Raw genomic sequence first — 240295 nt, forward strand, 5'->3', positions numbered from 1 at the left:
CGATGGCGAACACCCTGACGCGCGTTTCGGCACAGCTGCCTTCATCAAGGGGTGGCGTCAATGAAAATAGGCAGGGTTTAGAAAGGTCCGTCTATCCAATAGCAAGGGGGGTGTGAGGACGCTATACCAATGGATGTGAGACAAGCTCCTGATGACACATGTCAGTCGACGTCCACCCGCCGCATCCCTTTGTGTACACTTTACCTCAAGCAGCTTGGATCCCGGTTGCTTGTGCACCCTTTTCCACCACACATTTTCCTTCCACTCAACTTTCCATTAATATGCTTGGAGACAGCACTCTGTGAACAGCCAGCTTCTTTAGCAATGACCTTTTGTGGGTTACCTTCCTTGTGGAGTGTGTCAATGACTGACTTCTGGACCTTTTTAAACGCTTAGGAAGCCTTTGCACGTGTTTTTTGTTAATTATTCTAATTTACTGAGATAATGACTTTTGTGTTTTTGGTGTGTTTTTGATGATATTCTAATTTTGTGAGATGCGCCTGCACATGGCTTAAACTTTAGCACATGCACCACCATTTAAGATCTGAAATAAATGCTGATATTTTCAACTGAAAACAAATAATCTTGTGGGATTGGTGCTAATGCATTTCTACCTCCCTGTTGAATCGCACCAATAAAAATGTCAACTCGTCCTGCAAAAAAAACAAGCTCTTATATGACTGTCGGCTGATATGTGGAAATATTATAGCTCTCAAAATATGACAATGCAAAAACTAGTTTTTTGAAAAAAAAGCGACTTTTAGTTTGTGACAGCTGCCAAACATAAAAACTCGATATAAATCTGGTATCGCTGTAATCGCACCGACCCGAAGAATAAAATAATCTAATCACTTTTATACCGCATGAGGAATGGCGTAAAAAATTACTAAAACGAATTCTTCACCTACTGTTGATTTGTTCATTCTGCCTCCCAAAGATCGCAGTAAGGCTCGGCTCATATTTATCTTGCGCTCTACACTGAGCGCTTAACACTGAGGTTTCCATATAAATATCTGAAATACGTAATTCAGGTCAAACCCCCAGCGGAATGTTGTCTATTATGAGGCAGACGGAGGCACTGTGGACGCCATCTGACCTGTGATCCAGTGGTGTCCATCCTTTTAGGCGTAGATAAAAGCACCGTCGGCCACAGTTTTGTGCACTTTTGAAAAAAAGGACACCGCTGAACAGAGGCCAGACGTAGTCCAGAGTAACTCTGCTGTCTCATTATAGTGAATGAAGCCCTCGGGGTTTCATCTGAATCATGTCATTTGGAGATTTAGAGGTAATCCACAAAGTAAGTGGCTCAGTGTAGCGTGCCGGATAAATGTGATCCAAAATGTTATGTAACATGTTTCATATAAAAGCTTCAACTCAATCCACAAAAAAAGCCCCCACTCAGGTCTGTCATCTGTTATCGGAAATATAGGGGGCTTCCACGTTACTGGTAGTACAAAGGCTCTAGAAAAACCCTATGGGTAATCGCCCCCCAAAAGAAATCCAGCACTCCCATATCCGAATGTCACCCCTCCCTTCTGAGCCCCAGTGTGTCTAAACGACATTTAGCGTCCACGTTTGACATTTCTGTATTGATGAGAGTCCACCTAATTTACAGGTGCGCGTCTCCAGAAGCATGAGCTGGGCACTGCAACGTACTGAGCACTACAACGGGAGTTTGCAATTTTCAATCAGCAACATCCACCGCTTTTTGTTTCTGGGAAACATCCATGGAGTCAAAATCGTCACTACATCTGTATATAAGTTCCCAGAGAGGTATAATTTCTAAAATAGAGTCATTTGAGGGGGGAGTTCTGCTTTTCTAACACTTAGCTCTGTATATGGAGTCTGCTATTTATTCTAGGAAAATCTGTGCTCCAGGAGGCAAATAGTGCTCGATCCCTCTTAAGTTTCGCCTTGCGGCTAAGCAGTATTGTACAGCCACATATGGGTATTTCTACATTCAGCCGAAATTGGGCAACAAATTTTGGTGCATTTTTTACCCATTTCCCAGTGTAAAAATGTAAAATCTAGGGCTAAAACAAAATTTTGGTGGTAAAAATGTAATTTTTTCTTCATTGCCTAAGGGTATAAAATTCTGTGACACACCTGTGGTGTCAATATGACCACTGCATCTTTAGATGAATTCATTTAGAGGTGTAGTTTGTAAAATGAGGTCACTTATGGGAGGGTTTGGCTTTTCTGGCACCTCAGAGCTCTACCAATGTGACATGGCACTCTCAAACCAGTCAAGCAAAATCTAAACTCCAATATGGTGCTTCTTCCCTTCTGAGCTTTGCACTGTCTCTCAAAAGTAGTTTTCAACCACATATGAGGTATCGGCGTACTGAGGAGAAATTGCACAACAAATTTTGGGGTCCATTTTCTCCGGCTATCCTTATGAAAATATTGGGGGCTAAAACATTTATGTGGAAAAAGTATTTTTTCCTCATTTTCCCAGATCAACGTTGTAAAATTCCATGAAGCACCTGTGGGTTCAGGGTGCTCACCACACATCTAGATAAATTTTTTGAGATGTCTCATTTCCAAAATGTGGTCACTTGTGGAGGGTTTCCACTGTTTAGGCACATCAGCGCCTCTTTAAAACGTGACATGGAGCCCACTAATTATTCCAGCAAATTTTGCATTCAAATGGCGCTCCTTCCCTTCCAAGCCCTGATGTGTGCCGAAATGGTGTCACTTTTGTGTTTCCACTGTTTAGGCACAGCAGAGGCTTTTCAAACGCGACATGGAGTCCACTAATTAATCCAGCAAATTTTACATTCTAGAAGTCAAATGGCACTCCTTCCAGTAAGTGCCCTGCCGTGCACCCAAACAGTGGTTTTCCCCCACATATGGGATGTGTGTGTGCTCAGAAGAAATTGCACAACAAATTTTGGGGTCCAGTTTCTCCCTTTACCCTTGTAAATATAAAAAGAAATTTGGGTCTAAAAGGAAAATTTGTGTGAAAAAAAATAAAATAGTATTTTTTCCTTCCACATTCCATTAATTCTCGTGAAGCACCTGAAGGGTTAATAAACTTCTTGAATGTGGTTTTGAGCACCTTGAGCGGTGCAGTTTTTAGAATGGTGTCACTTTTGGGTATTGTCTGTCATATAGATCCCTCAAAGTGACTTCAAATGTGATGTGGTCCCAAAAAAATGGTTTTGTAAATTTTGTTGTAAAAATGAGAAATCGCTGGCCAACTTTTAATCCTTATAGCTCCCTAACAAAAAAAAAAAAATAGGTTTCAAAAATTGTGCTGATGTAAAGTAAACATGTGGGAAGTGTTATTTATGGACTATTTTGTATGACATAACTCTCTGAATAAGAGTATAAAAATTAAAAGTTTGAAAATTGCAAAATTTTTGCCAAATTTCCGATTTTTTTTTCACAAATAAACACTAGTCATATCAAATAAATTTTACCACTATCACGAAGTACAATATGTCACGAATAAAAAACAAATCTCAGCATGACTGGGATCCGTTAAAGCGTTCCAGAGTTATCAACTCAAAGTGACACAGGTCTGAATTGTAAAAATTTGCCTGGTCAGGAAGGTGAAACAGGCTTCGGGGGGAGGGGGTTAAAGAACATAAAAGACTTAGGCTGTGTGCGCACGATGCGTTTTTAATGCGTTTCTGCAGCTGCGGAAACGCATTAAAACGCATGGTAGAAGGGCAGCAATGTTCCCCAATGATAATATGATAATCCGCATGTGCTGTGCCCATGCTGCAGATTTTTCCGCAGCGTTTATGCTGCGCTCAAAAATCCGCAGCATGTCCATTAATTTTGCGGAAACGCTGCGTTTTCGCCGCCATTGACTTGCATTAGACCGCATGGATTACGCATCACTGTATATGTAGATGCGTAATCCACGCGTTCTAATGTGCGGATGGTACTCGGGTGTAGATGAGAGGAGAGTCTCCTCCACACCCAGGTCCCATTAAAAAATCTGTAAAAAAAAAAAAAAAAAAAAAAATGAATAAAATAAGAAATAAATGTATACTTACCTTCTGTCAGCCCGCGCACCGCTCCTGCTTGGTTCCTGGCACTTTGCAGTGAGTTGAAGGACCTGCGCTGACGTCAGAGTCATGTGACCCTTCAATTCAATGTTGCCGGCAAGGGAGAATGGAGTGAGCGGGACACCGGGGGCCATCAGAGGGTAAGTATACATTATTTTTTATTTTTAACCACTCTCTCGGGTCACACTATATAAATCAATGCTGTTTGCATGGATTTATATAGTGTGATCTAGTTGTCACAAGCACTTTCCAAGTGATGCTAATCGCTTGGAAAGCGCTTGTCAATCTGCATGCGGAAATGTCAGTGGGTAACCGCTCCATTTCTGCATGTCCCTGGCAGGATAACGCATGTACAATCCGCATGCGTTTTTTTCTGCCAGGGAGATGCAGAAACGCTCAGGAAAAAATCCGGAGCATTTCTGCATCGTGGGCACATAACCTTATTATAATGGGAAGGACTTAAATTTTAATTCCTGGAAAGAAATGAATAAAATCACAGATCGAGAATTCAGCACACTCCTTTCCATAAGGAAAGCCATTTCCGACTTACTTTGTAACAAAAATCCGTTGACAGATTCTGTTCGCTTTCTCTTATGCAATGCCAATAACATCTTCTGGAAAACTAGTAGCATCTTTTTTTTTTTTCTTCAAAATTCTAGGTTTTATTGAAAGTTTATATAAATTTTCAATTACAAAAATACAAAACAAACAGGACAGTATCAGCATCAATATCATAGAATATATATAGTATAACGTCCAATAAAATATCGAGTTATAGGAAGAAAAGGGGAACATTTTAGGCCATCAGTATTACAATTATGAAGTTACTAAAAACCAATGGAAACCATACATAGTGCAGCCAGGCGCAAACCAACGCAGAGCATAATAAGTACAGAGAAGACACGCACTGGAGAAAAGGGTGGGTCACATCAGTCTGATGAAAGACGGTAGGCATCGGATTCCTGAGATTCAATCCAGTCTCTCCAAGTCTCACAGTCAGTGGAGGATTGAGAAATCAAATGTTCCATCCTATTTAGAAGGGCTATTTCACAGAACCACTCCTCCAGAGTAAGTGAAGTACTTTCCAGTGACGAGGAATGATATTCTTAGCAGCCTGTATAAGGTAGCTTATTAAAGATCTTTTCAATCTGGTGAAACTAGTTGGGATCATAAAGAGCAAAAGAGATTCAGGAGAATCAGGCACAGATAGATATTCAAAAAATGACTAGTCCATGACCATTTTAATCAAGATATATCCTTCAATAAGAAAAAAACAAACATATGCCTAACTGGGAGAAGGATCTTAAAAATAAATAAATTCTCCATAGACCAGTGGCATACATTCTTACGCTTCGAATATTTGTTCAACCCAACACGAGGCCCACTTTAAAGACCCTCACGAGATGGTATTACACACCTTCCAGATTAGCCAAAATTTTCCCTTGACAAATCAATACTATATTGGAGAGGTTGTGGCCTCAATGGCGATCTCCTACATATTTTCTGGAATTGCCCCAAATTCCCGAACAAGTGGAAGGAATTGTCAGCTCGTAATAAAATATTGCAAACAGATTGCCATCTCTCCCCAAATGGTACGGCTATCCCTTGATATGGAATTTATGGACCCTGGTTTCAAGCCAATTTTGATACATATTTTCTTAACTATTAAAAATTCAATTGCAGCTAATTGGAAGAAATCTACCATTTCCGAAATAGTCGGAATTGAGGTTATAATTTCCTTACATAATAATATGTATGGGGAAAAAAAAAAAAAAAAAATAATCACACCATTGCTAAATTACTACTCTAAATACTATAAAAAGGTGGAAACCTTGGCTTGATAACCCAGTATAGCCAAGTCCTCCAAAAGTACTTTGTGACTTCACTCTCCTTTTTGTATAATCTTTATCACTTGTTGAGTCAAGACTTATAAGTTATAGGATCAATACTGTGAATTATACACCATTTCAGGATTCATATTTAAATAGAATGTCATTTTGTTATACATATTGCCAAAAAAAGGCAAAATGCCCTCTTGTAAGTTATTGGTTCTCCTTCTTCCATATGTTTCATTCCCTTCCTCCCTCCCTCCATATTTCCTTTCTGATTTTAAAGGGTGTGTTTTTTTTTTTTAAAAGTGTTAAAATGAATAAAAATGATTGGAACAAAAGGTGGAACATACGCACAGCAAGTTGCCTTCAAATTGCTGTGCATAGGTTATTATTTTTAATGTATATTGAGCGCTTTCAAGACGTTGTGTGCAGAAACCCCAAGTCAAGTAGTTTTCTCCATGTATGTTGCTGGCAAATTAGTAGACGCCGTGTAATTAGGTCTCGGAATCGATTGTAATAGCTTATAAATGGTAGCATAGACCCACTCTCACATAACATTGCGGGATAATACTTAATAAAAGTCCATAAAAACACAATGATTTCATAGTCCTGATTTATTTATTTTTTCTTAAATTAAAAATTCTACCCATAGAACTTTAACAAAAAAAAAATAAAAATCTTAAAATAAGGTTACTTATTAAAAAGTACAATTTATACATTGGAAATTGAGTATTTTACAGGACTAGATGGGCAGGTTTAGCTTTAATATAAAACATTTAAGAACACAAATCTTGTGCCAGGCATTTCCGTAATGACTAAATAATATTAAAATGCAGTAACCATTTCATAAGGACATCACATGGTTTGATCAGTGGTGGTCCGGGGGCTGAGTCCTCCACCTCTGCTGACGGCTCTGTTTGGCTCTCCCTGGAGAGCTGGGGTTACTGATGTACCTTCTCAACTACTTTCTATGAGCATGTACACCGCCCTCCAAGGGGAGCCGATCAGAGCCAATCACAGCGTTCAGGCGAACCATTGTGCCCCTTTATTTTAGGCACCCAGACCCACTGATCAAGACACATGACATTTCAGAAGTTTTCTGAAATAACAGCTTTACTTTCTCAGTAAAACAATCAATCATTCAGATTTGGGGTACGCCGCAGACCACCCAGCAGTCAGTGGCATGACCAGCAGAGGACATACTGCATAATCCAGTCCATTTACTCATCTTCATCTTTAGCTGTATAAATGTCCTGATTCCGTCTTTTAATCCTGACATTGCCGCCTCGTCCATTCTCATCACTTAGCCTCTTGAGTGGTCTCTCAGGGTTCTTTCCTTCACCTTCAGTCTGGCTGCTCTCTGACCTTTCCATCTCATCATTGGTTGAATCCATTGCTTCATCTGATGAGAGAGCCATTGAATCTGGGAGATCTCGTATGCTGGAGAAGCTCACAGACGAGTCTGGGGTGTATTCTGGAGACGTCTCCACAGACTGTACAGAGAGGTCTTCTTCATCCTCCAGAGTGATCTCATCAGGGTTAATTGAAGAAGAGAGGATGGAGGTATCGGTGCTGTATTCACTGGGATCTTCCACAGAACCACCGCTGTCAACATCATTGTCTTCTGGTGTATCAAATTCTCCCCCTACATCATGTAGACAGACTTTGGCATTGATGTCGATAAGTCCAAAATGGGCACAGAACTCTGTTGTCTGAGGATTTACTACATGGGATGCTACCCTGTGGTGCTGAGGATGGTTTGGGTTATAAGAGGGTAGCGTGACCCTAAAGTTGTACGGGATATAGAGGTCACTGCTGAGGTCCTTAAAGACTTCTTGTTTGCTTTGTTCAGTGGCGCTGTAATCCCACCTAGCATGGAAAATAATAAAGATTAGGGTTATCCTCATTTTCTCCATAATAGTCAGACAGGCATCTAATATTAAAAGAGGTACCCTCAAGTTTAGAAGCTATTCCCCATTCATGGGATACGAATGGGTGGGGGCAACTTGCCAATTGTTGGGGTCCCACTGCTGGGATACACACCAATCCCAAGAACTGTGTGAATGGAGAGATGGTCGATCATGTACACTGCCACTCCATTAATTCATACTGCGAGTGCAGACGACCATCAATACACTTTGCTCAGCCATCTCTGGAGATACCATACAGAATGAACATGATCATCCATGTGCAGAGCTTTAGAGTCCTGGTTCTTGGGATTGGAGTGGTTCCCAGCAGTTGGACCACCAGCGATCAGGAAGTTATTCCATAGGGTAGAGGAGAACTCAAACTTTGTACAACCCCTGCAAGTAATCTTTTTAAAAAAAAAAAAAAAAAAAAAAAAAAAAAAAAGAAAAAAAAATTTGTAAACTGTTCTGGTTAATTTAGATTTTTCGATTGCTCTGTGACCTGAGCAGAAGGGAGGGGCAGGGGTAATCCTTCCTATGATAATAAGGAGATACCCAGTGAACGTCAACTCCACAGAACACAAATTATCAGCCTATGGCGAGGCTTGATGGCCAGTGTAAAAATTGGCTAGTTTTCAAGGCTGTGTTAATATACATTTAAAGTCACCAGTGTTTTTTTTTTTTTTTTTTTTCCCATCAATCAATAGTACACATGAAAGTAAGAAACTGTGATATACATGTTAATCAGGAAAATCTGCTTCTCTCTTCTCCTGGACTGATCTTTCATTCTCAATTCATGTGTAAAATGTGTCTTCAGCGATCACATTTTTTCTCATTACTGAGATAGATGACAGTTGGTGCTCATAAAGTTATATGGAGAACTAACAGTTTCAGGAGAACTTGCAGAATGCCTGCGCTAGCTCCTCCATAGAAGTTTAAGGCTATGTGCGCACGATCAGAGATTGCTTGCAGAAATTTCTGCACCTCTTGGCAGCAAAAATGCTGCGGAAGATCCACAGCGTTTTTGCCACGCGTTTTTTCCAATGCATTGTATAGGAAAAACTCAGGCCAAAATGCACATGCTGCTTTTTCTTCTGCACATGAAATTCAGTCAGGAAAAATCCTGATCATGTGCACAGAACTTGCAAAATGTCATAGGAAATAATGGGATAAGGTTTGCAATACGTTTTTTGGCCCATTTCTGTGCGGAAAAAAAACAAAACGCACCGTGTGCACACAGCCTGAAAGCACCAGCTGTCATCTCCTTTCTCAGTAATGAGAACATCTGTCTACACTGAATACATATTTTACCTATGAATAGAGAGAAATATATCAATTCTGGAGGAGAAAGAAGTATGCTAGATTACAAGCCAACATGAATGTGGTAAAGTGTATGAGGCACGAGAAAGTAAACCAAGTACAGATATAACTGATCTAAAGAACAGCTAGAATTAGTGGACAAGCCAAGCCTAAAGGAGTCCTCACATGGCAGCCATTGGCGACATATCACCAGAGGACAGGCCAAAGTGCGGTCGCCACTAAAACAAAGTGGCAAGCAGTGCCAGCAAACTTATTTAGCTAGAAAATGTGGACAAAAAAAAAAAAAACCCACACACACCTCTACCCCTACCCCCGGCTAAAAAGTTATTCCTTTTACACAGAGGGCAGAGGATAGACAGAAAAAGGAGCAAGGGCTATTTTACGCTCTCAAGCGCTTCATCCAGGCTCTGACCCTGGATGAAGCGCTTAGCAGTGTAAAACAGACGTCGCTCTCCTCTGTCTATCCTCTGCCCGTATGTAATAAAAGGAATAACTTTTTAGCCATGGGGTGAGTGCCACAGTTTTGTTTCTGCTCTTATTTTTTTATCCTGTTGAGAACCACGTGTGGCTAGGTTATAACTGACCCAGGACTTAATGACATTTATCTCCATATGTTACTCCATTAATTTGATTGCAATTACTAGTAGTGCTGAACTATTGTCTTTTCATTTATTATTTAGCTAGAAATGTACATTGTTACAGACCATTTGACAAAAAAAAAAAAAACCAAGGACTCCAAGGCTGTGAAGCTCACCTGCTGTGCAGACCGTTGTTCTCAGGCATATTCCATGTCCTGGGTGTAACATTCAGTAGGTCTTTGGTTGCTTTTAGAACAGACAGCCATTCCAGGTCGTATTCTAGTTGTTCTGGCTTACTTGGATCATGATCAACCTCTACAATCTGGGGATAGTTAAAAAGAAGAAGGAAAAAAAAAAAAAAAAAACCCTTAAGTGTCACAGCTTTATAGCAGATATAAATGGCATCACGTGTAGAAAAACCGTACACCATTCTCACCTGCAGAAATTCACGCTGTGGTAGGCATTTATCAAGCGACAAGAACTTTGTTGCTTTAGGTAGCTTGCCCTCTTTATTCTGAAAAAAAATCAATATAAACTGGTCAGTAACATGGAATAAAGCATGGAATAAAAGAGAGAAGGAGAAAAAAAAAAAAAAAAAAGGTTCAAGTGCCGAGTCTCAGTGGATGATCCCAGTGAATTTAAGCAGCTTGCGCAGCCTACACCAGCAGAGCTGCGGGCTCAGTTTTCTATAGCGCTGTTAACAAGAGACGCGGAGAACCAGCACTAGATCCAGGCAGGGTAACACTTTACTAACTACTAAGGAAACCTATAGGGACAGTTTGTAGAACGTGTACAACAGCTTTAAAAGCTAAACTTATACTTAGATCTACTCCCTTAAATTATGGTATGGAAACTTCAACAAAATTAAATTTGAGGGTGGAAGGGATATACAAAAAAAAAAAAAAAATAAAGAACCCAGTGATTCTGGTCAGATATACTGAAAAGAGTTCAATAGCTGTCTTTAAGCGAGTCCCATATATATGTGATACACCAGGTATATAGGACACCTCAATTCTTATTTAACATAGGATTTCATCCAAGACCCCATTGTCCTAGATGCAAAACTAACAGAGCAGATTTCCACATCATATGAAGCATCTGCCCTAACTTGGTGTCCTTGTGGAAGAGTGTTGTAGTAATGATTAACAGGGTTTATTCAATTGATGTAAAGCTCTCACCATTAGTATGTATACTGGGATATGTTGAAGATCTGACTTGATGAGTACGGCAAAATTGCGGCGGCAAGTATGTTATATATGGCAAGAAAATTGATAACAGATCAGGAGCCTATGATATCAGAATTTATTGATAAAGTTAACTGGCCAGTAAATTTGGAAAAAGGCATATACCTAAAGAGATGCCATCGCTAAATTTGACATGATATGGGGTTTATGGATTGATGGCTCTGGTCTGACGTCTAGGGATCTGAGGAGATTTCACCTTGCTTTGAGTTACGTTTATATGATGCCTCATATTAAACTTCTTTGAAAATTAATAAAAATGTTATTAGTACTTCCACAAGTTATATGTAATTAGATTGACTATTGTTACTATGTCCAAATATGTGTTCATCTAATTATGCTGGTTTTGCAGAGCCAAGATATACAAATAACTCATGTTTAATGCTTCTTAAGGTTGAGGGGGGGGTGGAGAACTGTTTCTCCAATGTTTGTCTGGTTGTTTTCTTTTTTACCTTTGTGAAAATCTTTCTAAAAATTAATAAAAACATGGCAGTGATTTTGACACAAAGGTCAAGTTTTCTTACCGGATGTTGTAAAAAAGCAGCAAATTTGACATGGAGATGAGCAGAAAACCAGTAAGATGGCTGGAGGTGATGGAGGAGTTCGCTGGCCGCTGGGCTGCCCAGGGTATTACTCTCCACCTCTTGTTTCAAGAACTTCTTTTTCTTCAAGAGTTGGTTTTTGTTCCCATAATGGTAGATGCCACGGGGCCAGTCATGGGACAGGAAAACATCCATGGGCTCATGTAGCTGCAGAAGATCAGAGCAGAGGAGATCATTAGTAAATACTGAGTAAATTGTTCACTCCAGGTAGAAATTCCAGGCAAATTGAGCAGATAAGACCCTAAACGATCTACACAGGTATGCTTTAAATAGAGGGTACATGATGCCCCCAAAAGAGTGCCATGAAATAGGGTTTAGGGCTGAAGTGAACAGTCTGTGACTCTTCTGCCCTGCTGAAGGCTGTGGTGAGATTTTGATAACTGCAGTAAACCCACATTTAATGGGACCCTGTCATGTTCACAAGTACTATGAACTGAGGATGGGGCTGAAGCTGGGCTGGGTACCTGGCGCAGACTTTCGCAAGCATGGGTATGATTGTCTTTTGCTTTTGATTCGATTTCTATTAACAATAGATGGAGTCCCCTTTTATACTTATGCTGATAGCTAGCATTAATGTGACTACTATATGGGCTCTCCACCTATAGTTGTTTGTCTATTCACTTTCTACATCTGTATAAAGCATTGCTGCAGGAAGTACTTACGTAATCACTAATTTTTTGGTGTATTATGCTGGGTATACTGGTACCTACCCAGTTTACTATCATGTTTAATTCATGCAGCTTACTTCAATAACCTATGCATGCGTACTGTGTCTGGGTGTTTTAGCCTTGCACTGGGTTACTTATCGCCACATCTTGATATTAAATGACATTAAATATTTATGCAATTTTTTTTTAATGAAATGAATTAATAAAATTAACACCTTTATTCCTCCCAGGAGCTATGGGCTTTCTGTCACAGGTGCATAAGAGCCAGGATTGGGGAACCTGCTGGAGCCCGAGTAACCGGCAGAGCCACACGTATGACTACAGTTGCCATTCCACCCTCTTTTTAATGATTTGTCTTTTGTTCAACCTATGAAACTTACACACTATTGGATTATTATTAAAGGGGTTTTCCAGCCTTAGGCTACAAGTCTGCAGTCACTATGAGAATGCAGACTTGTGAATCCTCACATCGGATGCAATGCACCCTATCAGGACTGTCTGATGCTGTAAGCGAGCGGTTATCTGACAGCAAGTATGTGATTTCCATACTTCCGGTCACATTCAAACAAGAATATATCCAGTCTCACTCAATAGACTTGCACTGAGCGAGGCCACGCACATCTAGTCTTCATGTGACCACATGTATGCAAAGCATATACTTGCAGTCACACTGCCCCCGCTCCCAGCATCGGAGAATCCTCACAGCAAGCAGTGCGCGTGATGTGAGGATTCACAAGTCGGCAGTCACATAGTGACTGCAGATCTGTAGCGTAAGACCAGACAACCGCTTTAATGCATGTGCCCAGAAAACACTTAACATCCTGTAGAGCTAATGTAGACAATGTGAAGTACTAAGTGCCTACCTGCTTTAGTTTAAAGACCTCTATGTTCCTCACGTGATACGCACTTCTCATTGTATCGTTCGTGTATGGAGGGTGCTCAAAATGACCTACAGAAATTACAGAACAGAAAAGGTTATTGCAATGTATGAGATGTACACAAATGAGGAATACGACAGATCAGACTATGGGAAAAAAAAAGACAAAGCATCACGGTACATCATAATGTCACAAAAGGTTTACTTCTGCTACATTGTGAGTCTTGCCTTTCACATACAATTTAAGTACCTGTCCTAGATAAAAATCACATGTCCAGGCACGATCCCATAAAGCTCACATAATAGATACTGTATGTTATTGGAATAGGGATAATTTATCCCACAATTACCCACTCGACTAGATAGGAGAAATTAAAGAGGATCTCTGGCAGTCCTAAGAAAGAACAGAGCGGTAGAGCGCATGATTGACCTCCACTCAGTTCAACTGGGGGGGCTCTTTATACCCTTTAACTGTATATAGATTTGCACATTCTGATCCTCTCACACAGCTCATGGATAAAAGTTTACTTTATAGGTAAAGGCAGAGTTTTATTTTAACTTTGCAAAACACAATTACGGTATTTCAATACATTTTTTTTTGTTAAAGAAGAAACTACAAAAAGTGCTATTTTAGATGGTGTGAATGGACATATCACACTCTGAATGAATAATTTCTGCCCAGACAATATATGGTCGCCTAGAGAGTCTGGCAAAGCTGGAAGCAGCATTTATACTGGCACTTCACTCTGCCTCACAGAGATGATACTTGCAGTTCTCCAGCATAGAGTACCATGCAGGCACCATTAAGAATACTTTATTTGCTATGAACAAGAACCCTTTGTAGGTTTTGAACACCCAAGCTAATGCTATGGATTGGCACATCAGTATTAAATTAAGTTTCACAGAAGATTAAATGTTGAGTTTGAACCTGAATGGTTCCCAATGCTGGAACACTACTGGCATCTTCATGTCTAGTTGCAGGCGACTCCATGCAATCCCTCCACCGAACTAAGTTATCCCCCCCAGTTATGCCTTATGCTCTAGCACTTTCCTTTTTGCCATGTGTACAATGTCCATGGCAGCAAAAGAGTTAATGAGTTCTCATCACTAGGTGAACTACAGTAGATTACCACAATTATAATGTCAGACGTACCTTTCCTATAATCGTGCGATTTAAAAATTCCAGACATTCCTCCAATTCTCACCCCACGATACTTCACCACACCAGCATAGCCTGAAAAATAAAAAAGGAAACATAAGCTAAAATCCACCATTAAAATTCTAGCAGTGGTAAAGTGTAATGTGATCTAGTATACAGTCAGTGTTTAGCTGATGGAGGTCACCCCTCATCCCACAGATGCCTTAAATTAAAGGCATTGTCCACAACTGTACCACCCCAGCTTAATGAATTCAGCACCCCATGGAAAACAACAACGTACATTCCCCTCCCATATCGTCCCTAAAGGGGATTTTCACAACACCTGGAACTGGAGCAGTTGTACTAAAAATTATCCTAGATCCCCATCGAGCCCAATTCTCTTCAAAACACCACAATGCAACATGAAATTACCACCAAATGAAGAAATAATGAAGAAAACTTAAGATACCTACCCAAGTAGTAGATATTTGGTGCCACCCAACCACCATACGGCAATTCTTGAAGATAATTTGAGGCTTCATGGTTCCCTCCAATGAAAATGGTAAGTACTGGAGCTTGTTTCTCACCAGAATAATACCTAAAAAATAATATATTAGTCTATAAAAAGAAATAAATCCAAGCCTTGCATTACATCTATATCCCCATACAGTAGTTACTGTGGTTCACAAAGCACAGGATACAACATGTCCGGTTGGCACACAGTAACAAGTGTACATCATGGACACCCATGGGGGTATGACCCCTGCTATCTATTTCAGTATCAGGTATGTGATCTTACTTGTAAAACGTCTGCATCTGACGGTATTTCTGGGGCACGGCCATGCATTTCATGTCCCCCTCATTCCTCACTGCTTGAAAGTCCCCGCAGCAGAGCAGGAGGTCCACTTTAGTGTTCTCCTTCTTCTCCAGGAACTGGATGGTCTCATAGATCTTATCGAGCTCTCCATGGCAGCAGCCCTCCACGGCAATCTTCATGGCTGATGTTCAGTTACAAGACACAATACAGGACAAGGATCTTCTTTACAGTAGCATCTGGGAAACACAAAGAGGACGTTTAGGACATGCACCCAAAAGAAGATAGAGGAGCAACCGTAAAGGCTTTTATGGATAGTTCAGACCCTAGAACAAGTTCTTGGAATGGTATTACAATTGGTGTCCTTCTCCCCTTACCGATAACCTGCAGCCTCCTGGGTCCTTCGCTGCTCTGTGTTCCCACCTTCAATGATGAGGTTTTAAAATGGACATGTGACCGTTTTTGTTTACTACAGTCAGTGATTGGCTGCAGTGGTCACATGACCTTGTCAAAACAGCATCAGTGGAGGTCAGGATACAGATACCAGTGATGGAGCAGGAAGAAGCACATGGGCCATCACTCAGCTCATTGTTCTATAACAGTATAAGTATTTTGGGAGGGGGGGGGGGGGGGGGGGACAGTCATGGGGCTCATTTGTTGTAACACACCCAAGTGAGTTTGTGCACATCTATGCTGCAAACACAGAGCAGATCATCAGATGCAGCAATTCCTGTAAAAGATCTGCCATGTGTGAACAGACCCTCACAGGTTACATTAGATTTTTATCTAAACATTAAAAAAAAAAAAGTCTGACTTTTTTTTTAATGGACAGAGGGTGAAACCATAAATCAGGAAGATTAGAGACATATAATGCTGATACAAAGACATCAGCTGCACTCACTGAACGGTAAAACGATGATAATTACAGTCAGAAATTTCCATACATTTTACCGCTTCCAAAAAAAAAAACAGAAAAATCTATTTTTTGTTGGGGGGGGGGGGGGGGCTGTCCAGGTACTTCTGGATGCTTGACCACCCTGAGGGAAGTCCTTCCTTAGTCTGTATCAGTCTGCAGCTGTATTTAGTTCTGCTCCTTAAAGGGGGATCTCGACCTTCAGAAAAGTGGACCCCAAAAGCTTCACATCCCTAAAATAAAAACGTGTGTACTCCCATATCACAGCTGGGCCAAACACCGAGCTCTGGCGACAGAGGCACAGACCGGGGCGGGGGGGGCTGCTACATATTATTTACAGCAGCTTTAAAGTGGAACAATCCACAAACACAGCCACTACCACTAGACAGAGGTGTGTGCAGGCACTGACTAAGCGGCAGAAGTGAGGAGATTCCCGCTCTGAAGCCCGCAGAATTAGGAATGCAGCACCTTCCTAGAGACAGGGATTAGGGAAGTGTGCTCTTCCTAGGAAAGCCAGCTGGAGCAGCAGCCGGGGCAGGACACCGCAGCCCCCGACCCTCCGGCCTGTGACCCCGGCAGCACAGACCCCACATGTGACGGCTCAGTCACCGGCACCCACACCTCCCCAGCACACGTCTTACCTGCTGTCCAGCGCGATCACTCCAAGGACTGAATGATGCAGTGCGCCTGCGTCGCCTCTTCACCAGGTCTGGAAGTCGCAGGGCGTGGCCAATGACGTCAGCCAGAGGGCGTAACCTTTCCGTTTTACTTACACTTCATTGGTTGCAAATGACAATTGCTTTCCTTCGAAACATTTGAATAATTAAAGTGACAGAAGCTATTTCACAGTGTGCACAGCGCCCACATAGCAAACAGGAGATAACAATGGCAGCTGCTTACAGTAGAACGGTCACTATAACGATGAGAGTGCCTGTGTCACGTGATCTGAGCAAAAGTGTGATCACGTGATAGCTGTAGAGAGAAGGGAAGTGTATGTGGAACGCACGACTGACAGGGAAAAAATAGGGAAGTCTGACTTCCGGGGAGTTTAACGCATGCGCAGCTGGTGTCAATTCAGCTGTCTCTGTTCCCTGATAAACTAGCATTCCTGTGTACCTGGACACAGTAAGTGACGTCACACATGGCGGGTGGGCTGTGCAGGTGCAGGTGGAGATGAGGTCACTCACTGTAAGGGCCCTGTGCTGACAGGGGAGGGGGTGAGCAGATCTGCGACACTTCCTGAATATTTGTGTAGGGGATTATGCCATACTGTGATTTAGGGGAGACACTGAAGTCTGACCACTGTCTGGTCTGCTGGAGTGGAAGCTGTTGTTCTCTGTTATTAGCTGTTTCATTTCTTACAGATGATTGATGTTTTTTTCATTTATTATATTTGTCATTTACTTTATGGGTTTTCCAGTTTTAGAAAAGTGAACCCCAAAGGTTCTATAATAATAAACAGCTGCAGAGGTCAGTGATTGGCTGCAGCGGTGATGTGAGAAATCAATATGATGTCACCAATTCAACCAAAACACTGTGATGTAAGGAGCAGACTCTGGACCTGGGGAGGGTGTGTATAAGTAGACTCTGGGCCCTGGGAAGGTGTGTACAGGAAGACTGTGGGCCCGGGGAGGGTGTGTATAGGAATACTCTGGACCCGGGGAGGATGTGTATAGGAATACTCTGGACCTGGGGAGGGTGTGTACAGGAAGACTCTGTGCCAGGGGAGGGTGTGTACAGGAAGTCTCTGTGCCAGGGGAGGGTGTGTACAGGAAGTCTCTGGGCCCGGGGAGAGTGTGTACAGGAAGACTCTGGGCCCGGGGAGAGTGTGTACAGGAAGACTCTGGGCCCGGGGAGAGTGTGTACAGGAAGACTCTGGGCCAGGGGAGGGTGTGTATAGGAAGACACTGGGCCAGGGGAGGATGTGTATAGGAAGACTCTGTGCCAGGGGAGGGTGTGTACAGGAAGACTCTGGGCCCGGGGAGGGTGTGTACAGGAAGACTCTGGGCCCAGGGAGGGTGTGTACAGGAAGACTCTGGGCCCAGGGAGGGTGTGTACAGGAAGACTCTGGGTCCGGGGAGGGTGTGTACAGGAAGACTCTGGGCCCGGGGAGGGTGTGTATAGGATGACTCCTGGCCCGGGGAGGGTGTGTACAGAAAGACTCCTGGCCCGGGGAGGGTGTGTACAGGAAGACTCCTGGCCCGGGGAGGGTGTGTACAGGAAGACTCTGGGCCCGGGGAGGGTGTGTACAGGAAGACTCTGGGCCCGGGGAGGGTGTGTACAGGAAGACTCTGGGCCCGGGGAGGGTGTGTACAGGAAGACTCTGGGCCCGGGGAGGGTGTGTACAGGAAGACTCTGGGCCAGGGGAGAGTGTGTACAGGAAGACTCTGGGCCAGGGGAGGGTGTGTATAGGTTGACTGTGCCAGGGGAAGATGTGTATAGGGAGACTCTGGACCCAGGGAGGGTGTGTATAAGAAGACTCTGGACCCGGGGAGGGGGTGTACAGGAAGACTCTGGACCCGGGGAGGATGTGTATAGGAAGACTCTAGACCTAGGGAGGGTGTGTACAGGAAGACTCTGGGCTCCGCGCTCCGGATGTGACACTGTCAGTCTGTGCTGCAGCAATAACTGCAGATGTCACTCCGATCGCAGAATTCTGCTGTAAACACATCTGAACGCGCCCATAGAAAGCAGAATCCTACAAAGCAGCCGCCCCCGAGCTACCAAATCTCTGCACAAATAACACTTTGCTTTACACTGAATCAATACAATAAGACTTGTGCCCCCACCCAAACTGACATGTGGCTGAGGACATTTCCATTTTCTTTGTATTTCCATTGAGTTTAATACTGAATCCACATGTAACCATACAATGGGGAGGAGGGGGGCACAAGGATCCCACCAGGGGCATAAAACAACAGTCTCCATTTGCATGTGAAGACCTATGGCTTCTCCACCCTTCTTAGCCAGAAGCTTGTTTTCTCCTTTACAAATTTGTTGCTTTCACCTCCCTGATTAGTTTTGTTTGAATTGATAATTTTTACAAAGTGTTAGGTTCACGTGAACCTGGGAATCTGGAAAGCTCGGCCTATTTTTTATCATGTGTCATCCGTTTGCAATCTGTATTTTTTACAGCAGCAGATAAAAATTTTCCGTTTCTCACATTACAGAATTACAATGTATCTGTAAAAAAGAATAATATTTATATATGGTGGCTCCTTATTGCATTAGATTTTTCTTTTTTTGCGCACCAAATACTCAACATGTGCACGTGGCCTTACGGATGAGTCTCGTCCATTCAAGCCTATAGGTGCACAAAAAAAAATAATAATTGGATTCCGTAAATACTGTATATATAATAAACTGAAAATTACACTGCTATACAATGATTTTGGTGCCAACAATGGCTGAATAGTTTATATTAAGTTTATGGTGCTGATTAACAATATGACTTAGGTTATGCCAGATTGGCTCTAGTTTCTGAGATAACCCTTTCACGACCTATGACGTATCTATACGTCATAGGTCGTGTCCCTGCATTACATTACATGGGGGCTCCGGCGCTGAGCCCGCATGTTTTCAGGCACATGAAAGTTGATCTATACAGCTGACATGTGCCCCTAACAGCCGCAGGATGAATCGCGATCCACCCACAGCTGTTAACATTTTAAATGCCTCTGCCAATCTCTGACAGCGGCATTTAAATTGATTGCACCGGAAGCGCGTCACTAGGTCTGCTCCGTCACTAGGAGACCCACGTGCCTGTCATTGCTGATTTGCTATGAGCACCACCCCGTGGCTGGCGTCCATAACAGATGATCAATTCTGCTACACATAGATCTTTTCTAGCATTGTAAGCCTACAAACGGAAATACAAAATAATTCTATGGGATATTTCATTGCCTAAGACACTGTTAAAGAGTCAAAAGACCAAAAGCTATTGCATTAGTTGTCACACAAAAGTCACATTGGGGGAATTTATTATTTTCATGGATGGAATTATCTCATGAACCAGAACCAATTCAGCAAACGTAATGAGATCTTTTAATTTAGCACCATTAAAATACCTGAAATCCATTCAAAAAACTTTGGCACCTGAAAAAAATATTTTTTTTCTAGTAGACCTGTGTTATTAGTATCTACTGCTGTAAAAAATACAGATGACAAGTGAGAAAAATTAGCCAGAGTTTTCCAGATTCCCAGGTTCACGTGAACCTAACACTTTGTAAAAATTATCAATTCAAACAAAACTAATCAGGGAGGTGAAAGCAACAAATTTGTAAAGGAAAAAACAAGTGTCTGGCTAAGAAGGGTGGAGAAGCCATAGGTCTTCACATGCAAATGGCCACTGTTGTTTTATGTCCCTGGTGGGATCCTTGAGCCCCCCTATTGTATGGTTACATGTGGATTCAGTATTAAACTCAATGGAGATACAAAGAAAATGGAAATGTCCTCAGCCACATGTCAGTTTGGGTGGGGGCACAAGTCTTATTGTATTGATTCAGTGTAAAGCAAAGTGTTATTTGTGCAGAGACTTGGTAGCTCGGGGGCGGCTGCTGTGTAGGATTCTGCTTTCTATGGGCGCGTTCACACCAGATGTGTTTACAGCAGAATTCTGCGATCTGAGTGACATCTGCAGTTATTAGCTGCAGCACAGACTGACAGTGTCACATCCGGAGCGCGGGGCCATTTACCCTGCAGAATGTGAATGACACGTCATAAAATCACACAATGCCGCTGCTGGAATACGCAGGGGATTCTCCACCTGGAAATCTGCAGCGCGAGTCGTTCTGTTTAAAGGGAAACTGTCACCATGAAAATACTGTCCTAAAATAATATTTTTGGGGGGAAAAAAATCAAAAAACATATAGAAAAAGCCTTTAACACCTCAATCACTTTAACCCCTCTATTAATCTTTTTTAACCTCTATTCTCATCATCAATCTACAAGTACGCTCTCAAGAATACTTCTCCTTCTTAATGCGGCTAAGAGTCTTGTTGCAAGACACTGGAAAGATCCTGATCCCCCATCATTACCAGAATGGATCAACCAGTCAAACACTATTATTATTGCTATTATTATGCTATATACTCATTTGAAAAAATGAGTTTGACCCACTCCAAGAATGATAAGCTCCTTAAATACTGGAACATGTGGTAATAATACCAAAATAAGATAGTGGTCCAAACGTATCCATCCACCCCAAAAATGTTTGTACCGTGCATGAACATCTATTATTCGATTCACCCTCGTAGTTCCCAACAGGACGTCTCTACTCCCCCGTCCTCTTTGTTACCCCTCCCTGTGTTAATTCCCTCCACTTTATTCCCTTTTTCCCCAAGTTATGTTTTCCCCATATATAAAACGTATGTTGACACTTATTCATAGAATTGTATTTAAATGTTAATTTTCTTGTTCTGGTCTCTTTTGCAACATACATAAATAAAGAATATATACAAAAAAATAGAAAGTCCAGTCCGCAGGCAGCATGGCATAGAGCAGGGGAGCGGAGTAGACTGATACATACTTTTGGGAGAAAAGATTGTTATTTTTATCATTTAATCCTCTGTGATTTCTGGGATTATTTTTGTCCAGTGGGCGGTCCTAAAAATCACCAAATACTCAACGTGTGAACATGGCCTAAGGGTACATTTCAACAATGAGTTTTTGGTACTTTTTTTCACGTTAACCTATTTTACTTAATAAGTGCTGAAGATCTACAACTTCAAAAACTCAAGAAAAGGTCATAGTGGGAACGTAGTCTAATATAGAAGAAACTAGTGCATGCTGTGATTTCTTTCACGCGTAGATCGTGTACGTGAATAAAAACACTCGTCTGCACCCCCCCATTGAATAACATTGGTCAAAGTGCTGTCCCTGTGCTGTACGTTTTACTTTATGGATCCTGTGCTTCTTCACTTTTTTTCTTTGTGAATTTGGGAACCAGACATTTCTATTAGTAATTAGCAATTTTGTGCTATTTTCTGGTGTAAAAAATGTAACCATTTGGCCTTTATGCCAGCTCAGGTCTGCAGGAGTGCTTCTTAGATGGCAGATCTAGTCATTGGCTTTTCAATGCAAATGCCAAAAAAGGGGACAAGTGAAGCAGACCGGAGACTAATAAATGTAATAAAGTAGTGAAGCCATGGGGATGCCGACATGGCGAGCTTGGGGCCAGTTTGCCCCTGTAGATACATTTTATTGATGATGTTTTTTGTTTTTAAATTACATCTACATTTAGTAATGTGTCTGTTAGCTTTTTGAATCTAACAGTGCTTGTAGATAATGGGAGAATATCCACCAAATCCTGTAAGAAGCCAACAAATAGTAACAACTTCATACCGTACTTACTACAAGCTGCCATCTATCAAATTGGCTCAATAATGTCTCAGATGGACAATTTATGAGAATCAGGAGGAAAATTACCAAATGGAAGACAATCAACTAGTTCATAAATTCACACAAAAAGTTTATAATGTGTGATGTGGAGACCTGTATGGAAAGTTTCAGGAGAAACTTAAAAGGTTTCACACTTTTGCCAGTTTTGATCAAATCAGGGAGTTGATCGATCAGAGACAAGAGCACACAACCAGTTCTGTCTGTGTACAAGGCTTGTCTGCTCACAGATGCCCAGTCACAAGTCTTTATTACAACCAAAGAGATATGAAAAGGGAATTGCTTAGTAGGCTTTACATTACTCAACGGAACAGATATTTTAATTGGGAATAAACAGGTCGTAAATTATGGAAACTGATGCAGATGTCCTTGAAACCAAACTAGCTCTGTGAAATTAACTACCGTATATACTCGAGTATAAGCCAACCCAAATATAAGCCGAGGCACCTAATTTTACCCCAAAAGACTGGGAAAACTTATTGACTTGAGTATAAGCCTAGGGTGGGAAATGCAGCAGCTACTTGTAAATTTTCCCATCCTGGTATGCATAGCTCCCTCATTCCTAATCCTGGTATGCGTGGCCCCCTCATCACCAATCCTGGTATGCATGGCCGCCTCATCACCAATCCTAGTATGCATGGCCCCCTCATCACCAATCTTGGTATGCATGGCCCCCTCATCACCAATCCTGGTATACATGACCCCCTCATTACCAATCCTGGTATGCATGGCCCCGACATCACCAATCCTGGTATGCATGGCCCCCTCACCACAAATCCTGGTATGCATGGCCCCCTCATCACCAATCCTGGTATGCATGGCCCCCTCATGACCAATCCTGGTATGCATGGCCCCCTCATGACCAATCCTGGTATGCATGGCCCCCTCATCACCAATCCTGGTATGCATGGCCCCCTCATCACCAATCCTGGTATGCATGGCCCCATTCATCCCCACTCCTGGTATACATGGCCCCTCATCACTGCACACATGAAAAAAATAAACTTTTCTACTTTCCTTCCCTCTGCTCCAGCGCTGCGTCCTGTTCTGCCAGCAGCTGATCTCAGCATCTGAGCAGCACATGACGTCACTGCCACGCGCCCTCAGACGCTGAGGTGAGCTGCAGCGATTTTTCACTCCTTTCTATGCCGGGACTATGGGCATGGAGAGGAGTGAATATTCATTTTCTTTAATGGTGCACACTGTAGCCGCAGCTGCTGGCTTCCTGCTGCGGCTCAGCTATACTGTGTGCCCACTACTAAAGAGAATGAATATTCACTCTTCTCCACGCCCACGGTAGTGGAGAAGAGTGAATATTCATTTTCTCAAATAGCGGGCACACAGGATAGCTGAGCCACTGCAGGAAGTCGGCAGCTATGGCTACAGTGTGCGCGATTAAAGAAAATGAATATTTACTCCTCTCTGTAACATCCCTGGCGGCGTGCTTGCATAGTGCACCACCTGCCATCATGCAAGACCGCAATCTTACCTGTCAGTCCATGCTGCACTCTTTGCTCCAGTACCTGCTGTGTCCATGTCTCTTGTCTGATTGCTTAGGACGTCGGTGCGGCTTTCTGCTTGTTTCTTATAGCTACTGAGTTCACAGTCCTAATGCGTCCCCAGCCTATTGCTGTGAGTCACTGGATACTTAAACCCCCTCCACCCAGTAGGAGGTGCCTGAGCATCATTTTCACTCGGTTTGTCTTTTGCAACTGAGGTGCCAGGTCTTGTCCTGACTCTAGTCTGTCCGCCACCCTGGGGGCTGAGTACCCAGGGCCTTTTCCTGTACCTGTGACTTCTAGTCTGTTGCCACCACCCTGGGGGCTGAGTTCCCAGGCTCGTTCCTGTATCTTGTTTCCGGTTCAGTTCCTGTCTGAACAGTGTCCTAGCCCGTTACTTGTTTCTCTCTATGTCCGTACCTTCCCTTTGCCTGCAGTGTCTGAACCTGCACCTAACTCCAACTCGTTGTCTCTGTACTTCTGTTTGTGAGTTTTGTGTCCACTCGCTACTTCATTGTAAGTACCTTGTGTGTATCTGGTTCTACTTGTCCCCTTTCCCTGCCTCCGTATCTACCTCCTGTGTTCTAACCATCTTCCTGTATTTTCCAGTCTGTTCCATGTGAACAGAGCCCTGTCCTGTCTGCCTTCACCTTCTGCTCTGTTCTGCTCTGCTTGTTCACTGCTCCAGCGGTTCCGCTCTGCTCCGCTTGTTTACCGCACGTGCGGTTCTGTTCTACTCTACTTGTTCACCGCTCCGGCGGTTCCGCTCTGCTTCGCTTGTTTATCGCACCTGCGGTTCTGCTCCGCTCTGCTTGCTCTCCGCACCTGCGGTTTTGCTCCGCTCTGCTTGTTCATCGCACCTGCGGTTTTGCTCCGCTCTGCTTGTTCACCGCACCTGCGGTTTTGCTCCGCTCTGCTTGCTCACCTCACCTGCGGTTTTGCTCCGCTCTGCTTGTTCACCGCACCTGCGGTTTTGCTCCGCTCTGCTTGTTCACCGCACCTGCGGTTTTGCTCCGCTCTGCTTGTTCACCGCACCTGCGGTTTTGCTCCGCTCTGCTTGTTCTCTGCACCTGCGGTTTTGCTCCGCTCTGCTTGTTCTCTGCACCTGCGGTTTTGCTCCGCTCTGCTTGCTCACCGCACCTGTGGTTTTGCTCCACTCTGCTTGTTCACCTCTCCTGCGGTTTTGCTCCGCTCTGCTTGTTCACCGCTCCTGCGGTTTTGCTCCGCTCTGCTTGTTCACCGCACCTGCGGTTTTGCTCCGCTCTGCTTGTTCACCGCTCCTGTGGTTTTGCTCTGCTAGTCCACCGCACCTGCAGCTCTGTTCCTGTATCCCAGTACTGGTCCCTATCCAGCCTGCGTTCATACCTGCCAGTATCTGCCTGTCTGCATTCCAGCCGTGCCTGTCCGCACCCGCCTGTCTGCATACCAGCCGCGCCTGCCAATACCCACCTACCTACATACCAGCCGTGCCTGCTAAGTACCAACCTGCCGTCATACCAGCCGTGCCTGCCAGTACCCACCTGTCTGCATACCAGCTAACCTGCCTGTTCCTGCATTCCCCGGTGTGGGTCAACAGCTGTCACCGGGGTCTGACCTGGAGTAGCACCTGGTCCCTCTGCTCGGTTCCTCCCTGGTTCACGGAGTCGACTGAGCCGCCGTGCGCCCTTTTCAGACCAGGTTGATACTTAGTTACGCCCCTCCAGGCACTCCTCGGTTCATGGTACAGTGAGATCACTAATCACGCTCACGCCAGTCAGTCCAGGCGGAGCGTAACACTCTCTACTCCAATGGGCGTGGAGAAGAGTGAATATTCATTCATACTGCCTGTGCACTGCTCCTCCGCTGCTCCCCCACCACCGCCCTCCACAGCCAGAATGTGAGTATATACTCGAGTATAAGCCGAGGGGGACTTTTTCAGCATAAAAAATGTGCTGAAAAAGTCGGCTTATACACGGGTATATAAGGTATACTTTTAAAAACAGAGGAAAGCTTAACACAAAGACACCTTTATATAAGATACAGCACCCTTTGTTATTGCTTTTATGAATAACACTTATAAAGCTAAGATTAAAATACAAAATTATCGTAGATAGATATCTAAATTGTCTAAATAATAAAGCAAAGTATAAATATTTACATTACCATGTGGAATCATTACCGAAAATGAAGAAAAAAATTGGAGGATACCCCAAAGGAACTTTTATTAATTAATAAAAATATAAAGAAGTTACATCAGGAAGAAGAACTAAAAATCATGATTATTACTAAGTATACAAAAAATGGCGGCCTTTTAAAATGTGGAATTATGAAATTTTGGTCAATATTACAACAAGAGGTAATAGGATATTTAATTTTAAATTAACCTAGCTCTGTGTTTAAAAAACAAAATTTGACACATTTTTATTGGCCATACAGTTATAGCAAAAATAGCCCCAAAAATTTTTTACTAGTCATTTAAAAGCTGTTTTTTAATCCATATCGCAAAGGAATAAAGAACATCAAACCTGTTTTATCTTTCCCCTCATCAGAGGCAAATTAAATTGTCATCATAAAAATTCTGTTAATTGCTATACCAGGGGGTTTTATACTGCATCAAACATCCATGTCAAAAATTCTGTATAGGATGAATGAAGCGGAAGTCACTAGAAAGAATGTAGGAACTTGAACAAAATATCCGTAAGCAATTTATAGGGCACCCGCTTTCTAAACATTATAAGGAAAAACATAACGGAGATCTAAAGGGGACCAGATCACGCATATCCAATTTTGAACTGCTAATCACATTACTCTCCCTGAGATAAGGCGCTGGCAAACGTGTCAACTGGTTATTTTCTCATGAAGACCACAGGAGCGCCCCTGTGTATGGAAGTGTCGGCTAAGTTCTCTGTCCTCCAAATGATCAGCCTAAGCATCATTCGGCCAACAGGCATCTGGTGTATGTAGTGCCGGCGTCCCTGCCCTCTGCTAGGCAGGGACGCTGTTCCCCTCACCGCTCTGCTCCGTGCCCGGCGTCCCTCTCCCGCTCTGCTGGCAGCGCGCGCTCCTTCCCGGCCACTGTGCTTAGGGCGCGCGCCCTCCCTCCCTCTTAAAGGGGCCGCGCGCGCCGTCCTAAGGAGTCCCCGGCCAATGGCCGGAGGACTTTACCATATATAAGGCACCTCCTCCAAAATGGAGGTGCCCGAGCAATGTTGTTGCACCGTTCTACTCTGCTTCAGCCCTCAGGTCCCGTTGCCAGTTACCTGCCAGATTCCTGCCAGCTTGCTGTCCTAATCCTGCCTGATTTCCTGTTACCTGCCTGCCTGCCTGAGGTCCGACGGTCTGCCTTACAACTCCGGTCAGTCTGTCTAAGGACCAACTTGCCCGCTCACCTGGGAGCGCACATCAGCTACCTGCCTGCTTGCCTGAGGTCCGACGGTCTGCCTTACAACTCCGGTCAGTCTGTCTATGGACCAGCTTGCCCGCTCACCTGGGAGCGCTTCTCCGCTACCTGCCTGCTTGCCTGCCCGGAGGCTCCGCTGTCACGTGCTGTGACCACCAGCTATTCCAGACTCTTGCCCGCTCACCTGGGAGCGCTTCTCCGCTACCTGCCTGCTTGCCTACCTGGAGGCTCCGCCGTCACGTGCTGTGACCACCTGCTATTCCAGAGACTCTCGCTTGCTCACCTGGGAGCACACATCCTCCATCTGCCTTGCTAGCCTACCTGGAGGTTCAGCCATCACAGGTCGTACCTACCCCTTACCTAGAGACTGCCCCGGTCACTTGCCGTGACCTCCAGCCCGTTCTTCCAGAGACTGCCCCGGTCACTTGCCGTGACCTCCAGCCCGTTCTTCCAGAGACTGCCCTGATCACTTGCCGTGACCTCCTGCCCGTACACCCAGAGACTGTCCCGGTCACCTGCTGTGACTGCCTGCCTGGTCGCCACCCGCTCCCTTACAAGGACCGCTCCCTTGTATAGTAGCCCAGAGGTTCCGCCTCCCAGACCCGTTACAGTTTGCTCGGGCCATGGAACCCGGTGGCACCCAAGCTCCCTCGCTCTCGGACCTGTGTCATGAACTGTCCCGTCAAAGGTCCCAACAGGAGTCCATCCTGGGTCACCTGCGGAATGTCAATACTCGCCTGGACACTCTGACTGTTCCACCAACAACCTCCGCCAGTGCCATGTCTCGCAATCCGGCAGCTCCGCTGTCCACTAACACCATGATATCCTACCCCGGACCTCGGCTTTCTGCACCTCCTCGCTTCGGAGGCGACTCAGCCCAGGCTCGGGGCTTCATAAATCAGTGCACCCTGCACTTTGAACTATTGTCCCACCAGTTTAACTCCGACCGAGCCAAAATTGCATTCATCATGTCCCATCTCACCGGGGAGGCCCTGGCCTGGCTAAATCCTCTATGGGAGAGAGGAGACCCCCTGGTGTCCAACTCGCCTGCTTTTCTCACGGCTTTCCGGAAAGTCTTCGACGAACCCGGACGGAAGACCTCATCCGCATCATCGTTGCTACGCCTCCGTCAGGAAAGTCTCACCGTGGGCCAATATGCCATACGTTTCCGTACCCTTGCCTCGGAGCTGGCCTGGGATAACGACGCTCTGGTTTCCGTCTTCTGGGAGGGTCTGTCCGGCCGTATTAAAGATGAACTTGCCGGTCGGGACATTCCTACCACTCTCGATGACTTAATAACTCTTGCCACCCGGATTGACCTACGGTTCCAGGAGCGTGCCAGAGAGGTCACCCGTGAGAGGAGGTTACCACGTCTAGCTCCTACTTTTCAGAAACCCGTCACTCCTTCTGTCTCTAACCAGGTACACCCTCCTGAGCCTATGCAGGTCGACCAGACCAAGATGGTCAAGACCCGTCAGGACTTACGCCGTGCCGAGGGGACCTGCTTCTACTGTGGCAGTAAGGAGCACCGGATCCGTGCCTGCCCGGAGAGGTCGGGAAACGCCTGTGTCTAGGTTCGCTCAGAGAGGTCCACCTAGACAAGAATAAATCCTCTCCATCCCTGCTGTTGTCAGTTTCAATCGTCTACGGGGAGAACCGTTATTGCGAACTAGCCCAACTGGACTCTGGAGCAGCCGGGAATCTTATTTCACAGTCCCTGGTAGAGAAATACCGCATCCCCACCAAACCTCTGGCTGTACCCTTGTCTGTTGCTGCCGTGGATGGGGGGCTCTTACCACGCCCCATCCAACTCATCACCGAATCCATTACTCTGCAGGTGGGAATGCTGCATTCTGAAAGTATCTCCTTCCATGTTCTGCCTGGACTCTCTCACGCCCTCTTGCTAGGCCTACCTTGGCTCCAGAAACATGCACCCGTTCTTGACTGGCAGACCGGAGAAGTCCTTCGCTGGGGACAGGGCTGCCATAAGACCTGTCTGGTTCCCGTTCATCCCGTCCGTCCTTCTCCTACCCCAGCTAATCTACCTGGACTTCCGATTCCTTATTGGTCTTATGCTGATGTCTTTAATAAAAAGGAGGCAGAGACACTACCCCCTCATAGACCATACGACTGCCCTATCGACCTGTTACCTGGTACTTCTCCTCCCCATGGGCGTATTTATCCATTATCCGCTGCTGAGACCCGGTCGATGTCCGAATATATTGAGGAGAATCTGGCCAGGGGATTCATCCGGAAATCTACCTCCCCGGCGGGAGCAGGCTTCTTTTTCGTCAAAAAGAAGGACGGCTCTCTCCGTCGCTGTATAGACTATAGAGGCCTTAACCAGATCACGGTGAAGAATAAGTACCCCCTTCCGCTCATTCCGGAGTTATTTGATCGTCTGAGGGGGGCTAGAATCTTCACCAAACTGGACCTCCGTGGGGCGTACAACCTGGTTCGTATCCGTCAGGGGGATGAATGGAAGACGGCATTCAACACCCGGGACGGCCACTATGAATATCTGGTAATGCCCTTTGGCCTCTGTAACGCTCCTGCCGTCTTTCAAGAGTTGGTCAATGACATCTTCCGGGACCTTCTCTACTCCTGCGTAGTGGTGTACCTGGACGACATCTTGGTCTTCTCTCCGGATCTCCAGACTCACCGGAGGGATGTTCGTCAGGTCCTGCTCAGGCTCAGGCAGAACCATCTCTACGCTAAATATGAGAAGTGCCTCTTTGAGCAGACCTCGCTTCCGTTTCTGGGCTACATTATCTCTCAGACCGGCCTACAAATGGATCCTGAGAAACTGTCTGCCATCGAGAAATGGCCCCGACCAGAGGGGTTGAAGGCTATTCAACGGTTCCTGGGCTTCGCCAACTATTACCGCCTCTTCATCCCGCACTTCTCTTCCCGGACTGCCCCAATTTCCGCGCTCACCCGTAAGGGTACTAATCCCAAAGAGTGGCCGCCCGAAGCAGAGGAGGCCTTTCTTTCCCTAAAACAGGCCTTCTCTTCCGCCCCGGTGCTGCATCGCCCGGACGGCAACAAGCAGTTCTTCCTGGAAGTTGACGCCTCCTCCTCTGGAGCCGGAGCGGTACTTACTCAAAAATCATCTTCCGGGAGAATGGTAACTTGTGGCTTCTTCTCCAAACTCTTCTCCTCTTCTGAGCGCAACTATTCCATAGGAGACCGAGAGTTATTGGCCATCAAGCTGGCGTTGGAGGAGTGGCGTTACCTACTCGAGGGGGCTCTTCATCCGGTAATAATTTACACTGACCACAAGAACTTGGCTTACCTCCAGCATGCCCAGAGACTTAACCCGCGCCAAGCCCGGTGGTCCTTGTTTTTTGCTCGCTTTGATTTTGTTCTTCATTTTCGCCCGGCTGACAAAAACGTCAAAGCAGACGCCTTGTCCCGATCCTTTCTGGTGTCCGATCTCGAGGAAGAACCTAAACATATCATCGATCCCGCCAGAGTAATGCAGGTGGCTCCCGTGAGTCTAAATCGTCTCCCTCCCGGTAAGACGTTTGTTTCAGTACCTGATCGGGAAAAGATCCTACACTGGGGCCATTCGTCTAAACTAGCTGGCCACGCCGGTCAGAAAAAGACCCTCCGGCTTATTGCCCGGCACTATTGGTGGCCTACCCTGCACAAGGACATAATAGACTTTGTTTCTGCCTGTGTGTCCTGCGCCCGCAACAAAGTCCCGAGACATCTGCCAGCCGGACGCCTCCTTCCGCTTCCTGTACCTGCTGCCCCCTGGCAGCATATAGCAATGGACTTTATAACTGATCTCCCCGTCTCTGCCGGTTGTACGGTCATTTGGGTGGTCGCTGACCGCTTTTCCAAGATGGCTCACTTTATTCCCCTGCCAGGCCTTCCGTCTGCACCCGAGCTGGCTAAAGACTTTATCCGCCACATCTTCCGTCTTCATGGCCTGCCCCTCCACATCGTGTCGGATCGTGGGGTACAGTTCACCTCACGTTTCTGGAGAGCCACTTGTAAACTACTAGACGTCACCCTGGACTTCTCTTCCGCTTACCACCCACAGTCCAATGGTCAAGTGGAGCGGATCAATCAGAACCTGACCAGTTACCTCCGGCACTTCGTTAATGCCCACCATTCTGACTGGGTGGATCTCCTACCATGGGCCGAGTTCTCTTATAATAATCACGAGAGCGAATCCTCCTCCAAATCCCCGTTTTTTGTAGTCTTTGGTCAGCATCCTCGGATTCCTTTTCCTGTCTCCACCTCTGTGGACAACCCGGCTGCGGAATCTCTCGTTAGCAAATTTTCCTCCATATGGGAGAGTACCCGGTCCGCACTCCTTCTGTCATCCGAGCGTATGAAAAGACACGCTGACAAAAAACGCTTGGATCCTCCACAATTTCGTCCAGGAGATAAAGTCTGGCTCTCATCTAAATATGTTCGACTCAAGATACCTTCTTACAAGTTAGGGCCTCGGTTCATCGGTCCTCTGGAGGTCATCAGTCAGATCAACCCGGTGGCCTATAAATTGAAACTCCCGGCCAACTTACGGATCCCTAACTCCTTCCATGTATCTCTCCTCAAACCCGTGGTGCTTAACTCTTTTTCCAAGTCTACAGGTACGCCTCCTGCTCCAGTTTCTGCTGAGGATGAGTTTGAGGTAGAGAACATTCTTGCCACCAAAAGGGTAAGAGGAAAGACCTTTTTTCTGGTAGATTGGAAGGGGTTTGGTCCTGAGGAGAGAACGTGGGAGCCCCGGGAGAACATCCATGCCCCTCTCATCCTAGCTAAATTTCTATCTGGCCTAAAAAAGGGGGGGCCTAAAGGGGGGGGGTACTGTAGTGCCGGCGTCCCTGCCCTCTGCTAGGCAGGGACGCTGTTCCCCTCACCGCTCTGCTCCGTGCCCGGCGTCCCTCTCCCGCTCTGCTGGCAGCGCGCGCTCCTTCCCGGCCACTGTGCTTAGGGCGCGCGCGCGCGCCCTCCCTCTTAAAGGGGCCGCGCGCGCCGTCCTAAGGAGTCCCCGGCCAATGGCCGGAGGACTTTACCATATATAAGGCACCTCCTCCAAAATGGAGGTGCCCGAGCAATGTTGTTGCACCGTTCTACTCTGCTTCAGCCCTCAGGTCCCGTTGCCAGTTACCTGCCAGATTCCTGCCAGCTTGCTGTCCTAATCCTGCCTGATTTCCTGTTACCTGCCTGCCTGCCTGAGGTCCGACGGTCTGCCTTACAACTCCGGTCAGTCTGTCTAAGGACCAACTTGCCCGCTCACCTGGGAGCGCACATCAGCTACCTGCCTGCTTGCCTGAGGTCCGACGGTCTGCCTTACAACTCCGGTCAGTCTGTCTATGGACCAGCTTGCCCGCTCACCTGGGAGCGCTTCTCCGCTACCTGCCTGCTTGCCTGCCCGGAGGCTCCGCTGTCACGTGCTGTGACCACCAGCTATTCCAGACTCTTGCCCGCTCACCTGGGAGCGCTTCTCCGCTACCTGCCTGCTTGCCTACCTGGAGGCTCCGCCGTCACGTGCTGTTACCACCTGCTATTCCAGAGACTCTCGCTTGCTCACCTGGGAGCACACATCCTCCATCTGCCTTGCTAGCCTACCTGGAGGTTCAGCCATCACAGGTCGTACCTACCCCTTACCTAGAGACTGCCCCGGTCACTTGCCGTGACCTCCAGCCCGTTCTTCCAGAGACTGCCCTGATCACTTGCCGTGACCTCCTGCCCGTACACCCAGAGACTGTCCCGGTCACCTGCTGTGACTGCCTGCCTGGTCGCCACCCGCTCCCTTACAAGAACCGCTCCCTTGTATAGTAGCCCAGAGGTTCCGCCTCCCAGACCCGTTACAGTGTATATGGCTAGCTTTACTCAAGCCTTCATCTTACTCTGTTGGGGAAGCACTTGTACAGTGGGGGGAATAATTATTTATTTTTGTAAGTTTGCCCACTGACAAAGACATGAACAGTCTATAATTTTAAGGGTAGGTTAATTTTAACATTGAGATATAGATTAGACCCCCCCAAAAAAATCAAGAAAATCACATTGTATAAATTAGATAATTTTTTTTGCATTTTGCAGTGAGAAATAAGTATTTGATTCCTCTGGCAAACAACACTTAATACTTGGTGGCAAAACCCTTGTTGACAAGCACAGCAGTCTGACGTTTTTTTGTAGTTGATGATGAGGGTTGCACACATGTCAGGAGGAATTTTGGTCCACTCCTCTTTGCAGATCATCTCTAAATCATTAAGATTTTGAGGCTGTCGCTTGGCAGCTTCAACTCCCTCCATAAGTGTTCTATGGGATTAAGGTCTGGAGACTGGCTAGGCCACTCCATGACCTTAATGTGCTTCTTTTTGAGCCACTCCTTTGTTGCCTTGGCTGTATGTTTTGGGTCATTGTCTTGCTGGAAGACCCAGCCACAACTCATCTTTAATGCTCTTACTGAGGGAAGGAGGGTGTTAGCCAAAATCTCACTATACATGACCCCATCCATCTTCCCTTCAGTACGGTGCAGTCGTCATGTCCCATTTGCAGAAAAGCACCCCCAAAGTATAATGTTTCCACCACCATGCTTCATGGTTGGAACGATGTTCTTAGGGTTGTACTCATCCTTCTTCTTCCTCCAAACACGACGAGTTGAGTTAATGCCAAAGAGCTCAATTTTTGTCTCATCTGACCATAGCACTTCTCCCAATAACTCACAGAATCATCCAGTTGTTCATTGGCAAACATCGGACGGGCCTGCACATGTGCCTTCTTGAGCAGGGGGACCTTGCGAGCACTGCAGGATTGTGTTACCAATGGTTTTCTTGGTGACTGTGGTCCCAGCTGCCTTGAGATCATTAACAAGTTCCCCCCGTGTAGTTTTAGGCTGATCTCTCGCCTTCTCGCCTTTTGCATGGTGCCCCAGATCGATGTTGTTTGACAGTCATTTTATATTTCTTCCATTTTCTTACCATTGCACCAACAGTTATATCCTTCTCACCCAGCGTCTTATGGTTTTGTAGCCCATTCCAGCTTTGTGCAGGTCTATGATCTTGTCCCTGACATCCTTAGAAAGCTCTTTGGTCTTGCCCATGTTGTAGAGGTTAGAGTCTGACTGATTAATTGAGTCTGTGGACAGGAGTCTTTTCTACAGGTGACTATGTAAGACAGCTGTCTTTAATGCAGGTAACGAGTTGATTAGGATCGTCTAATTGGTCTGTAGGAGCCAGAACTCATAATGGTTTGTAGGGGATCAAATACTTATTTCTCACTGCAAAATGCAAAAACATTTTTCTAATTTATACAATGTGATTTTCTTGATTTTCTTTTGGGATATTCTCAATGTTAAAATTAACCTACCCTTAAAATTATAAACTTATTATTGTATGTTTGCTCACTGACTGTCTTTGTCAGAGAGCAAACATACAAAAACAACAAGGTATCAAACACTTATTTCCCCCACTGTATACTGGTCCCCCAAATATAATTATTATTCAGCTGTTTGGTTTGTATATCTTAGGAAATAAATTCTGCATTTGTTTGTTACCTGCTAAATGTATTATCTTTCTACGTCACCATCTGCTGGCCAGTATTTGTTTATCTCTCACTCTTGTTCATTCCAATTAAGTTGGTTCAAACTGGGCGAGGCTTCACACGGCAGTTGGTGGGTCACTTGCTCTTGGCAGCTATTTAATAGCCCTAGTTACTGTGAGACCGGGACCACTTGTGCTGGGTTTATGAAGTTATCGTTTTTTCACCAGCAGCAACCGTCTTTAGGGAAAGTTACAGTATTGTACCGACAAGTATTATTTCTCTATCCGGGTTAAAGTAAATCAAGTCTTGAATTGTACTGACGCTGTGGTTCTACATTCAAGTCTACAGACGCTGAGTCTGCGCTGGTCCTGTCTGCTCTTCATCTTGGATGCGGATGTAGGGAAAAAAAATCTCACAGCACCTTCTCAGTCAGCTTACACCTCCATTCGCCTTATGTGGAGACAGAAGAACTTGTCAGCCAACCACATTACTCACTTATCGTGAACGGTGGGTCATTAGCTTTAGAATCTGATGGATTATTGGCCAGTGTAAATGGTCCGAAGTTTAATAAATTACAATACTATTCCCAAATGGAAAACATCACTGTAAAGGATACTCCGCAAACTAAATATACTATCCAGTTCCACCAACCATTAAGTTTAGAGGAAGTCAGAGTATTTTGCCCAAAAATATAATCTTTATTGAATAAAATTAAAATAATAACACATACAAAAAAAGTGCATACCATAAATGCAAGACATAAATACAGCCATAGATCAAAAAATTACAGTCCCATAATTTAGGTCCCAACAGATTGATGTCACCCAGGATCATCCAACTACAATGATAAAATCATCCAAAGTGCAGTGCAGTAAAAAGTGCTTTTGTGCAAAAAAGTCTATCAAGGTACCCACTACTTCCACTGGGTGGCAGAAGAGCCTTCCTAATAATATAGTACGTCTCCTAAGATGTGCTCAGTGTACAGGTTGTGAGATCTAGTCATTAGATTAAAGAATTACCTGCTATTGGATTAGATCTCCAGTTACGCTGCATAGTCTCGCTGCACCAACGCGCGTTTCTCCCATATCTTCGTCAGGGGTATGCTGCTCTAGTTTATTTTGGTGATCATCTGAGTCTCAGTGACATAATCCTTGCTAATCAAACATTTTTGGCATATGCTAGCAATGTGTAACCAATGTCTTTGATAGGACAACGCCTTTAACCCCTTTCCGACGAGGCTACGTACTATTACGTGTGCGGCAATCGCACCCCACACAAGAGGTGCGATCGCCCCCGGGTGTCAGCTGATTGTCACAGCTGACACCCGGTGCTATGTGCAGGGATCGGTCCCGCACCCCTTCCTGCACATTAACCCCCGCAATGCTGCGATCGAAGTCGATCGCAGCATTGCGATGGCAAGGGGGGAGGTGATCGATAAACTCACCTCTGCTGCCGGTGTCCAGCGATGTCTGCGGCGGCTTACAGATGTCGTCATGACAACATCCGGGTCATCAAGAGGCAGGACGTTACTTTGGTCATGCGCAGTGCATGACCAAAGTAATGTCTCCCCTGTGTTCAGCGCTGACAGGCTGCATGGCAAAGGGAGCTGCTGCTCTCTATGCCATGCAGCCGATTAGGCTGCAAAAAGTGAAAGTTCCATAGTGGGACAATGTGTAAGAGTAAAAAAAAAAGTTGGAAAGTGAAAAAAAAAAATTTAAAAAATTGTAAAAATATAAAGAAAAAAAAATCATCCCCAAAAAATAAAAATATATTGAACCCATAATATTTATTTATTATGTAAAAAAAAAAAAAACAATAAAAGTCCACATAATTGGTATAGCTGCGTCCAGAATGACCTGACCGATAAAACTGTCCCACTAGTTAACCCCTTTAGTGGACACGGTAAAAAAAAAAAAAAAAGCAAAAAACAATGCTTTGTCATCATACCGCCAAACAAAAAATGGAATAACATTCGATCAAAAAGACGAATGTAAATAAAAATGGTACCACTGAAAACGTCATCTTGGCCCGCAAAAATCAAGCCGCCATACTGCTCCAACAACCGAAAAATAAAAAAGAAATAGCTTTCACAATAAAACGATACAAAAAAAATATTTTTACTGCAATGTGATTTGATTGATGTTAATGCCACTCAGGATACACACTTGTAAACCTGCAAACCACCCCAATTGATCAGTTCATCATCTACTACGGCTCACTGTCTGTAAAATAACTGTTGTTTTTAATTGTTTGTCAGCATATATGTAAAATAAATGGATTTATACTTTTTTACAAAAAATGCTGCATGTGTAATTACTCTGTTTTTCTAAGTAAAATAGTTTTTATTATGTAAAAGCGCCAAAACCTAAAAAAACAATATAAATGCGGTACCGCTGTTAACGTACTGACCCGAAGAATAAAGCAGCTTTATCAATTTTGCCACACGCAGAGCAGCATAAAAAAAAACCCATAAAAACAATTCCAGAATTGCTGTTTTTTGTTTATTCTGCCTCCCAAAAATCGGAATACAAAGATCAAAAAATGTCCTGTGCCCGAAAATGGTACCAATAAAAACGTCAACTTGTCCCTCAAAAAACAAGACGTCACATGACTCTGTCGGCGAAAAATGGAAAAATTATAGCTCTCAAAATATGGTGATGCAAAAACTAGTCTGCAAAAAAAAGCGTCTTTTAGTGGGTGACAGCTGTCAATCATAAAAACCCAATATGAATCTGGCATCGCTGTAATCGCACCGACCGGAAGAATAAAGTAATCTCATCACTTATACCGCACGAGGAACAGCGTAAAAAATAAACTCTAGGGTTAGGGTTGTATTAGGGTTGGGGTTAGGGTTGGGGATGGAGTTAGGATTGTATTAGGGTTGGGATTTTTTCAAAAGTAAAGAAAAAAAATGATGACAATATGGCGACCAGTGTTGAGCGCAAGTGCTTGCTACTTGAGTTTGCATCAGGTGCTCGGGTATACACTGAGTATCGCGGGTGTTCGAGTGAGATGCTTGAGTCTCTGCCCCATATGCTTCGCGGCCCAAAAAAACGTTGCTGCGATCGCCTGCCATGCATGAGCAATCCCCGCATGCTTTTTTTTGGGTGTCTAACAACCGTGAAACATGCGGGGCAGGGACTTGAGTATGTCACTCGAGCACCCGTGATACTTGGTGCATACCCGAGTACCCGATGCAAACTCAAGTAGCGAGCACTTGCGCTCAAGACTAATGACAACTTATTAAATATGATGACCTAATGTTATCAAATTCTGTCATACCTCTGGGTTTAAAATGTACACTATACCCCTTGATAAAATCCTTGAGGGGTCTAGTTTCCAAAATGGAGTTAATTGTGGGGGGTTTCCACTATTTAGGCACATTAGTGGCTCCCGAAATGCGACATGTCGTCCGCTATTGATTCCAGCCAATTTTGCATTCAAAAAGTCACACAGTGCTCCTTCCCTTCTGAACCCTGACGTGCTCCCAAACATTGTATTTTCCCCACAAATGGGGTGTTGGCGTACTCAGGAGAAATTGCACAACAGTTTTTAGGTTCAATTTTCTCCTCTTACCCTTGTGAAAATAAAAAATTTGGGACTAAAAGATCACTTTTGTGGAAAAAGTTAAATTTTTTTATTTTCACGGCTTCATGTTATAAACTTCTGTGAAGCACCTGGGGGTTCAGGGTGCTCACCACTCATCTAGATAAGTTCCCTGAGGGGACTAGTTTCCAAAATGGTGTCACTTGTGGGGGTTTTCCACTTTTAGGCACATCAGGGGCACATCCGCTAATTATTCAAGCAAATTTTACATTCAAAAAGTCAAATGGTGCTCCTTCCCTTCCGAATCCTGCTGCGCACCCAAACAGTGGTTTTCCCCCACATATGGGGTATCGGGTTACTCAGGAGAGATTGCACAAGAAATTTCATGGCGCAATTTCTCCTGTTACCCTTATGAAAATGCAAAACTGGGGGCTGAAAAACATTTTTGTGGGAAAAATGTGAAATTTTTATTTTCACGGCTCCAAGTTATAAGCAAATTCTAAATTCAAAAATTCAAATGGCGCTCCTTCCCTTCTGAGCCCTGCCGTGCGCCCAAACAGTGTTTTTTCTCCACGTATGGGGTATCTGCGTGCTCAGGAGAAATTGCAGCAAATGTTGGGGTTCATTTTTTCCTGTTACCCCTGCAAAAATAAAAAAATTTGGGTCTAAAGTAACATTTTTGTGAAAAAAGTTAAATCTTCATTTTTTTCTTCCCCATTCCAAAAATTCCTGTGAAGCACCTGAAGGGGTAATAAAGTTCTTGAATGTGGTTTTGAGCACCTTGAGGGGTGCAGTTTTTAGAGTGGTGTCACTTTTGGGTATTTTCTGTCATAAAGGCCTCTCAAAGTCACTTCAAATGTGATGTCCCTAAAAAAATGGTTTTGCAAATTTTGTTGTAAAAATGAGAAATCGCTGGTCAACTTTTAACCCTTATAGCTCCCTAACAAAAAAAAAAATTGGTTCCAAAATTGTGCTGATGTAAAGTAGACATGTGGGAAATGTTATTTATTAACTATTTTGTGTGACATATCGCTCTGATTTAAGGGCATAAAAATTCAAGTTTTGAAAATTGCTAAATTTTCGCTAAATTTCCGTTTTTTTTTCACAAATAAGCGCAAGTCAAATCGAAGAAATTTTACCACAATCATGAAGTACAATATGTCACAAAAAAAACAGTCTCAGAATCAGAGGGATCCATTGAAGCGTTCCAGAGTAATTACCTCATAAAGTGACAGTGGTCAGAATTGTAAAAATTGGCCTGGTCATTAATGTGCTCAGCACCAAAATCTGGATATGTTTCTGATTTTTATCTCAGTCTTGGATCAAACTTGCCCATTTGCCTGTGGGTCAATGAAAAAGATCAGACAGCACGCACTGTCATTTATGTACAGTTTAAAGGGGTATTCCCATCTCCAAGATCCTATCCTGATATGTAGTAGGTGTAATAATAATATTAGCAAATGCCTCCAGTTAGAAACGTAGTATAGTTCTTCTGATATGTCACTTACCCCATGTGCAGGGCACTGAAGTAGCTTAGGTATCCATGGTTACAACCACTCATATAGTGACAGTTAGTTAGACAGCTCTTAGTGGTCGTAACTATGGATACCTAAGCTACTGCATTGCTCTGCACATGGGATAAGCGACATAGCGAATCAGAAGAACTATACTAAATTCGTAATTGGAGGTATTTGCTAATATAATTACACCTACTACATATTGGGATAGGATCTTGGAGATGGGAATACCCCTTTAATATTCATGTTTCATAGGAAAAGCTTGATAAAACTTCTTGTATGCAAAAACCAAAATCAAAAAACGATTACACACTGCTGGTAAAAACTTTACAAATACTGATGAAATTCTGTTCCGAAACACTGATGAAAATAAATAAATAAATAAATTTGGCCCATTTTCAGGCACTTTTATCAAACTCTACCTGTTGGCTTTCATTGTGCCTACATTTTTGCATGTGTCACATTTTAAGCTGGGACTCCAATTCTTTGTGGCCATGCTTCTTTTGTCGAATTCACCAGAAAAAGTGTTTAATGCACATAATAAATCTACTAGGTGTGAGAATATCACTAAATATAATTTACCAAAGTGGCTAAAGCGACGGCATTTCTATTAGTTAGAAAAAAAATCCGAATTAAATTGGCATTTGATAAAAAAGTGCAACTACTAACACTTCGGCATTACCTCACTTTTTGCAAGAAATTATTTTATACCATCAAAAATGTCTTCATTAATTTCAGCTTTTTCCACTTTATTGGCGCTGGTCTGGAATACTAGATACAACCCGTGGACACAAGTGGCGGTGATTCTGGAAGAAAGCAGCCATATTCTCTAATTGCATACAGTCCATTTAAACTTTAAGCCAAAACTTTCTTGTTTTGTCATTTTTCCAGTGGAGTCAGAGCCTGGGGATGAAGATCTCAGTTCCAAGGGATGGGATTCGGGGAGACTTATTGCAGAAGCCGCTGGATTGTCTGGAAGTGTAGAAGATGAGCTCAATAAATCCCTGACTCGTGTTGGCTACCTGGATGTGGATAAGGACCTGGAATTAAAGCAGGAGCTGGTAAATATTATACTAGGTGCATGGCTTAATGCATAGACTAAGCTAGGTGCATATATTTAAGCCTCAGTTTATAGTAGACGTATCATTCAGTATAAAAACAAAACATATTTAATGGTGTTTTATGTGACTAAAATCAAAGATATTAAAGGGGTTTTCCTGCTTCCGGAGCCCATTTAGCCTTACTACAGCTTGTTTAAAACAAACAAAACAGTGCTTTCCTCACACTCCCAGGGCAGCACTGTGTCTCCGCCGCTGCTCCAGGTTCTCTGTTATAGCTCGGCCAATGTTGGCGGCACAAGTTGCTCAGAGCCGCTGAGATCACTGATTGGCTGCAGCGCTAGTAGCATGACATCAGCACTGCAGACAATAAAGGACACCGGGAGCAGAGGAGACTTTTCAGTTGACCTGGGGAGGGTGAGGACAGTACATTTTTTTTGTTTAAACAAATTGTAGCCAGGGGAGAGAGGTTTTCTAAAACGTTAAAACCCTTCTAGGTTGTGTTCACATGACAACTTTTTTATGCAGATTCCGCCGCAGAACCTGCTTGAAAAACTATCAGAAGACAATCAAAAGATTGAGCTTATGTGTTTCTATGTAAAATCTACTCTCTGTGCACATGCTCAGTCTTTTGCACATCTTTTAACTGCTTCAGGTTTCTAAAAACGCCAAGCGGTTAAAGACGTGACCTGTCCATTCTTCTGTCATTTTTCGCTCAGAAGACGCTCTGTACTTTACAATGCAAGTCAATGGGAAAGCTGAAAAGACACCCGAACATTTTTTGGAGCGTTTTGCCATTGCTTTTACTTAAAAATACACTGGCGGTTTCTTCATTATTCAATGGAGTGAAAAAAAATTACATTAAAAAAAGATGCCACAAAAGCCATGAGAAAACCCTCCACAAAACCGCCGGTGGCCAAAAGCATTATAAAAAGGCTCAGGAGACGAGTGAAAAATAGACACAAAAGATGCTTCAGAAAAAAAACGCCAGTTTGCTGAAGCCTCTTCTGTTTTAAAGGGGTTATCCACTACTCTCTTTTTGATCAAAATTTTCAGCCCGATAAAATAAAAAAAGCCTATACTCACATCCCGTGCCGGCGCCGTTCCAGCGGTGTCAGCACTCGCGGCCCAGGACTCTGGTGCGGGGGAATGACACGTGGTGCTCGGTGCTCAATCAGCGCTGGCATCACTGCCTCCGCCTTCATACATTTTGAACATGTATGGGCCCGATGGGGAGGGCAGAATACAGCAGTGGGGTCCCATCAATTTATTCTCAGAAAATCCATGAAAGGCCACGGTCCCACTATCAATATTTGGTCAGTATTCGGTTAGTACTTTTTCTCAGGAGTGGGAGCCAAAACCAGGAGTGGAAAAATCAGAAAAAAGGTATAATAGAAACAAGTCACCAATTCTGGTTTTTGCTCCCACTCCTGAGAAAAAATACTGACCAAATACTGATAGTGGGGTCGGGGCCTAACACTTACAAAGTACAGTTTGAAGCATTATTTTTTTAGACTACTTTTTTAATGTTATGCCTTTTTCCATTAGATTGATGACAAGGAATTTGATATCCCCCAAGTTGACACACCTCCAACTTTAGAAAGCATTCTGAACGAGGTGAGTTTCATGGTAGTTAAATTGTAACCCGAATTCTGTCCTTGGATCCATCTAGGGGTCGTCTTCCACCAGAACGCGCCCCTTTAATAGGGAATGTTTCCAAAGTTTTTGTTTACAAAATAAACAAGATACTGAAACATTTTCTTTTTTTCTTGTCTGTTTGTTTTCAGATTTTTGTGTGTTCTTTGTCCAGTATTCAGTTGTGGAGTCTTACATAGTTACATAAGTTGAAAAAACACCTAGGTCCATCAAGTTCAACCTTTCTTCACAAATTATACATTTTGGCACTAAATTATCTATAACCCACGATGTTATGTGTACTTCAGCTCTTTTTTAATAGCTGTTATAGTGTCGGCCATTACTACCTCTTGTGGTCGGGCATTCCTCAGTCTGACTGCTCAAACTGTAAAGAAACACAAATTTGTCTGAAATAGATTGAGGGCACCATGTCGCATTTAAAAAACCTATCGAGTACAAATACAAGATATGGGATGCAAATATTTCAAAAGTTTATTAACTAATAATTAATTAACAATCAAAGTGTATCTATATGGTATACAATTTGTAAACAGAAACAAGAAGATAGACACTCACTGCCCCAATATAATATTACCGTCGATTATCCTGACGTCACCTATATGTACAATCACATCAGAAAGGATATATATCATAAGAAAGACCATATATTGATTATACAATGTTTACACATATATAGATTATGGCTCAACATATGGTATTCACAGTAAATCAAGGTATATGAATGTGACAGTATATGACTAGAATAATATCAATAGCCCATACTTATTATAAAGAATTGACCATCACAGTTCCTACAGCTTGTATGGTCCCAGCATACACATATAATGCTCATACTGCAAACCTTATAATGCAAGGCTGCAATGGACTGGTTAAATACCTGTATTCATGCTTCTGGACCACAGAAACCAGGGGGAAGAGTGTGCAAATGCTTCGACGCGCGTTTCACAGCTCACAGATGCAACTTCATCAGGAGGTCCTTGCATCCTGACGAAGCCACATCTGTGAGCGGTGAATATGTTCTATTGCAAGAGGGGATTATATTTATATAGAGGACTATCATATGTGCCATGTCGCATTTGCAGGGCCACTAAGGTGTTTAAACAGCAGAAAACCCCAACAACTGACTCCATTTTGGAAACTACATTCCACAAGGATTTTATCCAGGGTATAGTAAGCATTTTGAACTTACAGGTACTACATAGAATTTGATAACATTAGGTCGTCATATTGAAAATTTTCATTTTTGTCACGAAAATGTTGTTTTAGCTCCAAATTTTTGGAGGAGGAAACACAAAAAAGTGGACGCCTCAGTTTGTTACTGTCAAAGATCGCAGCCAGTGGGGTCGACGCTGAACCACCCACGCCGTGATCTTTGGAGTGAACAGCTCTACCCTGCCCCCTATTGTCCGGACAATTACACGATTGGCCGATGATTAACAGAGGAGGCCGCAGGCTGTTTGCACTAATAGGCCAGTTATCGGGAAACTAATATTGAGCATATGGTATATACACCTCCGGATTCCAACACATGGAATATGTGTATATACCTCCCGTACGAACCCCACTATATCCACGATAACCCCAAACTACTCGCTGCCACCACCAAGTCGTTTTTCTGTATGAAATACAAACTGACTGGACGCCTGATAGGTTAGCATATGGCTTCAAAGCACAGTTACAGAACAAAAGGACAAAAGAGCTTCCACTGCCCTGTTTATGTATAAACACATGTACCCTTTTGTTGTCCAACTCTTTGAAAAGAGTTGTCCTGTCTATTTTAAACTGTTTAAGCACATGGCAGGTCTTGGATGGGAAGAAGCGCTACTTGGCTTTTAGAACGCTGATTCCATTAGACTAGATTGTGGGCTCCATTAGCCGAGCTCCTGAGGTGCCAGAACAGCAGAACCCCCCCCCCCCCCCCACCACCACACCAGAAATGACCCCATATTGGAAACTTCACTGCTTAACCCCTTCAGGACCCAGCCTATTTTGACCCTAAAGACCTTGGCATTTTTGTCAATTCTGACCAGTGTCCCTTTACGAAGTAAAAACTCTGGAACACTTCAACGGATCCTAGCGATTCTGAGATTGTTTTTTCGTGACATATTGGGCTTCATGTTAGTATTAAATTTAGGTCGATAATATTTGCGTTTATTTGTGAAAAAATCAAAAATATGGGAAAAATTTTGAAAATTTTGCAATTTTCAAATTTTGAATTTTTATTCTGCTAAACTAGAGAGTGATGTGACACAAAATAGTTAATAAATAACATTTCCCACATGTCTACTTTACATCAGCACAATTTTTGAAAAAAAAAAAATTTTTGGTAGGAAGTTAGAAGGGTTCAAAGTTCATCAGCAAATTTTCTTTTTTCCAGCAAAATTTGCAAAGCCATTTTTTTTAGTGACCACATCACATTTGAAGTCCCTTTGAGGGGTGTACATGACAGAAAACACCCAAAAGTGACACCATTCCAAAAACTGCACCCCTCAAGCTACTCAAAACTACATTCAAGAAGATTATTAACCCTTCAGGTGCATCACAGGAACTAAAGCCACATGGAAGAAAAAAATGAACATTTTTATTTTTCTAACAAAAATTTTCTTTTAGCCTAAATTTTTTAATTTTCACATGGGTAACAGGATAAAATGCATCCTAAAATTTGTTGGTCAATTTCTCCTTAGTACACTGATACCTCATATGTGGTCATAAACCACTGTTTGGGCACACGGCAGGGCTCAGAAGGGAAGGAGCGCCATTTTACTTTTTGAATGGAAAATTAGCTCCAAAAGTCAAATTGCGCTCCTTCTCTTCTGAGCCCTGTCATGTGCCCAAACAGTGGTTTACGACCACATATGAGGTATCAGTGTACTCAGGAGAAATTGACCAATACATTTTAGGATGCATTTTATCCTGTTACCCATGTGAAAATTAAAAAATTTAGGCTAAAAGAAAATTTTTGTGAAAAAAAAAGTACTTTTTTGTTTTCACAGATCATTTTGTGAAGCACCTGGGGGTTCCAAGTGCTCACTATGCATCTAGATAGGTGCCTTGGGGGGTCTAGTTTCCAAAGTGGGGTCACTTGTGGGGGAGCTCCACTGTTTAGGCACATTAGGGGCTCTCCAAACGCAACATGGTGTCCGCTAACAATTTGAGCCGATTTTCCATTCAATTTGTTAGCGGACACCATGTCGCGTTTGGAGAGCCGCTGTGTGGCCAAACATTGGAGCTCCCCCACAAGTGACCCCATTTTGGAAACTAGACCCCCCAAGGCACCTATCTAGATGCACAGTGAGCACTTGGAACCCCCAGGTCATTCACAAATTAATCCGTAAAAATAAAAAAGTGTTTTTTTTTCCACTTTTTCATTTTTATGAATCAATTTGTGAAGCACCTGGGGGTTCCAAGTGCTCACTATGCATCTAGATAGGTGCCTTGGGGGGTCTAGTTTCCAAAATGGGGTCACTTGTGGGGGAGCTCCAATGTTTGGGCACACAGCGGCTCTCCAAAAGCAACATGGTGTCCGCTAACAAATTGTCGGCTCAAATTGTTAGAAGACACCATGTTGCGTTTGGAGAGCCGCTGTGTGGCCAAACATTGGAGCTCCCCCACAAGTGACCCCATTTTGGAAACTAGACCCCCCAAGGCACCTATCTAGATGCATAGTGAGCACTTGGAACCCCCAGGTCCTTCACAAATTAATCCGTAAAAATAAAAAAGTGTTTTTTTTTCCACTTTTTCATTTTTATGAATCAATTTGTGAAGCACCTGGGGGTTCCAAGTGCTCACTATGCATCTAGATAGGTGCCTTGGGGGGTCTAGTTTCCAAAATGGGGTCACTTGTTGGGGAGCTCCAATGTTTGGGCACACAGCGGCTCTCCAAAAGCAACATGGTGTCCGCTAACAAATTGTCGGCTCAAATTGTTAGAAGACACCATGTTGCGTTTGGAGAGCCGCTGTGTGGCCAAACATTGGAGCTCCCCCACAAGTGACCCCATTTTGGAAACTAGACCCCCCAAGGCACCTATCTAGATGCATAGTGAGCACTTGGAACCCCCAGGTCCTTCACAAATTAATCCGTAAAAATAAAAAAGTGTTTTTTTTTCCACTTTTTCATTTTTATGAATCAATTTGTGAAGCACCTGGGGGTTTCAAGTGCTCACTATGCATCTAGATAGGTGCCTTGGGGGGTCTAGTTTCCAAAATGGGGTCACTTGTTGGGGAGCTCCAATGTTTGGGCACACAGGGACTCTCCAAACGCAACATGGTTCCAATTTGTTAGTGGACACCATTGTGTAGTGTATGTCAGGTTGGTGTGCGGTGTGGTATATTGTAGTGTATACACCACACACACACACACACACTACAACACACACACCAACCTGACATAGCCTACTAAGCTGAGTACGCCCTAGACTGGGATGAGTGGGACGGGCGGGACATTTTGTGTGCTGTGTGCGTGTGTAAAAAAAAAAAAAAAAATCGAAACTTTATTATAGTGTGAGTGTACGTGTGTGTGTGTGTGTGCTTGGTGTAACCTTCTGCAGTCACGTGTGGGGGCTGTCAGGCGTAGGGGGCTGTCAGGCGTAGGGGGCTGTCAGGCGTAGGGGGCTGTCAGGCGTAGGGGGGCTGTCAGGCGTAGGGGGGCTGTCAGGCGTAGGGGGGCTGTCAGGCGTACGGGGGCTGTCAGGTGTACGGGGGCTGTCAGGCGTACAGGGCTGTCAGGCGTAGGGGGGGGGCTGAAGAGATGGAGGAACCAGCAGCTGCAGCAAGGGGGGTGATCACTGGGGCAGGAGCCGGCAGTAGCAAGGGGGGTGATCACTGGGGCAGGAGCCGGCAGCAGCAAGGGGGGTGATCACTGGGGCAGGAGCCGGCAGCAGCAAGGGGGGTGATCACTGGGTTTGCGGGGGGGGGGATGATCACTGGGATGGGGGGGTGCACACTGGGGATGGGGAGTGAACACTGGGGACAGGGGGGGTGAACACTGGGGGGGTGAACACTGGGGTCAGGGGGGGTGAACACTGGGGACAGGGGGGTGAACACTGGGGACAGGGGGGGTGAACACTGGGGACAGGGGGGGTGAACACTGGGGACAGGGGGGGTGAACACTGGGGACAGGGGGGGTGAACACTGGGGGAGGGGTGATTATTGGGAGGTGGGGGGTGATATCACTGGGACTGGGGGATGGTGGGTTTGATCACAGGAGCAGGGCATTTACACTGAGCCTGCTGCTGCTGTGATCACAGTCCACCGGCTGTCAGAAGGAGAGCAGCAGCCGGTGGATGAAGACGTGGGAGAGGGAGCAGAGGGAGCGGAGGTCGGGGTGCAGGTATGAAAGTGGAGGGGGGGGCAGGGTGGAGTGGAGGGGGGGTCGGGGGGGAGCGGGGGCAATACTACCTGATGCAGATCAGCGGCGGCAGCAGGCGATCAGCGGCGGCAGCAGGCGATCCACGGGGGGGCAGCTGCAGAGGGTCCACGGGGGGGCAGCAGCAGAGGGTCCACAGGAGGCAGCAGCAGAGGGTCCACAACGGCCGGCACCCGATCCATGGACGGGCAGTTGCGGCCATCATTAAAAACTCCCTCCACATCTGATTGGGGCTAGTATCCATGTGACGCTAGCCCCCCAATCAGATCTGGGGGGAGGGGGGGACAGAGGTGACACTCCCCCCAGCCAATGGCTGATGCTGTAAGCATCAGGCCATGCCCAGATTTAAATATTACACCAATTTTCATTGGTGAAATATTTAATTCATACCGATTGGCAGTTTCATTAAAAGTGAAAATGAAACAGCCAATCGGAGGGGTCCCAGGCACGGGGGGGTTAATCCACCCCCCGGGGGGTCGACTTCAGGATGTCCAGTTGCAGTAGCAACTGTGACACCTGAGCGACCCCGCTCGCAGGCGCTGCAGGGGGTCTTTCCCTCCATGTCACAGACGCTGTGACATGGGTCGGGAACGAACTGTTTTCCATGTCACAAACGGTGTGACACGGGTCGGGAAGGGGTTAAGGGGGGTGTGGTGAGAATTTTGAACCTGCAGGTGCATCACAGAATTTTATAACATTGTGATATGGAAATATGACATTTTAGTGGTAAAATTGTAATTTTTTTATTTGTTCCAAATGTGTCATTTATAAAAGGGTTAATAGATTAAACTGGACCCTACAATTTATTGCCCAATTTTCCCGATCTCAGTGATGCCCCATATGTCATTAGAAACTACTGTTTGGCCTCATGTCAGGGCTGAGAAGGAAGGAGGGCTATTTGGCTTTTGGAGCACAAATTTTTCTAGGACAGTTTGCGGGCGACATTTGCGGAGCCCCGAAGGTGCCAGAACAGCAGAAAAACCCCAAAAGTGACCCCATTGTAGAAATTGCACCTCTCAATGAATTCATCTATGGCTGCTGTGACTATTTTGTAACATTCACGCCCAAACTTATTCTGGAGAATTGCAAATATGCCAGTTTAGTGCCCATACATTGTGCCCAGTTTGTGTTTCTGGCAACAAGCTCCCTGTAAGTTGTTAATAGGCTCTCCCCACTATGATAATGCCAACCATGCGGTTTAGGCACAGTGGGACTCAGAAGGAGGGGGACATTTGGATTCAGGAGTGCAGATTTCACTGCATTTTATTTAAGGGGCTGGAAGCCGTCGCTTTTCCAGAGTCTTTGTTCTAGCAGTAACGTGGGACACCTATATTTCCAGTGATAGATGACAGACCTGAGTGCGGGCTGGTTTTGTGCGGGATAAGTTAGGGTTTTTATTGGTAACATTTAGGGGGACATAATATTTTTTGATCACTTCCAGAATAAGGCGGGATCACATTCTTGTGTTCTATGCTGAGCACCTACGTCGGGGTTTCTGTGGTAATCCCACAAAAATGTGATTCAGACAAAACCCCGGATGCATGCACCCACTATCATGCACCCACTATTGGCGTCTGTTCTGGTGGTCTCCATCTTTTTAGGTGTGCACAGAACTGTGGTCGTCCACACTTGTGAGCTAAAAAGATGCCTAAAATAACATGACACCACTAGAACAGAGATCAGATGGAGTCCAAAGTGGCTCCATCTGCCTCATAAGTGAGTGGTTTTGTTTGAATCACGGTTTTGGAGAATTTACATAGAAACCCCGGTGTAAGCGCTCAGTGGAGAGCGCAGGATAAATGTGAGCCGAGCCATACTACGATCTTTGGGACGTAGAATGAACAAATCAACAGCAGATGAAGGTTTTATTTATTTTTTATGCCATTCCTCGTGCGGTATAAGTGATTAGATGACTTTATTCTTTTGGTCGGTGTGATTGCAGTGATACCAGATTTATATCCGGGGTTTTTTTTTGCTACTTTTACAGACTAAAAACAACATTTTACAAAAATGTACTGTATTTTTCGGATTATAAGGTACCCTTTTTTCCCCAAATTTGGGAAGAAAATGGGGGTGCGTCTCATAATCCAAATGTAGCTTACCGGGGGGTGGCTGTGGTGGGGCGTGGGTCACAGGAGGCAGGGTCGCTGCTGCAAGAAGCTGGTGGCGGCAGCAGGAGTGGGGTGATGCTGCAGGCCCCGGGCTGGGAGGAGGGGGGTGTCCTGGCGGTGCGAGGCTGCGGGCCCTGGGCTTTCAGAAAATGCTTGCGGTGAGCGGAGTAGCAGTGATGGGCTGTGACCCCTCTCCACTGTGGCCCCCACTTTCCCCCAGGAAGCTTTTGTAAATTTGGACTATAAGACAGACCGCCATTTTATTAAAAAAAACATTATTTTCATATTTTCCTCCCCAAAATTTGAGGTGCATCTTATGGTCTGTAAAATGTGGTATTTGTTTTTGCATCGCCATATTCTGAGAGCCGTAACTTTTTTTTTTTACTGACTGATCCATATTGAGGATTGTTTTTTTGCGGTATGGTTTGGTGTTTTCATTTATACCATATTGTTTTTTACATATGACTTTATGATTGCTTTTTATTCAATTTTTTGTGTGTCAGTAGGATGAAAAAGCAACATTGTTGTCATGTGTTTTATTATTTTTTTATGATGTTCGCCGTATGAAATAAATAAAATGACAGTTTTATAGATTGGGTCTTTGCGGACACGGCAATACCAATTATGTGTACTTTTTTAAAATTTTTGTTTTATCACAAAGGCTGAGTTTTTAGTGGCAAATCGGCTTTTCACACATTATGTTCCCACATGCCACCTTTCAGGGACATTTCAACATTTAGGCTAAGTGCCCACGATGCAGAAATGCTGCGGAGCGTTTCTGCATCTCCCTGGCAGAAAAAACGCATGCGGATTTTACATGCGTTTTTTCTACCAGGTAGAAGCGTTTGAGAAACGTTTGAACATGTGATTTCGCATGCGAACTGTCAAGCGCTTTCCAAGCGATTTTAGCATCACTTGGAAAAGTGCTTGACAACTTGGTCACACTATATAAATCCATGCAACCGGCATGGATTTATGTTGAGTGACCAAGTTACGATGCTGCAAATGCAGCATCAATAGTAAAAAAAAAGAATAAAAATGGTGAAAAATAAAAAAAAACATTATACTCACCTTCCGATGGCCCCGGTCTCCTTCTCCGGTGCGTCCAGTGTCTTCGGCAGCTCGCAGTGGTGTAAAATTACCTTCCATGACATCATTTAGTGATGTGACAGGTCACGCGACCGCCGATGTCAGCGGTCGCGTGACCTGTCACATGACTAAATGACGTCATGGATGGTCCTTTTACACCACCGCGAGCAGCCGAAGAGCCATCAGCACTGCCGGGCGCAGACAGGGGGCCATCAGAAGGTAAGTATATGTTTTTTTATTTTAATTCATTTTTAGCTACAGGTACTATAGTACCGGGTCTGGAGGAGAGTCTCCTCTTCTCCAGACCCAGGTACCATCCGTGCATTGAATTGCATAACATCCGCATGCATACTTGTATGCATACGGATGTTATGCGGTTCAATGCAAGTCAATAGCTACAATTCCGCAAAATTAATGGTAGTGCTGCGAATTTTTCCGCAATAATAATCCGCAGTGGAAATTTCCACGGCATGTGCACAGCGCATGCGGATTATCATTGGGAGACATGGCAGACAACTTAGCATGTGTTTTTAATGCGTTTTCGCGGCGGAAATGCAGCCGCAGAAACACATTAAATCTGCATTGTGGGCACGCAGCTTAAATATATTTTTTTATCTGATTTCCCCTGTAACTCGGGCTGATATATTGGTCCTAGTTACAGTGGAAATTTTAGCCTGGCTGGATTGCAGAGCTGACTGGGTCTCCTTGGACCAGCATTTCCTGCTTCCTCCCAACACCCACCGATCACACACCTGCATATTTTTCCCTGCAGACAGATGATGAGGATGAACCTTTTATACCGGAGGATCCAGCTCTTCTAAGCATAGAGACAATTGACACCCACTCATGTGACACCTCATCACTGGCCAGCTCTGACAGCGGCGATCGGGCCCATAAAAGGTACATGTATAAGACTGTTATCACTTGTCCTTCAGTTGATAAATCCTATGCTGTCACAATAGTACAGAAATGAATAAATCATTACTAAATATACAAGGTTTAATCGCATTCTTTATTTGTTTTGTCAGGAAAAAAAGGCTACCGGATGCTTTTTCACGTCATGGATCAGTAATGCGACAAACACTACTTAAAGGCATCTCTGCTCAGATAGTGTCTGCTACAGTAAGTATATATAAAATATACTGTAAGCTTCACCATCGTATTGTCCTACAGAGGATGAACCCTAGAATTTGTTCATAAATTTTAATGTTTAAAAAAAATATATGAGAAAACGATAAACGTTTTCCTTTTTTCAGGATAAAGTGGATGCAGGTTTGCCCACCGCAATAGTAAGTATTTATCTGTATACCTATCATGCAATGATGTGTTGGGCACACCTTACATTTTATTTTATTTTTTTTAAGGCCGTTTCCAATCTGATTGCAGTCGGCACTTCTCATGGATTGGCTTTAATATTTGGTAAGCTCTATAGGGTTAAAAATATTTATTTTAATAATTGGACTCTGTTCATGCCATGTTTGGTAACACAATTGAGGTATACCATTTTGGTTTTTTTCTTTCTATAAAAAGTATGCGTAAGGGCTCATGCACATGTCAGTGATTATCTCATAAGGGAAAATCGATCCGAGTTTCATCAGTGTTTTTGACCAGATTTTCATCAGTTTTTCTCTGATTAGATTAAAAAATATTTCTCTGTGAATCTGCCTCCAGAGATTAATTTAAATAAAAGAGGGATTGCCAGTGTGAGACATGTAGATTAGGAGAGCAGACTGTCGGTCATTACATGTTTCACACTGGTAACTCCACCTTTCATTTATAATAAGCTCAGGGGGCAGATTCTCAGGGAGATCTATGTCCGGCCCATAGATCTTAACAGCTCATTTACATATTATGAAAAACATGGATTTCTCTGGAATAAGACATCAGATTGCAGATACCAGGGTATCATTTTATTCAGCTTCCTATGACCTACATGCCCATATAGACGGCTTAGGAGAGTTCATCCTACTGACAGATTCCCTTTAAGCACTACTTACCTGCAGATTTCTAATATATCTGCAGGTAACAGGTGCCATTTAATGTTGAGCGGTCACGGAGTAGTCTCTATAGACTTTCTCAATAATGATTTAAAAAATATGCTGAGGACATTTATGATGTTGATGAAACTAGTGCAAAGATCGGAGTGCTTGCCGATGCTGACCGGGTGACAGCTGTCATTTTTGATCTGGAGCGTGTTCTACATGAAACTTTTATTTCTCTAAATACTTTCCATGACTTGCCAACTAGACGGTTTCTTTTCTTACTGATCATTAGACAAGAAAATAAAACTACCATACACAGGGGTGGACATACTATAGTTACAGCTAGACAGGGGCCCTATTGGCAAAAGTTCTGCGACTGTGTTACAAAACTTATAGAAGAACTTGCTAGAATGGAGGTCTCCTCCGCCACCGTCTACTGTCTACCACAGAATATAGGGCGTATAACATGGGAGCAGAGCCTGCGGTTGGGGAGACATTTACTCCTTTTTGCCTCTAATGAACTGTTTTTCTGTCCATTCTCCTATTTTCATGGAACTGGGAAGGCAAAGGTATGATAATCCTCTGCATGCAGCGAGTATGAGGAGTGATGCATGATACGTTGCGTTCCACCTGACATGTACTTTAGTGGATCACTATTGATTGATTGATTTACATCAGTTCTTAACTGTTTGTTACCTGAACACTTCTTTGAAGAATCTAGTCGCAGTGTTGGTGGTATCTAGAGATTCAATGGGATTTGAGCAATATTCAATATCTTTCTGTATTACACAGATACTACATATTAGTAAAGGATCTGCCTGATGCATTCACATTCTCCAAGCTGTAGTTGGAAGTGTTGGGGTGTTGCAGGACTCACCGATTAGGCCGATGTAAATATGAGATGATTGTGTGACTGTAGGGTTTGGATATTGTGTGAAGTACACACCCGTTTTTCTCCACAGACACAAACCAGGCTCTGCGGCTTTGTCTCGGCAGCACGGCTGTGGGTGCCCAGTATGGAGCCGTCTCGGCACTGAGTATCAATAATGACTGTTCCAGACTTCTCTGTGGTTTTGCCAAAGGACAGGTACATTTGATCCCCATTCTTGTGCTTTCTAACTTCCTAATAAGCACTGATATACATTGGGCCCGATTCATAAAAGCTTTTACACCAGTATTCTGGCGTAAAAAGCTTTTGTAAAGTCGCATAATTTTGAGGCAACTTAAAATTTTGCAACTTTTGCCATTCCCACACCATGTTCACCCAGCTCCGACAAAGTTGGTGAAGCGGGGGAATGGCAACTGATGCTTAGCAAATTCATGACAAGTGGCAGCGTTCGCTATGCCATAAATCTTACTCCAGCAGGGACTGGAGTAGGATTTGTAGCAAGGCGCACACTGAGGTGTATTCCACTCATCCAGTGCTCCTGATTCATGAAGAAGCATACGCCTCTTCATGAATCAGGAGCGTCTGACTCCAGCACATCCCATCAAGATCACGTGAACAACGCCGGTCTTGATGTATCGGGGCCATTGTGTTTATATACCACAATTAATAAATGGTAAATTAGCATAATGGTTAACTTTTGTACAGCTTAGAGAATATAACCCATTACATCATTGTTATTGCTGCCAAAGGGATTCTGAGTTTTCCATCTCAAACACACAGAGTATGAGGCACGGAGAACATGCAGGGAGGTAGGGACTTTACCCTACAAAGTGACAGCGCTAAATGTGCAGCGTGTGGGACCGGTTGTGGTAGCTGTCTATATAGCCAGCCCCTTAGGGCAACTTTTATATCCTGTAATAAATAAGTGTACAAGAGTTTAAAATAGCAGGATTTATTATATTTCTATACTAAGAGACACACACTGTATACACCAACTTATTTACATTGGTTATGCCACTAGCTGCCACTAGAGGGAGCTAATAGCTTGTATATCTCTACAGCTCTTCAACTGCAGCTTAAAGGGGACCTGTCACCTCTAAGTCCCAAAAATAATATATAGAATAGGTCAGGTTTATTAAAGTTCTCAAGAAGATAGACACAATTAAGGTGGATCTGTCAGCAGAGTTCAAAATCTAAACTGCATACATTATTAAATAGATGTTAGACCCTTGTAGACTATGAGCCTTCGCGGGCAGGGTCCTCTCTCCTCCTGTACCAGTTTGCCATTGCGTTTTTGTTCAAGATTATTGTACTTGTTTTTGCTACGTATACCCCTTTTTCACATGTAAAGCGCCATGGAATAAATGGCGCTATAATAATAAATAATAATAATAATAATAGGCATGATGTACTTATTTTGAAAGTCCTTGTTTGAATGTCTATATAATCCTAATATAATTGGTCTTGTAAAATGGATATTTTACTATCAGACAGGAAAACGCTCAGAAAGGAATATAAAAAGGAATATACCGCCATTCTGATATGGATTTTCATAAGTAAGTACATCAGCATTATCAGGGCTAAGGGATCTGCTTATAGGGGTATTTCCTGAATGGAAAGTTATCCCCTATTCTATCATTACTTCATCCACTGGCACTCTCAGCAATGCAGAGAACTTGCTTTTAAAAACTCTAAATTAAGAAAAGAAAAAAAACGTTGCAAGTCATAAGCAGAAGAAAGTGGCTTAGGTTGGCCAGGTAAGGCCTCGAAATAACTACAAAGCCTAATTTCTTCTTGACCGTCTCTAACAATGGAAGCTTATTTCTATTCCATTGCATAAAATAATCAGTCTACTATTGTGCTGTGTAGTGATTTATAACTCTTGCATTATTTCATTCAGTTAAATTCAGACACATCCTAATAGATTCTTCTAAATGTTCTGTAATCTGAATTGTAAAGGAATCTGTCAGCAGGCATTTGGTATTTAAAGGGAACTTGTCAGGTCCCCGATGCCCTACAATTCATCAGCATTCAGCTATGTGTGATTATACCTGTAGTCCAGGCAGTGATAATTTCCTGCTGAAAAAACCCTCATTGTATTGAAAAAACATCACACAGGCTAGTACATGATACATCACTGAAATCAGTGTCTCAGCCCCTACCTCATGCTACCCCCAGATTAAAGGGAACCTGTCAGGTCTCTCATGCCCTCCAGTACATCAGCATTCAGCTATGTGTGATTATACCCCCTGCCTAACCAGCCCGGTATAGCATAATTCAGTTAAATAAATGCATTTATACCCTGCACTTTCCCTGTGCTAATGATGGCTTTGACTAGTCAATGGGGCATTAGTTTCCCCAGACTAGTCAGCCCTATTTCTATATTATCACGCCCCTGTGGAGGTGACAACATAATTTGCACGAGCTGCTGTCGTGCTGAATGCTGATGTATTGGAGGGCATGGGGGACCTGACAGGTTCCCTTTAATCTGGGGGTAGCATGAGGTAGGGGCTGAGACACTGATTTCAGTGATGTATCATGTACTAGCCTGTGTGCTGTTTTTTCAATACAATGAGTGTTTTTTCAGCAGGAAATTATCACTGCCTGGACTACAGCTCCAGTGCCTCCTGGTCCAACCCCGTCCCCAGCACTGATTTCAGCAATATACAATGTACACAGAAAGCTGCCAATCAGTGGTGTCGGTGGTGTTAGCTTTGTGGGCGGGGGCAGCTTTCTGAGCTCTGCAAGATCTAAAAACTCTGATTGTATCACAACTGCTGCACTCAGTAAACTGATACATTGCTTGGAGTCAGGGTCTCTGTCCCTACATTATGCTGCTTTCAGATGGGGTAGCAAAAACCTAGTGACAGATTCCATTTAATTTTATAAAAAATGCATGAAAAATGAAAATGACTCTTGTAGTATCTTTCAGCATATATTGTTTCTTGCTTATAATATACATCAATATGTTGTCAGATTACAATGTGGGATCTGGCTGGGGGAAAACTTCTGCGATCCATAACAGACGCTCACCCGCCTGGAACTGCCATCTTGCATATAAAGGTACGTGTACCATCTTTCTGTGTCTAGAAAATTATCTGTCCGGGGTGAACAAATCTAATTACTAGAAATGATTGCACTTAAAGCTCTAGTACAGTACATTAGTTAATTCTCAGCGCATCTCAGAGATCCAATAATTATTGGCCAGACAAAATGTAGAAAATGAATAAAGATGTATATTTAGCACATGACTTTCACAAATCCATCGCTAGACAACAATTACGCCACTTACTGTAAGGGTCCTCCTAATAGAAATATTCATCAATTTCTCAATAACTCGTTTTTAAAAGGTTATTCATATCTTCAAAAAAATGGGTATTCATAGGCCTTGTAAATACAAACAATTTTGCAATTTACTGCTTATTAAAATTTTCAGCCCTTCTTGAGACATTAACACTTTTCTTTTGTTAAGCTCATTGTCTTGGAGACCGACCACCGCTGATTGAAAACAGAACAATGCACAGTGCTTGCAAGTTCTTTTCTATTGAGCTTGTAAGCACTGTTTTAAAGCTGGCCAGGATTGCTGCTCTGTGCTGTTACCTCCTAATCACCGCCAGCTTCAGCGCAGTGCTTACAAGCTAGACAACAGCGGTGGTCGGTCTCCTAGGCAACCGGCTGCAAACAGAAATGTGTTAATAACTCAAGAATGGCTTAAAATTGTAATAAACAGTAAATTGCAAAAAGTGCTTGTTTTTACAAGCACTATCCCATAATATCAATTTATGAAGATGGGAATAATCCTTTAAGCCACTGAATGTATTTGATTTGAAAACTAGTTCCTTGTAAATCATTGAGTCCCTGTGTAATAAATTCATAAGTAAGTTTCTAGGTTTTTGTTTCATTTCCATGGATGTAAATAGCAGAGCTACAGTAGACCCCTAACCCATGAGACCTAACCTATTAGACCCCTAACCCATGAGACCTAACCTATTAGACCCCTAACCCATGAGATATGGTTCTGGAGGGCAAATCACTATATAGTACAGAGCAATTGTGAGATTATACAGTCCGTGCTGATTAATAAACTGCATTCAGTTATGAGTAAGATTTAGGAATTCAGCACATATAATATTGTTGTTATTATTATTATTATAGATAAATGCCCGTTCCACTATTATATGACAATAACAGGTTATACCATAGGAACAGATATTTGAAGCCATAGATGACGATTACCATGCCTGTGTGCTCTCTGTTCCAGTTCACAGATGACCCCACTCTCGCTGTTTGCAATGATAGCGGAGGATCTGTATTCGAGCTCACATTCAAGTAGGTTTATTAATTCTTCTCCATTACATGGTTTGTTGCATTTAGGCTCTGATTCCTAAGTTTTTACTCCAGAAACACAACATTGCCCAAAAATGTTGTGACTTTTGGCATTTTCATGCCAAATCACCCCACAAATGAGCAAAACGCTTGTTTGTTGGGTGAAAGGATTTTTTAGTCGGTTTAAAAATGATCGTTCTTGCCAGCGCATCATCCTGTGTAAACAGAACTCGTGCTGCTGAAAAAATTGACCGTCTATGTGCACAGAACGATCTATTACCGATTGTGCTTTGCGCTTCAAAAGCGCGGTCAGCCTGTCTAAACAATGTTTTTAACCCCTTACCAACATATGACATACTGGTACATCATATGTTGGCTCCCTGACTTTGATGCGGCATTTAATCAGCCATCATGTGCCTCTAACTGTTAACCTGTTAAATACAGCGGCATTTAACACGTGCTCATCGGCGTGACCGTGACGTGATCGTGGGGCGCCGATGGGTTGTCCTGACAGCCGGGGGTCTGTAAAGACCCCCTTGCCTATCATTACAATCCTCCTGTGAAAGCCAGTCCTTAGCTGGCATTCATTGGAAATCGTGATTTTCTCTATACATAGTCAAAAATATGCAAAAATAAAAGAAACAAGTTCAAATCACCCACTTTTGCACCATTGAAAATAAAACAATAAAAAAACCTAAAAAATGCACATATCTGCTGCATTTCTAAAACTCCGATCTATCAAAATATAAATTCATTAATCCGATCGGTAAACGGAATAACGAGAAAAGAAATAGAAACGACAGAATTTAAGTTTTTTTGGCCGCCGCAACATTGCAATAAAATGCAGTAAGAGGAGATCAAAACATCTTATCTACCCCCCAAAAAATGGTATCAGTAAAAACATCTGCTCAGGGCGCAAAAAATAATCCCTCACCGAGCCCCAAATCTCGAAAAATGAAAACATTACAGGTCTTGGAAAATGGCGACTCAAGAAAGTTTGGTGTGGCAAAGTGGTTGTCAATCAGCTTCTGCAAGATCACATCCATAAGGGACAGTGTAATATCTCTACATGTGTACGATATTGTGGGAAGTGTTAATGGGATCCGTATAGTCCAGAAGACATAATCACACGAACTTTGGTTTAAAATATTCTTATGTCACCTCAGTAGTCAAATTGTAGTATAAAACCAGCTGGACTCTTCTCTTCTGTATGGGTAGGACTTTGAATATTGGTGCATGTGTCGTATAAAGGCAGGGGCTACGTGGTGACATGTGTTTACCATCGATCATAGTCCAGATTTGTCCATGGTTACTGTTGGGGATTGCAGGGTCTTTCGGCCCCATTATTATTTATGTGACGTGTTCATATTTATATGCTTGTATCTGTAGTCATCAGATCCAAATATAGGTCATAGTCTGAGGAACTTTTACTACTCCATAAACCTATATAAATGTTAGTACATTCTTTTGCTCATTTTCCTTTACGTTGGGTCATTGTGCAGGCGAGTCATGGGAGTGAGAACCTGTGAATCCCGATGTCTGTTCAGTGGTTCCAAGGGAGAAGTCTGCTGCATTGAGCCCCTTCACACAAAGCCCGAGCTACGAGATCATCCCATCACTCAGTACTTACTGCTGGCTATGGCATCATTGACTAAGGTACTAGTTTTTAATTTTATCATCCACAAGTCAACATAACTGTATGCTGGTTGAAATAGATGGCTCTGATTACACGGTGCCTACGGGCCATTGGTTCTGTGCACATAGAACATATTTAAAAGGAGCAATCAGCTCACCTGTCCGGGTGCACGGCAAAATACTCCAGTGATAGCAACAGTCCAAACAATAGCCAGCTATCACATCTTTGTAAAAAGAATGGCTTTATTGATCCAGTAGTATTAAAGGCACAAAAAATGGTTGAACATAGCAGCACAAAAATTAAAAAGGCAGAAAATAAATATCCACTTTGCTCCCAGGCAACATGTTTCAGACCAGACAGGTATGACAAAGGACCATGGAGGTCTGAAACATGTTGCCTGAGAGCACAGCAGATAATTATTTTCTGCTTTTTTAATTTTAAAAGAGACATTGATTGTTGTGTCCATCCCACAATTTATATAAGTGTGAAAGTTTCCATTTTACTTTTTTTCCTACAGGGGAACATAATTTTCCTATGAAGCGCTCTGAATTTTTTATGCCTACATTTTATTCCTCAGCTTTATTATCTAGAAAACAAAATAGGAGGCTCCATGGTGAAGTCCTGGTGATAAGGAACATGGAAAAGTAAATGAAATTTGCTCACCTGGTGGAGTTTTGCAGGTCAGGGACAACTCTGATGAGAGTAGTAGTGAAGTGGTATTCCTCGTGGAGACTGCTGTTCCACCTGTTAAAGCTGGCAGAGCGGCTCATTAAAACAATTGTAAAGGAAAAAGAATGTTGTGGTGGGTGCTGTCTTGATAAAGACAAGGATGAGAAGGTGTAGAAACACAATGAACACTTATTGGAAGACAGCCGTGCGTTTCAAAATCAATTTGGTAGTCTGAGGAAGAAGTCAGATTGATCTTGAAACGCGTTGCTGTCTTTTCATGCATTTTTATTGTTTTTTTTGTTGACAGTCCCAACCACAACGTTTTCTTTTCTCATTTTTTGCCTTGAAATAAGGATTAGTGTCTGTGTAAAGCTGACAGTTGAGCTATTAGGTCCCTGCCTTGGCCAATGGCAGCATTCAGGGGCATACTCAAGCCTCCTACTACCACAATACAATGTTGTTTCTCCCAGCGAATTCATTGCTGGGTGACCATGAGCTGAAAGAGAAATCCCTTTTCCTTTGTCAATTTCCCTTTGACTTCTATCTTGTTATTGAAATTGAAACCAAAACTGAGCGCTAATCTTGGTGTCACCTTCAGTTATTGATTGTGCTAATTTTATGAGTGATATGAATGCTTTGACTATTATATCTTTTATATATTTTTTTTATTGGGGGTGGAATTAACTGTCTGCTCAGGGTCTTTATATGGCATAAAAGCAATGCTAATGGGGAACTAGCTCTCCCCTATCTGAGAATCTATTATTTTTAATAAAAATCCTGTAAAATTGATAAAAAAAAAAAAACCTTTTTGGACCAAATTGTCTATTTGAAGCTCTGGAAGTGGAGGACTCTGCAGCTCTCATATCTAAGCTAGACTAATGTATTTCAGACAAGGAAGAAAATGTATTTCCCCATATTATTAAAGAAAATTGTGTTCAAAAGCGTTATAAGCCATAACTTTCTGTAAGTGAGGACCTTGGGCAAAATAGATGACAGTCAGTTTTTGACAGATGGTAAAAAGGGAAATGCATGTGTGAATTTAGCCGTATACAAAATTGGGCTGTGGGGTTTACTCCATTTGTAATAGATGCAAAATTCACACTGCAGACCTGCTGCACAAGACGCACACTGTAATCAGTATAGCAGTATATAACATGAGCAATTGAATGACCCCAAAGGGGACTAAAAGATAAAGTAAAAAAAAAAAAAATTACAAACTTTCAAAAAATGTAAAAATCTAAAACTTTAATTCACAAACCTTGAAGCGGTTAAAATAAGTGATCTGTCCATTCATTCCTAACGAATGCCGCCCTCTCTTTATATGTGCAATATAGAGTAAAAGACACCGGCGGCGAAGCAACCAAAAGAAGTCGCTTCAGGAAAACGCCCGCCGATGTTCTCCTGATGCAGCTTAGCCTGTGAAGATTCGGCGGGTGCGCCGGCATCAAGAAGTCGCAGCATGCTCATACCCTAAGTTTGCTTTGCATTTTTTCACCATTTCACCCCAGTTAATTTTCTTTTCCTTTTCCCAGTACATTGTGGGGTAAAATGAATGGTGTCATTCAAAACTACAACTTATCCTGCAAAAAACAAGCCCCCATACTGCTATGCTGATGGAAAAATTAAAATAATATGACTCTTGAAAAAAACAGGAGGAAAAAGCCAAAGAGCAAGGGTTAAGGGACCTTGTGGGTTTTTAGTGGTCCTGAGCGGGAAATGATGCTTTTAATGAATTTTTGAAAAAATGACAGTGAATTGAGCCAATCAGGTGCATCAGCCGCACCCTCCGCCCTTTACACTGCGGTGTCTGCACTGGTAATAGGGGAGCGAGCTGTATGAAAGAAAGGAAGCCGGCACTGCTGTCCCTACACAAATGATCTCTGCTGCTTTTATGGGCTTATATCTCAGTATTTATGGCGACTAACAGCCTCCGCTCATTTCTGTACAGGCTCCATGCCTGTGTATGTTTAATATGTCAGCAGTATAAATGCCCGCATTTGATTGCAGTTATTATAATTGATGCCTAACGCTCCCGTGTGCACTCCCTACAGATACTGGTGATTGGTCTAAAACCTTCTTTGAAAGTGTGGATGACGTTTCCCTATGGACGGGTAAGTAACCTTTTATAATTAGCCCAGATACCAGTAAATTAAAGATTTTTATCATAAAGTGAAGCGTCTTATGAGTTTTTCAGGCGGCATATTCAGTAATTACAAGACGACACAAGGGCATTACCCAAGGCCTTATTTTAATTAGATTTCTCGTGAGGCTCGGTGTCGAGGATCCTTCATATAGCAGTTTCAATGGAAAGATCTATAGAATAGTATTACAAATGTTTTTTAAAAACAAAACCGGTATTTAGTATTCTAAAAAAAAATAGTGTGCCAATATAATAGACAATGTACATCCAGGTGACATCAATGAGATATAATGGTACGTGCATGAACAATTTACAACCATTTACCAAACAATGAAAAGTTTATAAAAGAAAAGATTGACAGCGGCGCTAGTATTAACAGGTGTGGAGGAATCAGTAATAGATCCTGCGTAGATGTTATATAAGATAGGTACATGCAAGAATGGTAATCATCAAGACTATTGAATCGGACCTCGCAAGGAGTTAATTACACTTGCAGAGCGAGGAATATGAGGTGTACCTCATGCCGCTAGTCCGAGGTCCGGATGAATGGAGAGGTTTGACATACCGCTTGGTGAGAAGGTTCAAAGTGTTGGAGCGGTGCCCCGACCAGTGACGCGCGCTCTCGAAATAGGTCCTCCTCGCCAGGAGAAAAGCTGGCAGAGACTCGCAGCGAGTCAAAGCGTTCGTGATGTCACACTGTCAGAGTATTACGGATAGCTGCTTGAACCAAAAATCCTACGCGTTTTGGTAAACGACGATTTCTTTCTTCAGGGATGGTCTAAGTATGGTAGGTAGATCCTTAAGTGCAAGCTTGAGTGGTATCAATCATCTGGGTGTCAGTAACTCATTGGAAAGCAAAAAGTTCAACTTCTCTATTCAGTCCTTTTGGTTTAAGTGTGTCTAAGTTAAATATCCACTTGCTTTCAGCGCGTGACATCTGCTTTATGAAGTCTCCTCCACGCAGTGATTTCCGCCTACACAAATAACAGCTGATCGGCGAGGGTGGCGGACCCCGGCCGATCAGACATTGATGACCTATCCTAAGCATAGGTCATCAATGCTAAAGTAGTGGACAACCTCTTTAACATGGTGTCAAAGCAATGTGGTGAAGGTGGAAGGAAAAAAATTGTTCCGCTCAGTTTTTACTTCTGTGCTGTCTTAAATTTAACTTTGTAGCTAAATGATAACTTCAGTAATGTTCTAACAAACTCCTATTCTGAATACTAAACATTGTGGGTGAGAAGTCGGGATCTCCTGCCCGTTGAGAGGACAGAAGCCCCAATCAGCCATTACGAGTGTATTTCCTAATCTCTGCCACTTCTGGCTAACAGAGATCTGAGATTTAGTGGAAAGTAAACCTGTTATTTATCTTTATAAGGTAGTGTGCCAAATTTCAGGCAAATTCATTGATATAGGAAGAAGGTTTCCCAATGTAAACTGATCGCACCACGTTGTAAGTCTATTGTGTCTGTTCCCTACGACCTCTCTATACAAGCTGTGCTACCCGCAAACCTCTAAATCATACACGTCAAACTCGGGCCAGTGGGCCACCCCTAAGTAGGCCCATTATTCTGTATGGAGGACTATGTGGGCCCATTATTCTGTATGGAGGACTATGTGGGGCCCATTATTCTGTATGGAGCACTATGTGGGGCCCATTATTCTGTATGGAGGACTATGTGGGGCCATTATTGTGTATGGATGACTATGTGGGGCCATTATTGTGTATGGATGACTATGTGGGGCCATTATTGTGTATGGAGGACTATGTGGGACCATTATTCTGTACAGAGAACTATGTGGGCCCATTATACTGTATGGAGGACTATGTGGGGCCATTATACTGTATGGAGGACTATGTGGGGCCCATTATTCTGTATGGAGGACTATGTGGGGCCCATTATTCTGTATGGAGCACTATGTGGGGCCCATTATTCTGTATGGAGGACTATGTGGGGCCCATTATTCTGTATGGAGGACTATGTGGGGCCCATTATACTGTATGGAGGACTATGTGGGGCCATTATTCTGTATGGAGGACTATGTGGGGCCCATTATTCTGTATGGAGGACTATGTGGGGCCATTATTGTGTATGGAGGACTATGTGGGGCCATTATTGTGTATGGATGACTATGTGGGGCCATTATTGTGTATGGATGACTATGTGTGGCCATTATTCTGTATGGATGACTATGTGGGGCCATTATTCTGTATGGAGCACTATGTGGGGCCATTATTCTGTATGGAGCACTATGTGGGGCCCATTATTCTGTATGGAGCACTATGTGGGGCCCATTATTCTGTATGGAGCACTATGTGGGGCCCATTATTCTGTATGGAGCACTATGTGGGGCCCATTATTCTGTATGGAGGACTATGTGGTGCATATTATTCTGTATGGAGGACTATGTGGGGCCATTATTGTGTATGGATGACTATGTGGGGCCATTATTGTGTATGGATGACTATGTGGGGCCATTATACTGTATGGAGGACTATGTGGGGCCCATTATTCTGTATGGAGCACTATGTGGGGCCCATTATTCTGTATGGAGGACTATGTGGGGCCATTATTGTGTATGGATGACTATGTGGGACCCATTATTCTGTATGGAGGACTATTGGAACCCATTATTCTGTATGGAGCACTATGTGGGGCCCATTATTCTGTATGGAGGACTATGTGGGGCCCATTATTCTGTATGGAGGACTATGTGGGCCATTATTGTGTATGGATGACTATGTGGGGCCATTATTCTGTATTGAGGACTATGTGGGGCCCATTATTCTGTACAGAGGACTAGGTGGGCCCATTATACTGTATGGAGGACTACGTGGGGCCCGTTATACTGTATGGAGGACTATGTGGGGCCATTATTCTGTATGGAGGACTCTATGGGGCCCATTATTCTGTATGGAGGACTATGTGGGGCCATTATTCTGTATGGAGGACTATGTGGGGCCCATTATTCTGTATGGAGGACTATGTGGGGCCATTATTGTGTATGGAGGACTATGTGGGGCCATTATTGTGTATGGATGACTATGTGGGGCCATTATTCTGTATGGATGACTATGTGGGGCCATTATTCTGTATGGAGCACTATGTGGGGCCATTATTCTGTATGGAGCACTATGTGGGGCCATTATTCTGTATGGAGCACTATGTGGGGCCCATTATTCTGTATGGAGCACTATGTGGGGCCCATTATTCTGTATGGAGCACTATGTGGGGCCCATTATTCTGTATGGAGGACTATGTGGTGCATATTATTCTGTATGGAGGACTATGTGGGGCCATTATTGTGTATGGATGACTATGTGGGGCCATTATTGTGTATGGATGACTATGTGGGGCCATTATACTGTATGGAGGACTATGTGGGGCCCATTATTCTGTATGGAGCACTATGTGGGGCCCATTATTCTGTATGGAGGACTATGTGGGGCCATTATTGTGTATGGATGACTATGTGGGACCCATTATTCTGTATGGAGGACTATTGGGACCCATTATTCTGTATGGAGCACTATGTGGGGCCCATTATTCTGTATGGAGGACTATGTGGGGCCCATTATTCTGTATGGAGGACTATGTGGGCCATTATTGTGTATGGATGACTATGTGGGGCCATTATTCTGTATTGAGGACTATGTGGGGCCCATTATTCTGTACAGAGGACTATGTGGGCCCATTATACTGTATGGAGGACTACGTGGGGCCCGTTATACTGTATGGAGGACTATGTGGGGCCATTATTCTGTATGGAGGACTCTATGGGGCCCATTATTCTGTATGGAGGACTATGTGGGCCCCATTATACTGGTTGGCCCACGACTTTGTCCAAGTTTTTCATTTTGGCCCTCTGTGTGTTTGAGTTTGACATCCCTGCCCTAAATTAAGCTTTAAACTTGTTTTGTGCCATATTCTAATTGACACCGAGCGGTTGATGGGCTTATCTGGACCGTGCTGCATGCACCCTCTCCCGCAGCTCTCAGTCAAGCTCTTTGTTCCTCTGTTTGCCATTCATCTGATTATATAATTCTGCTTTTTATGAGAACAATTTTATTGAGTGTGAGTCCATACAATGACTTACCTCAGAGTTATAAAACTTCCCTGACTTAGACTGCCTGGCTCGATCTATAAGTGCTGTGTGCATAAGCAGCTTCACACTGCTAAAAGCTGACAGGAAAAAACATCACAAGCAGGAGGCAGAGGAGACGAACTGAAGCTGCTTCACAGAGGATACACTGAAACGCTGCAGTGCAAGAGAACAGAAGTTTTACATTACTGATCTATCACTAATGTCATTAGATTGGAGCAAGAGCAATTTGGTGAGATTCAGACCCCTCTGCAAAGCTACAAGTCTTCAAGTGACCTCCATTAGAAATCCATATCACAGAAGGGAAAAGGATTCAAAATGTGAAATAAGCCAGAAATTGCCCATCAAATAAAACAGTTATAGAAAGTGTATACACAAGAGTATCTACATTATTCTTTAATAATATCCTATTCTGCACTGTAAGTGCAAATATATATGCTGGAATGCTTCTTTAATGGGAATCTGTCCCCGGATTCATGCTTCTTGTTCTGTGGGATACATAAATAGGGACAGTGACCCTGATTCCAGTGCTTACTGAGCTCCTTGCTGTAGTTCTGATGATGTCACGGGTGTGTCAGAGGTAACAGACAGTCGCCCTGCAGTTGGCTGCAGGAGATCTCTACGTTTGGCATTACAAACATCTTCCTAGAGGCCGGCTGTCTCTAGGACCCAGCGGCTACCTCCCTCTGGCTAATTAGCTCCCTGGCCTGGGTGTATAAATACCTGGTGTGTCTGAGAGGGAGGTGCCGGCGATATTCATTACTACTTGTGAGGCTTAGCAAGAGCAGTACTTCGTCCTCTCTAGAGCTTGAGGCCGTGTGCGCATTTGTTTGGAGTCATCTAAAGCTAAGCAATTCCCCCCTGTATGTCTACCCTTGTTGTCTATAGAGTTTAGTGGAGATCGACTAGTGCTCATCTTCTTCCTTCCCTAGCCTTAGCCATACGCCAGGGAATGTCAGGGCGAGGCACGCATGTGGCGATTGGTGAAGAGCCAATATAGGGACAGTAGTTGAGACAGGGTGACAGTAGACCAGACTAGTAGGTCTCCACTCCCCCCTTTCCCTAGTGTCTGGGCACCCTTTCCCTCTTCCCTCTGTGTTGCACTAGTCTGTCCCACACCTTGTGTGACAAATGATCTCACTGTTTTATTTGCTAGTCTTTTCAGTGATGACCTCTGTTTATCTCTACCCTACCCGAACCACTGATTGTCAGCTTTATGTTTATGCGCAGTGTGTACAGAAAGCTGTCAAAACAATTGTAGAAGCTCGGATAGCCAAAGCTCATGTATTTTGAGGGTTCGATAGCAGAAGCTTGTCATTAAGATGATTAGCAGAGTTACTGCAGATCAAACAGAGATTTTATCAAAACTACAACAAGAAGCCCAGTAAGTGACACATTACTGGAATCATTGTCTTTGTCTCTACATTGTGCACATGTCAAATCGGGTAGCACAAAAATCTGATGACACATTCTCTTAAGAGATTGCTAACGCACACCAATAAATTAGTTTTTAATTGATCGCATATTTTATGCTGACGTTAAAAAGGTCGTTGTTTTGGTTGTACATCCATTCATGCAAACTTACAATGCAGTGAGCATGTGGGGAAGAAAAACCGATCACAATAATAAAAAAAAAAAAAGTTATAGAAAGTCTTACAAATCAGAATCACCGTATAGGCAATCACTGCAATGTATCTGCCTGTGTTATACAGCCCTAACAATGCAAAGAAAAAATGCAGGCTCTTACTCCATCTATTATGCATCTTTGTATTATATATATTGGTTCACAGTATAAGGATTGTTGTACTTTTCCTTTAAATTCATAGGTTTAGACTGATAATTTGCACATTACCTCTCATTGTGAGCCACACTGATGTCCCTGGCTGTTCTCACTTCCTTCCTTCTGCACACTTTCCTGTTATGACTTTGGGCAAAGCAAAGATGCAAACAGTATAAACCATCCATAAGTAGAACGTCACCTTTGCTAATTAACATGGTAGCTCTTATAAGAATAGTTATTGCTATTTTTTTTGATTGCCCAGATGCACTACATTGCACTATTAATCGCATATATTCTCTATTCTGTCACTGATGAGTGCACAGTGACAGTAGTATTGGGAACTGCGAGTAGTCATTCAGTGGGTTCTCTACATGAAAAGAAAGTTTGTTGTTCCCTTTTAAAATGCTCTATTAGGGCATTTTGTATTTCAGTAGTCTTATTATTTTTCCGAACTGGAAATTCATTTATAATGAATTATTATCATTAAAGGGTGTGTCTCATTTTCTTTCTTCAGGAGCTCACTGCTCCACTGCCTCGTGGCTTTGTTTGCCTGGGGCGGGGGTCAACTCCTAAAGATTGACAGGTTAGACTAGCAGCATGGTCGTACTGTTGGTCGAACTGAGCTCTTTTTCTTGCTGCTAGCAGAGGCCGCTCTGCCTCTGCAGGATGGGAGGAGTGAGGGGACGGGAGATGGCTGGAACAGCTCTCCGGCCAGCTTCAGAGCGATTCTTGCAGGCTCTAACGTGAAGAATGTACAAGTGGCGCACCCTCCTGGCCTTCCAGATGATCTGTACAAAATAGAATTAAAAATCCCCCCATTCTTCAGAACGTATTTGATTTTTAATCAGAGCTGGTTAGCACTGTTGCTTTGCAGCTCTGGGGTCCTGGGTTCAAATCCCCCAAAGGACAACATCTGCAAGGAGTTTGTATGTTCTCCCCATCTTTGTGTGGGTTTCCTTCAGGTTCTATGGTTTCCTCCCACACTCCAAAGACATACTGATAGGGAATGAAGATTGTGACCCCCAATGGGGACCGTGATGATGATGTCTGTAAAGTGCTGCAGAATATGATGATGCTATATAAGTAAGCATCATAAATAAATAATTATTGCCTTTGATGTTCTCTTTATTAGATATTCCCAAATCGTGATCTGTTGAGGGTCTGAAGATTGAGGCTGAGAAACACTAATGTAGATCCCTGCTGAGTTGGTTGTCCATCTCCCACTTTGATGTGTACTCCATGTGATCCTCCTACTTCCCGCCAATAATCAGGCCATTTAAGGGACAGGAAGATGAAGGATTACATACTGTAAGACAAGAGTAACCAACTCAGCAGGGATCCAGTTGACAAGCACAGGAATTGATCTTCCATCTGTATGTAAAGTGCTACGGAATATGATGGCGCTATATGAGCAATGCATAATAATAAATAAATAATCCAGGACTTGTGTTTCGGACGGAAGGGGAGGGGGCTTATTATCTTTTCTGCTTTTGCATGTTATTTATTCGGGGATATGTTCCCTATGGTTGTAATTATTTGAAAAATGTTTAATAAAAAGAATCTGATTAAAAACATTATATAAATAAATAAAAAGAGGTAAATTTCGAAGCTGCTTTTTTCACAAGCACTAAGCAATTTTACCCATTATTGAAGATGAGAAAACACCTTTAAAGTATATAGTAGTGCCTTCTGTGCCATTTGAGGTAATGAGAAGGTCCAATCAGCTTAGCGGAGCAGGAAGCATTTTCGAGTTGATCAGTGAGCTTTGTCGTTTCTAGTTTTCTGGAATCTTAGGAAATACGGCTTCTAACTATTCTAAGAATAAGCTGACAGAAGTCCTTCCCCTGTGATATCTAAGGAATTGCTATACTTTGTTGGTGATGGCAATTACATGACATAGGAAATGTTGTGCCCCCCCCCCCACCCCCAATATGCATTGTGGTCACACTGTAATCTCTGGGACTGCTACTGCAGTGAATGGAGGGTTTTTACATTTACCATCTGCTGTCTTCTTCTATGCACTTTGTTCTACGGTGAGTAGTTAAATGGGCATTACTAATTGGTATGTTTTATTGCGCTGTGCAAAATGATCAGGATAGTTGCTGCCAACATGCTCCACAGCCAACGTGCTCTGCAGCCAATGTGCTCCTGCTGTGACTCATTGGCTCTGGATCTGTATTATATACACGCATCAATGCAGGAAAAATCAGCTGGAGAGTTCTCAGTAACCGGGATGTTGGGTGAGGTTAGGGATGAGGTTAGGGATGAGGTTAGGCATGAGGTTAGGCATGAGGTTAGGCATGAGGTTAGGCATGAGGTTAGGGATGAGGTTAGTGATGAGGCTGCCCTTTTAAAATGCCTGTAAAGCAAAACTGTTCTTCTATTTCAGTAATGCTGTTTTACCAGAGTTGTCCCAGTGCCAAACTACTTATCAAATGTCTGTACCCCAGGGAATTATTTGGGGTGCATTCCCTTTATGTGAAGCATTCTAGCTCATCTGTATTGATCGCTCCCCAACCCCTCTACTCTGCTATTGAGCAATCATCCAAAACACTTCTAGAGCGTTAGTTAAGAGCAGAATCCAGGCGATCACTAAGAGTAACAGGGTTATTCTCATTGTCATATAGAGGTCCAATTGCAACTTTGCAATTTACTTGTTCTTGAAAATCCTCTCCATTCATAAAAATAGAGAGATTTTTACTTCCATTGTTTCAAGCACGTTGCCTAGGTTATTGACCACCGCTGCAATCTATTGTTGGTGACTTCTGAGCTAGGTGTGCAGTGCTTACAGGCTCTTTGTTATAGCACTTACAAGCACTGCTCTGACTCTAGATCCGATTAGCTTCCCTGCCTCTGTACGTCTCTGATGCGGTAGCAGCAAAGCTGCCTCTTCTTGCAGCATCGGGGAATGCACAGTCCTGGATAATAGCACATCCATGAATACTGTCAATCAGGAGCGCACCATCCCATGGCAATCAGGAAGCCAGGAGGCATGGGAGAGCTGCACTCCTGAAGATTAAAGATCACACAAGTTTGTAGCTAAGTTTTTCTTTTTACTAGTAATAAGTAATTCATAGAATCACTTTAATGGTTTCTGGATTACAGAAAGTTCTGCCCGCTGTGCCAGCGTATTGTACACATTTTAATTATACACTCATTAGCTCACATGTAAGGTTGAGGACAGGTTTATATTGTCTCTAGAGATGACTAGGTTATCTATGATGTCCCACGAATGCTTTGTAAGGACCAGAAATCAATTTAGCCGTCTGGTAATAAGTTTATTATGTATTGCTTAATTACTGTTTCTTTTCATCTCCTAGATGGATCCCTCCAGCGTACCACTTCTAGCCTGGCACTTTGTGATCCTGCAGGGGGCCTTAAACCCCATGCTGGCCTTCTGCAGAGGCGATGTAGTTCATTTCCTTTTGGTAAGAACTTACTATGGGACCACTAACGCCAGAGAACTCTTTTTTTTGGACCAATTATAAAATCTGATTACATTTAATTAATGAAGTTAGAATGTGCAAAACAAATACTTGCCTATGAGACGCAATTCTGTTTGGAATCTGATAAAGGTTCAATTAAAGGGATATTCTCATGTAAAGCGTCTGTGACATAACCACTGGATGCACCCATTTAGAGAATAGGGGTACGTTGGTCCCTTATTCCAGGATTCAAGGAATTGCTTGCTTGCCCTTTCAATAACTCTGCAAGTAGGGCCAACCTGTCCATTGAACTCCATTGTAGCATGTGACAGCTAAGAATTATTAATAGCAACTGGAAATTTAGCACTGGACTCCCATTCTCCTAATTAATGAGGGTCTGAGGGCTATGACCTTCACCTTTTAAGCATTAATGGAATATTATATAGATATGCCATAAATACTAAAGATGAGAATACCACTTTAAAGCACCACTTCAGCGTTTTGTTCTTCAGCTCTGGAGTGTTGCTACAAATCTATGTTCTCTGTCCCTAGTCTCATACTTACTTGCTGCCGTCTTCAGCTCTTCCCCGCATAGCTCCGATCCCGCACCACCATCTTGTGACCGCAACTTCTGACTGACCAGAAGTCATAGGTAATGGTCATAAGCTCTCAGTGTAAGTCTATGAGAGGCTCGTTCTGGCTCTGATAGACTTACAGTGAGTTGTGATTTCTGGATTGTCTAGTAAACATTGGAGCGATCCTCCGAAAAGAGCTGAAGATGATGGCTGATGAGTATAATACTATGAGCAGTGTACTTAGATTAGTAGCACCACTCCAGCACTGCAATTTAAAAAACAAAATGCTGGAGTGGTGCTTCAATATATCTGCAATCCCAGAGTTGAACACAAGAATAGTCTAAGGAAATAGGAAAATGCACTACAGATGAGGGACCAAAAATAGTGGTTCCACTGTCAGATTCACACTAAGAAAAGCACAAAAAGTGATTCTGTGTGAACCAGCCATGGATGAAAACATCTCAGGAGGACAGGATTGCTCACCTGAGGTAGTTGTGCTGGACAGCACAACACTTGGAAGAAGCACCGTCGAATCCTCCCAAGGCTGCTGCACCGACCAACCGTTCCGATTGTCTCAGCAAGGAACTGGATGATGACGCCAACCTTGGGGTCAGTATGTGTTTCGCACTCCCTATTAATGTACATATGGTTCTATTTATTGGTATACAGTAGCATCCATTCCTGATAATTGTTGTACTCCTTAGTAATTGATAGGGATATGTTTATTGGCTCTATTCCATCCATTCTAATGCTTGCCTCTGACAAGCACTGATCTTGCATTGCACTTTATTTTTTGTACATCAGGCATCTTATGTATCAGATATTTTTGTAACATTGCACTAAGCACGTTACTCATATGTTATCTTTACCTGGATACTGTTGATATGTGCTATAATATTTTTCTATGATTGCCTTATACTATATTATTATGCGGCATTATGGTTATATAACATTACCAATACACATATTGGTGCCCTAGTGTCCGTGCCTTTGGGCATTCTTGGCATTCTTTTCTGAGATTTTTTATTCTTTTATTTTTATTCTTTTTTTTTATTATTCTTTTGTTATATTTTAAGATTAGCAATAAACGTTATATTTTACTAATATAGCAAGACTGTGTGTCATAATTGTAGGTGTATATGAATTTGTGGTGGACACATAGTTTAAGGCTATCCCCTTCCTTTGCATGTTGACTACTTTTCCCTATGTGCCTAAGAACTTACATGCAGATAGTTGCTAACAACCTCCCTGTTCTGCCTAGTGCCGATCTCTGCTGGGTTAGAATGACAGGTCCTGCTGGCGACTCTGTGGCTTCGAGTGACGTCACAGGGACAGAGCAGCTTCTTCTCTTCTATTCTATGTAGACGAGGCGTCACAGCCGATGTCGAGCTGATTGACAGCCGGCTCCTCATTGCCTAACTGCTTGATGTCGGCAGTGATGCCCCTTTGACACAACAGACCGGAAGAGGAAAATCTGCTCTGTCAACTTGAAGTCAGATAAAGCAGCCGTATCGCCGGCAGGAGCGGTCTGTGCAAGTACCTGCTTGTAAGTTCTTAGCCCCATAAGGAAAGTCCCAGATAACCCCTTTAAGAGTTGCGTTCTGTACCACAGTCTTAATAATCGAGACCACTCGAGTGAGATGCACCTAATTCATTGAGAGGCGCACGCCACTTAAACTAGCATCTTACAACTTCTGTGTGCCACAGCCAGAAATATTACTCTAGTCAGGAACAGGAGTACAAGCTAAAGTAGCAAACATTTTCCTGAATTAGACAGATGGGCTTATCCATGCTCTGCTCATTTTGACATAGCTGGCCAAGACTGGCGTAAAAACATCAAAAGTCACAAAATTTTTGTGCAACTTCGAGTTGCAACATTTGGAAATGTTTGACACCAGAAAACTGTCAAAAACACCTTCAAGAACCTATGATCATAGTGTATCATAGTGTAAATTACTGCACCATTTTTGCATCTTTTGGCAGGAAAAATGCTGCCTAAATAGGTGCGTTTTTGATGCATTTTTTTTACATTCTGTAAATCACAAATAATCAACTTGTGTATGAGCCTTCAGGAATCTCATTCACTTTGCTTCCATCAGGTTTTGTGACAAATATGCCAGAAAAAAAAGCTATAAATCTGCGACATCTGCAACGTCTGCTCATGCCCTAATAACTACATAGCTACGTAGGTTGAATAAAGACCTAGGTCCATCAAGTTCAACCTTCCTCCCCCAATTGTACATCTCGTCACTAATTTAACTATAACCCACAATGTTATGTGTATCGAGAAAATTATCCAGCCCTTGTATAAAGCTGTTATAGTGTCTGCCATCACTACCTTTTGTGGTCGGGCATTCCACAGTCCGACTGCTCTGACTGTGAAGAACCCTTTCCTGTTTAGGTTTCAGAATCGCCTTTCTTTCACCCGTAATGAGTGCCCCCCTGGGCCTTAGTATGTTGTTTGGAAGGAATAAATCATGTGCCAATCCTTTGTACTGACCGCACATACCGTATATTTATACATGTAAATGAGATCTCCTCTGAGGTGTCGCTTTTCTATGCTAAACAAGCTCAAGTTTTTCAACTTCTCATCATATGACAGGACTTCCATCCCTTGTAATAATCTAGTTGTCCACCTTTGAACTGATTCTAACTTCGGAATATCCTTTTTAAAATGTGGAGCCCAAAACTGGATCCCATATTCTAGATGTGGCCTCACCAGTGATTTATAAAGGGGTAACAGTACATTGGGATTGCGGGATTTTATCTCTCTTTTTATACATTTTAAAATCTTGTTTGCTTTTCCGGCTGCTGCTTGACATTGTGTGCTGCTGCTCAGCTTACTTGTAACCAGAATACCCAAGTCCTTCTCCTGTTCTGTAGACCCGAGTACACTCCCATTTAATGTGTATGCAGTGTGACAGAGTCACTGGTGAAATATGTGAGGGGAGATATGTTTCACTGTGGCTTCTTGCCTAAGTGAATTAAACATACAATTTCCTCGAGCATATTATATGTTGGGGTTAAACCACCATGTTCAAAGAGAGTGTTTGTTTGTGAATGACATAGAGATGAGAGGGAAGTCATTCATCATATCTCCACCTCAGGATGTGGCTGAGCAAGGTTAAATATTCAGTGACTGTTTTTTTTTCTCTGGTGTGCGGTCTGGGAAAGGAAGTCTCCAGGCTGTGTGAGTGGTGAAGCCAGAGAGCTCCACCGAAGAACTTGTGTTTGTTGGGACTTCATTGTGCTACCTGGGGCGGGCGAAACCCCGCTCACCTATGGACTATACAATACTTTATCTTTTTTTGTTTTTCGTTATTCCAGAGAGAACGTGTTTATTTTGTGGAACCCTGCTGAAGTTTATGCCATATCCCAATAAACCTCCAGGAAGTGAACCTGAGACATGTTTCCTGTGTCTGCCTCTGTGAGAGCCGAAACAAGTTGCTTTACCACAGCAGCAATAGGATTACTCCGTCCTAGTTGCATTACTCCGCATTTATATACATTAAACCTCACCTGCCATGTGTTTGCTTATTCAGTCATCTTATCCAGATCGTTCTGCAATATCGTAATGTCAAGATCAGTTTTTAATATCCTACATAGTTTGGTGTCGTCAGCAAAGACTGATACTTTACTCTCAATCCCCTCCCCAAGGTCATTAATAAAGAGGTTAAAAAGAATCGGTCCTAGCACAGATCCCTGCGGTCCCCACTGCTGACTATATTCCATTTAGGGAACGTACCATTTATGATGACTCTTTGTTTCCTGTCATTTAGTAAATTCCTTACCTATCTGCTTATAGTTCCCCCAAGTTCTTGCTTCTGTAGCTTCAGTATAAGGCTGCTATGTGGTACAGTATCACATGTTTTTGCAAAGTCCTGATAAATCACATCAGCCGCATTACCAACATCCAGATTTGCACTTACCGTCTTTTTCGGACCATAAGACGCACTTTTTTCCTCCAAAATTTTGGAGGAAAATGGGGGTGCGTCTTATAGTCCGAATGTTGGGGGGGCGTATATTTATGTGGGGTGTGGGGGGAGCGGTATCGGTGGAGGAGCGGGACACAGGAGGCAGCAGCCGCCCGCTGCAGCCTACACTGTCTCCGCTGCTAAAGAAAATGAATATTCACTGCTCCCCACGCCCATGAGGCGTGGGGAGCACTGAATATTCATGCTCCTTAATAGCAGTATACAGTGTAGCCGCACTGCGGCTCCTGATGCTGCCGGCTATCTCCTGTGCCCGCTGTTAAAGGGCATGAATATTCAACCTCTCTCCACGCCCATGGGCGTGGGGAGGGGGTGAATATTCATGCCCTTTAATGAGCGGGCACAGGAGATAGCCGGCAGCAGCAGCCGCAGCGCGGCTCCGCTGTGTGCCGGCTATGAAGGAGAGTGAAGTCACTGCTCCCCGCGCACACAGTCCCGGCGTGGGGAGTAGTGACTTCCGGTAGCTGATCTGTCCTTGTGAGCCGCTCATGGCAGTGACGTCATGCGCGGCTCACATGGAGAGATCAGTGCAGGCGGACCGGACGCAGCGCTGGAGGAGAGAGAAGAGAGGTGAGTATGAGTGTTTATTTTTTTTAATGTGCAGCCTGATGGGGATTAGGGGGACCATGCATACTAGGACAGGGATTAGGGGTGCCATGCATACCAGGACAGGGATGAGGGGTGCCATGCATACCAGGACAGGGATGAGGGGTGCCATGTATACCAGGATAGGGATTAGGGGTGCCATGCATACCAGGATAGGGATTAGGGGTGCCATGCATACCAGGACAGGGATTAGGGGTGCCATGCATACCAGGATAGGGATTAGGGGTGCCATGCATACCAGGACAGGGATGAGGGGTGCCATGCATACCAGGACAGGGATGAAGGGTGCCATGCATACCAGGACAGGGATGATGGGTGCCATGCATACCAGGGTTGGGGATGAGGGGTGCCATGCATACCAGAATAAGGATGAGGGAGCCATGCATATCAGGATAGGTATGAGGGGTGCCATGCATACCAGGATGGAGGGATGCCGGGCATACCAGGATGAGGATGGGGACCACATATAAAAGGAAGGGGGGCGGCATATATACCAGGATGGGGATATTGTCAGAATTGGGGGACATTACCCTTATACCAGTGTCAGCAGAAGACCCCCTCCCCCTTAAAAGTGCATCATGACCACATTTTTTGCTTAAATTTTATTTTTTTATTTTTCTCCTCTAAAACCTAGGTGCGTCTTATGGTCCGGTGCGTCTTATAGTCTGAAAAATACGATACCTCCTCATAGAACCCAACATGTTGGTTAGACACGACCTATTTTTTATGAATCTCTGCTGATTATCATTTATTATATTATTCTCTGCTATATAACTCTGTTATGATGCCCTCAAAAAGTTTGCACACTACTGATGTCAGACTTACTGTATGGTAGTTACCTGGATCCACCTTCTTACCTTTCTTAAATATCAGTACAATATCAGCCATAGTCTCTCATTCATAATAACCGTATACTTCTTGGTGGTGTATGTTCCTTTATAGAGAACCAGTCATGTTCCCTAAGGCCCCCAAACTACAGACAGAATCATACGGAGCCCTAGCCCTGCGTTTTTATGGAGTGTCTCGAGTTACAAAACGATACAGCTATGAGCGGCAAAATCACTTTTGTTTTGATGGACATCATATGCTAATTATTTAAGACTAGTCTGCCAGGGTGACTAATTGCCCAGACTAGTCCTTGGCTCATGTGGTGTATTGTACACCTTCACCAGAGCTCTTCCTCTGAGACTTGTTCTTGAAATATGAAAGCTGTGCTGTGATTGCTCTGTCTGACAGTTTCATAAATAAGGCCTATTATTTCTACTTTGTTTAAGAGAGCTGAGATATATATCAGGTGACAAAGGCGGAAGCTGCATCACTAAGGAAATACTGATACTCTGCTGTATGCAAGACCTAGGATACACTGAGACTGCTGTATACAACACATAGGATACACTGATACTACTTTATATACATAATATAAGATACACTGATACTACTGTATATACATCACATAGGAGACACTAAGACTGTTGTATACATCACATAGGAGATGATAAGACTGCTATATAATGCTGTATATAGATCACATAGGAGATGCTGAGATTCTACTGTGTACATTACATATGATACACATACTCTACTGTATACATCACACAGGATACACTGAGACTGCTGTATACATCACACAGGATACACTGAGACTGCTGTATACATCACATAGGGTACACTGAGATTCTGCTGTATGTATCACATGGGATACACTGAGACTCTGATGTATACATCACATAGGATACACTGAGAGCCTACTGTATACATCACATAGGATACAATGAGACCCTACTGTATACATCACACAGGATACACCGAGACTCTGCTGGATACATTACACAGGATACACTGAGACTGCTGTATACATCACATATACATTGAAACTCTGCTGTATATATCACATATGATACACTGAAACACTGCTGTATACATCACATAGGATACACTGAGACTCTGTTGTATGCACCACATAGGATACACTGAGACACTGCTGTATACATCACATAGGATATACTGAGACCCTGGTGTTTACACCACAAAGGATTCACTGAGTCTCGGATGTATACATCAGGGGACATCGACTCTATGTGATTGATCTGGCACTGGTTATATTTAGAATGGAGCAAAAGCAATTGTGATGAGACTGTCTTTATGGGAAATGTAGTCAGCGTTAGGGGACCATTTCAGAGGGCAAGAAGGGGTGTTAATATGGCAGACAACCCAGGTCTGCACATCAAATAAAACAGGTGTGCCCAAGAGCATCTACATTACTCTTTATTAATAGTCTGTGCTGCAGTATAGCGTGACGTATTTTTGCCGCAGTACTTCTTAAAGTTGCATTTTTGTGCTGTAACATTTAGCTCTGTATTCTGTAGTTTCATCTAGATCTATAACAAGGCTTCATTGTTAGTGCATTGTACAGTATATGATATATTAGTGTATCATTAACAGAAATTCTGTATCTCCAGGTGAAGAGGGATGAATCCGGAGCAATCCATATAAACAAACAGAAGCAGCTCCATCTGCACTATGATCTCATCAACTTCACGGTGAGTATTCTGCAGCCACCTGTTGGATCATCGGCAGCTGCTGCTCTTTTTTATATACTGGCTTTTTCTTTTCACAGTGGATTAATGCTCGTACGGTGGCCCTCCTGGACAGCGCAGAAAAGCTCCATGTGATCGACAGACAGAGTCAAGAGGAACTGGAAACTCTGGAGATTTCTGATTTCCAGCTTGTGTATAACAGCAGCCACTTCAAGTCTCTGGCCACAGGGGGGAATGTCAGCCAGGCTCTGGTAAGTTACTTGTATCCTGTAACATGAAGAAGTTGTACCTTAGACAACATTTATCACATTATACATGTATGATTGGTAGAGATCTTGGTGTTGAAACCTCCACTGATCCCAAGAACGGGGAATCCAAAATCCCCTGAGTGAATAAAACATGAACTCTGTCAGTGACTCATATAGACAGTTAAGGTTAGTGAATGGAGCAGTGGTTGCACATACTCACTAAGCCTTACTTCACACAGGAATGAGCATGTGAATCAAAAATACTGCAGGCCGGTGAGACTAGGATCCAAAGGGTGAGGTTAATGGTTTATTTAAAACACTACGTGTTTCAGAGCCGATCAGGTGTCCACCTGATGAAGGAGCCTGATTGGCTCTGAAACGCGTAGTGTCCACATGATGAAGGAGCCTAATCGGCTCTGAAATGAGTAGTTGTGTTCACCTGATGAAGAAGCCTGATCAGCTCTGAAACGCATAGTTGTTGTTTACCTGATGAAGAAGCCTCATCGGCTCTGAAACGCGCAGTGTCCACCTGATGAAGGAGCCTAATCAGCTCTGAAATGCGTAGTTGTGTCCAACTGATGAAGGAAACTGATCGGCTCTGAAATGCGTAATATCCACCTAATGAAGGAGCCTGATCGGCTCTGAAACGCATAATATCCACCTAATGAAGGAAACTGATCGGCTCTGAAATGCGTAATATCCACCTAATGAAGGAGCCGAATCAGCTCTGAAACGCATAATATCCACCTAATGAAGGAAACTGATCGGCTCTGAAATGCGTAATATCCACCTAATGAAGGAGCCTGATCGGCTCTGAAACGCATAATATCCACCTAATGAAGGAGCCTGATTGGCTCTGAAACGCGCAGTTTCCTGATGAAGAAGCCTGATTGGCTCTGAAACACATAGTGTCCACCTGATAAAGAAGCCTGATCGGCTCTGAAACGCGTAGTGTCCACCTGATGAAGGAGCCTAATCTGCTTTGAAATGCGTAGTTTTGTTCATCTGATTAGCTCTGAAACACAGTGTTCACCTGATGAAAGAGCCTGATCAGCTCTGAAACGCGTAGTGTCCTCCTGTTGAAGGAGCCTGATTGGCTCTGAAATGCGTAGTGTTCTCATGTTTTAAATAAACCATTACCCTCACCCTTTGGGTCCTCGCCTCCCTGGCAGCACTCACCAGCCCGCAGTATTTTTGATTCACATCCTTATTCCTCGGTCCCGACTCCAGCCGGCCCAGGAGTCAGTGGACACAGCTGCAGCCGATACACGCAGACTCCTCATGGGATCATCAGCGCTGTGCCTGGCCTGCACAACGCTAACAGGTGAGTTACAGCTGACAATTCACCAACCCAATCCATGGTCTACCTGCACTAGGGACCTTTCTCTTATATTTCTAATTTCTTCACACAGCTGATTTTTTTTTTAGGTCCCAGAAAACTTACATTTATCACTAGACCTGTAGACAGATGATGCATTCACATACCTGTTTTTTTGTTTTTTTTCTGTCTGCAAATAAAGCAAACTTTTTATCTGTAGCATTTCTCACTCTTTTAAAACTGAAGGAGATAAACTCAAATTGAATAAAAGATGGATGTCTTCTCTTTTTCATTTTTTTTTGTTTAGCTGATCCCTGTACACTTGTATGGCCTGAAATGTTTTAGGTAAACCTATTGTATCATCTGGGTTACAAAAGAAAGATTATATTGTCCTCTCATTATAGACATATACATACAGTATATACGATATATATTAGGAGTGGCCACCACTTAGATTTTGTCAGCCTTCATAATCACAGCCCGAGGCTACAGTCACACGTTCAGTATTTGGTCAGTATTTCACATCAGTATTTATAAGCCAAAACCAGGAGTGGGTGATAAATACAGAATTTGTGCAGAATTGTTTCTATTATGCCACAGTCCCACTATCAGTATTTGGTCAGTATTTTTTCTCAGGAGTGGGTGATAAATACAGAAGTGGTGACTTGTTTCTATTATACTTTCCTCTGATTGTTCCACTCCTGGTTTTGGCTTACAAATACTGATATAAAATACTGACCAGATACTGATAGTGTGCCCATAGCCTTAGCTTGTGAACAGGATAGCTTTTGTAGAATTTATGCACCGTTGCCGTGTTGAAGGTATTCCTCATGACTGAGACTAAAGTGTCTGCTATATATTAGTACTACAGAATTTTTATACTCATTTTCATTTTTCATTTCATTTATAGATAATGCATCTATTTATTTTTAATAGAAATCTGCTTATTGGACGTGCCCAAAAAAAATGGGGCTGATTTATCAAAGCTTTTACACCACAGAAATGCCATAAAAGCTTTGAAAAGTTGCAAAAATATATGCACAACTCTGCGAAAATATATTGCAACTTTTGGAGTTTTCCCGCCAGTTTGAACCAGCAAATGGGCAAAGCAATTCATCAAAACTGCCGGAGTAAATGCTACTCCAGTCCCTTTGAATGAATTTGTCTCCTCTTGTACTCCAGCACTGGTGTAGTGCGAGCGTGTGCTACGCCAGTCTTGATGAATACCCCTATATTTATGGTGCCTTTGAGATTTTACCTTCATGCCAATCCAAATCTGATTACATGTGTGAAAATTCTTTCTTTCCAGAACCAGCAGCATGTTATTCCATGTTCCGTATCTTTAAAGGGTTATTCCCATATGATAGTGTTTGTTACAAATAACAAAACAAGTACTTTTGCAATTTACTCCTTATTACAATTTTCAGCCTTTCTTTAGATATTAACACTTTTCTTTTGTTTACATCTCATTGCCTGGGAGACTGACCACCGTTTTCTTTTGTTTACATCTCATTGCCTGGGAGACCGACCACCGTTTTCTTTTGTTTACATCTCATTGCCTGGGAGACCGACCACCGTTTTCTTTTGTTTACATCTCATTGCCTGGGAGACTGACCACCGCTGCAGTCTAGCTTGTAAGCAGTGTGCTGAAGCTGGCTGGGATTAGGAGATAACAGCGCTCTTCAGCGATCCTGGTCAGCTTTAAAACCGTGCTTACAGGCTCAAAATAAGAGCTTGTAAGCACTGTGCTTGTTCTGTTATCTAGCAGCAGTGGTCGGTCTCCAAAGCAACGAGCTGCAAGGGAAAAGAAAGGTGTTCCTATCTCAAGAACGGATAAAACTTTTAACAAGCAGTAAATTGCAGAATTGCTTATACTATCACCCAATATCCATTTATGAAGATGGGAATGACCCTTTAAAGTCAATAGGGCTAAGGTGCAATATCTAACACGGCCCATGGATCAGAGGGATGCTGGTTTTTGAAAAATAGTTGTTGTTTTTTTACCAATTGCGTAAAGTTGGTTATATGGCGGTCTTTTGAAGAGAATAACTCTTGCAGGTCTTGCCATGAAGACGGCTGTTTTTGATTTTTACGCTTTTTCGTTCTTGCAGGCGCTAGTCGGAGAGAAAGCGTGTTACCAATCGATAAGCAGTTATGGTGGGCAGATATTCTACTTGGGAACGAAGGTATGTACAGATACCACATCTTTCTGAAATAACTGGAAAGTCTTTCCATTCTGCGCCTGGGTAAGTTTGCTTTTCGCTGATGTGTTCATCTTTGTTTGCTTTTTATGCTTCTCTTGCTGTTACTTTAAAACCGATCATTTCCTGCCTCTTGCTCTTTCCTCTGCCTCTTTCATTTTTTCTCACATCAAATCTGACTTCCTTGTTCCTAGCCCCGATCTCACAGCGTTTCTCTTCCTTTTACAGTCGGTACATGCGATGATGCTGAGGAACTGGCGAGAGGTGAGCTGCGCGACTCTTTAATGTCGTACATTTCCTGTTCTAGGTCACATTTCACTTCAACTTAGAATCCAAAGATAGAATTTTTTCGGCCCAGTTATATGGCACGGACTTTGTATTACAATCTCACGCTGGAAATATTGTTGAAAGAACAAATCTTACCTAAAAAAATGTACTACATGTCTTTTTTATGTATCTAGTGTACAACTAAAAAGACTGACAGTCGAGATTTCCAGTTAAAGGGATTATCCAGAACTATTTTTCTTTTTACTGTGGGCCTGTTCTACCCGGCGCCGGGTCAGAGCGGTCACGGCCCGCTCAAGACGGCAATTCTGCTGTTTCACGTCCACATGGCACCTTTTCCTCTTCCTATGTTGATTGCGTGTGACTGCCGACGTCATGCTGATTGACAGCCGCTCCATGTAGTTATGCAGTGGGGAACCGGCTGTCAATCAGCATGACGTCGGCAGTCACACCCCATCAACATAGTGAGCGGAAGAGAAGCAGCTGCTCTGTCGACATAAGCGATCTTAGACCCATAGTAAAATAATAAAATAGTCTCGGATAACACCTTTTTATGACGCTTTAATGCTTGAAATGAAATAAAATTTATTTCCTATATTCTACATTACGCAAATTGTGGATCTCTGGATAATGGTTTACATTTGGTGACTCCATGGGGGAGATTATTTTAACTGGTGCAAGATGAAAGTGCAGCAGTTTTCGATAATAATAATAATCTTTATTTTTATATAGTGCTAACATATTCCGCAGCGCTTTACATACATTATCGTCGCTGTCCCCATTGGGGCTCACAATCTAGATTCCCTATCAGTATGTCTTTGGAGTGTGGGAGGAAACCGGAGAACCCAGAGGAGACCCACGCAAACACGGGGAGAACATACAAACTCCTTGCAGATGTTGTCCTTGGTGGGATTTGAACCCAGGACCCCAGCGCTAACCACTGCCCCACCGATAGTAACCAATAAAGTAAAAAGGGGCTTTCAAAATCGGAAAGTGGAATTTGATTGAGTAAAAGGAATTCAGCACATCTGTCCTGTAATGTATAAAAAATCCTCATCTTTATTTTTAATCCATTAAAAGAGGAACGTCCATGGTAGCATTAAAAATAACTGACGCGTTTCTGGCGAACCGGCCCTTAATCATAGTATTGGAGTTTGGTTGCTCTCGACAGCTGCTGCACTACTCTACCCATAAATATCCCCATAGATAATGCTGTTCATGGAAGTGACTGGCTGTTATCATAGAACTTTTTGTTGTGAAAGTTACAAAATGTTCCTTCTCCGCCTTTCAGAGAGTGGATCATCTGCTGAAGCAGGACTGCTACAACGAAGCCTTGGCTTTAGCATGGTCGTTTCATGAAGGGAAAGCAAAAGCAGTTGTTGGTAAGTAGGGACACAAAGCTGTGATGGATATGAGAGCTAAACCAGGTTTTATTTACAAAGTGACCAGCGCCTTTTACTTATAAAGGGGATATTCAACGTCCTGCATAAAAATGAAAACAGCAGCAAATGTTATAAAGCAAAAAAAAACAACACTACTCACCACTTCTTTACCTTGGCAAATCAGTGCTGAGGCTCCGGTGGCCGTTCCAGTCTTTGTTTCTAATCAGTAACTGATTGGCTGCGGTGATCACATGACGGACGCTTGTAAGTAAAGGCCGGGAGGGCCGCCGGAGCAACAGCACTGAACCACTATGGTGAAGAAGAGATCAGTAGTGTTCGTTTGTTTAGCTATTGTTTTTTATTTTTTTTATAATACAAAAAAAAATCAACACTAGGAGTATCAGTGTTGTTTTCATTGTTATTGACATTTCTGATTTACATACAATGCTGTCCAGATATCAGCGAGTTATGAGCCTTCATACTGTAATGTACCTGATCAGTGTGATTTTTCTCTCTGTAGGTCTGTCAGGAGACCCAAAGAAAAGAAGAAGTGTGGTGGCTGATAAGGTAAGATTGTATCATGTGAGACAGGAAAGTTATTGCATGCTATGTGATCGGAGACTTCTCAGTTTAGTAGAGAATTAAGGCCCCGTCACACTTAGCGACGCTGCAACGATCCCGACAACGATACGACCTGTCAGGGATCGTTGCTGCGTCGCTATGTGGTCGCTGGTGAGCTGTCAAACAGACAGGCTCACCAGCGATCAGGGGAGCAGCGACATCGTGGAAAGAATCTTTCCACGATGTCCTGCTCCTGGTTACCAGCCTACTGAAGCAGGAGCAGGCTGGTAACTATGGTAAACATTGGGTTACTAGGGGCACACGCGCTCCTAGTAACCCGTTGTTTATCATGGTTACCACTCTGCTACAGTGAGCGGGAGGTTACCGCTCACTTTAGCAGGCTCGTAACCATGATAAACAACGGGTTACTAGGTGCGCGTGTGCCCCTAGTAACCCGATGTTTACCATAGTTACCAGCCTGATCGCTGCTCCCGCTGGTCACACACAGCGATGTGTGCTAACCAGCGGGAGGGCAAAGACTAAAAAAAGGTCCAGGACATTCTGCAGCGATCAGCGACCTCACAGCAGGGGCCTGATCGTTGCAAAGTGTCACAGATAGCGACATCGCTGGTGAGGTCGCTGTTGCGTCACCAAAACCGTGACACAGCAGCGATCTCGCTATGTGAGACTCGGGCTTAAAACACATAAAATACATGAAATAAAAGAAACTGAATGATACTAAATGCTAACACATTTACAGTGGTTAATCTACGTCACAGGTATTTCATTGAAATCCAATTTGTGTAGTACATACTGTGCATTCATCATTACATTATAAGCCAAACAAATTATAGTGTCAAATTAAATGTTTGTTTAGGAGTTTGATGTTACTGGCCTCTTTTTTAGGAGCTGAGTTGAAACACCCGGGATTCACCACTACACCTTGTATGGAGCTGTGGGTTTATGTATTTGTATATCCTGTAAATCTGCTCTGGGCCGGGACGAGGGATAGACATGGTAGACACCCGTCTAGGGCGCTACCTCCTGTCTCCCTGAGAGTGGTGCCCTTTGGGGGAAAAATACCATCTGACATTGCTGATTGCCTGCGGCTGACCGGCATCTTCCTCCGGCCGCAGGCATTCAGCACAGTTACAGCCGGGGCACAGGCACACAGGGGAGCAGTGTCAGTCACCCCACTCTCTACCTGCGCCCGGGCCGTCGCTCCCAATTGTATTTGCGTCTATAAGATGCAAATACAATTGCTGTGAGTGCCGCCCAGGACAGGAGAAGAGGGGCTGTAATCAGCCCCCTGCTCCGCCGGGAACTCCAGGATAATACAGGCCACTTCCGGTCTGCACACTGAAAGAGATGGCACACACAGGGGATGTCGGATGCAGTGACGTCATCGTGTCATTCAGCCCCCACTGCTGCACTTCATAGAAGAGGAGACCGCGGCCACAGTGTACAGGGAGCCAGGGAAAGCTAGGTATAAACTTTTTTTTTCTTATATTGATTAACTAATGAATGGAGGCCATCACGAGAGGAGTGGTGGAGATATTATCCTGGGGGGTGCTGGCTGTGGGGGTCTGTCACATTTTGGGATACATATTATACTGGGGGCTGGCTGTGGGGAAACATTATACTGCGGGCTGGCTGTAGGGTACTATCACACTGGGGGCGTATCACACTATACATACTGGGAGCTGGCTATGGGGAACATTATACTGGGGGCTGGCTGTGGGGGTGGGGAACATTATACTGGGAGCTGGCTGTGGGGAACATTATACTGGGGGCTGGCTATGGGGAACATTATACTGGGGGCTGGCTGTGGGGAACATTATACTGGTGGCCGACTATGGGGTACATTATATTGGGAGCTGGCTGTGGGGAACATTATACTGGGGGCTGGCTGTGGGGCACTATCACTGTGGAGTACATTATACTGGGGGCTTGCTGTGCGAACATTATACTGAGGGCTGGCTGTGGAAAACATTATACTGGGGGCTGGCTGTGGGGAACATTATACTGGTGGCCGACTGTGGGGTACATTATACTGGGAGCTGGCTGTAGGGGACTATCACACTGTAGGGTACATTATACTGGGGCTGGCTGTGGGGAACATTGTACTGGGAGCTGGCTGTGGGGAACATTATACTGCGGGCTGGCTGTGGGGCACTATCACTGTGGAGTACATTATACTGGGGGCTTGCTGTGGGAACATTATACTGAGGGCTGGCTGTGGAAAACATTATACTGGGGGCCGGCTGTGGAGGACTATCACACTGTGGAGTACATTATTCTGGGGGCTTGCTGTAGGAACATTATACTAAGGGCTGGCTGTGGAAAACATTATACTGGGGGCTGGCTGTGGAGGACTATCACACTGTGAGGTACATTACACTAGAGCTGGCTGTGGGGGACTATCTCAATGTCGGGGACATTATACTGAGGGCTGGTTGTGGGGGACTATCACACTGTGGGGTACATTATACTAGGGGCTGGCTGTGGGGGACTATCTCAATGTGGGGAACATTATATTTGGGGCTGGCTGTGGGGAACATTATACTTGGGCTGGCTGCAGGGGGACATTATACCTGGGATTTTGGGGCATTGTGGTGGATATCATACTGTGTGGGGTATTATACTGTATATAAGGGTCTTTGGGGGCCATTACACTGTATCGATGACTGGGTGGCCATAATACTGTGTGGGGTGCTGTAGGGGTCATTACATACTATATAACTATATAATGGGGGGTTGTGGTTGACATCATAGTGTATATTGGGGGTCTGTTTTCGATATACTGTATGACCATCATAACGTATAGGGGGACAGTGTGAGGAGGGGGTAGAGTTTGAAGAGGACAACGTGGTGGGCAGTATGAGGTTATAATGTGAGAAGGGGGCACAGAATGGATATGGAGAGGGGGCAGCATGAAATGGGGCATAGTATCGAGAGGTTAACATGGCAGGGGGACAGTGTGGAGATATAGAGAGTGTAAGGGAAAACAGTGGAGAGGGGACAGCCATGGTATTGGCCATTGTTCATAAGGGCGGATGGTGGGGCAGTTATAGCTGATAATGGCGGACAGTGGGGTGGTTATAGATCATTAAAGGGGCTGTCCGGTCTAAAATGAAACGTCTGCAGTCACTCTGTGTGACTGCAGACTTTTGAATCCCCCCTGCGCACTCTCTGAGTGATGCTAGGATTTGCCGATTTCTGTACCAGGAACGGCGGTGATGTATGCGATATGCATACTCCTGGGCAGAAGACATCTAGTGGGCGTGGCCTTGCTTCATACAAGTATATTGAGTGAGGCCGCACCCAATAGACAGCCGCTCCACTTGACGGCTTCTGCCCAGGAATATGCATATGGCATACGTCTCCATGGTTCCCTGCTCAGAAACAGGCAAATCCTCACAGTGCACAGTGCGTGCGCTGGGGGGATTCAAAAGTCTGCAGGCAACAGAGTGACTGCAGACTTTTCATTTTACAGCGGACAACCCCTTTAAGGTGTACAGTGTGGCGGGTGCAGCTCATGAGGGCAGAGAGTTTGGAGGCCATACCCCATAGGAGGTTTATGTAGATCATAGTATGGAAAGATGTTTTTATGCAGAGGGCATTTTAATAACACATTTATTTTCAAGGGCACTGTGTGGAGAGGTGCTACAGAAGAGAGAAGAGGGAATGGTTTCAAGGAGTGTATCCAGCAACAATTCCGGTTGAATTTTAATTAATTAAAAACTACATTTTATTTGAAAAAATTATTTTAAAAAAATCATGATGATTAAAAAAAATTCAGTTCATCAGGGCATGCACAAACTTACTCATTTCAAACTGAATGTTGTTAATCATAATATAGCATAGTGCATAGTGTTATTCTATGACTAAGAACATTTAGTTCGAAACGATTAAGTTTGAACTGAAATTTTTTTTAACCATCGTGAATTTTTTAAAATATTTTTTTTAAATAAAAAGTAGTTTTAAATTAATTGATATTCACCCCAAAATTGTTGCTGGATACACTCCTTGAAACCATATCTTGCCTTGTTGCCAACTCAAGCTTCACATCCTTGCACTACCGGTGGAACAGAAGATTTTTCGTTGAGCTGGATAAATACTTTTTTTCTACAGTCATGGCCAAAAGTTTTGAGAATGACACCAAAATTATATTTTCACATGATCTGCTGGCCTCTGGTTTTTATTAGTGTTTGTCTGATGTTTATATCACATACAGAAATATAATTGCAATCATATTATGAGTACCAATAGGTTATATTGACAGTTAGAATGAGTTAATGCAGCAAGTCAATATTTGCAGTGTTGCCCCTTCTTCTTCAAGACCTCTGCAATTCTCCCTGGCATGCTCTCAATCAACTTTTGGACCAAATCCTGACTGATAGCAGTCCATTCTTGCATAATCAATGCTTGCATTTTGCCAGAATTTGTTGGTTTTTGTTTGTCCATTCGTCTCTTGATGATTGACCACAAGTTCTCAATGGGATTAAGATCTGGGGAGTTTCCAGGCCATGGACCCAAAATCTCTATGTTTTGTTCCATGAGCCATTTAGTTATCACCTTTGCTTTATGGCAAGGTGCTCCATCATGCTGGAAAAGGCATTGTTGGGCGCCAAACTGCTCTTGGACGGTTGGGAGAAGTTGCTCTTGGAGGACATTCTGGTACCATTCTTTATTCATGGCTGTGTTTTTAGGCAAGACTGTGAGTGAGCCGATTCCCTTGGCTGAGAAGCAACCCCACACATGAATGGTTTCAGGATGCTTTACAGTTGGCATGAGACAAGACTGGTGGTAGCGCTCACCTCTTCTTCTCCGAATAAGCTGTTTTCCAGATGTCCCAAACAATTGAAAAGGGGATTCATCAGAGAAAATGACTTTGCCCCAGTCCTCAGCAGTCCACTCCCTGTACCTTTTGCAGAATATCAGTCGGTCCCTGATGTTTTTTCTGGAGAGAAATGGCTTCTTTGCTGCCCTCCTTGAAACCAGCCCTTGCTCAAAGAGTCTCCTCCTCACAGTGCGTGCAGAAGCACTCACACCAGCCTGCTGCCATTCCTGAGCAAGCTCAGCACTGCTGGTAGTCCGATCCCGCAGCTGAAACAGTTTTAAGATACGGTCCTGGCGCTTGCTCGTCTTTCTTGGGTGCCCTGGAGCCTTTTTGACAACAATGGAAGCTCTCTCCTTGAAGTTCTTGATGATGCGATAGATTGTTGACTGAGGTGCAATCTTTGTAGCTGCGATACTCTTCCCTGTTAGGCCATTTTTGTGCAGTGCAATGATGGCTGCACGTGTTTCTTTAGAGATAACCATGGTTAACTGAAGAGAAACAATGATACCAAGAACCAGCCTCCTTTTAAAGTGTCCAGTGATGTCATTCTTACTTAATCATGACTGAATGATCGCCAGCCCTGTCCTCATCAACACCCACACCAGTGTTAATGGATCAATCACTAAAACGATGTTAGCTGCTCCTTTTAAGGCAGGACTGCAATGATGTTGAAATGTGTTTTGGGGGTTAAAGTTCATTTTCTGGGCAAATATTGACTTTGCAAGTACAGTAATTGCTGTTAAGCTGATCACTCTTTGACATTCAGGAGTATATGCAAATTGCCATTACAATAAATGAAGCAGTAAACTTTGGAAAAATTACTATTTGTCTCATTCTCAATACTTTTGGCCATGACTGTAGGAGAAAATGGAAGTCTGCAGAGACAATATGTGGATGTGAAAAGTCATCATGGAGTCTGGACAAGATGGAGACAAATAGAAAGAACAGCTTCAGTCACAGAAGATGTAATCTATAAGTTACCTGGATGTAAATGTTTATTTGTGATCCTGCCTACGTCTCATCAGTACTGCGCTTCCTGTATGGTCCACAGTCTGACAATGACTGATAGCAACAACCCTTAGCATCTCCTTACCATTGTTAAGGACATACTGGGAGTTGTAAGTTCATGAGATGGAAATGTTTATGGGGCTGAATTGACATTAATTGCTGTACTAAGCTTGGTGATGTATTCATGTACTGATGGTGGTTCTGGTGATGCATTAATGTACTGATGGTGGTTCTGGGGATTTATTCATGTACTGTTGGTGGTTCTAATGACCTATTTATTTACTGATGATGGTTCTGGTGCCTTATTTATGTATTATTGAGGGCTCTGGTGTTCTATTTATGTATTGATGATGATTTTGGTTTCATGTTCTGATGATGGTTCTGGTGATGAAAACAAGTCTTAGGCCTTTGTAACTTAAGGGACCAACTTGTGATATAAATACAATAGTAGCCAATTTTCCACATTGCACGCTCTATAAGTAACGAGGAGAAACAGAAATAGTGAAATGTATTCTGTGTTTAGCTAAATTGTGTTTAATCATTGTAAGTTTTGTATAACATGCCTATTATTAAATGTAATGTAATATTGTCATATTTGTCTGATCTCAGATAGTTGAAATATTGCTTCAGTACACTGACAAAGCCCTGAGGAAGTGCCCAGAGCAGGGAAAAATCCAGATAATGGAGCAACACTTCCAGGTATGTAAATGATGCTTTAGGATGATGCCTTAAGAATTTCTTTCTGTGCCTCTTCTAGATCCAGATCTGCTTTCCACCCCTATTTATATAATAAGCCAAATATTTCTGGTGTTAGTCTGGAATTTTTAATAGTATTATGCTTCCTTATATAATGGCACAGCACTTTACAGACATTGTTATCACTGTCCCGATTAGAGACAATCTACATTCCCTATCAGTATGTCTTTGGAGTGTGCGAGGAAACTGGAGAACCTGGAGAAAACCCACGCAAACACGGGGAGAACATACAAACTCCTTGCAGATGTTGTCCTTGGTTGGATTTGAACCCAGGACCCCAGTGTTGCAAAGCTACAGTGCTAACCACTGAGCCACCGATATGTTTCTGTGCACATCTCTGCTATGTCTTCAGACAGTGCTGAATCTGTTTTATAAAGCATCTAAATAACTCCCAACAGACCCCAATGACATGATGGAGGTCCTCTGAGATTTTCATGGATTTGACAGCAAGTATAATTTTGCACCCTGTGTTATTTTTGCTTTTAGAAGTAACAGAATCCTCAATGGACTCCAAATAAAAATGGGAAACTAGCTTATATGTATATGACTAGGTCGCTGACATCACTTTGACAGGAAAATCTATCTTTTAGTTTTTGCTTTTTACTTCTACTCACAATAACACCATTTTTCTCCATTCCATATTTTATTATGACTGCTCTGAGCAAACCAAAAATGGTGCAGAGAAAAAGTGGAATAGAGGCCCATGGCAAAGAATCAGATCCCCGCTCTCTTTTCATAGAGAACCTTTGAAAATAAAAGCAGCAATTTGACGGACCACCATGGTCAACCACTCTATTTTTTTCTTTGCATTAACTTCTTTACAACTCATTCATATAACTTCAAAGGTTGGACCCTGCAGAGAAAAATCTATGATTGAAACCGGCATTGAATTGCAACAAGCATTAGACATTCTTAGTGTAACGATTCCACCCCTCAGTGCTGAGCTGTCTGTGCAGTGATTGACAGCTGAGTTGTCCAGTCTGGTGCAGGGGCGTGCTGAGGTGTCTGTGCAGTGATTGACAGCTCAGTTGTCCACTCTGGTGCAGGGGCGTGCTGAGGTGTCTGTTCAGTGATTGACAGCTCAGCTGTCCAATCTGAGACTGGGAGGTTCTGAGCTCAGGTCAGGTGCTCTCAGTTCCCTTGATTGTTCAGCCATTTAACTGAGCTGCCAGTCCCAGATAGCTGTCAGCCGTAGCTTCACCTAAGTGTGGTTGGTTTGCTCTGTGGCTTGGTTTTTTTTTTTTTTTTTTTTAAATTATACTGGTTTATGTATCACTACTTTGAACCTCGTTCTGACCATCCATCTGTTTATCCCCTTTGCTTTTATCTGCTATCCCCCTGATATTCTGACCTCGGACCGTTACCTGACTATGACCTTGGAATCCTCGACTATCCTGACTTATGGCTTGGCTGTGAAAAGTGACTCAGCGTCACACTTAGCCTTGAGACATATTTTGCATGTCCATAAGTCTATGCCTTAAATATCTGTTCAGTAGGATCTCAATCTACCTACTTTTATTTTTAGGTAATCTGGTAAAGCCACAGACTTTTTTTTTCTCTCCATAACTGTAAAGCTATGGCTTTCACAAGCTCTGTAATAATGCAGGTAGTGCAATCTTGGTTTCTTATCTTTGCCATATAGCCTTAAAACATTTTTTTTTCCAGGACACTGTGCCAGTCATAGCAGAATTTAGTCTACTTCTGCAACGCACGTAAGTCAGAAAGCTTCTCCATGTTTGTGTTATCTGTGACAAAAGATTTTCTTTCCTAAGCTTTATTATATAAGGAAGAGTCTAAGGAATGGAGACTACAATTAGTGGCTAGTCTGGGGAGGAGACTACCAGATACCATTGGACATTAAACTATAGCATGCTGGCTATAAATATGGCAGCAGGACTGACCGTTCCACTTGGCCTATTCAAGCAGTGCAGCGCAGCCGCGAAGAAGTTCTTGCACATTGCTAAACATGTTTGGAACTGTTTCCCTTTACTCCGTTTTTCACTGGTCTCTCACCCAGGTGGCAAATTGAACATAAATCACATGCGAACACAGTCAACACCCTGCAGAATTATCAGCCCGTCTACACAAGCCACCAGTCACCCAAGCAAAATGGTTATCGGCAGCACATCGTACAGTGTAAATAGGTGGTGTGCTGCCGATAACATGATATTCTATGGGCAAAGAACGATTGTATTAACAATCATCTCAGCACGTTGAACATTCGCCGGCCGCCTAAGCAGGCTTTTAAACACCTGATCAGCAGTCGTTGCATGTAGCCGATCAGTGGTCCAACTACTTTTAACCTTTTATCATCTTGATAGAGATGTTTCATTTTTCTATTGATTGAAGGAAGTATGACATATTTTCTTCTTTCTGGAGACTGGCAGAAATTCATTTATTACAATAGGGATTAATTAAATTTTCACCAAACGTGCTACCTCTGTCTGCAATTTCTGTATGTGGACACTTCAATACCACTTTGTGTTATGACGTGTACTATATTGATATATTAAAGGTTTTGTTCCGGTTTTTCATGAGTCTGCAGTCTTTTTTTATGTGACTGCAGACTTGTTACTCCTCACATCGCACACACTTTGTGCTGCGAGGATTCACTTGTTCCGACAGCGATCCCAATCGGTCATCTGACCACAAGTATGTGATTTGCATACTACTGGCCACATTCCGACTAGACTACTGCACGGCCTCATTCAATACAAATTAATTGAGCAGGCTGGCACATCTAGTCTGAATGTGGCCAGGAGTATGTATATCACATACTTGCGGTCACTTGACTGCTCAGTCTCGCCAGAGAATCCTCTAAGCTCTGTGTGTGGTGTGAGTATTCACAAGACTGCAGACTTTCGTGATAAACCTGGACAACCCCTTTAAAAAGTGATGCAAAAAAAGTGGTTAAAGTAGAATCCATTAAAGGGAAGCTATCAATTAAAATAAAAAAACCTGTTTAAATCTAGTAATTGTGTTTAAATGTATTTTTTCTATTGATTGGTAACTTTAACAATTTGTATTAAAAAAAAAAAAATTAGACTGCTTACACTGGCCATTTGGGCTTTTTTTTATACTGTTACTTCCTGTTTCAGGAAACCACACATGTACATAGCCACAATGGTCAGTCCCTCCACCCTATATTTTGTATTAAAGCATCTAATGAGCGTGTGCACAGGTCATTGAGAAGCGGAGTCAGCTGTGATAACACAGGATCCATAAATCACAATAAGTGATAACCCCTCTATAAACCGCGGATAACTATCACTGTAACCCTGCCTCTGATGATAACGAGCCTGCTGAAAGCACAGGAAGTATGATTCTAAAAAAAAAAAAAAGCCCCAGTGGCCAGTGTGAAAATTGCAAGATTACAAATTGTTTTTTATTTTTTAATAAAGATTGTGATATGTAAAATAAAATACATTTCCTTTAAAGAGATGGCACAAAATCAAACATTAGAATATTATCTGATCACCTGACAAATGGTATTTAAATTCAGTAAATGACTTGTTCGCAAGTGAGAGTATGTGAACCTGACATTGACACATTGATTGGAAATAATCAGGAGTCTTAAAAGTGTCTCTTCAGTTTGCGGCTTCACAACACTGGCTCATCAGCCATGTATGATATCAGCATCAGGGAGGTCATAATATTTCTAGCATCAGATGAATCAGGACCCTTTGAAGTGGCAGATGGTGAAGCAGATGAAATTGGAGCATCTGGATGAGATGGCGTACAAGTGGTTTACAGCACCGCTCTTGCCACGAGCACCGTTAACATGGCCTGTGATTATTGAGAAGGCCAAGTATTTTTCTGCCAGTGAAGGGTGCACATTTTGTGATGACTGATTGTGAAACTTCACTTGTGCAGATGTTCAAAACTGCAGACAATCTGAACTGTGCCTAGAGTTACTTTATTCCTGTCTTTCCTACTTGGAGAATATAAACCATGTATTCACTTTTTGCAGTTTCGAAACGGATGTTCATGCCAATGTGATTTTTAAATTGAGCTTTTTTTTTAAATGGTTAAGTTTTTTTTTTTTATTTGAATCTGCATTTTGTACATTCTCCATAGACTTCAATGTAATTCTACACAGACAACAAATGGATAAAAGCAGCACTCAATGTTGCATTTATAATGCATGCTTTTGAAAATCGTTGGATTTGGCCAACTTTTATTCAATGTGTATGGGGGCTTCTTGGCCCCACCATTCCCGAGAGTAAAGGGACCACAACTCTGGTTTACCTCTGCTACTCTTTCTCATTAACTCCTCGCACAGCAGCACTTCTTATTGCCCTTTGTTTAGGGAACTGCAGTTTGGTTTCATTTGAGAGACATATATTCCAGGGGTGGCAAACTTTTTGACAGTTTCCCAAATGTAATAGTAAAGCTTGGGCTATATGGCACAGTAATTTGTGGCGTAACCAAGATGACACTACAGTTATTCTCTACAGGGAAAAAGTTACCCTGCAACTGTAAGGGCCTGTGCACACTTTGCAGATTTGTCACTTTTTTTTCTGCGCAGATTTATCATAAAACCAGAAGGATTTCCTGTTGCCAGCAAAGAGAATGAGACTATTGAAGTCTCAATCACATGTTGCTTATTTGTGACTTGCTGATTTAAATCTGCAGAATGTCAATTATTTCAGTGTTTTTTTTAAGCTGCTGATTTCACTCTTACTAGTGAGCAGGGAAAAATCTGCACCAAAAAAAGCATGGAAAAAAACGCACCTGTTTTTCCTGCCAAGAGATGCAGAAATTTCTTCACCAAATACGTAATGTGTGCACATACCCTTACAATCATTTACTGCAATAAGTTATAGCCACAGCCTTTAATATTAATGACAGCCACGGGACACCCCCACACAATCTCATAAAGTAGAATGGATTCTGTGTATATAATGGCTCCTGTTCCTGCAACATGTCAATTTCTCTTGTGGTAAATATGCATTTTTATTTTTTTTTTTTTTATGGATTTTTCCCATAGACTTGAATTAGATTAGAAAAATCCACAGATAACAAATGCACAAGCGTTTGAAGTGCGTTTCCACAGCAGAAACGCGTTAAAAGCACATGTAATCCGCACTTTTTTTCAATAATATTTTTATTCAAGCCTGGTACCAGCAAGTTTCCAAAATGAAGCGGCTTTATTGAAAACCTGACATACCAAAGAAAGACAAAAATGCAATTAAAATTCCTGAAAAAAAAAAAAACGCAATGAAAAAACTTGAGTAATCTAATTTAGCTAATAGGTGCAGAAATGCTACAGAAAATCTGCAACATCAAAAAACTTTCCAAATACTCATTGTGAAAACTTAACCCAAGGGACTATGCACACGTTGAATATTTGTAGCAGACTTTTCTGCAGCAAGAAAACAGAAAATTGGCAGGAAAAACGGTAGGAGGAAATTGGGTGCATGTGATTTTAGAAATCTCATTGACATTATTGGTACTGTAATTGGGCAGCGTTTTTTAGCCCTGAAAAAATGCGCAGCAAAAAAAACGCAGTGTGTGAACAAGCCCTAATTGTGCCTTTTACATATGTGAATCTTAACTTGCTGCTTTGTGGTTTCTTTAAAGCGATATCCTCTTCAGTCAGATATACGACAAACTGAGCGAAAACTGCGTTGCCAAAGGCGTCTTCTTGGAGTGTTTGGAGCCATATCTCCTGCGTGACCAGCTGCCTGGTCTTACCACCCAAGTAATGAAGGACCTTCTCCTCCACTTTCAGGATCGAGGCCTAATGGAGAATGTAGAGGCCTGTATAATACATATGGATGTCACAAGCCTTGACATACAGCAGGTACTACCTTAACGTAAAGATATCTTAAAGGTAATGGGGAAATAAAACATGAAAAGTGACTGTAGCTGGAATTATTTGACTTTTCTTACATATGTCATTAACAAATCTGATGATTTTCCTCAGTATTTGCTTTCTCTTTATCATAGAGAGTACAAAATGGTGAGACTATGTTCTCTAGGAAATAACAGCTGTGGTAGTGATTCTATACAGATGACTGGCAAAGTGGAGCCCTGGGCTCAGATCTGCAGGCGTTTTAGCCTGATTTATTGTTTTGTCAACTGTAATGTGATAATTTTACACTTTTTTTTTTTTTTTTTTCTTTTTTTTTTTTTTCCTCCCATAAAATCACCAAGAGAAAATTACAAAAATTGTGAAATTATTTACCAGGTCATCCCAGTTTTGTAATATATCAGTCACACATGTCCCTGTGTATTATGCAGGCCAAACAATGGAGGTATATACAGCTGCTTCTAAAGGGTTAGGCCATGTGCCCACGTAGCGTTTTTACGGCCACGTAAACGCTTCTAAAACCGTCTGTCATGCAAAGCAATGTGGATGTGCTGTGCACATGATGCGCTAATTAGCGCGCCGAATTTGCAAAACGCAGCATGACCATTTCTACCGCGATTACGCTGCAAATTCGCACCCATTGAGGAACATTAAAACGCAGCACACCCGCAGGTATATGTGGATTTGCTGCATTTCAATTAAATTCAATGGCCGCAAATTTGCAGCGTAATCGCGATGCGTGTGGTACCCAGGATGAAAAGGAGACTACAACTCCTCTTCATCCCGGCTACCACGCGGTGAAAAAAAGAAATAAAAAAGTTTAAAAATAAAAAAATAAAAAAACCTGTATATTCAACTCTCCGGCGGCCCCCCCGGTCTGCTCCAGGCGGCGTCTTCTCTCCTTGGTGTCCCGCGGTGTACTTGCAGGACCTGCAGTGACATAATTTAGTCAGCTGATGGTCACGCGACCGCTGACGTCGGCAGTCAGGTGATGGTCGCGTGACCATCAGCTGACTAAATGACGTCATCGCAGGTCCTGACAGTACACTGCGGGACGCCAAGGAGAGAGGACGCCGCCGGGAGGAGACCGGGGGCCGCCGGAGAGGTGAATATACAGGTTTTTTTTTTTTTTTTTTTTTTTTTTTTTTTAACTATAGATGCAGCATTTAAAGCATCTAAGTTGGTCACACAATATAAATCCATGCCGATTTCATGGATTTGTATTGTGTGACCAACTTGTCAAGCCCTTTTCCAAGTGATGCTCAAAATCGCTTGAAAAAAACGCTGAAAAAACGCTTCTCTTATAGAAAAAAACGCATGTAAATCTGCATGGGTTTTTTTCTGCCAGAGAGGGGCAAAAACGCTCTACCTCAAATCTGCTACGTGGGCACATAGCCTTAGGCTGTGCATATTTGCAGGGTGTAAACGCTCCAGAAACGCATTGCATACCTTATCCATGACTTCCTATGACATTCTGCAAGTTCTGTGCACATGGTCAGGATTTTTTTTTTGCGTGGATTTTACTCGCAGAAAAAATACGGACATGACCAATTCTTGTGCGTATTTGCCTATACAATGCATTGGAAAAACGCATGTAAAAACCGCATGCGTTTTTCTGCTAAGAAGATACAGAAATGCTCAGGAAAATTTCTGCTTCATTCCTTCATCGTGGGCACTAAGCCTTAATCTGCAAAAGAAGAAATCATCGGCCTGTTGGGGTTTAGTTTGAGTTGCTCACTATATACTGCACAAAGACAGACCATTGCAAAATGCTGTGACGGCATTTACCTTACCTTTTTTTCTGCTACTCAATACACTTGAATCCATCTTACAGCTCTTCTTGCATAAGTATATCCAGTATAAATCAGCAGCACAGATCTCCTCTGTACTTACACTTGCACACTCGCAGTCTTAATGTTATCTACAAGCTGATAAGCAAGAAGTCTCATACAGCTGTTACAATAGTGATACAGCAGAGAGCCCAAATTCAGCCAACGTCAACCTCCCTTTCTTATAGGACCAGAGCTGTTATTTCAGAAGGGTTTTCTGTTTTGGTCTCCTATTGCTTCATGAAGTTTTCCAGGATGTGATAGGTCCTCTTTACTTTCTCTCTATTTCGCTGATATCTCTAAGTGTTACGTTTTAAAGAGGTTGTCCACTACTTGGGCAACCCCTTTTCATCCCTCATGTTTGGCCCCGTTAAAATAAAACCACCTATACTCTCCCCTCCCATTCCGGCGGTGCTACACTCGCTGTCCTGGGGCTCTAATGCGGTTATGTGGTGTGAGCCTTGCGCCCAAACAGCGCTGGCGTCACTGGCCCCGCCTGTGGATATATTGAACATCAGCAGGAAGAGAGAGCTGCTGCTCTGACTTCCTCTTGATGTTAGATATGTCCGAAGGCGGAGATGGTGGAGCCGGCACTGATCGGGCGCAGGGCTCACACCACATAACCGCATTAGAGCCCCAGGACAGCGAGTGTAGCACCGCCGGAATGGGAGGGGAGAGTATAGGTGGTTTTACTTTAATGATGCTAAACATGAGGATTGAAAAGGGGTTGCCCAAGTAGTGGACAACCCCTTTAATGTTAAATATAAACCGCTAGTAATTGTATTTTTCAGATTGTTCAAATGTGTTGGGAGCACAGACTCTACGATGCAATGATTTATGTGTACAACAGTGGGACAAATGATTTTATCAGTCCAATGGAGGTATGCATTGTATAAGTTATATTATTAAAAATAGAAAATAATTCAACTTAAAGTTTTCTGAATATGTGAATAATGTACAGTTGAATGAAATCCAACTATTTAAAGGGGTTGTCATTATGTACTAAAAGTCCTGTTGTGATCACTTGCCATACATGCTTTTCAATTAAAATAATAGATACTTTCCCCAAAACAAGAGGTGGGGGAATATTATATCAAAAATGAATATTGGCATTCATGCTCATGGTACTGCGGCAGCCAATCACTGACCTCAGCAGTAATACTTGCATTGGCTCCTTTGGTCACATTTTGGCATGTTATCACAGCTTGACAAAAGACTGTCAAAAACTAGTGAAGCCATTCTCCTGGCGTGCCAGCACCAATAAAAGAGGAGTTTTTTTTATTCTATAATATTACCTGCTCTTAGTAAATTTTTGGAAATCCCCTTTAACCCTTTCCCAATGTAGAATAAAATACTGCTTCCTGTGTTGGATCCACATGTATCAAGCAGGCTCAGGAGCTGAGCCTGCATCACACCCAGCAGATGCAACATCTGACTGTAACAGCAGCAGCCAGAGTTAGTTCCAATCTCTGCTATTTAAAGGGGTATTCCCATATCCAAGATCCTATCAAAATATGTAGTGGGTGTAATATTAATAATGTTAGCAAATACATCCCACTGGAAATGTAGTATAGTTCTTCAGATTCATTATGCCTCTTAGCCCATGTGCAGGGCACTGCAGTAACTTGTGTATTCATGGTTATGACGACTCATATGGAGACAGTTAGTTAGTTATACAGCTCTTGGTGGTCGTAACCATGGATATCTAAATTACTGCAATGCTTGCTCATGAGGAAAGAGACATAGCGAATCTGAAGAACTATACTACATTTTTAATTGGAGGAATTTTCTATTATTATTATTAGCTATTGAATCCATTCTATGCCCGGGTGGCGAGCATTTTTATTGGTATGTGCCGCCCCCATCCGGAGACCAGGGGATGAGTGTGGCACCAGAGTGCGCGTGTGCCCATATCGCGCTGTCCGGTGCTAATTTGTCTTCACTAAAATGGCACCGGATAGCACGCTATGTGACGATTCCGACGCCACACTCCTCCCCCGGACTCCGGCCAAAACAGAGGTACCGCGGCAACATTCCTTCAGGTCAGGTATGTACTTATGGCGCCGGAGCTTGCGGTATGCATTGTCTACGCATACGGCGATCTCCGGCGCCATATACTTCTCTTACCTGTAACGGCTGGATGCGTTCTTCTGTCTGGAGCCAGACTGCGCAGGTGCGTCGCGCATGTGCAGTCTTTAGGGGCTTCGGACAGAAGGACACATCCTTGGTTATATTATAGATGCCACCCAATTCTGTCAATATCCCCCATCCTGGTATATGGCACCCCTGATCCCCATCCTTATATGCAAGGCCCCCATCATCCCTATCCTGGTATGCAATGCACCCCTTTTCCTGGTATGTATGGCACCCCCTCATTCCCCTATTGTGGTATGTATGGCATCCCCCCCCCCACCCTTTTGTGGTATGTATGGCCGCCCCTCTATCGTGGTGTGTATGGCACCCCATCACGCTGCGCGCACACACACAAAAAAACAAACCCTTCTACTCACCTTTCTTCCTGTGCTCCAGCGCTGCATCTCGTTGTGCCGGAGGCTGGGGGAGGAGTGCGGCGCCAGAGTATGCGTATGCCCATACCGCGCTGTCCGGTGCCATTTTGTTGAAGACGCACTGCAAATGTGTCTTCAGTAAAATGGTGCCTGATAGAAGGCTATGCGCATGCGCCGATTCCGCCGGCGAGAACAGAGGCGCCACGGCAACACTCCTCCGGGTCATGTAAGTATGACCTTATGGCGCTGGAAATCGCGGTATGTGTTCAGTGACTACGCATACCGTGATCTATGGCGCCATATACTTCTCTTACCTGTAACGGCTGGATGTGGTCTTCTGTCGGGAGCCAGACTGCGCAGGCGTGTCGCGCTTGCGCAGTCTATGGAGGCTTCGGACAGAGGGACGCATCTACCTTTTATATTATAGATTACGCCTATTACATATTGGGATAGGATCTTGGAGATGGGAATATCCCTTTTAACCATTTAGCTATTTAATTGCTGCTGTCAATCACTAATATCAGCATTTTAATAGACCAGTTATTATCGGTTACCACTGGCCCCCTGTGATACCATTCCCGGTTTGCAAAGCGTTGTCATGGCAGCCAGAGACCTGATGAATACTCTCATAGCTGTCATGTTAGTCCTAAAAGAAAATGAGATGCTGATAACTGTACTTCAGTAACCATAGAAACATCGAACTAAAAGATCTAAAAACACTGAAGCAGCAAACTCTGTGAAAACCAAAATTTAACTCTGCCTCAAAACTTTTGGCCATGGACTATATGTACCCCAGAATGGTATCCATAAAAGAATCAGCTCGGCATGCAAGAAGAAGAGAAAAAAATCCTCTCACCTGTCTGTCAGATGTATAGGTATAAATGGTATGCATCTCAAAAAATGACACCAACCAATTTTTTTATTTTACAAATTTTCAAAATTTGATTTCACCACTTAAATAATACAAAAAATGATACATTTGTCACTTTAATCATACTTACCTGGAAAATCATGTTACCAGGTTATTTTACTGCACAAGGTACCCCTTAAAAACAAAACCCTAAAACAATAACAGCATTGGGTTTTTTTGTTTGTGTTTTCCTTTTTTTGGTTCCCCCTCCTTCTTCACTTTCCAGTACACTATATGCTAGAATGAATAGTGTCATTCAAAACTGAAACTCGTACCATAAAAAACAAGCCCCCATGTGACTGTCAACTGAAAAATAAAGTAATGACTCTTTTGTAACCAGGGGAAGAAAAAAATGAAATCCCAAAAATAAAAATTGGTTATGGCAGTGGAGATGCTGACTGTAGTACTTTCACTTGTTAAATCCCGTACCCATCAATTGCCAATTTTCAGTCTTTAACATTGATGCTTGGTGCTTTGTTCGTCCCCTCTGGATCTGCCATTCAGCAGAGTTTAGGGGCTGCGGTGCTCGGGAACTTTCAGTTGTCTCGGGCTGAGATGCGGAGCCAGATTCAGCCACCTATATGGACGAGTCATTCTGCCGATCTGCAGGGTTAGATCATTAATACTTTAGTATTCTTTCAGTTACTGCTTACATGGTGCCATATAGGCAAAAGATAATGATATGGAGATTCTCCACTTTTCAGTCCTAGATGTCCCACAGAAAAATATTTAGCTAAAATCAACTTTGAATAAAGTTTGAAACCGAAAAACTTATTCCTATAAAAGTTGATGTAGCATAGAAAAAAAAAATGATGACTAAATTCAGAAAGGCTTTTTTTTATTTTTTTTATTTTTTTTTTATTAATCTGCCCATCCTTTTATCTCTGTGGGACCAGCTGTCATAGGAATTAATGATGCACAGTGGGTTTGAACTGCTCTGTATCAGAGATTGGACTCTGCCGCCAATTACTACCACGCTGTAAACAGCCATTTGATCTTTCTCACTGAGAAGAGAAGAATTTCAGAGGTTCACAGCAACATAAAGTCTTTTAGACAGCAAACATGTTTTCTCTCTGATATCTATCCTGTCACATTATAGTACGGGCAAATCATATGATATACTGTGTCCGCGGGGGAAACACTATAGATAAATTGTAGCTAGGCCAAATGTGGTCATTAGGGCTCGTGCAGACAACGGTAGTTTCTGTCCAAGATGGAGAAACTTTTTTTAAAAAAATTCTCCACATCCGAGAAAATCGGATCCCACTCTGATCAAACTGTGATCTGAGTGTGATTTGCATAATCGGACCAATATTTCTTGGATGAGAGAAAAACAGTCATGTAAACCTAACCTTACTGGGATTGATTCATATAACACTTGCCCATTTTTCATCAGGATTGACAATTCCTATGCATATCATGGGTAGTCTATGTAAATACCCTATATTGACTTGTATGTTCCACTTTTCTTAGCATTTTTACAATTCATGTATAATCTGTGTTGATATTAACAGTTTTATAAAAATATATATGTAATGAGGGAGATGTTTCTGAAATACAGACTTGATGTATCTCTGAGTTTTCCCTAAGTGGTTTAAGGGGTAAAGTTTCTCCTTGTGGAGAGTACCATGTCAGCATAAGGAGATTTATAGGCCATGCAGTGCTCCTCTGGGAATTTAAATCTACAAATTGCCTCTTTAGAGAGAAGGAGAAGGAGAACATGAACTCAAGTGCCATCTATTGGATGTAGCAATCCTAAAAGTCAATATTGACTCTTTAATGAACCATGGTACATGTTGTCCATGTTTCAGGGTGTTTGCCCCTCATGAGTGCAAAGCTGCAGATGAGTCACGTGGCAAGGCTTGTTAAAGGGTTAATATTGACTTTTAGGATTGCTTCATCCAATAACTGGTGCTCCAGTTACCTGGCAAGGATTCTTAGTCAATATTGACTTCTGGGATTTTTGCTTCCAATAGGTGGTGCTAGAGTTCCTGTCCTCTCTGAAGAGGCTATTTGTATTATTTTTTCCTATGCACTCCTCTTAGTTTGTATGTTGTTGTGTTTTTTTTTTTTGTTTACTTTATTTAATCAATATATATATTTTTTTTATTTAGAAACTGTTCAAGTGCATTTCTGCCCCTGTGAGCTCTGGGAAATCTTTAACAGGTACGTTGTGAACAATGCATGCTGGTGTGATATTGAATGCAGGATAAGCAATCAACACATCTAATTTGTATATTTTTGTCTGCTAGATGAACAAGTTGTGATGGGGAATAAGCTGCTTGTTTATATCAGGTAAATCACTAATATCATGATTTTTCTATTAATACACACGTGGTCAAAATTGTTGATACCCCTCGTTTAATGAAAGAAAAACCCACAATGGTCTCAGAAATGACTTTAAACTGACAAAAGTAATAATAAATTAAAAATCTCTGAAAATGAACAAATGAAGGTCAGACATTGCTTTTAAACCCTGCTTCCACAGAAATGTAAAAAAAATTAAACTGATGAAATAGGCCTGGACAGAAATGATGGTTCTTCTTAACTTTAATATTTTGTTGAACAACCTTTTGAGGCAATCACTGCAATCAAACCATTCCTGTAACTGTCAATGAGACTTCTGCACCTCTCCACAGGTATTTTGGCCCACTCCTCATGAGCAAACTGCTCCAGTTGTCTTGTGTTTGAAGGTTGCCTTTTCCAGACGGCATGTTTCAGCTCTTTCCAAAGATGCTCAATAGGATTTAGGTCAGGGCTCATAGAAGGCCATTTCGGAATAGTCTGTTTTCCTCTTAGCCATTCTTGGGTGTTTTTAGCTGTGTTTTTTGGGTCATTATCCTGTTGCAAGACCCATGACCTGCGACTGAGACCAAGCTTTCTGACACTGGGCAGCACATTTCTCTCTAGAATCCCTTCATAGTCTTGAGATTTCAATGTACCCTGCACAGATTCAAGACACCCTGTGCCAGATGCAGCAAAGCAGCCCCAGAACATAACAGCGCCTCCTCTGTTTCACAGTAGGGACAGTGTTTTTTTTTCTTGATATGCTTCATTTTTCCATCTGTGAACACAGAGCTGATGTGCCTTGCCAAAAACTTCCATTTCTCCAATCCCCTCCACGACAGCACACCTGGAGGTAGCCTCCCCATCCTAATTAGGGACAGGAAAACAAGCGGTTAAATAGCCCCCCCCCCTACCACACCCCGAGCAGAGCCCTATTACATTTACCTGTGCCGGGCTGCAGGGAGCGATGGCCTCCGGCCTTCCCTCCCTGGCAGCTCCCGTTCCCTCTGGAGCGTGACCTCCTCACTCGCCTGCCCCTACGGGTAAAGCTGAGTGGGGTTGGGGCTGGGGGCCTTCTGTAGCTCCCGAGCCGGAGTCTCCTCTGTCCTCCATGGCAGCGTTCTGGCGCGCATGCAGGATGCGCCAGAAGTCAGATATTCGGCCCGCGGGACATCTCTTACGGTTGCGTTCCACCGTGGAACGCATTGGGCTGCGGCGGGAAATTCAAACTGGAAACCGAGGTTTTTGCCAAGGAATGGAGGATCTTTCACCGGATAGGTGGAAATTTGGCGCTGTATCTCGGTCTCTTCTATAAAAGACCCAGATGAGAAGACACCATTAAGGTAGGACAGAATATTCTGCTGCTATGGAGGGTGTTATTTCAAAGCCTGCGTCTGCAGAGCCCAGCGCTAACCCGGCCCCAGTAAGTACTTAAGGGCAAGGTTGTTCCCCACTCTCTTTTTTTTTTTTTTTAGAGCAGGATCCCAAATTGTATTTTAAAATCTCCCCTTTCTAATTTTAGGAAGGTAAGGATCCGGGACCAAGAGTGGGAGAAAATGCTACAATTCGCAAATGTGCCATTTGTAGGAAAAAGCTTGCTTCAGGGCAAAAGAAACCCCTATGCCAGAAATGCACTTTCAGCATTGTGAAGGAGGAACAGCCTTCCCTTATGGAAGAAGTCAGGGGAATGGTTCGGCAGGAAATACAATCCTCCCTAGCCTCCTTCTCGCAGTCTTTTTCGCAAGCCAGAGCTGAGGGTCCATCTCCGCCGAAAAGGAGAAAGTATACTGTTAGGGATACCTCTGATTCAAAAGAATTGGGATCCATGGAGGAACCTGAGGAAGGGGTTCTAAGTGAAGATCATGAGGAGGATAATAAATCTTACTTTTCTGCCGAAAATATGGAAGAATTGTTGTTGCAGGTGAGACACTATGCAGGTGAAAGAAGAGAAGACCCGTACAGTTCAGGACGAGATGTTTGGGGGTCTGAAATCCAAGAAGAAGTTAGTGTTCCCGGTGCATGACAACATTCGGAGTCTAATAATGGATGAATGAGAGTCACCTGAAAAAAGGCTGTGTTACGGGAGAAATGAAGGATAGATTCCCTCTGGATGAAAATACGGCTAAACTATGGACGGAAACTCCGAAAGTGGATGTGCAAGTGGCAAGAGTAGCGAAGAAAACAACCCTTCCCTTTGAAGACTCGTCCCAGCTGAAGGATCCTATGGATAGGAAGATGGACAGTCTGCTAAGGCAGACATGGGAAACATCGGCGGCTTCACTGAAGACTAATATTGCTTTGACTTGTGTAGCTCGTTCCATGTTCCTCTGGCTACAACAACTAGAGGAACATCTCTGGAAAGGTACTCCTCAGGAGGACCTCCTTACATCTCTTCCTTTGCTACAGAAGGCCACTGGATTCCTAGCTGATGCCTCAGCGCGGAGTCTGTCAAGATTGCGGCAAGATCGTCGGCCTTATCTAATTCCACAAGAATAGCTCTATGGTTGAAGATGTGGAGTGGGGACAACGCCTCAAAGTCTAAGCTTTGTTCTATCCCGTTTAAAGGAGAGTATATGTATGTAGCAGTCTTGGACGAGCTGTTGGAGAAAGCATCCAAGAAGAAGTCTCTGCCAGAGCTGAAGATTTCAAGGGACTTCAGGAAGAGACAATTTCTCCCCCCTCAGCAGCAACAGCAGCAAGCATTTCAGTATAGAGGCAATGGTAAAACCGGTCGCTGGAGTTACCCAAAAGGGGGAAGAGGAAAGAATATATTTCAAAGTTAAAGGCAAGACAGACAATGACGCCAAATCTGGTAGGAGGCAGGATTGCAAGCTTCCTTCCACAATGACGGCTAATATCCTCGGACAGGAAGATCCTGGACATGGTGGCGGTAGGAGCCGAAATAGACTTTGCTACCTACCCTCCAAGAAGGGTAGAAGTAACGTCCTTGCCTTCTGCAAGATTACAAAAGTTCCTAATGACAGGTCTTCAGAATTTTCAAAACTTGGGAGTTAGATCACCAGTGCCTCGCATGGAACAAGGAGAAGGTCATTATTCTCGAGTGTTTCTGTTGAAAAAGGTTTCTGGTTCCTACAGGATAATCCTCAATCTAAAACATCTCAACCAATATGTGAAATACAGAAGGTCCAAGATGGAGTCGATAAGGTCCACGATTCCGTTGATTGGGAAAGGATTTGTCATGGCAATAATAGACCTGCAAGAGGCATACTACCATTTGCCCATTCACCCGGCCTACAGAAAATTCCTCAGATTTGCCGTAAATCAGAACCAAAAGGTGCTCCATTTTCAATTCAATGTACTCCCCTTCGGAATTTCATTGGCACCCTGTCTATTTACAAAGATCATGGCAGAGGTGGTAGCTTGTCTAAGAAGATGGAATATCTGCATCGTCCCCTATTTAGACGATTTTTTTAGTGATGGCTCTCTGTTTCAAGTTTGCAAAGAGACCTTCAGATGACCCTCCAGATTCTTGAATCATTGGGATGGCTGATAAATTACAAGAAGTCAGATCTGATTCCCTCCACCAGGAAGACTTTCTTGGGAATTCTCCTGGACTCTCAGCACCAAGCCTCTTTGCTGCCAAAAGAGAAACAAATTCAGTTACGGTCGAAAGTTTATGCACTGAAGAACCAGAGCAGAGTTTCAATAAGATTCGCCATGTCCATCCTCGGGACCATGACCTCATCTATTCAAGCGGTACCTTGGGCTCAAGCGCATTCGAGGGTCCTTCAAAACTACATCCTTTCCTGTTGAGACAGATCTCCAAGTTCTCTCACCAGCAGAATTCATCTGCCAGAGAAGGTGAAAGCATATTTAAGGTGGTGGCACTGTCCAGGAATTCTGGAGAAAGGTTCGACATGGATTCAACTTCCCTTGTTATCGGTCAAAACAGACGCAAGCAAAAGGGGATGGAGAGCTGTAGTCTCCCATGTGGCTTTTCAAGGAGTCTGGTCACAAGAAGTTGCAGAACAATCCTTGAACCTAAGAGGGCTGAAAGCGTTGGAGGAAACCCTATGGGCGGCCAATTCTCTACTTCAGGGGTCACATGTCAGGGTCTACTCGGACAATATGTCAACTGTAGCCCACTTAAGACATCAGGGAAGTACGAAAAACAGGAGATTGCAAATGATCTCAGAAAGAATCTTCCACTGGGCGGAGCATCATCTACTTTCTTTGTCGGCTCTGCACCTGAGGGGCTCCGACAACGATCAGGCAAAGATATTTCAGATGATTGTACAAAAGTGGGGATACCCAGATGTGGATTTGTTTGCAAACCAGAAAAACGTGAAAGTAAGAGCTTTTTTTTTCTCCTTGGACCCCAAGGATTCAGCAACAGGGATAGATGCATTCGCTCACCCTTGGGAAGTCGGGCTCGCTTATGCTTTTCCCCCGATTCCATTGATACCAAGGACCTTACAAAAAATCAGGTCGGAAAGAGTCAAGACGATTCTAATAGCTCCAATGTGGCCAAAAAGAGCATGGTTCGGAGCATTGAACAGTCTAAGAATGGAGGATCCGTTGATACTTCCTCAAATCCACGATCTGCTGCATCAGGGCCCGATCTACCATCTGGCCCCTCAAAATTTGTGTCTGGGGCTTGGCTTATGAGACCGCCCTCTTAAGAGCCAGAGGCTTCTCACTGTAAGTGATCCATACACTGCAGAAAACAGGTCATGAATTCAATCTATGAAAAAATCTGGAAAGCTTTCAAACTATGGTATGAACCTCGTCCATTAGATCCCTTTCGGTCTGACATGGCCAGAATCTTGGACTTCCTGCAGAACGGTCTGTCTAAAGGATTGAGACCAAGCACACTTAAGGTCCAAGTCTCGGTCTTAAGCTCCTATTTTGATACTGATTTGGCCCAGAACAGATGGATTAGTAGATTCATGACAGCTGCTTCTCGGATAAATCCAACAAGAGCTAAGATAGTTCCACCTTGGGATCTCAACATAGTTCTTAGAGGCCTAGCTATGCATCCTTTCGAGCAATAGCCGAGGCACACATAGACAAATTGTCTTGGAAAGCGGCATTGCTTATAGCTCTGACTACAGCCAGGAGAGTGGGTGAAATCCAAGCCCTGTCTATCAGAGAACCTTATTGTCGTATTTTGGAGGACAGGATCATCCTCCATTTGGAAACTTCTTTTCTTCCCAAGGTGTCGTCTGATTTTCATATGTCTCAGCTGATAATTCTCCCGGCCTTCTGTCTTAATCCATCAAATAGCAAGGAAGAAGAATTCCACGCATTGGGCGTAAGAAGGGCTATAATCCACTACTTGAGTCAGACTGAAACTTGGAGGAAGGATCAGAACTTATTTGTTCAATATGGAGGCCCAAATAAAGGGATGAAAATTGCAAAAAATACGCTAGCAAATTGGATTAAAAAAGCAATTTGTGAAACCTACATAGTTCAAGATTTGCCTCCTCCGGAATCCTTGAAAGCTCATTCTACTAGAGCTGTGTCGGTGTCTTGGGCTGAAAAGGCTAGTGCATCCAAAGCAAATTTGCAGGACAGCTACGTGGTCGTCTGTCCATACCTTTGCTAAACATTATAGATTAGGTTTTATGTCAAATAAAGATTTAGCATTTAGAAGGAAATTCCTTCAGGCTGTCTCTCCCTAAGATTCATTCCTTGGTATTACTCCAGGTGTGCTGTCGTGGAGGGGATTGGAGAAAATAGAATTAGACTTACCGGTAATTCGGTTTCTAAGACCCTCCACGACAGCATGGGTAATTCCCGCCTTTTCCTTGTTGATGGAAAAATCCTTAGCGTTAATAAAATATTTAAAGCATTCATACTGTGTGGTCCTTTGAAAACACTGGGGATGGTAGCGGGGAGGGGCTATTTAACCTCTTGTTTTCCTGTCCCTAATTAGGATGGAGAGGCTACCTCCAGGTGTGCTGTCGTGGAGGGTCTTAGAATTAGACTTACCGGTAATTCGTTTTCTATTTTTTGTCTCATCTGTCCATAGGACATTCTCCCAGAAGCTTTGTATCTTTTCAACATGTAGTTTGGCTAATTCCAGTCTGGCTTTTTTATGATTTCCCCCCCCCCCCCCCCCCCCCCCAACAATGGTGTTCTCCTTGGTCGTCTCACCATGAAGTCCCCTTTGGATCAAACAACGACGGATGGTGCGATCTGACACTGATGTTCCTTGAGCTTGAAGTTCTCGTTTAATCTCTTTAGAAGTTACCCTGGGCTCTTTTGTTACCATTCGTATTATCCGTCTCTTTGATTTGTCATCAATTTTCCTCCTGCGGCCACATCCAGGGAGGTTAGCTACAGTCCCATGGATCTTAAATTTTGGAATAATATGTGCAACCGTAGTCACAGGAACATCAAGCTGCTTGGAGATGGTCTTATAACCTTTACCTTTTAACATGCTTGTCTATAATTTTCTTTCTAATCTCCTGAGACAACTCTTTCCTTTGCTTCCTCTGGTCCATGTTGAGTGTGGTACACACCATGTCACCAAACAGCACAGTGAGTATCTGTAGCCCTATATACAGGCCCACTGACTGATTACAAGATTGTAGACACCTGTGATGCTAATTAGTGGACACAACTTGATTTAACATGTCCATTTTGTCACATTATTTTCAGGGGTACCATCATTTCTGTCCAGGCCTATTTCATGAGTTTAATTATTTTAAAAAATTCTGTGGAAGCAGGGTTGAAAATCAATGTCTGTTTTTCATTTGTTCATTTTCATAGATTTTTAATTTATTACTTTTGTCAGATTCAAGTCATTTCTGTGACCATTGTGGGTTTTTCTTTCATTAAACAAGGGGGAACCAACAATTTTGACCACGTGTGTGTATATTCAGTTCTGCCATGAGCCATCAGCATGAGCTTCCCCTTAACCAGGCCATGTGCAGATGGAGACATTCAAAAACAATGGGTTTTTAAGTAGAAACCGCTTGGGGAAATGCTTTCGTTTGGAGGAGTTTTCAGAAGCCGTTTTGTAAAGGTTTTTTTTTTTCTTTTTTTTCCTATAACCTTTAGGCTGCGTGCCCACTATGCGTTTTTCAAGCGTTTTTGCCACGGAATTTCCGTAGCGAAAACGCTTAAACCCTTGGTAATACGTGCCCCATGGTCCCCAATGATAATCCGCTGCGGATTATCATTGCGGAAAAATATGCAGCATAGCCATTAATTTTGCGGACACGCAGCGTAATTGCCGCCATTGACTTGCATTGAATCGCTTAATATCTGCATCACATGTGCACATGCGGATATTAAGCGATTCAATGTGCGGATGGTACCCGGGTCTGGAGAAGAGGAGACTCTCCTCCAGACCCGGGTACCATGGTACCTGTTTAAAAAAAAAATAAATAAAATAAAAAATAAACATATACTCACCTTCCGATGTCCCCTGGTCTTTTCTCCATAGCGTCCGGTCTCTTGTACGGCTCGCGGTGGTGTGAAAGGACCTTCCATGACGTCATTTAGTCGCGTGACCTGTCACATGACTAAATGACGTCATGAAAGGTCCTTTCACACCATCGCGAGCCGTACAAGAGACCAGACGCAGCAGAGAAAAGACCGGGGGCCATCAGAAGGTGAGTATAATGTTGTGTTTTGTTTTTTACCATTTTTATTCCTTTTTTTTTTTTTTTTTTTTTTAAACTGTTAACTTGGTCACCCTATATAAATCCATGCCGTTTGCATGGATTTATATAGTGTGACCAAGTTGTCAAGCACTTTCCAAGTGATTCTAAAATCGCTTGGAGAAGTGCTTGGTAACCCGCATGCAAAAACGCATGCAAAAACGCTTCTACCTGGCGGGAAAAACACATGTAAAATCCGCATGCGTTTTTCCTGCCAGGGAGATGCGGAGAAAATATGCAGCTTTTCTGCATCATGGGCACACAGCCTTATTTGGTAACTATTTGATTTGCCAGCGCCTAGTCTTGAGTAGATTCCATGCAGGACATGCACTCACTTTTGTTCCACTAGATGTTTTTTTCAATTCCTGAAGTGGGGAAAAAAAAAAAACCACAAACTCTACTTATGAACAGCAAAGAAGATTAATATTAAAATGAATAGGAAGATTCTTTCAGCATTTTTAGGCAATTTTTTGGGGGGTGGCGGATCTACTAAAAAAAAAAAACAAACAAAAAAAAAAAACTACAGCTGCACATATCAGCAGTTTCATAATGTGGATCTTCAATAAAATCCTTCCTTTCTTATTCCTTTCCAATATATTTGATCAAAAAATTGGTGAGTCACACCTTAATAGCATTGAAAATCTCCTTATTGATTGCAGTTGATGCATTTCCCTGATCTGATTCCTGATGGGAAGTCACAGCACATTCAGAATTGATCTACAAAAATAGTCATTACATTACATTCATACTTTCATATAGGCAACTTATTCACTATAAAAATCATATTTGTAGTGTAGATTTTAATTTTACATCTTATATTGTACTTAAAAAAACAAACCCGTTTTATTAGATATGTGAATGGGGAAGCTTCTATGTGCCGTTGGCATGGCCAAGAGCTCAGTCTACCTTTCTGCTGCTAATATAAAATGCTCTGCACCTCCCCATATGTTAATTGGAAGCACTCGATTTGGAGCGCAGCCTAAATTGAATCCTCTGCCATGCTAAAACTGACATTGCATGACCCGAGCGCGCATAGTGTCAGTGTGTGCAGACGCGTTCTCATCCCCCTCTCCTGTCTGCAGCAGCCGCTTGATGCACACAGGATCACACAGTAGTGGTGGGTCAATGCTGACAGGAAAGGGGGATATGAACGCGCACACTGACATTGTGTGTGTGTGTGTGCGCACTCAGCTCCTTCACTGTTGGGGTGTGTGTGTGCGCACTCAGCTCCTTCACTGTTGGGGGGGGTGTGTGTGTGTGTGTGTGTGTGTGTGTGTGTGTGTGCGCGCGCGCGCACTCAGCTCCTTCACTGTTTGTGTGTGTGCGCGCGCACTCAGCTCCTTCACTGTTTGTGTGTGTGCGCGCGCACTCAGCTCCTTCACTGTTTGTGTGTGTGCGCGCGCACTCAGCTCCTTCACTGTTTGTGTGTGTGTGCTCAGCTCCTTCACTGTGTGTGCGCTCAGCTCCTTCACTGTGTGTGTGTGTGCGCTCAGCTCCTTCACTGTGTGTGTGTGTGCGCTCAGCTCCTTCACTGTGTGTGTGTGTGCGCTCAGCTCCTTCACTGTGTGTGTGTGTGTGTGCGCTCAGCTCCTTCACTGTGTGTGTGTGTGTGTGTGTTCAGCTCCTTCACTGTGTGTGTGTGTGTGCTCAGCTCCTTCACTGTGTGTGTGTGTGCGCTCAGCTCCTTCACTGTTTGTGTGTGTGTGTGTGTGTGTGTGTGTGCACGCGCGCACTCGGCTCCTTCGCTGTTGGGGTGTGTGCTCTCTCTTCTGTCAGCATCATCCGCCTGTTAATGTGTGATTCTGTGTGCATTGTGCTGCCGCTGCAGACAGGGGAGGATGATGAGGACACGGCTACACAGACTATCACTGTGTGCACTGTGCTCATGCACTTTCAGTTCATGCAGGGTTGAGGATACCATTTGGGCAACACTCCAAAGCAAGTGCTGTCAATCAGTATAATAGGAGGTGTTTTAATTTCCTGATTTGTTACATTTTCTTTTTTCACCTGCATTTTTTTTCTTATCGTGGTTTTATCTTCTCTTTGCCTCTATGTATTTTTACTTGTATCAACTCTGGTAACAGTTCCAGTTTGGCTGGGAGAGCGTACCCATTGGGAGACATTCCTGAAGACCTTGTCCCACTGGTGAAGAACCAGGTTAGTTCTCTTTTTGTCCTAAGTGTTACTGGTTTATATTTTCCCTTTACTGTTATTAAATGTTCTTTACATTATTTGACCCTGATGAGAACAATTTTTTTTTTGCCTTTGTGACACGACTTTGAATCATTCATGTGCTATAAAATTGATCTTTTGGATTCTGTATTACTCCAGAATTTTGGCATCTTTGGATACTAATCCATTACTGATTTGGAGGAAAATGGCAGCTTAGTTATATAAATTTTTATTTGACTTGCCTTTTGTAAGTAATTAGGATCAGGATCTGTCCATATACCATGGGGTACATACTAAATATTAAGTGCTAAAGTGTTGTTTATTGTAAAAGTATTTAGAAGGGTGACAGTGTGTAACTATGAAACACATTCTTTAGTAAAGGGAACCTGTCTCCATCGAAAATGATGCTATGTCCGTGCTGATGTAGGGATAGTCTGCAGCTAATTAGTGCTTATATCCTGTAAATCTGACTTACTGGAACAGCAGCTACAGGGAGAAAATGAATTAATATTCTCCCTGCAGCCTCTGTCTTCCAATCATCGGGGTGGTGCAGGGAGCTTTTACAATCACTGCTCACTATACGGTCAGTGTAATCCCTCCCCCTGCACTTTGACTGACAGCCTGCTTTGCAGCTTCTGTGTGCAGAACAGGCTCTCATTCTCATTTTATGAGATGACAGGTTCTCTTAAAATCTGTATGTTTTCATTTGTAATACTTTTTGTGACCTTTTAAAAACATTTCCTTGTACCTTGTTAACCAGTAGATAGCAAAAAATTAAAATGTGAGAGTTCTCAGTGGTTGATACCTTTTTAATGGCTATCTGAAAAGATGGTAACAAACAACAATTTACTACTTATTTATCTTCATTGGTTCTCTGAAAGGACCCGAGTAGTCTGGAAAGCTTGCTATTTGTTACCATCTTTTCAGATAGCCATTAAAAGGGATCAACCACTGAGGACTCTGCAAATTATAACATTTTTCTAATGTAAAAACTTAATTTAAAACTTTTTGCTGGTGTTTTTTAAACATTGCCTATCCCTTAAATAGAAACCAGGGAGCATCTCTAGACTACATGTCTCTGTCAATGATGCTGCTGTAAACCTCTCTAAATGCTGTTAACTGTAGCTCAGAAAATATGCCTGCCATCATAATCATCTACAGCAAATAGGAGATAAAAATCTACAACCAGAAAATATATATAAAAAAAAAATGTATTGGTAAAATAAAAATATAAGCGAGACCTTTTCTTCATGCTTTTTTTGAATGTGCATTCAACTCTTCCCTTTTAAAGGGAATCTGTCAGCAGATTTTTGCTATGTAATCCAAAGACTGCATGAGGCAGGGGTTAAAACACAGATTTCAACAATGCCTTTTATCAAGCTCAGTGGTTTTGTTTTCCTGCAATGATTGTTTTAGCATCAGGAGCTTATCATTGCTGGTACACAGCAGCCATGTGCATGCTAGTCCGACCCCCCCCCCCCCCCCCCCCCCTCCTCCTGTGCAGGACTGTGGAGTCGGAGCCCATTTTGGTGGAGTCTGTATAAAATGGACCGACTCCTAAAATATATAATAAATTGGGTACAGTAGTTCAATGCAGTTTGTGGGAAATAGTGTTTCATAAGAATTTGGGCAAGTTATGAAATATCCTATTCCTGATCTAAGTGTCTAGACTTTTAGCTGAGATGAATCTCTGTGATTCGGAGTCGTGAAGTTTGAGTCAGTGTAATGAAAATTGAGGAGTCTGAGTCAGAGGGTTGGCTTACCAGCTCCACAGCCCTGCACCTCCCTCTCTATGGACATTGTATATACAGAGCCTGGTGTGGGTGGGGGCAGCTTCCTCAGCTTTGCTGCATTGCTAAATCTAAATACTGTCTCAGAACAGCTGCACCCAGTAAACTAAGTGATCAATTGTTGGATTCAGGGTCTCTTTGCCTACATCAGGCTGCTTTCAGATGAGGTAGCAAAATCCTGCTGACAGATTTCCTTTTAAAATAGCACTCCCATTATCATGCAGTGATGTGATAGATAAATGGTGATAAGAGTTGTTGCAAATCGATTCACAGGACTTGATTCATCAGCCACAGCAGTATTATGTGGCTGTTGGACATGTGCCATCTGCTGCTCTTTTTTTTATTAGCTGGCCTGGCACGATGTCGTCATGTAGTAGATGGTTCCTGAGGCTCCCATCCAGACACCACAGATTACGGACATGGCTGCTGGTCCGGGTCCTGCAAATTGATTGACATCAACTCTAATGTTGATCTTTATTTTTCTCCAGGTTTTTGAGTTTTTGATCCGTTTGCACTCGCCAGAGGCCCCACAAGATGAGGAAGTGTATCCCTATATTCGCACTTTGTTGCATTTTGACACTAGAGAATTTCTCAACGTTTTGGCTTTGGTAAGACAAACTAAATGGTTAATGTATTGTGGAAACCATTTTTATACATGTAATGTTTTATATTATGTATGTGAATGTCTTTGATTTCTGGACAGAATGTTCAGCGTGACAGCTCTGTGTTTTTAAATATTTCCCATTTTGTTACTGTGCATACTAGTTCATGATCCACGATTTCTCTGGAGGAGCAATGTACACAGGATCACTTCCTATGTAGTTCTGGAAGAATGCATCAAAGTCCTTTGTGGGTTCCAGTGAGCTCCGTGCCTGTGTTGGGAGCGCACCGCTGGTTGCCTGGTTATGTTGGGGCTGCATATATCTTTCAGGTTCCCTTTAACACCGCATAAGCCACTGAATATGTCAGATTATGTGTCAAGTTACATTTTTCTACATCAAGATATTTTGCCTCACCGTGGCATCTGTTGGGTTAGGAAACACCACATCTGTATAATTAAAGGGGTTTGACAGACCCAAAAAAAACCCTCCAAAACAAAAAACAATCTGATTGTCCCTATAATGAATCCATGTACTCCCATTACTTTTATATTTTTTTAGATGCCCTTTGTAATTGTTTACATCCCGACCTACCCTCCATGTGTTTCTTGACTACATTTCCCATAACTGAGGGACTAATGACATTCAGCAAATATCGACAGACACTGTATGACATGCGTTAAATGGCAATATCAAAGGAGTCTCGGCACTCGTTTTACTTTATTCTTTTATTTGTTAAAACTGGACGTGTTCCAGCCCATCCAAAGCTTTCATCAGCAGTGGGCTCCACATACAAAGCACCATTGGGGGACACAGGAACCATGGGTTAGTCTGCTGCCACTAATAATACACATTAACAAAAAAGTTGTCTCCTCCTTGCCTGCTAGCACCAGGCCTCCTCTGTTTAGCTTAGTGTCTTCTATTCCACTGGGCCATTACTTATTCTTCTGTCCACATCTTTGTGGAGCTCTTACCTTTGCATCTAGGAATGAACGTATTCTCAGAAGGGTACTATAAACGGCAGTTGCTCTGGCAGTAACCTGAGGGATTGCTGTGCTTCCTTTAGTACTGGCATTCGTTTTCCCACCCCAGCGACAGCCTTTGGACATTCCATGGTTCCTGTGTCCTCCAGTGAAGCAAACAAGAAATGAAGATTTTTGGTACTCGCCTAGTTAGGGTTGTGTTGTGGTTACTCTCTGTTTTCTTTGGGAGGCACAGCACCCACTCTTGGTTGCCTGGTCCGGCATGCATTTATGTTGGTTTTTCTCTCGGGTGGCTATGCTTTAGTTATTTTGGCTTCTCCTACTGTTTTCTTACTTACTGAGGAGAATTGGTGCCAGCAGGCAACGTATCGTCTACTAGGGAGGAGCCAACGTGCTTTTGTTAAGGTTAGTGTCGGCTCCAGGTGGTAGCAGATGAACCCATAGTTACTGTGTCCCCAAATAAAGACTATGAGAAAGAGATTGCATGGTGAATACCAAAAATATTAATTTTCTGACCATTATTTGAGAACTGTATGATGGTACTTACTGAATGCCGTTGTGCAGCACTATTGGTAGGGGCGGCACTGTATATTGTTCATGGAATTTAGGTAGGTTTTTTTAATGCTTGAAGGTGTTATTTTGCCAATGTATCTCCTGCGTCTGACACTGGTTGTCTCTGGAAGAGAAATTTTAAAAGGTCCAATCTATACCCCTCACCCATCCTTTTGGTCAGGTAAGAGGAGGATGGCTAATTATATGCAAGGAAAGACAGTTGCAGGACATAATTCAGACTTATGCCATAGGAACCTACTTGTGGAATAATATGACCATCATGTTTCTGCTCATATTTTTACCATCCTAGACACACCAAACAGAACTATGATATTGCAAAATTGAAGTTGATATTACATTTCTTTGCTTTCCCAAAGCCGAAAATCCTGGTGCTTGAAGAGACAGTTATGCTCCCCGATCAGATATATCCGCAGAGTGTTTTGAAATTGGATTATTGGAAAGATAATATTAAAATATTGTCCTTTCATTGTACCATCTTGGTGTCCCTGGTGTGGGCTGTAGACAGTCAGTCTACGTAGGGGCAGTTATCTTCACCTGCTTGTTAGCATCTCCTAATGAGAAAACACACAGAACATTGGTTTTATGTAGACTGTCCACTCCTAGCTTATGTGAGATCTCCAAACTGAAGATGGATCTTGGGTCTGTGCACACGTTAAGAATTTGCAGCAGAGTTTTCTGCACCATTTCTGCATCTCTTGGCAGAAAAAACCCTGCGTAAAATAGATGCGTTTTTTAATTGTTTTTGTTGCAGATTTTTCCCCACTCATTAATATGGTTGAAATCTGCATCAAAAACTCTGATTTAAAACTGCTGCAAATCTGCAAGGAAAAAATAAGCAACGTGTGAATGAATGACTCTTCAGAACTCTCAATCACTTTGCTGGCATTAGGAAACCCTGCAGGTTTTGTGAAAAATCTGCACAGAAAAAAGCACGACAGAACCGTAATGCGTGTACAGACCCTTATAGTTGTGCCGTGATATTGAGTTTTTAGTCACCTATTCCAAAACCACTACCATCATTACCATGTAGTATAATCCGCAGGTACCGCAGTAGTACATTACCGTGTAGTATAATCTTTGGGTCACACAGTACTGTGTAGTATCTGTGGGAAGCCCAGAATTACATTACTGTGTAGTATAATCTGTGGGTAGTACATTACCGTGTAGTATAATCTGTGGGTAGTACATTACTGTGTAGTATAATATGTGGGTAGTACATTACTGTGTAGTATAATCCGTGGGTAGTACATTACTGTGTAGTATAATCTGTGGGTAGTACATTACCGTGTAGTATAATCTGTGGGTAGCACAGTAGTAAATTACCGTGTAGTATAATCTGTGGGTAGCACATTACCGTGTAGTATAATTTGTGGGTAGCACATTACCGTGTAGTATAATTTGTGGGTAGCACATTACCGTGTAGTATAATTTGTGGGTAGCACATTAGCGTGTAGTATAATCTGTGGGTAGCACGTTAGCATGTAGTATAATCTGTGGGTAGCACGTTAGCGTGTAGTATAACCTGCAGATGTATTTGCTCTGTAAAGGGAGAGGTCCTTGGTTGTTACAGACACAAGAACTTCTGCAGCAGCTGACGTATCCTTGTCAGACAGCCGCACCATCGCTACGTCTTCTCGCTTTTCTTCTCCCCTGGTTGTGAAGAAGTTTTGGCGCTTACATTATCAGTATACGGTGACACTATGACATATTTTTGCTCCGGTGTTGCTGAATGTTTTCTCTTTTTAATGAGCCAGTTATAGTGTGTGACAATATTTCTTGCTGTTCATCTTTGGTTTTGGGACGTTCCAGCTGCTGACTTGGAAAGATGAGAAAAAATACCCAGATAATTGTATGGATTTTGCTGAAAATGCTGCATTTGTGCGTTATACATCACTCTGTCACCACCGCCATTCTGAAGCCACAGCCAGCGTCGGGCGTCTTACCCGGGAGCTGTGTTGCAAAATGTAGGGAGTGATCTACATATATACAGTGCCTACAAGTAGTATTTAACCCCCTGCAGATTTAGCTGGTTGACACATGCGGAATTAACTTGGCATTGTGACATTTGTACTGTAGATCAGCCTGGAAGTGGGAAATGCACTGCAGCAAATTTTTTTTTTTTTTTTTTTTAAAACGTTAAAAGTTAATTCAGAGTGTCATTTATTATTCAACCCCTCAAACCACAAGAATTCTGTTTGGTCCTCCTAAAGTATTAAGAAGTAGTTCAGGCACCAAGAATAATGAGCTTCACATGTGTGGATTAAAGATCTCTTTTGCCAGCCTTTTCTGACTATTTAAGACCCTCCCCAAACTTGTGAACAGCACTCAGACATTGGTCAACATGGGAAAGACAAAGGAGCATTCCAAGGCCATCAGAGACCAGATCGTGGAGGGTCACAAGGCTGGCAAGGGGTACAAAACCCTTTCCAAGGAGTTGGGCCTACCTGTCTCCACTGTTGGAGCATCATCCGTAAGTGGAAGGCTTATGGAACTACTGTTAGCCTTCCACGGCCAGGATAGCCTTTGAAAGTGTCCTCCCGTGCCGAGGCCAGGCTTGTCCGAAGAGTCAAGGCTAACCCAAGGACAACAAGGAAGGAGCTCCGGGAGGATCTCATGGCAGTGGGGACATTGGTTTCAGTCAATACCATAAGTAACGTACTCCACCGCAATGGTCTCCGTTCCAGACGAGCCCGTAAGGTACCTTTTACTTTCAAAGCGTCATGTCAAGGCTCGTCTTCAGTTTGCTCATGATCACTTGAAGGACTCTGAGACAGACTGGTTCAAGGTTCTATGGTCTGATGAGACCAAGATCGAGATCTTTGGTGCCAACCACACACGTGACGTTTGGAGACTGGATGGCACTGCATACGACCCCAAGAATACCATCCCTACAGTCAAGCATGGTGGTGGCAGCATCATGCTGTGGGGCTGTTTCTCTGCCAAGGGGCCTGGCCATCTGGTCCGCATCCATGGGAAGATGGATAGCACGGCCTACCTGGAGATTTTGGCCAAGAACCTCCGCTCCTCCATCAAGGATCTTAAGATGGGTCGTAATTTCATCTTCCAACAAGACAACGACCCAAAGCACACAGCCAAGAAAACCAAGGCCTGGTTCAAGAGGGAAAAAGTCAAGGTGTTGGAGTGGCCTAGTCAGTCTCCTGACCTTAACCCAATTGAAAACTTGTGGAAGGAGCTCAAGAATAAAGTCCACATGAGACACCCAAAGAACATAGATAACTTGGAGAAGATCTGCATGGAGGAGTGGGCCAAGATAACTCCACAGACCTGTGCCAGCCTGATCAGGTCTTATAAAAGACGATTATTAGCTGTAATTGCAAACAAGGGTTATTCCACAAAATATTAAACATAGGGGTTGTATAATAATTGACCCACGCTTTTATGTTTAAAATTTAATAAAATTCAACTGAGCAACATAACTTTTTGGTTTGTAAGATTTATGCTTCTGTTCATAAAACCTACTCTTGTTTGCAGTTTGAAGGCTCTAACTTATTTGCATCTTATCAAACCAGCTAAATCTGCAGGGGGTTGAATACTACGTGTAGGCACTGTATGGTGTGAGTTACTTGTGGTGCCTGCAGGTATGACGCTGGCGCACAATAGTGTGTTGCTGCCATTGCTGTGCATTTTTATGCTTCTGTTAAAGAAACATCTGACGACAATGTGGTAATGCAACAATAGGGCCGCTGTGGTAAATTTATACGAATGACCTCTAGTAAACGGTTAAATCTGAAAATTGCTCAGTATGTCCAGATTTCGTCCATGTTTGTGCTGCAGATGTCACTTTTCGGAAAGTTTTGTGCGAAATCCACTTCAAATTTAATTTTTATAGTGTTCACACAGTGCTTTTTTGCAGGGTCTTTTTTTCATAAGAGTGTTAGCTGGAAAAACACTGCATACATTACGGCCATTTTTCATGCATTTTTTTTTTTTGTGGTTTTGCTACATTTAATTGAATGGGTTAATAAAAACGTAGCTAGCAAAAAACGCTAAAATAATTGATATGCTGCAGTTAAAAAAAAAAATAAAAATTAAACTACACACCACAGCTCAAAACATGCAAGGAAAAAAAGCACTGAATGAGATTTTAGAAATCTAATTTGTTTTGCTGCTACTGTAAAACGCTGTAGCAAAAATGGTACGTGTGAACAAGCTCTTACAGATTCACTGTTTGACATTCTACTAGATTTATATTTTTTACCTTACTGGAAGGTTACAGGGGTTTATGGCCTGCTGATTGGTGGATAGAGGTTAGCTGGGTGGGTGTCCTACCACTCAGACCCTCATTGATCACCAGTACTGGGGGCTACAGAAAAGAGGCGAAATAGACTGGCTGATTGGACATGTCTCCTGCTACTTTATCTAATATCAATGGCACTTTATCCGTTTGCACCGACCGGTCTGCAGAATGATTGACCGCCGATCGTTAACTTTTATAGATCATCAGTATGAATGCCTGTTTACACAAGCAGCAATGCTCACTGTGATCTGTACTACATCACTCAGTGCACAGCGGCTGCCATTGTTCTTGGCAATGCGAGTCCTGTTTACACCACCGAGAGTGATGCTGCATTAAAGATCAGTTCACCCGATCGAGTGTTTTCCTTGTTCATCGGGTGATCGGCAGCCTGTTTACACTTTAAGATAATCATGAAACAAGCCTTTTTAACAGTGCTCGTTCACGATTGTCTTGCAGTGAAAAGAGCGGCTGGTCGCTGTTTCGCCCAATCTCTCCATCCTTTCCCTCCTGGCTGGAGGTCTCATGCCGAGAGGAGACCGTGAGACGCACGTAATAGTGATCAGCGGAGGACCAGGCAAAGGAACCCACACTGATCTATCGATTGTCACCTACCTACTTCATGACTGATAATGGAGACCCAAATACTTTTTCAATTAATCAGACATTGGTTTTCATCTTTCTTTGGCCACGTTTAGACATGTTGGATTGCAAGAAATGACAGCACTATTCTTGTGAATGCGGCTTTAACCACCCTATTCTATCATAACACAAGCAATCTGTACGGATTTCAGATAATGTCTTGTATTTTCTGCTTGGCTTCTTCTTTCCTATTATTTTGCTAATGTCGCATCTTCCTGACACATTCACCCTCAGCGATTCAGCAGGTTAAATCAGTGCAAAATGTAAAGCAAAATGCTGCACATTCTGATGCTGAACGGAGCGGTTTCTACTTGTATGATTGCTCGTCGTTCCTTTTTCATTTTCCAGCTTTATAAAGGAACCTTTAGAAAATGTCGAGGTTTCTATATACCATGATCAGATATCTAAAGTTCAGGTGTACGGGATCCATCATGTGCTGGTGTTTGTACACTTATCAGCTTGTATCAGGATTGTCACCGTTTTGTCCTTTTTATACTGAATATGACTATCTTTTTTTCTTCCTGTGCAGGCGGGACGCCTGTCCCCTCCTCGCCCCCCCAATGCTCGGCTTTCATCTGCTTGGGGAACGCTTGCTTATTATCAACACCACGACTTGGCTTTAGTTCAAAGGGAGGACATTTAATCCAAGCGTCTCTCTCCCCTCTGAAGTCTCTCTTTCTGAAGCGTAGTCCTCGGGAGACTCGAGCAAAATTAAATGAGGTTTATTCAACTCCCTCCAAGCTCATAATCTGGGAACAGAACAGGGAATAATAATTAAGTTGTTGGAAGACATCAGATGATTAGGCTTGTGGAAAGCTGGCAGGCAAAGTGCCATGTGTCTGTCCAGTATGTCCACCGATCAAGTAATCAGCTCTGTATACATATAGGCACATTCATTATTATTACACTTGCTGAGAATCCATATAGGACTTTATAGGAAGCACAGCTAGCTATTCTCACAAATGCAGTGTTATAATTGCCTTTTATGCTACGCCACTATATAGGTGTGTGCTACATGGGACAATACACTGTTGTGCACCAGATTATCACATTGTAGCTCTCATACGTACAACACTGGAAGTATGGTGTAGGATTAGGGATCAATAATTAAATGAATGCATTCCAGGATTCGGTGGGCTTCAAAGTCCATAATGTCAGAACTTTACCATCTGATTTAACTCTTACCCTGCCATTTATCTGCACATCGCATATGAATTAAAAATATCGGTTTCAATGAAACAATTTTGTTTTATTCCGTATTGAGTGAGCGCCACACGCATAAATCCGCACACTTGCATGCCTTGACTGCCATCACTGAGGTTATTAATGGTTGTCTGAGGACTGTTCTGCCACATTGAATGCATTTGGGTATGCAATTCATCAAGATCTGCTGCTGGCAGCTCCCTTGTGGATTTGTCAACCAATGATATGTTCAATGGGAGACAAGTTTGGAGACAATGCAGGCCATGGTAGCACATTGAGGCCCTGCAGGCTGCTCAGTCACATGAGCAACATACAGCCTGGTGTTGTGTTGTTGAAAAATGGTTCCTGAGAAATTTTGAAGCAATGGCCATACCACTGGTACCACAAAATCAACGTAATGCTGAGGTGTTAGTGCACCTGCAATGAAAACTAGAGGGGTCCGGCTACAGTACATCATGCCACCCCAAAATCTATTTCTATGAGTAGGGCCGGTGTGACATTCCTTCGTGAAGGTTTTCTCATTGACCTTATGCCACACCTCTCAAAGGCTATCATGATGCAGAGCAAGACTGTAATGGAGGTCTACCTCTTCACAATGAGTCTTGCTTTTGTCTTGGACGCAACAATATCTGGAAATTGGTCTAGAGTCCACCAAAGCCATGAAGAGTCCTTCACGAGGGAACGTCATACCAGTCCTATTCCCGGGATTATGGTATTGAATGGCGTATTGTACGATAACCGAACCCCTCTAGTCTTCTATCCAAGCACACTAACAAGTAGTTTACGTCCACAGGATTCACTTTCTCTGGATGTTTTTCTTCAATCACACCATTTTTTATGTATTTTCTCCACACTGTTGCACAACTAAAACCCATAAGCGTGACAGTTTTTGCCTCATTTGAACTCTCTCATATTGGATAACTTGATTTCTTGAAATGTCTAATTTCCGTAGAGTAAAGTGAAAGGCCAGGTGTTTCTAAAGAAATGGCCATTGGGTATTATGCCCTTTCTGTTTTATTGCAATGACAAGGAATAGAGGAGTAACTTTGTATTTCAGTATATTTGGGTGATGGCTATCCTTATATCTGTGATGGATGGTAAGGATTGTATGAGTGCTTGGTTAAGCCTCAGTTAACCACTAATATAATCTGTGCATAACGGGGATGAATGATCTGCATGGGATAAGTCGGGGGAGGATTCTTCACGCAGCATTCATTAGACTTTCTTCACTCCTCTGCAGCAGATTTGCAATGTTAGTGAGAAGTGATGTAGATAACGCAGACATGCGAACACATGTGCTGAAGGTTATTTTTGTGTTTTTTAGACATTTGAAGATTTTACCAATGATAAACAAGCTGTGGAGCACCAACAGAGGATAGTGGACATCCTGCTGAAGGTATGAGAATGGTAGTAGGAGTCTTCTACATGGGCCTCTTCTAAACGAACGTCACTAGGTTCCTCAAAGGATGGGTCCTGTAACATTACCACAAATTTTTTTGGCCGAGAATCTAATGCTACACAATTCATTGTTAATTTCTACCATCCGGATATGTATGGTTACACTTTTCCCTTCTTATGCATACTTCACCTGTTACCAGCAAGATTGGCCACATGCATCCTATAGAAATGTAGGGTGATTCCCAAGATAGCATCTTCTCCCAGTTTCATTGACTTTTCTTTTTAGGTAGGAGTCCCACTAGCTTATGACATCCAATGTGAGAGCATGGGATGTGATATGCTAATGACACTTGGCTCCAGCTCTGCGGTGAGCGTGATCCAAGTGTCATACTACTGTGCTTCGATCCTCTAGCATGAGAGAATCACAGCACAGCTGCAGGGAGATGGAGAAAGTAATTTCTCCATCTCCATGGCATGACTCTGCGTATATCGGACTGCACTGGGATGACATGCGAGTGCAGTCCAATGTTTCACACGCACCCATAGACTTGTATGGGTGTGAGTGAACTGAGTCTCGCTGCAAAACGCAGCATGATGCGATTGTTCTCTGATGCCGAATCGGCGTGAGAAAATAATCGCAGATCTGAGCTGCCCCCCAGGATAACACTGGGCCGAGTACTATGCGGTTTTATCACATAGCACTGAGCCGTGTTGTATGGTAGTGTGACGCCGGACTTGCCGTTTAATCCGAGTTCACACTGGTGGATTTCACTGTCTGCATACTGACCCCCAATGCCTGGACTGCCCTGGGGTTTCCCAACCAGAAATTGCAGCTTTATATTTGTCTATGAGGGTGTAAGATCTGGTCAGGAGACTCAGTCAGCATGGCATGGCATTGTGGTCCATAGACACCCTTTTAAAGGGGTTGTCCAGGACTGAAACATTGATGATCTATTAGTGATGAGCGTAAGTACACGTTTCTCAAGTTTGCCTAGGGTGCTCGGGTATGCATCTAGTATCGCGTTTTATCGCATATCAGTGTTTTGGATCAGAGTTTCATCAGTGTTTGGGCCATGTCAATTTTGACCATCCGTGTTTCATGAGTGTTTTTTCACGTCTGTTCAAAGCTTCTCCTGCCCCTTACAATGTTAACGAAGTTGGCCACTACTTTTTATGATTGCCCCAATTGATGGACCCTGTGCCCCTAAGTGTTTTTATAATTGCCTCCTGCTGTTCCTCTTGCCAGTGAGTGGCACTGTCAGTGGCCGCTCACAGGCATCACGTGACCCCCGGCTCTGACATCCGCTCATGTCGCGTCAAGTTCCGGATGCCGCCGGGGGTCTCTCTTCTGCGTTCCATGGTGAATGCTGGGATGTGGGCAGGGTTACCCCATGCGTCACACCCAGCATCCACCGCGCGCTCTCCTCATTCCTTGGGAAAGCGCGCGGTGGATGCTGGGCGTGACACGCGGGGTAACCCTGCCCACAACCCGGCAGCCACCACGGGGACCGTGTCACTGATGTCACGCCTCACTTGTTGTGACGTCAGCGGGGGTTCATGGGATGCCTGTGAGCGGCCAGCGGTAGCTCCGCTCACAGGCAGAAAAGGCAGAGGGAGGTAATTAGAAAAACACTTAGGGGCACAGGGTCCATCAATTGGGGCAATCATAAAAAGTAGTGGCCAACTCCTTTAATAACGAACAACACACTGATCGCACATGGATGGAATCCGTGCGCTATCCGTGATTTTCACTGATCCATAGACTTGTGTTGGTAAATTGGATCCATGACTTGGAAAAAACCCACTGATATATGAACAGCCCCATACACTATAATGGGCACATGTTCTGTAGAACACGTACGTGTAAAAACGGACGTCTAAATGAGGCGTAAGGGACTTCTGACAAAAAGCTGAGAAGGATACCCTGCAATCTGTAGGGAAACCAGCACACGTGAGTAAATGTTTATTCCAAAATCGTTAACACATATTCATCAGAGTCTATTCCATAAAAAGATTAGGCAAAAAGACTATAAGAAATGGAAGTTATTACGCGTTTCGAGCCTTTGAACTCCCTGGTCATAACATGCATTATAAATCCTAACATAACATTTATAGATATACATATATTTAATATTGCTTAAAAAAAATGTAGCATTTTTCTAGGCTAGGCCAAATATAGCTATACCCCATTGTATATGTATTTCATTGCTATATATGTTTTTGAAGTGATACTATTTTATTCAGCATAATCACCTTTCTACTATCTACATTTAAAGGGGTTTTCCCACGAACAACACTTCATTTTATTCACTAGATCTTGGAATAATAATAACTTCGACAACTGGATGTGATTAAATAAAATGTTCCTGTGCTGAGATAATCTTATAAATGTGCCCCTGCTGTGTACTGTGTAATGGCTGTGTCTGACCGTACAGGAACATGGTCTGATCATACCACATCTCCTGGGCAGGAGAGGAAGCAAAAAAGTTTTTGGTGAAGTTTCAATGTTGTGTTTTCTCTCCTACAGGTTATGGTTGAGAACTCCGATTTTACCCCTTCCCAGGTCGGTTGCCTCTTCACGTTCTTGGCTCGCCAACTTGCCAAACCAGACAATACACTTTTTGTTAACCGAGTACTATTTGATCAGGTAAGAATAAAAGTTTATTTTGAGGTGGATGTATCATCAAAAGGTTATCTATTGTTTAAATTTTTATTGTAAATTACTTCATCACCTGGGGTCACTATCTGGACCCTACAAAGAACATAGAAATACTTTATCAGGATTCCTTTAATATGGATTCTGGTGATTGATTTTTCATAGGTTCTGGAGTTTCTGTGCAGTCCAGATGATGATTCCAGACATTCAGAAAGACAACAGGTATGCCGAGACATAAAACTGAGATAAACATGGATTTGCAACAAAGACATTGTGTGTGACCCCATTTAAAGCTGCCCTTGTCTTGTAGCCAGGTAGGAACCCCTGACTGTTTCCCAACAAAAACAGAAGGCGATAACCTTGACCTAGCGTGGTGGCACAGGGTGGAACATAGTGCACCCCCGCCTCCAATGCTGCTTTGGACACAGGATTACGATATAGTTTTGGGATATTGCTTTTAAAGGGGTTATTCAGTACTTTTATATTGATGGCCTATCCTTAAGATAGGCCATCATTACCAGATCGGTGGGGGTGCGACACCCGTGCTGAGCAGCTTTTCCTGGTGCCAGTAGGTTGTACTCAGTTTGCAGAGCGGAACAGCATAGCGCCACCAATTGTATAGTGACTGCTCAGGGTACTGCAGATCTACCCTTATTGATCACTGTCTCCTTGGTGAGGACTATAAGAAAAATAACACCAAGTGAAAAGGCCCAGATCACTGGGACAGTATGGCAGATTTAAAAAACAAACAAATCAATAAAAATGAAATACTCAATGGAGCAGCAGGAATAAACTAATAAGAGCACAAACTGGTCTTTTAACCTGGTGACAGGTCCTCTTTAATAGATCCATAGAGACCACCTCAGCGATACATTATTGAAGTTATTCGTTGAATTCTGCTAAAGGATTGGATGATAGATGAATGTATCTCTGAGTCTGATAGTAAAGCTCAGTTTTGTTTGTAGATTTCTCTATCCAGTACAACCACGGCCCCTTCTGTATCAGCCTGTCCAATAATAATATCTGGCATAACCTCCAGGGACCTCAGCGCGTCTCTCTCCCCCCGGCTTAAATTATCTTTGCCCAAGAATCTGTTGGCATTAATAGTGAGAAGGTTGCGGTCCGATTCCTGGAAAATATCCCGGCAATGAGGCTGTGATTCCATCGGATAGAAATCGGATTTTTTGTAATAAAACCAAGCAGTGTGCTAATACTGCCATTATTACAACCTCAGCCCCAGTGTACTGTAATGTAAAAGCAATATCTGGTTCATAAAAGGAAAGGTTAGATACATATAAATGACGGTTTGGTAAAGATTGATCAGCTATATCAGAGGTTGCCTTGTCCATGTTTGGAAAATGGCGGCGAACTGTAATATTACGGGCAAAATTATTAACATCCAACATTGTTTTATACAAATCAAAATGTTTAGTAGGAGCACAACTCATCTATAGGTAGTAGTGCGATCCCATCCATTAGTAGGGGCAAAGAGAGCCCTTCTGATAAAACCATTGGCTGTTCCTGAGAAATAAATTTTACATGACAAGCTATTAATGACGGTGGATAACGTGGACTTGAGGGCATGCTTTCTTCCTGTTCTCCATTTTTTTTGTCCTTCTGTTAGGAGAGGTATTGCTATTTTCCACATAGTCAGCTCTAAAATAAGAGGCACAGTGCGACATGTCCGATGTGACCTGATGAATCTGCCTTGGTCTGTGATTAAGAGCTTGGTGTTTCAGCTCAAAACGTGTAAGAAAGGTACGTGGCTCGTATTTTATATGATGCCACACTGTTAGCCTCAACACTTTTAATGTCCTCTCCAGTGACGGGCAGCAAGTACCAGGCAATATTCAGCATTCAGGATGTAGTACAGGCACCTTAGACACTCACATTTGTTGGTATTTGTCAGATGCACCAAGGTCTATTAAACGATCTATTTTGGCAGTGTCTGCTCCTGGAGCTGGCAGCTAACTCAACCGGTCCCATACGTTGTGCACTTAGCGCTGTCACTTTGCAGAATCTAGGGTTAAATGCCTACTGGTGCGACATCTGGTTGGAGCCTGCAAGTTCTCCGTGCCTCATACTTTCTATGCTTGAGATGGAAAGATCAGAATCCCGTTGGCAGCAGTGACAGATGTTAGGGTTTATAGTCTCCGCACTGTGCCGCAGATGATTTGGGCATTATAAAAATCACAGCATATAAATTCCAGGCTTACAAGCAGTGAACTGTCTGACCTCCTAATTAGTTGCCAGGAACCTCTGTAAGTCAGTGTATAAGAGGATATAGAAATTTGTTTTATATTCGGTAATAGTACCTCTGCCGATACATTGCACCTCAAGTGAGTTCAGAAGGAATCATAAATGCTTCCGGACTACCTGGGGCTTTCCGCGCAGTGATCTTGTACCATGCAAACCTCCTTCTGTGATTTTGATGGCTTCTGTTTTAGGTTCTCCTGGAGCTGCTCCAGGCTGGAGGAATTGTTCAGTTTGAAGAGAACAGACTGATCCACCTGGCAGAAAGAGCACAGTTGTAAGATGCTTTATTTTCTATGATTTTATTGAAGCAATTGCTGGCTGTTATACTATACGATAGAGAATTATTATCATCATGAGCCGTTTTTACTATTCAGGCTGAATTGACACATCTGACATTCAGACTCTGAGTATGGTCTGCTGTAACCAGACCATGCTGTGGTCTTCTGACCCAAACTCTGCAGCCTTGTAAGCAAATACGAAACTTTTGCGTTTGGGTCAGTAGACCTTCAGACTGTCCAGACGAAGCAGTCCGTTCTTGCACCGTGAATTTCAAAGGCGTAGAACACCTAATTTACTCGTACAGTTGACGTATACCCTAATTTTCCCAATGACAGCAGCAGATATGTGTTTGAAAAGATTTCAGGTCTGTGTATGATCATAAACTTTGATGCTGACTTCAGATGATCTAGTTTAGAGCCGGGGGTCTACTAGAATTTTTTTTTCTCGAATATATATTGTAAAATTGAAAGAAGCACTCTCATCAGTTTCTATCATCTTAATATATTGCAGTCATCATATTATATAGCACTGTGTACTTACAATTGCTCATTTTGCCTTTCTGCCAAGCTAATTTTTCTCTTTTCTCTATGTAGAAACAGGAAGTCTCTTGTCCCTGCTTTAATCATTCCCTTCAACTCCTGACCCAGCTTCTCATCCTCCCCCCTACCAGGGACTTTTGCAGTGATTTATGACCTGTGCAGACAAAATTGACCTCATGTTTATACATAGAGCTTAGAAGGATTCAGCTAGTCAGTTTTTAATCACGTGATGTCCTAATTCTTCTCTTTTCCATTAGGTCTTTCTACCCAGATAGACCTAATGGAAAAAAAAATTATGACATCACATGATTAAAAACTGACTAGCTGAATCCTTCTAAGCTCTATGTATAAACATGAGGTCAATTTTGTCTGCACAGGTCATAAATCACTGCAAAAGTCACTGGCAAAGCTGTCTTGCTGTCTTGTCTCCCTTTTTAAAAAATTGTTTACACCTTTTGCAATCTTTTTTTATTTTATTATTCCAAAGCTTCTAATAGAACGAACCCTTTTGTGTCTACAGTTACTCTGCCGACAGGTATCAATGGTTGCAAAGGTCTGCACAGCATTTCCTGATATCATTTATTTTTTAGATGAAGCACGTGTAACATATCAACTGCATTTATGTGATAAATAATTGTCTTTTTTTCTCTGTTTTGTGTCTAGTTACCAGATCTGTGAGTTTATGTATGAAAGAAAGCACCTATACGATAAAATCATAGAATGTTATTTGCAAGATCCCATGAGAAAGGTATTGTGGAAATATTCTTATCTATTTTCCATTGCTCAGTATAAGGGCTGTTTGACACGTCAGTGTATCCGGTATGTGTGGTGACAGTTTCCACACGTACTGGAGACACTGACACACATAGACCCATTCAAATCTATGGGTCTGCGCACATGTCAGTGTGTTTCCACGGACCGTGTGTCCGTGTGCTACACACGCTGACATGTCTATTTTTTTCCGGATGCACGGTCCGCAAAATGTCTCACGATGAACACAGATGTCATCAGTGTGACACGTACCTCCGCCTGGGAATCGGTGTACAGTTAGCGCTGTTCCCAAGCGTCGGCTGCTGAACACTGCTCTCATAATTGTTCCTTGCTCGCGTTGTGATCGACACGAGCAAGAGACCATGTTGGGAGTAGTAGTAGGCTGCTTCTGCAGTGTCGCTGTGTAAAAATAAGAATAAAATAATAAAATCCTTATACTCGCCTGTCCAGAGATGTCCCCCGCTGTAATCCTCTGACCGCTGAAGCCGGGGAGAATGAGCTGCTCCAGCGAGAGGGCATCGGAGCTGAGCTCAGGAACAGTGTCCTGTCACTCACTGAGGGCTCCAGCAAGCGGGGCCCTGCACTGAGCGGAGCTTACGGAGTGACAGGACACCGCTCCTGAGCTCAGAGCAGCTCCGGGCCCCGCTCCCTGCAGCGGCTCATTCTCCCCGGCTCCTCTACAGCAGGGGACATCTCCAGACAGGTGAGTATAAGGATTTTATTTTATTCTTATTTTTACACAGGGACACTGTGGGAGCAGATACTACTACTTCCAACATTCTCTTGCTCATGCTGATCACAGCGCGAGCAAGGGACAATGATGAGGGCAGCATTCAGCACCCGGCGCTTGGGAACAGAGCTAACTGTACACTGATCCCAGGTGCCGGGACGTGTGATCCTGATGCAGAACACGGTTGCACACGTGTGACACACAAGGGACACGGCTATCTCCGGTACCAGTTTTTCCGGTACCGGAAATATACGGATGTGTGAAACCGCCCTTACAGAAATTTTATGCCTTTCATTACAATTACATAGTCCAGGGGTATTGTGAATTGCAAAATATTTGTTGGCTTCTTCTAATAGAAGTTTTTGTTTTTAGTAGACATGTGGAGTATATACATAACATTGAAATTGCAGCATCAAAGACTAAAAGTCATGGGATTATGGAAATCATGGGATGATAGATATGTTAATGATATGCAAATGATGAAAAAATGCAAACAAAATTTTCAAAACATCTTAATTTATTCAGTATCAAGTATGAGCGCCACATGCGGAAATACACACCTTTACATGCCCTAGCTGTTATCAGTGATATTATTAATGGTTGTCTGAGGAATGTTCTGCCACACTGAAGGCACTTGGGAAAATCATCAAGATCCGATGCTGGCAGCTCCCTTTGCTGTTGCTGACCAATGGAGTTCGCAGATGTGCTCAATGGGAGACAAGTCTTTAGGAAGTTTACACCAAGCAGGCTGCTCACAGTAACATCAGCAACATGCAGCCTGGTGTTGTGGCATTGAAAAAATGCTGCTAGGCACTTTGGATAAATGGCCAAACCACTGGTTCCATGACCAAATCAATGTGATGCCGAGCTGTTAGCGTACCTGGAATGAAAAGTAGAGAGGTCTGCTACCGTACATTTTGCCACCCACATCATAATCCCAGGATGAGAACTGGAGAGGCGTTCCCTTGTGAAGGCCTCTTCATGGCGTTGCTCCCATGGTCTCCAGACCAATCTCCAGCTATCATTGTGTCCAAGATAAAAGTGGGACTTCTCACTGAAGAGAATAGACCTCCCTTCCAGTCTGTTACCGTTTTGCTCTGCACGACGGTATCTGCTGAGATTGGTGGCGTGAGGCCAATGGAACACCTTTTAGCTGAACTTGGAACCCAGTTTCGTGCAAATGCCTCCTTTTGGTTTGTGTAGACACTGTTTAACACCTTAGGTTTGGTCTGTGATGTCTAATTTTACTTGCACTACACAGTAGATCACTTGCTCCATTTTTCTAATCTGTAATACGCCTGTGACACATGTAGGGATTGCCTGTTTATCAGGCAATCCCTACATGTGTCACAGGTGTATGACCGATGTGTCACAATCAACCACGGCGACACTTTCATCGATGCCGACCATGCCGCAAATGCTCGGCAAGTACCCGAGCGTGCTCGTTTAAAGGGTTAAATGAGCATGCTCGCTCAACAATAGCTAGGACTGATTATGGTTTATACTTTTAGAATAATATATTAGAGAGCTGCATATCTAGAGAATGCATCAGCAAAAAAGTGCAATAAGAAGCCCAATTCTGATGAACTCCTAGGCAAACCACTGGGAATGTGAATTTCCTGGTTGGTCCTTCTGTTCAGTGATTTAAATGTGACGATAACAACTGTATACCATGATAATAAGTAGCAATTTATTAGGAAACTATAAGTTAAAGGGATTGTCCAGTCATCTAAATACTGATGATCTATCCCTAGGATAGGTCATCCATATCAGATTTGGTATCCTTCCCCCTTGGTGCTGCTCTTCTCCGTTCAATGTTTATATCCAACCTTTCCCGGAGCTAATAACGGCAGATCGCTGGGGTTGTTGGCCCCCACTGATCTGATCTTGATGACTTATTCTGTGGATGGGTCATTAATATTAGAAGCCTGGACAACCCCTTTATAGGCTAGCGCAGCTTTCCTCACAGCATGTCAGTCCATACAATGGCAGCTGGTGGAGGAGAATGTGACCAGACCGGTCCATCTGTCTCCTTCAGTTGTAAAACGCATCACATGGGAAAGCTGCTCCATCACCTCACATGTTCCTCCATTATTGGCCATTTTATGGACAGGAGAAGGCTAATCAAGCTGTGAGGAAACCTGCAATAACCAGAGAAAGTGGCCAACTTCTCCAAGGGATTCTCTTACATATTTTTATAGACTTCCCGATGGTGCGGCTAACATTGGCCATATACCTTAGATAAATGTTGGTGGAGCTGATAACCGAGTATCAGACATGCTGGATTTCATTGTGGTGATCAATGTTGCCCAAAGATAAGTGCTGCCAGAGGTATCTGGAAATGGCTTATACCTCTTTAAGCTTGCAGTCTCAGACAGGGGATGTGGGGGAATATAGTACTCAGTGGAATGAGTGCTTAACATATAGTTATAGCCTGTGTATGGCCAATTTTTGCTTTACAGCGGGCTGTTCAAGGGAAGACATTGATGGCCTATATGCCATTGATTGAGGCTGGACTTCAGAGGGCCCATATTCTGGTCTTGCACAGGGGCCCTTTTCTGCCTATGTCTGTCCCTTGGTGTCCAAGTGACGGAGGTCTGAGAGCTCTGCTGATTGCCAGACAAGGTCTCGCTGCTGCTCCGGTAGCTCTGGGACACTTTGCCTCCTGTCGCCTCAGCGCGGCTTTCTTCTGGGACATCAAGGTTGACCCTCACGGTCAGTGGGTGCCATGGATAAATCTTAGCGGAGATGAAGTGGACATTGCTAGAATATATAAGTAGCAGTACTAAGAAAGCAATCAGCATTGCTAGAATGTCATCTGTGTTTCTCCAGGAACATATATGATGATTTGTTCATATGAAAGAATACACATGATTGTACAGCAAACCCACAACTCATTATCTCGTTGGCTTACAACTTTTGGACAGTTTTGGTATAAAGCTTTGCATTTTTTTTTGCATTCATACTCATCAAATAATTTTTTTCTCTACCAGCAAGAAGTTTTTAATTACATTCATAATATCTTGTCAATTCCTGGATACAGTCCTGAGGAGAAGCAGTCGACATGGGATAAGGCAATGGGACACATGGAGGTAAGCCAATCTGGAAAAAGATGTCTGTCCTCATGATCTAACGTTTGCCTTATTCTATGAGAGCCTCCCTTTCCTTTCCTACCTTTTTATTCTAATTTTAACATTGTCAAGGTTTGGAATACTAGATACACTCGTATTTGTAATACTACTTTAGGCATTTAATGACACTTAATCTAGGACCTAATTCACATAAAAACAAAAAATACTCTCAAATGATATGCAGACCAATGGTAATGGTGCTGGTTGCATAGCTGCATTTTATACAGGTGTTTCTATACACACTTTACATATCTAAGGACACAGTATATAACATTAGCATATATACTGTAGAGATGACAAAACTTACTATAAGAACTAAACTAAAGATAAAGTACTTTTTTCGATATGTAGTTACATATTTAGTATTTACACATCCTTATAGGAATTGAGATTGGTGCAATTCTGGTGAGGTCCAGCGTGGCCAACTAGGTCCGGCCCAACTCTGGTTATCACCTGTTAGTGCTGTAGAGTTTTAGTCTGATGCAGCGGACCCTCCTCCCACACTAGCAATAAATAAATATAATTTACTATTCTAGATTCTGTTTTAGTGGTGGCGATTAAATAAAAATAACTTTAAATAGAAATCATGTGGCAGAATATAGGCCACTGTCAATGTCGGCTTATACTTGCATCACAATGGAGAGTCATTACTCCCAATGGAAGAATATATATTATATTATATTTGGATCACTTTTACTGCAAGTCTGTGATAAATAAGCTGAACGTCTGCAAAGGTAAAGTGCTCAGACTATTGATATTTATGATGACGCCTTATGTACATACAACTTTATTTTAAAGTAAATTCTCTTTGTAATCCCATTTCTTTTCCACCTGTAGTGGTTCTTCTGTTGTAAAGTGGTCATTATCTTTCTCTATGTAGAGGGCGAAAAATGGAATTCATTTCTTGTGATGTTGAAATAATTGCATCTTCAAAGTAAAACGATAAATGAGGACTTGGAATGGTTATTGGCAGAACGCTGCAGCATGTATCGCTTTTCTCTATGGCAAGACCCTCATGTAACTTATGGAATTCTGTACAACCCCATTTCTGTACAATGTATAGAAAGTCAAGAGTGTAATAATGCACGACGAGTCATTCATTGGCATCGGTTTGAACAGTGTGTTTGCAGGCTTCTTTTCTTTTTTTTCATATACATTTTTTTTGTATAAGGGGTTGTTGGAAACCATTTTTTTGCTTTATTGTACTCTAAGCCATTTTAGCTTGTGCTTTCCCGGATGTAAACATCTGATATCCTTGTTTTTTCTTGGAATATTGAGGACCTTTTCTCAAAGGTTTTCAAAGACCCAAAATCAACTTCTAGTGTTCGGTCCATCAGAAAATCTCAAAATGAACTAAAGTCCAATAATAAAATTTCAAAACTCTTTTCCTTTGTCACCCGGAGTCGCGTAATACCAACTGTAATGTTCTCCTTTGCTTCTGATGACCTTGTGTTCATTTCAACCAAGATCCTTTGTGGCTGAATGTGTGAAACGTTATCTGTGACATTGGGCACAGTCGGATGGACTTGCGGTGTCCTCTATTGGGCATGCACTGGTTTGCTTTAGAGTGTATGCTCATTTACAATTCCTCATTGTGACCGCTGTGCGCAGTGCATTCTGGGCAAAGTAGTTTGTATTTCGGTTCCACCATAGTTTCATGTGCTGACAAAGTCAATAGTTCTTACATTTTGAGATGTTCTTACACTTTGTGAACTCCCTTAGAAGTCATTGGAGATAGCTGCTGATGGCTGATCACCTCTCTACTGACAATGCCCACAAGATGGGGGACCCTCATTTTTTAGATGTCTTTAAAGGTGGGACCTGCATCTATCAAATATTAAGTTTGAATTCAGTTCCACAAGCATGACATCAAAGTATATTTTTCCAAGTTTGATTTTTCTCAATAACTTGAATACTGAGCTCGAAAGCTTCAATAAGTGGTACAAGGGAATAGTCTATGAATGTTGGATCAACTTGTAGTGATTCTGAAGGGGTGTTATATTCATTACAGTGAAGCTGGGTAGTTTATTGTCATGGAGGTACACATTTCAGTAATCATACAGCTTGTACTTTTGCGACTTCGGAGCACCACCTCCCACTAAGAAGGACTTTAATAAAATGTCCCGATGACAGGAGGCTAGTGGGGGGCTATGGTGCACTCTTCATTGCTCCCTGAACTCAAGAAGGGGCAGCGTAGGAGCTGAATGTAATACAATGCATTGGCCAGTAGGGCCATAGCTGGGTGGACCTGGTGTCTTGTACCTCCGGTGCTGGATGCCATGGAAAGTGCCAATAACCAACTCTGCCCAGAGGTGGGTATTTAATACAGGACTAGAACAGCAAGCTGAAACTTTGCCCCAAGTGAAAAACAAGTCTAGATGTGACTGGATTTGTCTCTTCTGATTGAGCATATGAGTGGCCCCATCTCCTATGAGAAAGGTGCAGTTATTCCTCCAAGTTCATGAACAATCCAGCTCCATCTTCCATGTCTTCCTTTTGGTAAGGGCAACTTCTTTTTTTCACAGCAGATATTTCATTTTACAATAATTTTGTTATTTTTCCTCATTAGGAACTTCTAACACTGAGCCCAAGCAAAGCAGCCGATTTGGTGTGTACCCACTTTAGTGACCAACTGGACGAGATCATTGGAAAACTACAGGTATTTTGGTCCTGTTAGCGAGGCTGCTATCAGATTGTCACATTCAAGGCACTGGCTGATAGTCTGCGGCCAAGCGATAATGAGTGCAGTCATTACCAACCAGTGGGCCGTGCAAACATGCCGATGAGCGAGCAAAATGCTCATTCGTCAGATGATGGGATCATTTACGCAGACATAAAAATCATCACCAGCAGCAAATCTCTCCTTGTAAACCACAAACATCCGGCCAATGTAATGAATGCTATATCTATTCACCCGTGTTAACAGGTTTTTAAATGAGCGCTAATCAGCTTGTATAGTCAATTAGTGCCCCTTATGGGCATAGATCTGCCTGTGCAACTGGAGCCTCAATGCCCCCATTCATATTTGCACTGTTAGCCAGACCCACTTATAAGGACTCCTCCGGCGACAAACTGTGTATGAGGGTGCCGGCTAACTTATGGTTGGGGAGATGTTTATCGCGCATGTCCGATATCAGACTGCCACTTGCTTTGTTATCCTGGAGATAAGCCGCCGGCCAACGTGTCAGTCAGTGACTTTCCAGCGGAGAACACGAGCGCTCTGCTGAGCGAGTGCTCCTGTGTATGAGAGAGTCTGCTGAGGTGGCTGCCTGCTGAATGATCGACCAAAGCATTATTTGGCCATCATTTACTCTTATATAACCAAATATTAGTAAGCCAACAAAACCTAGACCCTCATATATTCTAGTAATGTTAGTGAAGCTGAGCCAAGCAGGGCAGGATGTACTCTGATTTCCTAATATCTGTTCCAATCCAAACCCTTAAATTATATTTCTGTAATAAAAATAAAACGAAAATCATAAAAAAATTGTGCATTTTTTTTTTGTACTAGTAAAGTGTTAAGAATTTGCATCTTTCTATGAAATATCTTGAGAATTGGACATTTGACTATGTTGTAACTGGCACTGATTGCAAAGCGTTCCCAGCATATTCTGCCTTGCGTTTGATGAAAGATGAAAGCAGGGAGATGTATTTACCAGCCTCTGCTTCCTGTCTACTCTCTTGCACCTCGAACCGCTTCAATTGAATCATCTCTGCTGGCAGACACTTAATGACTTCATTACCACATTCTGAACAAAGGCAGGCTTCCATCTTCCTGACCTTGACCACAGAAAACCTTTCAATCACTTGTCTCCAAACCTTGCTGCTCGGTGGTCATCAGTGTTTGCCAGGCTGAGCCAGCTTCTTTCACACTTTTCTAGAGGCTGCTTTGTGGGAAGTTACTATATTTCATATATTTTGGTGGGTTTTTCTCTGTCTAGTGGCCTTGTGTGAACATGCATTTACATTTTGCATGCACATCAATTTACATTTCAGTTCAGACTTCCAGGTTTTTTCTTTGTAGTTTAGTGTGCTTCAGTGCATATAAGGGTGTGGCCGAAAGGTTCATTCTGCCTCAGGTCTATGCTTATACTAGGGGTACAGTCTCTCTGCCCTTATCCATATGTACGTCACTTGACAAATGGTAAGGTTTTAATATTAGAGTTATGACTGTCCCATAAGGGTTGCCGTGACGTGGCGGGATAGCTTTTACATTATTTTGATCAAAATTGTTAACTAAATACCCTTTTATTTTTTTTTGCACTGTGCGATTTATCCATTTACTTCCAGTTATTTGGGTATTTTGCTTTTTTCTTGCCCCTTTTTTTTTGTTTTTTTCTCTATATTTCATATAGGTAAAACAGAGCCATAAAGGGCCATGTTGTCTGTGTTTCCATGTATTGAAGTCACCTTGGTTTTAACCCTCTCAGTCCACTATTATACTGCTAAAAAACCTTTTGCAATTATTCTTGAAATTTTTGAAAGCAGGATATACATTAAATAGTATAATGTGTGGGATGGTTTGGTAAGTAGGGGAGCGAGGGAACAGAACTCTTTCAATGGTAGTCCTTTCTACATTTAATTTCCTTAAGGAGTATTGCATGGCCTAGAAGTCTCCTTACCCTGGCATGTCACTCTCCACAAGGAGAAATGTTACCCCTTACACTCCAGTCAGAGGCCTCTCACCTAGCCAAATCAAATCTCTTGCTTTTCACTGAGGAAGGGCAAAACCCCAAAACACGGGTCTGCAAATTAAGATTCTTGTTTGGCTTTTATCTTAAGTAATGCCGCAAGGCTTTAGAGTCTATATTGACTTTTAGGATTACTTCCCTGTGTCCTCATTGCTTCTGCTGCTGCTAATCTATGTAGCTGGAGCAGACTTTAAGTAAAAATAAGTATCCTTCCCCCACTGGAAGCTGACAAAATAGTTCCTATCACTTTCTGTGCAGATAGGTGACATGGAATCCAGAGTAGTGAATATACATACTATGTGAGATCCACAGTATGTTCCTTCCTAGAAACAAATGAAATAAACTGTATGGACATGAGTATTGGGATACCTACACATCTACAGGAACTTTTTGGACATCCTATTCTAAATCTATGGGAGTTAATATGGGGTTGGTGTCCCTTTTGTAGCTAAAACATCTTCCCAGCTTCTAGGAAAGCTTTCTACGAGATTTTAGAGCTATCCAGATGAGCATTTGTGAGGTCAAACACTGATATTGGAAGAAAGAGCCTGTCTCGCAATCTCCATTCTAGTTCATCCCAAAAGTGTTCGATGGGGTTAAAGTCAGTGCTTTTATGAGGGTCACCAAACTCAACAATTGTGCCTTATGGACCTTTGCTTTTTGCACTGGGGTACTGTCATGCTGGACATAAAAAGGCCTCCCCAAACTGTTCCCACATAGTTGGAAGCCTGCAATTGTCCAAAAAGACTTGGTATGCTGTAAGATATCCGTTCGCTGGAACCATCGGGCTTGCATTGAGCGAGGCAGTGCCCATCTAGTTGGAATGTGGCCGGGAGTATGCATATCGCATATTTGTGGTCACAGCCGTTATCGGAGGATCGTCGCAGTGTGCACAATATGAGGATTCACATGTCTGCAGTCATGTAAAGTGTGTCTTAGGAGTCTGGAAGAAAACCCACACAGATGTTGTCCTTGGTGGGATTTGAACCCAGGTCCCCAGCACTGTAAAGCTACAGTGCTAACCACTGAGCCCAGTGCTGACCAATAATGATTATTAGCAGTAGGGCAAATCATATGATTGCCAGGCATACTGACATAGGTGTACAGGATGGGATGCAGTATTCCAGACTTATGACCAGTGGGCAGAGATCTATGAGTAAGTTGCTCTACTTCTGTTCATTTTTATTTATTTTTTTTTAGTTGACCGGGAAACGCCATTAACTATTTTTGTTTTATCAGATAATGTCAGTACATGTGAGACTTACACAGTGTTGTTCTTATTGCAGGACTCATTTTTGCTGTTCCAGTTTCTTAGAAGCCTTCTAGATCCAAGGTTTGTGTTCTTTTCCTCTATTGTCGGTCTGTCTTCATGCTTGCTTTAAATGGATGTTCCCACCTGGGGCATTTATGGCAATTAATGGAATATGCCATAAATTTCCATTAGATGCCGGTCTCACCACTGGGTCCTGCATCTATCTTTTTTATTTTTCTCCACTCATTTCTAAGAGCTATGAAAATTACAGGGCCCAGGCATGCAGTGTCAGGGAACTACGAGGGTCAGTCAATAAGTAATGCCTCCTATTTTTTTTCTCCTTTTAATTGGCAAGAAATTCAAATGCAATTACATAGGTTGAAAACCACAACATTAGCGATTAATTTGTCACTTTTCAATATAATCTCCATCCATTTCCACAGTCTTGGTCCACCGTTTAACAAGGGCATGTATTCCAACATGGTAAAAAGCATTCTTGGGACCCACTGTGCACAAACTTTTCTGTATCCCAGTTGTCCAATCATTTTCATCACACTGCCTTTACTGAGGCAGATAATGCCACACAATTCATCTGCAGTCACCCGGCGGTCACCACGAATGATGTCATCCACTCGCTGAATGTTGCTTGGAGTCACTGCGTTTACTGGCCTGCCACTCCGCATTTTGTCAGACAACGGTGATGGCCCTTCAGCTGTGTTACAGCGACGAACCCATCGTCTAACAGTACTGACATCCACTGTTGCATCACCGTACACATTTTTCAGTCTCTCATGAATTCGAATGGGCGTTTCACCTTCTGCATGCAAGAATTCAATCACAGAACGTTGTCTAATACGAACATCGATGTCAGACATTTTGCAAACGGATACAGTCCTGCCACCTGTTGGTGCAGGAAGGAGCAGTTGCTGTGGATTGGAGAAGAAGGTTTGAGGAATTGTGCCAAATTCAAATATTTAACAGAACTACCTTATTTAAGGAGAAAAAAAATAGGAGGCATTACTTATTGACTGACCCTCGTAGTTGACCGAGCATGCGCAGCTTTTTCCATTCCCATAGTTGGCCGAGCATGCGCAGCTTTTTCCATTCCCATAGTTGGCCGAGCATGCGCAGCTTTTTCCATTCCCATAGTTGGCCGAGCATGCGCAGCTTTTTCCATTCCCATAGTTGGCCGAGCATGCGCAGCTTTTTCCACTCCCATTCCCATAGTTGGACGAGCATGTGCAGCTTTTTCCACTCCTATTCCCATAGTTGGACGAGCATGTGCAGCTTTTTCCACTCCCATTCCCATAGTTGGACGAGCATGTGCAGCTTTTTTCACTCCCATTCCCATAGGAATTAATGGAGAATAGAATTGGGAAGCGGATATTGATATGCCTATCGAAATGCCATAATTATCCCAGGTTGAAGATCGCATCAACCTATGTGGGTTCTCTCATTTTTTCAAAGGAAATGGCTATTACGTTCCAACATTTTTGTGGCAGCATAAACAGTTACGGTATATCATTAGAGGAATGTTCCCATTTTGAGGTATGCATCATATATCTATCACTTACTGATCGGGGGGCGCCAACTGCTGGGACCACTACCAAATGAAGACGCTTATAAGGCACTGTTGCTTTTTTTTCTGGTATTTCTCTGAACAGCGAAGTGCCATGACAGCCACTGGGGTTCCAACATCGCTCTATCCAGCTGTATGGCACTGTATTTCATTTCTTTTTACAGCCGGCTCAAACCACCACTGTGATGGAAACACGGCAAAATAATATTAGTTGCTTTGTTCTTGTGATTGATGGGGTATCAGAGGATGGCCATTACATGGTTATGGGCATCGTAAAACATTATTCCCAAAATCACAATGTGGTATTATAATAATGTACACACATTTATTCATTTGTGCCAGTATAACTCCTTTTTAAATCTTCTCCATTTTGCACATGTCACCCCCCCCATGATGCCCCTCCATGCTCTATTTACCCTCTAGTTTCCATTGGAACTATCCTTTAGTTGTTCCAGTGCTCATGGTCGATCATGCGCAGGGCATTGTCTCTCAGCTGGCATCCAGCATCGCTCCGCTCTGGGTGATGTCTAGAATGGAGCCTCTACTGTGCAGCATGATGCCACAGAAAGGGGCAGAGCCTCCTTCATTACAGTGCAGCACTCATACCAGGAATCATTGGTGTGTGTTTGTTCTGGTAACTAAGAGGAGTGATGTACTGCAGGATGGGGTTGTATATAGGGGACTGGGAGGATAGCTATGCTGCAGGAAGGGGCTCTATTTACAGGGGCTGAGAGGAGCAGTATACCGCAGAATGGGCTGTTTATAGAGAAGCTGATAAAATATACTGTGGGGCTGTGAGGAGAGGTGTACTGTAGTATGGTACACTATGTAAAGGGTCTGAAAGGAGAGATACTGCAGGATGGGGCTGTATACATGGGCAGAGATTAGTTAAGCTGTGTTTGTTTGCTACTGTGAGTCCAGTGATGTGAAACTTCAAATGCCACTCTATTGACAGAGGAGTATTTTCTGCCATATGCATCAACAGAGCAGAATTTGCTGTTTCACAAAATTGATCTGTCTGGCGCAAGCAACAAACACTTCTCTACACTGCTGTTGTGAAGAAGTGCAGGAGAGTTGAGCTCTGCTACAACCTGCTAATGATGTAAACCACACTCCAGCTATACTGATACAAATTGCAGAAGATAAAATCAGTCAGGCAGGTCACTGTACAGGAGCACAGTGTGCACAGAAGCATAAGTTGAATTCTACACTTACACTAGCTTTATGATAATAACTCAGAAAGATGGAGCTTGTCAGGAGCATACAGGAGAGGAGGAGGGATCTGCAGCACTGAAGAGAAGCAAGTGGGAATTGTAGTCTTAGCAGATTAGAATAGTCCCACCCATTCAGCTATGTGAAGCTGGATGCACTGACTTGCATAAAGATGTAAAAAGACAGAATGGTACAAGAAAAATGTTGTTTTGGGCTAAGTCTGTATATTAACAATAAGTTTGCATTAATAATTTTTATTTTTATATAGTGCTAACATATTTCGCAGCTCTTTACATACATTATCATTGCTGTCCCCATTGGGGCTCACAATCTAAATTGTGCTTTGTGAAAAATAATTCTGAGAATAAGCCTTTAAGACTAAGGGTTGTCCAAGTGCAGAGAAAACCTCCAGCTTTTTAAACTGTGTGTAACTTTATCAGATGGAGAACAGGCATAGTAATAACAATTATGATATTTTGTTGTGTAGGTCCTGCCTATACAGTTATATGAAAAAGTTTGGGCACTCCTATTAATCTTAAGCTTAATGTTTTATAAAAATTGGTGTTTTTGCAACAGCCATTTCAGTTTGATATATGTAATAACTGTTGGACACAGTAATGTTTCTGCCTTGAAATGAGGTTTATTGTACTAACAGAAAATGTGCAATCTGCATTCAAACAAAATTTGACAGGTGCATAAGTATGGGCACCCTTATCATTTTCTTGTTTTAAATACTCCTACCTACTTTTTACTGACTTACTAAAGCACTTTTTTTGGTTTTGTAACCTCATTGAGCTTTGAACTTCATAGCCAGGTGTATGCAATCATGAGAAAAGCTACTTAAAGTGGCCACTTGCAAGTTGTTCTCCTGTTTGAATCTCCTCTGAAGAGTGGCATCATGGGCTCCTCAAAACAACTGTCAAATGATCTGAAAACAAAGATTATTCAACATAGTTGTTCAGGGGAAGGATATAAAAAGCTGTCTCAGAGATTTAACCTGTCAGTTTCCACTGTGAGGAACATAGTAAGGAAATGGAAGAACACAGGGACAGTTCTTGTTAAGACCAGAAGTGGCAGGCCAAGAAAAACATCAGAACGGCAGAGAAGAAGAATGGTGAGATCAGTCAAGGACAATCCTCAGACCACCTCCAGAGAGCTGCAGTATCAACTTGCTGCAGATGGTGTCACTGTGCATCGGTCAACTATACAACGCACTTTGCACAAGGAGAAGCTGTATGGGAGAGTGATGCGAAAGAAGCCGTTTCTGCAAGCACGCCTCAAACAGTCTGTTGAGGTATGCAAAAGCACATTTGGAGAAGCCAATTTCTTTTTGGAAGAAGGTCCTGTGGACTGATGAAACCAAGATTGAGTTGTTTGGTCATACAAAAAGGCATTATGCATGGCGGCAAAAAAACACAGCATTCCAAGAAAAACACTTGCTACCCACAGTAAAATTTGGTGGAGGTTCCATCATGCTTTGGGGCTGTGTGGCCAATGCCGGCACCGGGAATCTTGTTAAAGTTGAGGGACGCATGGATTCCACTCAGTATCAGCAGATTCTTGACAATAATGTTCAAGAATCAGTGACAAAGTTGAAGTTACGAAGGGGATGGATCTTTCAGCAAGACAATGATCCAAAACACCGCTCCAAATCTACTCAGGCATTCATGCAGAGGAACAATTACAATGTTCTGGAAAGGCCATCCCAGTCCCCAGACCTGAATATCATTGAACATCTGTGGGATCATTTGAAGAGGGCTGTCCATGCTCGGCGACCATCAAACTTAACTGAACTGGAATTGTTTTGTAAAGAGGAATGGTCAAAAATACCTTCATCCAGGATCCAGGAAATCATTAAAAGCTACAGGAAGCGACTAGAGGCTGTTATTTTTGCAAAAAGAGGATCTACTAAATATTAATGTCACTTTTCTGGTGAGGTGCCCATACTTATGCACCTGTCAAATTTTGTTTGAATGCAGATTGCACATTTTCTGTTAGTACAATAAACTTCATTTCAAGGCAGAAACATTACTGTGTCCAACAGTTATTACACATATCAAACTGAAATAGCTGTTGCAAAAACACCAATTTTTATAAAACATTAAGCTTAAGATTAATAGGGGTGCCCAAACTTTTTCATATAACTGTATGTGGTGAACCGACAAATTTTATACAAAATTGCTGAAATGTTTATTACTTTCTCAGACATTTCTGGCCTAAACATAAGACCCTTGATCTCGCTGTAGATGACACCTGCATCTATCCAAAATTCAAGGGACAGCCTGTAAATGTGCCATAAATGTCTGAGATAAAAATGCCTCTTAAAGAAGAAAACCCTAGTACAGGCTATTGGCTATAATGTCAAAAAACTGAAATACAACTTGAACTCGACATTTCTGTAAACTGCTGCACATATAATAGACACGGTCTTAGGTCAATACAACAATGTCTTTTCTATTTCCCGTGGCAAACAATGTCTTCACTAATGGGCGTAAAAGTACTTCTGAATAAACTGTAAAGAGTCTATATTATTTCTGCTAATCAATCTCTTAAAATGTCTTTAAATCAATTGGAGCTCCCTCTTTCCGATAGTTAAGTGTATTTGATAGACAAAAAGTTAAAGGGGTTGTCCACACTTTTTTTTTATTTTTTATTTTTATTGGATCCATGGTGATCTGATAAAAATGGCTACAATGGTTTATGTAAAGTAATCTGTGTTATCTGTGGTGATGAGTTGATCACAGTTGTGATGATTATGATGGTCTGGTAGGTATGCAGTTTTTGGGGTGTTTTTTTTTTTTTTTTTTTTTTTTTCAGACCACCATTTTTTTAAAACAAAAAAAAAAAAAAAAAAGGGGTTACACAACCCCTTTTAACTGATACAGTTGTTCGCTTGCAGGCACCACTAGGGGGCATTCAGAAGATGACTACATATTGTTTATCCATTGTTTGTAGTAAGCTCTTATAAATTACATAAAATGAGTCTTACAGTCAAGAAAACAGAAGTTTCTAAATCTGAGGTTGTTTGCAGGGATGGAGCTCAGCTAAGCCCTGAGCGGTTACAGGATCAGCCGCAGATCACAGAACTCTTCATAGATCTTATGTGTCAGTATGACCCTGCTCAAGTGACTCAAGTGCTACAAATACTGGAACACTACCGACTGGAGGAGACTATTGAGGTGAGCACATTAAAGACTAGTGCATCAAATCTAATGATTAGCATTAACTTCTTCGAGGGGTCTTGCTTGCTATAATGTATTCTTTTCATGATTTATAGATTGCCCAGAAGCACAATAACCATGAGACCTTAGCCTATCTGTTGGAAAAGAAAGGGGATATCCAGGCGGCTTTCCAAGTCATGCTAACGGTAATTAGATTGGCATTGCTTGTAGCCATCCAAACCTTTTGGTGTTCTCTGTTTAAAGGCTATTTCACTTATCCCAAATACCTCTGGCTACCACATAAAGACAGGTAATCCCATCTAAGCCAACCCCTGTCTTCCTTACACGTGACAATTAATGACATTTCACCAAACTAGAAATCACTTGCAACACCATTCCTTGACTTAGAGGTATTCTCAAGTTGTCTCTTGAGCAGCTCAGAACTTTGCAGTCTCCTTACTTCCTGGTTTATGGCGGGAGCAGACTCTTCTCCTTAAGTGACAGTTTTGCTAAGAGCTGTAGTATTAGTAGAACTATGAAGCTCAGCACTAGGTATGCTATAATACATTCAGCTATCAGTGGTTTGTTCTGAAGTCTACACTGCTACCACTGTATTTACATGCAGAAATAATGGGGCATTTGAACAAACACACAGCTCCTGACAGCAAAAACTGTGAGTTCTGATTAGGAGACCTGCTCTGAAAACTGCTGGCTGGTGATTTTGCAAGATTTATAACAGCAGCTTGGTCAGAAGCTGAGAGGGAGGTGAGCAGCTAACTGGTGTGTGTGTGTGTGTGTGTGTGTGTGTATATCAGTTGGCTCTTGGGAGGTGGCATGTATGTTAGGAGTTAACTCCTCTCCTGGCAGGAGCTCCATGGAAACCAGCTGTACACTATGAAGGATAAAAACTCTCATTTCTGGAGAATGATAGCAGATAGAACAAGCAAGTCAGTTGCGAACTTGCTTATTTCATGTTGTCTAACGAATTAAATAAAAATCAATGTAATAACTTGAACACCCCTTTTAACAGTTGCTTTAGATTCTACAGTCATAAATCATTCTACAAAGCCTTTATATCTTATCTGTCAAACATGATGAAGAGACACAATTTGCACATATCACCTGCTATTCATTCTTTCCATTTGATGTCACCATGCCTTTTTCATCCTAACTTGTAGTTTTTTTCTCAATTGTTTAGAGGCTACAAGACAGACTGTCCGCACTGACGGAGGACTCTGTGGATGCAGTAGGTAGGCGACCAATATACTGTGCAGCTTTCTCTTCCTTGGTTAGTTAGGATGCTTATGAAACAATGTATACCATGGATGAGCGGGTATAATACTAAGCTATTAAACCTAAACAAGATTAAAGTTTCCACTTTGCTCGATGATTAGTAAAATATACGGCCATTAGTTTTTTCTGCTCATTTCTATGCCTATTTAAAATCTCAAGAGGCAGCTGCTATACTGATATTGTCTGCAGAAATGAAATGAAATATCTATATTCTCAGGAGAGAGACCGCACCATCATGAAAGAGGTAGCGTTTAAACAATGCCTATTTCAATACATGGAGGTACATTTGATTGATGCACCAAAGGGCTTGCTGCAAAATGTATTTGATATTTAAATTAAGCATTTTCCATTATAATGAAACAGATCTGAATTGGAAATTTCCTACAACTAGGAACAAGCACTTGAAGTTAAGTTGCTCAAGTATCATCCTTAGAAGAGCATTTCAGTCCCAAATGGAAAGCTTATCTGGAGGATGATTGCAATGTTCTTTGTGCTCATCCAATTCCACCTTTCCCATTGCAGATGCCAAGCAAATGCCAGTCTTAAAAGATGTTGAAGAAACTCTATCAGAAACTATCTCTTTATGTGAACGAACATCCCACACTCTCAACCAACAGCAGAGAGAGGTACAGTGGTGCTTGGCATGCGCTTTACTGCAATAGTAGTTGTCTGGGATCACTATACGAGCTGTGTATCCAGCGCTTTTCATCAGATACAAATATATATGATGAAAAAACAACCCTATAGCTTTATCTCTCCTCCACCAAATATTTCCAGTCAGGCAGGTAATATTCTCCTGGCATTACCCCAAGCACAGATTCGGCCATCAGAATGACAAGTAGAGAAGTGTGATTAATCACTGAACAGAACACATTTCCACTACTAAAGAGTCCAGTGGCGGCTGCTTTACATCACTCCATCCAACGTCTGACACTGTGCTTGGTGATGTAAGGCTTGCATGCAGCTGTTTAGCCCTGGAAACCCATGCCATAAAGCTCCTTGCTTAAAGTTTTTGTGCTAATGTTAATGGCAGAAGAGTTTTGGATTTCTGCAGTTATGGAGAGCTTTGGTGACTTATGTATTATGCCCCTTAGCACTCGATTACCTTGTTCTATAACTTTACACATTTGCCACTTCTTGGCTGAGTTGCTGGGATTCCTAAACGCATCCAATTTTTCAATACTACCACTCACAGTTGAGTGTGGATTTTTTGCAGGACTTTGCTCAGATTCTGTGAACTCTTCAGAGCGAGTCATTCGGTCACACATTAGTAAAGGCAGGGCGAGGGGATGGATTTCATACACCTGTGGCAATAGGACTGAATGGAAAACTTGGATAATTACAATGTGTCCCAATACTTTTTTCCATATAATGAGGTTTGGAAATCTACACATAAAATTCAGTAAAATCACTCTTATTTTTTTTTTTCCCAGTCAGTACTGCTCTGTTAGGGCTCGCTCACACGAGCGTATAACACGGCCAAGTGCCATCTATCGGATAGCACTCGGCCAAATGTGCTATGGGGTTGTGCAGATCTGCTGTTCGGCATGAGAAAAAAAAGTGCAGCATGCTGTGAGCGGCTCCAGAATTTTTCACACGCACCCATAGTCTTGTATGGGTGCGTGTGAACCATCGGACTGCACTCGGATGTTATCCAAGTGCAGTCTGACTTCCGCGGACTCCGAAAATGGATAACATGGAGTTATTAAGTTCTCCGTCTTCTCTGCACCTGTGATACAATTCTCTCATGTAAAAGAATCAGAGAAAAACTCAGATGACACTTGGATCAAACTCTGGCAAAGTTTGAGCTGAGTGTCATTCACATAATCGGCCCGACTTTTCTTGCATAAGAGAATCTACGGCCATCTGACCGCAGCCTGAAAGGCATAATACTAATACGTTTTAATTATTTTTATGTACATTTATTCAGACTATCATGAGCTTCATGGCATCAGCGCTACAAACAATCTCCTGGCTCCACAGTGTTTTAATTTTTTTACAGATTCATCCCCTTTAATTCAGCGCTATGTTCACTTTCCTCTACAGGCGCTGTGGTTCCCACTGCTTGAGGCAATGATGTCACCACAAAAGCTTTTAAGTTCCTCTCCTTCTCCGTTATATTCAGAGGGTAAGTATCTTCCCCGCGTCTCGCCTCCTGGTACTTGAAGTGTAAGCACAGTGTGTGCAGCGACTTTACTACAAAGCAGATACAGTTCTACAAGAAAAGGATTGTAAGGAATGATTGCACGAAAATGGGCTTAAAATGTCACATAAAAGAGCACATTTATAATACTAGAAAAAGCTACGGCAGGTGGGGGGATTTATCAATACTGTAGCAACGTGCATGCATTTATAATCCAACAATAAAATGGAGAAAACCGATCAAAATTATGCGATAAGCTCGGTGCAACTTGGTACACTTGATAGATATTTCTATAGCTCATGATTGAAATTATTCACACCAGTATGTCACTAATCGTAAAGATGCATGTCTTTAAAGAATTAGTCCCAATTTGGAAAGTTATCACTTGTCAACAAGGTGGCACTGAAATGCTCTGATGCCAAAAAAAATGGAGCTGCGGCTGCTCAGGCAGTGAATACAGTGTCTGACTATCCCCAGCAGTCCTATAGACAATGATGAGAGCGGTGGTGTACATGTGCTACCACCACTCCATTATAAAGGGGCATTTTAGCTCCCATTCTTGGGATCGTTTGGGATTACAGTGGCTAGACTCCCAGCAATAATCACTCTCCCCGCTTTTTGACTGACATCTTGCTCAGCGACGCCTGGTTAGTGTGCTGACTGTTCACTGTCCTGGCAGAGCCCCGATGACTGGCAGCGAGCGGCTGCAGGTGGAATATAACTTTATTTTCTGCCTGCAGCTGCACTTCCAGTTGGATTTATAACTATAAGGCTATGGTCATATGCAGCGGTTTTGCAGCATTTTTTTTAATGCAAATAAGCTGTTTTTTAAAGTACCCGCCAAAGTTCTAGTGTAGAGTAAAGTAATACATTTTCGTATGAGTTGCATACAGCTCATAGATTTCCCATATGATGTCCTGGAGCTCGTTTATTCTTATTTGTGTTATTCTTTAGCTTTAAAGAGCCTGACAATGGAAGTCCTCAATAGTATGGCTGCATATATCTCCCTCCCATCCATACTTCAGAGGATTCTGCAGGTGAGTACATCAGTATTGCTAAGCTCCACTTCTCAGATGTATTAATGGTGATGTTTGTGTAAGGAATATGGACAAAGAAGGGGTCTGGCTTTGGTATTGAAATGAGCAGTCGGCCAACCCCCTCCACCGATGGCACTGCTCCCGTATCGACATGGGTAACTCATGTACTGTAATGGACATAAGCCAGAAGAAGACCTGCCAGATAGGGCACCTTTCAGACCTGGCAGATATTAATTCTAGCAATGTCTTCTTAGATTGTTCACATCATAACTGTAATGTTTTTTACAACTCCTTTTCTACTGTACATGTTTACAGCCATCCGAAAACATCCCCGATAAGACGCTACTTATTGTACCAGAATTGATTATATGGCCTCCCAGAGAGAGGGCCATCACTGAGGCGTATTCGGTGACCAGGTTAATAATAAAGCTGGGTCGGTTTAGAAAGACTCCGGCTATTTCTCTATTGCAATTTGAAGGTCTTTAGTTCTAACATTAGAAACCTATAAGTGACATGTTATATGTGAAACCTGCTTTGCCCTAAATGATTCAGTCCACTAATGGGTTAAAACAAAGTCTCCTCTGCTGCCCGCTTGTCCTTGGCTCGTTTTCCCGCAGAATGCAGATGTTGCAGAGAAACTCTTTGAAATCTGGGCCACCATTTCATGCATATTTCATGCCAGCTCTGTACTATTATCATGGCTGGGTATTCCTAGACGTTAACCCTCCTGTTACATAGTGTTTTGCAGCATATTAGAGCTATGCCGTTAAGCCTTCGCTTGCTTTATGATTTTTTTAGGAGTTTAGTAACTTTAGCTACACCTGCCACCTTCTGGAGTTCCACATGATTACTGCATTATGGAATAACGTATTCCTTACTGTGCATTATTCTCTCCAAAGTGATAGGACGTTAATGACTAAATGTGGAAAGCTGTTACACGGGTTATTCATTACCATAGTATATGATGGTGGGATGTGTATGTCGGCCGCAGAGAAAAAGGACTTCTCTAATTGCCATGATACTTGAACACACAACCTTGTGGGACCATCTAATTGAGAGGTCCATGACATCTGCTGCTGCCATTAGACTTGGCATATGCAACATAACTGCTCTTTTTGGCTGAAACATTGCATGGATACATTTGCAAAGGATTCTCTTTGCTTTTGCCTTTTTCTATATATTCTAGTTTACAAATGAACCTGTCGGATGACTTTTCCTGCTGTCATTATTCTACACAATGTTACATGACAAGGAGCACTGAGAATTTGGATATGTTCTTTGTGTGAAAACTATACTCACCTATAGCAGTGATAAAACGCTTTCTATCATTTTCTTTGTCTTTTCCATCTGTTTTTTTGGATTGTAGCTTACTCTTTAGCGTAAATGTTACATTTCAGACACCTTGATAGGTTGCCGGCACGAGCGGCTTGTTTTAGGTCCTGGTTTTTGGACTCTTGAAGTATAGTTTGAGCATTTGCCTTTAAGTGAAGAAATCTTACAAAAAGAATGAATTTTCCCATGAGATAGGATGTTCTTTGGCAGACTATCAATGAGATTAGACGATAACAAAGGTCGGTCAAAATGAGTACAGGTTAGGAGACGTGCCTGAGATATCATTCTAGCAGACTAGCAGAGAGAATTCTATCAGACTAGCAAGACCGAGAAGGAGTTCATGTTCAAAGGCAGCAGTGAGACTAAACTTTTAAAGAATTTTTATATATTGTAGCCCCTTTGTTCAGTGAAGGTCCTGAGACCCCAACAATCTTTCAAACTAAAGGGCAGAAGCACTTAGCTTATAAAGTCAAGACACTATACCTCCAGCAGTCAAGACACCAGCATGATTTTTTTCGCAAAGGTATTGGCAGTTGACCAGAAAGTCACTTTACAGCTATGACCCCTTGATGCATGGATAAATGTTGCAATTTAACAGTTGCTGATTTTGTGGATTTATTCCTTAAGAAAAAGAGGGGGCTCTCCATTCTTGCATTATGTAACCTAGATTAGTAAAACTTTGCCCTGAAACTGAAGAAAGTATCTTCATTATTGAGACTGTGCAAAAAGCTTGATGTAAAATCTTGCAAGGTTTAATACTTTTACACTTGTAGAATCTGAAGTATCTTCATAACTCAAAATCGTTCCTGTACTGACAAATACACAAGATATTGATTCTAAGAGGTCTATCTAATTAATGACACTTTGTAGTTGTGTCTTTCCTTAAGACCCCTCACCCCCACCCCAGTGCCTCTCATTTCGATTTTTGATAATGTTAAAGAGTATCTAAAGTTTTGTTGTAATTTTAATATGTTTTAGGCTCTTTAATTGCTAGCCATTATGTGGGGGTCCGAGTCCTAAGATCTCACTGATTGCTCAAAAGACCTCTTAGAAGTGTGCAGTTTAGGAGGCAGGAGCGCACACAGAGCAGTGCATGGCTTCCTTAGAAAGTCCATCACCGGCCTTGGACAAAACCCAAGATAAAAAGAAAATGACCCTATACTCTGTACTAAGTAAATAGTAATAGTACATGTAAATAACATGGGGAACTTAGTTAGTACTATTTTGGTCAAAAAAGCGTAAAAGCCATCCCATGGCAATAAGATGCACCATCTGCAGTTTTTATTTTATAAGTACCGGGCATCTCCTCCACTCTTCCGCTATGCAGACGAGCACATGGACCAGTCACATCCACAATTTCCGGACTGGACTGGCCCGAGTTTGTGCCATGTGAACCCGGCATAAGACCAAGTCCCTGCACATTTGTCTAAAAGAAGTTAAATAATACTCTCAAATTATTTTTGATATTTTTTGGGGGCTAAATATTATTTTGTATTCACGAGGACTCTGGGTGCACAGCCATGTCCTATTCTGTTGTGTCTCTTGTCTGTGGACTATAGGCTTTGAAATGTATATTCCAGCCGGGTCCCTAAATGCCCTCATTTTGCACAGTGCTCCGAAATCACCAATTACATAGCCTAATTCTCAGCCTTGACTTTCCGCTACCCTGAATACTCATTAGCTCGTCTTACTGCTGACGTGAATTTCCCTTAATGTCACACTGCTTTTTGCAGTTTCAGTTTTCATGTATTAAATCTGTAGAGCTCTTAACAGGTGGGGGTGGACTGTACTCCTCGTTCATTGCACACTTGGGGCCATCATCTTATAGGAAGAAATAATGGAGTCTACATTACGCTCATATCTAAAAACATTCATATTCATTATTGTTCTAATCTATACTTTTTCTGTTTTATTTAAAGTGGGCTAACTAAAATGTAAATCTTTAAAGCAGGGGTTCACAACCGTTTTCAGGGCCACATTGTCATCATTTTCTACTTTGAGGACACATGTATAAGTCCCCAACCCCCTCTGCATATTCCTTTTATAATCACCCCATACAGCGTGGTCCAGTCCGATAGACGTTGCTGGTTTTCTTCAGCGTCTCCTCTATCTCTGCAATCTGTGGAGAGCAGAGTAAAGTACTGTAATGCGCATGCGCCGGGAGAGGACAAAGGGCACCGGTGACCAGGAAGTAAAGCCAAAAAGTACAGTACTTTGCTCTGCTCTCGGCAGGGTACAGGGAAGATTTGGGACACTATGTAGATGACTTTATATAAGTGTGTGGTCTCCTAAACATACAAGTCCTTTTTACATATTTGTTTCTGATTTTAGGATCCGGTGTACGGGAGAGGAAAGTTAGGAGAAATCCAAGGCTTGGTGTTAGGAATGCTGGATACGTTTAACTATGAACAGGTAACGCTGGAGCTCTTATACAGTGTTTTCTACTATGATTAACATGGCAAAAAGGATTGCATGATCAGGTCTGTTTGCTCCTTATGTCTGTAATCACTATAAAATAACAAGATTGGGATGCTTTTTCTTAAATCTCTGCATTGCACCATGCCTCTGTTATTCCTCTTGGAAATGTATGAATAAGCTGCCCCTGGATTTGACCATCCACCTTCACAGTAGTGTGTGGCCCTTCACAGTTTGACACTGTCAGCACTGATTGGTCAGTCTCAGAGTGTGTAAAGAAATGCGCAGTTGACAATGGCAAGGGTCACGCCCAGTTGTCTATTTATTTATATATTTCCAAGAGGGGCAACCCAAGTATGGTACTATGCAGAGTTCTAAGAAAATATGCCCCAGAATTTTTATTGTATTAGAAGTGAATTTACTAGTATAGACATGTTGGGAGAGCCTTCTCTTTCCCTCTAAAAATCTTCTGCAAGTCTGTCTTTCAGCATTTGTTACAATGGATGTGTAGTAACTTGCAATGTATTGTCCAAAATCTGTCTGAATGGTGTTCAATAAACACAAGTAATCAAAAGAAGTTTGGTGTTTTTCCGAAGTGTGATAACGATTGTTGTAATGAGCAAATAATAATGGGTAGTGATGGATCCTGGTCATGTATGGTAATAATGGGTAGTGATGGATCCTGGTCATGTATGGTAATAATGGGTAGTGATGGATCCTGGTCATGTATGGTAATAATGGGTAGTGATGGATCCTGGTCATGTATGGTAATAATGGGTAGTGATGGATCCTGGTCATGTATGGTAATAATGGGTAGTGATGGATCCTGGTCATGTATGGTAATAATGGGCGGTGATGGATCCTGGTCATGTATGGTAATAATGGGCTGTGATGGATCCTGGTCATGTATCGTAATAATGGGCGGTGATGGATCCTGGTCATGTATGGTAGTAATGGCTGGTGTTAGATCCTGGTCATGTATGGTAATAATGGGCGGTGATGGATCCTGGTCATGTATGGTAATAATGGGTAGTGATGGATCCTGGTAATGTATGGTAATAATGGGTAGTGATGGCTCCTGGCCATGTGCAGTCATGGCCGAAAGTGTTGGCAACCTTGAAATTGTTCCAGAAAATGAAGTATTTCTCCCAGAAAATGATTGCAATTACACGTTTTTATACATATGTTTATTTCATTTGTGTGTATTGGAACAACACAAAAATAGAGAGGCAAATTAGTCATAATTTCAAACTGAACCCCAAAAATGGGCTGGACAAAATTACTGCCACCTTTCCAAAATTGTGGGTAAATAACTGTTTCAAGCATGTGATGCTCGTTCAAACTCACCTGTGGCAAGCAACAGGTGTGGGCAATATGAAAATCACACACAATGACACCAGATAAAAAGGGGAGAAGTTGACTCAATCTTTGCATTGTGTGTCTGTGTCCCACACTGAGCATGAAGAACAGAAAGAGAAGAGCACTGTCTGTTAATATTGTTCAACAATTTTAGTTCTCAAATCCGCAATCTCAAGGTTACAAATCTATCTCCAGAGATCTTGATGTTGCACACCGTGGACAAAGGAACATGATCAAGCATTGTAGCTAATCTCCTTGGACGTGGACTGCAGAGAAATTCTGGTGAAAGGTTGCAACGTTCCGAAGAAATTCAAGCTGTCCTGCAGGCTCAGAGTGCATCAATGTCAGCGCAAACTATCTGTTGATATTTGAATGAAACAAAACGCTATGGCAGGAGACCAAGGAGGATGCCAGTGCTGACACAGAGACATAAAAAAGCTAGAATGCAGTTTGCTGAAATGTACGCGAGTAAACTAAAATCCTTCTTGGAAAGCGTCTTTTGGGCAGATGAGACCAAGATAGTTTTTTGGTAAAGCACATCATTCTACGGTTTACTAAACACAGAATGAGACCTACAAAGAAAAGAACACCGTACCTACAGTCAAATATGGTGGAGGTTCAAAGATGTTTTGCTGCCTCTTCAAGGAGCCTTATCACATGACTTGGGATAGTAGCCAAAACCAAGGAGAAACATTACCCCTTGGATACCGGTCAGACGCCTCTGTCACCCAAACCATATCTCACACTTTGCACTGACAAGGGGAAGACAATTTGCATATTTCCCAGCTGAGCATTGTGGCTTAAAAATCTCCTCACCTTGACATGCTTAACATGTCACTCTCCACATGGTAAACATTTCTGAATTGTATGTTCACACAGTCTGTTACCAGCGCACCCACTGGGTTTTCCTTCGTGAAGCAGTTTTCCTGAAGCGGCTTTACTGGTGGTTTTATCCGCCGCCGGTGTCTTTCAAGTATGGAGAGCAGGCGGCTTCTGAATAATAAGCATATCACTTCTTTTAATTCACTTCCAAAAGCTGAAGCATTTAAGTCATGAGCTAAGACAGAACATGTACACAGCAGTGTTATTTTGATATTGCTGTGCTTTAAGTTCATTATATGGGGCACCTCGGCAGATTCCAGGCATAATTCGCCTGATAAAGTCGTCATGTGCACAGCCTTAAACTGCCTGTTCTTGTTTGCACAGACACTGTTGGAAACTACTACGAACTTGCTGAACCAAGACCTGCACTGGTCTCTGCGCAACCTTAAAGCTTCGATTACTAAGGCTCTCGTACCTAAACAGGATTACTGCTGTGTCTGCCTGCAGCAGTACAAGAAGAGACAAGAATCCGCAGATGATGTCCTTATTTTCAGGTAGGTGCCTCATGAAAACATTTATTATAATTGTAATCCTTTTTACCTAAACTGCAAAATGCCACACTTTGCTCTGATTCTTACTTCACTGGAAGTGATGGCATGATACATTTGTTTCTGAATCACAGCCTCCGAGATGGAGTTTACTCTTGGGGGTTCCAACTTGTTATTCAAAAGTAACTTTTTTTTATTTCCTTCTTTAATTTTTTCAGTGTTTCTTTTATATCTCGCTTCTGTGTGAATTTGTCAATATTTTTTTTTCTGCTTTATGCACTTAGTGTTGTGCCTCCATTCTGGTGAATAAGTCCCAAAGGCATCTTAATAGCATACGAAGTAGAAACGGCGGCTTAGAGGAAATGTCACTGCTTTTAACGTCACTTGTCCTTGTAAGTTTTTCCTAGTGACCTTATCTACCTCTGCCCATGGCGACAAAATTGGCTTCCAATTCAGAGATTTGCATTTGAAGCGCAGTTTTTAAAAGGGAGTTGAGTTCTACCTAAAAATCTGCAAGTGCTCATGCTAACCCCTAACAACCAACCATGTAAAATTATGTTATATGGCGCTAGATCAGGATCTGAGCCTGCACCAGACCTGACAGATTCCTGCTGTGTTACCCAGCCAGCATCTGCCTGTAACATCAGTGGCCGTCCATAGAGCTGATCGCTGCTATTGAAACGCTGCTGTCAGTCACTGACAGCAGCATTTCATGGCTAAGTTGCCGGTATGCATGCTCAGGGCTGCACTAGGACTTTCTCCAATGCGAGGGTGTAGTTAAGTTACGGGTCCGCTAAAGTCCCCCATGGCTGCCATGTTGGTCCTCCTATGAAGCCCAGGCTTTGGCTGGGCTTCATAGGAGAACCGCAGTTTATATTGTGTACAAATATTTATCTTGTAGTATACAATATAAAGTTAGCTAAAGAGACTAAAAAAATAACATAAAAATTTTAAAAGTTTTAAATATAAAAAAAAAGTTTGGGCTTGTTTTTTGCCGGATGAGTTGTACTTTTTGATTGACAATATTCATTTTATTTCATTTGTGATGTACTGGAAAGCGGGAAAAAATTCCAGGTTTGTTGAAGTTGCAAAATATGGGAAATTCCATAGATGTTTTTGGGGGTCTTTTATTTACGATGTTCACTATATGGTAAAACTGACCTGGCAATATGATTCTCCAGGTCAGTACGATTACGCAGATACCAAACATGGATATGTTTTGTTTTTTTTTATTTAAGTGGTGAAAGAAAAATTATCTAAATTTTCCGAGACCGTAACTGTTAGAACTTTTCGGAATATAGGGCTGTGTGAGGGCTTTTTTTGTGCCCTGAGCTAATGTTTTTACTGATACCATTTTGGGGTAGATACGATGTTTTGATCGCCTTTTAGTGCAAGTTCTCTATCAAGGATGTTTTCTCCAAGCGCTCCTGGATGATCTTTAGAAGCACCTTGCTCACGTGGGGGATCAGGGTGGTTGTTCTTTAGTTGGCACTGTCCGTGTCATCTCCTTTCCTCAGCAGTGGAATGAAAACCGATCTTTTTCAGTTCTTTGGTCATGTGCGGATCCTCCAGATCTTCTGGCATAGTGCTGTCAACATGACTTTTGGGACTGAGCAGGGATACTTTCAATGCCCGGTGCATTGTTATTTGTCTGCTTCCTAAATGCTCAATCCACTTCAGTTTCCAGTAGGTATGGTTCCGGTTTCCCTTGGCCACTGTGCTCCTCATGATGGCTAGTGCTGGCGCTGGCATATAGTTCTTCTGTGTATCCTTTACATCTCTGCTTGATATTCTGCTGGTGGCTAATTTTGTTACTATCGTGGTATTTGATGGTTGGTTGATGTGCTAAGAAAGGCTTCATTGATACACCGCGATAAATAATTCCCTGGTGTAGCCCCCCTTATAGGCTTCTTTGAGGTTCATGGATGGGGATTTAGGAAGATGTTCTGGTCTTTCCTAGCTCCGCCTTATAAGTTGGCATTGAGTCGCCTCGTCTCATTCAACCTGCTTTTAGCATCTCTCCTCTTACTAGTGATCTGCAGGATGGTTGCAGTTAACCGGTTCCCACCATGTATTGAGATCTTAATCTCTGCATGGCTACGTGCTTGTTCTTGCATGGTCTGACCCTAACTGATTACCATGAGTTGGTGATCAGACCAGTGGTCAGTGTTCCATGGATTTCTGCTGGTGTCTACATGTTTTTTAAACGTCCCCTGATGGTTTAATAAAGTGTGAATTTTATATGGTACATTTTTTTATCTGGAGGATCCTTTCTCTTTTCCTGTTATTGTTGCCTACGTCCCAGACTAGGACGTTTCTGGGCGAATATGTCTGAAGTTTGCAATCGGATTGACTACTAAGCGGTGAGCTGACCTTTCCATTTTCCCTTTTTCCTTCAAGTTGTCCCTATCATTAGAGGAAAAGAAAGCGGAGGGCACCACCTAAAACGATATACGATGATGCTCGACCCGTCACATACAGAAACCCATGATCAAAATATATAAACTGAAAAAGCAGTATGCATTGACGGAGATCACCAAACCATATAAATTCAGGATAAATTTTTATTAAACACTGAACTAGACAGAGTTAAAAACATTTAAAAAGCACAATGCTCAAACCACATAACCAGCCGCAACATAGATTTGTATTGGCTGAGCCTCCGAAAATGTCACCACCAGAAGAAAAGTGCAAAATGGCTTAAACACTCAAAAGAGATATAACATGGTACATTTTGACTTGGATAAAATGTAACCGTGTAAGACAGACTCATACTCACACCATTGATCCCATCAGTATCTATGCTCTGTCCACTAGAAAATGACCTGTGCTAATGTCGGTCAGAGGAGTACATCAGAAAACATATTGCAATTATTTCCCCATAGAAATAACAGGGTAAGCCATAGGTGACCGTGTGCAAATACACACCAGAGGCATAAAAGACCCCCCAACCCCATGTGTATCGCCACTACCAGGGTGGCTTCATCAGGGGAGGATGGCTCATCCAATGTTATATAAATGCAATCTTAATTACCTTAATAGATAGTCTGCGAGGGAGCTGCCTCCTATCTCGGTAACCACGATGTCCATGCATGAAGACAGGAAGTGGGAGTGGAGTGTAAGATATGTGACCCGGAAGTAGAGTATGAACAGTTCTGGGTCCATCTGAAAGCCCTGCATTACTCACACTGTTCGCGCCTGCACGCTGTGTACAGCGTGCCGGTCATCACCATGGAGACCACTGGGCGCTATGCCCGATATTAGATGGGGGGGAAAAAAAAATATATTTTTTTTTCCTCCCTTTTTCCCTTTTTTGCCAAGAGAGTACTCCTCATGTAGGTCTCTCAAGACTCCACCTAGAGATGTAAAATAATATGCCATAGTTTACACACTTGGCGATCCTTTTATTGCCCACAATGGCCGCTCTCGTTACCCCAACCTATAGCACTTATGCTAACTGCGGCGGTAATGTGGCTGTTATGTGTTGCTGCCCTCCTGGCATTATTACTTAATATTAAATATGTTAGTGTATATACTGCACCTTTATGTTACATTCAACCTGAAAAGTATAGATTTTACTTATATTTATTTTTACACTAACCAAGTTACAGTAAAACTTATTTATTCACCTGATATGGACATGTATGCATATTTCTCCCGCACCTATTCAAGTAGTAGACCAAGGATTGACATCCCTACTGGCAAAATGCATTTTCTGACTCGCATAGTCGTTTTTGGACAGGAAACATAACATTTTTTTTTTTTTTGCTTTTGGATGGTTGAATTCCTCAAAATTGTAATGTATATGGGTTGAATTCCTCAAAATTGTGCCTTCCCAACTTTGAAACGTTTTTGTCACAAGTGGCTTGTGTCTAGGCACATATCTGTGGACTGTGATGCTGGCTTTTATGATTAATGATCATATTCTGCTTTCTTATCTGTGTTCACATGGGTCAGGTATGCAAAGGATTTTCGATCTGAACAATCGCATTTCACAGTACCAGCGTTCACTGTGGATATGATTTTATGGAATGTTATTCATACGCTGAAGAAAAAATCTGCAGAATATACATCTGAAGTTCAGTTCATGCTGCAAATTTTCAATGTGGATTTTACCTTTTGCATTGCAGCAGAATCTGCGGCAAAATCCAAACCAATTAGTTAAAAAAAAAATCAGCAGCATATCCTTTCATAGGTAATGTCTTAAAATAAAAAAATAAATAAAACAAACCTTTCTTTTCTGGGTTGTCTGCAAAACAGAACATACATACATACAGTACAGACCAAAAGTTTGGACACACCTTCTCATTTAAAGATTTTTCTGTATTTTCATGACTTTGAAAATTGACACTGAAGGCATCAAAGCTATGAATTAACACATGTGGAATCATATACTTAACAAAAAAGTGTGAAACAACTGAAAATATGTCTTATATTCTAGGTTCTTCAAAGTAGCCACCTTTTGCTTTGATGACTACTTTGCACACTCTTGGCATTCTCTTGATAAGCTTCAAGAGGTAGTCACCGGAAATGGTTTTCACTTCACAGGTGTGCCCTGTCAGGTTTAATAAGTGGGATTTCTTGCCTTATAAATGGGGTTGGGACCATCAGTTGTGTTGTGCAGAACTCTGGTGGATACACAGCTGATAGTCCTACTGAATAGACTGTTAGCTGCTTTTTTTTGCCATAATACAAATTCTAAGTAAAGAAAAACGAGTCGCCATCATTACTTTAAGAAATGAAGGTCAGTCAGTGCGAAAAACTGGGAAAACTTTGAAAGTGTCCCCAAGTGCTGTTGCAAAAACCATCAAGCGCTACAAAGAAACTTGCTCACATGAGGACCGCGCCAGGAAAGGAAGACCAAGAGTCACCTCTGCTTCTGAGGATAAGTTTATCCGAGTCACCAGCCTCAGAAATCGCAGGTTAACAGCAGCTCAGATTAGAGACCAGGTCAATGCCACACAGAGTTCTAGCAGCAGACACATCTCTACAACAACTGTTAAGAGGAGACTTTGTGCAGCAGGCCTTCATGGTAAAATAGCTGCTAGGAAACCACTGCTAAGGACAGGCAACGAGCAGAAGAGACTTGTTTGGGCTAAAGAACACAAGGAATGGACATTAGACCAGTGGAAATCTGTGCTTTGGTCTGATGAGTCCAAATTTGAGATCTTTGGTTCCAACCACCGTGTCTTTGTGCGATGCAGAAAAGATGAACGGATGGACTCTACATGCCTGGTTCCCACCGTGAAGCATGGAGGAGAAGGTGTGATGGTGTGGGGGGGCTTTGCTGGTGACACTGTTGGGGATTTATTCAAAATTGAAGGCATACTGAACCAGCATGGCTACCACAGCATCTTGCAGCGGCATGCTATTCCATCCGGTTTGCGTTTAGTTGGACCATCATTTATTTTTCAACAGGACAATGACCCCAAACACACCTCCAGGCTGTGTAAGGGCTATTTAACCAAGAAGGAGAATGATGGGGTGCTACGCCAGATGACTTGGCCTCCACAGTCACCAGACCTGAACCCAATCGAGATGGTTTGGGGTGAGCTGGACCGCAGAGTGAAGGCAGATGGGCCAACAAGTGCTAAGCATCTCTGGGAACTCCTTCAAGATTGTTGGAAGACCATTTCCGGTGACTACCTCTTGAAGCTCATCAAGAGAATGCCAAGAGTGTGCAAAGCAGTCATCAAAGCAAAAGGTGGCTACTTTGAAGAACCTAGAATATAAGACATATTTTCAGTTGTTTCATACTTTTTTGTTAAGTATATAATTCCACATGTGTTAATTCATAGTTTTGATGCCTTCAGTGTGAATGTACAATTTTCATAGTCATGAAAATACAGAAAAATCTTTAAATGAGAAGGTGTCCAAACTTTTGGTCTGTACTGTACATACATGCATGGCTCTCCTCCCTCCCAAACTGCTGAGCTCTTGCCACACTTGTATCGCAAAGTTTCCCGTCTGTAGCAGCTTTCTTTAGTCAGTGACACCGCTGCAGTGCTGAAAACATTTTTGTAATGTACGGGTGTCCCTTGCACATGGATCTCTACTGTTGTGGCTTCACTTTTCTTTTAATTGTTTTTTTTTTTTTAATCATGACAAGGCGAAAGTTTTATTATTCTTTACAAAAAAAAGTTTTTCATTCATCAGATCATATTGTTCTCATGGTTAAAGGGATGTTCTGGTGAGAAGACGTTATCACCTTTCCACACTATAGGTGACAATTACTGGGTCATTGGGGTCAAATATTAGGACCCTCACACATCACCAGAAGGGGGGCGCTTATGTTCCCTATTTGAAAAGAGCAGTTGTTGAGAATGCCACTCCAATAATGCCAGAGACCGCCAAGTAAAGCATTCTGCTATCCGACAGTCCCACTCAAAATTAATGGAGTGGCAGTGCGCTTGCGCAACCACCGCTTCAGTTCACACGGGACCGTATGTCACCCTTACACCCTCTGTTACTTTACTGAGCCGCATTTACTGTACCATAGACCTGCATGACCCTTAGAGGTCTGTTTAGGGATTTTGCCCACCCTACAGCTTAGCATTGTGTAGTCCATCATCAGGGACAGTATTTATTCCCCAGTTTGCAGCTATAACCCTGATTGTGAGCTTTTAGCCTGCAGCTGATGATTTCTAGATGCCTCTGTCTGCTGCTTTGAGACGTGTCTTTATGATTTTTCTTATGTTATATCTATCAGAAACCACAATTCTGGAAAAATCTAGGTTGTTTTCGGCTCATAGCTTTTATAGCTCTTCGCTCAATGTGTTCATTTACTGTATTCCTTAATACCCTTTACTGAATTTTTTTTTCTTTGCAGATTTGAATAACTTACATTTATGTATTTTATGAGCATGTGTGGGCATTTTACATTATTATTGTTGATGTTTTATATTCTGTCTTTTTTCAATAATGAATAACAAAAGGGATACATTCGTGAAAGTGTTTTTCTTTCCCGTAGCTGCGGACATTTGTACCATTCTGTATGTCTTTTGGGAAAGGACTGCAAAGTGGAAGCCGGAGGTCAGACTCAGTGGAGCTGCTACAAGTGTAATTCCAGCAGCAAAGGGCGGTCTGGTCGTCACACCATGGCAGATCTGAAGAAGGGAAGAACTGCGTCTTTAGTACAGGTCAGTAGCGATTTTATCTGTTGTGCAACACATACCTTGATCAGCCATGACCATGAAACCACTGAAGGGTGAAGTAGATCACCGGGAAGATCTCATTACAATGGCACTTGTCAGTGGGTAGGATATATTAGGCAGCAAGAAAACAGTCGCTTCTTGAGAATGCGTTACGATTAGGGATGATCAAGCTCACTTTGCGTCCACCAGGTCAGTGCTCTCTGGTCAGGGGACAGGAGGTGTGAACTCCTTACCCTCCGGGATCCCAGGGTTCGTCTTATGATTGGCCAGGCTGGAGAGACGACACATGTGCTCACTCACCACAGATAACACACTAGCGAGTTGAACACTGTGCCAGTGAACCCAGAAGCCCAGGAGATTTGTGCAGCTCTTGTCCGCGGCCAGACCGCACTGACTAGCACCAGGGTTGCGCAAAGCGATTCACTAGTTTCTAGTTACAAGCAGGAAAAATTGGGAAGTATAAAGAACTGCATGACTATGACAAAGGCCAAACTGTGATGCCCCCTCCAAAACAATAGGTCTTGTGTGATGTTCCTGGTATGCAGTCAGTAGGACCTACCAAAAGTGACTCAAAGGAAAGACAGTCAGTGAACCAGTGGCAAGGTCATGGGCACCCTAGGCTCATTGATGCACATGGGGAGCAAGGCTTTCCTTTCTGATCCAGTCCAATAAGCGGGAATTGCTGAAAGAGTCCATGTTGGTAGTGATAGAAAGGTGTCAGAGACGGTGCATTGCAGCTCTCTGCATATAGGCTACAAAACCAAGGAACCTTCACACTGATCCATATCCTCCACTGACAGCACCCACCAGGGCACATGAGCATCAGAATGGAGAAACAGGAACCTGGACAGTGGTGGTGAATTATATTTTCTTTTACATTATGTGGGAAAGAGTGCATTCTGGTGCCATATGTGAAAAAGGCACGCCGACAGGGTCAACGGGATGCTCTGGGCAATAGTCCATTGGGAAACCATGGATCCTGGCATTCATGTGGATGTTGGGCTCTGTTCACATCATTCTAATGCTATGTGTTGGAATTATTCCCTGACTTATACCTACGGCAAATGCCATTGTACAGTGGCATACATGGATGTAAAAATAAGAAAAAACATATACTATACTATGCGGCATCATTTTCTTTTCTTTTTATGCTCCACTGAGCAGGGTTTCTGCATCTCCATGCAGAGATGAATCTGCAATATGTGTTCATCTGAATTTGTGAAAAGTTTGTGAACCCAGTGGATGTAACGGACTTGGCTCCCTACAGTTTTTTGGGTGGTTTCTATTTTATTGTATATAAGTTGGCATTGAAATGGACAAAACAGACTTCTTCCCGTCACCTGCAGGCGTGAGCTGTTTGCATCAATATGCATATATGGCCAGGTCCTTAGGAAATGCCCATAGAGGGTTATACTGGTAAGGACTGTGGGTGTCCACCGTGCGGCCCCTCATAAAGGCAAACTCCAGATGATATCAGCTAGGTGGTGCAGCCTTAGGGCGACTTCTCCCCAGCTCTGTGGATAAGCACATTTTATGTAAAATCTAGGTTGTACAGTATTAGCTGTGGAGCGTGTGAATTGCCTGTGTCACCTTCTTTTTCATACATTTCCAATTCGATAACATGGAAGAATTTTAGAAGGTTTTTTAATCACATCTTTTAGCCGGCAGCAGTGTTTGTCACACTCCAAGTATCTGATGGCAAAATGTGAGACATTAACGTCTGCAGAATTAGACACTCCTGTCTGAACTGGGCTGTAACAGCTGAGAATTAGCATGTGTTACCTATAGGCATATGGATTACGCCAACACACTAAATGCAGCCTGTTGTCACCTGGTATTAAGCCTGATTGCAAATGAAACGTCATTTTCTAAAATTACAATAAGCTGCTTATTAAATCTTATTAATCCTGGATATTAAGGAATCACCCTGCGTATGTTTTTGTTCTTCATAGAGTAGGTATGGACAACCTGCGGCTCCAGAACTGCATGCAGCTCCGCAATATAGCATTATGTCAGAATAACATTGTGTCTTCTGCTTGTAATGAAATGGATGATTCGATATTCCGAGAAATCAGAAAGTTAATATTCTGCAAAACATAAGAGAACATGGATAAAATCCGATTTACTGTACCTAATCAATCGGTTTTACTGGTCTAGATCAGCTTTGTAGGTTTGTCTTCATCTCTCTCCAGGAATCCGCTGCCTCCCAGCTTCCAGCTTCCTGCTTGCAGGGTGGCGGTGCAGTCCTGCTGATTGACAGTTCAGACCGGACTGACCTGCTGGCTCATACTGTGTACTCTTGAATGCTGCAGGCAGAGGCAGCAATATCGGAGTAGCGCAGGGGCACTGAAGCTGATCAGATTAAGACCAGCTTCAGAGCAGTGGTTGCAAGCGCTCCTTGCCTAAGAGACCAGCCACTGTTGATAGACTGCAGAGGAGGCCGGGATTCTAGGCACCTGTGGAATTAAAAATCTAGAGAACGGAGAGAATTTTTAGTTTGAGGAAAATTGCAAAGTTGCCTATTTTTACAAGCCCTTTGCAATCTAAAGGTAATCTGTCACCAGATTTTTGCAACCCCATCTGAGAGGAGCATAATATAAGGGCAGAGACCCTGATTCCAGCAATGTGTCCCTTACTGAGCTGCTTGCTGTCACTTTGATAAAATCAGTTTTCTCTGCTGCAGATCTATCCGTTCTCTGAATTCTGAGCGGTGTATAACCCAGCCCACTCCACTGATTGGCTGCTTTCTGCCTATGCACAATGCACACGGAAAGGGTTATACAAAGCTCCTGAATATGGGGGACTACCTGGTTGCAGGTTTACTAGTCCTCTAGTGATAAAATCACTGTTTTATGATCAGGAGATTATCAAAACTACAGCAAGCAGCCAAATAAGTGACATATGGCTGGAATCAGGATTTCTGTCTCTACATTGTTGCTCTTAGATTAGGTGCCAAATTTCCTTGAAGTTGAGACGACCTCATTTGGGAACATGCTGGACCAGTAGCAGTTCAGATAATGCTACAAACTTGTATATTTGATAATGCAATGGATGACTGTGGAGCACAGTATGCTACCAAGAATCCCGATCGCCATAGTGTTTAGCTGCTGTTTATGTGTAAGCCTCTTCCCCACATTCTCATTAAAATTTGTTTCAAATTCCTCTTTATTAAAACAGATGAGAACTGCTTCTGCTAATCCATCCAGTGATGAGCCTGCAAGAAAGGTATGTTCACTTACTGTGTTTAACAACAAACTTCTATGGAGTGTGCACCTGTACCTGGATTAGCCCTAGTGAATGAGGCTAATCCCTGTCCGGACCCTGGACACTTTTAACTGCAAATACGCAGCAGAAACTTGATATTGTGCTTTGGAGCAAATGTGTTGGATTTTGGGACATGTACTTACTCTGGTTAAACATTTCTGAAAAGTTAACTAAAGGGAGAAGTGATAGGCGGTGGTACTTTGTTTAGATGGATTAAAGGGAATCTGTAAGTGGGATCAACCCCCCAAGTTGTCTATAAGGGCATGTAGGTCATAAGAAGCTGGATAAAATGATCTCTGCGATCCAATATCTTATTCCAGAGAAATCTGTTTTCCTTCTATGTAAATGAGCTGTTCCATGTTATGGGCCGGATTCAAATCTGCATGAGAATTTGTCTCCAGAGATTTTTTTTTTAATAGAAGGTGGAGTTACCAGTGTGATGTGTAATGGCCACTCTCTGCTCTCCTGATCTCACTGCAGAGCTGTGTGTGATTATACCTGACATATCTGCAGATTTTTCTCAGCTTCCATCTCACAGGCTGACAGGGCTGCGATACCGCAGAGCTGTGAGAGCTGCAGCTCCTAATGTGTTTGTAATGAGACAAAGTTCAGTTCTGCTGTTGTGTTAGTTACTTGTCTCACACTGGTAAATCCCCTTTCATTAAAAATAATCTCTGGAGACTGATTCTTATGCAGATCAGTGTCCGGCCCATAGTCCTGAACAGCTCATTTACATATAAGAATAATGTGGATTTCTCTGGAGTAAGACCTCAGATCGCAGATTTCAAGGTATCATTTTATTCCGCTTCCTATGACCTACATGGCCGTATAGACTGCTTAGGAGGGTTGATCCTACTGACAGATTCCCTTTAAGTCTGTGTATAACGGTAGCATATAGAATGTATGAGTATACACTCGCCTCTAATGGTTGACTGCTGCGACTGTTCCTATTACAAAGTTATCAGGTAGTGGATAATGAAGAAATCAGATGGAGGCTTCTAGGAGTGCGCTGTCATCTTCAGAGGAAAATTGTTTCCAAGAAGGTGAGGAATCCAGATTTATTGCTTTATGGAAGGCAGATGCAGTTACACCCGGGTTGTGGATCACACCTGATGAAGGTTCTGGGCCGGAGCTGAAAACCAGTATATGTATCTGCATTTGTCGTCAGTAAGGCAATACATCTGGATTCATCACCTTCTTGGAATCCATTTTCCTCAGTAGAGGACAGCACTCCTAGAATCCTCCACCATAACCCATTCCTTATACTGCAAGCCACCACCATTGTGCGTCATTCATATTTATGAATGGCTGGTTAATATTCATATATTCTTTTACCTCTTTGTGGATAATACAACCTTTGGGGCTTTTGCTTCTTTCCGTCTTTTCTCCACCGTTCATTTAGTTGTACCACATTAAAATGTTTTGTAGCCCAAGTCATGTTATGAGTTGTGTCCTTAGAAGTTAATTAATAGATATCACATAGGACATTAGCCGACTTTACACCATGATCGTACGGTGTTGTATAGGCTTAGGTACAGCCAGTTTCTTAGTTTTTCTTTTGCCCTGTTTCTGGAATTTTTCTGCCAAGGTTTTGTCAAGACACTTTTACTACCGTGACGAATATAAGTATTGATCAATATCTTCTCCAATATATTCTGACTTGTATACGGGATGTTGAACTTCTCAGTGGCTTACTTGTGACTACTACCTTCCCTGAACTCTACTCTGTGGACAAAGCTTGTTACAGACATTGGTATAAATCATCAAGAATGAAAAGGAATCAGTCATCTGTTTTTTGCTACCAAATCTGAGAGCAGCATAATGTCAAGACAAGAGACCCTGACTCCAGCGAAGTGTGACTTACTGGACTGCTTGCTGTAGTTTTGATAAAGTAACTGTTTTATCAGTGGGTGATTTATCACTAGAGGATTAGTAAAACTGTTGTCATGTAATCCTCCATATTCATGAGCTTTGTATAACCCTGCCCCAACCATTCATTGGCAGCTTTCTGCCTATGCACAGTGTACACTGAAAGCTGCCAGTGGTGTGGGCGGGGTTATACACAGCTCGGCATTTAGTGATCTAGCAGATGTATAGCAGATAAAACTTAGATTTTATCAAAACCACAGCAAGCAACCCAGGATACATCGCTGGAATTGGGGTCTCTGCCCCTACATCGTGCGCCTCTCAGATTGGGTAGCAAAAATCTAATGCAAGATTCCCTTTAAGAAGCCCTAGACAAACTTCTTGGCTTCTAGGACAAAATCAGGTTCTAATTTTAAAAGTGGAAACAGTTGCAGCTGTAGTCGGCCTTGTTATAGGGTTAAAGCGCTGAGTATTTAAAGAGGTTGTCCAGTCCAAACCGATAAGTCCGCAGTCATTCTGTTGTGACTGCAGACTTATGAATCCCCTCAGCACATGCACTGTGCTCTGCCAGGATTCGCTGGTTTCTGAGCCGGGACCGGAAGGTATGTATGAGTTATACATACTCCCAGGCAGTGGGCACCACCTCGCTCCTTACACTTGTACTGAGCAAGGCTGTGCCCCATCTAGTGACGCAGCCGGCCAGTGGGTGTGGCCGACTAGAGGTATGGAAGTGAGGCCACGCCCACTGGCCGGGAGTATGTATAACTCATACATGCCCTCTGGTCCCAGCCCAGAAACTGGCGAATCTGTGCAGTGCACACTGCGTGCGCTGGGGGGGATTCATAAGTCTGCAGTCACAACGGAGTGACTGCAGACTTATCGATTTTGACCGGACAACCCCTTTAAGTCATTTTCCCACAGTCTGCTGTTAAGTGTGCATGGAGAAAATGCCTCATTTTAGTCATCAAACGCATGGTAATACGTAGAGGTGGAGAAAACCCTCTGTAATGTGGCATCCAATAGAGTAAGGCACACTTCTCCAAGACAACACCCATATGACATTGCAGGTATAGCATATATTGGCACTGTACAGCTCAGAGGTTAAATGGAGCAGTCCTGCTCTTGTCTGCGTGTGCCCATTATGCGCCATACTATTTATGCAGTTTTTAAAATACAAATATAGCATAAAACATTGCAGTATATTACATATATGAGATCCTAAACCTCTGATAAGCCTGGATATTTGTATGTAACCGGTTAAAGGGCAAAAATGTCAGATAGTGAAGGTCCTATAAATGTGAGGTGTGCGTTATTGCTTACTTGTGGTGTGATGCATTTAGTCACAATACTGCATGTATAAGAGGTCGTCTCCAGACCCGAGCTCCGTCCCCGGCACAATAGATGATTCCAACTTGTGCAAAGCTCACCTGAGACAGGACAATTACGGAGCTGCTGAAATGGCCGTTCTTCACCCCTGTTTACTGCTTTATCTCCTCAGAAATTGCCCTCACTGCAAAAAGCCTTGAAGGGAAAAGAGAAAGGAAGCTGGCAGATGTTCTGGACTCCCAGACTGATGCAGATCTCATTTTTTATTCATATCCCAGTGCAAAATATGCAGTTCATAAATATTTTATTAAAAAGCAAATATTTAAAGGCATAATAGAAATGTGCGGGGTGCCTGTGTACACCCAAATATCACTCAGTCTCTCTGCCAAGAAGTTTCCTTTAATATATTCATAGGCTGCAGTTGCATTTTCCCAATAATCTATGTAAAATATGCAGCGTTACCGCGCTCATCCATATAACACCATGTATTTACATTTGTTTCGCTCTCTAGCACAAGATTTATAGTGTTAAATATCGACACCTTCGAGATTGTCAGTGACATCCCTAAGGGGCTCAATAAAAGATGTGATTTTGTGATAACTAACTTTTAAGAACTCTTTTTTAATATGGAGTGATAGCGGACTTTACTAGCAATTAGTCCTCCAAGCCTAAAGTTGGTCTCCTTATAGGATGACCACTAGAGTTGGAGTACTGATGAACTTGGCATCAGTTCTGCCTTCTTTAATGCTAGACATGATGCATCTTGTTTGCTTTAATGCCAAATGTACAATCTCATTAGATTTGGAGACTTAGAGGTGGGCACCATTCAATGGATGTTGAATCTTTGCATGGGACTGTTAATTAAAGGAAATCTGTCACCGGAGAGCAGCATGATAGAGACAGACTGATTATAGCAGTGTGTCACTTACTAGGCTGCTTGTTGCAGTTTTGATAAATCGGTGTTTATCAGCAGGAGATTATCACTAGAGGACTGGTAAACCTGCTGCAATATAGTCCATCATATTCTTGAGCTCTGTATAACCCCGCCTCCTCCTGGCAGCTTTCTGTGTACACTGAGCATGGGCAGAAAGCTGCCAATCAGTGGTGTGGGCGGGGTTATACAGAGCTCAGAATTCAGAGAACTGCTAGATCTGCAGCAGAGAAAACAGTGATTGTATCAAAATGACAGCAAGCAGCCCAGTAAGTGATACATCGCTGGAATTGGGATCTCTGCCTCTACACTATGCTGCTGTCAGATGAGGTAGAAAAAAATCTGTTGAAAGATTCCCTTTAATGGATCAAATGTTGTGGAGTAAATTACCAAAGCATAAACATGAGAACAGAAATAGTAACCCTAGGCAAAGTCATTAGTCCAAAAGCATGATCATGTAACCAGAACCAACAAAACCAAAAAACATACATGCAAGAGAAGAAAAAAAAGCAAGCGAATAAAAAATAGACAAGGAGGGGGAGGGGTTAATGGGGATGAGCGAAAAGGGTTTTGGAATACAAAAAAGAATTACCCAAAAATTAGCCAACACTGAGCAACATGCTACGTGTGTGTGTGTGTGTGTGTGTGTATAATAAATATATATATAATATATATATATATTATAGCGCAGCTGCACTCCATTATGGCCAAGATACATAAAGACAATAAAACCATTTGATTTAAACTGTGTTATTACTCAATGAACTTTACTTACAAAAAATGGAGGTTCTTAGCGCATAAATTGGCCAATTCATGTGTGCCCATCAACCACCATCTTTTTACATATTACTATAGGAGGTTGTAACTGCCTCCTGTCTGACCTTGCACTCCTCCCATTTGACCAGCAGGTGATGTATATTCTATTCTACCAGCCCATTTAAATTGTAGGTGTTTTAGCCCAGAAGTGACATGTTTTGTCCATGTAGGCTTATAACCCAAGAGAGGCATGTAGGCAGAGTAGTACCCATCAGATGGGAGGTCACCTTGCAGCGGTTGATGGGCACACATGAATTGGCCAATTTATGCGCTAAGAGCCTCCATTTTTTTAAGTAAAGTTCATTGAGTAATAACACAGTTTAGATCAAATGTTTTTATTGTCTTTATGTATCTTGGCCATAATGGAGTGCTGCTGCGCTTTCTTTTTATATATCTTATGCAGTTTCTGCAGCTTGCACCTGTTCACATTTAGGATGTGCTGGTCAGTTCTTTATATATACACACAGGTGCTTCTCACAAAATTAGAATATCATCAAAACATTAATTTATTTCAGTTCTTCAATACAAAAAGTGAAACTCATATATTATATAGAGTCATTACAAACAGAGTGATCTATTTCAAGTGTTTATTTCTGTTAATGTTGATGATTATGGTTTACATCCAATGAAAACACAAAAGTCATTATCTCAGTAAATTTTGAATAATTAACAAAAAAAAAACACCTGCAAAGGCTTCCTAAGCGTTTAAAAAGGTCCCTTTAGTCTTTCAGTAGGCTCCACAATCATGGGGAAGACTGCTGACTTGACAGATGTCCAGATGGCAGTCATTGTCACACTCCACAAGTAGGGTAAGCCACAAAAGGTCATTGCTAAAGAAGCTGGCTGTTCAGAGTGCTGTATCCAAGCATATTAATGGAAAGTTTAGTGGAAGGAAAAAGTGTGGTAGAAAAAGGTGCACAAGCAACCGGGATAACCGCAGCCTTGAAAGGATTGTTAAGAAAAGGCCATTCAAAAATTTGGGGGAGATTCCCATGTAGTGGACTGCTGCTGGAGTCATTGCTTCAAGAGCCACCACACACAGACGTATCCAGGACATGGGCTACAAGTGTCGCATTCCTTGTGTCAAGCCACTCATGACCAATGGACAACGCCAGAAGCGTCTTACCTGGGCAAAGGAGAAAAAGACCTGGACTGTTGCTCAGTGGTCCAAGATGTTGTTTTCAGATGAAAGTAAACTTTGCATTTCATTTGGAAATCGGGGTCCCAGAGTCTGGAGGAAGAGTGGAGAGGCCACAATCCAAGCTGCTTGAGGTCTACTGTGAAGTTTCCACAATCTGTGATGGTTTGGGGAGCCATGTCATCTGCTGGTGTAGATCCACTGTATTTTATCAGCACCAAAGTCAGCGCAGCCGTCTACCAGGAAATTTTAGAGCACTTCATGCTTCCCTCTGCCGACAAGCTTTTTGGAGATGGAAATGTCATTCTCCAGCAGGACTTGGCACCTGTCCACACTGCCAAAAGTCCCAATACCTGGTTTACAAACAACAGTATCACTGTGCTTGATTGGCCAGCAAACTCGCCTGACCTTAACCCCATAGAGAATCTCTGGGGTATTGTCAAGAGGAAGATGAGAGACACCAGACCCAACAATGCGGACGAGCTGAAGGCTGCTATCAAAGGAACCTGGGCTTCCATACCACCTCAGCAGTGCCACAGGCTGATGGTCTCCATGCCACGCCGCATTGATGCAGTAATTGATGCAAAGGAGCCCCGACCAAGTATTGAGTGCACTTACTGAACATACATTTCAGTAGGCCAACATTTCGGATTTTGAAATAATTTTTCAAGCTGTTGTTATAAAGTATTCTAATTTACTGAGATAATGACTTTTGTGTTTTCATTGGCTGTAATCCATAATCATCAACATTACCAGAAATAAACACTTGAAATAGATCACTCTGTTTGTAATGACTCTATATAATATACGAGTTTCACTTTTTGTATTGAAGAAATGAAATTTAACTTTTTGATCTGATTTAATGAGGTGTGTGTGTGTGTGTGTGTGTGTGTGTGTATACAGTGAAGGAAATAATTATTTGATCCCTTGCTGTTTTTGTAAGTTTGCCCACTGACAAATGACATGAACAGTCTATAATTTTAAGGGTAAGTTAGTTTTAACATTGAGAGATAGAAAATCCCATTGTATAAATTAGATAATTTTTTTTGCATTTTGCAGTGAGAAATAAGTATTTGATCTCTCTGGCACACAACACTTAATACTTGGTGGCAAAACCCTTGTTGGCAAGCACAGCAGTCAGACGTTTTTTGTAGTTGATGATGAGGGTTGCGCACATGTCAGGAGGAATTTTGGTCCACTCCTCTTTGCAGATCATCTCGAAGTCATTCAGATCTTGAGGCTGTCGCTTGGCAACTCGGAGCTTCAACTCCCTCCATAAGTTTTCTATGGGATTAAGATCTGGATACTGGCTAGGCCACTCCATGGCTTTAATGTGCTTCTTTTTGAGCCACTCCTTTGTTGCCTTGGCTGTATGTTTTGGGTCATTGTCTTGCTGGAAGACCCAGCCACGACCCATCTTTAATGTCCTGGCGGAGGGAAGGAGGTTGTCACTCAGGATTTTACGGTACATGGCTCTATCCATTCTCCGGTGAAGTAGTCCTGTGCCCTTAGCAGAGAAGCACCCCCAAAACATAATGTTTCCACCTCCATGCTTGACAGCGGGGATGGTGTTCTTTGGGTCATAGGCAGCATTTCTGTTTCTCCAAACACTGCGAGTTGAGTTAATGCCAAAGAGCTCAATTTTTGTCTCATCTGACCACAGCACCTTTTCCCAATAACTCACAGAATCATCCAGGTGTTCATTGGCAAACTTCAGATCGGCCTGCACATGTGCCTTCTTGAGCAGGGGGACCTTGCGGGCACTGCAGGATTTTAAACCTTTAAGGCATAATGTGTTACCAAATGGTTTTCTTGGTGACTGTGGTCCCAGCTGCCTTGAGATCATTAACAAGTTCCCCCCGTGTAGTTTTATGCTGATCTCTCACCTTCCTCATGATCAATGATGCGCCACAAAGTGAGATTTTGCATGGTGCCCCAGATCGATGTCGATTGAAAGTCATTTTGTATTTCTTCCATTTTCTTACTATTGCACCAACAGTTGTCACCTTCTCACCCAGCGTCTTACTTATGGTTTTGTAGCCCATTCCAGCTTTGTGCAGGTCTATGATCTTGTCCCTGACATCCTTAGAAAGCTCTTTGGTCTTGCCCATGTTGTAGAGGTTAGAGTCTGACTGATTAATTGAGTCTGTGGACAGGAGTCTTTTTTACAGGTGACTATGTAAGACATCTGTCTTTAATGCAGGTAACGAGTTGATTAGTAGCGTCTAACCGGTCTGTAGGAGCCAGAACTCATAATGGTCTGTAGGGGATCAAATAAATTTTTTTGCAGTGAGAAATAATTATCTAATATATACAATGTAATTTTCTTGGTTTTTTTTTGGATATTCTATCTCTCAATGTTAAAATTAACCTACCCTTAAAATTATAGACTGTTCATGTCTTTGTCCATGGGCAAACTTACAAAAACAGCAAGGGATCAAATAATAACTTCCTTCACTGTATATTATATATTATAGAGATAGAAAGGTGAAAATATAATTAGTACTGGATCTATACATATTCATATAATGTATTTTTGTGATGACTGGTGTCATTTTATTATAGGGCTTCCCTATGAGCTCTTCCATCAACATGTCTTTGTGTCTTGTGTTGGATATATTTATGATTTTTACCCTACACTTAATAAAAGTTAATTGATGCAATTGCTCTGCTCCCTGCACGTTTTTTGGTTTTGTTGGCAAGCTATAAGCATGTAGTTGACCTACATGTGAGTTAATAAGCTGAGCTTCTCCTCTGCACTGGTCCTCAGCACAGTTTCTTGTCCCATAGCTTCTAAGAAGTCTCTTCATTTGAAAGCCATGAAATATGTTGTGCTGCTCAGCCAAGACTGGCGTTATGAGACTCGTTTGGGTCAACAGGTTCATATAAGTTATGGAAACCAAAAATATATATATATTTTTGATCATTTACAGAATTTGACTTGGGAATATTCCCACAATTGCTAGTTATCAGGATAATTTACTGATCAATAGGTGTCTGACCGCTGGGACTCCCAATGATTAGTAAGATATCCTTTATTCTATGAATAATGGGTACATTGCAGTTGTGGAAACACCTTTATCCCTTACTCCTAAGAGAGGGGTTACCTACAGATCGCTTGGGGTGGACCCCAGTAATCCTGTCAAGGGGGGGAGCTCTGCAGAGTTCTGTTTTGAATGGAGGGGAGGTGCGCATGCTCTAACTCTGCTTCATTCATTATCTATGAGACTGCCAACAATAATGGTGCCTTATCTTGAATTGTGCGGCGGTGCACCTGCTCCATCTCCCTTCCATTTATTGTCTATGGAGCTGGGATTAATTAGCCGAGCTCTGTTTTCGACTTTCTCCAGCAATCAAAGGAACGGAGGTTGAGCAATGCGCACCTCTACTCCATTCAGGACGAGGTTCTGCTAATTATGACCGTTCCATAGACAATTGCTGGAACCGAGCTTCAGCTTGCATTCTGCAGAGCCCCTGTTCTTTAGATTGGGTCCCAGTGGTCAGACCCCAGCAGTCAGTAAGTTGGGAAATAAATATTCACATTTTCTTTTGTGCCTGTTATTTCCAACTTAGGCTGCATTCACACATTCGTGTGAAGTATCAATCTGCTGCCTTTTTTTTTTTTTTTATCAGAGACAACAGACACATTAAGTTACTCCTATTGTGATCCAATTTTAAGGACATGGCCATGCCACGAGTTTCACAGATCTCATTCTTGAATCCGTCCTTTTTTTTTTAATCAAGAAACCTTTATTTAAAATCATAAACTAGTTTAACGCCAATCTTTTTGATAAACACTGGATCCTTATTCATTTTTTACAAATTTATTACAAAAAGAAAACATTAATACAGCCAAAAACTGGCAGCAACTGCTGCCTACAGCCATGGCTGAAAGTGTTGGCACCCTTGAAATTGTTCCAGAAAGTGAATAATTTCTCCAAAAAAATGATTGCAATTACTCTTGATTTGTTATACACGTTTATTTCCTTTGTGTGTATTGGAAAAAAAACACAAAAAACAAACAGAAAAATAGGCAAATTGGACACAATTTCACAGAAAACCCCAAAAATGGGCTGGACAAAATTGTTGGCACCCTCAACTTAATATTTGGTTGCGCATGATTTGGAATAAATAACTGCAATCAATCGCTTCCTATAACCATCAACAAGCTTCTTATACCTCTCAACTGGAATTTTGGACCACTCTTCTTTTGGAAACTGCTCCAGGTCTCTCATATTTGAAGGCGCCTTCTCCTAACAGTAATTTTTAAGATCTCTCCATAGGTGTTCAATTGGATTTAGATCTGGACTCATTGCTGGCTTTTTCAGAACTCTCCAGCGCTTTGTCTCCATCCATTTCTGGGTGCTTCTTGAAGTATGTTTGGGGTCCTAGTCTTGCTGGAAGACCCATGACCTAGGATGCAAACCCAGCTTTCTGACACTGGGCACTACATTGCATCCCAAAATCCTTTTGTAATCTATAGATTTCATGATGGTTTGCACATAATCAAGACACCCAGTGCCAGAGGCAGCAAAACAACCCCAAAACATCTTTGAATGTCCACCATATCTGTCTGTAGGTACTGTTCTTTTCTTTGTAGGCCTCATTCTGTTTTTAGTTAACAGAGCTTTTTGGTAAAGCACATCATTCTATCTTGGTTTCATCTGTCCACAAGACACTTTCCCAGAAGGATTTTGGCTTACTCATGTACATTTTGGCAAACTGCAGTCTAGCATTTTTATGTCTGTGAGCAGTGGGGTTCTCCTGGGTCTCTTGCCCTAGCGTTTTATTCAAATGACGATGGATAATTTGCACTGTCGCTGATGCACCCTGAGCCTGCAGGGCAGCTTGAAATTCTTTGGAACTTGATTGGGATTGCTTATTCACAATCCAGACTATTCTGCGTTGCAACCTTTCGTCAATTTTTCTCTACCGTCCACATCCAGTGAGATTAACTACAGTGCCATTGTTTGTAAACTTCTTGACTATGTTGTGCACCGTGAACAAAGGAACATCAAGATTTCTAGAGATGAACTTGTAACCTTGAGATTGTTAATATTTTTCAACAATTGTGGTTCTCAAGTCCTCAGACAGTTCTCTTCTCTTTCTGTTCTCCAGGCTTAGTGTGGCACACACACACAGAAAAAAGGGAGAAGTTGACTTAATCTTTGCATTATCTGGTTTCAGGTGTGATTTTCATATTGCCCACACCTGTTACTTGCCACAGGTGAGCTTGAACGAGCATCACATGCTTGAAACAAAGTAGCTTACCCACAATTTTGGAAAGGTGCCAACAATTTTGGTCCTGGCAATTTTTGGGGTTTTGTGTGAAATATGTCCAATTTGCCTTTTGTTCTGTTTTTTTTTGTTTTGTTTTATTCCAATACATACAAAGGAAATAAACGTGTATAACAAAACATGTGTAATTGCAATAATTTTCTGGGAGAAATACTTCATTTTCTGGAACTGTTTCAATGGTGCCAAGACTGTATAATGAGCACTGACCACCAACATAACGAGTTGGATCAGAGACCCTCATATATGGGCTGATGCGATCTGTATCCCATACAGTATCCATATTGTCGGCTGCACATCCCCGGTATCCTTGTTGTTGTAATGCCTGTGAATAGAACTCCTGGTTCTGCCTTTGCATGTCGTGTATCTGGAGTGGTCTGGAGAGTGGACTCTGAAGCAAGGAAAAGGGTCTGACACGTAACCATGACAACAGAGAAATGATGTGTGTTGTTGAGGAAGAGAAGGAGCTCAGGTTGATACTGGGAAATAGTTCAGAAGAAGTAATTACACGCTGCATTTTCACATTGCTAGGAAGGGGGGCTCGGGGCCGCTCACATTGCTACCAGGCTGTGGATAAAAAGAGCAGACGCGAGCCGGGAAGATTTACTAAGTTTGCAATAACACGAATGTACACACAGTAATGTATCCGGCTTTACTCCAAATATACCGATTCTTGACTCAAATGACGTCTCTCACAAGACTCTCAGGCACTTTTTACACTGGTGTTTATCTCCTTGCTTTCATTCCTGTTTCTTTTTAAAATTTTGGTGTTTGATCTGGCTCAGAATACAATCTAGAAAGGTCTGATTAAATATTCCAGCAGTTAAACACTGTCACGGTGTGATAACTAACTCGAGCTATTAGCAATCTGAGCATCCAGCGTGATGATAGACATGCACACATTAGCGTCTCCCTGCTGCTCCTTCTCACCCACATCTAGAAAATTAATTGCAGCTGCATCCCCCTCCTCCCACCTTACCCTTGCTGAAAATTACATGTCCACCCATAATAAATATTATTTCTAAAATTCTTAACTTTAAATGTTTTCCTTAGCCTTCATCTGCATTGCCTGAATGTTACTTTGACAGGGCTGCCCTCACAATAGGGAGTAGTTTTTAGAGCAGCTGATTTACAGGAGTTTTCAGGACACAATGAAGAAGCTGTAGTGAAAAATGGTCGGTCCGACATTCACCATCTTGATGAATATAGCACAGGCTACACTATTTATACATACTGACATAACTCTGATCAAGAAGCCTTATAGAATGTGAGCAAAGTGGTGGCTCGGTGGGTAGCACTATTGCTTTGTGGCGCTGGGGTCCTGGGTTCAAATCCCACCAAGGACAACATCTGCAAGAAATATGTATGTTTTCCCCATGTTTGTGTGGGTTTCCTCTGGGGTCTCCGGTTTCCTCCTACACTCAGAGACCTACTGATAGGGAATTTAGATTGTGAGCCCCATTGGGGACAGTGATGATATTGAATGTAAAGCGCTGATGAATATGATGGTGCTATGTAAAGTAATTCATAATAAAGTGATTTTTCATATTGACTTGTCACACATGCCTATAATAAGCTTGGTAAAGGCTCCAGTGAGAACCAAAACATCATATGATGGGTCATTAAATCCACTTTGTTTAGAATTTAATTCACATGTTGCATCTTCTAACAAGATATATCATTGGTCACATGGGCATGGACCTTCCACAGTACCGCTTGGACACTATGGACCTTGCACGGTACCTCTTGGACACCGTGGACTATGCATGGTCCTGCTTGGACACTGTCGCCTTTCTATAGTGGAATGTTGATGGGTCCAGATCTTCATAATCCTCTCTGCATTAGCTGTTTCTTGTTTGTCATCTAGAGCAGCAGCTGCTTTTGTACTAATATTGAGTTGTTTTGTTTCTCCAGTCAAGCTCTGATTCCGTCCTCGACCCTCAGCAGCTGCAGGCATTCAATGAACTCTGCCGTCTTTACAAAGGAACCTCACGGGTACAGTAACAAGTCCCTTGTCTGTTGGCTCCGCTTGAGAGCATCTTTGTGTTCACAAGTGTCAGGACTAGAAGTGCAATACACAAACTCCCTGATCTGTTTTCTAAAGCCTGTATCAAACACTTTTTTGATATTTTCAGTGCCGTTCTCTTTAGTAGAGGTTTATATTCCTGTTTTTTTAGTGATGTAGCAGAGCTGAATTTGTAATTCACTGCTTTCCTTTGTGCATGGTTATACCTTTTTACTGATCTACAAAATAAAGAGCTAATACATTTCCTTGTAGCCTATATAATATTACAGATTGCATATTCTGGAATGACAGTGAGTTATTTAGTATAACAAAATATGACCAAGCCAGTTCTCCTAAATCTAGGTATGGAGAGATTGGCTTTTAAAGGGAATCGGTCAGCAGGATTTCATCCCCAAACTATTTGCGCATGTAACTCTTTCACAGACAAGACCAGCAATACCTTTACATGACCAGTCTGCTCCTCTGTTACTGAGATATCCGCATTTGAATTGATATTCAAACAAGGCGGAAGAACTATTTGTAGATCTGCAGCCTCTGTCACTACAACTCTACTCCCTTCCTTGCGCCACCACCTCTGCTTTACTGATGACTCCTTTGCCTGAAGCAACAAATCAGAGAGGCTGTCAGTGAAGCAGGAGGAGGCGGCACTGGGCAGGGAATAGAGCTGGAGTGACAGAGGCTTCAGATCTAGAAGTAACTCTTTCCTCATTTGCATATGAATTCAAGGCTGATTTCTCAAAAAAAGAGGAATGGACTGGCCATGTAAAGGTATTGCTGGACTTGTCTGTGAAAGAGCTACAAGCACTTATAAATAGTTTGGGTGTGAAATCTGGATTCCTTTAAGTAGATTTTGCCCAACAAAATTATATTATATATATCTATATATATCTATCAATATCCATGTAGCTGATTTTCTTGAATTCTACACATAGAGGTCCATCCGTGATAACAGCAGCCTTTTACTTGAACGTGGTGACATACTGTTTGCCATACTTCCATCAAAGAGGAACAGCGCTGTGATCCACATACATTGCCGCTTTCTGTTCTACTTCGGTGGTAGTGACATTCTTCTAGATGTGCTGCATTATCTTATCTGTCATTTCTGGTAGAGTCTGCAAAGGACTCTCCCAATGGTGCCCCCAATGCAAATGTGAACACAGCCTTACTTGACATCACTTATAACTAAGCCGGGGCGTAATCAGAGATGAGCCAGGCAAAGAGAAGAAATGGAAAAAATCAATTTTTTTTCTATATTTATTTTTTAAAATCTAGTAATCTACAGTGTGTGGCATCTTCTGGTGAGATGTAGCAGACATTCCTATTCGTGTGTGTGTGTGTGTGTGTGTGTGTGTGTGTGTGTGTGTGTGTGTGTGTGTACATATGCATGAGTATATGTGCCTACATAATTACATGTAAGCGTGTGACAGACTGTTTATTCTTAAATGACAGACTGCTCAACTATAAGAACAGTGTAGATGGAGTCAAAGCCTGTCTAGTGAGATGCCGGTTCATTCTGTGTATACACATATATATCCATATACATATTTATATATACACTCACACTTTGTAGTGGGGAGCTACCTAGCACATAGCCACCGGCCCTTCTTTCTATACCTGGATAACTCAAGCTAGTGCTGTGGGATTAAGCACATGGTGCAAATAAAATGCCCAGGACCAAAGGGGTTAAAATCTGAAATTGCGCTTATAGAAATTCAAACAGTGTATTGCGTTGACTCAAGGGCTTGTTCACACAATTTTTTTCCAAGCAGTTTTTCAAGGGTAATAAACTCTTCACTTTACAGTACCAGCAGAGGGAATGGTATTTCTAAACTCTCGTGCACCTGCTGCTTATTTTTTCCTTGCAGATTTGAACCATCAATGTGTTTTTTGTTTTTGTTTTTTTTTTAATCTGCAGCATGTCAATTCTTAGAGCGTTTTTGCAGCGTTTTTCACCCTCTAAAATTAATAAGGAACAAGCATATGTAAAAACAGATGTAAAATGCATAAAAAAATACTTATTTATGCTGCTTTTTTCCTATCAGCACTGATTTTTGTGCAGAAAAAGCTGTTGCAAATACTCCATATGTGCACATATCCTTATAGTGAAGACCAAGCACTATAGTGTGCAGCGGAGATCCGTGCAGCGGAGATCCGTGCAGCGGAGATCCGTGCAGCGGAGATCCGTGCAGCGGAGATCCGTGCAGCGGAGATCCGTGCAGCGGAGATCCGTGCAGCGGAGATCCGTGCAGCGGAGATCCGTGCAGCGGAGATCCGTGCAGCGGAGATCCGTGCAGCCAGTTCTCACTACCATGGAGTGGTGCATAACAGCACAGTGCATTTTTGTAGAACCTCAGTAGACTTTCTCTATTATTCTGTAGTGCACCATCTTCTGGGCTGGCATCTGATTGAACTCTTGTCTTGCTGTTCTTTCTCTATTTCCAGCTGGCTCTTCTGACGGAGTTGTGCCGCTCTCAAAGCCCAGAAAAATCTTCTGTCCATAACCCCTATGGTGGGGTTTCCTCCAGCAGTGTTTTCCAGAACGAGAACTTCCAGCTGCATCTGGCACCTCCACCCATCATTGATGAATAGCTCTGAAAGTCTTCTGTACCTTTACACTCCAGCCAGTGGCCGTCCATGTCACCTCCATCATTTCCTAGCTGTACATGTCCAACAAGCCCTGGGGAACCTAAACTGTGAAGAATCCGTGTGTACAGTATATTTATACATGTATGTTTAAAGCAACGATAATACACTAACAATTTTCTAATCAATCCTATTGTGCCTGTTTAAGTGGATATACACAATATTTTCTTATAGTGATGCCGTACATTATGGCATCACCCTGTGACCCATCTTCACAGCTACAGTGTGCACAGAACCCGATGGAGGAATCGCAGGGACATTTTACGCTGGAGCTGTGAGGGATGACTGAATACTGGTGCCAATGATCTATGCCCTATTTAGTAGATTGTTGCTCCTTGCTGTCCAGGGGGGATTGTTGCTTCCATTCTTGTGTCCAGGTAGTAGCTGTCTTCTTGGTATTAAGTGATTTTGTGCCCCAATTTGTTATTTGGATAGGCCTCTGCGGATCAGCCAGGTGACTATTCTGCTGATGCTTAGTCCAGCCAAGGTGATATTCCTTCTTCGGGTTTGCCTAACACATAAGGACATTTTCTTAATAGTAAAAGCACAACAATAAATGACACCAACAATGCTGTACTAAGACCAGAGGTCATACACCTGCTTGTCATAGTTACTGTACGTAGGTTGAATAAAGACCTAGGTCCATCAAGTTCAACCTTCATGATTCTGGAAGCCCTGGGGTTGCTACAAATAATATGAAATTGTTACATTTATCACTGAAATAATTCATTGCTTATTAGTGGATTCTCATTATTCTAAGTCTGGACTAATAAAAGAATGGTGGATGTCTGTGTTACACAGACCATTGGCACTAAATAACAGAACAGGAATCTTGCAGCAAAACACATAATAAACAAGATTTCTTTCTGTAGAAAGACATCTCTAAAAGTTTATTCTCCATTCCATAGTGTTATGCGGGGTTAACCTCTTCACCTCGAAGCCTGTTTTCACCTTCCTGACCAGGCCAATTTTTTTTTAATTCTGACCAGTGTCATTTTATGAGGTAGCAACCCTGGAAGGCTTCAATGGATCCCACTGATTCTAAGATTTTTTTTTTTTTCGTGACATATTGTACTTTATGATAGTGGTAATATTTTTTCAATATGACTTGTGTTTATTTGTGAAAAAAATCGGAAATTTGGTGAAAATGTAGAAAATTTCGCAATTTTCAAACTTTTCATTTTTATGCCCTTAAATCAGAGAATTGTCACACAAAATGGTTAAATAACAACATTTCCCACATTAAAGAAGTTTATTAACACTTCAGGTGCTTCACATGAGTTAATAGAATGTGGAAGGAAAAAATAAACATTTAACCTTTTTTTTTTTCACAAAAATTTTCCCTTAGACCCAATTTTGTTTTACTTTCACAAGGGTAACGAGAAATTGCATAACAAGTCTTGGGGTCCATTTTCTCCTGAGTACACCAATACCCAATATGTGGAGGAAAACTACTGTTTAGGCACACAGCAACCCCCCACAAGTGACACCATTCAGGAAACTAGACCCCTCAGGGAAACTATATAGATGTGTGGTGAGCACCTTGAACCCCCAGGTGCTTCACAGAAGTTTATAGCGTGGAGCCGTGAAAATAAAAAAAATCACATTTTTCTCACAAATGTTTTACCCCAAAATTTGGCATTTTCACAAGGGTAACAGGAAAAATTGCACAACAAATGTTGGCGTCCATTTTCTCCTGAGTAAGCAGATACCCCATATGTAGGCGAAAACTACTGTTTGGGCGCACGGCAGGGCTCAGAAAGTAAGGAGTGACGTTTTGGAATGCAGATTTTGATGGAATGGTCTGCGGGTGTCATGTCACTTTTGGAGAGCCCCTGATGTGCCTAAACAGTGGAAACCAGTCACAGGTGACCCCATTTTGGAAACTAGACCACTCAAGGAATTTATTAGTGTTGAGCGAGTATGTTCTGTCCGAGTATGCTCGGGCCGAGCTCTGAGTATTTATAGCTGCTCGGTGATATGGTTGAATCGCTCCCGTGTGCATGATTTGCAACTGTTTGGCAGCTTTATTACATGTGAGGAATGTGTAAGAAATAGACATTCCTCCCATGTAATAAAGCTGTCAAACAGTCGCAAATCATGCACACGGGAGCGATTCAAACATATCACCGAGCAGCTATAAATACTCGGCGAAAGGGTTAACAGAACATACTCGCTCAACACTAGAATTTATCTAGAAGTAATGAGCATCTTGAACCTTCAGGTGCTTCACAGAATTTTACAACGTTGATCTGCGAAAATGAAAAAAAAAAAAAATTCCACAAATGTTGTTTTAGCCCCAAATCTTTTAATTTTCACAAGGATAGCAGGAGAAAATGGGCCCCAAAATTTGTTGTGCAATTTCTCTCGAGTACGCCAATACCCCTTATGTGGTCAAAAACTACTTTTAAGGCACAGTGCAAAGAAATGCCATATTGGACTTCAGATTTTACTGGACTAGTTTGAAGGTGCCATGTGACATTGGTAGAGCCTTTGAGGTGCCAAAACAGCTGAACCTCCCATAAGTGACCCCATTTTACAAACTACACCTGTCAATGAGTTCATCTATGGATGCAATGATCATATTGACACCACAGGTGTGTCACAGCATTTTATACCATTGGGCAATGAAGAGAAAATAATACAATTTTTACCATCAAAATTTTGTTTTAACCCCATATTTTTCATTTTCACACTGGGAAATGGGTACAAATGGCACCAAAATTTGTCCCCCAATTTCTGCTGAATGTAGAAATGCCCCATATGTTGCTGTACATTACTGCTTAGCCACATGGGGAGACTCTGGAGGGAATGAGCGCTATTTGCCTCCTGAAGCACAAATTTTCCTAGAATAGTTTGCAGACTCCGTATACAGAGCCCCTAAGTGCTAGAAGAGCAGAATACCCCCTCAAGTGACCCCATTTTGGAAATTATACCCCTTTGGGAACAGGTGTAATGACGACTTTGACTTGATGGGTGTTTTCCAGAAACAAGCAGTAGTGGATGCTGCTGAGTGAAAATTGCAAACTGCGGTAGTGACCGGCGTTTTGTAGCGACCGACACGTTGTAGTGACCAGCACGTTGTGCCTAGCTTATGCTTCTGGAGACGCGCACCAGTAATTTAGGCGGGCTCTCATCGCTATAGACATGCCAAACATGTAGACGCTAAATGTGGTTTAGGCACACTTGAGCTCAGAAGGGAGGGAGGCATTTGGATTTGGGAGCACAGAATTTTGCTGAATTTCTTTTGGGGGTGAAAAGCCCCCTATACTTCCGATAACAGATGACAGACCTGAGGGGGCTTTTTTTGTGGATTAAGTTGAAGCTTTTATTGGGAACATTTTACATAACCTTTTGGATCACATTTATCCGGCGCTCTAAGGCTACTTCCCCACGATCAGGGACCAGCACCACTTTGAATGTAGCATATTTTTCCCCTCACCCATGACAGCACACCTTGGGAGAGGGATCCGCCCCACCAAGGACAGGAAACCGGGCGGTACCTCTCCCTCGCTTCAGTTGGTTTCCTGTCCTTCATGGGAACCTGTCTGAAGAAAGGTGTCTTCTTACCTGGGCCCGTTCCGGTGTGGAAGAGCGGGCACCTGCCTGTGCACCGGGTTCCGGGTCCCAGAAGCGCCGTTCGCAGTTCCCTGGAGCCGTGTCCGAGCGGGCGCAGGCGGTGAGGATGGCTCCGGCTCCCCGCAGACCGCTGCACTGTCCTCTCCCTGCCGCAGGCTCCTGGCTGGTCGCACGCCGGGAGCAGCGTCTTCCGGGTATGACGCACCTGACGTCACGGCGCGGTGCACGCTGGGAGATGCGTGGCCGATGACGTTGGGGGCGGCACCCGGAACCAAGATGGCGGCGCCTTGTAAACGCTTGCCGGCCGGTTTTTTCAAAGATCAGCCGGTGGGTGTCAGGAGGGGGGAGGACACATGGACCGGAGGAGGTCCGGATGTGCTCTATTTAAGGTGGGGGGGCTCCTGACAAGCGTGCTTATACTCCAGCTCGGGTGTAGCAGCTATGGCAGACCAGGACAGCCAGGAGCAGCAGCAGCTGACCCCTCCACCGCATCAACGCCAGCGGAAGAAGCAGTCGGACACCTCGCACACGGACAGCCGCTCCAGCAACCGCAGCGGCAGCAGGAGGAGTAAGGTGTCGGACGCTTCAGGGCCATCCAGAAGGGATTCATCTTATGTCCCGCCACAGCCTCCAAATCCGGTACCCTTTTGTGACTTCAGGGGTGAGTGATCTTTGTGAATGTCACTTAATAGTAATTGAAATTTGTGCTTCATTCCTTGGGAACCTAAGAAGAGTAGCACCAAAAAGCACAGGGTTTGCGCCTTATGCCAGGCCCCCCTTTCCATAGATTGGCAGAATCAGCTTTGTGCAAGCTGTATTAACCAAATAATAGCGGAGAGCACCCCGGATTTCGCTTCTAATTTGAGGTCCGTAATCTGTTCAGAGGTGCAGGATTCCCTGAAAGGCTTACTAAAGGGGAAAAAGAGATCCCATAAAAATATCTCCTCCGACTAGGATTTATCCTCCCAGTCAGAGGATCTTTGCCTCAGTGATTCGGCATCCTCCTCTTCATCAGACAGTGGTAGGCCCTGTTTCCCTATTGAGGATACTGACAAGTTGGTCAGAGCGGTCAGATCTACCATGGGGTTGAGGGAGGAAAAGGCAGCCAGGTCCCTGGAAGATATTATGTTCGCAGGCCTGGAGGAAAAAAAGAGACTCTCCTTTCCAGTGAATCCCCAAATTCAGACCCTTATAGACCGGGAATGGAGGAAGCCGGAGAAATCCGGAGTATTGCCCTCCTCCTCTAAAAGGAGGTACCCCTTCGAGGATAGTGTCTCTGAGTCCTGGGACAAAATTCCTAAAGTTGACGGGTCTGTCGCCTGATCATCCAAAAGATCGTCCCTACGCCTGGAAGATTCGGACAGCCTAAAGGATGCTCTGGATAAGAAGGCAGATTCCTTCCTGCGTCACACCTGGGAAGCAGCGGCAGGGGGCCTGAAGCCAGCAGTAGCAGGCACTTGTGTCGCTAAGTCACATATGGTGTGGCTTCAGCAATTAGGAGACCAGCTCAAGGATAAAAAGATGTCCAGAGATAAAATCCTCTCCAATCTGCCTTTGCTACAATCTGCTTTTTTGGCCGACTCCTCAGCGGATTCAGTTAAACTCTCTGCCAGGTCGGCAAATTTGTCTAATGCTGCCAGACGAGCCCTGTGGCTCAAGGGTTGCCCAGGAGACCTACAATCTAAGCATAAGCTTTGTTCTCTTCCTTGTGATGGTAAACTTTTGTTTGGCCAAAAACTGGACGAGCTTTTGGAGAAGGCTGGCGACAGAAAGAGAGGTTTCCCAGGGTTCACGGGGGAAACAAAAAGGTCCTATTTTCGGAGGAAGAGATTTAACCAGGGTCGCCCTCCGGGAGAAAGGAAAAGATGGGAGCCCAGATCTAAAAAGGACTCTGGTTACATGTTTGGAGGACCATCCTCCAGTTCCAAAAAATCTCCCCAATGACGCGAGTCTAGAGGTCGGGGGAAGGCTTTCCCATTTTATCCCATCTTGGGAAGCCATCACTTCAAATCCCTGGGTGTTGGATATCATAAAGAACTGCCTAAAGATACGCTTCTGTCAGGTCCCTCGCCGAACCTTCATGATCACCTCCAGGAGGAAGTCCAGGGAGGAGCAGATGGCTGTAGAATCAGAGGTATTAGACTTGGTCAACAAGCAGGTCCTTCACGAAGTTCCAGTTTCACAATGGTGACTGGGATTTTATTCCCCCCTGTTTGTGATAAAAAGAAAAAAAAAATGGGTCCTTAAGGACCATTATCAACCTCAAAAGTCTAAATCAGCTGATAATCAACCAGACTTTCAAGATGGAATCAGTGAACTCTGCAGTGAAACTCTTACACCACAATTGTTTCATGGCGGTCATCGACCTAAAAGATGCCTACTATCACGTCCCAATCCATCCAGACTACCGGAAGTATCTAAGGGTAGCCCTGTTCATCCAAGGGCAATTGAGACATTTCCAATTCACTGCCCTACCTTTTAGACTCTCAATAGCACCGAGAGTATTTACAAAGGTTATAGCGGAGGTGACAGCTTTTCTCCGAATCAAGAACGTGGTGATTGTTCCCTATCTGGATGACTTTCTGATAATAGGGAAATCTGAGGACCACTGTTCCTCTCAACTTTTAGAGGTCAGGACAGCTTTACATCACCTGGGGTGGTTAATAAATATTCAAAAATCAAAGCTATCCCCCTCAAGGACTCGGATCTTTCTGGGCTTGACCCTAGATTCCCAACGCCAATCCTGTTTCCTCCCGGAAGACAAGGTTTGAAAAATAATCAGCCTGGTCTCAAGTGCCATAAGGTCTCCCGTGATGTCCTTGAGAGAAGTAATGTCCCTACTAGGCTCCATGACTTCCTGTCTCCCGGCAGTCAAATGGGCCCAGAGTCGTATGAGGCTTCTTCAGTGGGAGGTCCTGTCGGCTCAGAAATCCTTCAACGGACATTTGGGAAAAAAAACTATCTTTCTTTGGGGACGGTAAACTCCCTCTCCTGGTGGACAAACAGGGAGAATCTGACCGCAGGCTTACAATGGTCCAAACCAGTCGACCACACAATTACAACAGATGCAAGTGGCTCCGGCTGGGGGGGTCATCTGGCAGAGTTCTCAGTTCAGGGGCTCTGGCTACATCACGAAAAAGAAGCGTCATCAAACCTAAGAGCTTTTGGCAGTGGAGAAATCCCTGATAGGCTTCCTTCCCCACATAGAGGGTCGCCATGTCCAGATCAGGTCCGTCAATCTGACGACAGTGGCGTATATAAATCACCAGGGAGGAACAAGATCTCGCTCCCTTATGGTAGTGGCAAACAGGATCCTGCATCTAGCAGAACAGCATCTCCCATCCCTCAGTGCTCTTTACATCCGGGGGGTAGAAAATTCAAGGGCAGATTTTCTCAGTTGCCACACTTTAAGACAAGGAGAGTGGGCTCTAAACCCGAGTCTTCCAACAGATTATACAGCTATGGGGGTCACCGGACATAGATTTGTTTGCCACCAGGGCGAACAGGAAGGTGGAGAGATTCTGTTCACTAAATCCAACAGAGAATCCCTATGCTGTAGACTCTCTCCACATTCCCTGGAAGTTCAGGAAGGCCTACGCGTTTCCACCGATAGTGATGATCCCGGCAGTTGTGAGGAAAATTCGAGAGGAGGGGGCGAGGATAATTCTAATAGCCCCCTTTTGGCCCAAAAGACCCTGGTTCTCCCTGCTTCGCCTAATGTCGGTCTCAGATCCCTGGGACCTTCTCAGCCAGGGGCCAATATTCCATGCACAAGCCAAAGGTTTCCATCTGGCAGCTTGGGATTTGAGAGGTTGTTGCTGAGCAATAGGGGGTTTTCACTAGGCCTAGTTTCTACCCTGTTGGGTAGTAGAAAGCCCATAACAACTAAAATTTATTCCAGGATCTGGGGAAAATTCCTGGATTTTAGACTCCCCATTGTCTGATAAACCTCCAGTTAGATAAATCCTAGAGTTTTTACAAAAGGGACGTGACCTAGGGTTGGCTACGGGAACACTTAAAGTTCAGGTGTCCGCCCTAGGGGCGCTCTATAATTGTAACCTGGCAGGGAACAGATGGGTCTCTAGATTCATTAAATCCTGTTCCAGAGCTAAGCCAGTTCGGGCTCTCAGAGTTCCTCCATGGGACCTGAATTTGGTTTTAAATGCACTCTGGCGACCCGTTTGAACTCCTGCAGGTTATCGCTCCAAAGATCCTCACCCTCAAAACCATCCTCTTAGTGGCCCTAACGTCGGCCCGTAGGGTGTGACCTGCAGGCCCTTTCTGTTGATCCCCCATACACCCAAATTCATGAGGACCGGGTCGTCCTGCGTACAGATCCAGCGTACCTTCCAAAAGTTGTATCCAGATTCCACTGTAATCAGGAGATTGTACTTCCCTCTTTCTGCAGTAACCCTAAAAACCCTGGGGAGGTTAGGTTCCACAATCTAGATGTTAGAAGGGCATTACTACAGTACATAGACATGACTAGTCAGTGGAGGAAGGACAAGTCCGTGTTTCTGGCCTTTCAGGGGGAGTAGGAAAGGTCACGGGGTATCAAAGGTAACTATTGCTAGGTGGCTTAGGGAGGCCATTTGTCTAGCTTATACATCTACAGGTGTTCCGGCACCGGACGGTATTAAAGCTCATTCCACCAGAGCTGTGGCAACCTCCTCGGCAGAGAGAGCAGATGTCTCGATTGACCAGATATGTAAAGCTGCTACTTGGTCTGCACCATCCACCTTCTACAGGCACTATCGGTTGGATCTATCCTCCTCTGACCTTACCTTTGGCAGAAGGGTACTTCAGGCGGTGGTCCCTCCCTAAGGTGCTCATATTCTCCAAAATTCTCTCAAGGTGTGCTGTCATGGGTGAGGGGAAAACACCAAGGTTACTTACCGGTAGCCGGTTTTTCCTGAACCTATGACAGCACCCGTAGTCGTCGTCCCCCCCCCCCCCCCCCTGCCTTTCTCACGCCCTGGTGAAGCACTTTACATTTTGGGTGATTATATATATATATATATATATATATATATATATATATATATATATATATATATATATATATATATATATATATATATATATATATATATATATATATATATATATATATATATATATATATATATATATATATATATATATATATATATATATATATATATATATATATATATATCAGAATTTTTTTTTTTTTTCTGGAGGTCCTCTCAATGCTCTGTAATCCAACTGAAGCGAGGGAGAGGTACTGCCCTTTTATTTCAGATGGTTTCCTATCCTTGGTGGGGCGGATCCCTCTCTCAAGGTGTGCTGTCATGGGTTCAGGAAAAAACGGCTACCGGTAAGTAACCTTGGTGTTTTGCTGCGTTCAAAGCCCTGCGTTCTAATGCCGCACTTGATTTGTCAGTACAGGCAGACCCACTGCATGTAATGACATTCAAATTGGTCAAACTCTGCAGCGGAGACTAGCGTCTCTGCTAGAGAAATTGACAGGTTGCGGCTCATAAACCTGCACCGCGGGTGAATTTACACAGCGTCTAAAACAAGTACAGTGGGCATGGGACTTCAATAAATCCCATCCACTGTGCTTGTACTGTAGAATGCAGCATTTAGGACACAGCGCAGGTGAGCTGCGTCCAAAACGCTGCTATTTCTGATCATGGGCACGCAGCCTTATGCTGAGCACTTACTTTGGAGTTTCCATCTAAATCTGCAAGACGTGAGAGATGGATCCCTTCACTATAATGAGGCAGCAGAGTTACTCTGAACTCCGTCTGGCCTCTGTTCAGCATTGGCCAGTTTTGTGTACTTCTGAAAAGGATGACAGCACTTTAATGCACGCCCAAAAAGACGGACACTGTCTGATCATAGGCCAGACGGCGTCCACAGGGCATCCATCTACCTCATTACAGGGAATCTTCCGCCGGGGGTTCCGTCTGAATCAGGTATTTCAGAGATTTACACGGAATCCCCAGTGTAAGCGCTCAGCGCAGGATAACTGTGCGCCGAGCCTTACTGCGATCTCTGGGAGGCAGAATGAACAAATCAACAGCAGGTGAAGAATTGGTTTTATTTTTTATGCCGTTCCTTGTGCGGTATAAGTGATTAGACTGTATTCTTCGGGTCGGTGTGATTACAGCGATACCAGATTTATATCGGGTTTTTATGTTTGGCTGCTGTCACACACTAAAAGACGGTTTTTATTGCAAAAACTACACCATATTTTGATAGCTATAAGTTTTCCATATTTTGTCCGACAGTCATGTGAGGGCTTGTTTTTTTGCAGGATGACTTGACTTTTTTTATTGGTACCATTTTGGGCACATGACATTTTTGATCGCTTTCTATTCTAATTTTTGGGAGTCAGAATGAACAAACACCAGCAATTCAGGAATTGTTTTTTGGGGGTTTTGTTATGCCGTTTCACGTGTGGTAAAATTGATAAGGCAGCTTTATTCAGTATAATTACAGCAATACCACATTTATATCATGTTTTTATATTTTGGGGCTTTTACACACTAAAAACTATTTTATAGAAGAAATTTTTTTTTTGCATCGCTTTATTCTGAGAGTTATAACTTTTGTTTTCTGCTGACAGAGCTGTATGGCAGCTTGTTTTCAGCGGTACCATTTTTATTTACATTCACCTTTTTGATCACATTTCATTGCACTTTTTGTTTGGCGGTATGATGATAAAGCATAGTTTTTTGCCTCGTGTGTGGTTTTAACTAGTGGGACAGATTTATAGATCGGGTCGTTCCAGATGCGGCCATACTAAATCTGGTTTGTTTTTTTGTTTTTTACATGAATAAATGTATTTATTGGATAAATATTTTTTTTCTTTTTTTTTATGTTCTTTATTTTGGGATTTTTGTTAATACTTTTACAATTTTTCACATTGTCCCATCATCTTTACAATGTCAGATCACTAATCTAATACTTTTGCAATGCTTCTGCATTGCAAAGCATCAGTGTCTGACAAGCAGGGAGGAGGCGTTTCAGCAGATGAAATAAATAACTTTTTTTTTTTTTTATCAGCAGTTGATTATCAAAACATCCAGTAAGCATCCCAGTAAGTGATACATCGCTGGAATCAGGGTCTCTGCCACCTAATCGGAGAGCAGCATAATGTAAATACCTGCTGACAAATTCCCTTTTAATGATGCATCTTTCAATATGGCTCCATTGAATAATGCAATATTCTTTATTAGGCGGATAGGTGCAGGGTAATCTCCTATGAATGTCTTCTAGAACTATAAAAGAAAACGTCTCTGTAGAAGTATTAGGCACCCCGGACTTGTATATAAACTTTTATATGAAATGTTTGTTTTCTGACTTTTTTTTCAGTAGAAAACAAATCCACATAGTTACTAACATCCGTTGTTGAATTTTTGCAAGTTGTAATAGGGTAAATGAGGTGGCAGGTGGCTGTGATCAAATGAAATTACCATGCTGAATAAGGTGCACCAGATGCATTGTCCAAGGTCTATAGAAAAAGCACAAAAATCTCTTATGGTTGAAGATTAGCAGCATAGTTGTCAGTAATGGATTCTGTACAACAGAAGAAAAGCTACATAAAAGGGGAAAATAACTTCTATTGGGTCTAAATTTAAAGAACCCACTGGAGCCCGACTAACCCACCTCTCTGCTGCCTCAAGAAGAATTGTCGGAAATGGTCTATGTAGTAGAGTCTCCACTAAAATGTTATTCATTTGGAAACAAAAACAACACGCTCACTTAGGGACATAATAGAAAGACTGTTGATGAAAAATGGAGCAAATCCTCTGTGTGGTGTAGTCAGATGTTTGGCTTTTGTTCACAGAAGAGCAGGAGAGTGCTGTATACAGTGGCATGTAAAATTTTAGGCATCCGTGGTCAAAATTACTGCTATTATGAACAGTTAAGCAAGTTGAGGATTAAATTATCTCTAAAAGGCCTAAAGTTAAACATGACACATTTCCTTTTGTATTTTAGGCAAAAAATATATCGTCATCCATTACATTTTAAAAATTACAAAAAGGAAAATTACAAAAGTTTGGGTTTCAGACCTTAATTAGCCTGTTAGGGTTATGGCTTGTTTACTATCATCGTTAGGGAAGGCCAGGTGCTGTATATTTCCCCGCTTTATAAAACCCAGCCGCCTCTAACCTTGTGCCAAAAAACGGCAGCATGGGTTCTTCTAAACAGCTGCCTAGCACTCTGAAAATGGTGGAGGCCCACAAAGCAGGAGAAGGCTATAAGAAGATAACAAAGTGTTTTTCAAGTTGCCCTTTCCTCAGTTTGAAATGTAATTAAGAAATGGCAGTTAACCAGAACAGCGGAGGTCAAGATAAGGTCTGTAAGACCAAGCAAAATTTCAGTGATAGCTGCTCGTAGGAATGCTAGCGAGGCAAATTGGAACCCCCGCTTGACAGCAAAAGATCTTCAGAAAGATTTAGCAGACTCTGGAGTTGTGGTACATTGTTCTACTGTTCAGAGACACGAGCACAAATATGGCCTTCATGGAAGAGTCATCAGAAGAAAGCCTCTCCTCACTTTTAATTTTGTGAGGATGCAGAAGTATGCAAGAGAACATCTAAACCAGCCTGATGCATTTTGAAAACAAGTCCTGTGGACCGATGAGTTAAAATAGAACTCTTTGGCCACAATGATCAAAGGTATGTGTGGAGGAAAAAGGATACAGAATTTCAGGAAAAGAACATCTTGCCAGCCATTAACCATAGGGGTGGATCAATCATGTTTTGGGGTTGTGTTGCAGCCAATGGCACATTTCACGGGTAGAGGGAAAAATGGATTCAATGAAATTTCAACAAAGTCTCAATGCAAACATAACACCATCTGTAAAAAAACTGAAGTTGAAAAGAGAATGGCTTCTACAAATGGATAATTACAGTAAATATACATTAAAATCCACAATACACCACAATGACCCTCACAGTCCCCTGATCTGAACATCATTGAAAATCTGTGGCTAGACCTCAAAATAGCAGTGCATGCAAGATGACCCAGGAATCTCACAGAACTGGAAGAATGGATGAAAATCTTTCAAGCAAAAATTGAAAGACTTGTCTGGCTACAAAAATCGTTTACAAGCTGTGATACTTTCAAAAGGCGGCTCTACTAGATACTAACCATGCAGAGTGCCCAAACTTTTGCATTGACCCATTTTGCTTTTTGTAATTTTTAAAATGTAAAAGATTACATTCGATTTTTTTTTTTTTTTTTTTTTCTTTTGCCTAAAATACAAAAGAAATGTCATCTTTATCTTTAGGCCCTTTAGAGTTCATTTCATCTTCAACTTGCGTAACTATTCACAATAACAGTAATTTTGACCATGGGAGCCCAAACTTTTACATGCCTCTGTAGATGGGTGTCTGCAGACATTGGGGCAGAGTACAGATTATTGCAGATAATGATTTTGATTAAGTTATTCAATTTTTTTTATATGTATTGGAAGAATATAAAGGTGGGGTGATCTGTTAAAGTATTTTATTCCTACACAATCTACTTGGCATGTAATATATATATATAGTGTTGAATTTATTACTGTACATATGAAGATGTGACACAACCTATACAGCCATATATACTTCGTGCAGAATGCCTAGTAAAAGCAAGCCTGACATATTCTCCTGATGTCCCTCTCTGTCCTCTGTGCAGGAAACACCATCCGAATCTGTTGCCTAGTTGAAGGGCAGATTAATATTGAATGATGTTTGAATGCACTAAGATGCGCTGTGAGACGGAACATAACAAATCTCACCAAGGCAGGCTCACACTTTGCTTGGCAATACTCCACCCTTTCCTGGAGGAAAAAAACAAAAATTTCCAGATTTATCTACAAATCTGATGATAGATCTGTAATATTCCCAATTATTATAGCATGGTAAAATTGGCACATTTCAGTTTTGACATCTACGGATAAGAAAATGCATGGCTAAGACCACGTTCAGATGTGTTGGAAAATCTCTGCCCCACATTTGTCTGTGAAAACTGCATGATGAGTTGCAAAAGTTTAAATCTGCTGAAAATCACCAAGTAATAAACAACTTATGGGGTTTTCCATTTTCAGAACATAAAACATATCTTTCTCAAAACTGTATTGTGTGAATTAGAAGCTATCAAATTCCAATGACATCAGAATAATTATTTTAATAGGACTTTGCCTTCGGTAACCCTGGATTTCTAGCAGAGAGTTGGAGGGAGGGGAGACTGTGGGGTTCCACTTTCTCCTGCGTCCTGAATGTAGGTTAATCCAGTATTACATTTGTACAGTCCGTTTATGTTTTTAATATCCAGGAATCCTGCCACTCTGTGAATCACCTCTTTAGTTAACGCTCAGCCGACTCCCAGTGTGAGGCAATTCCATTTTAAAAGATTTCATTAATGCTTGTAATTCATTGAGCAATTTATCCTGTGTTGGCCACATATATAGAAGTTGGCCGGAACTGAGGACCTTCCCAATTATTACCTGTGTACTGCTGGTGGAATCTTCATATTTTAGTAAAGCAGTCTTTTTCTTTTATTTTCTTATTATTCTGATTGCTTAGCATTGTAGATGAAGCTTTACATTCTATCCATATTGTATTGGACTGTTGTAGTTAGCTATTTTTTGCCCTCTTTCCCACCATAATGAAGTGTCTGTTTACACCAGACGATGTGCGGCACTATAGGAAGGCAGATCAGCAACTTGTTTGATCATCAGTGGTCATTTAACCCTTTCGCACCACAGCCTGTTTTTTCCTTCGTGACCAGGCTAATTTTTTCAATTCTGACCACTGTCACTCTATGAGGTAATAACTCTGGAACGCTTTAACGGATCCCGCTGATTCTGAGATTGTTTTTTCGTGACATATTGTACTTCATGATTGTAGTAAAATCACTTGCATTTATTTGTGAAAAAAACAAAAATTTGGCGAAAATTTTGCAATTTTCAAAATTTGAATTTTTATCCCCTTAATTCAGAGAGATATGGCAAACAAAATAGTTAATAAATAACATGTCTACTTTACATCACCACAATTTTGGAACTAACATTTTTTTTTTGTTAGGAAGTTCTAAGGGTTAAAAGTTGACCAGCGATTTCTCATTTTTCCAACAAAATTTACAAAAACATTTTTTTAGGGACCACATCTTATTTGAAGTGACTTTGAGGGGCCTTTATGACAGAAAATACCCAAAAGTGACACCATTCTAAAAACTGCACCCCTCAAGGTGCTCAAAACCACATTCAAGAAGTTTATTAACCCTTCAGGTGCTTCACAGGAATTTTTGAAATGTGGAAGAAAACAATGAACATTTAACTTTTTTCACAAAAATGTTACTTTAGACCCAATTTTTTTTATTTTCACAAGGGTAACAGGAGAAATTGCACTACAAATTGTGTAGTCCATTTTTTTTCCTGAGCACACTGATACCCCATATGTGAGGGAAAGCCACTGTTTGGGCGCACTGCAGGGTTCGGAAGGGAAGGAGCGCCATTAGACTTTTTGAATGTAAAATTTGTTTGAATAATTAGCAGACACCATGTCGCATTTGGGGAGCTCCTGATGTGCCTAAACAGTGGAAACCCCCCACAAATGACACCATTTTGGAAACTACACCCCATAGGTGAACTTATCTAGATGTGTGGTGAGCACCTTGAACCCCCAGGTGCCTCACAGAAGTTTATAATATTGAGCCGTAAAAATAAAATTTTCACATTTTTCCCACAAACGTTTTTCATCCCTTAATTTTGCATTATCATAAGGGTAACAGGAGAAATTGCGCCATGAAATTTGTTGTACAATTGCTCCTGAGTAAGCCGATAACCCATATATGGGGGAAAACCACTGTTTGGGTGCACGGCAGGGTTCGAAAGGGAAGGAGCGAGCACCATTTGACTTTTTGAATGTAAAATTTGTTTGAATAATTAGCAGACGCCATGTCGCATTTGGGGAGCCTTTGATGTGCCTAAACAGTGGAAACCCCCCACAAGTGACCCCATCTTGGAAACTAGACCCCTTAGGGAACTTATCTAGATGTGTGGTGAGCACCTTGCACCCCCAGGTGCTTCACAGAAGTTTATAATAATTGAACCGTAAAAATAAAATTTTCACATTTTTCCCACAAATGTTTCTCATCCCCTAATTTTGCATTATCATAAGGGTAAAAGGAGAAATTGCACCATGAAATTTGTTGTGCAATTTCTCCTGAGTACGCCGATACCCCATATGTGGGGGAAAACCACTGCTTTGGTGTACAGCAGGGTTCGGAAGAGAAAGGAGCGCTATGTTGGCTGGGATAGGTTGCAGACACCATGTCACATTTGAAGAGTCGCTGACATGCCGAAACAGCAGAAACCCCCACAAGTGACCCCATTTTGTAAACTACACCTCTCAAGGAATTCATCTAGGGAGGTAGTGAGTATTTTTTTTAATTTTTAAATTTTATACCATTGGGCAGTGAAGAAAACATAATTATATTTTTACCACAAAAAAATGTTTTACCCTCAGATTTTACATTTTCACACAGGGCAATGGGTAAAAATGGTGCCAAAATGTCACACAATTTCTTCTAAACGTGACAATATCCCATATGTGGCTGTACCGTACCGCTTAGCCATACGGCGAGATCCGGGAGGGACGGAGCGCTATTTGACTCTTGGAGAACAAATGATTGTAGAATAGTTTGCGGACTCCATATACACAGCTCCTAAGTGCTAGAAGAGCAGAATCCCTCCTCAAGTGACCCCATTTTGGAAATTATACCCCTTTGGGGATTTACCTACAGGTGTAGTGACTATTTTGACTCCATGGGTCTTTTCCAGAAACAAGCAGCAGTGGATGTTGCTGAGTGAAAATTTCAAACTGCTGTTGAAGTGACCAGTACGCTGTAGTGACCAGTACTTTGTGCCCAGCTTGTGCTTCTGGAGACATGCACCTGTAAATTAGGCAAGCTCTCATCGCTACAGGAATGCCAAACATGTGGACCCTAAATGTAGGTTAGGCACATTGTGGGGCTCAGAAGGGAGGGAGGCATTTGGATTTGGGAGCACAAAATTTTCTGAATTTCTTTTGGGGGGCAAGGGCCATTTCGCTTTTCCAGAGCCTTTCTGCTACCAGTAACTTGGAAGCACTTACATCGGGGTTTCCATCTAAATTTCTAAGTGATGTAATTCAGATGAAACCCCTGTGAGATCCATTCACTATAATGAGGCAGCAGAGTTACTCTGGACTCCGTCTGGCCTCTGTTTAGCGGTGTCCTTTTTTTCAAAAGTGCACAAAATTGTGGCCAACCGCACTTTTATGCACGCCTAAAAAAACTGAAACCGTGGGATCCCAGGCCAGACTGCATCCACAGTGCCTATATCTGCCTCATTACAGGGAATCTTTCGTCATGGGTTCCATCTGAATCACATATTTCAGAGATTTACATGGTAACCCCGGTATAAGTGCTCAGTGCAGAGCACAGGATAAATGTGAGCAGAGCCTTACTGCGATCTTTGGGAGACATAATAAACAAATCAGTAGCAGGTGAAGAATTGGTTTTATTTATTTTTTACGCCGTTCCTCGTGCGGTATAAGTGATGAGATTACTTTATTCTTCGGGTCAGTGCGATTACAGAGATAACAGATTTATATTGGGTTTTTATGATTTACAGCTGTCAAACACTAAAAGACCATTTTTTTTGCAAAATCTAGTTTTTGCATCGCCATATTTTGAGAGCTATAATTTTCCATATTTCGGCCGACAGTCATGTGAGGGCTTTTTTGCGGGACGAGTTGATCTTTTTATTGATACCATTTTTGGGTACGTGACATTTTTTGATCGCTTTCTATTCTGTTTTTTGGGAGGTAAAATGAACAAAAGCCAACAATTCAGGAATTGTTTTTTGAGGGTTTTTTTTATGCCGTTCTGCGTATGGTAAAAGTGATAAGGCAGCATTATTCTTCGGGTCAGTACGTTTACAGCGATACTACACTTATCGTTTTTTTATGTTTTGGCGCTTTTACACAATAAAACTATTTTATAGAAAAAATATTTTTTTTACATCGCTTTATTCTGAGAGCTATAACTTTTTTATTTTTCGGCTGATGGAGCTGTATGGCGGCTTTTTTTTTGCGGAGCAAGATGACGTTTTCAGTGGTACCATTTTTATTTCCATTTGGCTTTTTGATCGCATTTTATTCCACTTTTTGTTTGGCGATATGATGAAAAAGCATAGTTTTTTTGCTCCGTTTTTTATTTATTTTTTTACGGTGTGCACAGAAGGAGTTAATTACTGTGACAGTTTTATAGATCTGGTTGTTTCGGACACGGCGATACCAAATATGTGTACTTTTTTTGTTTTTGCATAAATATACAGATTTATTGGTTTAATATTTTATTTATTTTTATTTATTTTGTTTGTTTTTTTTAACAGTTTGAAAACATTTTTTAGACTTTTTTTTTTTTTTACATTTTTACTTGGCCCTGTATGGGACAATAATTTTTATTTTTCTAATCACTGTTCTCATGCAATGCAATAGACATGTATTGCATTGCATGAGAGCTCTGCTGCCAGTGTAAAACTGTCATTATCTCCTGCTAGACTTCAGCTGCAGGCTGAGCCTAGCAGGACACCATACGTGGCTGACCTGGAGGCGGTCATATGACCTCCGGCTGCCATGACAACACCAGGTTCTCTGAGATATCAGGGGGGCCGTCTGAGAGGTAAGTGGGCGACCCCCTCTCCTCTCACTATCTTCTAAATGCCGCGATCGCTATAGATCGCGGCATCTAGAAGATAGCAAAGGCTGCAGGCTTGTGAGTCCTCACATCGCAGACAGCGTGCGCTGTCAAGATTATCTGACACCAGTAGCGGGCAGTCATGTGACCACCCGCTCGCCGCGCCGGCCCTGGAGAATTCTGACAGCACGCGATCTGGGGATTCACAAGCCTTCAGTCTTTCCAAACATGACTATCCTTTAATTAATTTTCCATATTTCACTGGCAGGGCTGTATGATGGTCTTGGACATTCTTGACAGAGAAATTTTGGCATTTGTTTGGATGTTACTACCTAAATATTGTTGCTGTTCATGTCCTCCCCTTCTTGTCAGTGGCTTTTCCTAGTGGCAGTGGCCTCTCTCAGGAGGATAATGTGCCTTGACACATCTCGAAAATTGTTCAGGAATAGTTTGATGTACCTTAATTTGAGCTGCTGACTTCTCCGTCATATTCTCCAGATCACAGTCTGATTTGTGAGATGTGCTGTAAAATTAAAATCTTTTACATATAGCTGAAAAGGGTAAATATTTAACAAAGGAGTAACCTTTAGCTTTTCAGTCTGCAGATACATATCTGGCCCCATGTCTTTGCTTATCTATTTCCAGACACAATGTTTTGACTTGTGACGTGTAGCCAACAACTGACTGTAGCAGTGATGTGTTGACACTACTGAGATCACCACTGTGACCAGTGATTGGCTGCAGTGGTTACATGTCAAGATGACACACCATCATTAGAGTTGGGGAAATAGTAAAATGGAGACTGGTGGGAAACTAGGAAGCTTTGGCATATATTGCTCCTTTTTTGTACAATAGTTGGATGTATACCATAGATTAAGTTGGCCTGGAAGAAGCCTTTTAAAATTCTACTGGTAACTTTCTGATGTTAGATACCACAGGACACCGCCTGAGCTCTGTTGGAGTCCTTACATCGATGGGTCAGAGCAGTCTAAGCAGCACAACATGCACCTACACAATATTAGGCCGGTGGTTTTAATATAACTGATTAAGATTGTCTGCTTCTTAATTGTACCTATTGTACCTGCTTCACATGTGACTAAGCCTGTATCATTGTCCTGGTTTCATCACTCGGTATTGGGAAATTATAACTACTTGGAGTCCCAGAGAAGCAGCTAAAGTAAGTGTAATTGATCTGCCCGGACCGATTCTCTTTGAATGTGAGACATATTTCACCACCTAGTTACACAGGGAGCTGCTCGTTTTTAGTTTCATATATTTACATTTTGTGAAAAATATAAAAAAAATTTGCAGTAAAATAGTCCCCTAAATGCCACCCCACAGCTCTAATAATGGAAATGATTGAAGTGAATGTACATTGCATTGTCATTTGTCAGGAACTGAGCAGACTGAGTAACCGTAGAACTTATTTTCTTTTACATCTCCTAATGTAACTTATGGTATCTTAGAGTAAAAGGTTTTGGCTTTCATTCCTCCAGATCTATATTCAGTGAAATTGGTTTTGTTTCCCATGGGTCCTTTATGTTCTCCACATCCTCCTGAGTTTTGTAGACATTCAGTCTGCTAGGAAATGGGTAATTGTATTACCACTAAACCCTTCAGGTACTTATGGGTTTCCTACTTCCATTCCCCATCTATAGGTGCACGATAACACAGGCACTATTCCCAGCATCAGACGACTCATCACTTCATATGTACCTAGGTAGATATTTTAGCTGTGGAGATCATTTGTCCAAGGGACAGGAAAAACTTATGTATTCAATATATTTTAGTGCCTTGAATTTTGAGCAAACTCATCCTAAGGCCACATTCAGACATTCAGCATTTGATCAGTATTTTACCTCAATAAAGTACCTTTGTAAGCCAAAACCAGGAGTGGAACAATCAGAGGAAAAGTATAATAGAAACACATCACCACTTCTGTATTTATCACCCACTCCTGGTTTTGGCTTACAAATACTGAGGGAAAAAACTCACCAAATACTCAACATATGAATGTGGCGTAAATGTGAAGCGTTGACTGTCTGTTAAAGAAGCATTTTGGAGATTTTTTTTTTCTACCCAAAAACTTGTTTCATGCCTAAGCTTGACAAAACTGATGCCAAAGTTGTGCACCTTAAAGGGAATCTGTAAGCAGCAGTAGCGTAGCTACCGGGGGGCACAGGGGGTGGTTGCCCAAGGCCCCACCTTCACAGGGGCCCACCCAGAGCTACCGCTACCCTCAACTGTATCGGCATTCACAGCTGTGCAGGGAGACATGATTTCCCTACACTATCTCTCTCATTCCTGTAGACCACAGGTCGTTTTATGCCCGTGGTCTGCAAAACGGCAGAGTGATCCTGGATTGGGTGAGTATATGATGGTTTTCATTTTAATTAAAACATGTGGGGGCATCATAAAGTATTGGGCCCCCTTATATATTGTAGGGAGTACGGTTGGGGTCCCCTCATACATTGTAGGGCATCCATAAAGTGTTGGGGTCATTATATAATGTGGGAGCCATGATAAAATTTAGGGCCTACTGTAGGGGCCATCATACAGTGTGGAGACTACTGTGGGTGCCATTACACAGTGTAAGGCCTGATGCAGGGGCCATTATACAGTTTGTATAATTGCCCCCACAATATTCCCAATGTGGAATCCATTATACAGTGTGAGGGCTACTGTGGGGACCATTAAAGCGTGTGTGGAAGGGGGCAATATGCACTGTGGTGGCCATTATAGAGTATGAGGACTACTGTACAGTTCATTATGCTTTGTATAGGAGAGCATTGGAGATCTCCTACTGTGGTGATGGGCATTATACTGTGTGTACAGGAGCTGTGGGCCTATCATAATGTATATAGAGGAGCTGTACATATGGGGACTCAGGGGACATTCGTAAATGTTAAATAGACACTTGAGCATTACTGGGACACTCTGAGTATTATGACTGTCAAAGGTGCACGTAGGGCATTATCACTTTCTAGGGGCAAAATGTGGACACTGTTTCTAGGGCATTTGCACAGGGCATTCATATTTTCTAGGAGGCAATTTTACCATCTAGTGGGCACAAAGGGGCCACTTTCCTTTATAAGGGGCTCAGTGGTGGGAATTATGTGGGGCAGTAAGAGGAGCGCTGTTAGGCTCCGGCCCCACTATTAGTATTCGGTCAGTACTTTTTCTCAGGAGTGGGAGCCAAAACCAGGTGAGGAACAATCCGAGAAAAGGTATAATAGAAACAAGTCACCAATTCTGGTTTTTGCTCCCACTCCTGAGAAAAAATACTGACCGAATAGTGATAGTGAGGCCACGGCCTTAATGTGGCAAACAGCAGGTGCAGTAATAGGGACACATACGGCAACAGCAGCTCAGTATTGGGGTATCAGCAGGATGAGGAGTTTGTGCACGTTAGGAATAGTTGGGGACGGTGCTGGAAATGTGAGACATCAGCTGTGTCTTTATTGTAATCTCTGCAGATGACTCATAGCTGGAAGATGTTATGGCGGTCTGGGCAAGATAGAAAAGTGAACGACTCCATCAGAAAGAACGTCACCTGAAGTCACTATCTGTAACTGTACTGTAATATGTTCTGCAGGTCTGGTATCTACCACTATATGGTCACCATATGGCAGTATTATCAGTGTTGGTCTTTGTATAAAGATTTGTTTTCAGTAAAAGCATGCTCATCTGCTGAGGTTACACCTCTGGTCAGCATGTTTTTGATATGTAACCTGAGAACATCATGCAGCGGAAGCACTGATTTCAGCCATGTGTCACTTATAAGGCTTTGTGCTGTTGTTTCAATAAAATCAGTGTTTTCTCAGCAGGAGATTGACTGCCCAAAGTAAAGCTCATGTTCCACCTGGTACCACTCCACCCCCAAAACTGATTAGCAGCTTACTGTCAATATAAAATGTGCACAAAAAGCTGTGGTGTGGTCAGGGTTAGCTTACTGAGCTCTGCTACATCTGAAAACTAACAACTGCGTACCCAATGAACTATTAAAGTGGTACGTTGCTGGAATCAAGGTCTCTCCTCCTACATTATGCTGCTCTCAGATGAGGTAGCAAAAGCTTGACGACAGAATTAAAGGGAACCTGTCATCTGAAAAAAACACTATTAACCTGTAGATATGGGGTTAATCTTCAGGTTAATAGCGCTGTGAACCTGCCTGGCGCTGGCACTTAAACACATAGTGCTGGAAGGAAATGAACTTTATTCCTCATGGCAGCATTCTGGTTTCAGTCAAGCGAGCGGCACCGATGCGTGTATAGAGAGCGGTGGCTGTACCAGCTTCTCAGCTCTGACTGTTGGCCCTCTCATTGATGTGCAGTCAGTCAGTGCCGAGGGCGGGTTTACAGCCGCTGCTGACTAGTGATGAGTGAGCGCTCCGCTCATCTGTACCAGACTTTTTTTTTCAATCAAAGCTGGATCCTACCTGCCCTTTAAATTTGTAGGCCGAGGTTCAGAAGAGGCAAGTTTGATAGCGTAGGTTCCCATTTAGAGAGATCGCCTTGTTACTTACTGACAAGTGGGCTCACACAATTTGGCCAAACTATCACTATGTGCTTCAGTGTTATCCGTATAATTTATATAGTAGAAATGCAGTTCAGAATTCATGTAGTCATTCTTCACATACCTTAGTGCGCTCTGAGAGCGGTTGTATTTGTTTGTATGTAGTAGTGATACAGACAGGGACACCGTACAGCATCCGTCACAGCTCCGCAGACGCAGCTTCTTATTTGTGAGGTACCCCCAAACTGAAACCTAATGGGGGTCAAGGAACAGTGGTAGAAAAAGTTCAGGCAGGTGCCAAATAAATATTTGATATGATAAATCTAATGAAAAGTAAAAAAACACACTTTGTAGAAGTGTGTCCTATGTGTTTTCTTCAACTTTCTATCTCCGCTCTCAATGTAATATTGAGTCATGCAGAGCTGAAACAGTAAGATATTGGGGGACTGCAGGAAGCCTCCATCATCCGTTCTGAGCCAATATTGGTTCCTGCACTTTATACTTGATAGGTTAACTGTTTTATGAAAGGGCCACTGCAATTAGAAAAACTGCCACACACTGTGCACCAAGCAGTCAGTGTGGAGGGGTAGTCATGAACATGTACATTATGTGTATATATTGTGCCATTAACAGAATCAATTGCCTTGGCATTTAATGAGGCTTTATTAACACGCAGGAATATTCTCTTTCTGCATAATATATCGGCTTACACACCGCTGCTGCAAGTCTTTGCTCAATGTTTAGAAGTAGTAATAACATCCAGGCAGTGTGGATAATGCCTCCATTAAATGTATACATGTAATATCAGGTATTGAGGCTCTACAGGAACAGTTCATGAATTATTAAAAGGGAGATTTGAGTTGGCATTAACTCCCTGAGAGGTGGATTAGTGCTTGATGATATGTTATTACTATAATGTGCTTTGTAAAATGGGGGAACAGTAAGGGAAAATTAATCTCACAGATCAACAAGGTCATGGGAGGAATGGAAGCAACTATCATTTGTGTGCTACTGGAAATCCTACCTTAAACTTGGCTAAATCTGAAATGGATTAGCAATCTGATAAATGAGGGCACAAAGACCCCTCCTGCCAACATCCCACATTTCAGATGGGGATTATCTACGTGATTTGCTGTAAAGCATGGAAGAAATGGATCTAAAATGGACCAAACTGTTACAATTCCAGCAAAGCCACAAAGGAGTTAGTAAAGCTATAGCTGGATCTGCTTCTGTTTGATCCTATGCGTATAACCCAGTTTATTATGCAGAATGCCGACACTATTAATGGCCTCCACATGTACAGATAAACATGCACTCTATGGGGGATTACAAATGAAAAGGCTTCCATCTATCTCCACAGGATAATATATGCATGAAATTTGTATGTTCTGACATACCTTGGATGTGTCCCCTGTGGGTTACCAATCTGTTTAACCCCTTCGGAACCAAACCATTTTTTTTGTTTTTCCATTTTATTTTTTTTCTCTCCTTCTTTCAAGACCTGTTAAAGAATAACCATTGTTTTAATAGCTATTTCATAAATCAATAGTATACATGATAATAAGAAATGTTGTAATATATCTGATCAGAGATTTGCTTCTTTCACCTCTTGGAATGATCCTTCACTCTCAGTTCATTGATAAAACCTGTATTCACAGACAACAGATTTTCCTATTACTTAGACAAGAGATGATTGTTGGCGCTCATAAGATTCTATGAAGAGGAGGAGGCACTTAGAGGCAGACACAGACATTCTGCTGCAAGTTCTCCTGAAATGATAGTTACAGATCTCCATAGAACTTTATAATCACCAACTGTCATCTATCTCAGTAATGGGAAAATCTGGCTTCACTGACAGGTATTACCCATGAATTAAGAGTTCTAAGAATGAAAAATCAGTCTTGGAGGACAAAGAAGCAGATTTCTCTAATAACATATATGAGGCTATGTGCACACGATGCAGAAATGAAGCAGAAAATTTCTGCATCATTTCTGCATCTCCCTGGCAGAAAAAACGCATGCAGATTGTGCATGCGTTTTTCCTGCAGAATACATGCGGATCCACATGCAGATTCACATGCGTTTCCGCATGCAGATTGACAAGCGCTTTCCAGGCGATTTTAGCATCACCTGGAAAGTGCTTGACAACTAGGTCACACTATATAAATCCATGCAAACAGCATGGATTTATATAGTGTGACCCGAGAGAGTGTATATACTTACCTCCGATGGCCCGCGCTGTCCTGTTCAATCCGTTCTCCCTCGCCGGCAACTTTGAATTGAAAGACCTGCCGACGTCAGCGTCACGTGACCCGTCACATGACTCTGACGTCACCGCAGGTCCTACAACTCACTGCAAGTTCCGGGAAGCAAGCAGGAGCGCTGCGCGGGCCGACAGATGGTAAGTATATATATATTTTTTATTTTATTCTTGTTTTACAGCTTTTTTAATGGTACCTGGGTGTGGATGAGACTCTCCTCTCCTCCACACCCGGGTACCATCCGCACATTAGAACGCGCCAATAACGCAAGTACAGATGCAGTCTTGCGGAATTGGCGCGTTCTAATGCAAGTCAATGGCGGTGAAAACGCCGCGTTTCCGCAAAATTAAATGACATGCTGCGGATTTTTGAGCGCAGCGTTTACGCTGCGGAAAAATCCACATCATGGAAACAAAACATGCGCATTTCCATTGGGGAACATTGCTTCCCTTCTACCATGCGTTTCCGCGGCATTTACGCAACTGCAAAAACGCCGCGGAAACGCATGAAATACGCATCGTGTGAACTCAGCCTTACAGAGTTTCTTATTTTCACTGTACTATTTGTTTAGGAAAAATAAATTAAAATGACGGCTAGTCTTTAACTTCTTCTTTTTTTTAAATTTCCATAACCGTGTGAGCCCTTGTTTTTAGAGGGGAAAAGTTTACGTTTTGAAGGACACCATTCAGTTTCCCATATACTACATTAAAAATGGGGAAATGGGGCAGAGAAAAAAAAATTATATTCTGCTATTGTTTCTTGGCTTTTGTTTTTTTTATCACATTCATTGTGTGGTTAAACTAACCAGGAAACTTTATTTTCCAAGTCATTACAATTGTGGCAATATCATATAGTATAGTTGTGAAGACCCGGGGTCTTCCGTGGGCATAATACTACTCAGACAACACAGGGAGAGGGTCAAACAGCAGGGCAATGCTTTATTGAACCACAAAGCAAACAATAAACACATAGAACAGTCCCAGCAAATACCCAAGATGGTAGAACATTACACAGTCCTCACCCTTCTGCTCCGCCCACCTGGGATAGAACAGCTGTGACTTTGGGACTTCCAGGGCCAACTACCTCAAACAGTGGCCCCTTGCTTCTGGCGGGCCCCACAGAGAGAAGGTAGCGACAAGCTTAGGAAGCTAGCAGTCCATCGGGGACCCAAGAGTCCCACCCTGTCCTCTCCAAGAGTTTCCATGGGGCCAGATGACCGGCGGGTCCCAATCTGGCTTCTCCAAATGTCTCCATGAGTTCCAGGCGACCAGTGGGTCCCTCCTGGCAACCCCAAGCAACATATCCATGGGGCCAGGTGATTTCATCGTCCCAACCTGGTCTCTCCAAATGTATCCATGGTGTCTCTGATGGTCAATGGAGCAGATCCGTATCTTTTCAGTCAGGGCTATATACCCTTAGACTAGAATCATGTAGAATCCAAATCTGTGTCTCTTTGGGTAAAGCCATACTACCAGGATAACTGTGTGAAGAGAGTCTGAGTGTCCTCTTGCTTCTCCTTGATTCTCTGTTTTGAAGTCTTTGCTACAGCAGCACATGTCCCTTAAAATAGTTAGTTATCCTTCAAGTACACATTCACAGATAAGAGGTTAGGGAGCACAGCCTCATGTGTCATTGTATGAGCTAATCAATTTACATAGCTGGTATAGCAGGGGCTCTTTAAATCAACATAATTGTTTCAGAATCAGAGGAGACACCAATCAGGGTTATACAAATACTGGTCTGTTCTTAATGACCAGGCACATAAATACACATACATTCACAAGTCAATATCAGAAACACAATAGTGTATTTCTCTTGAATTAACAAATCGAAACATCTGGCTTATTAAGATTATAGGCTGTATCGTCACAATAGTTTGTTTTAATATATTACTAATTTTAAAAAAATAAGAACTTTATAAAGCAGGAAAAAAAATTGAATTTGGTGACATCAATCATTAAGCTCCATATCTTTTTTTTCTCTTTCATGGAGCTGTATTATATCTTGTGTTTCCAAGGCAAGCTGACATTTTTATTGGTGCTATTTTGGAGTACATATGATTTTTTTTTACACTTTTTATTCTATTTTCTGGGATAGGCGGGATGACGCAAAAATCCTGTAATTTTGACTATATATATATATATATATATATATATATATATATATATATATATATATATATATATATATATATATATATATATATATATATAAAATGTGTGTGTGTGTTTATTTATTTATATATACACTGCTCAAAAACATAAAGGGAACACTCAAATAACACATCCTAATTCTGAATGAATGAAATATTCTCATTGAATACTTTGTTCTGTACAAAGTTGAATGTGCTGACAACAAAATCACACAAAAATCATCAATGGAAATCAAATTTATTAACCAATGGAGTCCTGGATTTGGAGTCACCCCCAAAATTAAAGTGGAAAAACACACTACAGGCTGATCCAACTTTGATGTAATGTCCTTAAAACAAATCAAAATGAGACTCAGTATTGTGTGTGGCATCCACGTGCCTGTATGACCTCCCTACAATGCCTGGGCATGCTCCTGATGAGGTTGTGGATGGCCTCCTGTGGGATCTCCTCCCAGACCTGGACTAAAGCATCCGTCAACTCCTGGACAGTCTGTGGTGCAACGTGACGTTGGTGGATGGAGCGAGACATGATGTCCCAGATGTGCTCAATCGGATTCAGGTCTGGGGAATAGGCGGGCCAGTCCATAGCTTCAATGCCTTCGCTTGCAGGAACTGCTGACACACTCCAGCCACATGAGGTCTGGCATTGTCCTGCATGAGGAGGAACCCAGGGCCAACTGCACCAGCATATGGTCTCACAAGGGGTCTGAGGATCTCATCTCGGTACCTAATGGCAGACAGGCTACCTCTGGCGAGCACATGGAGGGCTGTGCGGCCCTCCAAAGAAATTTGACCCCACACCAGTACTAACCCACTGCCAAACCGGTCATGCTGAAGGATGTTGCAGGCAGCAGATCGCTCTCCACGGCGTCTCCAGACTCTGTCACGTCTGTCACATGTGCTCAGTGTTAACCTGCTCTCATCTGTGAAGAGCACAGGGCGCCAGTGGCGACTTTGCCAATCTTGGTTTTCTGTGGCAAATGCCAAGCGTCCTGCATGGTGTAGGGCTGTGAGCACAACTCCCATCTGTGGACGTCGGGCCCTCATACCGCCCTCATGGAGTCGGTTTCTAACTGTTTGTGCAGGCACATTCACATTTGTGGCCTGCTGGAGGTCATTTTGCAGGGCTCTGGCAGTGCTCCTCCTGTTCCTCCTTGCACAAAGGCAGAGGTAGCGGTCCTGCTGCTGGGTTGTTGCCCTCTTACGGCCCCCTCCACGTCTCCTGGTGTACTGGCCTGTCTCCTGGTAGCGCCTGCAGCCTCTGGATACTATAATGACAGACACAGCAAACCTTCTTGCCACAGCTCGTATTGATGTGCCATCCTGGATGAGCTGCATTACCTGAACAACTTCTGTGGGTTGTAGAGTCCGTCTCATGCTACCACGAGTGTGAAAGCACAACCAACATTCAAAAGTGACCAAAACATCAGCCAGAAAGCATTGGTACTGAGATGTGGTCTGTGGTCCCCACCTGCAGAACCACTCCTTTATTGAGTGTGTCTTGATAATTACCAATAATTTCCATCTATTGTCTATTCCATTTGCACAACAGCATGTGAAATTGATTGTCAATCAGTGTTGCTTCCTAAGTGGACAGTTTGATTTCACAGAAGTTTGATTCACCTGGAGTTATATTCTGTTGTTTAAGTGTTCCCTTTATTTTTTTGGGCAGTGTATATGTATATGTATGTATATATGCAGTGCCTACAAGTAGTATTCAACCCCCTGCAGATTTATTTTTGAGCTCCTTCCACAAGTTTTCAATTGGGTTAAGGTCAGGAGACTGACTAGCCACTCCAACACCTTGACTTTTTCCCTCTTGAACCAGGCCTTGGTTTTCTTGGCTGTGTGCTTTGGGTCGTTGTCTTGTTGGAAGATGAAATTACGACCCATCTTAAGATCCTTGATGGAGGAGCGGAGGTTCTTGGCCAAAATCTCCAGGTAGGCCGTGCTATCCATCTTCCCATGGATGCGGACCAGATGGCCAGGCCCCTTGGCAGAGAAACAGCCCCACAGCATGATGCTGCCACCACCATGCTTGACTGTAGGGATGGTATTCTTGGGGTCGTATGCAGTGCCATCCAGTCTCCAAACGTCACGTGTGTGGTTGGCACCAAAGATCTCGATCTTGGTCTCATCAGACCATAGAACCTTGAACCAGTCTGTCTCAGAGTCCTCCAAGTGATCATGAGCAAACTGTAGACGAGCCTTGACATGACGCTTTGAAAGTAAAGGTACCTTACGGGCTCGTCTGGAACGGAGACCATTGCGGTGGAGTACGTTACTTATGGTATTGACTGAAACCAATGTCCCCACTGCCATGAGATCTTCCTGGAGCTCCTTCCTTGTTGTCCTTGGGTTAGCCTTGACTCTTCGGACAAGCCTGGCCTCGGCACGGGAGGACACTTTCAAAGGCTGTCCTGGCCGTGGAAGGCTAACAGTAGTTCCATAAGCCTTCCACTTACGGATGATGCTCCCAACAGTGGAGACAGGTAGGCCCAACTCCTTGGAAAGGGTTTTGTACCCCTTGCCAGCCTTGTGACCCTCCACGATCTTGTCTCTGATGGCCTTGGAATGCTCCTTTGTCTTTTCCATGTTGCCAATGTCTGAGTGCTGTTCACAAGTTTGGGGAGGGTCTTAAATAGTCAGAAAAGGCTGGCAAAAGAGATCTTTAATCCACACATGTGAAGCTCATTATTCTTGGTGCCTGAACTACTTCTTAATACTTTTGGGGGACCAAACAGAATTCTTGTGGTTTGAGGGGTTGAATAATAAATGACACTCTGAATTAACTTTTAACGTTTTTAAAAAAACAAAAAACAAAACCAAAATTTGCTGCAGTGCATTTCCTACTTCCAGGCTGATCTACAGTACAAATGTCACAATGCCAAGTTAATTCCGCATGTGTCAACCAGCTAAATCTGCAGGGGGTTGAATACTACTTGTAGGCACTGTATGTATATATATATATATATATATATATATATATATATATATATATATATATATATACAGTACAGACCAAAAGTTTGAACAGACCTCATTTAAAGATTTTTCTGTATTTTCATGACTATGTTTGTATTGTACATTCACACTGAAGACATCAAAACTATGAATTAACACGTGGAATTATATACTTAACAAAAAAGTGTGAAACAACTGAAAATATCTTACATTCTAGGTTCTTCAAAGTAGCCACCTTTTGCTTTGATGACTGCTTAGCACACTCTTGGCATTTTCTTGATGAGCTTCAAGAGGTAGTCACCGGAAATGGCCTTCCAACAATCTTGAAGGAGTTCCCAGAGATGCTTAGCACTTGTTGGCCCTTTTGCCTTCACTCTGCGGTCCAGCTCACCTCAAACCATCTAGATTGGGTTCAGGTCTGGTGACTGTGGAGGCCAAGTCATCTGGCGTAGCACCCCATCACTCTCCTTTTTGGTCAAATAGCCCTTACACAGCCTGGAGGTGTGTTTGGGGTCATTGTCCTGTTGAAAAATAAATGATGGTCCAACTATATGCAAACCGGATGTAATAGCATGGCGCTGCAAGATGCTGTGGTAGCCATGCTGGTTCAGTATGCCTTAAATTTTGAATAAATCCCCAACAGTGTCACCAGCAAAGCACCCCCACACCATCACACCTCCTCCTCCATGCTTCACAGTGGGAACCAGGCATGTAGAGTCCATCCGTTCACCTTTTCTGCATCGCACAAAGACACTATGGTTGGAACCAAAGATCTCAAATTTGGACTCATCAGACCAAAGCACAGATTTCCACTGGTTTAATGTCCATTCCTTTTGTTCTTTAGCCCAAACAAGTCTCTTATGCTTGTTTCCTGTCCTTAGCAGTGGTTTCCTAGCAGCTATTTTACCATGAAGGCCTGCTGCACAAAGTCTCCTCTTAACAGTTGTTGTAGAGATGTATCTGCTGCTAGAACTCTGTGTGGCATTGACCTGGTCTCTAATCTGAGCTGCTGTTAACCTGCAATTTCTGAGGCTGGTGACTCGGATAAACTTATCCTCAGAAGCAGAGGTGACTCTTGGTCTTCCTTTCCTGGGGCGGTCCTCATGTGAGCCAGTTTCTTTGTAGCGCTTGATGGTTTTTGCAACTGCACTTGGGGACACTTTCAAAGTTTTCCCAATTTTTCGTACTGACTGACCTTCATTTCTTAAAGTAATGATGGCCACTCGTTTTTCTTTATTTAGCTGCTTTTTTCTTGCCATAATACAAATTCTAACAGTCTATTCACTAGGACTATCATCTGTGAATCCACCAGACTTCTGAACAACACAACTGATGGTCCCAATCCCATTTATAAGGCAAGAGATCCCACTTATTAAACCTGACAGGGCACACCTGTGAAGTGAAAACCATTTCCGGTGACTACCTCTTGAAGCTCATCAAGAGAATGCCAAGAGGCTCAACTTCATAGGAGTACCAAAATGCCAGGCCTTCAGTAGGGCACCCCACCCCACCCCGCCACCATGGTGAACTATTTGCAGGATGCCAGTATGTCACTGGGGGAGGAGTGGCTTTGGATGAGTAATTGTGTCTCCCCTTGACTGCACCACTTAAATGCTGATTTCAGTGATTGACAGCCGTGTTTCAGTGGTTAAATAGCAGCTGTTGCTAGAGGCATATGCCAACTGTATAACATTGTAATACACAGTGGATTTTCCATCCAGAAAATCCATATGGTAAATAAGCTGCGTATCGGACCCGTGCACATGTACCCTTAGGATGTTTTTGTAGGAGACTGTCCTTGGGAAGACAGTGCTATATGTGGCTATAAGATCTGTAATCCTCTCTAGTCCTGTTTGTTTGTAAAGCTAGATGGTAAATTGAAATCATAAGTTTCTCCATAGTGTTCCCTAGGATTAAACTTACCTACCCATTGAATTTATGCAAATTGTGTGTAATTTGCTCAACTTCAGTTAATGGGTACACTTTTTTAATTTACAACTCTCCTGGTGAGAAGGAAACTAGGAACTAGGTATATTTGATGTTTATTCGCCCACACAGTTTGTATTTTGACACAAAAAGACATGTCTACGTAGAACTCTAAGCGGCATAGAAATTGACAATAATAAAGTGTTTAGAGAAATAAAAGCGGATAGTGATGACCCATTAAAAAAATAAAAAAAAAAGAGAAAATAATCCAAAAATATTCAATTACATGAACAGTAAGAGACTTAAATGATAGTGTTGCCCTCCTCAAAAATAATCTGGGTGAAATGGTGGAAGAGGATAAGGGAAAGGCTAGTCTATTAAACACCTAAACACCTTCAATACCAAAATTTCACAGGAAAATCCTATGACAGATTATCAGGGAGACCAAAAATTCTGAAGTAACTGTTACCTGCAGGAAGTACTGCAATAATTAAGTACCGTGATACAGACCATTATTTCTAATATTCAAGAATTCCATAATAACAGGGTCTGTACCACAAAACTGGCACATAGCAAATTTAGTGGCAATATTCAAAACTGCGTCAAAATCTGAACCTGGAAATGATAGGCCCGGTAATCTTAACCTGTACTGTGGGCAAAATATTTGAGGGTTTTCTAAAAGATGCGATCCTGGAGTATGTCACTAAAGATAACTCAACATCATCATGGGTTTATTAAGGGATCGGTCCTGTCAAACTAATCTGATCGGCCTCAAAGAGGAGGCAAGTTCCAGACTGGACTAGGGTAAAGACGTAGATATTGTTTAGCTGGACTTTTCAAGTGTATTTAATACAGTGCCACATAATAGGTTAGTACATAAAATGAGAGAAATAAAACCAGTAAAAAATATGTATAACTGGGTTAACAACTGCCTCAGTGATAGGAAACAGAGGGTGGTTATTAATGGAACACACTCGGATTGTGTCACAGTTAACCGTGGTGTGCCACAGGGGTCTGAATTGGACCCTCTTCGTTTTAACATATTTATTAATGACCTTGTAGAGGGCATACAGAATCAAATTTGGATATTTGTAGATTATATTAAATTATGTCAGGTAATCAACACTGATGAGAATAATTTAATATTGTAGTGGGAAATATGTAAGCTTCAGGCTTGGGCTGAGAAATGGCAATTGATGTTTTATGTAGACAAATGTAAGGTCTTTCACATGGGTAGAGGAAATAAAATGTACAATTATGTACTAATTGGCAAAACATTGGGTAAAACGGTCATTGAAAAAGATTTGGGTGTATGGGTGAACAACAAACTCAACTTTAGTGACCAGTGTCAGGCAGCTGCTGCCAAGGCAAATAGTGGTATGGGATGCATTAAAAGAGGTATAGATGCTCATGACAAGAACATAGTTTTGCCTCTATAAGAGTCACTAGTGCGGTCACACGTTAAATACTGTGTACAATTTTGGGCTCCAGTGTATAAGAAGGACATAGCTGAACTAAAGCAAGGGCGGAGAATAGTGACCAAGGTTATTAAAGAAGCACTCCCATGAAACATTTTATTCCCTAAACCTGTTTAAATGTGTATGTAATGTAGTGTAAGAGCGGTAATATACTCATCAATTGCCATCTTTTCTGATTTTCTTGTGGGTCACGTGATGGTTATTCCGACTTGCCGGCTCTCACTGGAGTTTGTGTATGAGCCAGCAGTCACTTTTGCAATGTAAGCCTATGGAGCCTCGTTCTTATTACAATGTACAAATATATGACACACATGGACAGTACAGAGATCGTTTAAATGTTTTTTTTACACGTAGGCCAGTAATGGTGACAAGGGAGCATCTTCTACATCTAGAGGAAAAAAGGCTTAATCATCAATGACAGTCATTCTTTACTACTCAAGCAGTGAGATTATGGAACTATTTGCAACATGATGTTGTAGTGGTCGATTCACTGCAAAATTTCATTAGTTAAACTGAAATAAATGAACTGGAGTATAAGTTGGTAGGCATGCAAAATAAGAGCATGTTCACACTGGCCATTAAACAGACAAAATCTAAGATAAAAACAAAATGAACATATACCCTACTGTAAGTTAATAAGTAAAAGCAATAGTGTATATAAATAACATGGCACTTAGTAAATTTGGTTAAAACAACAACAAAAAAAAAGCGTGAAAACCATCCCACCAGCATCAAGGTGTACCCAAATCGGGATGATCCTAACTTCTAGTATTAAAACCTTACCCATGTGAAAGGGACGTCAATGTGAATGGGTCTCGAATATGAATGCACAAAAAGTATATAAAAGTAATGTCCAACTCAAAGAAAGTGCAGGTAAGGATGTGGCCTTCCTAAGTGCAGAAACCTGAAACTAAGCCGAAATAAGTTCAAGGAGGCCTGGATGCCTTTCTTCAAAAATATATTAGTCTCTAGATTCTGTGATGGGACGATCCAGGGGGAACTAGTTTGATTTCCGTATGAGGAGTTGGGAAGGAATCTTTCCCCTAATATGGGGCAATTAGAATCTGCCTCATGAGGTTTTTGCCTTTCTTCTGTTTGGTTATAGATTGAAACAATATACAAGTCCATCAAGGTCAATCTTAAAACTTTGCATATAACCTAACGGAACAGATCACATCATAGTTTCAATCTGTGCACCCTGAGAGCGCCGGTGGGAGCACCAAGAACGAAGGAGAACCCAACAATTATTTTAGTTTTGTATCTACCAACAAACCAATATTTGGAGATGGACTTTACATATTAAGTGACAGATTTAACTAAATCTACCTGGTGGGTAATCTAAAGGATAATAAAAGTCTGTAATGTTTCCTACTCCATTTTATTTCAAGATAAGAATATATGAGAAGGTCAGAAGGTTTGACAGATGTTGATGGTAAGGCCAAGGTTAGGATGGACAAACCTAGGCAAGTGCCCATGCAATGGAAGGTCAGGTGGAGTTGAGAAGATAAAAGGTTGTTTCAAACCCAACATTGGTGTAAAACCAATTTTCAAGTAACATATGACCCCAGAAATATCAGAGGTAAAAGGTCAATAAAATGTGCAGCCCCCCTTGTTTATAGTCTCCAGTGTCCTTCCCATTAACACGTGGTACCAGCAATGGATAAAGGACAAGAAAGATAAATACAAACAGGAAAAATAAACTGAGGAACTGATTATTTCTATTCTTCCAGTGCACAATGCTTCAATCAGAAAGACGATTAATTCCCAGTCGTCTAATTCCTGCTGTAATTTCTCATCATGCCTGTGATCTGAAACCACACAGAACATCACATTTCCCCCATCAATTACCTGTCATTTCTTTATCAATTCCAGTCAGCACAAACTGTTTTCATTTTTGCAGATTGACTGTAAATCAAATGTTCTGCAAGTTAATTTTTCCTCGCAAGCCCACACACTGTGCTGCCAATCACACGGCAAACGGGAAAACAAGATCATGGAATCACAAGCTGTAGAATTTATTTGTCTTTCATTCATACATGTGTCTGTAGGGAAGAAATAACATTTATTTTTACTAATAATGCATTTTAAAAGGAGATGTAAACACATTATGTGACCCAGGTTTTGGTTCAGATCCAACAAATGCAGGGATGGGCAATTCATTTTCCAGAGGGGCCACATGAGAGACCGTGACTGTTGTAGAGAGCCGAATCAATAGGCTGAAATTAATTCTGAATACTAAAATTAGTTACAATTAATATTAATATAAAATATAATTTAATATTGAGCAGAATTAAATATGCCAACACTCCCTTATATATCGTATAAGCCCACACACAGCCCCCTATATACAGTCTTAGCCTCAACATAGCCCCCTATATATATGAGTACCCACATTGACCCTATATAGTGAGCCCACATACAGAGCCCCCTTTATACAGCATAATCCCAAACACAGCCCCCTATATACAGTATGAGATCCCACACAGCCTCCCTATATACAGTATGAACCCCCACACATTAAAAAAAGAAAAAAACCTTTCCCGTACCCCCCAACCCCACCCCCGGCGCTCTGCTCCAGTCTTTGCGGTGTGCACAGATGTGATGCAGTGAAATTATCAAGTCTGCTGTTTCAGTCAAACATGCTGAACGGTGGAAGGAGGAGCTAGCGGCCCTCTCTTCCACTATCTGCATCCTGAAGTTGCAGATAGCGGGGAATTCAGGACACCAGGTTGAGTATGGTAGCACCATGGTACCCTTTGGCAACTGTTTTCAGCTATTTTTGTCCCTGGGCTGTACTGGAACAGCCAGTGTGCCAGATGTGGCCCGTATGAAGAAATGCATTCTTTGCTACATGTTACTCTCTTACTTTGCCTCGTGATAAAGACTGAGCGAAACGTGCGTTGGGGTGGCGGCGACATCACATATACAGGTGATCTTTTCATGTAAGTGCAATTTTTTGTACTTTATTGCCTTTTGGCACAGAACAGGGGAAACGTGTATCCCAATTTATAGTGTAAATACTAAAATACTATTAAACATCTATATACAAACTGATATCAATTCATACAAATAAAAATATGAAAGTGGCCTAAGTCCCTGCTTGGAGATCAGCAGCCTCTGTATCACCTTTTGTATTACACAACCATTTTTATCTAAGTTTAAATAAAAAAGGTTTTTATTGGGCTCTATACTGTATACTCTGTGGGCTTTTTTGCTCTTCTGTGTGCTAGTTTATCAAGTTTTTCCCTATTTTCATATATTTTGTTAATGGGTATCCTGCTGTAGTTACTATGTTACTCTCTTTGTTACAATTCTTAGAAGTATCTAGAAAATTGTAACTAACATCACCAACTTTCTCATCGGGGTTCTTATGTACAACATTTGTCTCTTATTGGACATCTGATTGCCGATAATGTAGAAGGAGCTTTTTTAAGTGTAAAGCATTTCACTTTTCTGGTAACATTCTTTTCACATTGACACAATAATTGGTAAAATTAAAATTCCAGTTTTAGATTGCTGAATATTGCAGGCGTGTGGCATCTGTTTTTTTCTTACATTTCTAAGATGATGTATTTTGAACCTTTCAGTAAGATTTCTACAAAAAAAAATATCAAAGTGACAGCTATTACGATGATGATTCTATTATATTCTCTCATAATGATTCATTTAGCATTTGTGAATATAATCCTTCCAAGCAATACTTTACAAGGCCACAATTCTTGCTTAATTACAGACGTTCCAAACGGGAAAAATAGCCGTTATCACAGAATGAAGTTCTGTAAATAGGACTGGGCTCTGGATGAACAAACAGGATGGGAACCTTTGACAATAGTTACCAACTGTCTCCTATTTCTAAAGACTGTGCTGGTTTTAAAGGGATATTCTGATTTCTACAATTAAATTAAGTCATTGTAAAATTAAAAGTTGTAATTATACAACGATTAATCTGCTTAAACCAGAATACCACTTTAAAGGACTGCTCATGGAAAATATTGCCATTTTTCTCTGATCATATCCCATAAGCCAAAAATTAATTGAATGAAAAGCCAGAAATGAATATCCATAAAGCAGTGTTTTTGACTGGTTCTCCGAAATGTTGTAATACACATTACTGGCAGGGTTGCACCTTGCCGCAAATAGCACTTTTGCCTAATTTCAGGGGGTAGTAGATCATAAAAACATACAATCTTCTGCCCATTTTGCGCTCACTGTTTTTGCTGTGATTTAGAATAGGATTTTTTTTCTGATCTGAGGTTTGACAAACTTTTGCGCATTTCGCAAAATTGAGTTTGTCCATGCCCCTATTGTGTGTATTATACATAAACCGCTAATAGAGGAGGCACCATAGTGGCGCAGAGCCATAGTATTTGGGGTGGAGGGCCGGAGCAAGCTAAGCTCTACTAATGGTGATGGCATAATGAAAGCAGGGAGCAGGTTCTGGAGTTGTTGTTGACACGAGCGTATTACTCAGAACAGTGTTATACTATGGGGCAGTGCATGTCTGCCATTATTTTCTCATGCCGATTCGGCATGAAAAAAGAAAATCACAGCATGCTGCGAGTGGCTCTGCAAATCTGATCACGTGCACCCAAATAAGTCTATGCATGGGAAACATTGGATTACACTCTGATGTCATCCGAGTGCAGTCCAATTTACGCGTACACAGACAATGGAGAAGATTGAGAAATTGCGTTATCTAACTTCTCCGCACCTGTGATGCGATTCTTTCATGCGAGAGAATCGGATCACAGTAAACATATACTCGGCTCAAACTCTGATCAGCAGAGAGTCATTAGCATAATCGATTTGATTCCCTCACATGAGAGAATCATCGCTCGTCTGACCCCGATCTTAGTGTGAAAATATGGAGTAAAACTTAGAACCTGAAAACACATGGACAGTGACCTTAGTACAGACAAGTCACAGACAACTAAAGGCGCCATAGGAGGTCTGGACCATAAGACCCTGTTCACACTGTGTTTTTTGCAGTGCATCTATGACTGTGCTTTTTTACAGTAGTGTCAATCTTTTCAGATGGCACAAAAATGGCAAAAATAGACTATGCCACGCCGCATTGATGCAGTAATTGATGCAAAAGGAGCCCCAACCAAGTATTGAGTACATTTACTGAACATACATATCAGTAGGCCAACATTTCGGATTTTAAAAACATTTTTCAAGCTGTTGTTATAAAGTATTCTAATTTACTGAGATAATGACTTTTGTGTTTTCATTGGCTGTAAGCCATAATCATCAGCATTAACAGAAATAAACACTTGAAATAGATCACTCTGTTTGTAATGACTCTATAATACACTGCTCAAAAAAATAAAGGGAACACTCAAATAACACATCCTAGATCTGAATGAATGAAATATTTGTGACACCCCAGGGGTCTGGTTGCCACAGTGATAGAGATATTATGTCTGAGAGCAGGTGGGAGGTCCTTTGGTCAGGGATCCTGTGCATGCCACACCTCCTGCCCAGTCTTGGGAGGGGAAGAACTTCCCCTATATAAACCCGGGGCTGAAGCAGGGTCAGTCAGTCAAGGAGAGTAGAGACAGAGAAGCAGCATAGGAGAAAACAGCAGAAGCTCAGTGGAGCAATACTACTACGAGTCAGGGGCTGGCAGCTGCAGAGCTCGCCCTGACTGAGAAGCTTTCTTACCGGACCCGGCGTCCGAGGCTGTGGGGACTAACTCTTACCCAGCAGCAGAAGCCGACCGGCAGGGGATTTCAGGTCCCCAGGCCCAGAAACCCGAAGGCACGGTCACACGCGTGGGACCAGCACCGCCATCGTGGAGCGGAAGCCATTAGAAGGCCCCGAGTCACCGGCCATACGGATGAGCACCACACGGTACACTCAGGGACGTGGGCTACTTATATCTGCTTCTAGCAAGGTAGCCAGAAGAGTACAGTCAGTTTGGGAGGCCTACAACTCCGCCTGGCCAGGGGAGATCCCATCTGCTCAAGGACTGACCAGGCCCCGTTCACTAGCAAGTACTCCGGGAGGGTCTATCGTTGTTACCAGTAAAGACCCTGAATTACACCGCACCGTCTCTGAGTGGTTCCTGCTACCCCCATCTTCCACATCTGCTGCCCTGAGGCCATACCCCTCCCGTTGGGGGTTATACCATCTACGCTGCACCATCCATCCACCGGCCTCAGCGGACTGTCCTGCAGCGGCAGCTCCATAGCTGCATTCAACGGGTGGCGTAGTCGTCCTACATCTACCGCTGTTACATCGCCGCTCAGTTTGACTCCCTGGGCACGGACCGGGTCACCGCCACGAGACTACAACCCTCAAGAGATCCGGCTCCGGGTAAGCTCCCGCGTGCGCAACGCAGCGCGACACAGGCCCAGGGGCGCGTCAACTTTGGCGTAGTCGGCAGGATTTCGTGCCCGCAACCACCGGGTACTGCGTGCCTGAAAAAGAGACTTTTCAAACTTACCTGTGGTGAAGATTCCCGCCATCCGGCGCCATCTTCAGCCTTCTTCCCGCCATCGGTGAAGTTTCCCGCCATCCGGCGCCATCTTCTGCCTTCTTCCCGCCATCCGTGGAGTTTTCCCGCCATTGGACGCCATCTTGAGGACGCCGCGCGGGAAGAAGAGGGGCGTGGACTCCGAAAGCGCGCGAGAACTGAAGCCCCGCCTCACGTCCGGACGTTGCGTAAGGTCCTGGAAGGAGCCCAGCAGACGCCGACGTCACAGGAGCGCGACGGAAGGTCCTCAACCCTGACGATCCACTGCGGAGCCGCGGCCTACGGAAGAGGATCATCGCAAGGTAGGCCACGGTCCACTAGGGGGGAGGAAGATGTCGGATACGGAGGAGAGCTTCACTGCCTCAACCCCCGCCAGCGCCACCGCTGCTGCAGTTATGCCCTTCACCATGCCCTATATCCCGGGAGCAGCTTGGCTACCCCAGTACTCAGGGGAGTCACATACCCTGCATGACTTTAGAGAAAAGCTGGATAGCCTCTTCCAGGTGTACCCCCTCACAGAAGAGCAAAAAGTGAGCATCCTGGTGGCCCAACTAACCGGGGCAGCTAAAAGGGAAGTAAAATCCTGGCCACCTGGGAGGAAGACTGTCGCAGGGATACTAACCCGGCTGAAGGACACCTTTGATACCCGCACCTCAGCCGAGATTAAGCTTAGATTCTACGGGTGCAAGCAGCGAGCGCATGAAAGTATAAGGGACTATGCACTAAACCTACAAGAGGCCCTGAGGGCCATTAAGCAGACCGACCCTGATGGAGTGGGAAACGAGGACAGGCTGTTGACCGAACAGTTTATAGAGGGACTGTATTGTAATACCCACCGAACCCAGTTGCGAGCAATGGCCTTACAGGATCCCCATCTGGGCTTTGCACAGTTCAAGGACAGAGCCATCCGGGTGCTCCGAGAACTGGCACCGGGTGGCGTTGTGACCCACAAGCGCCCTGCTATCACTTACCACCAGGAGGCGGCGCCCTTGTCGGCAGGGCCTGTGGGAGCTGATGCGCAGGCTTTGGACAATGACCCGGCTCCAGACCTACACCATCAGGTCCAAGAGCTAGCTAAGAGCGTTGCTGCGCTAACCCGAACTGTGCAGTCTTTACAGGCTTCCACCCCAGGGAAGATCCAGCTGGCATCCGGACCGGAGGACATCCCGTGGCGTCGACCAAGGAGGACCCCACCGGCCAGAGGAAGACCCAGTGACCGATACAGCGAGGACGGACGACCCATCTGCCGCCGCTGCAATCAACCCGGACATATGGCAAGGTACTGTTCTTTAAACGGGCACAACCTGGGGTAGAGGGCCAACCCCCAGGAAAAAGATCACCAGGCCCATCGAACTGGCGCGACAGATATGTGGGAGGACGTCCAGTCTTGCCTGTGGTACTGGATGGCATTCCCATGAGTGCCCTACTGGACACCGGGTCACAGGTCACCACCATCCCATACGTGCTCTTTAAGCAGTACTGGAATGACTCGGATATTACCCGCTACCCTGACGACGACTTGAGTATCATCGCCAGCAATGGCCAGCCCGTGCCACAGATCGGATTTAAAGAGGTGACCATCAAAATCGGTAGAGTCGAACTGGCAGCACAGGGACTGATCATTGTAGATATTGACAAACATGAGAGTCACCCAAAAATAACTCTAGGAACTAATGTAATTGAAAATTGTCTTGCAGAGGTGATTTTCCTTTTACAGCAGGTTGCCAAGAACGCCAGCTCTGGCGAGCAGCGGGTGCTCCAGAAAGAGATCCGGGCACTGATGCGACGGCAACAGGTGGAACTCTCCGGCGGTGAGATTGGTAGCGTAAGAATGTGTGACCCTTTTCCTATTGCCATGCCCCCAAAAAGTGAAATGATGATTTGGGGCCGGGCAGCTATTGGTCTGAGAGGTAGAGATTACCAGGCAATGGTAGAACCAGTTTACTCGGACAGTAGGCCCACCATTTTGACAGCACGGGGGGTGGTTGATGTACGCCATGGGAGGGTGCCCGTTCGCATAATAAATATCGGGGAGAGGGAAGTGTACCTGCCCCGGTATGCCACGCTAGCCAAATTATATACCATTAACCAAAATTCTATACAATCTGTGGAACCCTTGCCTCCATCTCACCCGGAGGAAGGTAACGGCTCTAAGAAAAACATGGAGGACTGGTGTCAACAACTACATCTGGGTACTGACTCCACTCCCTCACACCAGAAACAAGGAGTCTATCGGGTGGTTCAGGAGTACGAGAGAGTGTTCAGTAAACACCCGTTAGACTTCGGGCGAGTCAAGGGGGTAGAACACCACATCCCCACGGGAGACCATCCTCCTATAAAAGAGAGGTATCGACCCGTACCCCCTGCCCACTACCAAGACGCCAAGGGGATGCTTAGAGACATGAAGGAGGCTGGGGTGATCAGGGATAGCTGTAGCCCCTGGGCAGCTCCACTAGTCTTAGTCAGAAAAAAAGACAACACCATGAGGATGTGTGTAGATTACCGGAAAATTAACCGTATCACACACAAGGATGCGTACCCCTTACCAAGGATAGAGGAGTCATTGGCTGCTTTAAGATCTGCTAACTTCTTCTCTACCTTGGATCTCACTAGCGGGTACTGGCAGGTTCCTGTAGCAGAGGCGGACCGGGAGAAGACCGCATTCACCACCCCGATGGGACTTAGCGAGTTCACCTGCATGCCGTTCGGACTCTGCAACGCACCAGGAACCTTCCAACGACTAATGGAGTGTTGTCTGGGCCACAGAAACTTCAAGACGGTCCTGTTGTACCTGGACGATGTCATCGTATATTCCAAGACGTATGAGGACCACCTGAAACACCTGGCGGAAGTGTTCGAAGCTCTGGCGAGTTACGGCCTAAAGGTGAAACCCTCCAAGTGTCACCTCCTGAAACCAAAGGTGCAGTACCTGGGACACGTGGTGAGCGCTGACGGAGTGGCTCCCGACCCTGATAAGATCACCGCAATTAAGGAATGGCCAAGCCCCTCCAGCGTAAAAGAAGTGCGGCAGTTCCTCGGGTTGGTAGGCTACTACCGAAGGTTTATTCCCGGTTTCACCAAAAAGGCAGCACCTATGCAGGACCTCCTGATAGGCCAGTCCCGGAAGGCCAAGAACCAGAAGCCGCCCTTCAAATGGGAGGAGCTGGAAGAAGAGTCCTTCCGCCAGCTGAAGATGGCCCTCACGGGGGACGAAATCCTGGCGTACCCGGATTATAGCCAGCCCTTTATCCTCTACACCGACGCCAGTAACATCGGGCTAGGAGCCGTACTGTCCCAGATCCAGCAGGGGAAAGAACGAGTAATCGCCTACGCCAGCCGAAAACTGCGACCCACCGAAAGGAACCCCGAGAATTACAGCTCGTTTAAGCTAGAGTTCCTGGCCGTGGTATGGGCAGTCACCGAGCGCTTTAAGCATTACCTCGCTTCTTCCCGGTTCACCGTGTACACGGATAACAACCCGCTGACACACCTGGACACGGCAAGACTCGGTGCCCTGGAGCAGAGGTGGATGGCCCGTCTGTCCAACTACGAGTTAACAATCAAATACCGGGCAGAACGCTCCAATACCAACGCGGACGCCCTGTCCAGGATGCCCAACCTGCCGGACGAAGGAGAAGATCCGGAGGGACTGGAAGAAGTTGAACTCCCTGCGTTCCACCGTCATGGGACTATCCAGTATTCCCACCGGGTAAGGAATAAGCAGGCTGTTACGTTGAACCCCTTACCTCACTACAACTGGGCGGAAACGCAAGACAGCGACCCTGCCGTCCGACTGGTGAAGGAGATGCTGACTCGCCCGGAGGCTTGCCTTGAATCAGACGCTCCGGAGGAAGCCAAACAACTATGGGCAGAGAAGAGTCGACTGTTCCTTTACAAGGGGAAGTTGTGCCGCAGAATGGTTAACTCCCGGACGCATGAACTACTCTGGCAGGTAGTGGTGCCACGAAGAGACGCAGCCATGGTGATGGAGGCATACCACGACGGAGCTGGACACTTCGGGTGGAAAAAGCTGGAGTTCCTGCTGCGCGAGCAATTCCACTGGGTAGGCATGAGGGGAACCATTGAGAAGTGGTGCAGAGACTGTGGCCCGTGCAACCTGAGAAGGAAGGACCGTGCCAGCCAGAAGACTCCCCTGCAGTCCATCGTCACCCGGCAACCGTTGGAACTGGTAGCCTTGGATCATGTAAAACTGACCCCAAGCAGAAGTGGCTACGTCTACGCGTTAACCATCGTGGATCATTACTCCCGGTTCTTGGTTGTCGTCCCCGTCAAGGACTTAACGGCTCAAACGGCAGCTAGAGCCTTCCAGCAGCACTTTTGCCGTCCACACGGGTACCCGGACCAAGTGCTGACGGACCAGGGACCTGCCTTTGAAGCGGAGGTCTTCCAGGAATTCTGCAATCTGTATGGCTGCCGGAAGATAAGGACGACACCCTACCATCCGCAAACTAATGGACTTTGTGAGAAAATGAACCAGGTGGTAATGGATCTTCTAAAAACGTTGCCCCTGGAAGAACGCAGTCTGTGGCCTGAGAAGTTGCCCGATCTGGTGGACCTATACAACCACATCCCGGTAGGTTCCACCAACTGTACCCCGGCTTACCTAATGAGGGCAAGACCTGGTAAGTTACCTGTTGACCTGGAAATGGGAGTCCTGACACCCGAGGACACTTCACCAGAAACAGACTGGGACACAGAGAGGCAGCAGCAGTACCGGAGAGTACAGGAGAGCGTGGAGCGAAGTCTCTGTCAGGCTAGGGAAAGACAAGAGAAAACTTACAACCAGTATGCTCCCGCTGTTCCCCTGGTACCCGGAGAGCAGGTCTTGAAGAGGAAGAGACGGCTCCACAAGTTGGACGACCAGTGGGAAAAGGACCCGTACACCGTACTGCCCTCAAGCCACGAGAACCCGAAGGTTTGTACCATCAGTAAAGACGGAGGGGAAACCACAGCTATTGTATCCCGGGACCACCTGAAGAAGTGTCCCGAACAACTGAGGAACCCTGAAGAGGAACAAGAAGACCATCGACCCGTAGAGGAAAGGGAAGATATGGTTAGTACTGTGCTCGGGGACTTCCCTCGGTCTTGGACTCAAGTCAATGGTGCAGTTGTGGTACCCGTACTCACCTTCCTCCAACCAGCATCCCAAGCACCTACGGAGCAACAGGTAGAGCTGGAAGAACAGCCAGTCCAGGAGGCAGCAGACCCCACACCCGCAGACCAGGAGGATCAACCCTCTGCTTGCAGTGAGCCTGCCATATCCCTAGTGAGCCAAAGAGCCGGTAGACAGCTGCCCAGTTTACCCTTGACAGCTACTACACCCTGTAGTTCAGGGCTAGGCAGTCAGCTCCGTAGGTCCACTAGGGCCACTAGAGGCCAGTTACCCGCACGGTGGAGGATTTGAAGTGTATAAATTGTTTTATTTATGTTTACCTGTGTATTGTTGCTTGTGTATAATTTTGTGTTTCTAGTTATTTGTAGGAGTCCTTGGCGGATTTACCGGGAATCCTTGTACATAGTTGGAGCGTAACCCAGGACGGACTAAAGACTGTTAAGGACTCGGGGTAGGACAAACCCCTACCTGGTTACGTCTCCCTGTTTTGGTGAAATGGACACCTTGCTTTTCTTCAAAGACTGCACCCGGTTACGGACATGCTGTAACCATCTTTATATGTTTTTCTTATTGTATTATTATTGTTTTTATCTTGTTATGTTTCTCTAAATATGTTTAGTCCCAGAGTACTAAATTTCACTAGGGGGGAATGTGACACCCCAGGGGTCTGGTTGCCACAGTGATAGAGATATTATGTCTGAGAGCAGGTGGGAGGTCCTTTGGTCAGGGATCCTGTGCATGCCACACCTCCTGCCCAGTCTTGGGAGGGGAAGAACTTCCCCTATATAAACCCGGGGCTGAAGCAGGGTCAGTCAGTCAAGGAGAGTAGAGACAGAGAAGCAGCATAGGAGAAAACAGCAGAAGCTCAGTGGAGCAATACTACTACGAGTCAGGGGCTGGCAGCTGCAGAGCTCGCCCTGACTGAGAAGCTTTCTTACCGGACCCGGCGTCCGAGGCTGTGGGGACTAACTCTTACCCAGCAGCAGAAGCCGACCGGCAGGGGATTTCAGGTCCCCAGGCCCAGAAACCCGAAGGCACGGTCACACGCGTGGGACCAGCACCGCCATCGTGGAGCGGAAGCCATTAGAAGGCCCCGAGTCACCGGCCATACGGGTGAGCACCACACGGTACACTCAGGGACGTGGGCTACTTATATCTGCTTCTAGCAAGGTAGCCAGAAGAGTACAGTCAGTTTGGGAGGCCTACAACTCCGCCTGGCCAGGGGAGATCCCATCTGCTCAAGGACTGACCAGGCCCCGTTCACTAGCAAGTACTCCGGGAGGGTCTATCGTTGTTACCAGTAAAGACCCTGAATTACACCGCACCGTCTCTGAGTGGTTCCTGCTACCCCCATCTTCCACATCTGCTGCCCTGAGGCCATACCCCTCCCGTTGGGGGTTATACCATCTACGCTGCACCATCCATCCACCGGCCTCAGCGGACTGTCCTGCAGCGGCAGCTCCATAGCTGCATTCAACGGGTGGCGTAGTCGTCCTACATCTACCGCTGTTACATCGCCGCTCAGTTTGACTCCCTGGGCACGGACCGGGTCACCGCCACGAGACTACAACCCTCAAGAGATCCGGCTCCGGGTAAGCTCCCGCGTGCGCAACGCAGCGCGACACAGGCCCAGGGGCGCGTCATATTCTCATTAAATACTTTGTTCTGTACAAAGTTGAATGTGCGGACAACAAAATCACACAAAAATCATCAATGGAAATCAAATTTATTAACCAATGGAAGGCTGGATTTGTAGTCACCCCCAAAATTAAAGTGGAAAAACACACTACAGGTTGATCCAACTTTGATGTAATGTCCTTAAAACAAGTCACAATGAGGCTCAGTATTGTGTGTGGCCTCCATGTGCCTGTATGACCTCCCTACAATGCCTGGGCATGCTCCTGATGAGGTTGCGGATGGTTTCCTGTGGGATCTCCTCCCAGACCTGGACTAAAGCATCCGCCAACTCCTGGACAGTCTGTGGTGAAACGTGACATTGGTGGATGGAGCGAGACATGATGTCCCAGATGTGCTCAATCAGATTCAGGTCTGGGGAACGGACAGGCCAGTCCATAGCTTCAATGCCTTCATACGGGTGGGCCAGTCCATAGCTTCAATGCCTTCATCTTGCAGGAACTGCTGACACACTCCAGCCACATGAGGTCTGGCATTGTCCTGCATTAGGAGGAACCCAGGGCCAACTGCACCAGCATATGGTCTCACAAGGGGTCTGAGGATCTCATCTCGGTACCTAATGGCAGTCAGGCTACCTCTGGCGAGCACATGGAGGGTTGTGCGGCCCTCCAAAGAAATGCCACCCCACACCATTACTGACCCACTGCCAAACCGGTCATGCTGAAGGATGTTGCAGGCAGCAGATTGCTCTCCACGGCGTCTCCAGACTCTATCACGTCTGTCACATGTGCTCAGTGTGAACCTGCTTTGTGCAGACACATGCACATTTGTGGCCTGCTGGAGGTCATTTTGCAGGGCACTGGCAGTGCTCTTCCTGTTCCTCCTTGCACAAAGGCGGAGGTAGCGGTCCTGCTGCTGGGTTGTTGCCCTCCTATGGCCCCCTCCATGTCTTGCCAATAATTTCCATCTATTGTCTATTCCATTTGCACAACAGCATGTGAAATTGATTGTCCACTTAGGAAGCAACACTGATTGACAGTTTGATTTCACAGAAGTTTGATTTACTTGGAGTTATATTCTGTTGTTTAAGTGTTCTTTATTTTTTTGAGCAGTGTATATGAGTTTCACCTTTTGGATTGAAGAACTGAAATAAATTAACTTGTTGATATTTATAATTTTATGAGCGGCACCTGTATGCTGCTTACCATTCGCAGGCCATTGCAGTAGCTTAGGGATCCATGGTTACGACCATTAACTGTCACTGTATGAGTGGACGTAACCATGGATCCCTAAGCTACTGCAATGCCCTGCACATGGGGTAAGTTACATAGCAAATCAGAACTATACTACATTTCTAATTGGAGGAATTTACGAATATTATTACAACTACTACAAATTGGGATAGGATCTTGGGAGATAAAATACATTTAAAGCGATATTCCTATTTTCTTACCTCTGCATCAAATTAATCCCAAATTCACTATATGGTCTTTAGCAAGGTAATGGGTGATATTTGTATACTATACCTGGAACCTGTGTGTAGAACAGCTTGAAGTAGATACCAGGTATCCTAATGGGATGAATTAAAGGCATATTTGATGTACGTGTATGACCCAAATATCCAGAACTGCTCGTGACTTTAGTTTCTTACACCAATCACTTCCACAAATGGCTCTTTTCAATTCAATGTGAACTACCTTAGAACTATAGTTAGATTCCCATTGTGGGTGAAAGCAAAATGTTTTAAAACACTAGAGATCTCAGTGTTCCTGGATTTATTGCATCCTGGAAATGTGGTCCAATGTGTGTTTTTTTCAATTTAATTTCTAGTGGTGTAATCCATGTATTGAAACGCACAGGAATCACTGTATTACATAAAAAAAATAAAAAAAAATACTGGTGTTCGTTAACAAGGTTTTATGTTATATTGCTAATTAGTGCTATAAGATGGCAAGTTTTTGTTTTTTAAAATAAATTTCATAATGATCAGTATTTTTTATTTTAAAATATAACCGATTGGATTTGTATCACCCGCTAAAATGTTTATCCCGAGGAAAACCAACTCCCCATGTTTCGGGATCACTGCTGTATTTACGAGGCTCAACGTAGTTACAGAAGAGGGAATTCTCCGTGTATACCATCTACCCTCTATTATTTGCATGCGTAGATAATGATAAGACAAACATTTTATCTGTTTGAATTCTTAACTTCTCCTACAGCTTTCTGTATTCCTTTTAATCTTTATTTTCAATTTATACCTTATCTATAAGGGTTAGGCCATGTGCCCACGTAGCGTTTTTACGGCTGCAAAAATGCAGCGAAAACGCTTGTAAAACCGTCTGCCGTGCAAAGCAATGTGAATTCGGATGTGCTGTGCACAATTTGCGCGCCGAATTCGCATTGCGTTGCAAAAGAGAGCATGACCATTTCTACCGCGATTACGCTGAGGAACATTGAAACGCAGCACACCCGCAGGTATATGTGGATTTGCTGCGTTTCAATTAAATTCAATGGCCGCGAATTTGCAGCGTAATCGCAGTGCGTGTGGTACCCGGGATGAGGAGGAGACTACAACTCCTCTTCATCCCAGCTACCACGCGGTTAAAAGAAGAAATAAAAAAGTTATAAACAAAACCTGTATATTCACCTCTCCAGCAACCCCCGATCTGCTCCCGGCCACGTCCTCTCTCCTTGGCGTCCCGCAGTGTACAGTCAGGACCTGCGGTGACGTCATTTAGTCAGCTGATGGTCATGCGACTGCTGACGTCGGCGGTCAGGTGATGGTCGCGTGACCATCTGCTGACTAAATGACGTCACCACAGGTCCTGACTGTACACCGCGGGACGCCAGAGAGAGGATCACAGGATCGCTGCTGGGAGCGGACTGGAGGAGACCGGAGAGGTGAGTATACAGGTTTTTTTTTTTTTTTTTATTGTTAACGTTTTAATTCTCTTTTTATTTTTACTATAGATGCTGCATTTAAAGCATCAGTTGTTCACACATAAATCCATGCCGGTTGCATGGATTTAGGCTGTGTGCCCACGTAGCGTTTTTCAAGCATTTATGCTGCGGAATTTCCGCAGCGGAAACGCTTGTAAAACGCTAGGTAATCCGCACCCCATGGTCCCCAAGGGGATTCCGCATGTTCTATGCACATGCTGCGGATTTTTCCGCAGCGTTTATGCTGCGTACAAAAATCCGCAGCATGTCATTTAATTTTGCGGAAGTGCAGCGGAACTCCCGCCATTGACTTGCATTGAGACGCACAGAAACCGCGACTGTACATTTTTACAAGCGGCTTCTATGCGTCTCTATGTGCGGATGGTACCCAGTTCTGGAGGAGAGAAAACTCTCATCCAGACCTGGGTACCATTGTACCTGTAAAAAAAGAATAAAATAACAAATAAAGTTTATACTCACCTGTCCGGCGTCTTCTCTCTGAATGCCAGCATCGCTGAAGGACCTTCGGTGACGTCACAGTCATGTGACCGCAGGCCCTTCACCGCTCTGTCTCGCGATATGCCGGCAGCCGGGAACCAGCCAGGAAGCAGCGCTGCAGCCACGCCGGGGCCTCGGGGGTGAGTATAGCTTTATTTGTTTTAATTTTTACGGTTCACACTGTATAAATTCATGCTGTTTGCATGGATTTATACAGTGTGACCTAGTTGTCAAGCACTTTCCAAGTGATGCTATCGCCTGGAAAGCGCTTGTCAATCTGCATGCGGAAACGCATGTGAATCCGCATGTATTTCGCAGGAAAAACGCATGCACAATCTGCATGCGTTTTTTTCTGCCAGGGAGATGCAGAAATTTTCTGCTTCATTTCTGCATCGTGGGCACATAGCCTTATATTGTGTGACCAACTTGTCAAGCACTTTCCAAGTGATGCTCAAAATCGCTTGGAAGGCTATGTGCCCACGTTGCGGACCTGAAGCATATTTTTTACGCTTCTCCCTGGCGGGAAAATCGCATGCGGATATTACATGCGGTTTTCCCGCCAGGTAGAAGCGTTTGTGAGGCGTCTTTGCATGCATTTCCGCATGCGGGTTATCAAGCCTAAGGCTGTGTGCCCACGTAGCGTTTTTCAAGCGTATATGCTGCGGAATTTCCGCAGCGTAAACGCTTGAAAAACGCATGTATATCCGCACCCCATGGTCCCCAATGGCATTCCGCAATGTCAATGCCCATGCTGCGGATTTTTCCGCAGCGTATATGCTGCGGTCAAAAATCCGAAGCATGTTCATTAATTTTGCGGAAGCGCAGCGGAATCAATGTGCGGATGGTACCCAAGTCTGGATGAGAGGAGACTCTCATCCAGACCTGGGTACCAAAGAACCTGTAAAAAAAAGAATAAAATAAAGTTTATACTTATCTTCTGATGTTTTCCCTCCGTCGCGCTGTTGTCTGAAGGACCTGCCACGTCATTGAGTCATGTGACCCACCACATGACTCAATGACGTCACCGCAGGTCCTGCACACAACAGCGTGAGCCTCTCAAGACTCCGGACGGGGCAGAGGATGCATCAGAAGGTGAGTATAAAGTTTATTTTTTTATTTTTTACCATTCTGAACAAGTTGTCAAGCACTTTTCCAAGTGATGCTTGGAGAAGTGCTTGATAACCCGCATGCGGAAATGCATGCAAAGACGCCTCACAAACGCTTCTAACTGGCGGGAAAACCGCATGTAATATCCGCATGCGATTTTCCCGCCAGGGAGAAGCGTAAAAAATATGCTTCAGGTCCGCAACGTGGGCACATAGCCTAAACTGCTTGAAAAAACGCATGCGAAAACGCATGTAAAAACGCTGAGAAAACGCTTCTCTCTGGCAGAAAAAATGCATGTAAATCTGCATGCGTTTTTTCTGCCAGAGAGAGGCAAAAAACGCTCTGCATCAAATCTGCTACGTGGGCACATAGCCTTAGTGTCCACGATGCAGAAATGAAGCAGAAATTTTCCTGAGCATTTCTGCATCTCCTTTGCAGAAAAACGCATGCGGTTTTTACATGCGTTTTTTGATGCGTATTTGACACGTTTTGCATGCGTATTTGCCATGCGTTTTTCCTATGCATTGTATAGGCAAATACGCATGCAGAAACGCACAAGAATTGGTCATGTCCTTATTTTTTCTGCAAGTAAAATCTGCGCAGAAAAAATCCTGACCATGTGCACAGAACTTGCAGAATGTCATAGGAAGTCACGGGATAAGGTATGCAATGCGTTTCTGGAGCGTTTACGCACTGTTAGGCTGTGTGCCCACGTAGCGTTTTTCAAGCGTTTATGCTGCGGAATTTCCGCAGCGGAAACGCTTGAAAAACGCTAGGTAATCCGCACCCCATGGTCCCCAAGGGGATTCCGCATGTTCTATGCACATGCTGCGGATTTTTCCGCAGCGTTTATGCTACGTACAAAAATCCGCAGCATGTCATTTAATTTTGCGGAAGTGCAGCGGAACTCCCGCCATTGACTTGCATTGAGACGCACAGAAACCGCGACTGTACATTTGTACAAGCGGCTTCTATGCGTCTCTATGTGCGGATGGTACCCAGTTCTGGAGGAGAGGAGACTCTCATCCAGACCTGGGTACCATTGTACCTGTAAAAAAAGTATAAAATAACAAATAAAGTTTATACTCACCTGTCCGGCGGCTTCTCTCTGAATGCCGGCATCGCTTGAGGACCTGCGGTGACGTCACAGTCATGTGACCGCAGGCCCTTCACCGCTCTGTCTCGCGATATGCCGGCAGCCGGGAACCAGACAGGAAGCAGCGCTGCAGCCACGCCGGGGCCTCGGGGGTGAGTATAGCTTTATTTGTTTTAATTTTTACGGTTCACACTGTATAAATCCATGCTGTTTGCATGGATTTATACAGTGTGACCTAGTTGTCAAGCACTTTCCAAGTGATGCTATCGCCTGGAAAGTGCTTGTCAATCTGCATGCGGAAACGCATGTGAACCCGCATGTGGATCCGCATGTATTCTGCAGGAAAAACGCATGCACAATCTGCATGCGTTTTTTTCTGCCAGGGAGATGCAGAAATGCTGCAGAAATTTTCTGCTTCATTTCTGCATCGTGTGCACATACCCTTAGGCTGTGTGCCCACGTAGCATTTTTCAAGCGTATATGCTGCGGAATTTCCGCAGCGTAAACGCTTGAAAAACGCATGTATATCCGCACCCCATGGTCCCCAATGGGATTCCGCAAGTTCTATGCACATGCTGCGGATTTTTCCGCAGCGTTTATGCCGCGTTCAAAAATCCGCAGCATGTCATTTAATTTTGCGTTTCCGCAAGCGGAATTGCCTTTGTCCAATGCATAAAAAACGCAAGGCAATTCCGCATGTGGAAAACGCGTGATAAACGCGCGAAAAATGCGCGATAAACGCGTGCGGAATTCCGCATGCGTTTTTCCGGGAGAGGACTTGCATTTATGCAGCAGAAATTTTCTGCTTCATAAATGCAACGTGGGCACATAGCGGCTATGTGCCCACGTTGCATTTATGAAGCAGAAAATTTCTGCTGCATAAATGCAAGTCCTCTCCCGGAAAAACGCATGCGGAATTCCGCACGCGTTTATCGCGCATTTTTCGCGCGTTTATCACGCGTTTTCCACATGCGTAATTGCCTTGCGTTTTTTATGCATTGGACAAAGGCAATTCCGCTTGCGGAAACGCAAAATTAAATGACATGCTGCGGATTTTTGAACGCGGCATAAACGCTGCGGAAAAATCCGCAGCATGTGCATAGAACTTGCGGAATCCCATTGGGGACCATGGGGTGCGGATATACATGCGTTTTTCAAGCGTTTACGCTGCGGAAATTCCGCAGCATATACGCTTGAAAAATGCTACGTGGGCACACAGCCTAACGCACCAAAAAACTCACCAAAAACGCATCGTGGGCACA

General features: G+C 43.0%; 2 protein-coding genes and 1 long non-coding RNA gene across 4 annotated transcripts; 1 reads left to right on the plus strand and 2 right to left on the minus strand.

Moving 5' to 3' along the window:
- Positions 1-6453: 6453 nt before the first annotated feature.
- DBR1 (debranching RNA lariats 1) lies at positions 6454-16689 on the minus strand. The gene is made up of 9 exons (XM_073646516.1): positions 16554-16689; positions 14985-15238; positions 14659-14783; positions 14201-14281; positions 13034-13119; positions 11425-11649; positions 10096-10173; positions 9836-9981; positions 6454-7723 (listed from the first exon to the last, which is right to left on the minus strand). Exons 2-9 carry the CDS (start codon positions 15179-15181, stop codon positions 7075-7077), a joined length of 1587 nt encoding a protein of 528 aa, XP_073502617.1. The 5' UTR covers positions 15182-15238; positions 16554-16689; the 3' UTR covers positions 6454-7074.
- A 189-nt stretch (positions 16690-16878) lies between these two features.
- VPS8 (VPS8 subunit of CORVET complex) lies at positions 16879-187767 on the plus strand. Its single transcript, XM_073646517.1, has 47 exons — positions 16879-17037; positions 40647-40816; positions 42362-42430; positions 51807-51934; positions 52063-52156; positions 52291-52323; positions 52399-52453; positions 53979-54103; positions 56882-56968; positions 58167-58234; positions 59734-59887; positions 62588-62647; positions 71881-71988; positions 79618-79698; positions 79776-79946; positions 83373-83447; positions 83691-83726; positions 85039-85129; positions 85650-85696; positions 92151-92240; positions 93963-94009; positions 97881-98103; positions 100733-100822; positions 105473-105524; positions 105611-105653; positions 115363-115435; positions 117729-117848; positions 126820-126891; positions 129421-129540; positions 129715-129771; positions 131997-132079; positions 133287-133371; positions 137118-137216; positions 139825-139914; positions 143233-143279; positions 149021-149168; positions 149267-149356; positions 150349-150400; positions 150966-151069; positions 152490-152571; positions 153541-153623; positions 157287-157367; positions 159936-160105; positions 167070-167238; positions 170431-170478; positions 183804-183884; positions 186358-187767. Coding segments are annotated over exons 1-47 (4299 nt in total). The 5' UTR covers positions 16879-17036; the 3' UTR covers positions 186505-187767.
- LOC141161561 (uncharacterized) lies at positions 184830-210862 on the minus strand. Of its 2 annotated transcripts, XR_012250643.1 has the most exons (4): positions 210759-210862; positions 209486-209613; positions 205306-205369; positions 184830-187069 (listed from the first exon to the last, which is right to left on the minus strand). It is a non-coding gene; the product is annotated as an uncharacterized lncRNA (long non-coding RNA). The 2 variants fall into 2 exon arrangements; XR_012250642.1 differs by lacking the exon at positions 205306-205369.
- Positions 210863-240295: the final 29433 nt, after the last annotated feature.

The sequence above is a fragment of the Phyllobates terribilis genome, unplaced genomic scaffold (genome assembly GCF_046119375.1).
Source record: "Phyllobates terribilis strain yellow unplaced genomic scaffold, ASM4611937v1 Scaffold_9__5_contigs__length_417890890, whole genome shotgun sequence".
Classification (NCBI taxonomy): domain Eukaryota; kingdom Metazoa; phylum Chordata; class Amphibia; order Anura; family Dendrobatidae; genus Phyllobates; species Phyllobates terribilis.

Coding starts and splice junctions, on each gene's coding strand:
- DBR1 (XM_073646516.1), bottom strand. CDS start 15,181: ATGAAGATTGCCGTGGAGGGCTGCTGCCATGGAGAGCTCGATAAGATC. Junction 9,982..10,095: donor CACAGCGTGAATTTCTGCAG/GTGAGAATGGTG, acceptor AACTATCCCCAG/ATTGTAGAGGTTGATCATGA. Junction 7,724..9,835: donor AACAACGGTCTGCACAGCAG/GTGAGCTTCACA, acceptor TTTCCATGCTAG/GTGGGATTACAGCGCCACTG.
- VPS8 (XM_073646517.1), top strand. Junction 85,130..85,649: donor GAAAGCAAAAGCAGTTGTTG/GTAAGTAGGGAC, acceptor TTCTCTCTGTAG/GTCTGTCAGGAGACCCAAAG. Junction 152,572..153,540: donor TTCTCCGTTATATTCAGAGG/GTAAGTATCTTC, acceptor GTTATTCTTTAG/CTTTAAAGAGCCTGACAATG.